Below are 288,358 nucleotides of genomic sequence, written 5' to 3'. Positions count from 1 at the left end.
CCCTAGGCCTGGCAGCTCCGGCCTCTGATATCTCCCGCAGCCCAGCTTTTGCTACCTGAAGCGGGATTGCAGGCAACCGAGCGGCCTTGTCTACGTCGTGCTGACTATGGATGCCATTGCGGTGCCACTCGGATCCAGCAACACATCCACCCATCATGTGAGCAATCAGTGAATCCAACACAATTGTCACTTTGGTCGACGGGCGTCAAGGACGACTGATACGTCTCCAACATATCTATAATTTTTGATTGTTCCGTGCTATATTATATTCTGTTTTGGATGATTAATGGGCTTTATTATACACTTTTATATTATTTTTGGGACTAACCTATTAACCGGAGGCCCAGCCCAAATTGTTGTTTTTTGCCTAATTCAGTGTTTCGCAGAAAAAGAATATAAAACGGAGTCCAAACAGAATGAAACCTTCGGGAACGTGATTTTCGGAACAAACGTGATCCAGAGGACTTGGAGTGGACGTCAAGCAACAGACAAGGAAGCCACGAGGTAGGGGGCGTGCCTTACCCCCCAGGGCGCGCCCTCCACCCTCGTGGGCCCCTCGTGGCTCCACCGACCTACTTCCTCCTCCTATATATACATACATACCCCCAAACCATCAGAAGCACCCACGAAAACCTAATTCCACCGCCGCAACCTTTTGTACCCTTGAGATCCCATCTTGGGGCCTTTTTCGGCGTCCTGCCGGAGGGGGCATTGATCACGGAGGGCTTCTACATCAACACCATGGCCTCTCCGATGATGTGTGAGTAGTTTACCTCAGACCTTCGGGTCCATAGTTATTAGCTAGATGGCTTCTTCTCTCTCTTTGGATCTCAATACAAAGTTCTCCTCGATTCTCTTGGAGATCTATTTGATGTACTCTTTTTTTGCGGTGTGTTTGTCGAGATCCGATGAATTGTGGGTTTATGATCAAGATTATCTATGAACAATATTTGAATCTCCTCTGAATTCTTTTATGTATGATTGGTTATCTTTGCAAGTCTCTTCGAATTATCAGTTTGGTTTGGCCTACTAGATTGATCTTTCTTGCAATGGGAGAAGTGCTTAGCTTTGGGTTCAATCTTGCAGTGCTCGATCCCAGTGACAGTAGGGGAAACGACACGTATTGTATTGTTGCCATCGAGGATAAAAAGATGGGGTTTATATCATATTGCATGAGTTTATCCCTCTACATCATGTCATCTTGCTTAAAGCGTTACTCTGTTCTTATGAACTTAATACTCTAGATGCATGCTGGATAGCGGTCGATGTGTGGAGTAATAGTAGTAGATGCAGAATCGTTTTGGTCTACTTGTCACGGACGTGATGCCTATATACATGATCATACCTAGATATTCTCATAACTATGTTCAATTCTATCAATTGCTCGACAGTAATTCGTTTACCCACCGTAATACTTATGCTATCTTGAGAGAAGCCACTAGTGAAACCTATGGCCCTCAGGTCTATTTTCCATCATATTAATCTTCCAACACTTAGCTATTTCTATTGCCGTTTATTTTACTTTGCATCTTTATTTCTCTTTATCATAAAAATACCAAAAATATTATCTTATCATATCTATCAGATCTCACTCTCGTAAGTGACCATGAAGGGATTGACAACCCCTTTATCGCGTTGGTTGCGAGGTTCTTATTTGTTTGTGTAGGTGCGTGGGACTCGAGCGTGGTCTCCTACTGGATTGATACCTTGGTTCTCAAAAACTGAGGGAAATACTTATGCTACTTTACTGCATCACCCTTTCCTCTTCAAGGGAAAACCAACGCAGTGCTCAAGAGGTAGCAAGAAGGATTTCTGGCGCCGTTGCCGGGGAGGCTTACGCCAAGTCAAGTCAAGATTTGACTCCCAGCAACTAGCCATTTCTGGCGCCGTTGCCGGGGAGTCTACGCACAAGTCAAGACATACCAAGTACCCATCACAAACTCTTATCCCTCGCATTACATTATTTGCCATTTGCCTCTCGTTTTCCTCTCCCCAACTTCACTCTTGCCGTTTTATTCGCCCTCTCTTTTTCATTCGCCTTTTTTTCGCTCGCTTCTTGTTTGCTCGTGTGTTGGATCGCTTGCTTGTCACGATGGCTCAAGATAACACTAAATTGTGTGACTTTACCAATACCAACAACAATGATTTTCTTAGCACTCCGATTGCTCCTCTTACCGATGTTGAATCTTGTGAAATTAATGCTGCTTTGCTGAATCTTGTCATGAAAGATCAATTCCCCGGCCTTCCTAGTGAAGATGCCGCTACCCATCTAAATAGCTTTATTGATTTGTGTGATATGCAAAATAAGAAGGATGTGGACAATGATATTGTTAAGTTGAAACTATTTCCGTTTTCGCTTAGAGATCGTGCTAAAACTTGGTTTTCGTCTTTGCCTAAAAATAGTATTGATTTTTGAAATAAGTGCAAAGATGCTTTTATCTCTAAGTATTTTTCCTCCCGCTAATATCATCTCTCTTAGAAATGATATTATGAATTTTAAGCAACTTGATCATGAACATGTTGCAGAAGCTTGGGAGAGAATGAAATTAATGATACGTAATTGCCCTACTCATGATTTGAATTTGTGGATGATTATACAAAATTTTTATGCCGGATTGAATTTTGCTTCTAGAAATCTTTTAGATTCGGCCGCGGGAGGCACTTTTATGGAAATCACTTTAGGAGAAGCTACTAAACTCCTAGATAATGTTATGGTTAATTATTCTTAATGGCACACCGAAAGATCTACCAGTAAAAAGGTGCATGCGATAGAAAAAATTAATGGTTTGAGTGGAAAGATGGATGAACTTATGAAATTATTTGCTAATAAGAGTGTTTCTTCTGATCCTAATGATATGTCGTTGTCTTCCTTGATTGAGAATAATAATGAATCTATGGATGTGAATTTTGTTGGTAGGAATAATTTTGGTAACAACGCGTATAGAGGAAACTTTAATCCTAGGCGGTTCCCTAGTAATTCCTCTAATAATTATGGTAATTCCTACAACAACTCTTATGGAAATTTTAATAAGATGCCCTCTGAATTTGAGACTAGTGTTAAAGAATTTATGATTTCTCAAAAGAATTTCAATGCTTTGCTTGAAGAAAAATTGCTTAAAGTTGACGAATTGGCTAGGAACGTGGATAGAATTTCTCTTGATGTTGATTTTTTGAAACTTAGATCTATTCCACCTAAGCATGATATCAATGAGTCTCTCAAAGCCATGAGAATTTCCATTGATGAGTGCAAAGAAAGAACCGCTAGGATGCGTGCTAAGAAAGATTGCTTTGTGAAAGCGTGTTCTTCTAATTTTTACGAGAATAAAGATGAAGATCTAAAAGTTACTGATGTGTCCCCTATTATATCCTTGTTTTGCAATATGAATCTTGATAATGATGGGACTGGAGATGAGTCAACTTTAGTTAGAAGGCGTCCCAAAAATTCGGAGTTTTTAGATCTTGATGCAAAATTTGGTAAAGGTGGGATTGAAGAGGTCAAAACTTTAGATATCAATGAACCCACTATTTTGGATTTCAAGAAATTTAATTATGATAATTGCTCTTTTATAGATTGTATTTCCTTGTTGCAATCCGTGCTAAATTCTCCTCATGCTTATAATCAAAATAAAGCTTGTACTAAACATATCGTTGATGCTTTAATGCAATCTTATGAAGAAAACCTTGAGTTGGAAGTTTCTATCCCTAGAAACTTTATGATGAGTGGGAACCTACTATTAAAATTAAAATTAAAGATCATGAATGCTATGCTTTGTGTGATTTGGGTGCTAGTGTTTCCACGATTCCAAAAACTTTGTGTGATTTGTTAGGTTTCCGCGAATTTGATGATTGCTCTTTAAACTTACACCTTGCGGATTTCACTATTAAGAAACCTATGGGAAGAATTAATGATGTTCTTATTGTTGCAAATAGGAACTACGTGCCCGTAGATTTTATTGTTCTTGATATAGATTGTAATCCTTCATGTCCTATTATTCCTGGTAGACCTTTCCTTAGAATGATTGGTGCAATTATTGATATGAAGGAAGGGAATATTAGATTCCAATTTCCGTTAAGGAAAGGCATAGAACACTTCCCTAGAAAGAAAATTAAATTATCTTATGAATCTCTTATGAGAGCCACTTATGGATTGCCTACCAAAGATGGCAATACCTAGATCTATCCTTGCATGCCTAGCTAGGGGCGTTAAACGATAGCGCTTGTTGGGAGGCAACCCAATTTTATTTTTAGTTTTTAGTTTTTTGGTTCTGTTTAGGAATAAATATTTGATCTAGCCTCTGGTTAGATTTGTTTTTGTGTTTCAATTAGTGTTTGTGCCAAGTTAAACCTATAGGAACTTCTTGGATGATAGTTATTTGATCTTGCAGAAAATTCCAGAAACTTTCTGTTCACGAAAACAATTGTTAAAAATCACCAGAACGTGATAAAATACTGATTCCAATTGCAGCAGATCAATAAAAAAATTATTTAGGTCGTCCTATTTTGATAGAAGTTTTAGAGTTCCAGAAGTTTGCATTAGTTACAGATTACTACAGACTGTTCTGTTTTTGACAGATTCTGTTTTTCGTGTGTTGTTTGTTTATTTTGATGAATCTATGGCTAGTAAAATAGTTTATAAACCATAGAGAAGTTGGAATACAGTAGGTTTAACACCAATACAAATAAAGAATGAGTTCATTACAGTACCTTGAAGTGGTGTTTTGTTTTCTTTCGCTAACGGAGCTCGTGAGATTTTCTTTAAGTTTTGTGTTGTGAAGTTTTCAAGTTTTGGGTAAAGATTTAATGGATTATGGAACAAGGAGTGGCAAGAGCCTAAGCTTGGGGATGCCCATGGCACCCCAAGGTAATCTAAGGACACCAAAAAGCCAAAGCTTGGGGATGCCCCGGAAGGCATCCCCTCTTTCGTCTTCGTCCATCGGTAACTTTACTTGGAGCTATATTTTTATTCACCACATGATATGTGTTTTGCTTGGAGCGTCTTGTATGATTTGAGTCTTTGATTTTTAGTTTACCACAATCATCCTTGCTGTACACACCTTTTGAGAGAGACACACATGATTCGGAATTTATTAGAATACTCTATGTGCTTCACTTATATCTTTTGAGCTATATAGTTTTTGCTCTAGTGCTTCACTTATATCTTTTAGAGCACGGTGGTGGATTTGTTTTATAGAAATTATTGTTCTCTCATGCTTCACTTATATTATTTTGAGAGTCCTACAAAACATCATGGTAATTTGCTTTAATTGTGAAATTAGTCCTAATATGCTAGGTATTCAAGATCAGTAAAAACTTTCTTATGAGTGTGTTGAATACTAAGAGAAGTTTGATGCTTGATGATTGTTTTGAGATATGGAGGTAGTGATATTAAAGTTGTGCTAGTTGAGTAGTTGTGAATTTGAGAAATACTTGTGTTGAAGTTTGCAAATCCCGTAGCATGCATGTATGGTAAACGTTGTGTTACAAATTTGAAACATGAGGTGTTCTTTGATTGTCCTCCTTATGAGTGGCGGTTGGGGACGAGCGATGGTCTTTTCCTACCAATCTATCCCCCTAGGAGCATGCGCGTAGTGCTTGGTTTTTGATGACTTGTAGATTTTTGCAATAAGTATGTGAGTTCTTTATGACTAATGTTGAGTCCATGGATTATACGCACTCTCACCCTTCCATCATTGCTAGCCTCTTCGGTACCGTGCATTGCCCTTTCTCACCTTGAGAGTTGGTGCAAACTTCGCCGGTGCATCCAAACCCCGTGATACGATACGCTCTATCACACATAAGCCTCCTTATATCTTCCTCAAAACAGCCACCATACCTACCTATTATGGCATTTCCATAGCCATTCCGAGATATATTGCCATGCAACTTTCCACCATTCCGTTTATCATGACACGTTCATCATTGTCATATTTCCTTGCATGATCATGTAGTTGACATCGTATTTGTGGTAAAGCCACCATGCATATTATTTCATACATGTCACTCTTGATTCATTGCCCATCCCGGTACACCGCCGGAGGCATTCATATAGAGTCATACTTTGTTCTAGTATCGAGTTGTAATCATTGAGTTGTAAATAAATAGAAGTGTGATGATCATCATTCATAGAGCATTGTTCCAAAAAAAGAGAAAGGCCGAAAGAAAAAAAAGGCAAAAAAAAGAAAATAAAAAGGGGCAATGCTACTATATTTTTCCACACTTGTGCTTCAAAGTAGCACCATGATCTTTATGATAGAGAGTCTCTTGTTTTGTCACTTTCATATACTAGTGGGAATTTTTCGTTATAGAACTTGGCTTGTATATTCCAACAATGGGCTTCCTCAAATGCCCTAGGTCTTCGTGAGCAAGCAAGTTGGATGCACACCCACTTAGTTTCTTTTGTTGAGCTTTCATACATTTATAGCTCTAGTGCATCCGTTGCATGGCAATCCCTACTCCTCACATTAACATCAATTGATGGGCATCTCCATAGCCCGTTGATTAGCCGCGTTGATGTGAGACTTTCTTCTTTTCTGTCTTCTCCACATAACCCCAATCATTATATTCTATTCCACCCATAGTGCTATATCCATGGCTCACGCTCATGTATTGCGTGAAAGTTGAAAAAAGTTTGAGATTACTAAAGTATGAAACAATTGCTTGGCTTGTCATCGGGGTTGTGCATGATGAGAGCATTCTTGTGTGACGAAAATGGAGCATGACCAAACTATATGATTTTGTAGGAATGAACTTTCTTTGGCCATGTTATTTTGAGAAGACATAATTGCTTAGTTAGTATGCTTGAAGTATTATTACTTTTATGTCAATATTAAACTTTTATCTTGAATCTTTCGGATCTGAATATTCATACCACAGATAAGAGGGTTACATTGAAAATTATGCTAAGTAGCATTCCACATCAAAAATTCTGTTTTTATCATTTACCTACTCAAGGACGAGCAGGAATTAAGCTTGGGGATGCTTGATACGTCTCCAACGTATCTATAAATTTTGATTGTTCCATGCTATATTATATTCTGTTTTGGATGATTAGTGGGCTTTATTATACACTTTTATATTATTTTTGGGACTAACCTATTAACCGGAGGCCCAACCCAAATTGCTGTTTTTTGCCTATTTCAGTGTTTCGCAGAAAAAGAATATCAAACGGAGTCCAAACAGAATGAAACCTTCGGGAACGTGATTTTCGGAACAAACGTGATCCAGAGGACTTGGAGTGGATGTCAAGCAACAGACGAGGAAGCCACGAGGTAGGGGGCACGCCTACCCCCCAGGGCGCGCCCTCCACCCTCGCGGGCCCCTCGTGGCTCCACCGACCTACTTCTTCCTCCTATATATACCTACGTACCCCCAAACCATCAGAAGCACCCACGAAAACCTAATTCCACCGCCGCAACCTTCTGTACCCGTGAGATCCCACCTTGGGTCCTTTTCCGGCGTCCTGCCGGAGGGGGCATTGATCACGGAGGGCTTCTACATCAACACCATAGCCTCTCCGATGATGTGTGAGTAGTTTACCTCAAACCTCCGGGTCCATAGTTATTAGCTAGATGGCTTCTTATCTCTCTTTGGATCTCAATACAAAGTTCTACTCGATTCTCTTAGAGATCTATTTGATGTACTCTTCTTTTGCGGTGTGTTTGTCGAGATCCGATGAATTGTGGGTTTATGATCAAGATTATCTATGAACAATATTTGAATCTCCTCTGAATTCTTTTATGTATGATTGGTTATCTTTGCAAGTCTCTTCGAATTATCAGTTTGGTTTGGCCTACTAGATTGATCTTTCTTGCAATGGGAGAAGTGCTTAGCTTTGGGTTCAATCTTGCGGTGCTCGATCCCAGTGACAGTAGGGGAAACGAAACGTATTGTATTGTTGCCATCGAGGATAAAAAGATGGGGTTTATATCATATTGCATGAGTTTATCCCTCTACATCATGTCATCTTGCTTAAAGCGTTACTCTGTTCTTATGAACTTAATACTCTAGATGCATGCTGGATAGCGGTCGATGTGTGGAGTAATAATAGTAGATGCAGAATCGTTTCGGTCTACTTGTCACGGACGTGATGCCTATATACATGATCATACCTAGATATTCTCATAATTATGCTCAATTCTATCAATTGCTCGACAGTAATTCGTTTACCCACCGTAATACTTATGCTATCTTGAGAGAAGCCACTAGTGAAACCTATGGCCCCCGGTTCTATTTTCCATCATATTAATCTTTCAACACTTAGCTATTTCTATTGCCGTTTATTTTACTTTGCATCTTTATTTCTCTTTATCATAAAAATACCAAAAATATTATCTTATCATATCTATCAGATCTCACTCTCGTAAGTGACCGTGAAGGGATTGACAACCCCTTTATCGCGTTGGTTGCGAGGTTCTTATTTGTTTGTGTAGGTGCATGGGACTCGAGTGTGGTCTCCTACTGGATTGATACCTTGGTTCTCAAAAACTAAGGGAAATACTTACGCTACTTTACTACATCACCCTTTCCTCTTCAAGGGAAAACCAACGCAATGCTCAAGAGGTAGCAACGACGCTGGTGGTTCTCCGATCACCCTTGAATCCATGGGATCAAATCGTCACTCGCCACTTAATGTGGTTGCTGCCAATCATCGTCAAGACACCCTTGCTGATGGCATCTAGATGTGCATCCTGCCTGCTGGTGTCCGCTACGTGCACCATGCGCCTGATCGTCGTCGCTAGTCCGGTTAGGCGTCCACTCCCGAATCTGCATACGCATAGTGCTATATTACTCCTTTTAGACTGGTGTGCATCCTCATTGCCTACATGTGTGTATTGTTGTGTGCACGAGACACTGGTGAATGAAAACATATCGGTAAGCTTGTCGTCCTTGACATGTGGCGTTTCTGTAGCGGTGCATCCATGCCTGCTTTCGTCATGGTCACGGGCGAGGAGACACAGTGCATACTCAAACATGAAAAATCGAAGCACAGCTATAGAACCAGGATCCACCACATCTGATTAAGAACAACAATACATATCAAACAACAACAATGGACATCAAGAAAACAATTGTCGGGCCTAAGATTAGTACGAGCTTCAAGCACGCAAAATCTCGCTGTTGTCGCTGCACGTCGCCATCGCCGCTCGCGAGCTAGCTAGCTGTTGTTGTTGTTGTCACCACTGCGGGCTAGCTAGTTGCCGCTGCGCCGCGAGTGAGCGAGTTAGCTAGCTAGAACCCGCTGCATGGCGAGCAAGCTAGACGCTTACGTCTCCGTCGTATCTACTTTTCCAAACACTTTTGCCCTTGTTTTGGACTCTAACTTGCATGATTTGAATGGAACTAACCGGACTGACGCTGTTTTCAGCAGAACTGCCATGGTGTTATTTTTATGCAGAAATAAAAGTTCTCGGAATGACCTGAAACTTCACGGATAATATTTTTGGAATTAATAAAAAATACTGGCGAAAGAATCAAGGCCAGGGGGCCCACACCCTGTCCACGAGGGTGGGGGGCGTGCCTACCCCCTGGGCGCGCCCCTTGCCTCGTGGGCCCCCTGGTGCTCCACCGACCTCAACTCCAACTCTGTATATTCACGTTCGGGGAGAAAAAATCAGAGAGAAGGATTCATCGCATTTTACGATACGGAGCCACCGCCAAGCCCTAATCTCTCTCGGGAGGGCTGATCTAGAGTCCGTTCGGGGCTCCGGAGAGGGGAATCCGTCGCCATCGTCATCATCAACCTTCCTCCATCACCAATTTCATGATACTCACCGCCGTGCGTGAGTAATTCCATCGTAGGCTTGCTGAACGGTGATGGGTTGGATGAGATTTACCATGTAATCGAGTTAGTTTTGTTAGGGTTTGATCCCTAGTATCCATTATGTTCTGAGATTGATGTTGCTATGACTTTGCTATGCTTAATGCTTGTCACTAGGGCCCGAGTGCCATGATTTTAGATCTGAACCTATTATGTTTTCATGAATATATGTGAGTTCTTGATCCTATCTTGCAAGTCTATAGTCACCTATTATGTGTTATGATCCGTTAACCCCGAAGTGACAATAACCGGGATCATTACCGGTGATGACCGTAGTTTGAGGAGTTCGTGCATTCACTAAGTGTTAATGCTTTGGTCCGGTACTCTATTAAAAGGAGGCCTTAATATCCCTTAGTTTCCAATAGGACCCCGCTGCCACGGGAGAGTAGGACAAAAGATGTCATGCAAGTTCTTTTCCATAAGCATGTATGACTATATTCGGAATACATGCCTACATTACATTGATGAATTGGAGCTAGTTCTGTGTCACCCTATGTTATAAATATTGCATGAGGAATCGCATCCGGCATAATTCTCCATCACCGATCCAATGCCTATGAGCTTTTCACATATTGTTCTTCGCTTATTTACTTTTCCGCCACTACTGTTACAATCACTACAAAACCAAAACTGCTACTGTTACTTTTGCCACTGTTACCGCTACTATCATATTACTTTGCTACTAAATACTTTGCTGCAGATATTAAGTTATCCAGGTGTGGTTGAATTGACAACTCAACTGCTAATACTTGAGAATATTCTTTGGCTCCCCTTGTGTTGAATCAATAAATTTGGGTTGAATACTCTACCCTCGAAAACTGTTGCGATCCCCTATACTTGTGGGTTATCAAGACTATTTTTTGGCGCTGTTGCCGGGGAGCATAGCTCTATTCTTTGAGTCACTTGGGATTTATATCTGCTGATCACTATGAGGAACTTGAAAGATGAAAGAACTAAGATTTTTTCCTCAACTATGAGGGGAGGTAAGGAACTGCCATCTAGCTCTGCACTTGATTCACCTTCTGTTTTGAGTAAGCTTGCGACACCTAAACCTGCTTCTGCTATTAATTCTGATATGTCACATGTTATTGATGATGCCACTTCTGCTATGCATGATACTTATAATGAAACTACTTCTATGCTTGATACTACTGTGCCACTAGGTGAATTTCTTGATGAACAACTTGCTAGGGCTAGAGAGAATGAAATTACTGAAACTGATAATATTGATGAAAGTGATGATGAAGATTCTCCCCCTAGATATGAATTGCCTGTTGTACCTAAGGGTTATGTTATGGATGAAGAAACTGCTAGAGACTTTCTTGCTTGTAATGATAAGAGTGATCTTAAGAAATTATTAGCTAAGCTGAAAGAAAAATCTCTGAATGCTAGAATGAAATATGACCCTGCTTTTGCTACTTCACCTATCTTTGTAACTGATAAGGATTATGATTTCTCTGTTGATCCTGAGATAATTACTTTGGTTGAATCTGATCCTTTTTATGGCTATGAATCTGAAGCTGTTGTGGCACATCTTACTAAATTAAATGATATAGCCACCCTGTTCACTAATGATGAGAAAACTCGCTACTACTATATCCTTAAATTATTTCTGTTCTCATTAAAGGGCGATGCTAAGATATGGTTTAATTCTCTTGATCCTGGTTGTGTGCGTAGTCCCGAGGATAAGATTTATTACTTCTCTGCTAAATATTTCCTCGCTCATAAGAAACAAGCTGCTTTAAGGGAAATATATAATTTTGTGCAAATTGAAGAAGAGAGTCTCCCACAAGCTTGGGGGAGGCTTCTCCAATTACTTAATGCTTCGCCTGATCACCCTCTCAAGAAAAATGAAATACTTAATAACTTTTATAATGGACTAACCGATGCTTCGAGAGACCACCTGGATAGTTGTGTTGGTTGTGTTTTCTGGGAAAGAACAGTTGATCAAGCTAAATTACTATTGAATAATATGTTGACTAATGAAAATAATTGGACACTTCCTGAACCAATTCCTAAGCCAACTCCAAAGAAAAGGGGTATTCTATTTATCAGTCCTGAAGATATGCAAGAGGCAAAGAAATCTAGGAAAGAAAAAGGTATTAAAACTGAAGATGTTAAGAATTTACCTCCTATTGAAGAAATACATGGTCTTAATTTGCCGCCTGTTGAAGAAATACATGGTCTTGTTAACCCGGCACAGGTAGTAAAGGTAAATTCTCTCTATAGATTTGATGAAGGTGATATTCCTCGTTATAAGTCTGCTAGCCAATTCTTAGATGAGTTTGATAATTTTATTGTTAAACAAGAAAACTTCAACGCTTATGTTGGTAGACAATTGAAACATAATGCTTATATGATTGAGCACTTGAGTGATTATATGGCTAGTGTTAATGGTGAACTTAAACTCATTAGTAAACATGCTTCTATGGTTACCACTCAAGTAGGACAGGTGCTTAAAGCTCAAAATGATTTGCTCAATGAATTACATAGTAAGAAGAATGATAATGCTGTTAGAGTTATGACTAGAGGGGGCAAAATGACTCAGGAACCTTTGTATCCTGAGGGCCACCCTAAGAGAATTGAGCAAGATTCTCAGAGAACTAATGTTGATGCACCTAGTCCTTCTAAGAAGAAGAAAAAGAAAAATGATAGGACTTTGCATGCTTCTAGTGAACCTGTTGTAGACACACCTGAGAATCCCAATGATATTTCTATCTCTGATGCTGAAAGACAATCTGGTGATGAACATGAACCTAGTGATAATGTTAATGATAATGTTCATGTTGATGCTCAACCTAGTAATGACAATGATGTAGAAATTGAACCTGCTGTTGATCTTGATAACCCACAATCAAAGAATCAATGTTATGATAAGAGAGACTTTGTTGCTAGGAAGCATGGCAAAGAAAGAGAACCATGGGTTCAGAAACCCATGCCCTTTCCTCCTAAACCATCCAAGAAAAAGGATGATGAGGATTTTGAGCGCTTTGCTGAAATGATTAGACCTATCTTCTTGCGTGTGCGCTTTACTAATATGCTTAAAATGAACCCTTATGCTAAGTATATGAAGGATATTGTTACAAATAAGAGAAAGATACCGAAAGCTGAAATTTCCACCATGCTTGCTAATTATACTTTTAAGGGTGGAATACCTAAGAAACTAGGAGATCCAGGAGTACCAACTATACCATGCTCCATTAAAAGAAACTATGTTAGAACTACTTCATGTGATCTTGGAGCCAGTGTTAGTGTTATGCCTCTCTCCTTTATATCGTAGACTTGATTTGAATAAGTTGACACCTACTGAAATATCTTTGCAAATGGCTGATAAATCAACTGCTATACCTGTCGGTATTTGTGAGGATGTGCCTGTTGTGGTTGCAAATGTTACTATTTTAATGGACTTTGTTATTCTTGATATTCCCGAGGACGATAGTATGTCGATTATCCTTGGTAGACCCTTTTTGAATACTGCAGGGGCTGTTATTGATTGCAACAAAGGCAATGTCACTTTTCATGTTAATGGAAATGAGCATACGGTACACTTTCCGAAGAAATAACCTCAAGTCCACAATATCAATTCTATTGGAAAAATTCCATCGATTACTATTGGAGGTTTTGAATTTCCTCTTCCTACTGTCAAGAAGAAATATGATATTCTTATTGTTGGGGATGTGCATATCCCCGTTGAGGTAACATAGTGTTATTCGAAATTTCTCCGGTTCCAGGTTATTCGGAATGTGTTTGTTAACAAGACTTGATCAACCTTGTTAGTGGATTCCTTTTGATGAGCATGAGATGGATGAAGTTAGAAAGCACAACCTTCTGTACCCTCCTTTTACTTTCTGTTATTTAGATTAAATAAAGCAAAGATAGTATTTTTTTGTCTGTTTTCTGAATTATCCATGCAATAAAAAATACCTCAAAAATAAAAGTTCTCCAAATACCCCGAAAATGAAATATGTTTTTTTCTAGAATATTTGAGAATATCTGGCACTAAGAACACACCAGGGGGAGCAAGCACCTGGCCACGAGGGTGCAGGGCACGCCCACCCCCTAGGCGCGCCCCCCTGCCATGTGGGCCCCTAGTAGCTCCCCTGCACTTATTCCAGCCACCACACACTCCTTCGTCCTCCCAAAAAATCACCAACCAACTCAAGCATGAGTTCTTGCTCATTTTGCTGCGATTTTCGATCTCCTTGCTCAAAGCTCCACTCACAAACTGCTTTGGGAGATTGTTCTTTGGTATGTGACTCCTCCAATGGTCCAATTAGTTTTTGTTCTAGTGCTTTATTCATTGCAAATTTTTGCTGCCTAGGTGACCTTGTTCTTGAGCTTGCATGTCAAATTTATATGGTCCCAAGTAGTTCTAATGCATGATATAGTCTCTAGGCACTTGTAGGAGTAGTTGCTACCAATTTTGTTGAGTTTGGTTCACTTTTATTTTGAGTTATTAATATTTTCAGAAATTTTTCAGAGGAAGAAATATGTCTAGGAAATTGTTCCAAGGTGGTTCTTCAAGGAAGCAAGGACCCAGGCCCGCACTGCGTGAGCCGGACCATGAACCACTAAGAGAAGCTCAAGTGCGGCCTTGTGAATGGTCGTCGGAAGATTTCATGGTCCAGGCAGGAATTAAGGAGGAATTTGACGCATATGTGCGTAATGCCGAACTAGAGGGCTTCATGCTAGATAAGTGCCGTCAGTATTACTACCTAACTGATTCCTTTGTGAGAAGGTTCAAATTTTCATCTTCACATAATTCTCACACTGTCCTATTTGATATCCACGGCAAATCTTACACTATGGACTTAGAGGATTTTAATACTACTTGCAAACTTCCACAATGGGGTAGTGCTAGTGAACCTCGCAAATATGAGTTTAGAGATTTTCTTGCTAGTATTACAGTGGGGGAATCTAGAGACATAACACAAGCTACCATAGGGAGCATTCATTTTCCTGCTATACATTATTTTGCTCTTCATAGGTAGGTGTATAAATGGTAAAGATGAAGCATGTCACATGTGTGTCCCTGATCTTAGTGTTCTCAAGAGTGCTGTTTTAGGAGATAAACAATATAACTTGGGGGTCATTGTTGCACGGAGGTTGCATAATAATGGTTTAAGTGGAGACTTGTTTGGGGGGATTTATGCAACCCGTGTGGCTAACTTTCTTGAGATACCCATACATGAAAATGATATGGAATTGCCACCCACTTATCTAGATTATGATGCTATGGTTCACCATCAATTATTGAGAGGACTGAACAGCCTCTCCAGTACCGACTAATGTTTGATAGGCGTCGCATTTTCCATGCTGCTCTCCCTGTTCCTGCTTTCTTTGACTTTCACGCAAAAGGGAGATATATTATAACCAGGGAGGAGGCGAACGAGTATAAGAGGAGGACGGAGGCAGCCCGCCTCCAAGCTGCAGCTCATGAGGCAATAGCTGCTGCCTCTCAGTACGACCCCAACTATAACTTTGGATATCCGCCAAGCCAGCCGTGGCCATAGACCAACTTAGGCCAAAAGCCTAAGCTTGGGGGAGTACGTATTTCTCACCGACATTACATTCATGTTCACACACTCATTCTAGTTGTCGGTGCTCATACTTTTTCACTGCACTATCCATGCTAGTTTATTTCCTTTTTATGCTTTCTTCTTGTGTGTTTGATAAACCTTAAGAAAAACAAAAAAAATTAGTTGCAGCTTTTAGCTACTTTACTTTCCATGCCGGTAGTAGTAATAATTAAAAGAAAACCCAAAAATATTTCTCGTTCTTCTTTTGCTTGTTGGGAGCTTTCCCGTGTAAATAGTTTTATTTATTTTATTTTCTTTGGGGGTCGAGAGGAGAAGACCATAATGAAAATGTTGAAGTGGCTCTTATATGCATTATTGTTTATTTAACCAAGAGCCCATATTACTTTGTCTTCTCCTTTGTACCAAATGCTTGCAGATTCCAGCTTAGTCCAATGCACGTGCACTATTATTATTAGTCACATCGTTCGGTCGTGCAAGTGAAAGGCAATAATGACGATATATGATGGACTGATTGAGATAAGAAAAGCTGGTATGAACTCGACCTCTCTTGTTTTTGTAAATATGATTAGTTCATCGTTCCTGATTCAGCCTATTATGAATAAACATGTTTGCAATGACAATTAGAGATTATAGTTGCTTATGCCATGCTTAATTAGCTAGGAGTTTATAATGGTTTACCTTGCGTGCCAACTTGCTATTAAAATGGTTGTGATGTGGTATGATAGGGTGGTATCCTCCTTTGAACGATTCGAGTGACTTGACTTGGCACATGTTTACGCATGTAGTTGAAACAAAATCAACATAGCCTCCACGATATTTATGTTCATGGTGGATTATATCCTACTCATGCTTGCACTCAATGTTTATTAATTTTAATGTATGTTCATGACTGTTGTCGCTCTCTAGTTGGTCGCTTCCCAGTATTTTTCTAGCCTTCACTTGTACTAAGCGGGAATACTGCTTGTGCATCCACTTCCATAAAACCCCAAAGTTATTCCATATGAGTCCACTATACCTTCCTATATGCGGTATCTACCTGCCGTTCCAAGTAAATTTGTATGTGCCAAACTCTAAACCTTCAAATGAAATTCTGTTTTGTATGCTCGAATAGCTCATGTATCAACTAGGGCTGTCTGTAGCTTCCATGCTAGGCGGGTTATTCTCAAGAGGAGTGGACTCCGCTCCTCACTCACGAGAAAATGGCTGGTCACCGGGATGCCCAGTCCCATGCTTTAAGCAAATCAAATCGAAATAATTGCAAACAAAACTCCCCCAAGGCTGTTGCTAGTTGGAGGCACTCGTTGTTTCGAGCCAGCCATGGATTGATGCTTGTTGGTGGTGGGGGAGTATAAACTTTACCATTCTGTTTGGGAACCGCCTATAATGTGTGTAGCATGGAAGATATCGAGATCTCTCGGTTGTTATGTTGACAATGAAAGTATGCCGCTCAAAATATTATTCATCTCTGCTTTAAAATCGAGCTCTGGCACCTCTACAAATCCCTGCTTCCCTCTGCGAAGGGCCTATCTCTTTACTTTTATGTTGAGTCATCACCCTCTTATTAAAAAGCACCAGCTAGAGAGCACCTGTGTCATTTGCATCCATTACTATTAATTTACATTCGGTATGACTATGATTGGATCTCTTTTACCATGAATTACAATGTTTAGTTAGTCCTTGATCTTCAGAGGTGCTCTGCATTTATGTTTTGCGGTCTCAGAAAGGGCTAGCGAGATACCATCTTGTTATATCATATTATGATTGTTTTGAGAAAGTGTTGTCATCCGAGATTTATTATTATGGCTCGCTAGTTGATTATGCCATTGATATGAGTAAATATGAGACCTAAATGTTATTGCGAATATGGTTAGTTCATAATCTTTGCTGAAAACTTGAATGCTGGCTTTACATATTTACAACAACAAGAGCAAACAGAGTTTGTAAAAGTTTTTCTTTATCACTTTCAGTTTATCAACTGAACTGCTTGAGGACAAGCAAAGGTTTAAGCTTGGGGGAGTTGACACGTCTCCATCGTATCTACTTTTCCAAACACTCTTGCCCTTGTTTTGGACTCTAACTTGCATGATTTGAATGGAACTAACCCGGACTGACGCTGTTTTTAGCAGAACTGCCATGGTGTTATTTTTGTGCAGAAATAAAAGTTCTCGGAATGACCTGCAACTTCACGGAGAATATTTTTGGAATTAATAAAAAATACTGGCGAAAGAATCAAGGCGCGCCTACCCCCCTGGGCCACACCCTGTCCACGAGGGTGGGGGGCGCGCCCCCTGCCTCGTGGGCCCCCTGGTGCTCCACCGACCTCAACTCCAACTCTATATATTCACGTTCGGGGAGAAAAAAAATCAGAGAGAATGATTCATCGCGTTTTACGATATGGAGCCGCCGCCAAGCCCTAATCTCTCTCGGGAGGGCTGATCTGGAGTCCGTTCGGGGCTCCGGAGAGGGGAATCCGTCGCCATCGTCATCATCAACCTTCCTCCATCACCAATTTCATGATACTCACCGCCGTGCATGAGTAATTCCATCGTAGGCTTGCTGGACGGTGATGGGTTGGATGAGATTTACCATGTAATCGAGTTAGTTTTGTTAGGGTTTGATCCCTAGTATCCATTATGTTCTGAGATTGATGTTGCTATGACTTTGCTATGCTTAATGCTTGTCACTAGGGCCCGAGTGCCATGATTTTAGATCTGAACCTATTATGTTTTCATGAATATATGTGAGTTCTTGATCCTATCTTGCAAGTCTATAGTCACCTATTATGTGTTATGATCCGTTAACCCCGAAGTGACAATAACCGGGATCATTACCGGTGATGACCGTAGTTTGAGGAGTTCGTGCATTCACTAAGTGTTAATGCTTTGGTCCGGTACTCTATTAAAAGGAGGCCTTAATATCCCTTAGTTTCCAATAGGACCCCGCTGCCACGGGAGGGTAGGACAAAAGATGTCATGCAAGTTCTTTTCCATAAGCATGTATGACTATATTCGGAATACATGCCTACATTACATTGATGAATTGGAGCTAGTTCTGTGTCACCCTATGTTATAACTATTGCATGAGGAATCGCATCCGACATAATTCTCCATCACCGATCCAATGCCTACGAGCTTTTCACATATTGTTCTTCGCTTATTTACTCTTCCGTCGCTACTGTTACAATCACTACAAAACCAAAACTGCTACTGTTACTTTTGCCACTGTTACCGCTACTATCATATTACTTTGCTACTAAATACTTTGCTGCAGATATTAAGTTATCCAAGTGTGGTTGAATTGACAACTCAACTGCTAATACTTGAGAATATTCTTTGGCTCCCCTTGTGTCGAATCAGTAAATTTGGGTTGAATACTCTACCCTCGAAAACTGTTGCGATCCCCTATACTTGTGGGTTATCAGACGCCGTCGCCGCGAGCTAGCTGCTGCCTGCTCGTCGCGTCCGTCCCTGTGGTCCTCGTCTTGCTCCATGGCGGCGCTGTCACCGGCAAGATGCGCGCGCGGTCGAGACGGATCGAATTGTAATTTAATGGACCTTTTCTAGTGGGGTTTGTGCAATTTTACCGGGACAATGAAATATTTTACGAGATCTGTTCTGCCGGGAAAAAGGTCATACCATAAAAATACGAAAAATGTTTTGCGGTATTCTTTAAACCAATTTTTGCAGGACGGGGTATACAGGATCTGCTAGAGATGCTCTAAGTATAAGTACTTTCCCCCCTTTTGTTTAAAGGGTGTATCTTCTTTTTTCTGTCTTGATAGTCTCGCTTTTATTGCTCTTCAACATATTTATTTAGATTTTATAAGGGGCAACGCTGGACGCCGATCGACTGCCCGGAATTTCGATCGCTTGCTGCATGTGCGTAGGATTGAGTTGTGCATCCCATTCCACGCCTTGACGATATGCTAGATGAGCTTAGCAAAGCCACCATCTTCTCAAAAATTGATCTTAAAAGTGTCTATTAACAAATTCACGTTCAAGAGGGTGATGAATGGAAAATCGCTTTCAAAACCAAGTTTGGCTTATATGAGTGGTTAGTCATGCCTATGGGCTTATCTGAGGCACCTAACACTTTCATGCGTGTGATGCATTACGTTCTTCGCAAATACATTGCCATATGTGTTGTGGTCTACTTTGATGGTATACTTGTGTTTAGCGAATCTCCAGAAGACCAAGCCACCCATCTTGGGACCGTTTTGCAAACTCTTCGAAATGAGCAACTTTATGCTAATATGGAGACATGCACATTTGGTGTTGACAAGCTTGTTTTCTTGGGCTTTGTTGTGTCTTCTAAGGGTGTTCATGTTGATGAAGCTAAAATTGATGCTATTAAATCTTGGCCACAACCAACCAACTTGCAACAAGTGCGTAGCTTCCTTGGTTTAACCGGATTTTATCAACACTTTGTGAAGGATTTTAGCACCATTGCACGCATTAAGTAAAAAAGAATGCATCATTTGTTTGGGGACCACCCCGAGATAACGCATTTCATGATCTTAAGAATTTGCTTACACATGGTCCATTGCTTGCAATGCCCAATTTTGATAAAACTTTTGAAGTGCATTGCGACGCTGGTGGTAATGGCATAGTAGGTGTGTTGATGCAACAGAAGCGCCCAATCACATACTTTAGTGAGAAACTTTTTGGAGCGCAGCTTAACTACCCCATTTATGACAAAGAGTTGTATGCTTTAGTGAGAGTCTTGCATGTGTGGGAGCATTATCCTCACCCTCGTGAATTTGTCATCCATACAGACCATGAGACGCTTAAATACCTTAAAGGTCAAACAAAATTGAATAAGCGACATGCCAAATGGAGTGAGTTCACTGAGTCATTTCCTTATGTTACCAAGTACATCAAAGGCAAGAAAAATGTTGTGGCGGATGCTCTTTCCTGCAAGTGCATGCTTGTAACTCAATTTGAATTGAATGTCATAGGATTTGAGCACATTAAAGACTTGTATGCGCATGATGTTTCATTTGCCATTCCTTACGCAAAATGTCTAATGCATCACACTTGGGAGCAATATTATATCAAGGATGATTATCTAATGAGAGCTAACAAGCTTTGTATCCCCCGAGTCTTCTCTTCGTTTATTGCTTTTGCAAAAGGCTCATGGTGGAGGACTTATGGGACACTTTGGACATGACAAGACATTCACTATGCTCTTCAAGAACTACTTTCGGCCCAAGATGTTTCGTGACGTCTCACGCTACACCACCTGATGCTCTGCATGTCGCAAAGCTAAGTCCAAAGCTCAAAGCCATGGTCTCTATATGTCACTTCCTATTCCATATCACCCATGGGAAGATATTAATATGGACTTTGTGCTTGGTTTCCCAAGAACTTAAAATGGAAAATATTCGGTATTTGTTGTTGTGGACAATTTTTCTAAAATGGCACACTTTATTTCATATAACAAGATAGACGATGCTTCACATGTTACAAATCTCTTTTGTAGGGAAATTGTGCGTCTGCATGGAGTGCCCAAGACTATTGTGTCAGACCGTGACATCAAATTCCTTAGCTACTTTTGGAACACCCTATGTGCCAAGCTCGGAATCAAGCTACTCTTCTCATTCACATACCATCCACAAACCAACGACCATTCGAAGGTCACAATTCGGACGCTATCAACCCTCCTCCGTGTGTTGATCAAAAAGAACATCAAGGAGTGAGAGGAATGCTTGCCCATCGCAGAGTACGCCTACAATCGAGCAAGACACTCTACTACTGGCAAGTCCCCCTTCGAGGTCGTCTATGGATTCAATCCATTGTTCCAGTTGGACATTCTCCCGCTACCTCTACAAGAGTGCATCAACATGGACGCGAGTGCATGAGCGAGCTATCTCAAGAAGGTGCATGGAGATACAAGAAAAGCAATCGAGCGCCAAGTAAACCGCCTCGCGACCAAGCTCAACATCAACAAGCAACCCATGATATTCAACATTGGAGATCTTGTGTGGCCACACCTTCGCAAGGACCGCTCCCCCAACGAACGCAAGTCCAAGCTACTACCTTGAGCCGATGGACCCTTCAAGGTGATCACACGCTACAACAACAATGCATACAAGATCGACATACCGCGCGACAAGTACAACATGAGCGATATCTTCAACGTCAAGGATCTCTCTCCCTACCATGGTGATGAGGTTTTTGATCCGAGGTCGGATCTTTCAAAAGGGGGGAGGAGATGATGCGGAGCATCCTATGGTCATCCCCATGGACCTACCTACACCTCCCCAAGTGCCAGGTGGACCGATGACACGAGCACATGCAAGAGCTCTCGAGACCGAGGTGACATCTCTCCTTAGTGATATTCTGTATTACCCACGTGAGACATGGCTACTACCTAAAGCCGAAATTCTATGTGTTATTAGGTATGAAGAACACCCTCTCAGAGATGCTCGTGACGACGGACAAGTCCTCAAGTACATGGACGAAGGAGCACGACAGAAGGAACCGGAGAAGGCCTACAAGCCCCGGACATCCGGCCCCTGGAGATGTCAACCACACCAGCAACTCAGCCGAAGACCGCCTACAGGCAACGGACATCTGGCCCAGCCCCGGAAATCTAGCCCTTCCTACACAAAGAGCATAGAAACCGGGCCCCGCCAGCCCGGGCATCCGGCCTCCAGCCCGGACATCCAGCCCGACGTGAGCCGCTGGACATCCAGCCCCCAGCCCGGACATCCGACGCATGTTTGCGCACAAAGAACGGACCGAAGGCCCATGTACCCCTTCGCCCCCTAGACTATATATACTCTTCCTCTACCGACGTTTTAGGGTTAGCATTGTGATAACTCATTTTGGAGATAGAGCTTTGCTCATCCCCTTGTACCTACTCCATTGGAGACCAAGGCCTCCTAGGAGAAGATCCCCCAAGTAGACTCAAGACCCCCTTGTGGGAAGATCCTTCATGGATTGAAGACCTCCTTCCTCCTAGGATGGAGATGAACTAATGCCCTTTTGTATCTCCCTTTGTTAACTTTGGATCTTTGTATCCCTCTGTGTATGTGGATCTAGCACATGTGTGATTGGATCAAGTCTGTTTGAGAGTTCTTCTTGTGTTTCTCTTTGATTTGCTCTCCCCCCTCCAAGTGTGAAAAGATCAACCTCATAGGGTTCCACCCTACATCATCTTGGATCACAGCCACTTTGATTCACAACTTGGAGTCTTCCCCTCCACTTTCTAGCCCCAATTTTGTGTGTTTTGCCCAATTTGGAAAATCCCCACAAAATAGCCCTACCATTTTTTTGCGACTTGTTGGTGTGATGATGTTTTGTTGGATTTGATCCATAGATTTGCTGTGTCACTAGTTGATCTAGCTTTCCCTCACCTTTTCCCAATTTCCATCCACGAAATTCCATGAATTCCCCCCCCCCCAGAATTTTCTTTTTCCACATAGTTCCTCGAGTTCGGCCACGGATTTGGCGCCCCGGACATCCGGCGCCTGGCAGCAGCAAACGTCTCCATCACCACCATTTTCCCTGATTTTGCCATTTTTGACCGGAGTTTCCACCATTAATTCCACATACCACCACTGCTTTCCGCAACCCCCATCGCTTATCTGCTACCACCTACGACAATTTTGACACGTTTGTTTTGAGAAATTGAGTTGCGGTTTCCGTTTCCTAACATGTTTTGGCTACTTAGGGATGGTTCAACAATGACACCACCGCCACTCATATTCTCCACGGATTCGTCATAGACAACGACCACTTCAAGATTTTGACACCATCATCCGCCCTTGCTTATAAACGACAAACCACCGATCGTAACCTCGACGACACCTTCGTACATTCTCCCTTGCCATTGCATTGTTAACCCTGAGCCCATTTTGTGTCACTTTCCTATCGGGACTAGCCATCTGAGTATTGCCAGGCAATGCGACTTGTGCACTTTAGTGATAATCAATCCGCACATTCCTTTGCATGCATTTATCATCGTATTAGCTATAGTGTCATACATTGTCCCCGCATATACACAATTGCTATCTTAGTCCGAGCATTTTGCAAAAGTGGACAAAGAAAGATATCAAAAGAGCAAGAGAGAAAAGCTTTTAAGCAAAAAGAGAACAAAGAATCTGGTGAGCAAGAGCCATGGCATCATACCATATTGCATACAAATTGCCATACTCGATCATCTTGGATCATCTTAATAAGATAATCACCGGGAATCATACATATAGCATACTTGGGATAGAAGTTGTTGCATTTTTGCTTTGTAGGTTGCGCACAAGTATCATATTCGCCTATTGAGCAATCGTGCTAGCGTCTCTCTAGTGTTGTGCAATAAGAGGATTTTCCATGGATTCCACATTTTGAGCTCGTTCCTTGGTGGCGCGACCCCGTTTATCTATCTGTGCGTGTGTTTCAGTGTGCCACATATATCTATTAATCTACTTGTTTCACTTGCAAATTTGTGAATCTCTTTCAACATTACTGAATCTTCTAACAATTACATAAATTTTGTGCCACCATCCTCACCAAGCTACTCCAAAAGCTTTATTTGTGTATGTGTTAGAATAGACAAGATCTGGTACCAATTGTGCAATTTCCATAATACCAAATTAGAAGATCATTGATCCATCTTCAACATCTGATAAGGTACATTTGGTCTAGTTCTTTTCTTTCTTCCACTCACATATTTGCTTGAGATGATGGATAGGCCAAGTACTTCTACCAACGCACTCTTCATCACGTAAGAAGAGGACCCGAACAATTACGTCACCAAGCAGCACCTATTCGGCGCGCAAAGAGCTTTGCATCAAGCGAATGAAGCATTGAGCGACCGCATCGACCTACTCGCCACCGACTTGCGACAATCCGAGCTACGTACAAGAGACTACTTCGACAACAAGCTTTACACCCACATGGAAGAGCTCGACACTAGGATGTTTACTCAAATGGAGGAGTCTCTTGCTTTAATGGTTAACCGTTCTTCTATGACATCATCATCATCAAGATGGCATCACTCAAGCCGACATTCTCCAGAATCTTCTTCGGATGCAAGTCTTCCACGAGCTCGTCTGCATCGTCGACAAGACCATGAAGATCATCAAGCTCCACAAAACCCATTTCATGGCAATGGTTTACAAGAATGCCTCCGGGAACATGGCTGCCCTTGGCGCCAAGCAAATGATCCCATGGAACAAGAGCAAGCTCCAATCCACCAAGATCACCAAGTACACCAAGATGGCGACGCCCTACAACAAGAACGACAACACCGTGAGGAACAAGCCCAAGAAGCTCAACATGCCCTACGTGAAGCAACACGAGCCGTCGATGAACGCAACCGTCGTGTGCGCGAACAAGAAGAGGCCCTCCGACGAGAGTGACAAGAAGAAGTTGCACGCACTACTAGGAAAAAGCTTATAGGCAATAGCTTACTAGTAGCGCGCTATATTGAGCCGCGCTACTACTATTTACTAGTAGCATGCTATATTAACCCGTGCTACTAGTAAACGTTATTTATAGCACATGGCAAAAAAACACGCTACTAGTAAATATTCTCAATCTTGTCCCACGGACTGGCCGTAGTAGTAGTGCGGGTTGTAAAACTAGCACTACTAGTAAGTGGATATCTGTAACGCAGGTGAGACAATCTCCCTCCCCTAGATCCACATTTAGCCCCACCAACCATCCCACTCTAGATCATCTAGATCTAGATCGAGATCCCCTCCAACGTCGGCCTCCCTTCCACCTCCTCTCCTCTCCAACCGTCGTCGTCCCCGTCTCCGACCATACCCAATCTAGATTGTAGAACCCCTCGACCGCGCAAGCGATCAAGCAGGGCTCCTCCTTGTGAACCTTGGCCACGGGCGCCTGCACGGCAACGCGCGTCGTGTGGAGGTTCTCGGTGGCCTAGACAACGATACAGTGATGTATGGCGCCCTAGACAGCGTCGGAGGCCCGGGTGTCGACAGAGTCGTCGTGGAGGGAGGGCGTGTCAGGGGAGAGGGAGCGCGGCAGGATGTGGAGCTCGCCGCAGAAGATGAAGACACGGTAGGGGCAGTGTGGGGGTCGAGCCATCAAGGGAGCGCGAAGGCAGCCTCGATGAGGGAGAGGTGGAGGGAATGTAGCGAGGCGAGGAGGGCGGCGGCGGGGAGGCCCGTGAGCCGGGGGAGGGGAGAGGGTAGATGGCGACCTCCTCCCCCCTGCACCAGATCGAGCAGTAGGCCAGGATCAGAGGCAGGCTCAGATTCGCACACTGACAATGCCGATTCCCGTTGAGGACGCCATGGACAAGGTACTCTGGCCCTGGTGCTGCAGCCATGGACAAGGTACCATCCACATCTCTCTGTTCGATTCATATTTGGAGTATGGTACTCCATGTGGTTATTTTCCCCCATCTATGCTTTATTGATTTATATGCATTGAGTAAAAGTTCTTCATTTCTGACTGATGGTTAACTGATATTAAGTGAAATATGGTATTGTCCGCGTATTTATGTAATCAAAAAACATGATTGTGTTCTCATGTGTTATCCCAAGACATTAGTTAGGTGACCGTCTGAGAATACTTGATGCCCAAAATATATGTGGATCATGCTATGCTATGTGTATTGTCTATTGTGTCCATGTGCCAGTTAATTCATCTCATATTGCTTTGAAGCTGCTACCTAATTATCGAGCGATTCCCTTTGTTCCAACTATTCTTGTTCTTAGCAGACAAATGTGGGAGAACACACTAGCTGCATATATTGGTTCTTGGGTTTATTATTAGAGCTTTTTATCTGCATATATACATAGGACTGAGAATGCGCAGGTGTGCGACCCTAAATTTGGTTTCACTGCTTTCTTACTCATGGGATTTATCCAATTAATAACTATAATGGACTAATGAGAAAAAGACAAGGGAAATTAGCTTTATAAAAATGAAACTATTCATGATGAACATTTGGCTGAAGAGAATCAAAAAATGAACACTAGCCTCCATCACAGGAAACATCAGGTGTGGTAAAATGCTCACTTAAAAAAATAGAAACTAGAGATTACTTCCTGGTTTACTTATGCCTCATTGCTATTGGTGCTGGCTGTTTGGGTAACCCTCTGTCTCATGGTGTTCAGCTAGTTGGCACCAATCTGCTAAGTATACATAAAGAGATTTTGAGTTATATAAATATGCTAACTGTCTACAAGACATCAGTCCTAACATAGAACAAACTGATGTAGTCCAGAGTTCAGCATGACTTTGTTTTTCTGCTCTTTCTCCTAAGCACACCAAAGCAAATCCAACCTCCAGCTTGTGGAGGCGCCAACACTGACGACCTATGCCCGTGGTGATGTAGGGTGGAACCCTAGGGTACGATCTTTCATGATTTGGAGGGGGATTCCCGAAGAACACGAAGAATACGATGAACACGCGAGGGCAAAAATGAGAGGAAACACTCAAATCTACGAGATTCGATTACACATGTGCTAGATCCAAGTACACAAAGAAATACACGATCCAAATCCAACAAAGGGGGATACAAAGGAACTAGTTCATCTCCAAGGAGGAGGTCTTGAATCCACTAGGGGATCTTTCCACAAGGGGGTCTTGAATCCACTTGCACTAAAAAAACCACTTCCGTGATGATACGTGTTTGTCATAGTAGGTCACGTCTCCTGTCATGCATGTACATCCATGACGATTTTATAAGAGAATCAAGATAGTCATACCTGTGCTGTCATAGAAGTGTTCCATGACAATACCAAAATTATCATCACGGAAGTGTCCACTTCCATGACAATAAATGGCGCGTCATGGAAGTGTTTTCGTCAAGGGTAACCGACACGTGGCATCCACCGTAACGGGTCGCCATTAAGCTATCGGGTTCCGATTTGGATCCGATAACCCCTTAACAGCCCGGACCAATGGGTATTTTCCACGTGTAAAATTCTCATTCACCGGAGAATCCATGTGTCGGCTCAGCGTTGGGACAGATGCCATCCGTACATTGGAGGGAACGTGCCTATGTTACCTCGACATGTGGCAGGGCCCAACAGTAGCCCATTTAAGATAAAAAGTCCGGCCCAGCCGAGGGCCCACAAGATTTTGTCACACTCTACTAGGTCGGCCCGTTAACAGCCTACCACGGTTTGGGTCAAATTACGGCCCACATAAGATCCGGCCCATTAACAGTCTGCCAAGTTTTGGGCCAAATGACGGCCCATATAGGATCCGACCGTTAATTGCTAGACATTCTTTGGGCCAAATTACGACCCATATATGATATGGCCCGTTAACAGGCACTGTGCTTTCGGCCCCATTGGGGGCCCATTTGAAGTACGGACTCTTAAAGGCCCACGTGATAGTTTAGCCTGATATTACCTTCGGCCTGTTAATGACCATTGGTACATATTGGACGTTGTCGGCCCAATTTCACTTTCGGCCATTTAACGACCTATCTGCATGTGGGCCCATTTCTAGGCTGAAGTGACTTAGGCCTGTAGTCTTCGTTGATATATTTTAGCCCAACCTGACTATTGGCCCATTAAAGGCCTGTGAGATAACTAGGCCTAATGATGGCCTGCTTTGCATCCGGCCTGCATAGGACCCATTATGTTATTCGACCAACTATGACCCTACAAATATTTTGGCCTGTTAACGGCCCGTCTTGTTGTTGATCCAATCATGGGCCTCCAACACTGTTCATGCCCAATCTACTTTTTGAACTATTAAAATCCCATTCTTTTTTTGGCCCAACTTAGAAACTGGTTTACTCGGCCTGTTAAAGGCCCGAAACTAATAGTTGGTGAGTTTACATCTAGGCCTGCTATTGGCCGGACATGATTGTAGGCCCACGTTTCGGCCCATTTATAGCGATTGGCGGGCGGGCCAGTTTTAGGACCAATTGTTTATATATAATAAATTGAACCTTTAGGCCCATTACACTTCGTTAAAGCTTACGGCCTTTTCAGGGAGCGACGGCAGCATATACAAAAATTAAATTACAGCATCATGACGAAGAATATACCTAGACTATACAACAAAGAAATTACTGCATATTACGTCCACTGGGCATAAAAGTTCGCTACCAGCGATAATAAAGCGCAACCAGACAGCACATTACATACACTGGGCATCAAAGGACACCACCAGTGCAAATAAACATGCCGCCTAAAATAATATACAGAACCGACAACACTTCAACACAGGTCAAGAAAGGTTAGCCCTGCCTGGGAGCTGTAGCACAAGCAGCTGAGCAAGCTGATGACTGCACTTGTTTGACGTTTATATCCAACTCTAGTTGCATAGCATCAATGGCAGTTCTTGGTGTGTGATATCACCCTGAAAGAGAAAAAAGTAGGCAGATAACATGCTTTGCACATATAAGCAACATTGTTGCCGATTCATCCCATTTCTTAGTGGCAAATAACGAGACCTGGGTTACAATAGAATAAAAAATGTTCACACTTAAGTCATGGCAGGAAATGGCATACATCCGGCCTGCTTCCAGCCCGTCATGTAATTGGCTCAACCAAGGCCCAACAACATTTCAGCCTGTCAATGGCCCGTCATACAAATGGGCCAATAATGGGCCGATGTATATTACAGCCTGCTGTCGGCCCGTGATTTGTTCGCCACAATTAAGGCTCAATCTAGATCTCAACATGTTAAAAGTGTATTTAATTTTCTGACCCAATTAAGGCAAGCGGTTTACTCGGCCTTTTAAAGGCCCGAAACTAATAGTGGGCTAGATTAACTCTAGACCTAACTAATGGCCGAAGATGATTGTAGGCCCACAGTTCGGCCCGTACTAGCGATTGGCAACTGATACGTCTCTAACGTATTTATAATTTTTTATTGTTCCATGCTATTATATTATTTATCTTGGATGTTTTATATGCATTTACATGCTATTTTATATGATTTTTGGGAGTAACCTATTAACCTAGAGCCCAGTGCCAATTTCTGTTTTTTTCCTTGTTTTTGAGTTTCGCAGAAAAGGAATATCAAACTGAATCCAAATGACCTGAAAATTTACGGTGATTTTTTATGGACCAGAAGAAGCCCCCGAAGCAAAAGAGTTGGGCCAGAAGAGCCACGAGGCCTCCACAAGGGTGGAGGGCACCCCTACCCCCTGGGGTCGCCCTCCGGTCTTGTGGGCTCCTCGTGGACCCCCTTGACTTGTTCTCGACGCCAAAAATTCCTATAAATATAAAAACTCCCAGAAATAAACCTAGATCGGGAGTTCCGCCGTCGTAAGCCTCTGTAGCCACGAAAAACCAATCTAGGCCCTCCCTGGCACCCTGCCGGAGGGGGCTATCATCACCGGAGGCCATGGAGGAGGATCCCGGAGGGGGCCATCATCGCCATGGAGGCCAAGGACCAGAGGGAGAATCTCTCCCCATCTAGGGGGAAGGCCATGGAGGAGGAAGCACAAGGGGGAGAACCTCTCCCACTCTCTCTCGGTGGCGTCGGAGTGCCATCGGGGGAACCATCGCCGCGGTGATCGTCTTCATCAACATCACCATCCTCATCTCTTTTACGCGGTCCACTCTCCCGCACCCCGCTGTAATCCCCTACTTGAACATGGTGCTTTATGCCACATATTATGATCCAATGATGTGTTGCCATCCTATGATGTTTTGAGTAGATTTCTTTTGTCCTTTGGGTTGATTGATGATCTAGATTTGTTTGAGTTGTATGTTTTATTTTGGTGCTGCCCTATGGTGCCTTCCGTGCTGCGCACACGTGAGGGATTCCCGCTGTAGGGTGTTGCAATATGTTCATGATTCGCTTATAGTGGGTTGCTTGAGTGACAGAAGCATAAACCCGAGTAAGGAGGTTGTTGCATATGGGATAAAGGGGACTTGATACTTTAATGCTATGGTTGGGTTTTACCTTAATGATATTTAGTAGTTGTGGATGCTTGCTAGAGTTCCAATCATAAGTGCATATGATCCAAGAAGATAAAGTATGTTAGCTTATGCCTCTCCCTCATATGAAATTGCAATGACGATTACCAATCTTGTTAACAATTGCCTAGGATAATTCCTCACACCGACGCATCATTATTCCACACTCGCTATCTATAATATATAGTAATATATTCGAACTTTATGATAACAACACCTATTTTTATATTTTAGTTCTCTGATATCATGCAAAGCCATCCTCTTCATACCCACAACGTAGTTTTATTTCTCGTTTCTAGATGGAAGCAAACATTCGGTGTACGTAGAGTCGTATCAGTGGCAGATAGGACTTGAGAGAATATTGATCTTACCTTTAGCTCCTTGTGGGTTCGACACTCCATACTTATCACTTCCACCTTTGGAAATTGCTACGATGATTCCTTGCACTTGGGGATTATCAAGTTCTTTTCTGGCGCCGTTGCCAGGGAGCAATAGCGTGGGGTTGATATTCTTGTCTATGCCTGTTTGCTTTCTTCACTAAGTAGATTCTGTTTTCCTTTTGTTTTTGTTTAGTTGTGGGTGAAACAAACAAAAAAATAATGCAAAATACAAAAAATTTACTTGCCTCTTATTCCTAAAAACTTTTACAAAAAGAGAAGTGATTGGAAGGTTATGCATTGGAGAAGTGAGGGTCGACCTTGAACACTTGTGTTCATGCTCATGGAAACAATGTAGAATTTTTCATGGAAGTTTCTCAAAAATAAGTACCCCCTTGTATATATCCATTGTATTATAAAAATAATGTGCCAAATTTTGGTTTTAGAATGCTTAAATTACTTGTTTGGTGTGTGCAGCAGAAAAAACAGAAACTTTTGCTGTAGTATTTGAATTTTCGTTTTTTACTGCAGCGTGATAAAATCTTGAACTTTTTACACAGTAATTCTATGCAAATTGTTTAGGTTGTCCTATTTTTTTTGAATTTTTGAAGTTACAGAAGTATATGAAAGTTCCAGATTGCTACAGACTGTCCTGTTCTTGACAGATTCTTTTTTCAATGTGTTGTTCACTTATTTTGATGAATCTATGGGTAGTATCGGGGGGTATGAACCATGGTGAAGTTGGAATACATTTGATATAATGCTAATATGAAATTGGAATGAGTTTACAACAGTACGTAAAGGTAGTGATTTGCTTTATTATACTAACGGATCTCACAAAGTTTTTTGTTAAGTTTTGTGTGGATGAAGTGTTCGAAGAACGAGGAGTTACCGATATGAGAAGAATAAGGAGAGGTAAGAGTTCAAGCTTGGGGATGCCCAAGGCACCCCAAGTAAATATTTCAAGGATACTCAAGCATCTAAGCTTGGGGATGCCCCGGTTGGCATCCCATCTTTCTTCTTCAACAATTATTGGTATACCTCAGTTTTTGTTTTGTTCACACGATATGTGTCTTTTGAGTTTATTTTTTCCTTTCTTTTCCTTTATGTGTCATGCTAGTATGAGATAGTCCTTCATTGATTTGTAGAATGCTCTTTGTGCTTCACTTAAATCTTTTGAGTATGGCTTTATAGAATGCTCTTTGTGCTTCACTTAAATCTTTTGAGCATGTCTTTATAGAATGCTCTTTGTGCTACACTTAAATCTTTTGAGTACGGCTTTATAGAATGCTTCGTATGCTTCACTTATATATTTTGAGCTTGGATATTGGTAAATCTATATTATTTGTAGAATGCTCTATGAACTTCACTTATATCTTTTAGAGTATGAATAAAACTATCATCGGAATTGGGCTTGGAAGAGTATCATTAAAATATCATGCCTAGCTAAAAAGGCATTAAAGGAAAGCGCTTGTTGGGAGACAACCCAATATTTATCCTTACTATTTTTATGTGTTCACATGATTAAGCTACTGTAGTAATCATGTTTTATAGCTTTTGTTTCAATGAAGTGCCAAGTAAGACCTTTGGGATGGCTTACGGTGATAGTTAATTTGATCTTGCTGAAAAATAAAAACTTTTGCGCTCATCGCCAGAATCTTAAGAAATCACAGAAGCGTGCTTTTGATCTGAATTTTTTACACAAGATTGATAAAAATTGGCTAGGTTGTCCTAATTTTGCAGAATTTTTGGAGTAGCATAAGTATGGTTGTTGTTCAGATCATTACAGACTGTTCTCTTTCTAGCAGATTCTGTTCCTCAATGCATAGTTTGCTTGTCTAGTTTCTATGGCTTATATTGCTTAATATAATTTGTAGAAATGATATGGTACGGTAGGCATTGTGTGAGAACAATTATGAATCTTGTCCTTGACAGTACTAAAGTGAATGATTTACTCTTTATCATACTAACCCATCTCACGAAGTTTCGTTAAGTTTTGTGTGATTGAAGTTTTCAAGTTTTGGGTGAGATATCGATATGAGGGGAATAAGGAGTGGAAAAACCCTAAGCTTGGGGATGCCCAAGGCACCCCCAAGGTAATAATCAAGGAAGACTCAAGTGCCTAAGCTTGCGGATGCCCCGGAAGGCATCCCCTCTTTCGTCTTCAAAACCATCGATATACCTTACTCGGAGCTATATTTTTATTCGTCACATGATATGTGTTTTGCTTGGAGCATATTTTCATTTTACTTGCTGTTTGAGTAAAATCATTGGATCACAAATCTTGGATGAGAGAGAGTCCTCCCATGGCTAGTTAATTATTTGACTACTCAGTGTTCTTCACTTATATCTTTTTGGAGTAGTTTGTCATTTACTCACGTGCTTCACTTATATCCTATGAGTAAATGGTTGAATGAATTGAATATCATAGATCTGAAATTATACATGCTTCATATGCTTATCCCATGGGGAGTAATGACTTCACTTATAAGAAGTATAGGTGGTAAATTTATTGGAAGTTAGCAAACTCAACATCGGTCACTTGAACAATTCATGAAAGAATATTGAAGGAAGAGAGATTTCACATATAAATATACGATCTTGGACATATTTTGTAATTGTGAGCACTCATTAAAATATGACATGCTAAAAAGTTGATGTTGGACAAGGAAAACAACATAATGGGTTATGTTTTCTTATATCTGAATAGAAGTTATATTGTCATGGATCCTCCAACATGTTGAGCTTGCCTTTCCCTCTCATGCTAACCAAATTCTTTGCACCAAGTAGATATACTACTTGTGCTTCCAAACATTCCTTAAACCAGTTTTGCCATGAGAGTCCACCATACCTACCTATGGATTGAGTAAGATCCTTAGAGTAAGTTGTCATCGATGCAAGCAATAAAAATTGCTCTCTAAATATGTATGATCTATTAGTGTGAAGAAAATAAGCTTTATAAGAACTTGTGATATGGAAGAAATAAAAGCGACAGACTGCATAATAAAGTTCTTTATCACAAGCAGCAATATAAAGTGACGTTCTTTTGCATTAAGATTTTGTGCACCCAACCATAAAAGCGCATGACAACATCTGCTTCCCTCTGTGAAGGGCCTATCTTTTACTTTTATCTTCTACCCTTATACAAGAGTCATGGTGAGCATCACCTTTCCTTTTTACACTTTTTCCTTTTGGTAGGCACTATGTGTTGGAGAGATCCGGGTATATATATCCACTCGGATGTAGGTTTTCATAAAGTATTATTGTTGACATTACCCTGGAGGTAAAAGGTTGGGAGGCGAAACTATAAGCTCCTATCACTACAAAAAAAATACACTTCCGTGATGATACGTGTTCGTCACAGTAGGTCACGTTTTCTGTCATGCATGTACATCCATGAAGATTTTTATGACAGAATCAAGATAGTCATACCTGTGCTGTCATAGAAGTGTTCCATGACATTACCAAAATTATCATCACGGAAGTGTCCACTTCCATGACGATAAATAGCGCGTCATAGAAGTGCTTTCGTCAAGGGTAACCGACACGTGGCACCCACCGTAACAGGTCATCGTTAAGCTATCGGGTCCCGGTTTGGATCTGATAACCCGTTAATAGCCCAGACCAATGGGGATTTTACACGTGTAAAATTCTCATTCGCCGACAGATCCACGTGCCGGCCCAGCGTCCGGACAGTTGTCATCCAGCGAATGGACGGGACGCGCCTATGATACGTCGACACGTCACACGTGTCTCGGCCCAACAGTGGCCCATTTAGGTTAAAAGGCCGAGCCTGTCAAAATAAGCGGGCCGACCCATTAGCGGCCTACTTGAGTCAGGCCCATTCACAAGCATGGCCCATACAAGTTACATATAATCGGCCCATCAAAGGCCCATTTTAGATTTGACAATTTCCATCCCATCGTCAGTTTCAGCCCGTTAACAGCCCACTACGTCTTTGGGACCAATTATGGCCCGAGCTTCTTTCGGCCTGTTAGCAGCCCATCATCAGTTCCAGTCCATTAACGGCCCGGAATGTCTTTCGGCCTTTTCTCGGCCATTCTGCAGTTGGGCTGACTTCTAGCCCGTTGTGACTTTAGGCCTTTTCTTGGCCCATTCGGTAAATGGGCCAATTCCTAGCCCATTTTGTCTTTCGGCCTGTTAACGGCCCGCACAATAGTTGGGCCTTTGACTGTGCAACCTAATTTTGGGTACATTAGGGGCCCATGTTCCGCAGGTCAAATTTTCAGCCCAACGCGACTTTCGGCCTGTTAAAAGCCTAGTTTGCAAATTGGGCCTCCTCTGGCCCATAACACTTTCAGCCTCTTACTGACCCGTAAAGTAAAAGGGCCAAGACAAAATTGACATTTATTTTGGCTGCTAGAGGCCCGCATGCCATTTCCATTTATACGGCCCTATCGAGCTTTCAGCCTGTTAACGGCCTGCTAAGAGCCGTTGTTACGGTGGGCCACATCATTTGTGATCCACTAAATATTATTTTGACTAGCCCAATTAAGGCCCGCTACACATGTTTGTTCGTTTGTATGGCGTCCAAGAAATGTTTGGGCGTGTTGGCCCCTGTTTCAACGATATAGCATATTCAAAGAATTATCCTACTCTATACTATCGCCTCTAAAAAACATACACTATACAATAAAAGACTAAGGCATAGAAACGTAGAATAATCCTACACTATACAATAAATAAATTACAGCCGATTATACCCACTGGGCATTATAGTTCGGCACTAGTGATAATAAAGCGTACACAAACAGTAAATTACATACACTGGGCAAATAAAGCTCATACATCATGGACACGCATCAACAGAACTTACCATTTGAACTATAATCTCTTTAGAAAATAGGATTGGCCGGATTCAGATAGCACAAATTTTAGTCTGCAAAATCTTCAATTCTTCATGGTTACCTCAGTGTCTCGTTTCATTTTTTTGACTCCTGCATCTAATACCTGCAAGTGCAGTCTCAACTTGTTGATTGCACATTGAGAATCATGTACACGTTTTCTTGCCACCTCTAGTCGAGGCTCGAGAACATCAGCACATTCCAATTCCAATCCATAATCATTTGGTAACTTCCATGCCGCACTACTCGCAGATCTTTGTGTTGATGTCACTTCATCCTGAAATGTTTCTGTAAGTACACATGACTAGGGCAAAAATATAGTTACAACAGTGAAGCGAGCAAGACAGTCTATTTTGTACATGGCAAAACAGGACTAACAATAATGTTACACGTCCTAAAGCATAAGCAGGTGATATTTTAGAAATTAAAAAAATGGTAGTCTGTGCAGCCCGCATACAAAAATCTCTCTTAGCTCACGAGAGGAGCATGATGTTGGGGCCAAATCCAAAACACAGACATGTTAGAAATTTAGACAGCATGTTGTGTATAAGTAAGCAAGCAGTTGGCCATTCTGTAGCTCGATTAAAGTCTTAGGGAGCATAATGAACAATAGAGGGATTCATACAAACCTACTACATCAAGCAAAACTATGCAAATCATTAGCCTAGTATAAACTAGATTGTGAGCCTCATGCAGTAATAGTTGGTTAATAGACTTCAAAGCTCCAGGCACACTTCGCCAGAGTAATTAAATGGTAAGGACTTTAATTATGTCAACTAATAGTTATACAAGTACCCAACATCAGGCATCATTGTTTGGGCATCTCATTAACTGAGGACAAATAAAGCAATTGAAAACAACAATTTAACTATGCCTGAAACAAATTGTTGAGTTGGCAGCATGCATACATGCATGCCTCAATAACATCCATGGCCTAGCTACATTTACTATATAAAGGAACAAGTTATGTAATATTGTTTGCCCCCTATGAATTATCTCGACTAGTATGTAATAAATATCCTAGTAATGATAGGGAGGCTAATGATGTGAATATGCGTTTGGTTATGACATTTATGACATTGACAACTCTACCATGGCAGGAAGCAGTTTCACACTATTCAGTACTATAAATGTTTTAAATATTTAAAAGTAGACTACATTTGTAATGAGTGAACAGACACATTAAAATGTCTTTACATACATCTGATTTACAAAAAAAGTTAGAACATCATATAGTAGTGAGTGGAGGGGGTTTTAATCAATGGCCCAATGATTGGGTTATAGGTGAAGAACCCTACACAAGCACAATGTCGGACAAATAGGATGTCCTGGTAATTGTAATACAGTGTGACTTACCTTAACTGGTTGAACAGGCTCAGTGCTCCTCCTCCTTCTCTTACAAGGCTCCTTCCTAAAATCTTGTACATGGAAATCCTCAATCTTATCTTCATTACACCCCCTCTGCAAGGTGACACAAACTAGTTACTGGTCTCCTTGGAAGATAAATATGCATACTTTCCAGTGTGTGAATAACACAAAAGGATGATATTATAACAAAACAACACCACATAATGAAACATGCCACATCTCTTGCACACAATGAAATGAGCATTTACTATGTGTGCACTTTGTAAAAACTAGGCATACCTTCGACTGGATCTCCAGGTACTCTTAGAGAGCCTACTTTAGTGTACAACCAAACCTTTATGTCACCTATCAGTTATACAAGCCCCCACTACAGCAGCCCTTAGTGTTTTAATCGTTGGCAAGCTCTGTTAGGTCAAGAACAACAAGTAATCAAAGCAAACAGTCCCAGTATGGCTGGCTGACACAAACAAGAAATTGAACAGATGTGTGAGCAAATCTTACATATCAAGAAAAGAAGCATAGAAGGAGGCTTAAAGACCATCACTTGACTGACCAGATTTAACACTACAAAAAAAGACACATCCATGACATTTTGGGCTGAACGAATTTTCTTCTGTCATGCTTATGACACTTCTATGACAATAATTGTGACAAAACCCGGTATCATCATAGATGTGGTGGGCTCCTACTTCTATGACAAAAAATCATGACAAAAATGGGCTTTTCATCCTGGGCGGGCCAGAGATGCAGCTGCATGACATTCTTTGGGCCGTCCATGACGGAAAAACCGTGGTAGAAGCGAGGGCGATGTCGGGGATATACCCCGCGGTATGATCCGGCCGGAGTTATAACCTGGCTGGGACCTGGTAAACCGGTAGGTGTTAAGTCAGATGATAACCCGGCAGGTGTTAAGTCAGATGATAACCCGGCAGGTGTTAAGTCAGATGATAACCCGACAAATGTTAAGTCAGATCATAAACCGCCAGGAAGTCATAACCCGGCAGACCATCATAAACCGGCAGACCATCATAAACCGGCAGACAGTCATAACCCGGCAGACAGTGATAACTGGTTGACAGTCATAACCCGACAGACAGTGATAACTGGTTGACAGTCATAACCCGGCAGATAGAGTCGCCTGGGGTTATGAAGCCCGAGACGTTATGAAGCCCAAGACGTTAAGAAGCCCATGAAGAGAGGTCAGAATAGTTTAAGTCTTAATCCGAGTTGGACTCTACATGTAACCCGCCCCTTCAACATATATAAGGAGGGGCAGGGCACCCCAAGGGGGGAGGGAGAAGAATCTTAGGGCTAGACATAACTGGGAGAGCCGGTTTACGACGACTCCATGATGATTATAATGAGACCTAGCCTCAAACAGCATGTAGGGTTGTTACCGGATGATGTTTCCCGGGGCCTGAAGCTGTCTAAACCCTTGTCTTGTGTTGCGTCTCTCGATTCCGCTCAACCCCTCTCAAGCTACCACATAGATGCGTTGGCCTCACGACTAAGTCCTCACACTAGGACATCTGCCGTGACAATTCCACGACAGTTGGCGCCCACCGTGGGGCTCGCGCACGGTGGTGTTGAGTTCTTGGAGGGATTTCTTTCAGGGATCGAGAAGTTTGCAACTGACCAGGAGAAGAAGAAACAACACTGGAAAGAGTATCATCAAGGAAGTTAGGGTTTGCGTTTGAGCCGCCGCTACCGGCTATATAATCCATCGAAGTTGCCGTGTCTTTTCGCTGCTATCTCTGCGTCATAATAAGGGGAATCACTAAACCGCCTGCAACCGCGGCAAGAAGTACTACTATCAAAAAGCCACGAAGGAGTTCTACGATTTTTTGATCCAATATGTGTTGGTGTCAAGAGAAGATTCAATCTACATATAAGTTTCGACCAAAGGAAACTAGAAGTCGTCAGTTACGACGAGTCAAACAAAACGAGCGGTCGGGTCCGAGTGTTGCTGCTGTTCACGAGGGGATCATGTGCCAAAGAAATCAACAAGCATGGAGATCGAGGCCTGCCAATCAAATCACAAGTTGTCTACATACAAGGAAATCCATGTCAATCCACGAGGGCTACTCTGATTAGTACATAAAAAAAGGAGAAGGGGCCACGACCTGGAGGAAATCACGGAGCTGGATTGGTCCAGAACCACTACGACCCGGAAAACAAAAGAGTCAACGGGCACGACGACAGATGGACCACGCTAAACCACCATTGCGCCTCGATGAGTCGCCGTCTCCAAACTGCCGCGACCCTCGGCTGCCTCAAATCACTACCGTCGCGGCGCCAGGCCGACCTGGGTCTATTGCAAGATGCAAATCGCACGGGTCGCCGCGGCTGGACTCCGCCTCTGCCACAACCCGTTGCCTGCCTGACCCGCCGGTTTCTGCCGTGTCACCATCGCCGCTGCACTAGACCGTCGCTTCAACTGTCGACCCGAACAAGGACTGGAACGGGGGTTGGATCCGGATTACGCTGTCGTTGCCCCGTTCCGAGCCGCCTTGCGACCCTGCCGTGCCAAGCCGCTTTACCTCAACATGACCTGGCACTGAGTCACCGTCGCCATCAAACTACAGCTAAACCGCCGCCGTTCGGTTGCACGTCTACAGACAAATCACCACTGTGGCCGCGGTTGCTTACCTCTTGAACCGCCGACGCCAAGTCGTCGCCTATGTCAGGACAACCTGCCCTCATTGCGATCTGCCACGGATTGCTCCTGCTGCTGCAAGTGGGCCCGTGGCCTCGGGCCTCTTCTACAAGTCGCAATCAGGCCATCCCGCAGCCGCTGCTGAACCGCCCGCTGGCTCGGCGCCTAACGACTCACGCTGTCGCGCACCTCACTTCATCGGCGGAGGCCGCGCCGGGCCGGCGTCTGTCTTAACCCGCGTGCAATACCTTTCATTGCTCGAGCCGCTGCCCACGAGCCGGCCTAATCGAATCACCAAGCCAACCCGCCGGCCGTCGAGCAGCCGTCTGCCTAGCAGGAAGACACGCCCAACTCACCTCCGCCGCTGTGCCCTGCCGGATCACCCGCGTCTGAGTCGCTGTGTAAATCGCCAAGCCAACAGGGACAGTTCACGGTCTCTACCTATATGGATCGGCCTCGTGCTGCTCTGTTTTGCCTTGGCCCGCCTTGCCGGCGTCCTCCAGGCCGCTGCTCCGCCTCGCCCGTCAGCTGCATCTCTGCTGTCCTCGCCTCTGCTTTGCCAAAGCGCCATGCTTGTCTCCGAGTCAGCCCTGCAGTTTCAAGCCGGTCCCGAGCCGCCCGTCTTGGACGGTTTAAACCGCCCGCGCACCCGGGCAAGTCGCCGCTGCTGGCTGCATCCGCGCAACCCGGCTGTAGCCACTGCCGCTTCTCCGCGGATCACCCACTCCTGCCCGAGTCGCCCCTGTGGCCTTGTGATATATTCCGTCGGGGAGATGGACAACCCGTCGTCGCGCGAAGCTGCTGCACTACTACTACCGTCATCCCTGCGCGGCCTCAGCTTGAGCCGTCGCTGCTCAGACTCGCCATCGCACCGCCGCCGTCGCCACTGCGCCAGGGAGTCGCCATAGTGGATTTCACTCCTGGCCGCCCTCGTCGAAACACCGCGCCTCGCCGGTTTTGCCTCTGCGTTGAGCCCGCACCAGATCACCATCACCGCTGTAAACCGCCGCGGCTTTGTTCCCTCAAACATCAACTACGCCGTGCCCCCCCGCAGGCTCTTTGCGCTATGGAGTTGCAATAACAAGAAACATGCTCTGTTGTTGGATGCTGGAAAAGTCAAAGGTCCGCCACCAGGCCCATGTGTTAGTAGAATAACTACTACAAGTACAAGTGCTGTGCTGGTTTGCTATCGTATAAAAGAGCATGGGATACGGTACAATGGCCGCATCAGACATCCGATATGTTTTGATTACGGTATCAAAAAAAAAGAGGATCTTGGAAGCAGTAAAATTCGGACCAGTTGGAAAACCAACGACGACGGACATGACTGGCTCGACGTCCAAGGAAAAGATCAGGTGCTATCCATCTTATTTATTTTTTCAATGTGCTTTAAAGTTCCATCGGGAACAATTATCCTCCCTTTAATATGTTTGTTCCATGATCATGGCAGAGACAATAAGATCATCTGTCATCCAAATACATCAGGACAATTATTCACCGCCGAAGTGGAGTTATATCGCGGATATGGAGTGCATAGCATCATCATTTTTCACTAACATTTATCCGTGCTGCCGTGCTCAATGGAAGTGCTTACGCTACCGCCCTTGTGGTCTGGTCTACATCAACACAACGGGCTGCACCTGTCTGCATGAGCTGTCTATTGAGTATGAGCAAGTCACTGCTTGGGCAGCCCAGTTTTCTTCCAACAAATTGGAGGCAAATTATCATCAGCCGCTGTCTGCGCTGGATGGTTCAATGGACATGCGCACAAATCGCTGCCACTACAGTTTGGTCAACTTCAAACAACCAGTTGGAAGGAACCATTGGCCGAGTTGCTGACACGGCTCATACGAGATCATTTATAACCCACCACAGTCACCTCAACCTTCTATGGATTTACATCGCATTATCAACACCAATGATATATACCTTCTTCTATGGTCAAGTACGAAGAATCTCAAGAAAACTCCTTGAGTCATCTTAAGACTCAGGGGCTACGATGATATGACTCAGCAAGTCTTGCGAGTTTCAGCAAATTCAAGTGCCCCAGGATGTTGAAGGGAAAGATAACCCGGTCCCGGAGGTTACTGTTATATTGATGAAAATTTAAAGGCCGTCAGAAATATTCTGGCTCACAATGATGCTTCCGGTTTATAGTCCAGTTTAAGGGAAATTCCGTCTCCCACATAGCGGTGAAGCCCTTAGTATCTGGTTCAAATCCGGTTTAAGAGGAAACTATCTCTTGCAAAGCTCTGACGCTCTCAATATCCGGTTCAAGAAGAATTTATCTCTTGCGAAAAGTTAAAGGTTGCCGAAGAGGACCTGTTGCCATAATGCGCGGTTCAAACATGGGTATCCTGCCTTATTGGCTTATCATATTATTGATCACATGGGGGCTTCTGCTTAATAGAGCAAAGTTATAGCTACACCTCTTGATCGGCGTAAGGCCACCAGGGAAATCACTTGGGGGCTTGGTCGTATTCGAACCATAGCTACACCTCTTGATCGGCGTAAGGCCACCAGGGAAATCACTTGGGGGCTTGGTCATATTCGAACCATAGCTACACCTCTAGATCGGTGTAAGGCCACCAGGGAAATCACTTGGGGGCCAAAGAGAGTGTTGCAAAAGCACAACTCAAACATAGGCACCCACTGAGCACAGCTCAAAATATTGCTCGGGGGCTCTTTGCTTCTCAAAGAACAAAGAGTCTGCACCCTTGTAATAGGCTATCAAGCCAGGCTTGGAAGCCAGGTGTATTCACCTAAAACCCCGGGTTATCCTGCCTTTTTAAATAAGCCACTCCGTCCAGGTAATCCTGGTATGACTCGCCGAACGTTTGACAAGTCAATCTCATAGACCCTGAACTTGTTAAAGTTAAAACGACGATTGGTTAATGTGAGGTCCATCTTAAAAGGCTTTGTAAAATGGTTTAACTCAGTGGCCTGGCAGCCCATGAAAAGCCTCGATTTTGGGCCTGGCAGCCCATGAAAAGCCTCACATGTTCTTTTTATGCTTTTATTTGCCAAGTTTTTTCTCCTTTGATGAGGTTCATAATATCTTATGATAAACCGATGTTTATTAACCCGGCCTGGCTTTCGACTATAAGTCGCTAGTATGATGATAAATTATTCGGTGTTTATAAACTGGCCTGGCTTGGGACTATAAGTCGCCAGTATATATCTGGATTGCGCCATTGGAATCATGCGCTCATAAATCATTGGATTATATTACTCAAATCTTCAAATAGCCAACATGGCTAGATTTTATTATGGTTATCAATAACCAGTATTATGATCAAGGTTTTCAAAGTCGCTTTAGCGCAATGGCTATCATATTATCAATGGATATGATTTATTCTACAGTTGAAGGAATAGTCCCGAGTCGCTGCAGGCTTACGACCCGGCACTTGGGGGCTACATTATTCAAGTTGAGATTACATCAAATATGCAAGTCTCATGTCGCGGAAAGCATGCACCATGACACTTGGGGGGCTAATGCAAAGCCATTTTTTGCTCACCTTATTGAAGACCCGAGTCATCACAGTGTAATGAGCCAGCCCTTGGGGGCTACCAATTGCACCTGTCAACAATTCAAGGTACACAAGTCTTAATCCATTATATTGAAGGTTTATTGCTCAGTTGGTAAAGCACAAAGCTCTTAACCTTGTGGACGTGGGTTCAAGCCCCATGATGGGGGTTACATCATATGATGTTATTTTCAATAAAGTATATATAAAGTCCCAACTTAGTATTATTTTACTAAGCCGGCCCTTGGGGGCTACACATTGCTGCTTGAATCTACATGATCATACATACAAAGTCCCTGCTCATTATTGTATAATGACCCGACCCTTGGGGGCTACACTGGTTGAAGTTTTTATGAGCATCAGGCAATTACAAGTCCCAGATTGCTGCAAGCATGACAACCCGGCACTTGGGGGCTACATATGTGGAATAGTCAGTTCTGAGTGGTGATTGAGATGAACAACCTGGATTTTTTCAAGCTTGTGACATTCATATTGAAGCAAATCTTAAGTGGTTACTACGTTTGAAAGTGCGTTATATCAACTAGAGGGGGGGTGAATAGGCGATTTTTATAAATTCTTCACTGAGGAATTTGTGGGTGAGGAAATTCCTTAGCGAAGAACTACTTGCAGCGGAATAAGTACTCAGAAGTATGCATAGCAGAACACAAGCATAGTCATCATGATGAAATGAAAACAAGCACAGAGTACAGAAAGCATAAACACAGGATAACACAGGATGAAGACAAATAGACTGAGGAAATTGAATTGAGGAAATTGAGAAAGTCTTCAGTCAAAGTCTTCAAACACAGATATGAACAAGCATACAACACAGTAATGATGAAATGGAAGAGTTGAGGAAAAAGAACCAGTAAGCTTGGTGAAGACAATGATCTGGTAGACCAGTTCCAACTGCTGTCTCAGTTGTACATCTGGTTAGGGCGGCTAGGTATTTAAACCTGAGGACACACAGTCCCGAACACCCAGTCCTGAACATGCAGTCTAGGACACTTAGTCCTCACCGTATTCCCCTTGTGCTAAGGTCACACAAACCTCACCCAATCACTCGTGGTAAGTCTTCAGGTGACTTCCGAACCTTCACAGACTCGGTCACTCAGCAATCCACAATTTCCTCTTGGATGCTCTAGACCATGACGCCTAACCGTCTGGAAGAAGCACAGTCTTCAAAGGTAACAAGCGTCGGATCCACGCAGGATCAATCTCTTCAGTGATGCTCAATCACTTTGGGTTTGTAGGTGTTTGGGTTTGGGGTTTTCCTCACTTGATGATTTTCGCTCAAAGTCCTCGGAGGATGGGATGCTCTCAAATGACAAGTGTCAGTTTCTCTCGGAGCAGCCAACCAGCTAGTGGTTGTAGGGGGCGGCTATTTATAGCCTAGGGAGCAGCACGACATGATAATACATAAATTCCCTTCAATGATATGACCGTTAGGTGGGTAGATATTTTGGGACAGCTGGCGCATAGCACAACAACGGTCGGAAATTTGAGTATCAAATTCCTCAGGGCTATCATGTTCCTCACTGTGTAGGCAATCCGCACTGGCGAATTCCTAACTCCTCAGTCAGAACAAATTCCTCAGAGACCAGAAGAACTTCGTCTCTGTCACTGAAGAATATGACTGAACTGTATGAGATTTCCAATGGCTTCACTCGAAGGGATTGGTAGGTGTAGGATTTTGAGTTGAGCATCACATGGAAATTTTTCCTTAGTATTTCCTTGACCCCCTTTAACAGTATGGTGTTTCCTATGACTCAAGAAAGGGAAAATGAAACTACGAAAACAAAAGTCTTCACGCTTCATGTTCCTCAAATGAATACCAAGTCTTCAAGGTTACACCAATTTCTTCACTTTCAAAGTCTTCAGAAATCCAAAGTCTTCAGTCGAAGAACTTCATTTTTAGGGGTCGACTTTCTCTGTAAATATCAAACTCCTCATAGACTTATAGACCTGTGTACACTCATAAACACATTAGTCCCTTAACCTATAAGTCTTCAATACACCAAAATCACTAAGGGGCACTAGATGCACTTACAATCTCCCCCTTTTTGGTGATTGATGACAATATAGGTTAAGTTTTCAACGGGGATAAACATATGAAGTGTAAATACAGATATTGAGGAATTTGATTGCAAGATATAGAAGAACTCCCCCTGAAGATGTGCATAGTGAGGAATTTGCTTTTGAAGCAATGCACACTTGAAGAGTTGAATCATGGAGATCTTCCCCTATATCTTGTAATTCATACACGCATTTGACATAATATATGAAGAATTTGAAATGCATGATGAAATATGGTGACTGATGTAATTCAGCATGCGTGCAATAATATTAACGAGGAATAAGCATGCAGAAGAAACAACAAAGGTATCGGGCCACCATAGAGTTTAAGTTTACAACTCGATCCAACAAAGTCATCAGAAGAACGAGAGTTGTAACTTTAGAAAAAAACGCCCATATAAGATAGACCCGCTTGAAGACTAACTCAAATTTCTCCCCCTTTGTCATCGAATGACCAAAAGGGTCGAAAATGAGGACTAACGCCCCTGAAGAATATCAAGGTGATGAAGGAGCATCAGCGTTGTTGGGGTCGTTTGTTGTAGTAGGCCTGCCGCAGTGCCGTCCAAGTCTTCATGTACATCAGTGTCATGTGATGAAGAATAGGAGCTGGCCACCAAGGAAGGAACCTTGACCTTCTTGTACTTCTTCAGAGGAGGTGCAGCCCAGTCAAGATCTTCCTTGAGACCCATTTTCTTCAGATCTTCTTCACTATAGACTTGAGATAGAACAACCCAGGTGCGGTTGAGGGTTTCATGAAGGTAGTAGTGGTTTTTCTTCACTGTATTGTGGGTAGCAGTCATGTTGTGAAGAATTGAACCAAACTGACGCTTGACCCATTTATGATTGCGATCAACCTTCTGGTGAAGACTGAGGAGAAGCTCACGGTCAGTCATCATCCTGGGTGCTGTGCCTTGAGGATTTTGCTTGGGCGCGTTTGCGGCAGAGTCATGGGTGGCAGAGTCATCATTGGTGGAGTAGGATGCAGCCTTGCGAAATTGTCCATCCAATGGACGAATGCCTTCATCAATTACAGCAGTAGCCTTGCCCTTTTCATCAGCTGAGGAAAATGTCCGTTTGAGGACTTCGATCGGGGGCAAGTAGCTGCAATGGTTCATTGTATCAGCTTTGTAGTTGAGTGAAGACCTTGTTCTGATGAATCTCATAATCCATGGTGCATAAGGCTTCAACTCAAATGGTGACATTACGACATTGGCCAGAGTCCTCATGAAGAAATCATGGAAGTTGACGGGAACGCCATGAATGATATTGAAAAGCAGATTCTTCATGATGCCAATGACTTCTTCTTCATTTGAGTCGTGGCCCTTGATAGGACTAAATGTCTTCATCAGAATGCGATAGACAGTCCGAGGCACATACAACAATTCCTTCACAAGGAATTTTGTTCTTGGGGCCTGACCTGGCTTCAAAGGCTTCATCAGCACTTGCATGTAGTGATCGGTAAGCTCAGGTTCATTGTAGACGCAACAAGCACCTTCAAGGGGCGGACTGAGAGGCAAATCACGAAGCAATTCAGTAGCTGGTGCTTTGTAGTGAGGGTTTTCAGACATCCAGTCCAGCACCCATGAATTCACATCTTCAGAGTTGCCGGTGATGTGCAGTGTTGCATAAAATTGAAGAATTAGCTCTTCATTCCAATCACATATGTCAGTACAGAAATTTAACAGTCCAACGTCGTAAAGAACACTGAGGACTGGCCCGAAGCATGGCAGAGATTCCATATCCACATGAGGAATGTGCTCATGATCGAAGACTTTGTCAACAACACTGAGGAATAGAAATTTGCCTGGCTGGCAGTCCAGAAACGCCTCTTCCTTATGCGAGCAGAGTCATAAGGGTCATACTCGGTGAAGAATACGTGCTCGCCGAAGAAATCACCAGCCTTGAAATTTTGCTTCCTTGAGAATGGATCCTTTGGCTTGGGCAGAGGAGTGTTAGTCAGTTGCATGATGACCTTAGGAATCGCAATCTCAGGTTCTTTAGCTTGAGGAATTTCTGGTTCCTCTTTAGTGGCAGCCTGGTTCTTCAAATCTTCATTTTCATTTTCTTCAGCACTAGCGGCTGGAATGTCTTCATGAGCTTCATCAGATCCCATTTGAACTGTAGTGGCTGGGGACTGAGGAATTTGCTGCAGTGGAGTGAAGAGTGGGGAATTGGGGTGCTGACTTTCCCAAAAGTCATCATTCATCACTGGTGTGGTACAGCCAATGTCCACATCTTCATCTTCAATTTCTTCAACGCCAGCCTCTTCAGCAGTAAACTGAGGCATAGGCGAGGAAACTGTGGGGGTTGAAGGGATTTTATCCACTTCAATTTCTTCATCCATCTGCTCTGATGAAGCAGCAGAAGGATTTTCTTCATCAGATCCGCTAGGGATCACATATTCTTCATCAAAAGGTATGATTTCCTTTGATGGCATGGAGGAAACTGGAATAGCATCAATTGGATGAGCAAATGAGCTTGTCAATTTCTTCATCTTCTTCGGCGCTGAAGAATCTGAAGGAGCTGATGCTTTCCTTTTCTTCACTGCTGCACGCTCTGCAGCCTTGGTCTTTTTCACATCTGATGCAGATGGAAAGATTGGAATCGGAGTAGGCGCAGGAGGAGCAGAGGAATGTGGTTGATTTTCTTCAGGCACAACTGATGCAGTTGCCCTGACCTCTTCATTTTCTTCAGGCGCACCACTAGTGGGTGCCCTGGCAATTTCTTCAGTAGTCTAAAAGTCATCAGCTGTGCTGGCATGTTCTTCAGTTGGCTGAGCAGATGCTTCAGCCTGAGGAATTTCCTGTTGTGTTGGAGTTGCAACATTGGTGGTGAACTTCTCAGTCAGTTTAACAAACCTGACCTTGGCTCCTTGCCAATCAGCATAGTAAGCATTGAAATCATCGCTGAGGACTTTGATTTCAGACTGAATCTTTACAAGTTCATCAGTTGTCATAGTGACAACGTTGTTCTTCAGAAATTTCTCCTTCTTATATTGCGCTTTCTTGATCTGCCTGACCTTCTCATATTTCCATTTTTCTTCTTGAATGAAATGGGTCAGCATGTGACTTTGGCCAGGTGTCAACTTGAAATCAGGCATAGGAGTGTTTGGGTCCTTGTGCCAGAGATCAATATAGTCGAGGATCAACCTTGGATCCAAAAGCAGTGGCACATTTGTGCCCTTGGCTCTAGCGGCCCTGGCTTGCCTATCTCCGATGATCTCAGCAAGTTCTTCATCATCAGCTTCGTCTTCTTCAGATGGTACTTGGAAGGTGACCTTCCTCTTGTGAGGACTTGGGCGAGAGCCTCGTCCAGCAGTGGTCTTTGTCTTCAGCAGAGAGGGTCCTGTTGAAGAATTTGGTGTAGCCGAGGAACTAGCCGAAGCTCCTGAGGCAATAGAGATGCCTGTAGTCCTTTGGCACGTGGCGAGATGCACAGGTGCTGAGGATTTTGTCGGAGCAGCTGAGGACTTTGGAGGAGCAGGAGCGGCTTGAGGAATTGGCCGTGAGGGCTTAGCTGAGGAAATTGGCCGTGAGGGCATTGAAGAAGAGGCACTTGGCTTATGCGCAGGCTTCTTTGCCATGGATTTCTTTGACCTTACAGAGGCCTCAGCAGCAGCAGCAGCAGTAGAGTCTTCATTGAATTTCTTCACTGCATCTTTTGCCTGTTTAGCCAACTTGGCCTGGCGCTTGGCCCATTCTTTAGGAAAATTCTCACCGCGCTTGATGCTAGTGGGATCTGCCTCTTGGCCAGGTGCCAATGGTGGTCTTGAGCATGGAGGAGTAACAGCGAATTTCTTCATGTATTTTGGAGTCACATACCTGTACTCCCTCCACTCTTTTGCCCATCTCCTTTCTATCCTCTGATTGCGCACCTTCCGCTGATTCTTATCTTCCTCAGGGGGTGTGCAGTACCCAGCATAAATGTCCCCAGGGATTTCAAAGGCAGTAATGACCTCAGGCCTCTTTCCTCCTTTCTATGGCTTCTTTCCATCAGCCATTTTCTTCAGTTGAGGAATATGAACAATTGAACTCTCTGAAGAAGTATGCAACTTTTCTTCAAGGAACGCTGCAAATGAGTTAAGTTGATGAGAACCTAGTGATTCAGCAGCGGACATGAGTACCTGTGAACAGAGTATAGTTGCGAGGAATTTGGAGAGGTCATATGCGTTCTCAGAAGGTTTTTCAAAAAGAACAAGTTTGAGGAATTTGACCAGTTGAGTCTTGAAGAATTTCACTAAGCGTTCTTTGTCTTAGGTTCCAAAGTTGTATAGATCGAAGATCCACACAATTGAGGAATCTTGAAGAAAAATGATGCTTAGAGAAACGAATCAAGAACAGATGACAAGTGAGGTGTTCAGTGTGCGAAAAATTTGAGGAATAAACACCTTTGAAGATTTTGTAGAAGTCATTTGAATCAAAGAGGGCAGTAAAAGTAACTTTTAATTACCCTGAACAAAGAACACGACGAACTGGGATGTGGAGAAGTGAAGCTCGTTTGTGCAGATCTTCCACGCCCTAACTTGGCGGAGGAAGACGGCTACGGCGGCGGCGGAGTGAAGATTTCCGCGGCCGGCGTGAGTACGGCGGTGACGAGGTCGAGGCAGTGAAGCTCTTCCTCACCGGCGACGATGATGTAGCGGCGACGCTAGGGTTTGAGAAGCTCGAGCTGGAGAGAGGTCGAGCGGAGTAAAAGAAGTGAGGAAGGGGAGAGGGGGTATTTATAGCCACGGTGAAAAACTGTTCGCCCGAAGAAATTGGACGAACGTGCCCCTGACCCTTCTCATTCGCTTGACATGTGTCACCAACGTACTGAGAAGTGGAGATCGTGTTAGATCGTGGGTGAATAGATAAGTATATCGTGGGAAGCGGAACGGTTTGAGCGGCAAAGCCGAAAATTTGGATAAGATAAGTTAAAAGTTCCGTTTGCAAATTATTCAGCTGACAAGGATACAGTGAAGATTTTGAACGAGTTTCAAATAGAACGCACATGAAGAATTTGTGAATAGATTGGGTTGAGTATAGCATAGAGGGGGAAGGGTCCGATCACATTCACTTAGCAGAAAAACCAACTTGAAGAATTAGCCATAATTTGGGTTGAGTATATATATATATATATATATATATATATATATATGTATATATATATATATATATATATATATATATATATATATATATATATATATATATATATATATATATATATATATATAGCCAATGAAGAAAAACGACGGAAACAGTGAAGATTTTGCAAAGTTGAAGAATATGAACAACTGAGGAATTTCAAAACTGAGGAAAAACTCAAATTGAAGATTTTCAACTTTTGTGGTGGTGTGACCCACCGTATAAGAATGATGATTTCAGACACCACGTACAATTGTCGTAGGGTTCTGAGAATCAAATTCTTCACTAATTTCTTCACACTTAGAGTGTTATTCTTCATTGATTGAAGAAAAACGTTTCTTCATGTGTTGCACATCTAAGTCATCAATTTTGCATTAGTGTTAGGATGAGTGTCCTCTTCAAAGAACATTCGAAGATTCTAAGATATTTAGCTCACACCGCAACTTGCTAAATCTCTTCTCATCCGAGGGCTTTGTGAAGATATCGGCTAGCTGTTCTTCAGTCTTCACATGCTCAATAGAAATGTCGCCCTTCAACACATGATCGCGAAGAAAATGATGACGAATCTGAATGTGCTTTGTCTTCGAGTGCTGAACTGGGTTGTGAGCAATCTTGATGGCAATCTCATTGTCACAGAAGAGAGGCACATTCTTCACGTTGACGCCGTAGTCCTTGAGAGTTTGCTTCATCCACAGCAACTGAGCACAGCATGAACCAGCAACAATGTACTCAACTTCAGTAGACAATGATACGCAGTTTTGCTTCTTCGAGGACCAACAGACCAAAGATCATCCGAGGATGACATGTAGCAGATGTTGACTTGCGATCCACACGATCACCAACATAGTCAGAGTCAGAATATCCAACGAGATCAAAAGCCGAGCCCTTGGGGTACCATAATCCTAGTGTTGGTGTGTGAGCTAGATATCGAAGAATATGTTTCACAGCCTTATGGTGTGATTCCTTCGGTGTAGCTTGAAATCGGGCACACATGCAAACACTAAGCATAATATCTGGCCTAGATGCACATAAGTACAATAAAGAACCAATCATGGAGCGGTATACCTTTTGATCGAAGTCAATACCATTTTCATCAGTGCACAAATGGCCATTTGTGGGCATCGGAATTTTGACGCCTTTGCAATCTTGCATGCCGAATTTCCTCAGTACATCCTTGAGGTATTTCTCCTGAGATATGAATATGCCATTGCGCTGTTGACGAATTTGAAGACCTAAGAAGAATTTCAACTCTCCCATCATATACATTTGATATTCTTCACTCATGATATAGGCAAATTCATCACTATAACGTTGGTCAGTACAACCAAAGATGATATCATCAACATATATTTGGCATACAAATAATTCATCATCATATGATTTAGTGAAAAGAGTAGGGTCGAGTGAACCGGGTTTGAAGCCTTTCTTCATGAGGAATTCCTTCAAAGTATCATACCACGCCCGAGGGGCCTTCTTGAGGCCATAGAGGGCCTTATTTAGTCTGAAGACTTTGTCAGGATGCTTAGGATCTTCAAAACCTGGGGGTTGAGCAACATATACTTCTTCCTCAAGCTTACCATTGAGGAATTCACTTCTCACATCCATTTGATATAAAGTGATATCATGATGGTTAGCATAAGCAAGTAATATGCGAATAGCTTCAAGTCTAGCAACAGGTGCAAAAGTTTCATCGAAATCAATTCCTTCAACCTGTGTGTAGCCTTGAGCTACTAGCCGAGCCTTATTCCTCACCACAAGGCCATTTTCATCTTGCTTGTTGCGGTAGATCCACTTTGTGCCAATGATATTGTGTTTGCGAGGATCTAGACGATTAACCAGTTCCCAAACGTTGTTGAGCTCGAACTGATGTAATTCTTCTTGCATGGCCTGAATCCACTCAGGCTCCAGAAATGCTTCATCTACCTTAGTGGGCTCTGTCATAGAGACAAAAGCATAGTGCCAACAAAAGTTAGATAAATGTGAAGCTTTTGAGCATGTGAGAGGACCTGGTGCTTCAATGTCATTGATGATCTTTTCAACTTGCACTTCTTTTGCAACACGAGGATGAGTTGGTTGTCGTCGAGGAATTTGATCAACATTTTCTTTAGCATTTTCTTCAGGTGCATTAGCTCGACGTTCTTCATGTTCTGGAATGAATTCTTCAGCAGATTCTTTGGTAGGAATGACATCCTCAGTAGCCTTGAACTTGATAGTTTCCTCAGGTCATGATAGTCTTCGCTGGATGCTTAGCCTTGGTCATCTTTCCAGCTTCACAAGCTCCACACAAGTGATCCTTGAGGAATTTGACATTCTCAATGCCAATGACATGCTTCTTCTTTGCAAGCGTGTGCAAATTCCTCATGCCTGCATGACCAAGTCGTCGATGCCATAGCCAACCTTCTGAAGCTTTTGCGGGTAGGCACACGGCCGGTTGCGGTCCTGTAGAGAAATCAACAATATACAAGTCTCCTCTCCTAAAGCCTTCGAAGACTTTGGAATTTTCAGCTTCCATAACCACAACACAACGATACTTGCCAAAGACAACTACCATATCAAGATCACAAAGCATTGAGACAGACATGAGGTTGTATCCTAAGGACTCAACAAGCATGACTTTGTCCATGTGTCGATCCTTTGTGATTGCAACCTTACCTAGACCCAATACCTGACTTTTGCCTTTGTCAGCGAAGATGATATGCTCCAGATGCGATGGTGATAAGGGAGCATCAATCAATAGATTCTTGTCACCAGTCATGTGATTTGTACATCCACTATCGAGGACCCACTCAGTGGCTTTGGGTTGATCATCCTGCAGATGAATTAGTGCAGCTTACAAACTTCATATACTTCATCAGTGAAGAATATGACATCACAATTCATCAGACCAATTTCATCAAGCAATGCAACAGTTAAAAACAGTATGAGGACGTGAGAAATGAAAGTTCATTTCTTCATGATTAGCCCGCGTCCTTTCAGGCACTCTTCAGGTCTCCAGCAAATTCTTCAGACGTTCAAGCACGTCTGGAGACCTGACCCTGCAGAAGAGATTAGTTCTTTTTCTTCACCACCCACATCTGAAGGGGTGGCAAAGAGTTCATCACTCTGCGAGCTCCATATGAGAAAGGTGGCATAGAAGCCAATCCATTTCGTTTCACATAAGAGAAGTTAGGGTAAGCATATGAATAAGCAGAGAAATTCTTTGAGGACTTATGAACATAATGATTAGAAGAATAATGCTCATATTCATAGCCCTTGGATCTTCCCTGCGAAAAAGAGTTGTTAGCACGATGATGTTCATATGAGGACTTTGATCCTCTTGAGGAATATGATCCATGTGAGGAATTTGGTCCGTACGAGGACTTGGATCCATATGAAGAATTCAATCTGGGGTTCCTATTCTTCACAGGTGGTGTCATGAGGACATTCACCTGAAGACTTTCAAGGCACCTTTTGGGAACCCAGATTTTCTTCATAGGGGAACCGTTCCTGCAGTTAGTGCCAACATATCTAGCAAATACTTCACCATTCTGAGTTTTAAACAGTTTGTAGTTGGAGTCAAATGACTCATCAGAAGAATGAGAAGATTCACATGTAAAGCTAGACAAATTAGATGGATCAACTGGAGGTCCCTTTGCAGCAACCCATGAGGTTTTGGGGTACTGCTCAGGCTTCCAATATGTACCATCAGCATTGAGTTTCCTCTCAAAGGCAATACCCTCTTTCCTAGGGTTCCTGTTGAGGATCTGCTTTTTAAGCACATCACAAAGAGTCTGATGCCCTTTGAGGCTTTTGTACATGCCTGTCATGTACAATTCCTTCAGCCCTGCATCGTCAGTGGTACTAGCAATGTCCTCAGATGAGGAATTAGTGATAGGAGAGACAGTTGAAGAATTTGTAGCATTAGAAGCATTTGAACATTCAGGTGAAGAATAGCAGATTCATGTTCAATGCATTTCAAACAAGGAGGAACCAATTCTTCCTGAGCAGCGCTGATTTGTTGAGCAAGTAATGAATCGCGCTCCTTCTGAAGATCTTCATAACTCACTCTTAGCTTCTCAAGATCTTGCTTTCTTTGAAGAAATTCATAAGAAAGCTTCTCATGATCAGACAAGAGAGTGTTATGATGATCTTGAAGGGTGTCATACTTAGTATGAAGTCTCTGAAGACTTTCAACCAAAGCTTTTGACTGATCCATTTCTTCACCCAACATATCATCGCTCTTACTAAGCATATTTTGAACCTTTTCCAAAGCTCTTTGTTGTATAGCGGCAAGGGAAACAAGTTTGACATAACTGGGTCCTAATTCATCATGAGATTCATCATCACTAGATTCAGACAGATAGCATTCAGTTACCTTTTCACCATCTGCCATAAGGCATGGTGAGGAGGATGATGATTCTGGTTCGAATGTCATTGATTTGAGAGATTCCTTGAAGTCCTCAAACCAAGGATCATGACAGGTTCGATGACCTTCATAGACATCAGAGAGACGGTCCCAGATATGCTTCGCATGATCGAGATGCATAACGTTCCTGAACTGATTTTGAGACAGACAGGAGCAGATGACGCCCTTCGCCGTGAGGTTGAGAAGAGTGTACTTGCGAATGTCATCAGCTTCCGCCGTCTTGCACAGATCGGTAAGACCAATCTCAGTGACGGTCCATAGTTCGTTGTTCATCGCCATGAGGCGCTTCTTCATCATGGCCTTCCACTTGGGATAATCATGACCGTCAAAGATGGGACATGTCACTTTGTTCATACCTGCGGTCGACATAACTAAAACTCCAGGCGGATAAAACAAAATCACACAGAACAAGGGAGTACCTCGCTCTGATACCAATTGAAAGTGCGTTATATCGACCAGAGGGGGGTGAATAGGCAATTTTTATAAATTCTTCACTGAGGAATTTGTGGGTGAGGAAATTCCTTAGCGAAGAACTACTTGCAGCGGAATAAGTACTCAAAAGTATGCATAGCAGAACACAAGCATAGTCATCATGATGAAATGAAAACAAGCACAGAGTACAGAAAGCGTAAACACAGGATAACACAGGATGAAGACAAACAGACTGACGAAATTGAACTGAGGAAATTGAGAAAGTCTTCAGTCAAAGTCTACAAACACAGATATGAACAAGCATACAACACAGTAATGATGAAATGGAAGAGTTGAGGAAATAGAACTAGTAAGCTTGGTGAAGACAATGATTTGGTAGACCAGTTCCAACTGCTGTCTCAGTTGTACGTCTGGTTAGGGCGGCTAGGTATTTAAACCTGAGGACAGACAGTCCCGGACACCCAGTCCTGAACATGCAGTCTAGGACACTTAGTCCTCACCGTATTCCCCTTGTGCTAAGGTCACACAAACCTCGCCCAATCACTCGTGGTAAGTCTTCAGGTGACTTCCGAACCTTCACAGACTCGGTCACTCGGCAATCCACAATTTCCTCTTGGATGCTCTAGACCATGACGCCTAACCATCTGGAAGAAGCACAGTCTTCAAAGGTAACAAGCGTCGGATCCACGCAGGATCAATCTCTTCAGTGATGCTCAATCACTTTGGGTTTGTAGGTGTTTGGGTTTGGGGTTTTCCTCACTTGATGATTTTCGCTCAAAGTCCTCGGAGGATGGGATGCTCTCAAATGACAAGTGTCAGTTTCTCTCAGAGTAGCCAACCAGCTAGTGGTTGTAGGGGGCGGCTATTTATAACCTAGGGAGCAGCCCGACATGATAAGACATAAATGCCGTTCAATGATATGACCGTTAGGTGGGTAGATATTTTGGGACAGCTGGCGCATAGCACAGCAACGGTATGAAATTTGAGTATCAAATTCCTCAGGGCTATCATGTTCCTCACTGTGTAGGCAATCCGCACTGGCGAATTCCTAACTCCTCAATCAGAACAAATTCCTCAGAGACCAGAAGAACTTTGTCTCTGTCACTGAAGAATATGATTGAACTGTATGAGATTTCCAATGGCTTCACTCGAAGGGATTGGTAGGTGTAGGATTTTGAGTTGAGCATCACATGGAAATTTTTCCTTAGTATTTCCTCGACCCCCTTTAACAGTACGGTGTTTCCTATGACTCAAGAAAGGGAAAATGAAACTACGAAAACAAAAGTCTTCACGCTTCATGTTCCTCAAATGAATACCAAGTCTTCAAGGTTACACCAATTTCTTCACTTTCAAAGTCTTCAGAAAGTCTTCAGAAATCCAAAGTCTTCAGTCGAAGAACTTCATTTTTAGGGGTCGACTTTCTCTGTAAATATCAAACTCCTCATAGACTTATAGACCTGTGTACACTCATAAACACATTAGTCCCTTAACCTATAAGTCTTCAATACACCAAAATCACTAAGGGGCACTAGATGCACTTACAACGTTACCTTCTTAAGACTTGGGGGCTACAAGTGATAAGCCTATAAGAGGTATATTTTCAAGCCTGATGTTATCTACAATTATGACCCGGTGCTATCAATATTTATAAACCGGCAACCTTGGCAATGATAAACCGGCAAGTTCTACATCCTTAAACCGGCTGAAGATCAGATGAGTATTTCAAGGACCAATATTTTTGTTAAGCATTGGGAGCTGAGTCAAATGAATTATTCTTCATAATATTTTTCTGTGACAAACCAATGTCAGCAAATTGATTATGAAGCTGGCCTATTGACCCGGATTTTCTAGAAGAAGGAAATGACAAGGACTTAAGGATGATCAGGATCAGTTTAATATGGATAAATCCAAATTAAACTGGGGGCTAATGTCGGGGATATACCCCACGGTATGACCCGACCGGAGTTATAACCCGGCTGGGACCTGGTAAACAGGCAGGTGTTAAGTCAGATGATAACCCGACAGGTGTTAAGTCAGATGATAACCCGGCAGGTGTTAAGTCAGATGATAACCTGGTAGATGTTAAGTCAGATCATAAAACGGCAGGAAGTCATAACCCGACAGACCATCATAAACCGGCAGACCATCATAAACCGGCAGACAGTCATAACCCGGCAGACAGTGATAACTGGTTGACAGTCATAACCCGGTAGACAGTGATAACTGGTTGACAGTCATAACCCGGCAGATAGAGTCGCCTGGGGTTATGAAGCCCGAGACGTTATGAAGCCCAAGACGTTAAGAAGCCCATGAAGAGAGGTCAGAATAGTTTAAGTCTTAATCCGATTGGACTCTACATGTAACCCGCCCCTTCAACATATATAAGGAGGGGCAGGGCACCCCAAGGGGGGAGGGAGAAGAATCTTAGGGCTAGACATAACTAGGAGAGCCGGTTTACGGCGAATCCATGATGATTATAATGAGACCTAGCCTCAATCAACATGTAGGGTTGTTACCGGATGATGTTTCGCGGAGCCCGAAGCTGTCTAAACCGTTGTCTTGTGTTGCGTCTCTCGATTCCGCTCAACCCCTCTCAAGCTACCACATAGATGCGTTGGCCTCACGACTAAGTCCTCACACTAGGACATCTGCCGTGACAATTCCATGACAGGCGAGGAAAATATCGGGGAGTTCCCGGTTACGGTGGGTGGTCAGGGGCCGAGCGATGCGCGTTTCTCTCGTACACGTACGCGCGTGGGTGCGAGGCATTGGGCTCTAACTGAACCCGAGCGAGGCATTCGCCTACTGAACCCAAGCGATTGCACTGCAGGCTACGCGTTACTGAACACGAGCGATCGATCGATCTGGCTGTTAACTGAACCCGTTCGAGCGATTCCTTCACTACTGCTGCTAACTGAAGCTGATCGAACCCTGCTACCTCCTTCCCTTGATGAACAGTGAGCGTTGTTGGGGGGGGGGGTTTGGATGAATAGTTCCCGGTGGGGGGTTGGATGAACAGGACCCCGTGGTAGTAGAGGCCGTTGCCGCTGGATGAACAGGACCCCGATCAATCGAGCCGGTTGGGGGTGGATGAACAGGACCCCGTGGAGGGCTGGATGAATAGGACGACCCCGTGGAGGGCTGGTTAAACGGTAGCTGGTGGAGGGCTGGATGAACAGTAGCCCGTGGAGGGATGGTTTAACAGGACCCCGTGGAGAGGGATTGTTGAACAATAGCCGGTGGAGGAGCGGTGGAGGCTGGATGAACAGGAGCCCGTGGGTGAACAGTCGCAGGTGGAGGCTGGAGGAGGTCGACGGTGGATGAACAGTAGCCCGTGGAGGCTGGAGGAGATCGACGGTGGAGATGAACAATAGCCCATGGAGTCCCGTTTTGTGGTACGCCACACCCCTCCCAATGAACAGGACCCCCGTTTCGACCGTAGCATTCCAACACAAGTATGTTTCCTTCGTTTTGCGATACGCCACACCCCTCCCGATCAACAGGACCCCGTTTTGACCGTAGGAGGTCCAAGAGAAGTACGTTCCTCTGTTTTGCGGTACGCCAGACCCCTCTTGATGAACAGGATCACGTTTTGACCGTGGCCGGTCGAACAGAAGCCCGTTTCCTCCGTTCTGCGGTACGCCATGCCTTGTTTCGTTCGGCTGTTCTGTCCAAGCCGGTTGGCTCCCGATGAACACGACGACGCAGTTTCTCCGTTCTGACCCAGCCATGTACAAGAGCCTTGGCCGTATGTATGCGCGAGTAGGCGTTCGAAACCCCGCCCGTATGTACGTACGTGGCCGTATTTACTTTCTTGCACCCTGGCTGTACGTACGTGTACATGCTACGTCCGCGCCTTTACTACGACACGTGCCCTTCCTTACTCGGCCACGGTTCATTGCTCCAGCCTGCAGATAGACTGATCGACCAGTATTTACGTACACGTTCGCGACCAGAATGACAACGCTACGTACGCTTCGACCAGGTGGGTCCCAGATGTCAGGGAGGATAAGGAGGCACTTCCTTGCGTACGAAGATGTAGCTGGTGGGTCCCAGCAGTCAGGGGGCGAATCATTTTTTTTTTGCCCGTAATATGGACGCACTTCCTTGCCTGCGAAGTTGTAGCTGGTTGGTCCCAACAGTCAAGGGGGAAACATTTTTTCGCGAAATACGGTGGCCCATCCGATGGGTCCCTGCTGTGAGGTGGAGGAATCATTATTTTCCGTGTAATAAGGAGGCACTTCCTTGCTGCGACCGTGGACCCAGCTGTCAGCCTCTCCATGTATGGTACTCTTTCGATGGAAGTCGTTCATTGACCACATTGACCACGCCGCGCCAAGAGCACCAAGGTGGTGGATGACGGTGAGGCCTAAGAAGGGGACGGCGCGGAGCTGGGGAAGACGCGGCAGTGGATGCCCATGCGGAGAGGAGTACGAGGGTTCACTGGTTCAGCTTTGGTGTGAGGCTGCCGTCGCCGCAGAAGAACAGGGGGTGTGGGTGAGTAGAGAGATGGCCTGGCCAGCGGTGGGAGTAGTAGGGGCAGTGAGGCCTCTGCGGCAGCACAGCCGACCATGATAGGCAGGAGCAGGCGGCACGACTGGCGCTGCTTTGGGCGGCTGGAGCAAGAGGACCAGAGGTTGAAGAAGCACTACGGCCGTTGGATGGACATCGTACGGTCACTGGAGCTAGAATCGTTCATATTGACTAAGTTGACAAAGCCCTCCGTCCGCGTCAACTTAGTAGGCCCACAAGTTAGCCTACCACTATGGTGGGTCCTAGCTAGCAGGGGGAGTATTCATTTTTTTGTGCGTATTAAGGAGGCACTTCCTTGCGTGCAAAGATATAACTAGTGGGTCCGAGCTGTCATCGGGGGGAATGCTTTTTTCATGAAATACAGAGGCCCTTCCGGTGGGTCCCAGCTGTCAGGTGAAGGAATCATTATTTTGCGCATAATAAGGAGGCATTTCCTTGTGTGCAGTCGTGGACCCAACTGTCAGCCTCTCCGCGTACAGTCCACTTTCGATGGATGTCGTTCGTTGACCATGTTGACCACACCGTGCCGAGAGCACCAGAGCGGTGGACGATGACGAGGCCTAGGAAGGGAACGACATGGAGCCGGGGAAGACTCAGCAGTGGTTGCCCACGCGGTAGGGAGCACGAGGGTTTACTGGTTCGGCTTTCGTCGACGGAAAATAACAGGAGGTGTGGGTGAGTAGAGGAATGGCCTGGCCAGCAATGGAGTAGGGTGGGGCGATGCGGCCTATGCGGCAACACAGCCGGCCATGGGAGGTGGGAGCAGGCAGTCCCACCGGCACTGGTTTGGGCGGCTGGAGCAAGAATATCAGATATTGAAGAAGCAGCACGGCTGTTGGATTAACATCCAACAGTAACTACAGCTAGAATCGTTTGTGGACTAAGTTGACAAAGCCTTTCGTACACGTCAACCTAGTGACCCACAAGTCAGCCTCCAAATCCGTCCCAAACAGCATACAGCCAGAAATTTCTAGCCAGATTCAAATTAATTTAAAAACTAAACATACCTTAATTTAAATCCAATGAAATTTTACCCGCACAAAAACAATGAAATTTAAAATATCAAAATCTGAAAGAAAAAAGTATTTTGGAACTAATTGCCTGTTTGCTGTATTTTTTCATTTTACAACCCATTTATTATACTTATAGCCCATTTCTTATTACTTATAGCCCATTTTCTAGGCAAGCCCGAATGCATCCCTCCTCGTCTTGAAAGATTTCCGGCCCAGCAGGGCGTAGAAAAGCAAGTAGGCCCACGTTGGTTATTCTGCAAAAGACAAAATAGCTAGGCTAGCCATTTTCAGAAAGGAAAAAAACAAAGTGGGCTGGTCATGTGGTAAACATATGAAATAAAAGCCTGGGCTAGACGGGCCATAGCTGCCGCACAACCCATTTGATACCCTTCTCTGTCCCAAAAAAACAAAATTACTGCGCGCGCTGCTGGGTCCCTACTGTCATCCTCACCATGTACAATCATCTCCTTATTCCTCTCGATTGTTGACATGTTGACAACACCAGAGGGCGGCACCGCGGTGAGCGAACCAAGGCGGAGGACGATGGTGAGGCCTCGGACGGGAACGAAAAAGAGCCGGGGAAGATGCGTAGAGTTTTAGGGTGCGATGTGGCCATGATGCATGCGCGGCAGCACAACCAGCCGTGGGAGGCGGGAGCAGGCGGTCCCGCCGGCGCTGGTTTGGCTTTGGCGGCTGGAGGAAGAAGAGACTGAAGAAATACGACAGACGTTGAATGTCAATCCAACGGTCAAGGTTGGCACAATCCTTTATTGACTAAGCCAACACAGTAGCATACTTTTTTATATATAGGAAGAAAAGAAAAACTTGGCTCGTTCGCCTGATAACATTCCCGAAACTGCGACCATTCGATCTTGCGTCGCAACTAAAACTGCAAGGAAAATGTGTTTGTCTGCCGTCCTCCTCCCAGGGAACATTTGCCACATGAGTGACTAGCACCCTTGGTTTTCAACCGAGAGGTCTTGGGTTCAAGTCCCAGGAACTCTCAATTTTGTCCTCCTTCCTTCCTCCCAAAAAAAGAAAGAAAATCAAAGACTTGAGAAGGCGTACAGAACAAGCTAGTGTACCAGTAAAAAGACATTGCTAAGTTTTAGAAAAAAGAGAGACGTGTTCCTGTAGCTGGTTCGAATCCAAACCTAGACTATGACTACATATGGTGCTATGCTACTCTGCAAGTAATGAAACTGACATATCCAACGTTCACTTCTCCTCTTCTCTACTTACTCTGCCTAGCATCAAAAGCTCTGGCCGCAGCAACCATGTCCGCTGGCTGCTCGTCCACCTGCTCTTCAGCAGGAAACAACCAGATATGCGCCAAGTCACCACCCGTGCCATCGCCTGTGGGTCTCATCACACCCCCGTCGACACACGCACCCCAGCCGGTTGCTCATCGCAACCCGCTGCCATTAGGGTGATGCCACTGCTACAAATCACACAAAGTCATCCGTCGTGTCTCAACCACAATCCTCAACCCTGGCCGAGTCTTATACAAATGCCCGAATCATGGGGTGTTTAAGTGTTGTTCTGCTGCTTTCAATTGCTGATTTTTTAATAGTTGGTTGATGATCTTCCAATTTGATTCGTGCAAAAAAGGGAAGATTCGTGTGATTTGTATTTCGGGGAAGTTGTTGATGTGGGGGAATGCAACTATGCTGATTATTTGGTTAGCTGAGGAATCCTAATACCAGCAGGTTGGGGTGTTGGACAAGTAACTGAAGGAACGATAGAAGAGGAAGATGCAGAGCAGAAGGTTAAAGATGCAGTTCCTCTGATCATGGCCAAGCAACAACTGCTGAACGGCCTTGACAGCAATGAGGAGATGAAAGAGCTTGTGAAGATAATGGGAAAAATCGATGTGCTCTGTAGGATGATTGTCTCTTTATTTGCAGTGTATGTAGCACTCGTGATATATTCAGTGGCTATGACATGAGCACTTTGCTGAAACTAGTAATGAATGAAACCTGTGTAGCAGGCTGGGCATAGTGTTGTGAACATCTAATTAACGGAAATCAGGGGGTATCCCCTTTTGCTCATAAATAAATAAATAGCAGAGGTCCTTTTGGTAATAAGTAAATAAATAAATTAGCAAAGGCCCTGTCGGGTCAGCTTTGTTCCCATTCGAAGACGTCGAGCAAATTGCAGTCCAACAACAAACTATGTCATCAAATTCAAGTTTCACAGCCAAATATGAGTACAACTAAACAACAATGTCATCATGTTTTAGTCGTCATACAATCACCAACCACAAATGAACATACATAACAAGTGATGTTCTCACAGCAAAATACTAAACAACACGTTCATCAGGTTTCAGTTGTCATAGCAAACACTATTTCACATAGCAGATAAAAAAATGTCTTCTGATAGGAAAATATGACAAAAGCAATCTAATCATCATCCACAGCAGCAGCGTCAACATCTTCGCCATGTGTATCAGTATGAATTGTAATTCCCAACAGTGTCATCTTCTTCTTCATCCTCAATGTCCTCGAACGTTGGCTTCTTCTTGATCAACTCTTGTACGTCCACAGCATGATAGGCAATCTTTTCGCCAGCGTCATTAACGTGATGGTTCTCAAAGATATTAGGAACATCTATGGAATCTTGTACATCAGGAGCAGTGTAAGCATCATCTTGTTGTGCAACTTCATTAAACAAATTCCTCTGCTCAAACCTTTGCAATACTCTCCAGTCATCGCTACGTGCAAATGTGTCTTCCAAGAAAAATATCTGTGTTGCTTGATTTGCCAAATTAAAAGGCTCGTTGGTCTGGTACACCGCCTTGACATTGATGGATTTGAAATAATCATCATCTCTGGGGCTTTCAATCCTAGAAAACAGGATATACCAATGACAGCACAACAGAACCACACACCGATGATCCTCGAAACCGGAGATATAATGCAACTGAACAATGTCTGTTATGTTAGCATACATTTCAGTTGTCTCTCTATCGTACGTATCCGTGCTTATGATGGCAATGTTTTGTGTCTTCCTGCCTTCGTCACGTGCAAGGGTGTTGTAGCGCACATCTCCAACAATGCAAGATTCATAATGTCTTACCCGAGTATCAGGACCCATTGCTAGTGCGTAAAGGGCATCATCAACTGTCTGCCCATCCTCCCACATCTTCTTAACCTATGGTTAGAAAATAGACAAGCTGATCATCTTATGTACTCAATATATTTAAAAACTGACAGTGCAGTTCAAAAGCTTACATGGCTCCTGAACCATTTCCAAATCCTGCCATAACTAGTTTGTCAATGTTTCTTGGATTTTGCGGCAGTAACTCCTTTTTGTAGATGCTGCACAACATAGTGATCGCATCAAACATCTAAATATATAAGAATGTGCTGCAAGTTTAGTAGATTACGGTGTATAAGCTACAGTACTTAGCACTTACTTGATATAAGGTAGTATCTCAGGACAGTTATTCAACACATACCAAACCATTTTGTCCAAAATCTTTAGGTTTGTCCTCTTGTCGACTCTTCCCTGTAACTCGAACAGAATAATCGAAAACATTAAGCCCGGGATTGTCTTCACCCACCTCTTTGCTAAGCTGATCAAGTGTTTCAATGTATTTTGAGCAGAATGTCAACGCTTCTGTAGCAATGTAGGCCTCTGCAATGGAACCCTTGGGTCTAGCTCTGTTCCTAACATAGCCGTTGAAAGTGCCTAGCCGCCTTTCAATAGGGTACATCCAGCCATACTGTACTGGACCTCTAAGTAGTGCCTCATCAGGTAGATGAACAGCCAAATGCAGCATCACATCAAAGAAGGCTGGAGGATATATCTTCTCAAGGTCGCATATGATAGTTGGTATCTTGTCTCTAAGACGCTCCAAAGCATCTACACTGGTATTTCTACTGCAAATTTCCCTGAAGAATTGTCCCAACTCTGCAACTGCTCTGTATAAGTCAGGGCGGCCCAATCCTCTAAGGATAACAGGTAAAACCCTTTGAAGTAGGACATGGCAGTCATGAGTTTTCAACCCTTGTACCTTGTTTCCATCTGCACTGACTCTCCTTTCAGGGTTGGAAGCACATCCATGTGGGAATCTCACACGTGATAGGACCTCGTAGAATTCTTTTCTTTTTACCTTGTCCAAGACGTACACAGCTGGTGCCATACCCTGTGGTTTACCTTCATCTTCCAGCTGCAAATCCTTTCTGATACCCAGGTGTGTCAAATCAATCCTAGATTTTAAGGTACCTTTCGTCTTGCCTTCAATATTAAGAAGTGTGCCGATAATGCTGTCACATATATTTTTCTCGATCTACATCACATCAAGATTATGCCGCAGATCCAAATCTTTCCAGTACTCCAAGTCCCACAAAGTGGACCTGCGGGTAAACAATAATCTCTCTTCTGCCCTGCCACGCTTCCTTTTCCCGCTACCATTACCAGGATGGTTTCCTGGTGTAATATGCCTGACCTTCTCCAATTCCACTTGCAACTCATCAGCGGTGAGCCTCTTTGGCGCATCACGGTTTTCATGCTTTGCATTGAACACATGTCTTCAGTATTTTGTAGGACGCGTCTTGTCCTTGGCAAGGAAACGGCGGTGTCCAATGTAACAGATCTTGCTAAGTATTGCGTATGACAGCGGATTCTTGTTACAGCGAACACATGCATTGTAACCATGTGTCATTTGCCCTGACATAGTGCCCAAAGCCAGATAATCATGGATGCACCAAATTATAATAGCATGCAGAAAGATTAGCTGGTGGGCTGCTATATAGGTCTCGAGTGAGAACACCCCTCCATAGCTGTTGAAGTTCCTCCACAAGAGGCTCCATGAATAAACCAAAATCCTTTCCAGGACTTTTTGGACCTAGGATGAGCAAGGCCATCATGTAGTTTGATTCTTTGGTGCAGACATTTGGAGGCATGTTGTAAGGGATAACAAACACTGGCCACATGCTATATGTGGCACTCTGGTGGCCAAATGGGTTAAATCCATTTGAAGCTAAGCCAAGTCTAATGTTTCTTGGGTCAGCAGGAAACTTTTTGTGTTTCTGATTGAAGCTTTTCCAGTCACTACCATGAGATGGATGGCTCATTACATTCCGATCTCTGTACTCCTGGTTCCTAGAATGCCACAGTACATCATCTCTTGTTTCAGCATCATGAAACAACCTCTCCAATCTTGTATAATTGGAAAATGTCTCAGAACATTATGAGGAATCCTCTTCACAGCATCGCCATCTTTCCATCTTGATGATTTGCATTTTGGGCATTCACTTAGGTTGGCATAATCCTTCCGGAACAGAACATAATTATTCTCACAAACATGGATCATATCATATCCAATTCCAACTGCACGAAGGAAATTCTTCATTTTATTGTAGGTGTGTGGCAGCTCAGACGCATCTGGGAAAGATTTGCAGAAAGCAGCCAACATCGCATCGAATGATTTGTTGGTCATCCACTCAGATGTCTTCACCTAAAGAAAGGTGACCATAGCTGAGAATACTGACAGCTTATTTCCTGGGGTGATAGCCATGTTGCATTGTTCCAACATGCGGGCCCGCCGTTTTTCTTCTGCAGGTGAAAGTTCATGAAATGCACGAGCATTTCGTAGCATTGTTTCAATGTTGGTCAAACTCACTGGCTCCGCCACCACCACCTCCTCCTCCTCTTCCACCTGAGCATCAGACAGATCAAGATGGTGATCTGCTGCTTCCACATAGTCAGTAACATTGACGTTCACAGCTTCACCATAATGAACCCACCTAGTATATGAGACCGACATCCATACAAGTGTAGATGATTTTGCACAGTTGACTAGGGTCTTGTAACTGAATTCATACAACTCCTACACGGGCAGAGCACATCTGATTTCGGACCACCGTACTCAGCTCTGATAAAGTTCATGAAGTTTTCAACCCCCTCGACATATGCAGCGGAGAATCTTCGATCAGAAGTTATCCAAGTCCTGTCCATCTATTAGACATACAAATTAGTTCTTCTACTAGATATTACAGGAAAAACATATACGCTTTTTTATGAAGTCCGGAAAAAAATACCTAGGTCGATGTCTAAAGCTATGGCAAGATATTTGGACGAGCAGATCTAAGTAACGAAATATATGTAAAACTAATTCAGCAAACAGATTTGAGTGCTAAATTATGGCAGGCTGTTTCAGAAGTCAATGAGGCTGAGCACACAGCCATCAAACTATCGAAGGCCATCTCAGCAACAAAGATCGAGTATAAAACAGTGTAGACCTATTTCACCTAACAGATTGGCTACTAGACCATGGCAATCTACGTCACAATAAATATATGGCAGGATATTTTAGCAACTAATCGGGCTTGGCATGCCATCTCAGCTAAGCAGATTGAGTGCAGAATAGGGCAAGGAAGCTTCTTAAGCAAAGCATATTGACTGTAAACTACTTTGGCAAACAGTGAGATTAACAATGTCTATCAGCAAACATTCAGCGCTACACCAACATGCACGGGGCCTCAGTCTAGAATGCGCGTACCGTGGGATAAGCTGACCGCCGTGCGTCTCCACACAAACATCACAAGCGATGGTGAGCGGTGGCGGCGCGGCTAGAGGACGGTAGTCTACGAGAGCGTACTGTGGGAGCGAGAGGATCGCCGTGCGTCCCCTCGATGAACCGCGGTGCCGACGTATCGACGCGACGGGGAGGGCGGCTTTGGCGGAGCGAATGGATTGGAGGGGGCCGGGGTGGGGGGGGGGGTTGGGGAATATTATTGGCTAGTTGACCGAAGGACGGTTGAATTTGAGATTTGGGGGGAATTTTTGGGGGGGATTTTCGTGCGGTGGGTGGGGGGAGTTTGGCGCATGGTCGGTTTCTCCAAGTGCAGTCCCACGTGTTAGTGAAGAGGCAAGCCGAAACGCGTTCCGTTTGCGTGAGCCGTGTGCAGGACCGAACGTGTGTGGGGTGCAATGAAACCGCGAGAGGGGTGCTGTGAGTGTACCACCATTTTTCCTTTTAAACTTGGTGCTTCGCCCCCTCAAAAAAAAACTTGGTGCTTTGCGCGGTCCATCGATACTACTACTAGTAATCCGGTAATCCCGACTAAAACGGCGCGGCCGGGTCTTTTCCCGCGCGATATGCTGGGAGGTTGGCTTAGTTGGGTTTTTTAGGACGAGTAATGCTACACCTACGTAATCCTAGTTACGTAATTAATGTAATGTGAAACGTGTGAGCTGTTGATTGTAGATCGGGGGAGGAAGGGGCCCACCACCATGAAAATCAGGGAGGAGAGAGAGAGGCAATTTACGTTAACCCTTTCGTAGGTTCCCGTAGATGTAGAAAGATGTGAAATACGTGAATGTGTAGTGGACGTACTATTGGAGTGGCTAAGATAAATTGTGTATGTAGACCCTATGTGTTTATTTACTTCGCATGTTAGCTTTGTCTCGGTTCAAACCTTCTAAGTTTATACACACAAAAACGAATCATCATTCCATATATACTCTTATAAAAAGCAGAGTTGGTGATGATGGTGTGCCTGCCATCCTGCAATATAGGCCGTTCGATCTATCACAAACTCTTATCCCTCGCATTACATTATTTGCCATTTGCCTCTCGTTTTCCTCTCCCCCACTTCACCTTTGTCGTTTTATTCGCCCTCTTTTTCCCTTCGCCTCCTTTTCGCTTGCTTCCTGTGTGATTGTGTGTTGGATTGTTTGTCACGATGGCTCAAGATAATACTAAATTGTGTGATTTTTCCAATACCAACAACAATGATTTTCTTAGCACTCCGATTGCTCCTATTACCGATGCTGAATCTTGTGAAATTAATGCCGCTTGGCTGAATCTTGTCATGAAAGATCAATTCTCTGGCCTTCCTAGTGAAGATGCCACTACACATCTAAACAACTTTGTTGATTTGTGATACGCAAAAGAAGAAAGATGTGGATAATGATATTGTTAAATTAAAGCTATCTCCATTTTCGCTTAGTGATCGTGCTAAAACTTGGTTTTCGTCTTTGCCTAAAAATAGTATTGATTCATGGAATAAGTGCAAACATGCTTTTATCTCTAAGTATTTTCCTCCCACTAAAATCATCTCTCTTAGAAACGATATTATGAATTTTAAACAACTTGACCATGAACATGTTGCACAAGATTGGGAGAGGATGAAATTAATGATACGTAATTGTCCTACGCATGGTTTGAATTTATGGATGATTATACAATTTTTTTATGCCGGATTGAATTTTGCTTCTAGAAATCTTTTAGATTCGGCCGCGGGAGGCATTTTTATGGAAATCACTTTAGGAGAAGCTATGAAACTCCTAGATAATATTACGGTTAATTATTCTCAATGGCACACCGAAAGATCTACTAGTAAAAAGGTTCATGCGATAGAAGAGATTAATGTTGTGAGTGGAAAGATGGATGAACTTATGAAATTGTTTGCTAATAAAAGTGTTTCTTAATGATATGCCTTTGTCTGACTTGATTGAGAATAATAATGAATCTATGGATGTGAATTTTGTTGGTAGGAACAATTTTGGTAACAACGCTTATCGAGGAAACTTTAATCGTAGGATGTTTCCTAGTAATTCCTCTAATAATTATGGTAATTCCTACAACAACTCTTATGGAAATTTTAATAAGATGCCCTCTGATTTTGAGACTAGTGTTAAAGAATTTATGATTTCGCAAAAGAATTTCAATGTTTTGCTTGAAGAAAAATTGCCTAAGATTGATGAGTTGGCTAGAAACGTGGATAGAATTTCTCTTGATGTTGATTCTTTGAAACTTAGATCTATTCCACCTAAGCATGATATCAATGAGTCTCTCAAAGCTATGAGAATTTCCATTGATGAGTGCAAAGAAAGAACTGCTAGGATGCGTGCTAAAAAAATGCTTTATGAAAGCGTATTCTTCTAGTTTTCATGATAATAAGGATGAAGATCTAAAAGTGATTGATGTGTCTCCCGTTAAATATTTGTTTTGCAATATGAATCTTGATAATGATGGGACTGGAGATGATCCAACTTTAGTTAAGAGGCGTCCCAATGATCCGGAGTTTTTAGATCTTGATGCAAAAATTGGTAAAAGTGGGATTGAAGAGGTCAAAACTTTACATAGCAATGAACCCACTATTTTGGATTTTAAGGAATTTAATTATGATAATTTTTCTTTAATAGATTGCATTTCCTTGTTGCAATCCGTGTTAAATTCTCCTCATGCTTATGATCAAAATAAAGCTTTTACTAAACATATCGTTGATGCTTTAATGCAATCTTATGAAGAAAAGCTTGAATTAAAAGTCTCTATCCCTAGAAAACTTTATGATGAGTGGGAACCTACTATTAAAATTAATATGAAAGATCAGAAATGCTATGCTTTGTGTGATTTGGGTGCTAGTGTTTCCACGATTCCGAAATTTTTGTGTGATGTGTTAGGTTTCCGTGAATTTGATGATTGCTCTTTAAACTTGCACCTTGCAGATTTCACCATTAAGAAACCTATGGGAAGGATTAATGATGTTCTTATTGTTGCAAATAGGAATTATGTGCCCGTAGATTTTATTGTTCTTGATATAGATTGCAATCCTACATGTCCTATTATTCTTGGTAGACCTTTCCTTAGAACGATTGGTACAATTATTGATATGAAAGAAGGAAATATTAGATTCCAATTTCCATTAAGGAAAGGCATGTAACACTTTCCTAGAAAGAAAATTAAATTACCTTATTTATGAGAGCCACTTATGGATTGCATACCAAAGATGATAATACCTAGATCTAGTCTTGCCTTTATGCCTAGCTAGGGGCGTTAAACGATAGCGCTTGTTGGGAGGCAACCCAATTTTATTTTTTGTTTCTGTTTAGTAATAAATAATTCATCTAGCTTATGTTTAGATGTGGTTTTATGTTTTAAATTAGTGTTTGTGCCAAGTAGAACCTTTGGGAAGACTTGGGTGAAGTCTTTATGATCTTGCTGTAAAAAACAGAAACTTTAGCGCTCACGAGATTAGCTGCCATTGTTTACTGGAGAGTGATTTTAGGTTGATTCTTTTTTAAGATGATTAATAGACAAATTCCAACCGTCCACCAATTTATTTCAGATTTTTTGGAGTTACAGAAGTATACGTTTGATACAGATTACTACAGACTGTTCTGTTTTTGACAGACTCTGTTTTTCGTGTGTTGTTTGCTTATTTTGATGAATCTATGGCTAGTATCGGGGGGTATGAACCATAGAGAAGTTGTAATACAGTAGGTTTAACACCAATATAAATAAAGAATGAGTTCATTACAGTACCTTAAAGTGGTGATTTGTTTTCTTATACTAATGGAGCTCATGAGATTTTCTGTTGAGTTTTGTGTTGTGAAGTTTTCAAGTTTTGGGTAAAGATTTGATGGATTATGGAATAAGGAGTGGCAAGAGCCTAACCTTGGGGATGCCCAAGGAACCCCAAGGTAAAATTCAAGTACAACCAAAAGCCTAAGCTTGGGGATGCCCCGGAAGGCATCCCCTCTTTCGTCTTCATCTATCGGTAACTTTACTTGAGGCTATATTTTTATTCACCACATGATATGTGTTTTGCTTGGAGCGTCTTGTATGATTTGAGTCTTTGCCTTTTAGTTTACCACAATCATCCTTGCTGTACACACCTTTTGGAGAGACACACATGAATTGGAATTTATTAGAATACTCTATGTGCTTCACTTATATCTTTTGAGCTAGATAATTTTGCTCTAGTGCTTCACTTATATCTTTTAGAGCACGGTGGTGGTTTTATTTTACAGAAATTATTGATCTCTCATGCTTCACTTATATTATTCTGAGAGTCCTTTAGAACAGCATGGTAATTTACTTTGGCTATAAAATTAGTCCTAATATGATAGGCATCCAAGATGGGTATAATAAAAACTTTCATAAAAAGTGCATGAATACTATGAGAAGTTTGATACTTGATGATTGTTTTGAGATATGAAGATGGTAATATTAGATTCAAGCTAGTTGAGTAGTTGTGAATTTGAGAAATACTTGTATTGAAATTTGCAAGTCCCGTAGCATGCACGTATGGTAACCGTTGTGTGACAAATTTGAAACATGAGGTGTTCTTTGATTGTCATCCTTATGAGTGGCGGTCGGGGACGAGCGATGGTCTTTTCCTACCAATATATCCCCCTAGGAGCATGCGCGTAGTGCTTAGTTTTTGATGACTTGTAGATTTTTGCAATAAGTATGTGAGTTCTTTATGATTAATGTTGAGTCCATGGATTATACGCGCTCTCACCTTTCCATCATTGCTAGCCTCTTCGGGACCGTGCATTGCCCTTTCTCACCTTGAGAGTTGGTGCAAACTTCACCGCTACATCCAAACCCCGTGATACGATACGCTCTATCACACATAAACCTCCTTATATCTTCCTCAAAACAGCCACCATACCTACCTATTATGGCATTTCCATAGCCATTCCGAGATATATTGCCATGCAACTTTCCACCATTTCATTTATTATGACACGCTTCATCATTGTCATATTGCTTTGCATGATCATGTAGTTGACATCGTATTTGTGGCAAAGCCACCATGCATAATTTTTCATACATGTCACTCTTGATTCATTGCCCATCCCGGTACACCGCCGGAGGCATTCATATAGAGTCATATTTTGTTCTAGTATCGAGTTGTAATCATTGAGTTGTAAATAAATAGAAGTGTGATGATCATCATTAATAGAGCGTTGTCCCAAATAAAAAAAAGAAGAGAAATGCCAAAGAAAAAAAGGACGGCCCAAAAAAAGGAAGAAAAAAGAAATAAAAGGGACAATGCTACTATCCTTTTTTTTCCACACTTGTGCTTCAAAGTAGCACCATGATCTTTATGATAGAGAGTCTCTTGTTTTGTCACTTTCATATACTAGTGGGAATTTTTCATTATAGAACTTGGCTTTTATATTCCAACAATGGGCTTCCTCAAATGCCCTAGGTCTTCGTGAGCAAGCAAGTTGGATGCACACCCACTTAGTTTCTTTTGTTGAGCTTTCATACATTTATAGCTCTAGTGCATCCGTTGCATGGCAATCCCTACTCCTTGCATTGACATCAATTGATGGGCATCTCCCTAGCCCATTGATTAGCCGCGTCAATGTGAGACTTTCTCTTTTTTTGTCTTCTCTACACAACCCCCATCGTTATACTCTATTCCACCCATAGTGCTATGTCCATGGCTCACGCTCATGTATTGCGTGAAAGTTGAAAAAAGTTTGAGATTACTAAAGTATGAAACAATTGCTTGGCTTGTCATCGGGGTTGTGCATGATGAGAGCATTTTTGTGTGACGAAAATGAAGCATACCCAAACTATATGATTTTGTAGGGATAAGCTTTGTTTGGCCATGTTATTTTGAGAAGACATAATTGCTTAGTTAGTATGCTTGAAGTATTATTATTTTTATGTCAATATTAAACTTTTGTCTTCAATCTTTCGGATCTGAACATTCCTGCCACACTTAAGAAAATTACATTGATAATTATGTTAGGTAGCATTCCACATCACAAATTCTGTTTTTATCATTTACCTACTCGAGGACGAGCATGAATTAAGCTTGGGGATGCTCGATACGTCTCCAACGTATCTATAATTTTTGATTGTTCCATGCTATTACATTATCTGTTTTGGATGTTTAATGGGCTTTATTATACACTTTTATATTATTTTTGGGACTAACCTACTAACCAAAGGCCCAGTGCAAATTGCTGTTTTTTTGCCTATTTCAGTGTTTCGCAGAAAAGGAATATCAAACAGAATCCAAACGGAATGAAACCTTCGGGAGAGTTATTTTTGGAACAAATGCAATCCAGGAGACTTGGAGTGGACGTCAAGCAAGCAACGAGGCGGCCACGAGGCAGGGAGGCGCGCCCAGGGGGGGTTGGCGCGCCCCCACCCTCGTGGCTCAACCGACCTACTTATTTCGCCTATATATACTCATGTAACCTGAAAACATCCCAGAGCACCACTAAACCCTATCTCCACCGCCACAACCTTCTGTACCCGTGATATCCCATCTTGGGGCCTTTTTCGACACTCCGCCGGAGGGGGAATCGATCACGGAGGGCTTCTACATCAACACCATAGCCTCTCCGATGATGTGTGAGTAGTTTACCACAGATCTTTGGGTCCATAGTTATTAGCTAGATGGCTTCTTCTCTCTCTTTGGATCTCAATACAAAGTTCTCCTCGATTCTCTTGGAGATCTATTCGATGTAATTCTTTTTGCGGTGTGTTTGTCGAGATCCGATGAATTGTGGGTTTATGATCAAGATTATCTATGAACAATATTTGGTCCTTCTCTGAATTCTTATATGTATGATTTGTTATCTTTGCAAGTCTCTTCGAATTATCAGTTTGGTTTGGCCTACTAGATTGATCTTTCTTTCCATGGGAGAAGTGCTTAGCTTTGGGTTCAATCTTGCGGTGTCCTTTCCCAGTGACAGCAGGGGCAGCAAGGCACATATTGTATTGTTGCCATCGAGGATAAAAAAATGGGGTTTATATCATATTGTTTGAGTTTACTCCTCTACATCATGTCATCTTGCCTAATGCATTACTCTGTTCTTATGAACTTAATTGTAGCGACCCGACCTCAAACGGTCAAATCTCTGTGTTCAGTGTCATCCCTGGATCGGTAATGCTGACACACACAGTACTCGATGGATTTATAACAGAGTAGCAATCACACACTTATTACATCGAATGTCTCAAAAGAGAACTTATTACAATAAATATGGTTAAGGCCATCTAAATAAGATAACAGCGGAAGGCTTGGAAGATAAAGTGAGTCCATCAACTCCAACGACATAGATGAGTGCATGACAACGGCCTAGCGAACCTTACTCTTCGTCTGAAAAGTCTGCAACATGATACGTTGCAGCCCGAAAACGGGTCAGCACATGGAATATGCTGGCATAGTAACACAATAGAGCAATGAACAGAATAAATGCTATCACTACATGCATGTATGGCTGGTGGAGGCTCTATGGTTAATATGTTTTTGTGAAAAGCCAATTTTTCCCTACAACAAAGGAAATATATATTTTATTTAACTATCATGGTAGTTGAACAATATTGAGAAGGTTCCTCCAATTCAATCCCAATTAAAAGTAATTATCAACCCAACAAATTAAATTAGAGTGATGAGATCCATATGATAATCCAAGAACCAGATACTCAAGATGTCCATAATCGGGGACATGGCTAACCATGATTAGTTTGTACACTCTGCAAAGGTTTGCACACTTTTCCCCACAAGACTCGATCTCCTCCGTTGGATTTCTCGCACTACATGGTGTTTGAGAAACGAATGACCAAGACACGGTCTTTTAGAAGCACTAACTCTTTACTCTGGGTGGACAATTACACCTACTTTCCCTCTACATCTGCTAACCCACCACTGAAAGAGGTCATGCAACATACTCAACTATGCTAGAGCCCATAATAGCTTGTGGCTGCACACGGAAGTTTCTAGCATGAATAATCTTATGATCCCTTTGTTCCTGGGTGGCGGACTGTAGGATGATCACACGGGTACTCCGGGATATCCTAGGACAACACTGGATTCTCCAGGTGCCCAAACTAACAATCCACCCAGATGTGTATTAAAGTTGCTACCTTAAGTTGAACCATTAATTAACAATCTCACATCTGTCATGGATACACTCAACCCAATCCACGTCCACGAGCATGTCGGTGTCAAAACCGGCGGATCTCAGGTAGGGGGTCCCGAACTGTGCGTCTAGGATCGATGGTAACAGGAGACGGGGGACACGATGTTTACCCAGGTTCAGGCCCTCTCTATGGAGGTAATACCCTACTTTCTGCTTGATTGATCTTGATGAATATGAGTATTACAAGAGTTGATCTACCACGAGATCGTAATGGCTAAACCCTAGAAGCCTAGCCTATGTGTATATGGTAATGGATGTCCCCTATCCGGACTATGCTCTCCGGTTTATATAGACACCAGAGAGATCTTGGGTTACATGGAGTTGGTTACATAAGAAGGAATCTTCATAGTTGGTCGCCTAGCTTGCCTTCCACGCCAAGGAAAGTCCAATCCGGACACGATGCAGTCTTTGGCCTTCATGTCTTCACATCCCATCAGTCCGGCCCATGGATAGCAGGCCGGACGCCCGAGGACCCCTTAGTCCAGGACTCCCTCAGTAGCCCCTGAACCTGGCTTCAATGACGAGGAGTCCGGCGCGCAGATTGTCTTCGGCATTGCAAGGCGGGTTCCCTTTTCTCCGAACTCCAAGATAATCTTCGGATGCGATGATTGTATCCGGACCTGGTATAACCACAGAGAGAATATAATATTTACACGAATCTAATCCGTTGACAACTTCTTTATACACGACATCACGCCTGTCCGGTCATAATTTCGAACCGTTTTTCGTCTGCCATCCCACGTTTCGAGACGCGGTTGCTATTGGCACATCTTGTCAAAGCAGAGATCATGTCCCCATATTGCGGGATTCTCATCAATGTGGGCATGGGTAACTCAACCGTGCCGTTTATACATCCCTTGGGAATAGGCGAGTTTTTAGGACGAGTGGGGAGGCGCTTGACATTCGCGGCATTTATAAGGGGATAAGGACACTCTCCCTTTTCCCACACCCTTCTTCATCTCAAGTCCTTCCGTCCTCGAGCTCCAGCGCCCAAGCTTTAGTTTTTCCTCGCTCGAGAAGGCACTCCAACCATGTCCGGATCCGGAGCTGGAGGCAAGTGGACGGCCTCTTCTGTCAAGAAGAAGGACATCACGGGGCTCCGGGAGGCCGGCTATTTAGCCAAGGAGATTGCTCACCGACTCCCTGCGAAAGGGTAAATCGTCCCTACTCTCGAGCCCAATGAGAGGGTTGTGCTCCTCACACATTTCGTTCGTGGGCTGGGATTCCCCCTTCATCCATTTGTCCGCGGATTGATGTTTTACTATGGGTCGGACTTCCACGATCTGGCCCCCAACTTTATACTCAATATCTCCACATTCATCATTGTGTGTGAGGCCTTTCTCAGCATCCCGCCTCAGTTCGGCCTATGGCTGAAGACCTTCAACGTGAAACCGAAGGTGGTGAGCGGTCAACAAGCAGAGTGCGGAGGCGCCATGGTGGGCAAAATGCCCAACGTCACCTGGCCCGAAGGCTCCTTCGCGGAGACGGTGAAGGGATGGCAGTCGGGGTGGTTTTACATCACTGAGCCGCGCGATGCCAATTGGGTAGTAGCCCCCGAATTCCGATCCGGAGTTCCGATGCGGCTCACTTCCTGGCAAGAGAAGGGCCTGACCTGGGGATCCCTGGACGAGATAATTGGGCTCCAGACATGCGTCCAGAACATGATAACCAAGAAGATCAAGCTTGTGAATGTGACCCAGGTCATGCTCATTCGCCGGATCCTTCCGTGTCAACGCCGGACTTACTATTTGTGGGAGTACGACCCCGCCGAGCACCAGACGCTGCGAGGGCTCTTCGGCACAACGCACGAAGGCATCTGGAAAGCGCTCTTCAAGACGGGCGAGACGCCCCCACTCACAACTGAAAATCGTTGGCTTAGCTCAAAGCGCCAGGCCAATTCGGCGAGTCTTTTAATGCTTTCGAGATATACCCCTCACCAGCATATTTTGAGGATGGATACTGAGCTCCTCCATCTATTTTACCAGGCCTGGATCGAGGTGGTGGAGCAGATTAGCTGTCCGGCTCCGCTTCCTGAGGAGGAAGAATTCCCACTTCTGACGAAGATGTTGTTTCCGGCGGCGTATGACGTGCCAGAGAAGACGACCAAGAAAGCGGCCAAAGGGGCCAAGAAAGGCCCTTGCCAAAAAGGCACTCCGGACATGTCGTCCGAGGACGAGACTTCCTCTTCATCCGATGACGACGACAAAGAGGAAGAAGAAAGAAAACGGTTCCCCACCTGAGGTGGGGAGGAAGAAGAGGGCGGCTCCCCCGGATCCGGAGGCGAAAGCGCCCAAGAAGGTTAAAGGCTCCCAAACGGATAACTCCGTGTGGGATATTGATAGCAGTCCGGAACGACCCCGCCGGACCAAGCCTTGGGCCGCTTCGTAAGTACCAGAATCCGCAAATGTATGGCCTTCCTGTTTTATAGTATTGACATGTTGTGGGCCTTGTTACTGCAGTCCGGCACGCGATGGCTCCCTGCAGTCCTCGACTGAGGACTCGCTGAGCTCGAAGGAGAGGGCTAGCACATCTCCGCCACCTGCTCATTCCATCTCACCCAAGGGTGATGATGAGGTGGTGTCCAAAAAGACTTTCCCAGACCGGGGGGAGATTCCGGAGATCATCGGGGTGATGTCCCAGGATGATTTTTCGGCCGCCGGACATGTGGGGAAAAAAGTCCCCATGGGAACTAGTGACGGGGCCCAAGTTCCCTTTGGACCTCAGCCGGATACCATTCCAGAGATCTACACGGCTCCAGGGTCCGGCGAACGGCATTCCCTTCAAGGAGGGAATGTGCCTGTTCCACCGGCGACCTCTGTCCATCCAGAGGCGCCGGATAATCTGCTGGAGGCGCTACGAGGCGCCTCTATTGTGGATGAACATCGTGTCCTTATGGACACGGTGATAGAGAAGGTTCAGTTCATCAAAAGCGGACTGACCGAAGCCTGCACTAGCCTTCTAGCGGGCTTGAGGTAAGTGATTGTAAAAAATATCACAGTATAGACCGTAGCCCCTGATGCTCTGTTTGGTGTTCGTGAAGAAAAGCCGAACAGAGGATCGAGAAGAAATATTGCAAGAGTCTAACATGAGTTGTCTATGTGAATAAGCAGGTATCGCTGAAGGCAGCCACTGCTCATGCTGTGGAGGTCTCCGGACTAAAGCAGAAACTGGAGTAGGCCGAGGAAGAGCTCGGCCTCGTCGAGAAGCAGCTGGAGGATAACCAAGGTATGCAATAACCTATAGGTATATTTCTAGAAAATGAATAGTCCGAATGGACTAAATTGTCATAAACTTTATGAGGGGTTGCGACCGAGGTGGCAGCCCTTAAGAAGGCGCTAGCCGAGGCGGAGGACAAAGCGGCCAAGGAACGCGCCTCGCGCGAGAAGCATGAGGCCCAGGTTGGCGAGGCGCAACAACAGCTCCAGGGCGCGATAGAGAGATGTGAGTCCCTGGAGCGCGATTGTAAGACGCAAGAGTCCGAATTGGCGAAGGTCCGCCAGAGCGCACTGGATGCACTAGCCGAAGCCCAGAGCGTCCTCCAGGAGATTCAGGCGGCCAAGATTATTACCGCGGGTAAGTCTTTCACCATGCATAGCAAGTATATAGAAGAAACGTTCCTTGAACTTATCCAGAATTTGGATTTTCCAGGGGCGTTTGCTGATCTGCCGCACAGTGTATCGGATGCTACCGAGTATTACAGAGCCGAGGAAGGGATGTCTACGGAGAAGCTATTCTGGTCCCAACATCTGGGATCCGAACATCCGGTACCCTTCACCAACCAGCTAAAGCAGTTGGTCGAGCTGCATAGGTTGGCGGAGCTAGCCATGAAGGACCTGATAGTCTGGCTGTGGCCTGCCGATCCTATACCTAGCACCTACTTCGGACTTGTGTAGCGGCTTGTGAGTGCCTGTCCGTGGCTCGAAGCCGTGAAGCGGTCGGTTTGCATTGAAGGTGCGCGTATGGCCTTTGCCCGCGTCAAGACGCATTGGGGGAAGCTGGACGCCAAGAAGCTGATGACCGAGGGACGGCCGGAGGGCAAGGAGCATCGTCGACCCGAGCATTATTTTGACGGTGTTCTGGAGGGGTCACGCCTTGTGGCGGAGCAATGTTCGAAGGATGTTATATTCCCATGAGAACATGTGTATTACCGTGTTCTGTAATATGGAACGATGATATTATGTAGTATAATATTTATGCTTTAAATTTTACCTCCTGTGCGGCCGTGTATTAAATCTGAGGGTTGACCAGTCGTCGGCTTCTGCCCCCACGTAGATACTACGGGGGTGTTCGGGATAAATCTAAACACTCTTTACTCCAAATTGTGGTCCTTAAAGGAGGTGTTTAGAACAACGAACAAGGCAATCGGACTATGCGGCCTTTACCGCCCTCACTTAGCCATACGAGTTTGACAATTAATAAAGTTGGCGAAGCCCCTAGTGTTCGGAAGGCCGAATTAGGGGCTGTATACACGCCTAATCGGAAGAACCGATTCTTCGCAAGAAGCGGAAAAATCTCCAACGATTTGGAACCTCTCGAACAGCTGACCGGCTCTCGCCGCATCATGACAGTCAGTTTTCGGCTTTCTCTACTGAGGTGCTCATCCGAAATAACCGGGACACAATCGCAGTAGTTCTCCCTTTACTACCCTAGCCGATGTAGCGGAACGTAAGGTAGTAAGCACAGGGGCCGGGCAACCCAACTATTGACCAAAGACATGATTCGGAGCCGATGCATATAATGCTATAAGTTCGGGGTGTCAAACTATACTGTAAAAGTGTTCAGACTTTTATTTGCCATGATGCGGGGTGTAATGAAGCCCCTAGCGTGGTAATACGTACCATGATGTACGTGTGCGATGAGTAATTAATACCGAGGTGAGGAAACGGGAAAATGAAGTAAGACGCTGACGCTACAGTGTATTCACCATTGTGGTGTAACTAGTACGTCGAGGCGTACTTTGTACAAGTAATGCGATAAGCAAGTAAATCTATTTAACACGCCGCCATCAAGGGCGAGTTACATGCGAGTATAAAAAGCAATTATGGCCATAGTTTAGTAGAGACCACCTGGGGATTCCCTTGTAAGCCAGAGCTCCCTGCCTCCTTGGTGCGTTCTACTGGCGGGTTGTCCGTGTAGTCCTCGAAAAGAGAAGAAAAACTCGTAAAAAAGTAAAAGTATGCAGATCCCAGGGTCGGTCAAGCCGTACTGTGGATTGCCAATGGGGTATGCATCCGTCAGTACCCATAGGGTTTCGAGTGCGTAATTGTGTACGCGTGGTATGAATACCACTACCTCATTGAGATTGGGACGGAGGCCGAATTGCTAGTCAAGCTCTTGACGAGCCGCGCCGTCCTGTTGCAGCGTAGTCCGGAACCTCTTAATGATGTACGAGGGCTCGACGGCCGTACTATGGTGCTGCTTGAGAAGGCCGTTCTGTGCCTCTGCTGCTAGGGCAGCGGTGTGCTCCTCTGTTAGGAGGGAGCGTTCCGTATTGCCATTGACTGTTATCACGCCGTGTGGACCGGGCATCTTGAGCTTGAGATAAGCATAGTGTGGCACTGCATTGAATCTAGCAAACGCGGTTCGTCCGAGCAGCGCATGATAGCCGTTGCGGAAGGGGACGATATCGAAGATTAACTCTTCGCTTCGGAAGTTGTCCGGGGACCCGAAGACCACCTCTAGTGTGATTGAGCCCGTACAACGGGCCTCTAAGCCTGGTATGACTCCTTTAAAGGTAGTCTTTGTTGGTTTTATTCGTGAGGGGTCAATGCCCATTTTCCGCACTGTGTCTTGATAGAGCAGGTTGAGGCTGCTACCACCGTCCATCAGGACTCGTGTTAGGTGAAACCCGTCAATGATTGGGTCGAGGACTAGTGCGGCTAAACCACCATGGCGGATACTGGTTGGGTGATCTCGACGATCGAAGGTGATCGGGAATGATGACCACGGATTGAATTTTGGGGCGACTGGCTCTACCGCATAGACGTCCCTAAGTGCTCGCTTACGCTCCCTTTTGGGGATGTGCGTAGCGTATATCATGTTCACCGTTTTGACTTGAGGGGGAAAGTTCTTCTGCCCTCCGGTGTTCGGCTGCCGGGGCTCTTCGTCATCGTCCTCGCTCTGTGATTCCCCTTCCTTGTTTCCGCTGTTTATCTTGCTAGCTTGTTTGAATACCCGGCAATCTCTGTTAGTGTGGCTGGCCGGCTTGTCTAGGGTGCCGTGTATCTGGCAAGGACGATCAAGTATGCGGTCCAAGCTGGATGGTCCTCCGCTGCTCCTTTTATAGGGCTTCTTGCGCTGGCCGGACTTGGAGCCACTGAATCCGGCGTGAACTGTGGTGTCATCGGTGTTATCGCCATTGCTTTGGTGTTTGTGTCTGTTGCGCCGGAGCTTGCCGGTGCTGCTTTTGGCCTCGGAGGGGCCTGTTTCGTTAGCTGTGTTTGTACTGCGAGCCAGCCAACTATCCTCTCCCGCGCAGAAGCGGGTCATAAGTGCCGTGAGGGCTTCCATGGACCTTGGCTTTTCTTGTCCGAGGTGGCGGGCGAGCCATTCGTCCCGGATGCTATGCTTAAAGGCCGCTAGGGCTTCGGCATCCGGACAGTCAACGATCTGGTTCTTTTTAGGTAGGAACCTAGTCCAGAATTTTCTGGCTGATTCTCCGGGTTGTTGAACTATGTGGCTTAAGTCATCAGCGTCTGGTGGCCGGACATATGTTCCCTGGAAGTTGTCCAGGAAGGCTTCCTCGAAGTCCTCCCAGCTGCCGATAGAATTTTCAGGCAGGCTGTTAAGCCAGTGCTGAGCTGGCCCTTTGAACTTTAGCGGGAGGTATTTAATAGCGTGGAGGTCATCTCCTCGAGCAATATGGATATGAAGAATAAAATCCTCGATCCATACTGTAGGATCGGTTGTGCCGTCGTATGATTCAATGTTGATAGGCTTGAACCCCTCAGGGAATTCGTAATCCAGTACTTCGTCTGTGAAGCAGAGAGGGTGTGCGGCGCCTCTATATCGGGCTGCATCGTGGCGTAGCTCTGACGGAGTCCGTCTGCGGTATTTGGCCTGGGTGTGGTTAAATTTATCATGTCCGAATAGGTAGCCGTCGTCGTGCCTCGAGGCACGCCCTCGCGATCCGTAGATCGATCTTGTATGTCCTGCTCTATCGTCCAGGATCTGCCGGAGGTCATACGTGTGACCCCGAACTCTTCCATCTCTATTTTTACGAGGCAGTGGGGCAGGCTGCTGTTCGGCCTGAGTTGCCGCTTTATCCTGGCCGCGGGGTGGCCGGTCGGCCGCCCTGTCTCGACCACGTGGTGGTCGTTCCGCATTACGCAAGGGAGATGTGTGCTCCGGTGCTTCCTCATCGAATTGAGGCAGCAATCTGCGTTTTGGGTAGCTCTTTGTTGGGCGCCTGGGGCTGTATTCTTCAGCTGTCAGGACATCATTCCACCTGTCGACGAGCAGATCTTGTTCAGCTTGAAGCTGCTGTTGTTTCTTTTTCAGGCTCCTCGCAGTGGCTATGAGCTGAAGCTTAAAGCGCTCCTGCTCTAGAGGATCCTCAGGCACGATGAAGTCTTCGTTGCCGAGGCTTTTCTCCTCCTTGGAGGGCGGACGGTAACTATCTTCCTCCGAGTCATGTTCTATGGCCTGTTCATCAGGGTTGTCTTGCTTGTTGTCGTGTTCCTCCTGTTCGGATGTAGCTCCGACAGGGTCTTCATTGTTTTCGGCATCGCCCGGAGTACTATTTTCTCCGGTGCCAGTATTGCTGTCTTTTGAGCGGCGAGGCTTAGAACGGTGCTTGGGGCGTCGGCGCTTGGACTGCGTCTCGGAGGTTTTATTCGCATCTGGGTCTTCATTGTCATCGCCAGATCCTTTTGGTGTATCAACCATGTACACGTCGTACGAAGAAGTAACCGTCCAACGTCCGGTGAATGGCGGGTCTTGGCCTTGCTCCATATCGGCATCGTCGTCCATACCGTCGATGACTTCAGAGCCATAGTCAAGCACGTCGGTTAAGTCATCGACGGTGGCTATGAAGTGGGTGGAGGGTGGGAAGCAAAATCCCTCGCCATCCGCCTCTAATTCAAACCGAACATAGTTCGGCCGTGAGTCCTCCTCCAAGGATAAGTTCTTTAAAGAATTTAGCATGTCACCAAAAGGTGAGTGCTGGAAGAAGTTTGCGGTGTCGAATTCGAAAATCGATAACCGATCCAGCTCGGTGTCCGCAGGCGCGCCTGATCTGGAACGTGTAGCCGAAAACGAGTCCGGAGTTCCATTGACGCAGGTATTGCAGGATGTCGAGTCCGTGTGCGGCTCCAACGCCGTGGACCTAATGGCCTCGAAGGGCACGATCTGCTTTGGTTCTGAGGGTGTTGCAGCAACAGGATCCATCTCCTGGGTGTGATCCGATGACAGATTTAAGTCGTGTTCATCGGAGGGAGGGGGAGCGATTGCCGCAGTCTTGAATCCATCGGAGATCAAGTCTCCGCGAGTATCCGCGACGCAGTTCAAGCTTCCAGATCTGACCTGACGGCTGGGGGCGTGGCTATCGACCTGCTCCAGATGGCTAAGCGAGTTGGCCCGCAGTACGAAGTCGCCTAACACAAAGGTTTGTCCGGGAAGGAAGGTTTCTCCCTGAACGGCGCCATTACTGACGGTCGAAGGGGCCATCGAGTCCTTTGCCAATGACACAGTGGAACTCTCAATGAAAGCACCAATGTCGGTGTCAAAACCGGCGGATCTCGGGTAGGGGGTCCCGAACTGTGCGTCTAGGATCGATGGTAACAGGAGACGGGGGACACGATGTTTACCCAGGTTCGGGCCCTCTCTATGGAGGTAATACCCTACTTCCTGCTTGATTGATCTTGATGAATATGAGTATCACAAGAGTTGATCTACCACGAGATCGTAATGGCTAAACCCTAGAAGCCTAGCCTATGTGTATATGGTAATGGATGTCCCCTATCCGGACTATGCTCTCCGGTTTATATAGACACCAGTGAGATCTAGGGTTACATGGAGTCGGTTACATAAGAAGGAATCTTCATAGTTGGTCGCCTAGCTTGCCTTCCACGCCAAGGGAAGTCCAATCCGGACACGGTGCAGTCTTCGGCCTTCATGTCTTCACAGCCCATCAGTCCGGCCCATGGATAGCAGGCCGGACGCCCGAGGACCCCTTAGTCCAGGACTCCCTCAGAGCATAGCTGGCAATATAAGCATAACGTAGAAGTAACTCCCAAGGGTTTGATAATAAATAGGGCAATAGGTTCTATCTCATCATCTACTTCCCAATACCCACAAGTTAACCACATCCTAATCATGCAATGTTTGAGGATTAATACTAATGCATAAAAACTGGGTATGAAAAGAGTATGATCAATGTGTACTTGCCTTGCTGACGATCCGCAAAACCTAGTGACTCGTAGTAGCACGCTTCGCACTTCAGGAATTCTATCGCAAACAAACAATAGCATACATAAGCACTCAAGCAAAGATGCATGGGTAAAACTCAAATAAGAAGATCTAACCAGAAAGTTCAACTGAAGAACTCCGGTTTGCAAAAAGAATCAAATCAAATGGAGCAACGAAACTCAAACCACGAAAGAAACAACATCCGTTTACTAATATGGACTAAAGTTGAATTTTACAGAACCAAAATCTTGTTCAAGTTGGTTAAACAGAAAGGGGGCTTCGAGGCGAAGATCTAGACGCTTGTTTTACCCGATTTGGATAAACGAGCAAAAAGTCATACTAGAATGAAGATTAGGGCAGAAATCGCGATAAAAAATAATCGCGGAAAACCCTGGAAAAAAACTGACGAACAGACTAACGAACGAACGTTTGCTGACTGCGGCTAACGGACGAACAGCGTTCGTTAAAATGAACATAAGGACGAACGTCCGCTATTTAACCGAACCGAGAAAAACCGAAACAAAAACCGATCTTAGGGTTTTCTGAAAAAAACCGACCGGTCAAACGGTCAACGGCGGCGGCTCGGCGAGATCCGGTGACGGCGGGCGGCGGTGGGCGGCGGCGGTGGTGGCAGCGGCGGGAGGCGGCGCGGCGGCAGCGGCTTAGGGTTAGGGTTTGGGGCGCGATTGTTGGCTTCGGTGGGCTGGGGCCTCGGGCGGCGCGGCTTATAAAGCCCCCGACCGGTGGCTTCCGGCTCGGGTACGGCCCGGTAAGTCGGTTACCTTTTAAAAAAAAATCCTGACGTAGAAAAACAATTAATAGAAATACTAAATGGACTCCAAAAGTTGTGAAATAAATTTTCACGGTCCTCTAATAATATTGCGGATAAAGTGAACATTTATGTGGGCCTCTAATGCAACTTTGGAAAACGCATATTTTTCCTAATTCAAATAAAATCACAATAAAATCCAAATAAAAATTCTTATTTGATTTAAAAAAATTTCCTCCAATATTTCATTTATTTTGGAGAAGTCATATTATCTCCTCTCATATATTTTAATATGAAATATTCTGGGAGAGAAAAATAATAGGAATCAAAGTGATCCTTGTTTTGATATTTGATAAAATTCAAATATGAAAAACGTGAAATCCCCAACTCTCTCCGTAGGTCCTTGAGTTCCTTAGAATTCCTAGGATCGCAGAACGAAATGCAATAAAATATGATATGCATGAATGACCTATGTATAACATTCCAAATTGAAAATTTGGGATGTTACAAACCTACCCCCCTTAAGATGAATCTCGCCCTCGGGATTCGGGTTGGCTAGAAAATAGGTGTGGGTGGTCCTTCCGTAGATCATCCTCTCATTCGCAGGTGGCTTCATCCTCGGTATGGTGGCTCCACTGAACTTCACAAAACTTGATGATCTTGCTGCGCGTAACCCGGCTGGCAAACTCGAGAATCTTGACAGGTTTCTCCTCATAGGTCAAATCACTGTCCAACTGAATTGCTTCCAGGGGCACTGTATCTCTCAGAGGAGTATCAGCCATCTCAGCATGACACTTCTTCAACTGGGAAACGTGGAACACATCATGAACTCCTGACAGTCCCTCGGGTAACTCCAACTTGTAGGCCACTCCTCCCATACGTTCTAAAACTCGGTATGGTCCCACAAATCTCGGGGCTAACTTACCCTTAACTCCAAAACGTTTAACTCCTCGCAGAGGTGACACACGAAGATATGCTTGGTCTCTGATTTCATAGACTACCTCCTTGCATTTTGAATCTGCATAACTCTTCGGCCTGGACTGAGCTACCTTCAGTCTATCCCGAATCAGCTTAACCTTCTCTTCTGACTCTCTGATCAAATCTGGTCCAACCAACTGATGGTCTCCAACTTCATCCCACATCAACGGTGTTCTGCACCTTCTTCCATACATGGCTTCCAACGGTGCCATCTTCAAACTGGCCTGGTAGCTATTGTTGTAAGAAAACTTCACGTATGGCAAGTTATCATCCCAACTAGATCCATAGTCTAGCGCACAAGCTCTCAACATGTCTTCCAGAGTCTGATTGACTCTCTCAGTCTGTCCATCTGTCTATGGATGAAAAGTTGTACTGAACTCTAGTCTGGTTCCCAAACTCTGGTGCAGCTGGTGCCAAAACTTTGAAGTAAACTGTGTTCCTCTATCTGATACGATGGTCCTCGAAACTCCATGCAGACATACGATCCTGGTCATGTATATCTTGGCCAACTTCGCACTTGTGTAAGTGGTTTTCACTGGGATAAAGTAAGCTACTTTGGTCAGACGATCCACTACTACCCAGATAGAATCATATCCCGGTCGGGTCCTGGGTAATCCGGTGATAAAATCCATGCCAAGCTTATCCCACTTCCATTCGGGTATCGACATAGGCTGCAGTAATCCTGCTGGCTTCCGATGTTCTGCCTTCACTCTCTGACATACATCACATAGTGCTACATACTCAGCAATATCCTTCTTCATACCAGTCCACCAGAAATGCTCCTTCAAATCCAAATACATCTTGGTGTTTCCGGGGTGTATCGAGTATGGCGAGTCATGTGCTTCCTGTAGTATCAACTTCCCGATTTCTGCATTATTGGGCACATAAACACGGTCCTCGAACCACAAGGTGTCGTGCTCATCCTCCTGAAATCCTTTGGCCTTTCCTTGGCTCATTCTCTCCTTTATCTCGGCAATTTCTTTGTCATCCTTCTGAGCTTCTCGAATCTTTCCCAACAGTGTAGACTGAACTTCCATCGCTGCAACAAAACCTCTAGGGACGATCTCCAAACGAAGCTCCTTGAGATCTTCTGCTAACTCCCTTGGCAATCCTCCGCTTACGAGGGTATTGACATAACTCTTCTGGCTCAAAGCATCTGCTACAACATTGGCCTTTCCTGGATGATAGTGCAACTTCATATCATAATCCTTTATGAGCTCCAACCATCTCCTCTGCCTGAGGTTCAGCTCCTTCTGAGTAAAAATGTACTTCAAACTCTTGTGATCCGTGTACCCATCACAAAGGTTTCCAATGAGATAATGTCTCCAGGTCTTGAGCGCATGCACCACAGCTGCTAACTCCAAATCATGGGTGGCATAGTTCAACTCATGCGGTCGAAGTTGTCGTGAGGCATACGAAACAACTCTTCCAGCTTGCATAAGTACTCCTCCAAGTCCTAAGAGAGAGGCGTCGCAATACACTTGGAAATCCTTGCGTATATCCGGCAGAATCAACACTGGGGCTGTAGTCAAACGTTTCTTCAACTCCTGGAAACTTGCTTCGCATTCTTCAGTCCAATGGAACTTAGTATCTTTCTTCAACAACGCCGTCATAGGCTTTGCAATCTTGGAAAAATTCTCAATAAATCTCCGGTAGTATCCCGCGAGTCCCAGAAAACTGCGGATCTCTCCAACTGAGGTGGGTGCCAACCACTCAGTGACAGACTGAACCTTGGTAGGATCCACTGCTATACCTTCTCCTGATATAACATGTCGAAGAAATCCAACTTCCTTCCACCAAAACTCACATTTACTGAACTTGGCATATAGCTGATGTTCCCTAAGCTTCTTGAGGACTAAGCGCAAATGTTCCTTGTGCTCCTCTTCATTCTTCGAGTATACCAAGATATCATCAATGAACACCACTACAAACTTATCCAAGAACTCCATGAATACCTTGTTCATCATGCTCATAAAATAGGCAGGGGCGTTAGTCAATCCAAATGACATAACCCTATACTCATATAGCCCATACCTCGTGGTAAAAGCTGTCTTAGGTATATCCTTTTCTCGAATTTTCAACTGGTGATATCCTGATCGCAGATCGATCTTCGAAAACACTTTAGCTCCTTGTAGCTGGTCAAACAGATCATTAATCATCGGCAATGGGTACTTGTTCTTGATCGTCACTTCATTTAGCACACGATAATCGACAACCATTCTCAACGATCCATCCCTCTTCTCAACCAAGAGCACTGGGGCTCCTCATGGTGATGAGCTTCGTCAGATGTAACCTTTCTCCAATAACTCCTTAATCTGCTTCTTGATCTCTTCCAGATCATTCGCGGGCATCCAGTAGGGTCTCTTCGATATAGGCCCAGTGCCTGGCAACAGCTCTATCAAAAACTCGATGTGTCGATCTGGCGGCATGCCTGGTAGTTCCTCTGGAAACATGTCCGGATAATCCTTCACAACAGGCACTTCATCCTAAACAACTCCTGAGAGGGAATTTACTTGGGTTCTCCTTGGCGCATGCCTGGATACATACTTGATCCTTTTTCCCTCCGGGGTGGTAAGCAATATTGACTTACTCGCGCAATCGATGTTTCCTCCATACATCGACAGCCAATCCATTCCTAGTATCACATCCAACCCTTGCGACTCCAGAATTATCAAGTCAGAGGGGAAAACATGACTACCTATGGTTAATGGCAACTGAAAACATCCACTGCTTGCCATATACTCAGCTCCGGGTGAGGTTACTAGCATAGGTGTCCTAAGAACTTTAGTGGGCAACTTATACTTATCCACAAATCCCCTTGATATGTATGAATGCGATGCACCAGTATCAAAAAGAACGATTGCAGTAAATGACTTAACCAAAAACTTATCGATAACTGCATCTGGCTGCTCTTCTACCTCCTCCACGTTTACGTGGTTCACCTGTCCCCTATTGAAAGGGTTGGGCTTCTTCCCAGAGCTTTCATTCCAATTCCCATTCTTCGCCTCAGGGCACTTAGTGGCATAATGTCTAGTCTTTCCACACTTGAAACAAGTAATGTGACTTAAGTCCTTCTTGGCGGGTGTGGCTGGATTAGAGCAGTTCTGATTGCTGCTTGCTCCATTCCCATTTCCATTCTTGGGGCCACTGTGGTTATGCGAACCTCCTCCCGAGTTTGAGGTAAAGCGAGGCTTCTGCTGAGCTCCTGAATTGTACTTCCCTTGTCCATACTTCCTCTTGCAGCTCTCAATCTACTGCTGCTTCCCTTCAATCATGAGAGCCTTGTCTACCAACTCCTGGTAGTTGTTAAATGTTTCCACCAACAACTGCATACTCATCTCATCGTTCAGCCCTTCCATAAACTTCTCCTGCTTCGCGGCATCGGTGGCCACATCATCTGGGGCATAGCGAGATAACTTGCTAAACTCATCCACGTACTGCCCCACCGTACGGTTCCCTTGGCGTAAGTTGCGACACTCACGCTTCTTCATGCTCATAGCTCCAGTTGAGACATGGGCTGTGCGGAATGCTTGCTGAAACTACTCCCAAGTGACATTGGCTATAAGGAATGTGGCTATATAATTCTCCCACCATGAGGCTGCTGGTCCATCCAATTTATGTGCGGCAAAACGCACCTTCTCAGCATCTGTGCAACCTGCGGTGGTCAACTCCCTTCCAATCCTGCGTAGCCAGTCATCAGCAACTATTTGCTCGGTGCTACTGGAAAGCACCAGGGGCTGCAACCTCAGAAAGCGGGCTAAGTTGTCAACTGGAGGTGGTGGCGGTGGGTTTTTGTTATTGTTGTTGCCTTTGTTCTGAACCAACAACTCCATCAAGGCATTCTACTGCTGGATCAACTGAGTGAGCTCCGGTGGGAAGACAAATCCGGTATCACGTCTCGGAGGCATCTGATGGGTTTAGAGGGAAGAGATTAGAATAGAATGAGGTCTAGTGAGAAAGCACTACCCATATGCACATGAGACAAACACAATCATATCATATCACTCAATCAGTCAAGCAAGGGCATACAATCAATCTAACTATTGTTACAGTGCTTGGACTACTACTATATACATGGGGGAAAACTACTTGATCATATGGTGGTCTACTAGAAATTTTGATCGGTGGAAGACTCCATGATATCCGCTCCAGCTTCGTCTTCATGGTCATCATCGCTACTGTCGGGGTCGGAGTCGGTGTCGTCGATGATGATGTAGTCTTCAGAACAAATGTCCTTGGATTGATCGTCATCTCCTCCTGGCGCGGGACCTCCCATGAAGACTCCGATCTTCTTTATCAGGTCGTCATTCTTCTCCAATAGTATTGTGATTTCCTCCTCGTCCGTCGTGTGTAGACTTGAGTTCCTCTTCTAGCTCCATGTTCCTGGTCATCGCCTTCTTCAAATCTATCATGCTAGCGCACATCTGGTTCTCCTGGCGTCGAATGTGCTGGTTTAACTCCTAGATGAAAGGTGCAATGGACCTGTCCTTCCTGGTGCTGATCATCTCCCATTGCTCATCTCGGCGCCCACATATCTGGTAGATAGTGTCCTTCAGCTCCTGTTTGTAGACTTCTCCAATACGTCCCATAGCAATGTGGGCTGCCATGCTCTTGCCCAGACTCCAGGTTGGTGCATCAAAGGAAAACTCTATGGGCTCAGTGACTGGCGTGAATGTCCTTCCTGGAACATGAACTCGAATCATCCAATGCTCCTCTTCTGGTAAAGTGGCGGTGTAGGTCCCGGTGAAGCTTGGTATTCTGATGTTCAGGTACCTAGTGACTTCCTTCAAGTGTCGTCCAAAAGGTGTGTCTTCATCCGGTTGTGCAAACTTGTTCCTTGAGTCCGCCATCCTAAAGAGTAGAAAATGGAGAGGAGTCAGAAATGAGTAGAGAAGAGTGACCTATGGCTCATCTTAGTGGTCGTGTCCTACACTCAGCGTGTGCTTTGATACCATCTTGTAGCGACCCAACCTCAAACGGTCAAATCTCTATGTTCAGTGTCATCCTTGGATCGGTAATGCTGACACACATAGTACTCGAAGGATTTATAGCAGAGTAGCAATCACACACTTATTACATCGAATGTCTCAAAAGAGAACTTATTACAATAAATATGGCTTAAGGCCATCTAAATAAGATAACAGCGGAAGGCTTGGAAGATAAAGTGAGTCCATCAACTCCAACGGCATAGCTGAGTGCATGACAACGGCCTAGCAAACCTTACTCTTCATTTGAAAAGTCTGCAACATGATACGTTGTAGCCCGAAAAAGGGTCAGCACATGGAATATGCTGGCATAGTAACACAATAGAGCAATGAACAGAATAAATGCTATCAGTACATGCATGTATGGCTGGTGGAGGCTCTATGGTTAATATGTTTTTGCGAAAAGCCATTTTTTCCCTACAACAAAGGAAATATATATTTTATTTAATTATTATGGTAGTTGAACAATATTGAGAAGGTTCCTCCAACTCAATCCCAATTAAAAGTAATTATCAACCCGGCAAATTAAATTAGAGTGATGAGATCCATATGATAATCCAAGAACCAGAGACTCAAGATGTCCATAACCGGGGACACGGCTAACCATGATTAGTTTGTACACTCTGCAGAGGTTTGCGCACTTTTCCCCACAAGACTCGATCTCCTCCGTTGGATTTCTCGCACTACACTGTGTTTGAGAAACGGATGACCGAGACACGGTCTTTCAGAAGCACTAACTCTTTACTCTGGGTGGACAGTTACACCTACTTTCCCTCTACATCTGCTAGCCCACCACTGAAAGAGGTCATGCAACATACTCAACTATGCTAGAGCCCATAATAGCTTGTGGCTGCACACGAAAGTTTCTAGCATGAGTAATCTTATGATCCCTTTGAGCCTGGGTGGCAGACCGTAGGATGATCACACGGGTACTCCGGGATATCCTAGGACAACACTGGATTCTCCAGGTGCCCAAACCAACAATCCACCCAGATGTGTATTAAAGTTGCCACCTTAAGTTGAACCATTAATTAACAATCTCACATCTGTCATGGATACACTCAACTCAATCCACGTCTACGAGCATAGCATAGCAATATAAGCATAACGTAGAAGTAACTCCCAAGGGTTTGATAATAAACAAGGCAATAGGTTCTATCTCATCATCTACTTCCCAATACCACAAGTTAATGACATCCTAATCATGGAATGTTTGAGGATTGATACTAATGCATAAAAACTGGGTATGAAAAGAGTATGATCAACGTGTTACATGCCTTGCTGACGATCCGCAAAACCTAGTGACTCGTAGTAGCACGCTTCGCACTCCGGGAATTCTATCGCAAACAAACAATATCATACATAAGCACTCAAGCAAAGATGCACGGGCAAAACTCAAATGAGAAGATCTAACCAGAAAGTTCAACTGAAGAACTCCGGTTTGCAAAAAGAATCAAATCAAACGGAGCAACGAAACTCAAACCACGAAAGAAACATGATCCATTCACTAATCTGGACTAAAGTCGAATGTTACAGAACCAAAATCTTGTTCAAGTTGGTTAAACCGAAAGAGGGCTTCGAGACGAAGATCTAGACGCTTGTTTCACCTGATTTGGATAAACGAGCGAAAAGTTATACGAGAACGAAGATTAGGGCAGAAATCGCGATCGAAAATAATCGCGGAAAACCCTAAAAAAGAAAAACTGACGAACAGACTAACGAATGAACGTTCGCTCACTGCGGCTAACGGACGAACAACGTTCGTTAAAATGAACGTATGGACGAACTTCCGCTATTTAACCGAACCGAGAAAAACCAAAACAAAAACCGATCTAAATAAAAAACCGATCTTAGGGTTTTCTGAAAAAACCAACCGGTCAAACGGTCAACGACGGCGGCTCGGCGAGATCCGACGACGGCGGGCGGCGGCGGGAGGCGGCGCGGCGGCGGTGGCTTAGGGTTAGGGTTTGGGGCGCCGCTGCGGGCTTCGGTGGGCTGGGGCCTCGGGCGGCGCGGCTTAGAAAGCCCCCGGCCGGAGGTTTCCGGCTCGGGTACGGCCCGGTAAGTGTGTTACCTTTTTTTTTTAAATCCCGACGCAGAAAAAAAAATTAAAAGAAATAATAAACGGACTCCAAAAATCCTGAAATAAATTTTCGCGGTCCTCTAATAATATTGCGTACAAAGTGAACATTTATTTAGGCCTTTAATGGAATTTTGAAAAACGCATATTTTTCCTAATTCAAATAAAATCACAATAAAGTCCAAATAAAAATTCTTATCTGATTTTAAAAATTTTCCTCCAATATTTCATTTATTTTGGAGAAGTCATATTATCTCCTCTCATATATTTTAATATGAAATATTTTCGGAGAGAAAAATAATAAGAATCAAAGTGATCCTTGTTTTGATATTTGATAAAATTCAAATATGAAAAACATGAAATCCCCAACTCTCTCCGTAGGTCCTTGAGTTGCTTAGAATTCCGAGGATCGCAGAATGAAATGCAATAAAATATGATATGCATGAATGAGCTATGTATACCATTCCAAATTGAAAATTCGGGATGTTACATTAATACTCTAGATGCATGCTGGATAGCGATCGATGTGTGGAGTAATAGTAGTAGATGCAGAATCGTTTCAGTCTACGTGTCGCGGACGTGATGCCTATATACATGATCATGCCTAGATATTCTCATAACTATGCGCTTTTCTATCAATTGCTCGACAGTAATTGTTCACCCATCGTAAATTATGCTATCTTGAGAGAAGCCACTAGTGAAACCTATGGCCCCCGCTTCTATCTTCCATCATATTATTTTCCTATCAATTTACTATTTCTTCCATTATTTATTTTGCAATCTTTACTTTCCAATCTATATCATAAAAATACCAAAAATATTTATCTTATTATCTCTATTAGATCTCACTTTTGCAAGTGGCCGTGAAGGGATTGACAACCCCTTTATCGCGTTGGTTGCAAGGTTCTTATTTGTTTGTGTAGGTACAAGGCGACTTGCGTGTAACCTCCTACTGGATTGATACCTTGGTTCTCAAAAACTGAGGGAAATACTTATGCTACTTTGCTACATCAACCTTTCCTCTTCAAGGGAAAACCAATGCATGCTCAAGAGGTAGCAAGGAGCGACTGTGTGAGGGTGCGGTGCGACCGCGGCGTGCAGGAGCGAATGTGTGAGGGTGCGGTGCGACCGCGACAGCCATGCGCAAGCACTACAATAAAAAGACACATCCGTGACATTTTGGGCCGAATGAATTTTTTTCTGTCATGCTTATGACACTTCTATGATGATAATTGTGACAAAACCCGGTATCATCATAGATGTGGTGGGCTCCTACTTCTATGACAAAAAATCATGATAGAAAATGGGATTTTCACCCTGGGCGGGCCGGAGACGCAGCTGCATGACATTCTTTGGGCCGTCCATGACGGAAAATACCGTGGTAGAAGCGAGGGCGAGGAAAATATCGGGAGAGTTCGCGGTTACGGTGGGTGGTCGGGGGCAAAGCGATGCACATTTCTCTCGTACGTACGCGCGTGTGTGCGAGGCGTTGGGCTCTAGCTGAACCCGAGCGAGGCGTTCGGCTCTAATTGAACCCGAGCGATTGCACTGCAGGCTATGCGTTACTTAACCCGAGCGATTGATCGATCCCTTGCTGTTAACTGAACCCGAGTGATTCCTTCGCTACTGCTGCTAACTAAAGCCGATCAATGTTGCCTCTGGATGAATAGTGAGCGTTGTTGGGGGGGGGGGTTGGGTGAACAGTTCCCGGTGGGGGGTGGATGAACAGGACCCCGTGGTGTTGCCGCTGGATGAACAGGACCCCGATCGATCGTGCCGGTGGAGGGCTGGATGAACAGGACCCCGTGGAGGGCTGTTGAACAGTAGCCGGTGGAGGGCTGGATGAATAGTAGCCCGCGGAGGGGTGGTTGAACAGGACCCCGTGGAGAGGGCTAGTTGAACAGTAGCCGGTGGAGGAGCGCGCGGTGGAGGCTAAATGAACATGAGCCCGTGGATGAATAGTCGCAGGTGGAGGCTGGAGGAGGTCGACGGTGGATTAACAGTAGCTCGTGGAGGCTGGAGGAGGTCGACGGTGGAGATGAACAATATCCCGTGGAGTCCCATTTTGTGGTACGCCACACCCCTCCCGATGAACAAGACCCCCGTTCGATCGTAGCGCTCCAACACAAGTCTGTTTCCTCCGTTTTGCGGTACGCCACACCCCTCCCGATCAACAGGACCCCATTTCGACCGTAGGAGGTCCAAGAGAAGTCCGTTTCCTCCGTTTTGCGGTACGCCAGACCCCTCTCGATGAACAGGATCCCGTTTCGACCGTGGCCGGTCAAACACAAGGCCGTTTCCTCCGTTCTGTGGTACGCCAGGCCTCGTTTCCATTGGCTGTTCCCTCCAAGCCGGTTGGCTCCCGATGAACAGCACACATTCCATTGCTTCTCGATGAGCACGACGCATTCCGTTGCCTCCTCATGAACACGACGACGACGCAGTTTCTCCGTTCTGACCCAGCCATGTACAAGAGCCCTGGCCGTACGTATGCGCGAGTAGGCGTTCGAGACCCCGCTCGTATGTACGTACGTGGCCGTATTTAATTTCTTGCACCCTGGCCGCTGTACGTACGTGTACATGCTACGTGCCCGCCTCTACTACGACACGTGCGTGCCTCTACTACGACACGCGTGCGCCTCTACATCGACCAGTATGTACGTACACGTTCGCGACCAGAATGACAACCCTACGTACGCTTCAACCAGGTGGGTCCCGACTGTTAAGCACTTCCTTGCATGCGAAGATGTAGCTGGTGGGTCCCAGAAGTCGGGGGGGGGGGGGGGGGGGACATTGTTTCGCGAAATACGGTGGCCCGTCCGGTGGGTCCCTGCTGTCAGGTGGAGGAATCATTATTTTGTGTGTAGTAAGGAGCACTTCCTTGCTGTGGCCATGGACCCAGCTGTCAGCCTCTCCACATACAGTACTCCTTCAATGGAAGTCATTTCTTGACCACGTTGACCACGCCGCGCCGAGAGCACCAGGGTGGTGGACGACGACGAGGCCTAGGAAGGGGACGATGCGGAGCCGGGGAAGACGCGGCAGTGGACGCCCACGCGGAGGGAGTACGATGGTTCACAGGTTCGGCTACGATGTGAGGCTGCCGTCGCCGCAGAATAATAGGGGGTGTGGGTGAGTAGAGGGATGGCCTGGCCAGCGGTGGGAGTAGTAGGGGGCGGTGAGGCCTCCGCGGCAGCACAGCCGGCCACGGGAGACAGGATCAGGCGGCATGACCGGCGCTGCTTTGGGCGGCTGGAGCAAAAAGACCAGAGGTTGAAGAAGCACTATGGCCGTTGGATGGACATCGTACGGTCACTGGAGCTAGAATCGCTCATATTGACTAAGTTGAAAAAACCCCTTCACTCGCGTCAACTTAGTAGGCCCACAAGTTAGCCTCCCATATGGTGGGTGCCAGCTAGCAGGGGGAGTATTCATTTTTTTGTGCGTAATAAGGAAGCACTTCCTTGCGTGTGATGATATAGCTGGTTGGTCCGAGCTGTCAGCGGCGGGAACATTTTTTTCACAAAATAAAGAGGCCCTTCCGGTGGGTCCCAGATGTCAGGTGGAGGAATCATTATTTTGCGCATAATGAGGAGGCATTTCCTTGTATGCGGCCGTGGACCCACCTGTCAGCCTCTCCACGTACAGTCCACTTCCGATGGATGTCGTTCGTTGACCACGTTGACCACGCCGCGCCGAGCGCATCCAAGGTGGTGGAGGACGGTGAGGCCCCGGACAGCAACGAGCCGGAGATGGGAAGACGCGGGAGTGGAGTCATAGACGGAGAGGTGTACGAGGGTTAACTCGTTCTGGTGCGGTGTGGTTCGGCAGTCGGTGGAGAAGAACAGGAGGTGTGGAGGGGTGGAGGGATGGCCTGGCCGGTGGTAGGGTAGCGCTTCACAGCGAAGCCTACTAAGCAGAGCTGCTAGCAGCAGGAGGCGGGAGCAGGTGGTCCCGGCGGCGCTGGAGGAAGAAGACAAGAGATTGAAGATGGATGCCACTCGTTGGATGTAAATCCAACAACTAACGATGTCAGAATCATTTGTTGACTAAGTTGACAATGACTTGCATTGGCTTCGACGTATTGGCCCACATTTCAGCCTCCAAAAATGTGGCACATATTCAACCCATTTTTTTATCAGAATTTACAGTCAATTTGATCTTTTTTTAGAATTAAAGTCCATTTGCTGGGCTGGGTGAAAAAATAATGTAGCGTCCATGCGGCCCATTTATTTTTTCCTAAAAAATTATAGGCCATTTGCACTTTCTCGAAATACAAGATTTTGTTGGGCTGATTCTAATTATAATGTTGGGTTGGGCGCAGCAATGTTATCAAAAAAGAAACAGGGGCTGAGCATTTTGTTATAAATATATTTAAATAATAAGTAATTTATTATTACATTGGTCCTTAAATCTTACCAAGCTTTTGTACACAATCACCAGGATTTTCGTTGCCAAAAAAATCCAGGATTTTATTGTTAAGAAATTATTTTATTAAGTTAATAAGATGTGGGATATTGTTTTCTTACATATGTAAGTATCTGTTAAATATATGATGGCAATAATAATAATATATAATAACATATAAAATAATTTAAATATATATAATATAGTTAGAAGGGAAACATAAGTTGGACCAGGCGTTCCTATTCTTATATAGAAAAATAGAACAGACCTATGTGTTTTCTTCAAAAAAAATACATAAATTGGGCTGCCGATGTTTCAGGAAAAATAAAACCTCGGATGGGAGGTCCATAGGCCGGTCGATACATGACGGCCGTCAAGAAAATACAAACCGGCATGTCGTGGGCTGCGCATGTTAAAAAAGAAAGCCTAGATGGGGCAGCCCACAACCCAGCTGATACTTGCTGCCCCAGTGATAATAAATGATACTTGCCAGCTCCCCGGCTTCGTTGTGAATTTATCTCCTTTAGTAACTGCGTTGAAGCACCTAAAAAATGTAACTATGTTGACAAACCCGTGGGCCCCAACGTCAGTATAGCATTAGGAGGAGGTATTTTTTCAATGAAGCACTTGCTTGCGTACGGCCATAGACTTGGTGGGTCCCGACTGTCCGCCTCTCCACGTACAGTCCTCTCCAGATTCCTCTCGTTTGTTCAGCATGTTCACAACGACAGAAAGCGGTGCCACGGCGAGCGCACAAAGGCGCAGGAGGAGATCAGACCACCTGAGGCAGTGCCTTATTTGTAACGAAAGTACCGAACTAGCCCGATGGCCAAGTGACACACCGACAGCTATTCCGCCCGAGTTTGATTCCACCTGATGCAGGGAAATATTTCCAATTTTTTTGCGTCTGCCATTGTTGACATGTGGGTCCCCATTGTCATCTATGCACACCACGTCCAACACTTACCAAAACTTCGTCCCTCATTTTCTCTGTTTTTCGCACACTCGACATTGTGTGGGCATTTTGAAAATAACATATCTTTTTGACTATGCATCATATGAAGATGTGGTATGCATGAATGTTGATCAACATGATGTTAACTGGCTGGTAGTTCCATTTTTGACCATGAACAAAACTTCCAACATGATGTTATCCCTGTTTGAAAAGGCCGTTTAATATAAATGCTCTGCCTCTGAAAGTTGCAGCATCTTATTTGAAACTGAACTTGCAGTTTCTTATCTGAAACTGAAACTTGCAGTTTCTTCTCTGAGAATCACATTGTCTGCACTTTTATACTCATATGAAACTACATTTTTAAGTGCTAAAAATAGATCTCTAGAATTCATAAAATACTTCATCTGCTCAATACTGCAAATCTGAAATTCAAAAGACATTCATATCTAAAAGTACTCTCAAAATACACAACACAAAACGCAATTCACAACCTGCAGATACTGACAACCCTAAGCTCCTCCTGACAATCCACAACCTGCCTGACTATTGGGCTAGGGGGGGGGGCAGTCCCCTCCTATTCCTCGGTGGCAGACATCCGCCCCGTGAGACGATGTGAACGGCGAGGGAGAGGATGGCGGGGAAGCGTCGCCGGGCCAACTGCTTTTCTCCTCTTGCAGTTGGGTTCGGTCGACGAAGACCCCACCGGCTCGCTTTGGCACGACACCCTCACAAACGACACCCTATAGATGCTCGATTCTTAAATCTCTGGTGGATGCTCCATCTGGGATCGATACTCCCACAACCGCTCCCTCATGATCGGATTTGGTGAATCTGTTTGCTCCATGGCCCAGAGGAGCAGCTCTATGTACTCCCGCGCGACTCCCTTCGGGAGTATTGCCGCCTTTTCACTCTGTTGCAGATATTTGGCCATGAATGTCGCTGTCGCCGCTAGTTGGTCCTTGTTGTCAAACCAAGACTGTATCTCCAACATCCTAGCTAGCTTCACAGGGTCGCCGTCTGCGATCCTCACGTATCGGTTGTACTCCTCCATCGATCTACTTCTCCACAGCACCTTCACTCGCCGGTGGTGGTTTTTGAATGGAAGAGGAGAGGAGAAGCGCTGGGATTACAATGGGAGAGGAGCGATGCTGGTTTTGGATTGGAACAAGAGAGGAGGGGCGGTGGTTTTGAAATTGAAGAGGAGAGGAGCGGCGCTAGATTTAGATTGGAACAGGAGAGGAGTGGCGGTGGTTTAAGAGGAGAGGAGCGGCGCTGGTCTTGGAAGTATTTTTTTGTTTTGCGTATTCTGGGTCAAAGTTTGACCACGTACTGTATTTGACAAGCAAAATGTGAATGCATGTCACCAAAAATTGTATCGTTTGGTTCGTATCTGAATGTACTTTCAAATTATATTATTTTTGCAACGTATAACATATATTTTATTTGTGAAAATCATGGTCAATTATGACCTAGAATAAAAGGGAGACTAGTTAATGTGGGGTCGCTTTCTTAATTGAAGTGTAAATTGGTTTTGATTTTGATCCAGTCACAGCGCGCCGGCCCTCTCGTCCAATCCTAAATCGCTGCCGCATGCTCCTCTCCCTCTTCTCCATTGCAAAACCACCTCCTCTCCTCTTCATCATCTCCATTCCAAAACCACCGTCTCGCCTCTCCCTCTTCTCCATTGCAAAACCACCTCCTCTCCTCTCCATCATCTCCATTCCAAAACCACCGTCTCTCCTCTCCCTCCCGTCCATTGCAAAACCACCCCGTCTCCTCTCCATCATCTCCATTCGAAAACCACAGTCTTGCCTCTCCCTCTTCTCTATTGCAAGACCACCGTCTCTCCTCCCATCTTCCAAAGCTAGCACCGGACCACTCAGAAGGACATCTATGGAGAGGATGCAGCAACGAATCAGGCAGATCGCCGGCGGCGACCAGGCAAAGTTAGCCAGGTTGAATGAGATCCTTACTTGGTTTGACAATGAGTGGGAGATTTCGAGGACGGTGAGGGCCATGTGGCAATGTATGCGAAAGAGCGAGACGGCGGAGATGAGGGCGGCGATGTACTCCTCGGCGGTAGTCACGTTGCAGTCCTTCGAGTTCATCGAGTATCTCCTCTGGGCGATGGAGCAGACAGATTTGCCCGAGGCGAAAGTCAGGCGGAGGTGGTGGGCGTACAGGTCGAAGGTCGAGCTCCCAAAGGATAAGGAATCAATCGAGTATGGCGTGCCGTTCCTGAGGATGCAGAGCCAGCTAGAGCCACATGATTATTCATTCTCCCACAGCAAGAGGAGGCCGGATGGCGCGACGTCGCTTCCCCGCCGTTCTTCATGGTTCCCTCGACACTCGCCTCATTTCAACGGCGGTGGTAGGGTTTAAGGTAAGCTTCGCACTAACCTAATCTTCCATCTGCTCATGCTTACAATCGGTGTGACAGCTAATGAAAATCATGCTTACAATCAGTCTCTGAGTACTACGCCAATCACCCTAAAATAGCTCTGGACCTTTGGGTCAAAGTTGTGACACTGTACAAATAAATAAAAATAGATTACTGCTTCTTTCGGAAAAGAGTACTCCCTGGAAAGCTGCCAATATAAGCTGCTAGTATTTGGTTAGAGGATTTGCTGTCGATAAAGATCCGTCCACAGAGAGCGCCACACATCCCACTGGTGGTAGCGGATGCCAATGCGTGCATGGAGCATGGTTGGTGTCGGTAATTTTTACTTGGCACACCTCGCACTCTGCATATATGCCGGTTCCATCCGTACATTTGTGCAGTTCCACCAAAATGCAACTGAATAACCCTGTTTGCACAGATAATGAAAAAGCGTGATTACATTATAGTGGCACTAGTTGATGAAACATACACTAATAAATAGAAGAAAATATTGCAATAGTATCATAGTATGCCATGCTGCGAGGGCGAGATGGGCCCTGCGACGCCTCATACTGGAAATTGACCCAAGTCTCCCCAATACACCTTCTGCCAGTGATGAACATCAGTATACATCGGTAGTACAAGGAGGGGCCTTGAGACATTCCAATCTCTACTTTTGTGCAGATTAACTAAAATTAAGCACCCCAGTTTGCAGAAACGCTTAAACATTAACAATGGGACTAGTTGCTGAAACATATACTAACAAAGAGAAGCACTTTCTTTATCTACATTGGAAATGAAATGATAGAGAGGACACTCGCTCTATTTTAACTGTATTATTACTTCATTTTATCAGTGGCACTACGGTTGAGCATGTGGCAAACAAGGTGTACCGTGCGTCGCAAGGATGGAGGTCGATGGTGCTTAGACTGGGATGCTGAAGCTGGCTCTATCTTCCCCCTGATGTTTTTGTGGTAGCATTTGGGTTGTAATCCAAACTTGGTCGAGCTGGTGCTGCGTCCCCCTACCTGCCTAGCTTATGTGGTGAACCTGTCTCCTGCTAGTACTCAGTCCGGTCTAGTAGTAGTTGCATAACTGCCCGTTTACACCGAGATGTTGTCGAGTAATGGTTCTCTATGGCAGGGTTTCTTTAATGAAATCGGAGGAAACCCCCTCTTTCAATATATATAAAAAATCAGTGGCACTAGCGGTGCCAAAACATTGCCTCAAATTCATAGTGCCACTAGATTAAGGTGCAAAATAATAACATTACTGCTTTATCATGGCAGTGCCAAAATAGTAGCACAAGAGCAGACTCAACATGCAGGATCTTTGGCAAACGGCCAGACCAATAAGGAACTTACCTCGTGATGGGAACCATATCTGCAGTCAACACCATCGTAGAAGGGATGACACCAGTCACCAACATGGATGATTCAATTCATGGGACCTTTTGGTGCAGTTCACCTAAAATGAAGCAATGTCCCATGAGCTAGCAGCTTCTTCTTCATTTTTTAAGAAAAGGGCTCCAGCCCCGGTTCCATTTCCATCAGAAAACGAAACCCACAGAGCTTCTTCTTCATTAGTTGCAATAAAATTGAGGAACATCAAGGTTGGTTGTGAAGCTCCTAGAATGTTCATCTATAATTTGGATATCGTTTGTGCAGTTCAACTAACATCAAGGGTGAAATGTATATCTCTGTTTGCACAAAAAAGGTGGAAAGAGGGTGACTAACAAGTGATGAAACATACATCAAATGAAAAGAAGCATGTTCCTTGTCTGAATGGCAATCCTACAGAGACAGTAGCAATTTCTAAAGCAGCAGCATTGCTAGATATTAGTGTGGGCATTAGGATTAACTATGACAACCGTTAAATACGACATTACTTTAATGGTGCCATTGCTTCATTTTACCAGCAACATTATATTAACAGCTGCTATGGAGTTGGTATTTGGGCACGAGAGAGTAGGCGGACCAGGACAGTTGCATTTCTAAAAAAAAGAAGCAACTTATCTTAATGGGAAATTTAGCAGGACATGAAAAAAAGTGCCATTGATTCATATTACTGGAGGCATTACATTGAAAACAACATTGGTTTAACGTGTCCTTACTTTTAACAGTGCGACTGCTATATTTTACCAGTGGCATTACATACGAGTGGCTCGGGGCAACAAACATCAGAACAAGATTTCTGGGTTGGTCCCATTTTTGTTCGGTATAGCCACCTTATACTGTGTGAGGCTAGAAAATCTAGTGCCGGACTTACTCTGTTGACTTGTCCCCCAGTCCCCACTTTCTTTCCTTTTTCAACCGACAGATCGTGTTTATATTGAGTTTGTACTACGTTTCCCTTTATTTTCCTGTTAGACCAAGAGACCAGTTGGATAGCCAGTCTCTGCTACTTTTCACCCCCATTATTTCCTCTTTCGACCAAGTCCTAGATTCTGGTAACAGGTCTTACAGGTTCGAGAACTATGTAGACATGACTGAGACTCACTTCCGGTCAATAACTAGTAGCGGAACCTGGATGCTCATATTGGTTCCTACATATTCTATGAAGATCTTTATCGGTCAAACCGCATAACAACATATGTTGTTCCCTTTGTCATCGGTATGTTACTTCCCGAGATTCGATCGTAAGGAGCAAGGGGGAGGCCGGCCGGCCCTCATGGAGCGTGCCCCAAGTAGGATTCCTACTAGGAATCATATTCCTAATAGGTTTCCAACAAGGGAAGAGAGGGGAAAGGAAGGAGAGGGAGAGAGGGAGAAGGAAAGGGGGGCGCCGCCCCCTTCCCTTGTCCTATTCGGACTCCAAGGGGGGGGGGTGGCCTCCCTGGCTGCCCTCCTCTCTCTCCACTAAGGCCCATGGTGGCCCATTAATTCCCCCGGGGGTTCCGGTAATCCCTCCGGCACTCCCGTTTTACCCAAAACCACCCGGAACACTTCCGGTGTCCGGATAACATGGTCCAATATATCAATCTTTATGTCTTGAACATTTCGAGACTCCTCCTCATGTCCGTGATCACATCCCGGACTCCAAACAACCTTCGGTACATCAAAACACATAAACTCATAATACGGATCGTCATCGAACGTTAAGCGTGCGGACACTACGGGTTCGAGAACTATGTAGACATGACCGAGACTCACTTCCGGACAATAACCAATAGCGGAACCTGGATGCTCAAATTGGTTCCTACATATTCTACGAAGATCTTTATCGATCAAACCGCATAACAACATACGTTGTTCCCTTTGTCATCGGTATGTTACTTGCTCGAGATTCGATCGTCGGTATCTCAATACCTAGTTCAATCCCATTACCGGCAAGTCTCTTTACTCGTTCCATAATGCAACATCCCATAACTAACTCATTAGTCACATTACTTGCAAGGCTTATAGTGATGTGCATTACCGAGAGGGCCCAGAGATACCTCTCCGACAATCGGAGTGGCAAATCCTAATCTTGATCTATGCCAACTCAACAAACACCATCAGAGACACCTGTAGAGCATCTTTATAATCACCCAGTTACATTGTGACGTTTGGTAGCACACTAAGTGTTCCTTAGGTATTCGGGAGTTTCATAATCTCATAGTCATAGGAACATGTATAAGTTATGAAGAAAGCAATAGCAATAAACTAAACGATCATCGTGCTTAGCTAACGGATTGGTCAAGTCAATCACATCATTCTCTAATGATGTGATCCCGTTCATCAAATGACAACTCATGTCTATGGCTAGGAAACTTAACCATCTTTGATTAACGAGCTAGTCAAGTAGAGGCATACTAGTGACACTCTGTTTGTCTATGTATTCACACATGTACTAAGTTTCCGGTTAATACAATTCTAGCATGAATAATAAACATTTATCATGATATAAGGAAATATAAATAACAACTTTATTATTGCCTCTAGGGCATATTTCCTTCAGTCTCCCACTTGCACTAGAGTCAATAATCTAGATTACACAGTAATGATTCTAACACCCATGGAGTCTTGGTGCTGATCATGTTTTGCTCGTGAGAGAGGCTTAGTCAACTGGTCTGCAACATTCAGATCCGTATGTATCTTGCAAATCTATATGTCTCCCTCCTGTACTTGGTCGCGGATGGAATTGAAGCATCTCTTGATGTGCTTGGTTCTGTTGTGCAATCTGGATTCCTCTGCCAAGGCAATTGCACCAGTATTGTCACAAAAGATTTTCATTGGACCCGATGCACTAGGTATGACACCTAGATCGGATATGAACTCCTTCATCCAGACTCCTTCATTTGCTGCTTCTGAAGCAACTATGTACTCCGCTTCACATGTAGATCCTGCCACGATGCTCTGTTTGGAACTGCACCAACTGACAGCTCCACCATTCAATAAAATACGTATCCGGTTTGTGAATTAGAGTCATCTGGATCAGTGTCAAAGCTTGCATCGACGTAACCATTTACGACAAGCTCTTTGTCACCTCCATAAATGAGAAACATAACCTTAGTCCTTTTTAGGTACTTCAGGATGTTCATGACCGTTGCCCAGTGATCCACTCCTGGATTACTTTGGTACCTCCCTGCTAAACTAATAGCAAGGCACACATCAGGTCTGGTACACAACATTGCATACATGATAGAACCTATGGCTGAAGCATAGGGAATGACTTTCATTTTCTCTCTATCTTCTGCAGTGATCGGGCATTGCTTCTGACTCAACTTCACACCTTGTAACATAGGCAAGAACCCTTTCTTTGCTTGATTCATTTTGAACTTCTTCAAAACTTTATCAAGGTATGTGCTTTGTGAAAGTCCAATTAAGCATCTTGATCTATCTCTATAGATCTTGATGCCTAATATATAAGTAGCTTCACCGAGGTCTTTCATTGAAAAATTATTATTCAAGTATCCTTTTATGCTATTCAGAAATTCAGTATCATTTCCAATCAACAATATGTCATCCACATATAATATCAGAAATGCTACAGAGCTCCCACTCACTTTCTTGTAAATACAGGCTTCTCCAAAAGTCTGTATAAAACCATATGCTTTGATCACACTATCAAAGCATATATTCCAACTCCGAGAGGCTTGCACCAGTCCATAAATGGATCGCTGGAGATTGCACACTTTGTTAGCACCTTTTGGATCAACAAAACCTTCTAGTTGCATCATATACAACTCTTCTTTAAGATATCCATTAAGGAATGCAGTTTTGACATCCATTTGCAAAATTTCATAATCATAAAATAAGATAATTGCTAACATGATTCAGACAGACTTAAGCATTGCTACGGGTGAGAAGGTCTCATCTTAGCCAACTCCTTGAACTTGTCGAAAACCTTTCGCAACAAGTCGAGCTTTGTAGACAGTAATATTACCGTCAGCGTCAGTCTTCTTCATGAAGATCCATTTATTCTCTATGGCTTGCCGATCATCGGGCAAGTCAACCAAAGTCCATACTTTGTTCTCATACATGGATCCCATCTCAGATTTCATGGCCTCAAGCCATTTTGCGGAATCTGGGCTCATCATTGCTTCCTCATAGTTCGTAGGTTCGTCATGGTCAAGTAACATGACCTCCAGAATAGGATTACCATACCACTCTGGTGCGGATCTTACTCTGGTTGACCTACCAGGTTTGGTAGTAACTTGATCAGAAGTTTCATGATCATCATCATTAACTTCCTCACTTACTGGTGTAGGAATCAATGGAACTGATTTCTGTGATGAACTACTTTCAAATAAGGGAGGAGGTACAATTACCTCATCAAGTTCTACTTTCCTCCCACTCACTTCTTTCGAGAGAAACTCCTTCTCTAGGAAGGATCCATTCTTAGCAACAAATATATTGCCTTCGAATATGTGATAGAAGGTGTACCCAACAGTCTCCTTTGGGTATCCTATGAAGACACATTTCTCCGATTTGGGTTCGAGCTTATCAGGTTGAAGCTTTTTCACATAAGCATCGCAGCCCAAAACTTTAAGAAACGACAACTTGGGTTTCTTGCCAAACCACAGTTCATATGGTGTCGTCGCAATGGATTTAGATGGTGCCCTATTTAACGTGAATGCAGCCGTCTCTAAAGCATAACCCCAAAACGATAGCGGTAAATCAGTAAGAGACATCATAGATCGCACCATATCTAATAAAGTACGATTATGACATTCAGACACACCATTACGCTGTGGTGTTCCGGGTGGCGTGAATTGCGAAACTATTCCGCATTGTTTCAAATGAAGACCAAACTCGTAACTCAAATATTCTCCTCCACGATCATATCGTAGAAACTTTATTTTCTTGTTACGATGATTTTCCACTTCACTCTAAAATTCTTTGAACTTTTCAAATGTTTCAGACTTATGTTTCATCAAGTAGGTATACCCATATATGCTCAAATCATGTGTGAAGGTCAGAAAATAATGATACCCGCCGCGAGCATCAACACTCATCGGACTGCATACATCGGTATGTATTATTTCCAACAAGTCTGTTGCCCGCTCCATTGTTCTGGAGAACGGAGTCTTAGTCATCTTGCCCATGAGGCATGGTTCGCAAGCATCAAGTGATTCATAATCAAGTGATTCCAAAAGCCCATCAGAATGGAGTTTCTTCATGCGCTATACACCAATATGACCTAAACGGCAGTGCCACAAATAAGTTGCACTATCATTATTAAACTTATATCTTTTGGCTTCAATACTATGAATATGTGTATCACTACTATCAAGATTTAGTAAAAATAAACCACTAATCAAGGGTGCATGACCATAAAAGATATTACTCATATAAATAGAACAACCATTATTCTGTGATTTAAATGAATAACCGTCTCGCATCAAGCAAGATCCAGATATAATGTTCATGCTTAACGCCGGCACCAAATAACAATTATTCAGGTCTAAAACTAATCCCAAAGGTAGATGTAGAGGTAGCGTGCCGACGGCGATCACATCGACTTTGGAACCATTTCCCACGCGCATCGTCACCTCGTCCTTAGCCAATCTTCTCTTAATCCATAGCCCCTATTTCAAGTTGCAAATATTAGCAACAGAACCAGTATCAAAAACCCTGGAGCTACTGCGAGCATTAGTAAGGTACACATCAATAACATGTATATCAAATATACCTTTCACTTTGCCATCCTTCTTCTGCGCCAAATACTTGGGGCAGTTCCGCTTCCAATGAGCAGTTGTAACACCCATCATGCGACTATATCTCCCACGTGTCGAGGCACGACTTAGAGGCAAAACCGCATTGTGGTTTTGTCGCAAGAAGGGTCATCTTCACACAATCCCATGTAAAGAACAAGAATGGGATAAAGAGTTGGCTTACGATCGCCACTTCACACAAAACATAAATAAATCATACGTCATTCACAGTACACACATAGGTCCGACTACGGAACCAAAAGAAAAGAAGACCACACAACTGCTAGTTCCCTGATCGTCCCAACTGGGCTCCACTACTGATCAACAAGGAAAGAAACAACACAACGGACAAGATCTTCATCGAGCTCCCACTTGAGCTCAGTTGCGTCATCTGCACTGCTCTCATCGGCACCTGCAACTGTTTTGGAAGTATCTGTGAGTCACGAGGACTCAGCAATCTCACACCCGCGAGATCAAGACTATTTAAGCTTATAGGAAAGGATGGGGTAGTGAGGTGGAGCTGCAGCAAGCACTAGCATATATGGTGGCTAACATACGCAAATGAGAGCGAGAAGAGAAGCAACGGAACGATCGTGAACTAGCAAGGATCAAGAAGTGATCCTGAACACCTACTTACGTCAAAACATAACCCAGAAACCGTGTTCACTTCCCGGACTCCGCCGAGAAGAGACCATCACGGCTACACACGCGGTTGATGCGTTTTAATTAAGGTCAAGTGTCAAGTTCTCTACAACCGGATATTAACAAATTCCCATCTGCCACATAACCGCGGGCACAACTCTCGAAAGTTTAAAACCCTGCAGGGGTGTCCCAACTTAGCCCATTATAAGCTCTCACGGTCAACGAAGGATAAACCTTCTCTCGGGAAGACCCGATCAGTCTCGGAATCCCGGTTACAAGAAATTTCGACAATGGTAAAACAAGACCAGCAAGACCACCCGAATGTGCCGACAAATCCTGATAGTAGCTGCACATATCTCGTTCTCAGGACACACCGGATGAGCAGTCCGTACAACTAAAACCAGACCTCAAGTTTCCCCGAGGTGGCGCTGCAAAGGGCTCTAGTTTGGACCAGCACTCAGAGGAGCACTGGCCCGGGGGGGTTAAAATAAAGATGACCCTTGAGTCTGCAGAACCCAAGGGAAAAAGGCTTAGGTAGGCAAATGGTAAAACCAAGGTTGGGCCTTGCTGGAGGAGTTTTATTCAAGGCGAACTGTCAAGGGGGTCGCATAAATCACCCAACCGCGTAAGGAACGCAAACTCAAGGAACATAATACCGGTAAGACAGAAACTAGGGCGGCAAGAGTGGAACAAAACACCAGGCATAAGGCCGAGCCTTCCACCCTATACCAAGTATATAGATGCATTAACTAAGATAAGAGATGTTGTGATATCCCAACATGAACATAAACCAACATGGAGCAATCTTCATCTTCACCTGCAGCTAGCAACGCTATAAGAGGGCTTGAGCAAAGCGGTAACATAGCCAAACAACGGTTTGCTAGGAAGGTGACAAAGGTTAGAGGTTCATGGCAATTTGGGAGGCTTGAAGAGCAAGTGAATAGGTAACGCGGCATAGCAATAGAGCGAACAACTAGCAAGCAAAGATAGAAGTGATTTCGAGGGTATGGTCATCTTGCCTGAGATCCCGCTAGGAAGAAGAACGAGTCCATGAAGAACACAAACGGACGTAGTCGAACGAATCCTCACAACTCCGGAAAGAAACCGAAGCTAACGAGAGAAGCAACCCGGAAAGAAGCAAACAACACGGTAAACACACAATCATAAACATGGCATGATGCACAATCAAGTATGATGCATGTCCGGTTTAAAGAGGCATGGCATGGCAAAGTGCACAAGCAAAACTACAAGTTAAGTGGAGCTCAATAGGCAACGAGTTGCATATTGACGAAACACCACATCAATTATTTAGTTCTCTCTCATTATGTACTCGACCATATTAAATGTTGATTACCATGGCAAGAGGTGAAGCATAATAAACTATCTATTTAAGCAAGTTAAATGAGGCCGGAAATAATAAACAACAATTCCGGAAAATCCCCATATGTCATTTATCAATTTGAAACAAACACAATTTTAAACATTTAAATGTTGTTATCATGATGCGGATGACATATGCACATTTTAAGGAATCTTATGAAAATGTTGACATGAGCATGTTATGAAGCATTTGTCACCGTGGTGGAAGAAAGGGGTGCCACGGCAACGAATCCAAAAATGATGCCACGGCAACATATCGGTTCCGGTAGCTCACGGAGATACCGGTGCAAAAGAAGTGGGCGTGAGCGTGCCACGCAAGGATGGTGAGGTGCTCCCGGATTCCGGGTTCCCACGGTACGGCGACATGGCAACGAGGAGGAACATGGAATGACAACTCGGAAACGGTGCAACCACGAGCATCTCATACAACACACATGCATTCGGTCCACGGACGTCGTCTCGGGGTTATACCTTCGAAGCGTGCATTCGGGGCGGAACGCGTTCGAAGTGGAAGTAGTTGTTCACGTGTTGTAGGGGTAGTAGTTGTACACGGATCTTGTCGGATCCACGGCGACGGTAGATGTACACGGTTCGTAGATGTTCGGGTCGACGGTAGAGGAACTTGGTGGTACATGTAGTCGAACTAGGCGCATCCGAAGGGGTACTTGGTGAATCCGAAGTAGAGGTACACTTGTTGAAGTGGGACCTGGCGTTTCGGCCTGTAATCGTTCGGGCGTCGTGGAAGAACTTGACGTTCACGGGTCTTGGTCTTGGCCATGGTACAGTGGCTCCATGAACACAACAGGGCCAGATGGATGCAAGGGCATGGCAGCAATGGGTTAGAGCGCTTGATAGTAACCGAAGTCAACAGGTGCTCGAGGACAGGGGCGCTCGGGGCAGCGATGTGCAGGACGCAGGTGGAGGGGTTGATGGCGACGGGCGGCGAGGTCGGCTGCTTGCTGGTGGTGGGGAGCTCCGGCAATGACGAACTGCAGGAGGCCGGCCTTGGAGCATCGGTGCTCGAGGCGAGGAGCAGGAGACGACGCAGACAAAGTCGTGGGGCGTGGGGACCTGCTCCGTTGAGGCAGGAGGGGGCCGGGGTGCACGGAGTGGTGACGGTCGACGGAGGCGAGGGCGCGGGGTCGAGGCAGAGGCGACCGGCGGGGCAGGAGCAGAGCAGCAACCACGGCGGGGTACATGGCGAGGAGAGGTGGCCGCGGCAGGGTCAGGAACTCGCGGGCACACCATCGGCAGAGGACGGCGCGCGGGGCTCTGCTCCTCTCTGCGTGTGGCGGCGGGGGTGACCGGGAGCTGGGCTTCGGGCGCCATGGGAGGCAAGGCATGGGCGCAGGAGGAAGGACGAGTGAGGGGAGCGAGAGGAGGGAGATGGGGATCGGGCGCGAGGAGGGAGATGGGTCGGGCACTGGCGGCGATGGAGGATGGACGAGGGGGAGAGATCGAGAGGAGGGAGAGATGGGTTAGGGTTATGACGCGCGGGCTGGGCCTTGGAGGGGCAAATGGCCGCGGGGCAGGATGGGCCGGCCTGGGAGGCTGGCTGGGCTCTCTCCCCTTCTTCCTTCTTTTCTCCCAAAACAGAAAATATGAAAGAAGAAAAGGGGAAGAAAGGAAGTGTTAGGGATAGAATTTGCGCGTTCCGGACTCATAAAAATGAGCTTGAACCAGAAAAAAATAGAAGTGGCCTGAACGAAGTTTAAATTCAAACTCTTTGAATTTAATTCAAATGGTTTGAACTAGAACAAGGTTTTAGAAGTGTCCAAAAATGTTCGGATTTTTGGTGGAGCTCCGGAAAATGAAGAAAGAATTTAGGGCAGAGTTTGGAGACCAAACTTGAAACGGAAAAAGGACGGAATTATTATGCAAATGTGTTATGATTAGTTCCAAGGTTAATGGAATATTTTTGATATAGCTCCCTAATAATATTGGGAGAATATATGTTATAAAGAGAAATCACCATGTGCATTTCCCTCGATTTAAATAGATCGAAGACCCATGCAATTTACTTAGTTGAGTTTTTGGTGCAAAGATTAATGACATGATGGCATGATGACATGATGCAATGCAACAATAAAAGAGCAAGCACCAAAAGGAACACACGGCGATCACGAAAATAAGGAAGTTTTCTGAAGCGTCGGTCTCGGGGCGTTACAACACTCCACCACTACAAGAGGATCTCGTCCCGAGATCTAGGATGGCACCAGAGATAAACGGAAGGGGAAGAGAAGAGGTAAAACTAATTGCTTCTTTGACAAATGAGTGAAGCCAAAGAACCTTGAGAGGTTGCAAAGCTTGCGGAAATGACACAACGGAGATGAACAAAATTTAAAACACTCCGTTCAGCAAGAGGAACAAGGAACATTGCGAGAACCTTTGTAGGTTGAAGAATATGAAACAAGAGCTTAACGGATCAAAAGGAATATGAAAGCACACCGGTAGAAAAGAGAAACAAGGAACTCCATGAGAACCTTGAGGTTAAGTGACACAATAGATATTTAAACCACTCCGGTTAAAACAAGATAGAGAAGGAATAAGAATGATATAATTTGGGCAGCACTCCGACTGTAAATGGAAGGAATTGAACATGATCTTGACAAGATGAGAGGATACTCGAATGAAAACACGACACTCTGGCTAAACGGATAAGAAAGGAAAAATTACATGATCTTGACAAAACAAGATGATTGGTCGAAGAGAGCAACATCACAATGCCTCCGGGACGAATGAATAGAAGATAGATCGTCGGAATAAGATAACGGAGAAGAAAATGACAACTTCTGCCACAAATGAGCTTGGAAAGCATCCTTCCAAGAAGGTTATAACGGAGTTGTTGGAAAAAACCAACAACAAAAGGATATGATCCTCGTGGGCTTATGGAGACATCTCAAAACATGAGGTGAAAATTTTGCCACTAACGAAAACAATTGCTTGCTTGAGATCAACGAAGAGATGAAATCTTCTCTCGCCGAGAGGATAGGAGAAAACTTGGATCATTGATAAGCACCATAATAGCAACATTCCTTAGGGAAGGCTTTAGGTGAAACATGACACAAGATAGATCCAACGAAGAGATTGGTGGATTTAAAATATCTCATTCTTGACAACATGTGAATCATGAAACACGAACTCAAATTGTCAAGAATGACATAACACCACCTCAAAAGATAAGAGAAAGAATTGCACTTCCGAATGCAAGATGAAGAATACTTGAACTCCTCAAAACAAGACATGTGTTGAACACCATGTTAATTTTTGAGTATAGCCTGGCGGATCATAACTTCGAGAGAAATCTTGAAGAACAATTGAAAAATGAAAGGAATCCTTGACGAACCACCATGTAGAGCCTCCATGAAGAACTCCGGTAATAAAAGAATGATCAAACAAAATGGAAAGTTGAAAAGAACTCCGGGAGAAGCCTTGCAATGATTTGGGTGGAGCTTTGAAATGATATAATCGATAAAACTTGGAACTCCGGAAAGAAAAGATGAACAACTGAAAACAAGAATTTTGCTGAATCTCCGGAATAAGGAATTGAATTTACCCGATGAAACAAGAATAAGAATTACATTATGCTCATCCTTCACCAATTACATTGATGACAAGCAATGGATTTGGCATACTACTTATTCTCGTAGAAAGGATTAAAAGGGATATAGCGCAAACTTGTGAAGGTCTTCATCGAACCACCTGTAGGATTGGAAAGAACGAATAAATTGATATGATAACGAAGGAAGAGAAATCTTGAACGAACCACCGCGAGAATTGAAAAAGAACGAAGTAAAGGGGCCAATCACCGGTAAGAATTAGAGAACGAATGAAGATACTTGAGGAATTTGATACACGAGAACAAAGAGATCACGAGCTGATTAGAGAATACATGAACGATGCACCGGAAGAATATGGAGATGAATGAAGAGACATCAATTTAGAATAATTGGAGAACGAGGCTGAAAACTTAGAACGAAGAAATCTTCTGAAATGATGGCCTTTGGATGATCAAGAAACGAAAACAACTCTGAAATGCTCCGGATGGGTAAGAAAAGAATTCTCATAATCGAAAACAATTATGAGAGGATGGCATAAGCTAGAACTATGAATCTTCAAGAGAACGGATAAGATTTGGAGGAAAAACTCTTCTTCAGTCTTCAAATGTTGAGAATGATGACGAGAAACACCACCATGAATTTATGAGGCACTCCGGAACCATGAAGAATAGAAAGGTTGAATCAACAATGAAAAGAATTTGAAAGATCTTGTAGAAAGACATATGACTGATGATAATTCATTCTTACGTCAAACTTTGCAAGGAATTTGAGAATAACTCCGGAAAAAATTATAATAGTCAGGTAAGATACTGGAAAAAGACCTGTGGGTTAGGGCCCACTCAAAAGAAACACCATTGAATGATTGCTTGAAAAGAGAGACTGCACCGGTTGAATAAAATGGCTTGAATGAGATAACAACCTCGAAATAGTTAGAATTGATGCGGAGTGGAAACACGAATCTTCGGAGATATCTTCAGCACTCCAGAACAATTGAATAGCAAGCGGGGAATGATTACGAGATATACCGGCATGAGAAAGCATTTGAAACAAGGAAAGGAATGTGACCAACATTGAAGGCTTGAAATTAGTCCACCGTAGAAGAAAAGAATGAAGAATGAAAAACTTGAAGAACATCTTCATGAGAACCAACGGGTAAGAACATTGATTGAAAAGAATGAAGGGACTTCACATGAATAAAATGGATACTTGGTTAAGAAATCTGAGTCGTTGAAGAAAAGGGTGGGAGGGTGGGAAAACAAAGGGCAACTTGGGTCGGATGAAACGAACACCGTTGAGAAAAAGCTTAGAATTGATCTTGCGAATGTTGGAATGACTGGATGCACTAGAAGAGAAACACGCCGGTTGGAAAGAATTGGGATGACAATCTCGATGATCGAAAAGAATTAGTATTCACATAGCAATATGAGAACACCATTTAGGGAAGGTATGGATTCAACATTTGACTTTGAAGCAACTCGAATACCACAAAACAAAACAAAAACGAAGGATTGGCTTGCAGAGTAAGCCGGAACAAACATATGATAGAGATTTCGTCCGAAGTTTTCGTGGTGGGGCCCACACGGGCTCGATCGTACATCACCATCATGTACAAGGCAGTGCACATGACATACGAAGCGTCCCCGAGTCGGCATAGCCAAGGACTCTTTAAGACACTACGAGACCACTGTAAAACCAACCGTGGAAAGGCGGACCACTAGACGTCGAACCCCAATCTCATATCATGCATCTGTCGGAAAGATATCCTAGGAGCTACTTGAATTCCCACTTTTAAACTCCCGAAACTTTCTGGTTATGCAATCAGGTGTTGGGGATACAGGGGACACAAAATATATCACCCAAACTAACAATACCTAGATCCAGCTGTATCCATCCGTCAACACATAACCAAGAAACCTTCGGAAATTATTTACCTGAACCTTCAAAAAACATACGTTATACGAGTTATGGCAATACTCCCGAACTCCCGCCCCAGTACTGGGTGGCGTCGAGGTGATCTCACAAACAACTGCATAAAAGAGTTTTTCGATGTCGGCGAAACTCAGGTATTCCAGAACAGCAACGATAAAATTGTGACGACAACACCTCGGAGCTCAACTCCCCGGGACACTGCCACAACCCCTAAATGTCAGGAGGCACCAAGAACAATGTTCTCGTCACAAAACCATCGGAATGATTCCAAGATACCCGCGTGATCCTATTTTTTTTGTGAAATTTGAGGAGAGAAAAGTCAAAACTTCTACGTCAGGAGGCCTCACCAGAGCGACGAAGGGACCGAGGAGTAAAAAGAATCCTACTCTCCGATATATATAATCCTAAGACTCAAAACATTTATGTTCTAGACTCAATAACACCAGCGATTCGATCAAGCGGGGGGCTCCTAAGTAGGGGATGGCTCTGATTACCAACTTGTAACACCCACAATGCGGCTATATCTCCCACGTGTCGAGGCACGACTTAGAGGCATAACCGCATTGTGGTTTTGTCGCAAGAAGGGTCATCTTCACACAATCCCATGTAAAGAACAAGAATGGGATAAAGAGTTGGCTTACAATTGCCACTTCACACAAAACATAAATAAATCATACATCATTCAGAGTACACACATAGGTCCGACTACGGAACCAAAAGAAAAGAAGACAACCCAACTGCTAGATCCCTGATCCTCCCAACTGGGCTCCACTACTGATCAACAAGGAAAGAAACAACGCAACGGACAAGATCTTCATCGAGCTCCCACTTGAGCTCAGTTGCGTCATCTGCACCGGTCTGATCGGCACCTGCAACTGTTTTGGAAGTATCTGTGAGTCACGAGGACTCAGCAATCTCACACCCACGAGATCAAGACTATTTAAGCTTATAGGAAAGGATGGGGTAGTGAGGTGGAGCTGCAGCAAGCACTAGCATATATGGTGGCTAACATACACAAATCAGAGCAAGAAGAGAAGAAACGGAACGATAGTGAACTAGCAATGATCAAGAAGTGATCCTGAACACCTACTTACGTGAAAACATAACCCAGAAACCGTGTTCACTTCCCGGACTCCGCCGAGAAGAGACCATCACGGCTACACACGCGGTTGATGCGTTTTAATTAAGGTCAAGTGTCAAGTTCTCTACAACCGTCTATTAACAAATTCCCATCTGCCACATAACCGCGGGCACGGCTCTCGAAAGTTCAAAACCCTGCAGGGGTGTCCCAACTTAGCCCATTATAAGCTCTCACGGTCAATGAAGGATAAACCTTCTCCCGGGAAGACCCGATCAGTCTCGGAATCCCGGTTACAAGACATTTCGACAATGGTAAAACAAGACCAGCAAGACCACCCGAATGTGCCGACAAATCCCGATAGGAGCTGCACATATCTCGTTCTCAGGGCACACCGGATGAGCAGTCCGTACAACTAAAACCAGACCTCAAGTTTCCCCGAGGTGGCGCTGCAAAGGGCTCTAGTTTGGACCAGCACTCAGAGGAGCACTGGCCCGGGGGGTTAAAATAAAGATGACCCTTGAGTCTGCAGAACCCAAGGGAAAAAGGCTTAGGTAGGCAAAAGGTAAAACAAAGGTTGGGCCTTGCTGGTGGAGTTTTATTCAAGGCGAACTGTCAAGGGGGTCCCATAAATCACCCAACCGCGTAAGGAACGCAAACTCAAGGAACATAATACCGTTAAGACAGAAACTAGGGTGACAAGAGTGGAACAAAACACCAGGCATAAGGCCGAGCCTTCCACCCTTTACCAAGTATATAGATGCATTAATTAAGATAAGAGATACTGTGGTATCCCAACATGAACATAAACCAACATGGAGCAATCTTCATCTTCACCTGCAGCTAGCAACGCTATAAGAGGGGCTGAGCAAAGCGGTAACATAGCCAAACAACGGTTTGCTAGGAAGGTGACAAAGGTTAGAGGTTCATGACAATTTGGGAGGCTTGAAGAGCAAGTGAATAGGTAACGCGGCATAGCAATAGAGCGAACAACTAGCTGCAAAGATAGGAGTGATTTCGAGGGTATGGTCATCTTGCCTGAGATCCCGCTAGGAAGAAGAACGAGTCCATGAAGAAGACAAACGGACGTAGTCGAACGAATCCTCACAACTCCGGAAAGAAACCGAAGCTAACGAGAGAAGCAACCCGGAAAGAAGCAAACAACACGGTAAACACACAATCATAAACATGGCATGATGCACAATCAAGTATGATGCATGTCCGGTTTAAAGAGGCATGGCATGGCAAAGTGCACAAGAAAAACTACAAGTTAAGTGGAGCTCAATAGGCAACGAGTTGCATATTGACGAAACACCACATCAATTATTTAGTTCACTCTCATTATGTACTCGACCATATTAAATGTTGATTACCATGGCAAGAGGTGAAGCATAATAAACTATCCATTTAAGCAAGTTAAATGAGGCCGGAAATAATAAACAACAATTCTGGAAAATCCCCATATGTCATTTAGCAATTTAAAACAAACACAATTTTAAACATTTAAATGTTGTTATCATGATGCGGATGACATATGCACGTTTTAAGGAATCTTATGAAAATGTTGACATGAGCATGTTATGAAGCATTTGTCACCGTGGTGGAAGAAAGGGGTGCCACGGCAACGAATCCGAAAATGATGCCACGGCAACATATCGGTTCCGGTAGCTCACAGAGATACCGGTGCAAAAGAAGTGGGCGTGAGCGTGTCACGCAAGGATGGTGAGGTGCTCCCGGATTCCGGGTTCCCACGGTACGGCGACATGGCAACGAGGAGGAACATGGAATGACAACTCGGAAACGGTGCAACCACGAGCATCTCATACAACACACATGCATTCGGTCCACGGACGTCGTCTCGGGGTTATACCTTCGAAGCGTGCATTCGGGGCGGAACGCGTTCGAAGTGGAAGTAGTTGTTCACGTGTCGTAGGGGTAGTAGTTGTACACGGATCTTGTCGGATCCACGGCGACGGTAGACGTACATGGTTCGTAGATGTTCGGGTCGACGGTAGAGGAACTTGGTGGTACATGTAGTCGAACTAGGCGCATCCGAAGGGGTACTTGGTGAATCCGAAGTAGAGGTACACTTGTTGAAGTGGGACTTGGCGTTTCGGCCTGTAATCGTTCGAGCGTCGTGGAAGAACTTGACGTTCACGGGTCTCGGTCTTGGCCATGGTACAGTGGCTCCATGAACACAACAGGGCCAGATGGATGCAAGGCCATGGCAGCAACGGGTCAGAGCGCTTGATAGTAACCGAAGTCAACAGGTGCTCGAGGACAGGGGCGCTCGGGGCAGCGATGTGCAGGACGCAGGTGGAGGGGTTGATGGCGACGGGGGGCGAGGTCGACTGCTTGCTGGTGGTGGGGAGCTCCGGCAATGACGAACTGCCGGAGGCCGGCCTTGGAGCGTCGGTGCTCGAGGCGAGGAGCAGGAGACGACGCAGACAAAGTCGTGGGGCGTGGGGACCTGCTCCGTTGAGGCAGGAGGGGGCCGGGGTGCACGGAGCGGTGATGGTCGACGGAGGCGAGGATGCGGGGTCGAGGCAGAGGCGACCGGCGGGGCAAGAGCAGAGCAGCAACCGCGGCGGGGTACATGGCGAGGAGAGGTGGCCGCGGCAGGGTCAGGAACTCGCGGGCACGCCATCGGCAGAGGACGGCGCGCGGGGCTCTGCTCCTCTCTGCGTGTGGCGGCGAGGGTGACCGGGAGCAGGGCTTCAGGCGCCATGGGAGGCAAGGCGTGGGCGTAGGAGGAAGGACGAGTGAGGGGAGCGAGAGGAGGGAGATGGGGATCGGGCGCGAGGAGGGAGATGGGGTCGGGCACTGGCGGCGATGGAGGATGGACGAGTGGGAGAGATCGAGAGGAGGGAGAGATGGGTTAGGGTTATGACGCGCGGGCTGGTCCTTGGAGGGGCAAATGGCCGCGGGGCAGGATGGGCCGGCCTGGGAGGCTGGCTGGGCTCTCTCCCCTTCTTCCTTCTTTTCTCCCAAAACAGAAAATATGAAAGAAGAAAAGGGGAAGAAAGGAAGTGTTAGGGATAGAATTTGCGCGGGAGGTTAATTTTTCCGGACTCATAAAAATGAGCTTGAACCAGAAAAAAATAGAAGTGGCTTGATCGAAGTTTAAATTCAAACTCTTTGAATTTAATTCAAATGGTTTGAACTAGAACAAGGTTTTAGAAGTGTCCAAAAATGTTCGGATTTTTGGTGGAGCTCCGGAAAATGAAGAAATAATTTAGGGCAGAGTTTGGAGACCAAACTTGAAACAGAAAAAGGACGGAATTATTATGCAAATGTGTTATGATTAGTTCCAAGGTTAATGGAATATTTTTGATATAGCTCCCTAATAATATTGGGAGAATATATGTTATAAAGAGAAATCACCATGTGCATTTCCCTCGATTTAAATAGATCGAAGACCCATGCAATTTACTTAGTTGAGTTTTTGGTGCAAAGATTAATGACATGATGGCATGATGACATGATGCAATGCAACAATAGAAGAGCAAGCACCAAAATGAACACACGGCGATCACGAAAATAAGGAAGTCTTCTGAAGCGTCGGTCTCGGGGCGTTACAACACTCCACCACTACAAGAGGATCTCGTCCCGAGATCTAGGATGGCACCGGAGATAAACGGAAGGGGAAGAGAAGAGGTAAAACTAATTGCTTCTTTGACAAATGAGTGAAGCCAAAGAACCTTGGGAGGTTGCAAAGCTTGCGGAAATGACACAACGGAGATGAACAAAATTTAAAACACTCCGTTCAGCAAGAGGAACAAGGAACATTGCGAGAACCTTTGTAGGTTGAAGAATATGAAACAAGAGCTTAACGGATCAAAAGGAATATGAAAGCACACCGGTAGAAAAGAGAAACAAGGAACTCCATGAGAACCTTGAGGTTAAGTGACACAATAGATATTTAAACCACTCCGGTTAAAACAAGATAGAGAAGGAATAAGAATGATATAATTTGGGCAGCACTTCGACTGTAAATGGAAGGAATTGAACATGATCTTGACAAGATGAGAGGATACTCGAATGAAAACACGACACTCCGGCTAAACAGATAAGAAAGGAAAAATTACATGATCTTGACAAAACAAGATGATTGGTCGAAGAGAGCAACATCACAATGCCTCCGGGACGAACGAATAGAAGATAGATCGTCGGAATAAGATAACGGAGAAGAAAATGACAACTTCTGCCACAAATGAGCTTGGAAAGCATCCTTCCAAGAAGGTTATAACGGAGTTGTTGGAAAAAACCAACAACAAAAGGATATGATCCTCGTGGGCTTATGGAGACATCTCAAAACATGAGGTGAAATTTTTGCCACTAACGAAAACAATTGCTTGCTTGAGATCAACAAAGAGATGAAATCTTCTCTCGCCGAGAGGATAGGAGAAAACTTGGATCATTGATAAGCACCATAATAGCAACATTCCTTAGGGAAGGCTTTAGGTGAAACATGACACAAGATAGATCCAACGAAGAGATTGGTGGATTTAAAATATCTCATTCTTGACAGCATGTGAATCATGAAACACGAACTCAAATTGTCAAGAATGACATAACACCACCTCAAAAGATAAGAGAAAGAATTGCACTTCCGAATGCAAGATGAAGAATACTTGAACTCCTCAAAACAAGACATGTGTTGAACACCATGTTAATTTTTGAGTATAGCCCAGCGGATCATAACTTCAAGAGAAATCTTGAAGAACAATTGAAAAATGAAAGGAATCCTTGACGAACCACCATGTAGAGCCTCCATGAAGAACTCCGGTAATAAAAGAATGATCAAACGAAATGGAAAGTTGAAAAGAACTCCGGGAGAAGCCTTGCAATGATTTGGGTGGAGCTTTGAAATGATATAATCAATAAAACTTGGAACTCCGGAAAGAAAAGATGAACAACTGAAAACAAGAATTTTGCTGAATCTCCGGAATAAGGAATTGAATTTACCCGATGAAACAAGAATAAGAATTACATTATGCTCATCCTTCACCAATTACATTGATGACAAGCAATGGATTTGGCATACTACTTATTCTCGTAGAAAGGATTAAAAGAGACATAGCGCAAACTTGTGAAGGTCTTCATCGAACCACCGGTAGGATTGGAAAGAACGAATAAATTGATATGATAACGAAGGAAGAGAAATCTTGAACAAACCACCGCGAGAATTGAAAAAGAACAAAGTAAAGGGGCGAATCATCGGTAAGAATTAGAGAACGAATGAAGATACTTGAGGGAATTTGATACACGAGAACAAAGAGATCACGAGCTGATTAGAGAATACATGAACGATGCACCGGAAGAATATGGAGATGAACGAAGAGACATCAATTTAGAATAATTGGAGAACGAGGCTGAAAACTTAGAACGAAGAAATCTTCTGAAATGATGGCCTTTGGATGATCAAGAAACGAAAACAACTCTGAAATGCTCCGGATGGGTAAGAAAAGAATTCTCATAATCGAAAACAATTATGAGAGGATGGCATAAGCTAGAACTATGAATCTTCAAAAGAACGGATAAGATTCGGAGGAAAAACTCTTCTTCGGTCTTCAAATGTTGAGAATGATGACGAGAAACACCACCATGAATTTATGAGGCACTCCGGAACCATGAAGAATAGAAAGGTTGAACAACAATGAAAAGAATTTGAAAGATCTTGGAGAAAGACATATGACTGATGATAATTCATTCTTACGTCAAACTTTGCAAGGAATTTGAGAATAACTCCGGAAAAATTATAATAGTCAGGTAAGATACTGGAAAAAGACCTGTGGGTTAGGGCCCACTCAAAAGAAACACCGTTGAATGATTGCTTGAAAAGAGAAACTGCACCGGTTGAATAAAATGGCTTGAATGAGATAAGAACCTTGAAATAGTTAGAATTCATGCGGAGTGGAAACACGAATCTTCAGAGATATCTTCAGCACTCCGGAACAATTGAATAGCAAGCAGGGAATGATTAAGAGATATACCGGCATGAGAAAGCATTTGAAACAAAGAAAGGAATGTGACCAACATTGAAGGCTTGAAATTAGTCCATCGGAGAAGAAAAGAATGAAGAATGAAAAACTTGAAGAACATCTTCATGAGAACCAACGGGAAAGAACATTGATTGAAAAGAATGAAGGGACTTCACATGAATAAAATGGATACTTGGTTAAGAAATCTGAGTCCTTGAAGAAAAGGGTGGGAGGGTGGGAAAACAAAGGCAACTTGGGTCGGATGAAATGAACACCGTTGAGAAAAAGCTTAGAATTGATCTTGCGAATGTTGGAATGACTGGATGCACTAGAAGAGAAACACGCCGGTTGGAAAGAATTGGGATGACAATCTCGATGATCGAAAAGAATTAGTATTCACATAGCAATATGAGAACACCATTTAGGGAAGGTATGGATTCAACATTTGACTTCGAAGCAACTCGAATACCACAAAACAAAAACAAAGGATTGGCTTGCAGAATTAGCCGGAACAAACATATGATAGAGATTTCGTCCGAAGTTTTCATGGTGGGGCCCACACGGGCTCGATCGTACATCACCATCATGTACAAGGAAGTGCACATGACATACGAAGCGTCCCCGAGTCGGCATAGCCAAGGACTCTTTAAGACACTACGAGACCACTGTAAAACCAACCGTGGAAAGGCGGACCACTAGACGTCGAACCCCAATCTCATATCATGCATCTGTCGGAAAGATATCCTAGGAGCTACTTGAATTCCCACTTATAAACTCCCGAAACTTTCTGGTTATGCAATCAGGTGTTGGGGATACAGGGGACACAAAATATATCACCCAAACTAACAATACGTAGATCCAGCTGTATCCATCCGTCAACACATAACCAAGAAACCTTCGGAAATCATTTACCTCAACCTTCGAAAAGCATCCGTTATACGAGTTATGGCAATACTCCCGAACTCCCGCCCCAGTACTGGGTGGCGTCGAGGTGATCTCACCAATAACTGCATAAAAGAGTTTTTCGATGTCGGCGAAACTCAGGTATTCCAGAACTGCAATGATAAAATTGTGACGACAACACCTCGGAGCTCAACTCCCCGGGACACGGCCACAACCCCTAAATGTCAGGAGGCACCAAGAACAATGTTCTCGTCACAAAACCATCGGAACGATTCCAAGATACCCGCGTGATCCTAAATTTTTTTTGTGAAATTTGAGGAGAGAAAAGTCAAAACTTCTACGTTAGGAGGCCTCACCAGAGCGACGAAGGGACTAAGGAGTAAAAAGAATCCTACTCTCCGATATATATAATACTAAGACTCAAACATTTATGTTCTAGACTCAACAACGCCAGCGATTCGATCAAGCAGGGGGCTCCTAAGTCGGGGATGGCTCTGATTACCAACTTGTAACACCCACAATGCGGCTATATCTCCCACGTGTCGTGGCACGACTTAGAGGCATAACCGCATTGTGGTTTTGTCGCAAGAAGGGTCATCTTCACACAATCCCATGTAAAGAACAAGAATGGGATAAAGAGTTGGCTTACAATCGCCACTTCACACAAAACATAAATAAATCATACATCATTCAGAGTACACACATAGGTCCGACTACGGAACCAAAAGAAAAGAAGACAACCCAACTGCTAGATCCCTGATCGTCCCAACTGGGCTCCACTACTGATCAACAAGGAAAGAAACAACGCAACGGACAAGATCTTCATCGAGCTCCCACTTGAGCTCAGTTGCGTCATCTGCACTGGTCTCATCGGCACCTGCAACTGTTTTGGAAGTATCTGTAAGTCACGAGGACTCAGCAATCTCACACCCGCGAGATCAAGACTATTTAAGCTTATAGGAAAGGATGGGGTAGTGAGGTGGAGCTGCAGCAAGCACTAGCATATATGGTGGCTAACATACACAAATGAGAGCGAGAAGAGAAGCAACGGAACGATCGTGAACTAGCAATGATCAAGAAGTGATCCTGAACACCTACTTACGTCAAAACATAACCCAGAAATCGTGTTCACTTCCCGGACTGCGCCGAGAAGAGACCATCACGGCTACACACGCGGTTGATGCGTTTTAATTAAGGTCAAGTGTCAAGTTCTCTACAACCGGATATTAACAAATTCCCATCTGCCACATAACCGCGGGCACGGCTCTCGAAAGTTTAGAACCCTGCAGGGGTGTCCCAACTTAGCCCATTATAAGCTCTCACGGTCAACGAAGGATAAACCTTCTCCCGGGAAGACCCGATTAGTCTCGGAATCCCGGTTACAAGACATTTTGACAATGGTAAAACAAGACCAGCAAGACCGCCCGAATGTGCCGACAAATCCCGATAGGAGCTGCACATATCTCGTTCTCAGGGCACACCGGATGAGCAGTCCGTACAACTAAAACCAGACCTCAAGTTTCCCCGAGGTGGCGCTGCAAAGGGCTCTAGTTTGGACCAGCACTCAGAGGAGCACTGGCCCGGGGGGGTTAAAATAAAGATGACCCTTGAGTCTGCAGAACCCAAGGGAAAAAGGCTTAGGTAGGCAAATGGTAAAACCAAGGTTGGGCCTTGCTGGAGGAGTTTTATTCAAGGCGAACTGTCAAGGGGGTCCCATAAATCACCCAACCGCATAAGGAACGCAAACTCAAGGAACATAATATCGGTAAGACAGAAACTAGGGCGGCAATAGTGGAACAAAACACCAGGCATAAGGCCGAGCCTTCCACCCTTTACCAAGTATATAGATGCATTAATTAAGATAAGAGATACTGTGATATCCCAACATGAACATAAACCAACATGGAGCAATCTTCATCTTCACCTGCAGCTAGCAACGCTATAAGAGGGGCTGAGCAAAGCGGTAACATAGCCAAACAACGGTTTGCTAGGAAGGTGACAAAGGTTAGAGGTTCATGGCAATTTGGGAGGCTTGAAGAGCAAGTGAATAGGTAACGCGGCATAGCAATAGAGCGAACAACTAGCAAGCAAAGATAGAAGTGATTTCGAGGGTATGGTCATCTTGCCTGAGATCCGCTAGGAAGAAGAACGAGTCCATGAAGAACACAAACGGACGTAGTCGAACGAATCCTCACAACTCCGGAAAGAAACCGAAGCTAACGAGAGAAGCAACCCGGAAAGAAGCAAACAACACGGTAAACACACAATCATAAACATGGCATGATGCACAATCAAGTATGATGCATGTCCGGTTTAAAGAGGCATGGCATGGCAAAGTGCACAAGAAAAACTACAAGTTAAGTGGAGCTCAATAGGCAACGAGTTGCATATTGACGAAACACCACATCAATTATTTAGTTCTCTCTCATTATGTACTCGACCATATTAAATGTTGATTACCATGGCAAGAGGTGAAGCATAATAAACTATCTATTTAAGCAAGTTAAATGAGGCCGGAAATAATAAACAACAATTCCGGAAAATCCCCATATGTCATTTATCAATTTAAAACAAACACAATTTTAAACATTTAAATGTTGTTATCATGATGCGGATGACATATGCACGTTTTAAGGAATCTTATGAAAATGTTGACATGAGCATGTTATGAAGCATTTGTCACCGTGGTGGAAGAAAGGGGTGCCATGGCAACGAATCCGAAAATGATGCCACGGCAACATATCGGTTCCGGTAGCTCATGGAGATACCGGTGCAAAAGAAGTGGGCGTGAGCGTCTCACACAAGGATGGTGAGGTGCTCCCGGATTCCGGGTTCCCACGGTACGGCGACATGGCAACGAGGAGGAACATGGAATGACAACTCGGAAACGGTGCAACCACGAGCATCTCATACAACACACATGCATTCGGTCCACGGACGTCGTCTCGGGGTTATACCTTCGAAGCGTGCATTCGGGGCGGAACGCGTTCGAAGTGGAAGTAGTTGTTCACGTGTCGTAGGGGTAGTAGTTGTACATGGATCTTGTCGGATCCACGGCGACGGTAGACGTACACGGTTCATAGATGTTCGGGTCGACGGTAGAGGAACTTGGTGGTACATGTAGTCGAACTAGGCGCATCCGAAGGGGTACTTGGTGAATCCGAAGTAGAGGTACACTTGTTGAAGTGGGACTTGGCGTTTCGGCTTGTAATCGTTCGGGTGTCGTGGAAGAACTTGACGTTCACGAGTCTCGGTCTTGGCCATGGTACAGTGGCTCCATGAACACAACAGGGCCAGATGGATGCAAGGCCATGGCAGCAACGGGTCAGAGCACTTGATAGTAACCGAAGTCAACAGGTGCTCGAGGACAGGGGCGCTCGGCGCGGCGATGTGCAGGACGCAGGTGGAGGGGTTGATGGCGACGGGAGGCGAGGTCGGCTGCTTGCTGGTGGTGGGGAGCTCCGGCAATGACGAACTGCAGGAGGCCGGCCTTGGAGCGTTGGTGCTCGAGGCGAGGAGCAGGAGATGACGCAGACAAAGTCGTGGGGCGCGGGGACCTGCTCCGTTGAGGCAGGAGGGGGCTGGGGTGCACGGAGCGGTGACGGTCGACGGAGGCGAGGACGCGGGGTCGAGGCAGAGGCAACCGGCAGGGCAGGAGCAGAGCAGCAACCGCGGCGGGGTACATGGCGAGGAGAGGTGGCCGCGGCAGGGTCAGGAACTCGCGGGCACGCCATTGGCAGAGGACGGCGCGCGGGGCTGTGCTCCTCTCTGCGTGTGGCGGCGAGGGTGACCGGGAGCAGGGCTTCGGGCGCCATGGGAGGCAAGGCGTGGGCGCAGGAGGAAGGACGAGTGAGGGGAGAGAGAGGAGGGAGATGGGGATTGGGCGCGAGGAGGGAGATGGGGTCGGGCACTGGCGGCGATGGAGGATGGACGAGGGGGAGAGATCGAGAGGAGGGAGAATGGGCTACGGTTATGACGCGCGGGCTGGGCCTTGGAGGGGCAAATGGCCGCGGGGTAGGATGGGCCGGCCTGGGAGGCTGGCTGGGCTCTCTCCCCTTCTTCCTTCTTTTCTCCCAAAACAGAAAATATGAAAGAACAAAAGGGGAAGAAAGGAAGTGTTAGGGATAGAATTTGCGCGGGAGGTTAATTTTTCCGGACTCATAAAAATGTGCTTGAACCAGAAAAAAATAGAAGTGGCCTGAACGAAGTTTAAATTCAAACTCTTTGAATTTAATTCAAATGGTTTGAACTAGAACAAGGTTTTAGAAGTGTCCAAAAATGTTCGGATTTTTGGTGGAGCTCCGGAAAATGAAGAAAGAATTTAGGGCAGAGTTTGGAGACCAAACTTGAAACAGAAAAAGGACGGAATTATTATGCAAATGTGTTATGATTAGTTCCAAGGTTAATGGAATATTTTTGATATAGCTCCCTAATAATATTGGGAGAATATATGTTATAAAGAGAAATCACCATGTGCATTTCCCTCGATTTAAATAGATCGAAAATCCATGCAATTTACTTAGTTGAGTTTTTGGTGCAAAGATTAATGACATGATGCAATAAAAGAGCAAGCACCAAAAGGAACACACAGCGATCACGAAAATAAGGAAGTCTTCTGAAGCGTCGGTCTCGGGGCGTTACAACAGTCCCTTTGTAGTAGAAGCACTCAGTCTCAGGCTTAGGTCCAGACTTGGGCTTCTTCACTTGAGCAGCAACTTGCTTGCCGTTCTTCTTGAAGTTCCCCTTCTTCCCTTTACCCCTTTTCTTGAAACTGGTGGTCTTGTTGACCATCAAACTTGATGCTCCTTCTTGATTTCTACCTCCGCAGCCTTTGGCATCGTGAAGAGCTCGGGAATTGTCTTATCCATCCCTTGCATATTATAGTTCATCACGAAGCTTTTGTAGCTTGGTGGCAGTGATTGAAGAACTCTATCAATGACACTATCAACTGGAAGATTAACTCCCAGCTGAGTCAAGTGATTGTGGTACCCAGACATTCCGAGTATATGCTCACTAACAGAACTATTCTCCTCCATTTTGTAGCTATAGAACTTACCGGAGACTTCATATCTCTCAATCCGGGCATTTGCTTGAAATATTAACTTCAACTCCTAGAACATCTCATATGCTCCATGACGTTCGAAACGTCGTTGAAGTCCCGGTTCTAAGGTAAAGCATGGACATGAAAAAAGTGCCATTGATTCATATTACTGGAGGCATTACATTGAAAACAACATTGGTTTAACGTGTCCTTACTTTTAACAGTGCGACTTCTATATTTTACCAGTGTTATTACATAAGAGTGGCTCGGGGCAACAAACATCAGAACAGGATTTCTGGGTTGGTCCCATTTTTGTTCGGTATAGCCACCTTATACCGTGTGAGGCTAGCAAATCTAGTGCCAGACTTACTCTGTTGACTTGTCCCCCAGTCCCCACTTTCTTTCCTTTTTCAACCGATAGATCGTGTTTATATTGAGTTTGTACTGCGTTTCTCTTTATTTCCCTGTTAGACCAAGAGACCAGTTGGATAGCCAGTCTCTCCTACTTTTCGTCCCCATTATTTCCTCTTTCGACCAAGTCCTAGATTCTGGTATCAGATCTTCCCCACCCCCACCCCCTTTCTTCCTTGTTTGAACCAAGTAGTACTAGATTCGAGTGCATGAACTAGTTTTACCTCTTAACAGTCAAAATTTAGGTGGCTTTCGAACATCTGATCGATCCTATCTACGAGGGGGCTTGGGAAATAGTAAAAGATACAAATGCAGCGACGTCAGGAGCTCGGGAAGTAGAGCAAGGCTGGCTTCGAAGGAAGTTATGTTGGGGAACGCAGTAATTTCAAAAAATTTACCAATGCACACACAAGATCCATCTAGGTGATGCATATCAACGAGCGGGGAGAGAGTGTCCACGTACCGTCGTAGACCGAAAGCGGAAGCGTTTAGTAACATGGTTGATGCAGTCGAACGTCTTGGCGATCCAACCGATCCAAGTACCGAACGCATGGCACCTCCGCGATCAGCATACGTTCAGCTCGGTGACGTCCCTTGTAATCTTGATCTAGCTGAGGCCGAGGGAGAGTTTCGTCAGCACGACGGCGTGATGACGGTGATGATGAAGTTACCGACGCAGAGCTTCTCCTAAGCACTACAACGATATGACCGAGGTGGAAATCTGTGGAGGGGGAACCGCACACGGCTAAGACAACTGTCAACTCGAGCGTTCTAGGGTGCCCCCTGCCCCCGTATATAAAGGAGCAAGGGGGAGGCCGGCCGGCCCTCATGGGGCGCGCCCCAAGTAGGATTCCTACTAGGAATCCTATTCCTAGTAGGTTTCCAACAAGGGAAAAGAGGGGAAAGGAAGGAGAGGGTGAGAGGGAGCAGGAAAGGGGGGCGCCACCCCCTTCCCTTGTCCTATTTGGACTCCAAGGGGGGGGGGGCTGCCCTGGCTGCCCTCCTCTCTCTCTCCACTAAGGCCCATGGTGGCCCATTAATTCCCCCGGGGGGTTCCGGTAACCCCTCCGGTACTCCGGTTTTACCCGAAACCACCTGGAACACTTCCCGTGTCCGGATAACATGGTCCAATATATCAATCTTTATGGCTCAACCATTTCGAGACTCCTCGTCATGTCCGTGATCACATCTGGGACTAAGAACAACCTTCGGTACATCAAAACAAATAAAACTCATAATACCGATCGTCATCGAACGTTAAGCATGCGGACCCTAGGGTTCGAGAACTATGTAGACATGACTGGGACTCGCTTCCGGTCAATAACCAATAGCGGAACCTGGATGCTCATATTGGTTCCTACATATTCTGTGAGGATCTTTATCGGTCAAACCGCATAACAACATATGTTGTTCCCTTTGTCATCTGTATGTTACTTCCCGAGATTCGATCGTAAGGAGCAAGGGGGAGGCCGGCCGGCCCTCATGGAGCGTGCGCCAAGTAGGATTCCTACTAGGAATCCTATTCCTAGTAGGTTTCCAACAAGGGAAGAGAGGGGAAAGGAAGGAGAGGGAGAGAGGGAGAAGGAAAGGGGGGCGCCGCCCCCTTACCTTGTCCTATTCGAACTCCAGGGGGGGTGGCCTGCCCTGGCTGCCCTCCTCTCTCTCCACTAAGGCCCATGGTGGCCCATTAATTCCCCCGGGGGTTCCGGTAACCCCTCCGGCACTCCCGTTTTACCCAAAACCACCCGGAACAATTCCGGTGTCCGGATAACATGGTCCAATATATCAATCTTTATGTCTCGACCATTTCGAGACTCCTCCTCATGTCCGTGATCACATCCGGGACTCCAAACAACCTTCGGTACATCAAAACACATAAAATCATAATACCGATCGTCATCAAACGGTAAGCGTGCGGACCCTACGGGTTCGAGAACTATGTAGACATGACCGAGACTCACTTCCGGACAATAACCAATAGCGGAACCTGGATGCTCATATTGGTTCCTACATATTCTATGAAGATCTTTATCGGTCAAACCGCATAACAACATACGTTGTTCCCTTTGTCATCGGTATGTTACTTGCCCGAGATTCGATCGTCGGTATCTCAACACCTAGTTGAATCTCGTTACCGGCAAGTCTCTTTACTCGTTCCGTAATGCAACATCCCGTAACTAACTCATTAGTCACATTACTTGCAAGGCTTATAGTGATGTGCATTACCGAGAGGGCCCAAAGATACCTCTCCGACAATCAGAGTGGCAAATCCTAATCTCGATCTATGCCAACTCAACAAACACCATCAGAGACACCTGTAGAGCATCTTTATAGTCACCCTGTTACGTTGTGACGTTTGATAGCACACTAAGTGTTCCTTAGGTATTCGGGAGTTGCATAATCTCATAGTCATAGGAACATGTATAAGTTATGAAGAAAGCAATAGCAATAAACTAAACGATCATCGTGCTTAGCTAACAGATTGGTCAAGTCAATGACATCATTCTCTAATGATGTGATCCCGTTCATCAAATGACAACTCATGTCTATGGCTAGGAAACTTAACCATCTTTGATTAACGAGCTAGTCAAGTAGAGGCATACTAGTGACACTCTGTTTGTCTATGTATTCACACATGTACTAAGTTTCCTGTTAATACAATTCTAGCATGAATAATAAACATTTATCATGATATAAGGAAATATAAATAACAACTTTATTATTGCCTCTAGGGCATATTTCCTTCAGTCTCCCACTTGCACTAGAGTCAATAATCTAGATTACACAGTAATGATTCTAACACCCATGGAGTCTTGGTGCTGATCATGTTTTGCTCGTGAGAGAGGCTTAGTCAACTGGTCTGCAACATTCAGATCCGTATGTATCTTGCAAATCTATATGTCTCCCTCCTTGACTTGGTCGGGAATGGAATTGAAGCATCTCTTGATGTGCTTGGTTCTGTTGTGAAATCTGGATTCCTCTGCCAAGGCAATTGCACCAGTATTGTCACAAAAGATTTTCATTGGACCCGATGCACTAGGTATGACACCTAGATCGGATATGAACTCCTTCATCCAGACTCCTTCATTTGCTGCTTCTGAAGCAACTATGTACTCCGCTTCACATGTAGATCCCGCCACGACGCTCTGCTTGGAACTGCACCAACTGACAGCTCCACCATTCAATAAAAATACGTATCCGGTTTGTGACTTAGAGTCATCTGGATCAGTGTCAAAGCTTGCATCGACGTAACCATTTACGACAAGCTCTTTGTCACCTCCATAAACGAGAAACATATCCTTAGTCCTTTTTAGGTACTTCAGGATGTTCTTGACCGTTGTCCAGTGATCCACTCCTAGATTACTTTGGTACCTCCCTGCTAAACTAATAGCAAGGCACACATCAGGTCAGGTACACAGCATTGCATACATGATAGAACCTATGGCTGAAGCATAGGGATTGACTTTCAGTTTCTCTCTATCTTCTGCAGTGATCGGGCATTGCTTCTGACTCAACTTCACACCTTGTAACACAGGCAAGAACCCTTTCTTTGCTTGATTCATTTTCTACTTCTTCAAAACTTTATCAAGGTATGTGCTTTGTGAAAGTCCAATTAAGCGTCTTGATCTATCTCTATAGACCTTGATGCCTAATATATATGTAGCTTCACTGAGGTCTTTCATTGAAAAATTCTTATTCAAGTATCCTTTTATGCTATTCAGAAATTCAGTATCATTTCCAATCAACAATATGTCATCCACATATAATATCAGAAATGCTACAGAGCTCCCACTCACTTTCTTGTAAATACAGGCTTCTCCAAAAGTCTGTATAAAACCATATGCTTTGATCACACTATCAAAGCATATATTCCAACTCCGAGAGGCTTGCACCAGTCCATAAATGGATCGCTGGAGATTGCACACTTTGTTAGCACCTTTTGGATCAACAAAACCTTCTGGTTGCATCATATACAACTCTTCTTTAAGATATCCATTAAGGAATGCAGTTTTGACATCCATTTGCCAAATTTCATAATCATAAAATACGACAATTGCTAACATGATTCAGACGGACTTAAGCATCGCTACGGGTGAGAAGGTCTCATCTTAGCCAACTCCTTGAACTTGTCGAAAACCTTTCGCAACAAGTCGAGCTTTGTAGACAGTAATATTACCGTCAGCGTCAGTCTTCTTCTTGAAGATCCATTTAATTCTCTATGGCTTGCCGATCATCGGGCAAGTCAACCAAAGTCCATACTTTGTTCTCATACATGGATCCCATCTCAGATCTCATGGCCTCAAGCCATTTTGCGGAATCTGGGCTCATCATCGCTTCCTCATAGTTCGTAGGTTCCTCATGGTCAAGTAACATGACCTCCAGAATAGGATTACCATACCTCTCTGGTGCGGATCTTACTCTGGTTGACCTACGAGGTTCGGTAGTAACTTGGTCAAAAGTTTCATGATCATCATCATTAACTTCCTCACTTACTGGTGTAGGAATCAATGGAACTGATTTCTGTGATGAACTACTTTCCAATAAGGGACCAGGTACAATTACCTCATCAAGTTCTACTTTCCTCCCACTCACTTCTTTCGAGAGAAACGCCTTCTCTAGAAAGGATCCAGTCTTAACAACAAATATATTGCCTTCAAATATGTGATAGAAGGTGTACCCAACAGTCTCCTTTGGGTATCCTATGAAGACACATTTCTCCGATTTGGGTTCGAGCTTATCAGGTTGAAGCTTTTACACATAAGCATCGCAGCCCAAAACTTGAAGAAATGGCAACTTGGGTTTCTTGCCAAACCATAGTTCATATGGTGTCGTCGCAATGGATTTAGATGGTGCCCTATTTAACGTGAATGCAGCCGTCTCTAAAGCATAACCCCAAAACGATAGCGGTAAATCAGTAAGAGACATCATAGATCGCGCCATATCTAATAAAGTACGACTATGACATTCGGACACACCATTACGCTGTGGTGTTCCGGGTGGCGTTAGTTGCGAAACTATTCCGCATTGTTTCAAATGAAGACCAAACTCGTAACTCAAATATTCTCCTCCACGATCAGATCGTAGAAACTTTATTTTCTTGTTACGATGATTTTCCACTTCACTTTGAAATATTTTGAACTTTTCAAATGTTTCAGACTTATGTTTCATCAAGTAGGTATACCCGTATCTGCTCAAATCATCTGTGAAGGTCAGAAAATAACGATACCCGCCGCGAGCATCAACACTCATCGGACTGCATACATTAGTATGTATTATTTCCAACAAGTTTGTTGCTCGCTCCATTGTTCCGGAGAACGGAGTCTTAGTCATCTTGCCCATGAGGCATGGTTCGCAAGCATCAAGTGATTCCAAAAGCCCATCAGAATGGAGTTTCTTCATGCGCTTTACACCAATATGAGCTAAATGGCAGTGCCACAAATAATTTGCACTATCATTATTAAACTTATATCTTTTGGCTTCAATACTATGAATATGTGTATCACTACTATCAACATTTAGTAAAAATAAACCACTCGTCAAGGGTGCATGACCATAAAAGATATTACTCATATAAATAGAACAACCATTATTCTCTGATTTAAATGAATAACCGTCTCGCATCAAACAAGATCCAGATATAATGTTCATGCTTAACGCCGGCACCAAATAACAATTATTCAGGTCTAAAACTAATCCCGAAGGTAGATGTAGAGGTAGCGTGCCGACGGCGATCACATCGACTTTGGAACCATTTCCCACGCGCATCGTCACCTCGTCCTTAGCCAATCTTCGCTTAATCTGTAGCCCCTGTTTCGAGTTGCAAATATTAGCAACAGAACTAGTATCAAAAACCCTGGCGCTACTACGAGCATTAGTAAGGTACACATCAATAACATGTATATCAAATATACCTTTCACTTTGCCATCCTTCTCCGCCAAATACTTGGGGCAGTTCCGCTTCCAGTGACCAGTCCCTTTGCAGTAGAAGCACTCAGTCTCAAGCTTAGGTCCAGACTTGGGCTTCTTCACTTGAGCAGCAACTTGCTTGCCGTTCTTCTTGAAGTTCCCCTTCTTCCCTTTACCGTTTTTCTTGAAACTGGTGGTCTTGTTGACCATCAACACTTGATGCTCCTTCTTGATTTCTACCTCCGCAGCCTTTGGCATCGCGAAGAGCTCGAGAATTGTCTTATCCATCCTTTGCATATTATAGTTCATCACGAAGCTTTTGTAGCTTGGTGGCAGTGATTGAAGAACTCTATCAATGACACTATCAACTGGAAGATTAACTCCCAGCTGAGTCAAGTGATTGTGGTACCCAGACATTCTGAGGATATCCTCACTGACAGAACTATTGTCCTCCATTTTGCAGCTGTAGAGCTTATTGGAGACTTCATATCTCTCAATCCGGGCATTTGCTTGAAATATTAACTTCAACTCCTGGAACATCTCATATGCTCGATGACGTTCAAAACGTCGTTGAACTCCCGGTTCTAAGCCGTAAAGCATGGCACACTGAACTATGGAGTAGTCATCAGCTTTGCTCTGCCAGGCGTTCACAACGTCCGGCGTTGCTCCTGCAGTGGGTATTGCACCTAGCGGTGCTTCCAGGACGTAATTATTTTGTGCAGCAATGAGGATAATCCTCACGTTACGGACCCAGTTCGTGTAATTGCTACCATCATCTTTCAACTTAGCTTTCTCTAGGAATGCATGAAAATTCAACGGAACAACAACACGGGCCATTTATCTACAACAACATAGACATGCAAAAATACTATCAGGTACCAAGTTCATGATAAATTAAAGTTCAATTAATCATATTACTTAAGAACTCCCACTTAGATAGACATCCCTCTAATCATCTAAGTGATCACCGTGATCCAAATCAACTAAACCATGTCCGATCATCACGTGAGATGGAGTAGTTTTAAATGGTGAACATCACTATGTTGATCATATCTACTATATGATTCACGCTCGACCTTTTGGTCTCAGTGTTCCGAGGCCATATCCGCATATGCTAGGCTCGTCAAGTTTAACCCGAGTATTCTGCGTGTGCAAAACTGGCTTGCACCCATTGTATGTGAACGTAGAGCTTATCACACCCGATCATCACGTGGTGTCTCGGCACGACGAACTATAGCAACGGTGCATACTCGGGGAGAACACTTATACCTTGAAATTTAGTGAGAGATCATCTTATAATGCTACCGTCGTACTAAGCAAAACAAGATGCATAAAGGATAAACATCACATGCAATCAATATAAGTGATATGATATGGCCATCATCATCTTGGGCCTTTGATCTCCATCTCCAAAGCACCGTCATGATCACCATCGTCACCGGCTTGACACCTTGATCTCCATCGAAGCATCGTTGTCGTCTCGCCAACTATTGCTTCTACGACTATCGCTACTGCTTAGTGATAAAGTAAAGCAATTACATGGCGATTGCATTTCATACAATAAAGCAACAACCATATGGCTCCTACCAGTTGCCGATAACTATGTTACAAAACATGATCATCTCTTACAACAATTTATATAACCACGTCTTGACCATATCACATCATGCCCTGCAAAAAAAAGTTAGACGTCCTCTACTTTTTTGTTGCAAGTTTTACGTGGCTGCTACGGGCTTAGCAAGAACCGTTCTTATCTACGCATCAAAACCACATCGATTTTTCGTCAATTTTGCTGTTTTAACCTTCAACAAGGACCGGGCGTAGTCACACTCGATTCAACTCAAGTTGGAAAAATAGACACCCACTAGCCACCTGTGTGCGAAGCACGTCGGTAGAACCAGTCTCGCGTAAGCGTACGCGTAATGTATGTCTGAGCCGCTTCATCCAACAATACCGTTGAATCAAAGTATGACATGCTGGTAAGCAGTATGACTATTATCGCCCACAAATCTTTGTGTGGTACTCGTGCATATAACATCTATGCATAGACCTGGCTCGGATGCCACTGTTGGGGAACGCAGTAATTTCCAAAAATTTACCTACGCACACGCAAGATCCATCTAGGTGATGCATATCAACGAGCGGGGAGAGTGTGTCCACGTACCCTCGTAGACCGAAAGCGGAAGCATTTAGTAATGCGGTTGATGTAGTCGAACATCTTCGCGATCCAACCGATCCAAGTACCGAACGCACGGCACCTCCGCGATCTGCACACGTTCAGCTCGGTGACGTCCCTCGTACTCTTGATCCAGCTGAGGCCGAGGGAGAGTTTCTTCAGCACGACAGCGTGCTGACGCTGATGATGAAGTTACCGAAACAGGGCTTCGCCTAAGCACTACAACGATATGACCGAGGTGGAAATCTGTGGAGGGGGGCACTGCACAAGGCTAAGACAACTATCAACTTGTGTGTTCTAGGGTGCCCCCTGCCCCCGTATATAAAGGAGCAAGGGGGAGGCCGGCCGGCCCTCATGGAGCGTGCCCCAAGTAGGATTCCTACTAGGAATCCTATTCCAAGTAGGTTTCCAACAAGGGAAGAGAGGGGAAAGGAAGGAGAGGGAGAGAGGGAGAAGGAAAGGGGGGCGCCACCCCCTTCCCTTGTCCTATTCGGACTACAAGGGGGGGGCTGCCCTGGTGGCCCTCCACTCTCTCTCCACTAAGGCCCATGGTGGCCCATTAATTCCCCCGGGGGGTTCAGGTAACCCCTCCGTCACTCCGGTTTTACCCGAAACCACCTTGAACACTTCCGGTGTCCGAATAACATGGTCCAATATATCAATCTTTATGTCTCGACCATTTATAGACTCCTCGTCATGTCCGTGATCACATCCGGGACTCCGAACAACCTTCGGTACATCAAAACACAAAACCTCATAATACCGATCGTCATCGAACGTTAAGTGTGCGGACCCTACGGGTTCGAGAATTATGTAGACATGACCGAGACTCACTTCCGGTCAATAACCAATAGCGGAACTTGGATGCTCATATTGGTTCTTACATATTCTACGAAGATCTTTATCCGTCAAACCGCAACAACATACGTTGTTCCCTTTGTCATCGGTATGTTACTTGCCCGAGATTCGATCGTCGGTATCTCAGTACCTAGTTCAATCTCGTTACCGGCAAGTATCTTTACTCGTTCCGTAATGCAACATCCTGTAACTAACTCATTAATCACATTGCTTGCAAGGCTTATAGTGACGTGCATTACCGAGAGGGCCCAGAGATACCTCTCCGACAATCGGAGTGACAAATCCTAATCTCGATCTATGCCAACTCAACAAACACCATCGGAGACACCTGTAGAGCATCTTTATAGTCACCCAGTTACGTTGTGACATTTGATAGCACACTAAGTGTTCCTCAGGTATTCGGGAGTTGTATAATCTCATAGTCATAGGAACATGTATAAGTTATGAAAAAAGCAATAGCAATAAACTAAACGATCATCGTGCTAAGCTAACGGATGGGTCAAGTCAATCACATCATTCTCTAATGATGTGATCCCGTTCATCAAATGACAACTCATGTCTATGGCTAGGAAACTTAACCATCTTTGATTAACGAGCTAGTCAAGTAGAGGCATACTAGTGACACTCTGTTTGTCTATGTATTCACACATGTGCTTAGTTTCCGGTTAATACAATTCTAGCATGAATAATAAACATTTATCATGATATAAGGATATATAAATAACAACTTTATTATTGCCTCTAGGGCATATTTCCTTCAAGTTATACCTGAGGGTCGCCAGGATGTCGCTAGGTGGGCGGCGGGAGGCAGGATCCGCCCATACTATGGCAGCTAGGAAGAAGGGGTCGGTGGCCCTCCCTAGCCAGCGGTGCTTGGGAGAGAACGACAAGTCACACTGATCAGGACGCGTCGACAGTGGGTAAGAGCCGTCGCCGAGGACGACCGCGTGAACGTTGCACCTTCTCACCTTCCCAGGCAGAGAGGATCCGACTGGATCTGTGACCAGCGGTGAGCAGAGAGAGAGAGTGTGGCCATGGCTGTTGTGTTTAGATCTGGAGAGGACGAGACAGTGTGAATAGAGCAACACTAACAAGCAAGCGCGGAGGCTCCTGCCTATATAGTGGAGTACTAGTTTTCTTTTGTCTACCGGAGCCGGCTTGACCTCGTCAATGACTGTCGAGAAGTCTTCATGCACGTGCCCCGGAGGCGCAGTTGTCGTCATTTTGATCTGAAGCACCGGATTATAACATATAACACAAAACAATGCCACATGACAAGAAACCATAACCTCACTGCCCAAAGGAGACAACATGAATCCCGACGGACAAACTAGACGAGGATCAAAGCTCAAATTAAAGATAAACTCGTAGAAAAGGGGTCCATCGATATATGTCCTAATTAACATAGCCGGCTTGACCTAGATGGCAGCCGAGTAGTCTTCGTGCATGTGCCCCCAATGACCAGTGCCTTGGAGGAACTCAGGTGTTGCTGTTTAACCCTCGCAGTGATCCGAAGCACATGACACCTAATATTGCGAGATGATAAGAAACCTTTTTTTAGATTTCTCATCAGAACTACAGCCCGGCACGATATGTAGACGATAGCCAATCCAGGCGTGTCTGCTGGAGTCTGGTCACATGCATGGACGAACTGATCTTCCATGTCATGCAGGGATCGTCCAGGCACCAACGTCTGTACAACACTTCTCTAGTACTATCGCTTGTCTCTCTCTTCTGTTAACTCACCCGACTTGCGGGGCTGGGGAGTGTGCCTATGTTCGGTTCTCGATTGCGGTCCCACATGTGTGTGCAAACGCAATATGACGCGTGTTCCATTCAGAGAGCGGCGTGCCAGACCGACCGACCGTCTGGGGTGCGACGCGAACGCGATGGGCGTGCTGTATACTCCGTACATGTGTACCGCCATTTTCTTAGGGACTGTTTGGTTTATGTCCCAAACTCATCCTACCAAAATATTGGTCACGCAAAATCCCTTATATGTTGTTTGCTTTGTTGCCAAATATTTGGCTACCAACGAGTCCTCTATTCCTTTCTTCACAGATTCTTGCCAAATTTTTGGCCAAACTTGGGCGGTGGAATCCCACGCCAAATAATTGGCAAGCCAATATTGGCAGGGCAGCTATAGGCAAGAACCAAACAACCCCTTGAGGCTTTGCTCCATGGCGCAATCCATGGATACAAAATTAGTATACTATACTATTTAGAAGTTGAGGGCGGGGCTTTTCCCGCGCGGCAGGCGGGGCAGTTCCGCCTAGTCGGTTCGACAGAGACGCGAGAAGATAGGGGAGTAGGCTGCTGCAAATGTAGGGCTATGTGATTTGACAATGAGTTACTGCTGGACAAGTGGGGCCCCATGATTTGACTTGCCATTTTATCATTTTATAACTGCGGCGCTACGACCGGTGTGAGTCTCCCGATTCTTGACCACCTCCATGGTATATAGGTGCCTCTCGCAATGCTCCACCATGTAGAGGCTGGTTCTTGCATGAGAGCCCACTCCTCCACTTTTTCCTTGCCTCTTTCCTCCACATATGCAAAAATGCCATGGAAGCGGGCTTATAGCCCACTATTGTACTTGCTCGTACAGGTGCTAAGCCTGCCACATAGGCATAAAGTCTGATGTGGCAAATTAATTACTCCCTCCGTCTAGGTGTGCAAGTCATCTTACGAAAACAAAATAATCCCAAAACACTTAGGCGCGGTGCATTAACTTCTACATCGTTTCTTATTTCTTGACATATCAACCAATAAGAGATGTGGGGTGTGCATGCTTTTAATGACTTGAGACTACCATTTCATTGGAAGAGGTCACTCCTTGGAAATGCAATAAATACTACGAAGAAAGAGATAGAGAGAAGTTAAAAAAACTCTTATAGCCAACCTTATAGCTAACCTTGTTGTACGAGTGACTAAGTGATGACTATGTATGACATGCCAACATCAGATAGCCTAACGCACCGTGTTAAATCTCCAAGGGCGCGACCGCGCGAGCGAGGCGACGGTCGTGGTAGGCGCGGCCATGATACGGGCTGCTGGCAGCCCTTGGATCTGAGATTGAACGGTCGCATGCTAAGTTGCTGAAAATTTGTAGAATAACCCTCCAGGATAGGATATTCACCCATAGGTCTAGAATCACGTCATGCAACCGTTCGATCTCAGATCCAAGGGCTCTCGGAAGCCCGTATCATGGGAGAATGGAAAGCTTCGTATCACCTGTAATTTTCCTGACACTTGACATGGCATCGAAAGCCATTTAATTGGGCGTCGAGTAGACATGACATCTAATTGGGCCCCCATAGTACTGTGCATGAATCCACTTATCCACCAGGCAAGCCACTACCCTGCCATTCGCATGCCCCACTCAGCATTTTTACAAAAATCGCTGGCAGTTCGCTCCTACTCGTCCCCGGACGTCCTTTGACATTACGACACTTTGCTCCTAGTCGTCCCGTCCTTTCACATTACAGCAGTTCCACTAATCCTAACCCTCCTCCCAAATCCATGGCGTCCCAAATCTCCATGATCAGCGGTGAGTACAAGGTTAGAACCATCACCGGCGATGAGTTCGATGTCATCTACACCCGTTCTTCCGCGACGGTGAAAGGATGCCTTGCTCGCTTTAGACGCATGTTCGAAAACTCAAAGGATTAGTGGGTCGCTGGGCTAGATGTTGAGTACACCACAGTCCTGGAAAGTGAGAAGAATCTAAAGGAGGCAGAGAAGAAGAAGCCCGCCGTGATCCAGGTTTGTGTGCATGACTTATGCTTGGTCTACCACATATGCCATGCCGGCATTGAGTGCGAGGAATTTAAGAACTTCCTCAAGGGTGGCCAAGTCAAACTCGTTACTGTAGACTTTAGGAACGACAGGGATGTCTGGGATCGGATAGGCCTCGTTGTAGGCAACCCCTTCGACCTCTAGAAGAATGGGCCGGTGCCCTCCCGTGATCATCCTTCAATGCTGACCCTGGCAGGAGCCATGGTTCATCCTTCGTACGGTACACTGAAGAAACCTATGTTCAAGTTTCATCATGCATGGGAGTGGAATGTACTAGATGTAGACCACATCCACTACGCTGCAATGGATGGCTAGCTTTATTTCAATATCTACAAGGGTTGGATGAAGAGCAAGAGCCAAGTGTGCGGTTCAAGCAAAGAAGTATCGCCCAAGAGGAAGAGGGACAAGGACGAAGTCGGGCACGTGGACGAGGAGTCCGAGTAAGGTGGCAGTGTCGTTGCTCATGGTGGTTCTAATGCAGTGTCTACCGGATTAGTTGCTTAGTTTAATTTCAGGTGTGCTTAGTTTTATTTGAGGGGTGTGTTGTGCTGAGCCCCCAGCAGAACTATGTTATGTTCCTTCTCGTTACTTTAACTCTTCAGTACGTACATACTAGTATTTCTTACAGTTCATCTTTTAGTTGGTATAGTACTACCACTCGTTTCTTCACATTATATACGTACAATATATATGGCCAACATCATATAGGCAGCAGTTTAGTTGTCAAAGAATTTCAGGGTGCTTAGATTTATTTGAGGGGTGTGTTGTGCTGAACACCATTATTGTGACTCAAATCTCTTTGGCCATGTTATAATGACATAGATACCGATGGTCCAACATGCCAGCTCTCCCTCTATCTCACTACAGTAAAATAAAGTGTGGAGCCTACTTGATCCCAACAATGTTCTTATTTTCCTGTAAAATTATTCACATGGTTACTCCTGACAAGCGGGGCCACACTTATCATTGTGAGAATCGGCTTATTTTTGTCATATAACATGGTCAACGAGTTTGACGTGAAAATAACAATGTCTAATGGCATTTTTGAGCAAACATCTAACTTAACGATGGCATTTTTGAGATATCTAATTGCATTTTTGAGCAGGCATCTCACGGATCGATGGCATTTTTGAGTAGTTGTAACTTCTAGTGGCAAAATTGAGTAGTGATACACAACTAGTGGCATAAATGATAAGAACCCAAGAATTAAATAGGTAAGCTAATTTCTTTAATATAATTTAGCACCCCATTTAAGCACACACTAGCTTTTTTAATAGTACTATATGCATAATTTGGCGACGAACGGTCTCTATATGTACCACATTTTACTTTAGTTTCATCTTGTTAGTTTTGCTCCATGACGCAATCCATCGATACTACTACTGTACATAAGTATACATTTTTTAAAAGGCTAGAGGGCGGGGCAGTCTAGCTTGGTCGGTTTCAAGAGAGGCGAGGGCCTTTGTGATTTGACGGCTCATTACTGCTGGAAGGCGGGGCCTTGTGATTTGACTGCTCGTATAAATGTGCCGACGACCTGAGGAGGAGCAAAGAACCGTGCGGTATACTCAAGTTTTCCACTAGATTAGTACGACGGAGGAGCACGAAACACGGCAGCCCAGTGCCATATGGCGATGAAAAATGATCTAATTTGCTATTCATCTCATTGTTAGCATTGTTCTCTATTGATGCATCGTAGAGAACATGACACATGCGGCGAAACACCCGAAGCAAAAGAAGAAACACAGGAGCAAAATAACAAGGAAGATTATCACCCCAAAAAAGAAGGAAGACACACACACAAGTCTGGGGCGCTGCTCTCTACTGCATGAAGGGTTGCTGGCCGCGGAGTCGTAACTGCTTCTTCATCACCTCCACAACCTCCATCCCCTTGCGCGTCTCCTCCGCCATCTTCTTCATTCTATCCATGACGTGGGATTTCTTGACGCGAGCCTTCATCATCTGTTCCACGGTCGCATTACGTACCTTGATAGCAGCCGGGTGCTCGATGCGGAGCTTCGCCAACTCCTCCTTCTGTTCCATGATGAGGGTCTGCAGCATCTTCATCGAGGAACTACTATTCTCATGCAGCTTCTTCCAGCCGGCGTTCTCCTCCTTCAGCAAGCCGAGCTCGTGGCAAAGCTTCGCCTTGTCCTCCTGAAGTTGAAAGATTTCGCCGGTCGCCTTCTTCTCCGAGGCAATGCTCTTCTTCAGCAGCATCACCAAGCCGGCGGTCAACTCCCCCTGCTCATTGAGCTCAGCGGGCATGTCGTCGAGGCTCTCCCTCAGCAGCTCCACCAAGCCGTGGATGAGCTCCTTCTGCTTATTGAGGTGCTTATTGAGCTGATCGGGCATGGCGGCATGTTCGCCTCCGCGGCTAGGGTGCTCCTGGGAGCCATCGCCTGCCCGTGAGAGATATTTCGAGGTATTTGCGAGGCGGCGATCCCTCTTTTTTTTCCGCGGTCTTGGAGGCCACTCCCTTGTTACGAGTAGTTCGGATAGTTCTCAACCTAGAGCTCTGCACATCGGCCATGGCAAGGACGGACGAACAAGAAAGACTTATTAGGAGGAAGAGGTAGAGTGATTTTTGGCTAGGTACCAGTTCCCCTTTTTATAACTTACTACTAACAGTAGTACTAAAACATGCATAGTGGGAACACGTTCAGGTTTGAGACGTACTAGGTGTGAGCAGGTTTGCACTTAATTATACTACTCCCTCCGTCTAGGTGAATAAGTCATCTTAGGTTGTGCATCGTGACTAAGAAGGGGGAGAACGAGAGAACTTAATGTTTATTTGCTAATTAATAGCATTGCATGCAATGAACTAACCAATGCATGTCGTGTTTGGTAGTCTTGAGTCACTGAAAACATGCACGCCCCACATCTCTTATTGGTTGATATGTTAAGAAACAAGAAATGAGGTGGGAGCATTTGTATGCACTTTTGGAATGTGATGGAAACAAGCTACAGATTAATTGATGGTTTTGGTTTCGAGGCCCGAAACGGCTCCCGATGAGTTGAGTGGAACATAAATTTCAAGTACTCCCTCCATCTCAGTTTATCAGGCTTGCACGTGTATCTAGGTCGTCAATGTAACTTATAAAAAATAAATTGTTTAACATAAAAAATACTCTGAATATTTGAAGTTTGTAATGATTTTTTGTAATGTATGCCTCTTATTAAGTTGGTCAAATTAACGACCTAGGTACACATGCAAGACTTGTAAACTGAGATAGAGGGAGTACTACACTGCTCAAATGCAGTCGCACAAGTCAGTGATGTAACTGGTCATACATGTCAGACCAAGCCGATGCGTGTCCCTTCGGTGAGACGCGGGTCCGACCGACCTTCTGTTGGTGCGACCGACTGTAAAGTATTACGCGATGGATACTTCTAGTTGTGGCTTCAGTTGATTGTCATGACCAAGCATTCTAAAACTAGTGATAAATTAATTACCATCTTTTTCCAAACGACCAAGTATTTTCACAGGAATACAATACATATAGATGGAGTGATTGTCAAGGTTGCAAACTGACATGGCGTTGCAAGTTCACTTCAGCAGCAACCGACTAGGTCACTGCATCACTGGCGGGGAAGGAGGGCAGCTCACCTTGCCTATGATGCATGCCCAGCAGCGCCGCCACGACTGGTCCTGGGATTTGGCTTCTCCTACTGCCCATTTGAACAGCTGCACCGGCTGCTCATGCCATTGTGCAGGCATGCACGTTCTTTCCTCTGCAGTCGACTCCGTGAATATGATCTCTGCCATTAGCCCTAGCTCTAAATCAACGTGCCGCTGCTAGATGCTGACATCCCTCAGCATCTCTCCCCTGAGATCGACTTGCGCCTCCGCCTTGTGCTGCGCCAGGCGCAGCTCCTTGGAACTTCTCTCAAATCGATGCGACGCTTCCTCGATCCGATTTGCCCTTGCTGCCCACCACCTGAAACGCAGCCCTGGCATGTCCTCCGGCACCACCGATCTATGTTTCCAGAGCAATGGATCCCCTCTAAAGCACATGTGGGTTTCACTCAAAAGCGGCAGTGTTGCGGGCCGCACCGACAGGGCAGCCCGCGGGATCCTGGGATCTAATGGATTATCCATGGCGGGATCCGGTGGGCGAGGCAGGGAGGCGAGCCTAGGCGCTGGGAGAGCCCTACGAGGCTAAGATAAAGATAGTACTAGTCCACTCCGTCCATATTTAAATAAAAAGGCCACCAACAGTAGCCCTGGCAAAAATTGATCATGCTACCTACGTCCTGGTTTATTGGCCCCCTTTTTTTGTGCCACTTTTTATGACATGCATAAATACTATGTCTTACTTAAAAATATGGTAAAAAATTGGTAGAAAATACGAATGAGACAAATGGAAGTAGCAACCCATGATTTAACTACTCGCATGCACGCAGTGGAGTAGTAATGTCTTTCTTCCTCCCTCACGTCCACTCAATTTGCATGCGCTATATTAATTGACCATGAATGAAGTGAAGGACTTTACACGTGTCAAAGTATCACATGGGGTGGATCTTCGTACAAAAATGTGCCCCCCGTGTACCCGCGTGTGCGTGTGAGGGAATGAGTGCGTGCGTGGCGTGCGTGCACATCTTCGATTCGTGCATGTACCGCTAGTGTGCCTTAGAGAGGACGAGTACGTTCTTCTAGAACCAGCAACACGTCACTGTGATCAATCCACACAAGGAGGTCGCAACAACGCCTCCACATGTGCCACGTGGCTACATGAACTGTAAGAGAGACGCTGTGTAGCGTGCCATTGGAATTCTAATTTACATGTTTTGCACATACTCGAAGTACTAGTAAGGTACACGTGCATTGGACACATCAGATTTGGCAACCAAATTATGAATAAATACCACACTATAGCATGTAAGCTTTGGGTCATATATGCCTGATGTAGATGTTCATTTAATTCTTATAGTTCAACTCGTCCAAAATCAATTAGTTTTTATAAAAAGCTAGGGCCTCTTTGATTCGTAGGATTTCCAAAATGCGGGAATAGGAAAAACATGGGATTAGAGTGGAATGTCGTCTTGAATCCTATAGGATTGTACGAGTGTTTGATTGTGCATAGAAAAAACGCAGGATTCTTTCAAACAGGTTTGAGTGGATGGGATGTTTCCTATGAAATCTAGTGCAAATGAATCATATGAAAAAATTCCTGTGGTTTACAATCCTTCGAATCAAACAACCAAGATAGGAAAAATTCCTAAGGATTAGAATCCTCCAAAATTCCTTTAAGAATCCTTTGAATCAAAGAAGCCCTTAATCTATTTTATGATTCATGGAATTGTGCGTTGTAAAGCATAAAGTAAAAAACAAATAATGGAAATTCAACTAGAAAAAAAGTTTGGGCAGTTATGATACGGAAGATTCTAGAACAAAGGAGAAGCACTTGTTTTGAGGTTTGTGCATTATGCTTAAGTTCAACCATGGAGTCTGCTAGATTGTACATGTGGCAAAATCCGGTGGGGGGCTAGAAGATGGTGCGAGGGGCCAAGTTGAGGGAGAGTATGAAGGAGTGCACAAGTGCGAGATCGATATTTAAAGAGAGGGGGCGAGAACGTGCGCTGTTGCACGCAGTGGAAGAGCCATGAAAAATAAATGAGCTAGGGGCCAAGCATTACTAATCCTTTACGAGGAGGGCCAATTCATCAACTTAAACCATTTTACCAGCAATTTTCTAATGATCACATTCATATTAGCCTCGATATATAGTGATGTTAGGGGGGGGTAGGGCCCTTGCTGCCCCCTGTCTTCACCACTGTGCGCGCGTCTGAGAGATGAAGCGGAAGGCATGGATGATGAGAGGGGGACGTTGGATATATAATTAATGTGGGTGTATTAGCTATGTAATCCTATATAGAGAGGTATAGATTGATCAATGTGGACGTGGAAAAGAGGGTGAGACCTCACTAGATATATAGATTGATCGTTTTGTGTGGAAAACTGTGAAAGACCTAGCTATATATACACACACATAGAGGAATATCGATCGTTGCGCATGCACGTGAGAGATAAAGAATGCCCGATATGATGGAGAGGGGGAGGTGTGTGTGTGTGCATGCATGGGAGACCGACCTGAAGAAAAAGATTGCATGTGTGCGATGGATAATGCCGACTGGTAGTGTGTGTGCATGCATGCACGAGAGAAAGTTAGTGGTACAATTATAAAGAGAAGACGACTGTGTGGGTGTAAAAGACTAGGTGAGGTCATAATCAATGTAAAGTTGAATTCAAATATTTGAATAATAGATCATGAATTTTGAAACCCATGCATGCATGAATACAACTGAGATATGCGCGGTGTGGTTTGGAAATGAGCATGTTGTACTGTATACACATTGAACAAGGTCAGACTGATTTGAATTTGAGATACCGATGGCAGACATCGTTTGGCCACATTGCATCCATGCATGGACACACTATTCTAATTGGAGATGATGGGTAGCTTTCGCATCACATATCTATATCTATACCCCTACATATTATATTTTATATTTCTTATATAGTGTGCGGATAACTTTAACTTTGAAAGATGGTTGGATGAAGCCAATCCGATGGTGTAGAGATGGAAAATTTGAGCACTACTGGCCGTTGGATATCATCTAGATTCCACCAGATTTTGCCACATGTACAATCTAGAAGACTCCATGGTTGAACTTAAGCATAATGCACAAACCTCAAAACACAATTACTTCTTCTTTGTTCTAGAATCTTCCGTATCAGAATTGCCCAAATGTTTTTCTACATGATTTTCCATTATTTGTTTTTTTACTTTATGCTTTATAACGCACAATTCCATGAATCTTAAAATATATTAGCTTTCTTATAAAAACTAGATGATTTTGAATGAAATGTACTATAAGAATTAAACAAACATCTACATCATGCATATATGACTCAAAGCTTACATGCTATAATGTGGTATTTATTCATAATTTGGTTGCCAAATCCCATGCGTGCAATGCACGTGTACCTTACTAGTCTAAATGGTGTTTGTGTGTGCTGTGCGTGTTAAACACATTGTACGTACTATCATACATGGTTTAGATTCCGAACATCTAGCTAGAGCATACATGTACTATGATTTGAATTCAACATAAAATGAATACATATATTCGAATTTGAGATCGTATGTACATGTAGTTCATGTTTATATAGGAATTTACTTCTCCTATATTCATGTCATGTGTTGTGAAGATAATATTTAGATGGTTGTATAACTAACCCGAGTACAATCCCATTCAAACAGGGAAAATGTACTCAAATTTAGTCCATATGCTAGACAACACACATTGGCTTTTTATTGTTGAGGGAAGTGCAAATTGTTTTGGTACTGTACACGTTATGTTTGTTGTCCCTATTCTTTTAGTTTTTTTGTTGTATTTGAATGTATTTCTAGTAATATAGTAAAACGGGACATGGCTCTCTCTAGTGATGAGGTGTGAATTGTCTTTTTTTGGGTACACGTTAAGGTTGTTCTCCCGAAATTTCAAGCCGCGCCTTGTTATGACGAAATTTAAAGCTAGCACCTCTGTCTATCGTGCTGTGAAACTCCCGCCTCTTCAACCCGCACCTTCTTACCCCGAAATATTTAAGATATATCTTTGTCTCATTGTGCTCCGAAAACTCCCTCCATCTCAACCCGTGCCTTGCTATCCCAAAATTACAACGCGCGCGAAAACTCCCACCTCCTGCGAAATCCCGACATGCGAAATGCCCGTGATACCCCTGAACCGAAAGAACCGCCTAGATCAAATCGGTGGGGGTACTTTCGTAACTTACCCCACATTTCGGACAAGCACGTCCCTAAGCCATGGTTCCCCACTCCCATCCCATCCGCCCACCCATTCGTACACCGAGGCCGTGAAATCCCGCAAAGCCCCACACCCTCCTCCGTCCGCCACCTAGCCGGATGTAACACCCCGCACGTAACTTGCCATATTTGTAACTCCGACTCTTGCCATTTCCGGCTATGTGATATGTTTTTCCCTCCGTTGTCGGGTTTTGTCTTCCGTTTTGTATTTTGTCATGTCATGCATTTTCATATCATGTCATCATGTGCATTGCATTCGCATACGTGTTCGTCTCATGCATCCGAGCATTTTCCCCGTTGTCCGTTTTCCAATCCGGCGCTCCTATCTCCTCCGGTGCACCCCTCTTGTTTTCTTTCATGTGCGTGTGTCAAACTTTCTCGGAATGGACCGAGGCTTGTCAAGTGGTCTTAATATACCACCCGGAGACTACCGGTCAAGTTTCGTTCCATTCGGAGGTCGTATGGTACCCCAACGGTTAACCGGGCCTCCGCAATGTCCATTTGAGTGTCCAGAAAAAACCCCCTCCAAAACCAGCCCAAAGCCCACCAAACTCTCTTCCATGCTCTAGATCGTTCGATCACGATCGTGTGGGCGAAAACCGCACCTCATTTGGAGTCTCCTAGCTCCCTCTACCTATTTATATGTGAGCACCCCGAATTTACGTTCGCAGACGAAACCCTAGTTTTTCCCCGCCGCCGCCGGACACGTCCGCCGCCTCTGGACACTTCGCCGCCGCCGCCCGCAGCCTACCGGAGCACGCCACGTCGCCTCCTCCCTCTCCCCACGCCGCCGGCCCGCCGGGCCCAGGCGGGGCCCGCCCGGCCCGATCCGCCGCCGCCTCCCGGATCCGCACGCCCGACCCGGCCGCCGCCCGTCGCCACCGCCGGCACGGGGCTCCGCCGGCGCCGCCGCCATCCGCCCCCGCAGCTCCGGCCGGCGCCGCCGACCGCCGCCGCGCCCGCGCCGCCGACCGCCGCCGCGCCCGCGCCTCTCCTCCTCCGGCCCCGAGGCGCTGCCTCTTTCCTCTTCTTCCCCGGCCGCCGCGCCTTCCCCGCAGCTCCGGCGAGCTCCACCGGCTTCGTCCCGATCTGGATCCGCTCAAACACTGTACGTGCGTTGACCTCTCCCTCGCGACCGTTTTTTTTCTAAGTCTCAGAATTTTCTCAGCAAGTGCCTATGTTCGAGATGCGACAACTTTGTGCATGTAGCTCCGATTCGCGCGTATAATATGTCAAATTGTTCGTCTCGTGATGCTCTTCATTTTGTTCAATTGCACCATGTTCTTTAGAGGTCATCTTGATTCCCAGATCTTCGTTGGAAGAGGGCTAGTTGCTGTTAATCTCGGGTTCTTATCAGAACTTGGAGATTTGTCATTTTTGTATCATTTAATCTGTGCATCTTTTGAGCATGAGCTCTACATGTGTTTTGAAGTATGCCATGCCATCTTTCCAGTGGTATAGCCATGTATTTTTGTGATCTCTGTGGTGACTAGCACAAGCATGCAAATTAGGTCCCGTAATAGTTCTGATTTCAGGGACTTGGTGATTTCTCAAAGTCTTTGTCTCCTGTAATTTTGTTGCCATGTAAACTTGATGCTACAGGGATATCCATGCATATTTTGGAGATGTTCAGTAAGGATGTTTTGTAGCTATAGTTGTAATTGATCCATTCCTGCAATTGTTTGTAATTTTAGAGTAACATAGCATGACTCAATCTTGCTCTACTTTTGCTATAAAATATTTCTGGCAGATTCTTAACATGATTTGCAAACTTGCCAAGCTTATTGTAGTTGGTCCAAACATATTATGCAATTGTTCTTGCCATGGATAGCTTCATACACATGCCATCTTGCTGTAGGTATGCTTGTTTTGTCATGCATTGCTCTGTAGTGAGTGCATCAAGCTCACAAAGAGGCCTACATATTAATATTTCTGCCATGCTCTGTTTTCTGCTAAGTCTGAAACCTGATAATGAAACTTGCTATGTTTACATGCTTGCCATCATATCTTCTGGTCCTTTTTGGCTTATGGTCAGTAAGGGACTTTTGTCATGTGCATCTAGTAGAACACTACTATGCCTTGTTTTGCTATGTTAAATTCCTGTAGCATGTTGATTTCGTGCTCTGAACATTGCTACCTGATGATGATTTCTGCCATGTCCAGTTTTTCACTAAGTCTGTGAACCTGTAATCTTTTGCACTTTTGCCATGCTTGTTTGAGCTTGATATGTTGTGAACTAGCCATAGCTCAGTGTTCATCTTTTGTCAAGCATCTCCTGTAGATTACTGTCTTATGCTTTGTTGCTATGTTGGGGTGCTGTAGCATTGTTACTCGTTGTATTTTAAGTGCTATCTTGCTGTTTATCGCAGATTAGTGTCATTCTTGTTTTGCTCGCCATTTGCAAACCGTCATCCGACTCCGGTGATCTTTATATCGATTTCGACCGAAATCATCTCATCTTTCCAGTGGCATGCTTGGTTTGCCAAGTTACTGCCATGTTCATCATTTTCCTTCCGGAGCACGCATATGCATCGCATATCATATCTTGCATATCATACATGTCTTGCATCATGTTGCTTGCGCATTTCTCGTTGTTGATTGTGGTTCCGTTTGTTTGTGTTCTTGTCTTGGGTAGAGCCGGGAGACGAGTTCGTGAACGAGGAACCTGTCGAGTACGCTTACGAGGATCAAGCTTTCGACAACTCTGAGAATCTTGCAGGCAAGATGACCACCCCTCGAAATCACTTCTATCTTTGCTATGCTAGTTGTTCGCTCTATTGCCATGCTCCGCTACCTATCACTTGTTATATCATGTATCCTATTTTTAGCCATGTCAGCCCTAACCATCCTTTCCTAGCAAACCGTTGTTTGGCTAAGTTACCGCTTTTGCTCAGCCCCTCTTATAGCGTTGCTAGTTGCAGGTGACGTTGAAGTTTGTTCCATGTTGGAACATGGATATGTTGGGATATCACAATATCTCTTATTTAATTAATGCTTATATATATTTTGGTAAAGGGTGGAAGGCTCGGCCTTATGCCTGGTGTTTTGTTCCACTCTTGCCGCCCTAGTTACTGTTATACCGGGATTATGTTCCTTGAGTTTGCGTTCCTTACGCGGTCGGGTGATTTATGGGACCCCCTTGATAGTTCTCCTTGAATAAAACTCCTCCAGCAAGGCCCAACCTTGGTTTTACCATTTGCGACCTATACCTTTTTCCCCCGGGTTTTCTAGAGCCCGAGGGTCATCTTTATTTTAAACCCCCGGGCCAGTGTTCCTCTGAGTGCTGGTCCAAACTAGAGCCACTTGCAGCGCCACCTTGGGGAAACTCGAGGATTGGTTTTAGCTGTACGTAGTGTTTATCCGGTGTGCCCTGAGAACGAGATATGTGCAGCTCCTATCGGGATTTGTCGGCACATTCGGGCGGCTTTGCTGGTCTTGTTTTACCATTGTCGAGATGTCTTGTAAACCGGGATTCCGAGACTGATCGGGTCTTTCCGGGAGAAGGTTTATCCTTCGTTGACCGTGAGAGCTTATGATGGGCTAAGTTGGGACACCCCTGCAGGGTATTATCTTTCGAAAGCCGTGCCCGCGGTTATGAGGCAGATGGGAATTTGTTAATGTCCGGTTGTAGATAACTTGTCACTTGACCCAATTAAAATACACCAAGTGCGTGTGTAGCCGTGATGGTCTCTTCTCGGCGGAGTCCGGGAAGTGAACACGGTCTGTGTTATGTATGACGTAAGTAGGTGCTCAGGACCTCTTCTTGGTCATTGCTAGATGACGTCCGTTCCATTGCTTCTCTTCTCGCTCTCATTTGCGTAAGTTAGCCACCATATATGGTTTTGCCGCTGCAGCTCCACCTCTTTGCACCTCTTGTCCTATAAGCTTAAATAGTCTTGATCTCGCGGGTGTGAGATTGCTGAGTCCCCGTGACTCACAGATACTTCCAAAACCAGTTGCAGGTGCCGACGATGCCAGTGCAGATGATGGCGTCGATCTCAAGTGGGAGTTCGACGAGGAACGTGGTCGTTATTATGTGTCTTTTCCTGATGATCAGTAGTGGAGCCCAGTTGGGACGATCGGGGATCTAGCATTTGGGGTTGTCTTATTTTCATCTGGATTTTGACCGTAGTCGGTCTATATGATTGTATTTTGGATGATGTATGATGATATTTATGTATTGTGTGAAGTGGCGATTGTAAGCCAACTCTTTATCCCATTCTTGTTCATTACATGGGATTGTGTGAAGATGACCCTTCTTGCGACAAAACCACTATGCGGTTATGCCTCTAAGTCGTGCCTCGACACGTGGGAGATATAGCTGCATCGTGGGCGTTACACCGGAGCCTCTTCCCCGACGATGTCGCCCGCAGCAACACCTCGACGTCCCTCATCCACCATACCGGATGAGGATCCGTCGTCGATCTCATCGTCCCGCCGGTTCAGCCACCCCGTCCGCCACCTCCAAGGAGTTGCCCTGACGTTCCCCTCGTCTTTCGCGCCACCTCCATTCCCACACTGCCATCTTCACCCACACCACGGAAGAGCATCATCATCACCGTTTCCTCGGATGAAGCTGAGGCCTAATCGGCGCCACCAAAGAGGTTGTACACTAATCGCCGCATTTTCTTCTTCATTCAATCTCACGGTGCTGCCGGCGCTCGGTCCCGAGCCGACATGGCACGGATCCATCCACGGCGGGGTCGCCGGCCACTTCCTCCATGGCGTCGCTCCCTCGACGACGACGTCCACATCAGTAGGAGCTGCTGCTGCTTTAGCTCTCGCTTGCGCTGCTGCTCTGCTCTTGCTCTCGGTCGCCTGCCTGGTCTGCTCTTGCTATTGCTGTTGCTCTTACTCTTGCTCACGTTGTTGCTCTCGCTCTTGCTCTTGCTTGCAATGCTGCTCCGATTTGGCTACACTTCAGTCAACTGAATCGACTTTTGGGCCAGTCGACTGAATCGACTTTTAGGTCAGTCGACTGAATCGACTTTTGGGTCAGTCGACTGAATCGACTTTTGGGTCAGTCGACTTTCAGGGGGTGCAGGGGCTCGCCGGAGTTAAGGAAGAACCAGCCGCAGAAGGGAGGGGGGCTTGCCAGAGAGGTACCCCACTATCTATCTTAGGGTTCAGGGTGGCGGCAGTGGTCGCCGGCGGTGGTGGGGCGGTGGCGTGGGGATCACCGAAGAAAAAGCTCGGTACAGGGGGGGCTAGAGGGATGGTCGGGGCGGCGGGGGGCGGCGGTTTGGCCGGTGGTGGCTGGCGGCTCAGGGGGATGGAGGTTGAAGATGAACTGCTACACGACCAGCTGCCCCAGCTCTCGCACGCGTTGCTACTACTGCTTTTCTGCTACTAGTGCGTTCAGTTTCCACAGCAAAATTCAGTTTCGACAGCAAAATTCAGTTTCGACAGTAAAGTTCAGTTTCGACTGTTAAATTGAGTTTCGACAGTTAAGTTCAGAGATGAGCGGCTGATGTATTTTTACATCTAGCACTTTGTGGTTATGTATTTTACATCATCTATTGGAGATGCTATTAGAATTCCACTCAGGTTAATGTTGTCTCTCTTGTCCTGCTTCAGCCCCGGCGTCATACAACTTACCGGAGCTGCTCCAACGACGAAACCCTCCATCAGAGCGGAGCAGTACCCCGGGTTCCATCTCCAAACGCCTAAGATTTTCTTCCCATCCTCCGATAGCCAAGTCAGCCGAAGCATCCTCACATACCAACCCAATCACACTGAGATCGACATGGCTTCGCTAAAGAGGTTGTACACTTGGTGCATCTCTTTTTTACTCTACATGTTATATATTGTCCACTGAGCACACGTAGTAATGTGAAATACGATTATTTTATCCTACCATATGACAAGCAGCGAGGTACCAGGAAACTTAGCTATCCGTGATGAACATCTTGAATGCCATCATTATTTATCTCTGCGCGTTTGAGCTGTGCATTTGTCGATGGGCCTGGGAGTTGAGCTAGTAGGGCAGTGGCCTGGGTCCAAAGTAGTAGAAGTAGCACAAAACATTTTTTGAGTGTAGGCTTTTCCTTGCTCAAGCCTGCCTACTAGAATTGCCAGTGCTTGAAAGGAAAAGTGAAGGAAAAACATAGGAATTGGAAAGTTTCCTATGGTACTACTATTCATGCATTTGGTTCAAAGGAATGGAGCAAAGAAAAATTGTAGGATTTGTTCTTTTAGTGTCTCCTTGAAAGAAAAACCGTAGGAATTTTAATTTCCACTTGTCCTCCTTTTCAAATTCCTATTCATAAAGCACAAGACTAAGAGATAGTAGCATAATAGCATTAGAACCGTACATTTTCTTGTGGTTTGACTTAATCTCACCATGCTTCTTTGCATCCTGTGATCTTCTAATTCTTGTGAACCAAACACCCAGATTGGCAGAAATCCTGTGTTTTTAAATTATCTGTTTTGCATGTGCATTCCTATCCTATTCCTGTCTATTTCCTATCCCTGCATTGTTAGAATCCTCAAATTCAAACAAGCCCTTACACAATTACTTATGTTACAGATATGTGTCAAAGAAAACCTTGTGTGGTTTGTCTTGCTCCTGCTGCGCTGTGTTCCACCCCAGCTCAGCTGCTCCAACGACGGAAGGGTTCACCACAGCAGGGATCCGCTCTCCAGACTGTCTTTCGCCACCTCAGATCTTCTTCCCCACCGCTGGCAGACACGACAACTGCATTACCATCATCAACTGAGAAGATGACCTTGAGGACTACACGGGTCCGCAAGAGAGGTCGAACTCTTTCGTGTCTGCTTACATTATGCATCGCTTAATATGATGACATGCTACTTTATAATCGTGTTCACCTATTAGACTTTGAGTCAGGTCCAAACTAATGCTGAAACTTGAGTTTTTAAATGGTTGTGGGGTACTTATTGGGGTAGCAATCAATACTATCTATCTACTATCTGGTTAATCTCAGGTGTCTACTATGAGTTTCATGTTGGGTGCAAACAAACAATAAAGGAGCCATTATCTGTATTTTTTAACTAAAGCTATTATCTGCCTGCTATCATTGCTTTTGGGTCTATCCACAGTTTGCTACCATCACTCTGGATTTGTGCATGCACTCCTTACATAATCTCACTATGTTTTATTCCTATGCATGCCAGTTATTGTACACAATGGAACTGAACATGTAGAGCAAAAGAGATGAGCCTTGCGTAGCAATAAAATTTCATGCAGACGTCGCTCCATGGTGGGCGCAAAGGCAGCCCCCCTCCACCCATTTCGGATTGTAATCAAGATGAAGATAACTGTTCTGAGGGGGATTCAGAAGGAGAAGACCACTCCTATTTACCCCCTGAGGTCTTCTCTCTAACTTGGCATGCTGATGTTGGTAATATCATGCATATGGTGCCTTGCATTGCTTACTTTATACATCAAATATGTCATCTGCTTAGTTTAGACATGCGTTGTGTGAATGCCATCTGTTTAGTTTCTTTATCGTATATGTGAATCATGCAATGCCATCTTGTTTAGCCAGGCATCATATATGTGAATTTTGCAATGCCACCGTGGTTAGCCAGTCATCTTATATGTGAATTATATCATGCCATCATTTTTTTATTACATGTTAATTTTGTCAACAATTTTAGTACATTCAATTACTCTTCCTGTGCATCAGCCATTCGACATAGTCATGAAAAAATCTGGAGTGGAAACAGGGTCTTCAAAGCAGACAATGTTGTCTGACGAAGCACATGTCGTGCTAGTTATGCATAGCTCCTCAGAGGAGGATTCAAAGACAGATGACCAGTCCTTTTCCCCCCCAAGGTGCATGCTCTAACTTGGCACGGTTATGTTGCTCATTCATGCATATGGTATCTTTCATTGCAAAGTCATTTGCTTAGTTTAGTCATGCTTTGTGTGAATGCCACCTGTTTAGTGTCTAATTACCATATATGTGAATTATGCAATGCCATCTTGTTGCAAGACATCATATATGTGAATTATGCAATGTATCTTGTTGCAAGGCATTATATATGTGAATTATGCAAAGCCATGCTGTTTAGCCAAGCATCATATATGTGAATTATATCATGCCATCCTTTTTTTGTATTTCTCATTGCATTTGTCGACAATGTTTGTATATTCAAAATCTCTTCCTGTGCATCAGCCATTTGAATTGGTGATGGAGAAATCTGGAGTGAAAACAAGGTCTTCAGAGTACACAATGCTACCTGCTGAAGCAGATATCTTGCTGGTTAAAGATAGCTCTTCAGAGGAGGATTCAGAGGTAGATGACCAATCCTGTTATCCCCTTGAGGTGTATGCTCAAACTTGGCAGGGTTATATTACTCATATCATGCATAGGTTGTATTGCAATGCTTAGTTTTTACATCATATACACAATATTGAATGCCATCTTCTTAGTTGACACATCATATATGCGATTGCCCTCTGCTCACTTGCTTAGTATATAAATCATATATTTGAATTATATCATGCCATGATGTTTACATAGACAACATGTATTTGAATTATGGCATGCCAACCCATTTTCTAAAGACATAATATAGTTATATCATCTCATCCTGCTTACATAGTCATCATATTTTGAATTATGTTATTCTATCCGTGAATTATATCATGCCATCGTGTTTCCATCGACGACATGTTTGTGATTTATGGCATGCCAACCACTTTAATAGACACATCGTATAGTTATATCATGTCATCCTGTTTACATAGTCATCATATTTTGAAGTATGTCATTCTATCCTGTTTAGTTAGCCATCATACATGTGAAATTGTGTCATGCTATCCTGTTTAATTAGCCATCATATATGTGAAATTATGTCCTTCTATTCTGTTTGGTTAGACAACATAAATGTGAATTATTTCATGCCCTGTTTTCTTCCCTACTATCCATTGCACATGTGTATCTTATAATGTCTGTACATTCAATTACTTTTCTTGTTTATCAGCCATTTCAATTGGAGGGGGTGATGGCAGTATCTGTGGGAGTAAAAACACGGTCTTCAGAAAAGATCGTGCTACCTGTCGATGCAAATAGAACCACAATTGTACTTGCCCAAGAACCAGCCCCACCACACATAACCCAGACTCACGCAGATTGTACCCCTACCCAGTTGGACAGAGAACCAGCTACACCCCTTCTAACCCCAACCCCAGCAGATAGTGACCCAGTTCCAGTTGACACATCACCGTCTCCACCACAGAGCACCCAAACACGAGAAGTTAGTAAGGAAACTGCAGTGCCCAAAGCACGAGGACCACCACTCCGAACCCCAAGTCAACGCTTAAAGCAGAAGAAGAATCGTTCTCAGGTCAGGTTCCGTAGCCATGGTTCATACTACTTTGCTCTTGCATCACTGTATCTACTCATACCAACTAATTTCAAATTTGAAGGATCCAATTGAAACTCCAATGGCGCAACAAGTATGTTTTAAACCTGTTTCTTTAACGTGTTTGCTGTTGTAACTTGCTCTATGTTGATTTCAGGTTCAATTGAATAAACAGTTATGTTCTCATGTCATGCACATTACAAGTGTTGTTATTGTTGTGTAGTTTCCCACACTTATACTCTGTCTATGTTGCTTTGTCTTAAATAGATATGATTCGAACTGTCTCTATCTTCATTTGGAAACATAAACTAGAATGATATAGACCATATAGTGACCATACTACATAGATATATGTTTGTTTCATGCTGTTATCCTGTCCACCTTATTACTGAACTGGTTTACCAAAATGAGTTTCATATACAACATGGTAAACCTGTGATGTGTTTGTTTGTTCCTCTTTTAGAACGCGGATAAAATATTGGAGAAGAATACCCCATTATGCAATGGTAAAAGGAAGTAATGCAAATAAGGTTCAAGATAGTGAGACATCCCTGTTGGTCTCCAAGAAAGCTGATAAAAACTATATTGAAGACACTGAGACAACCCCAAAGTCCCGTCTTGATGTAGTGTTCGAGTTACTGGCTACAACTGCTGGCACCAGCTCTTCGAACTCGCTGCCTGAATCAGTTCGGCTTCTTGAGTCTCAACTTTAAGTTGAAAGACATCGATCAAATGTTATGCGATAGGAAGCCGAAGGACTGAGGAAGTCCCTGCAGAATTTGGATGCATACTTTCTGGTGTAACAACAAGTGCTGGAGGATTTAAGCGCCAAACAAGAGAAAGTTAATAAGCTGGCTAAGCATCTTGCCAGCATTACGGGTACCCAGGATATTGTTTCTTGAGCTTTTCTGAAGTGGTTTCATTTCTGGACTTGTTTTGCTGCGGCGTTTATTTGCACTAGTCGCCAACTTTGACAACCAGTGTATATGATATGCGGCTTTGTTCCCTATATTTGCACTAGTGGCGGACTTTGATGCCTAGTCGATGTAATATGTGTAATAGCTGTGATAGCCTAGCATAAGTTGCTTGCTTATTTATTTCCTTGTTGTCTTGTTTATTTGTTTGCTTGTAGTCAGTGTAGTTCTTTTTCAGTGGTTTGCTAGTGGCCGCAATAACCTATTTTTTAAAACTGGGCCACAATAACCATGGGCTACATATTTACTGTAGTTACCATGGGCCTTCTACGGGCCATAGCATCAATGGGCCTTCTACGGGCCGTATGATCGATCGGCCAAACATGGGCCAATAACAGATCACATTATGGGCCGTAAACGGGCTAGATTTGGAATCGTCCGTTCATGGGCCGACCATAACGTGGCACTGTTAATCAGCCGTATTTGATGACGCTACAAAAAACGGCCCAACGGATTAATGGGCCGCAAACGGGCCGATTGTAACCACAGGCTGAATTTGGCCCACGAGCAGAAAAGGCCAGTAACGGGCTGTAAGTAACCGAATGCTAGAAATAAGCCCAAGAATAAATGGGCCCTGAGAAGGCCGAAAGATAACACGGGTTGGAAACGGCCCAATGGAATAATGGGCCATTAATGGGTATAAAGCGGTACACTGTTCATTGCGTGCCAGATTCACCATGTGCCGTTAATGGGCCAAGAGTTACAAATGGCCTCGTATGGGCCGAAAGACATCATGGGCCATACATGGGCCGGAAGTTACAATGGGCTGGAATCATATTGGACGGCCCAGATGAAGCTACCTGGGCTTAATTCCGATAGGCCGTAACGGGCCGTGAGTTAGCGGGCCGTAAATGGGCTATATACTAACATCCCGTTAACATGCTTTCCGTGGGCCGGCCCGTTACCTTTTGACCAAGTCAAACGGGCCGGCCTTTTCACCGAAATGGGCCTCTGTTGGGCCGTGCCATGTGTCGACGTATCATAGGCGCCTCCTGTCCAATGAGTGGATGACATCTGTCCCAACGGTGAGCCAACACGTCTTTCCTCCGGCCAATGAGAATTTTACACGTGGAAAATCCTCATTGGTCCGGGCTGTTAACGGGTTATCGGATCCAAAACCGGACCGATAGCTTAACAATGACCCGTTACGGTGGATGCCACATGTCGGTCACCCTTGACGAAAGCACTTCTATGCGCGATTTATCGTCATGGAAGTGGACACTTCCGTGATGATAATTTTGGTAATGTCATGGAACACTTCTATGACAGCACAGGTATGACTATCTTTATTCTGTCATCAAATCGTCATGGATGTACATGCATGACAGAAAACGTGACCTACTATTACAAACACGTATCGTCACAGAAGTGTGTTTTTTGTAGTGAAGTGTACCTCCTTTTCATTTTGAAAACTTTAGGCAAGCTTGGCAAAAATGTGTGGCGAAGTATGGCAATTCAAGGCCTAGAACCAAACAGGATACAAGTACATACGTAGGAGTACTAGTGTTAAAAAAGAAAGGCGTGGTTTTCCTTCGCGGGATTAATCGATACAAATCCTCGTTTGATGTGTCAATTAATGCATACTTTTTTCTCCAAATCCCAAAGAGCTAACCATCTCACTCCTCATCGCTTGATTAATGCAGCGCCATGCAAACCAACCTTCTCACTTTCGCATGCATGCAAGGGTATATTAATGTCCTTCGTTGCTAGTACGAGGCAAACCCCATCAATTTTGCCTCGATTAGTGTTAGTGGCCTTCTGCAAATTGTAATTTTGATATACTGGCCTTGTGTACAAAAAAATGGAGGTAGTAACTATTTGACTTCCTTCCCCACTGCGGTGACGTCGACGATATCTCGAACGTTGTGGTTTGGCGAAGTGCATTCGACGGAGAACACCATTGAGGGAGACCACGGTAAGTCGTTCGCAAGTGCCGCCCACAAGCCGAGACAACCGCCTTATTTGCATCCAGGAAGTCTGTTGAACCAAAGGACGCGTAAACGTACTAGTACTAGTACAAAATAGCGTCATTCGTCCAGCTTAGTGCGGTGAGGTGGTTTCTTGAAGAAGACGATGGAGAAGCGGAGTCAGCGAAGAGTGAAATGATGGTTGCTTCATCCGTACTTTGTGATTTGACGCCTCACTGCTTTGTGATTTGTGATAGAAGGGACAGGGGAGTAGACTCTATGCTCTATACTGTACATGCGTCCAAGCACAGGAGAAGAGGAGAGACGTTGCATTTTTCTATTGCTTCAATCGATCAATCAGGGAGCTTCGGATCCATCTTTTTGGCTTTGGTAGCACCGTCCACAATGGTTCCCATTGATGCCAAAAGCTATTTTCACATTTGGCTACACATTGTGGATGCTCTTAACCGCACCACTTGGTTTTGCTCCCGTGTGCTATCCATACAAATCTCAATTATATTGATCTAAAAAATTATAGAATCAAGATCAGTAAAAAGGAGGTGATTTTGCCGCATGGATGGCAGGGGAGGTTTCTTATTTTTGGAGGACGTTGGCCTGGCGGTTTGCTAACATGCGGTCCCATGTGTCAGTGCTTTACCAAGCCGATCCGCGTCCCACATGAGGCAGAACAACGGCAGAAGCAACACATGGTTAACTTGAAGAAGATGAGGGAGAAGCGGATTCAGCAATGAGGGAAATGATGGTTGCTTCGTCCCTCCAACTACTTTTTTTAGCATTATTACTTCGTCCCTCCAACTTAACTGCAGGGAAAGGTGCAGCTTTGTGATTTGACGCCTCATTGCTCATTACTACGCCGACGCCATGACTGGGGTGCTTCACCCCTGCTACTCTGCACTATATTTCGGTATGGCATGTGGACTCGGTAGCTTGATGTCCCACATGTCGGTGAAAGGGACTAGAACATTTATGAAAGCGAGCGCTCCACTCTTATGACGGAGGAATACACGACACGGCGGCCCAGTGAACTGTTACTTGTACCGTAGTACTATAGTACTATAGTTTTGCTATTTCGCATGATCCATCGATACAACCCGATTAAACAGGAAAGGGCGGGATTTTTCCCTCGCGGTAGATGATACTGGCCATACATTTCAAAGGCAATTTTAATGTATGCAAACTGAATAATTAAGTAACAATATGATATCTAGTAAAACTAAAAACACATATGATTTATTGTGTTAGAGTGTAGTAGTAGTGCTGTATTGCATAGTTGTTGGATGTAACATGCGAGAACATGTAGAGATGTAGTTTTGGAGGGCCTACAGAGAGAAAAGCGTAATACGGTCATTGGATTTCAGAATACGCTCATTACGGTTGCTATATACATTTTGCAGTGATTATACGGTCACTTGCTCACCGTTCAGCATCGGATTGCACTCTGTTGACCGGCCAAATAGTCTGCATGGCACCATGTTGACTAGTTAAATTAACCACGTTCCTTGTGGGTCCCACCTGTCAGTTCACATAGGAAAAAGGTCAGATAACCACAAACTTATGCAGGCGCGACAAGACTCCAACCCGTGCGCGGGAACCACCTGGTTGTGTATGTGTCTGTCAGGGCCTGATGTGTGCACATGCACGTGTAGGTTGAGCCCTTGAGCGTGATAGTGTGTGTTTGTCGTGTGGTGTGTGCATGCATGTGTGCGTGTGAGTGTTGCATGCGTGGCTGCGTGTGTACGTGTGAGTGTTGCGTGCGTGCGTGGCTGCATGTGTTCGTGTGAGTGTTGCATGCATCCAGTTCGTGTGCATGCGTGCGTGTGTGTATAATCACCACACCAGCTCCTGTGTGTTTAAACAGATGGCTCAGCATACCAATACAAGGCCACCTTGCCCGCTGTGCCCGCGGTCATGACTTCGAACCACCGTCCAATATTTTTTGTCGTTTGTTTTCATTCTTACTAGCAAGATGCCCGTGCGTTGCACGTAACATCAAGATGCATTTGTATGAGTAGTTTATCTTGTGAGAGAAAAGGGTGAACGAGGGAAGGCCTTATTTACAAATGTGGAGAGGTGTGGTGGGTATCTTTTTGCAAAATTTCCATAGTTTCCTTCCTATCAGTCAGATATAAATTGGACGGCCTATATTGTAGGATGGCAGGCACACCATCATCACCAACTCTGTTTTTTATAAGAGTGTAGAGTAGATACACGCCGACAGGTGGGCCCAATGGTAGTGAGATAATGCGATTCAACACTAGAGGTGCCACGTGGAGCGTTTAACTGGTCAACTAGTCGTGTCTTGAGCAAATACAAAGCTGTACGGTGAGCCTGTGACTATATAATAACCACAAAACATAAATGGTGACTGTAATGAGTGGATTCTGAAGTCCAATGTACGTATCTTTCTTTCACTTCAAATACAATGATCGTCACTGTATATATTGCGAGAGAAAGATGAAACATGCGTGAATGTGCTGGGGGCATACTTTTAGAGGACCTAGAGATAGTTTGTGTGCGTACGTGAAAGGGGCGTAGAGGGGGTGTATGCGATGGAGAGAGAGATGCTCTTCGTTTCTCTTTATTACGACTAACTTTATATATAGTATAAAAATATAAAAGTTCACCGTGCGGAATAAATATCATTGTGGGCACCATGCAATGCAATTAACGTTCATACTCCTCCATATAACTTTGTAATGTTGTATGTATGTAGAAATTCTAAAATAATTTTTTGGCCACACTTTATTCAAAAGGAATGTTATATGCGAAATAAACGTGAAGAGAGGGCTTTTTAGATCAATGGGGTACGTGATGTAACATGTGTGAATGTGTAGTTAATGTATTTGGCAGGGCCTAGAGAGGTATGTGTGTGTATTACGTATTCAGGAGAGGCATGGATAGAGGGGCCGGCGGGGGAAGGGGGCGTGGGAGAGATAGCACGAGAAATGAGAGAGGTCTAGAGAGAGAGAGACGAATATGATGTCATGGCGAGAGATGCCATTGAGTGTGTATATGCAAGGGGGGAGGGGATAGAGGCACGAGGAGAATTTTTGTGTGTGGTGTCTGTGTTGGTATGTGTGGGTGTGAGAAGATAACGAGACCTGGGGGCAGAGGGTGTGTCACCGCGTGAGGTCCGGTGGGCCAAGGTGAGGCCCTTGGTTTGGTTCCGTCCTGCGCTACATTGGTCGGCCCGTGACGCATTTAGGGAGACCCATGGATGACTCGTACAAGACAAAGATAGCAGAACTGTGAAGGACTCTGTGTCCACTGACAAAGCCGGCTAGGATTTGTAACCCTAGGTCCTCGGACTAAGGTAACCCCTTATCTCTGATATTACTATTCATCCAACCTAACTTTAAGGGGCATCCTACAGAATGCTCTGCTAGAATCATACTCGTCGATTAGGAAGAGAGGTGTGAGACAATGCGTGAGAGACAGGCCTAAAGATAAGGTGCGTACGGGAGACACGTAGGTAGGTCTATGTATATAGAAAGGGTCGATGGTGATTGTGTGTGTGTATGCTTGTGAGAGGAAGAGTGCTTGTGATAAAGGTTAGTGAAAACAGTCATAGATGGTTATTACGAGAGGGAGGGAGGGTTATATCGAGAGCATGTCTGCGAGAAAGACACCACAGGAGAGTGTGTGAGCATGTGTGAGAGACCACCTATGGAGAGTGAAACTACACGTAAAAGACTAATGTACACATTGAATAAAAATATAAATTGTATCCAAATATTAGGATGGGATCATGATATTTGCAATTCACGTAAGGAACGGTCATTGATCCATCAGACATCTAGATTCTATCGAATTTGAGCATGTCCATGTTATTATTCGACATAATTGATCCACATAGTTAGTATTTTGAACTCTAGACAATGCATCACTTTAGCAATCAAATATAAACGTGAGTGCAGTTCATGTTGTGTGTGTAAAGCACATAATACATACGAAAGTTACACAATGAACGTTATAAATAGCTAGCTATGAACTAGCATACATTTGAATTCAACTTAAGGTGGTTTAAAAATTCGAATTCAACATGAAGTCCATTCAATTATTTGAATTCGATATCATGGCATTTGTAAATCATACCTAAATTATGGGGGCACCAATCTTTGCTCTGCTTTTGTACATAATAGCATATATAGTCGTGTACAAGATAGATTCAAATTTACCTCCTCCATTCCAAAATAATCATAGTTATAGGATTTTCAAGTGTCAAAATTTCAGAAAGAAGCACATAATTTAATGAGGTTTTCAAACACACAAGGTCAAATTTAACATTGTCTATTTAGGTCAATCCTCAAAATTCAAGAGTACTCTAAACGTGAATGCTTCTGTTTCAAAATTTCGAATGAAGTGCCAAAAGAGCCTCTACTCGCCCGAAACCGCGTGAGATCAATGTTTGGTAGTAGAAGGAAATTACTTTTCTAACTTCGACCCGTGAAACCTACCGGCCCGACGTCCAAAGGTCTAAACCGGAGTAGGTTTGTAGCTTCATCTAGATGCCACGCAACCGCCTCCGAAAAACATTCATACACAATGGCCGCCTAAGCACACATGTGCACGGCCGAAATCGCTCCCGCCCACTATTTGGGACACCTGGGATTACCATCCTACCCCCGACCCGCAGTAGGTCCAAAATTTAAGAGGGGGCCAAAGTCTGTACTTTCCCCAATTTTCAAACAGCGAGCCCCATCTGTTCAAAAAAGCCAAAAAACAAGCGCGTCCCAGACCGAAACATGGTTCTCCCTTAGCTCCCCCCGCCCCCGTTTGATTCCCCATTCGTACTGCATGGGCGCTAAAACTACCTCTCCACCAACTGCGAAACCCCGGCGTCCTCCTTCTGCCACCCCATCCCACCCATCAACCGCCGCCCTCCTCCATCACGCCGGAGCAGATGCCCCAACGTCGTCGTCCACCGCAACCTCAACCACAACGCCCTCCACGGCTAGTAGTTGAAGGCGAGGCTGAGCTGTTCGTACCTGAGCCAGTTCAACCATGCCGTCCTGCGCCTCACCGCTACCGCCCCAACTTCGCCACCGCCCACCGCACTGGAGTTGTTCCTACTACGCCATCCTTCGCGGCCTCGGATCTGCTTCCCCTCCGCCGACATACGGCCACGACAACACAATCAGCAATTTGTCCATGGGTTCGTCCAAGGCTGGACTCCTCCAAAACATCGGTTCCCCTGGTAAAAAGAAGAAAATCACCGCGACATATGGAGGACACAACACTGGCAACCGGAAATGGTACTCCTCTTCCCTTATTCGTGCAAATCTTACGTGTCTGCTTGCACAGTATTCATCCCATAGAAGACACTAGTTGACCACTTCTTCTTGATACTAGATGTTCCTAGTAACTCGTGATGCACATGGTTTCTCCTCATATACTATTTCACCTTAGCTAGAGGTCCGTTGCCCCTGGATTTCAATTCCTGGTCAGTTGATTCCCAATTAAAGGAAGCATTCCCCGGCGTAACAGGCGCTAGTCCGCCTCTTACGCCGGGGAAGCAGCACCTCGGTGTTTATCTTAGGGGCGTGTGGGGCCTAGAGCTGCTGGCGCCCGATCTGGAGGTCGGCCGGGATTAAAGGGATGGCCGGGGGGCGCTGCCAAGCACGGCAGTGTTGTGAGGTCGAGGGGAGGGCGGGGCGGCGGAGGCAGGGGTCTGGGCCGACGGTCGCTGGCGGTTCGAGAAAGATTGTCAACAGTGACTGGCGGGAGGTAGATGAAGGCCATCTGCCCGTTCATTATAGATCGGACGGTTCATAAAAAAATCGACTGACCTATTTATTTTCAGTCGAGTGTTACTTTGATAGGACCACATGTGGTGGTGTGCTGGAGGAGTACCTGCATTTCCCAGCCATCCCTGTGCTCATATATTACAAAATCATACGGAGTAGAATCTAATTTTGTTTGCCATGCAATGTTGTAGAGCAATCATATGTATCATGTCATTTATTTTTCAGCCACCTGCTATCTGCTACTTTTACATTGCACTAGTTCTGCACACACTTCACCCATACTCTCACTATTGTGTTTTTATGCAAGGGTATTTCAGACTCTGCCTTAACAGAAGCAGAAAAGAAAAGAGAGAAGTCACTCCAGCTTCGTACGCGGGTAGGCCAGACACGTTTCAACACTTTAAAGGGTGTAGTGTCACCAGATGGAGACAGTAAACGTAGCTCTGGAGTTGATGATCTCACTCGCAATGAACCACCATCCCAGGTGCCTGCTTTAACTTCGCGGTGTCATATGTGGTTGCATGTTGCATATGGTGTCTAGCTTATATTCGAAAGGCCGAAGTTGGTCTTTATTAAGATAAGGAAATATATTTTTTACATGAACCACCATCCCGGGAGCACCAGAAGACAAATAGCTAGTCATGACACTGGCCGAGCCAGTGACAAGCCCAGCACAGACATGCATCACCTGGAAGCCAACTAAAAAGCCACGATGGTGGCGAAGCAGCCTGCCTCCCACCAGGCTCTCAGGTCCTAGATGATCATGCTCACCACTCTAGCCGGATGTCTAGCTTGTATTGCTTCCAATTTGGTTAAATTGCATCTGCTTAGCTTGCACGTTATACCTTTGAATATGACATGCCTTCCTGTTTTTAGTACATACTAGTACATCTGTCTATTAACCATGTTCTTACATCAAACTAATGTTCTTGTGTATCCCTCATCAATCACTTATGATGAGGCAGTCAGGCCAGTGGACTACTGTGAGTAAAGATCCTCATTTAAAGAATGCAGCGTCAACCTCCCCACATGATTCTCAAGAAACAGCAAGGCTAGATGAAGATAGTGAACGTAGCTCTGTAGTTGATTACCGCATTTCCCCTACACAAGCATCGTAGGTGCTTGCTCTAACTTGGCAGCGTGATATGTGGTGCATGTTGCGTATGGTGTCTAGATTGTAATTCTTCCAATCTGGTTAAATTACATGTGCTATTCTGCTAAGTTTATACATTATACCTGTTAATGTGGCATGCCTTCCTATTTTTAGTACATAGTACATCTGTCTATTAAGCATGTCCTTACGTAAAACTATTGTTTTTTTGTATACCGCATCAATCAATATCACGAGGGACCTTTAGTATATGCAGTGCGATATTAGTTGCATCTTTCATATCATTTATAGCATGCGTTGCTTCTAATTTGTTGAAATGCCATTTATGATGGGATGCTTTTAACTTGGCAGAGTCATATTGGTTGCATCTTTCATGTGGTGTCTAGCTTGCATTGCTTCTTATTTCTTGAAATGGCTTCTGCTTAGTTTACACAAACAATTGTGAATATGCCATGCCGTCCTGTTTTTCGTACATATTCCATGTGTTTGCCTTACATCAAAGTAGTGATTGTGAGTATCATGCACGAATGAGTTCTGAAGAGTGAATTTTATTGCTTTTTCTTGTCGGTTTTACTTGACAATTCATAATCAATAAAGCAGAAGGAAGTTAGCAAGGCAGCGGATAAAGTTGCTCCTTCCAAACGGAGGTCCTCTACAGATTGTACTCCTCCACCCCCAAGATGATTTGCAAGACAACACATGCATAGACACTCAGCGTAGCCGTGTTGATGATGAGCACATCTCCCCTATTGCACCATCACAGGTGCTCCCTCTAACTTGGAACTATTATATGTGGTTGCATGTTATGTATGATGTCTAGCTTGTATTTCTTCTAATTTTGTTGAATTCCATCTGCTTACTTTTCACATTATACTTGTGAATAAGACACGTGTTCCTGTTTCTAGAACAGACAATATCTGGCTATCACACCATGTTCTGACATCAAAGTACTACTGTCGTGTAACCTGCAACAATCACTTATCATAAGACACGTTTGACTTGGGAGTGTGATATATGTTACATCTTGCATTCTTTTCTAGCTTGTACTACTTCTAATTTGTTGAAATGGCACTTATGACGAGATAGTTTTAACTTGGTAGAGTGATATTCGTTGCATCTTTCATATGGTGTCTAGCTTTCATTGCTTCTAATTTGTTGAAATGCCTTCTCCTTAGTTTACACATCATAAGATGTGAATATGCAATGCTGTGAATATGCAATGGCACTAATGACGAGAGACCTTTAACTTGGTAGTGTGATGTTGTTTGCATCTTGCATATGATTTATTTCTTGTACTGCTTCACATTTGTTTAAATGCCAGTTATGACGAGACACTGTTAACTTGGCAGAGCGATATTTGTAGCATATTTCATATGGTGTCTACCTTCCATTGCATTGCTTCTAATTTAGTGAAATGTCTTCTGCTTAGTTTACACATCATAGTTCTGGTTATCTCATGCCGTCCTATTTTTCGTACATATTACATCCTCCTATCATGTGGTTGTCTAACATCAAAGTTCAGTTCGTCTATATCACGCATCAATTTGTTCTAAAGAACTAAATTGTTATTGCTTTTTCTTGTCGGCTTGACTTAATATGGCACAGAAAAAGAGGAAGGAACACAGAATGACAGGGGGTACTAAGGACACACGGAAAGGGAAGTGGAAGAATCCTGCAGATTCTGCTGGTACTGATGGTGCAATAGAAGGTCAAAGTCCAGCGGAAAATTGTACAAACGGGGTATCCCGTGCTACACGAGCTACAGAACAAGCCAAACAAAAACTAATAGCTGCCACCAAACAAGCAGAGACAGCCCTAGTTGTTGCAACACCTTCCACAGTACCACCAGCTGCACAATTTACTCGTTTGTCAACTCAGCGAGCAACACATTCCCAAGATCCCTTGCCACCTAACACTACTTCCTGACACAAGACGAGTTGGCAAGATCAGATAAACTTTGTAAGCTTCAACAACAAGAAGGTAGTTGTTGGAGTGAAGTTACAGTTGCATGCTTCTTTATATGTAGTCTCACAGTTTGATGTACACTAACACTTCCTATGTTCGTTGTTGGACTAGAACCTAGGCGCAAGAGGAAACAAACATCAGGGATAATGCTCGATAGGTTAACTAAATCTAGAGGAGGAAGAATGGAGATCCGTTTTGATGCAGGTTTAAAAAGGCCACGTGATGCTACAGAGTCAGCCAAGTTAGTATTAGAGGCAGCCGTTGCCGTTAGGTGTCATGTACGTATCCTCCCAACATGGATTCAGTACAGGAATGACAAAGACGAAACCCAATTCAACACCTTCCTCGACCATTTATCTGTAAGGATGGTTATGTATGGAAACTAGTAATACCGTCTTGCTTTGTCCCATACTTCCTAGGTTGTTGATAATGAGACTCCCATAATTTTCAACATATGAGGTTCAAGTTGGATAGCCAAGATGATGCAACCAGACAAGCTTGCACCCATGTTTTCAAGTCTGCTCTGCGACAGTATCGGTATAACTTGAGGAAAACTCACTTTGAAGGCAAGGCTAACAGTGAACTTGCCCAAACATCTCTAGTGGAAAATATATCGGATGAAGACTGGAGAGGCCTCGTTAAACACTGGTCTGATCCAAAGTATCAAGTACATTATATATATGTGGTCAGATCACATGTTGGATTCCTATTTACGCATGCGTCTCACAAATCTATCTTCTTGTAGGTGAACTATTCAAAGAACAAGGTCAACCGTACGGTGAAATTCCAACAGACGACGTGATCTCGTAGCTATATTGCACACTGCAAGGCTCTTGTAATTAGCTGCTGTTTCACTCTTTTCACTGTACCATATTATGAGATCTATATTGACTTGTTCCAAATGCAGAGGAAAGCCCGCAAGGACCAAAAAGTACCTGCACCAAATGCTGTGGAAATCTTCAATGACTGTCACACCAGCAAGACGAAGGGCATGACTACACCAGTCAAAGCCGCTGTTGTAAGTCCTTAATCCTCATGTCTTTTAACTACTACTTACTCTGACTTGTGCATTGAATTGCATGGTTTGTAGCCAATGTCTATTACTCTTTTCAATTTTATACACAATTGTCTTAGCGTATCATTGCACCTTACAAGGTTTAAAAGAGAGGAGTGATGTTCCTTTGATCTTGATCTGTAATCTAGTTCCGTGCTGGACTTGCCCACACAACGTTACAATTGCCTGTTGTCTATTCTCAATTGTTTTGTGATATGAATGATGTCATACTATGCTTACCGTCTTATAAACTTTGTCTCTTTATCCTTAGCTGTCAATACAATGTGAAGAAACAGACAATACATTAGCCATGGTACATGGTCATATGTTTGGAATCTGGTTTTATTATGTACTTTGTAGTAAAATACAACTAATATTTTACATGGGTTCATCAGAATAAGTTCTGTATATATACCAAAGCTATTTTATTTGGTTTTGCTGCCTCCTTAATATATTCTGTTCTGGTACTACTAATGTAAAAACTCAACTTTTCAGCAAGCTATGGAAAAAATGGTGGAACCGCCACCTTCTGAAGGTGACAAGGCAACTATAACAGCAATGTCACCTCTTTCTGCAGTGGCTCAGTACATGTCCACTAACAGTGCCAAAAGCATGTTCCTACGTAATACTGGGTTGGTTGTTAAGGCAATCTCGTCCAAACTGTCTCATGATCAAGATATGCAAGCTCAAAACAATGTTATATCTACGCTCTAGACACAGGTCCATTCCCTAACAGAGACCCTTTGTGAAACAAGGACATACATTGTTCGATGTCGTCAAGATATGCATGGTTTTGAAACCAGACTATCAGACATTTGCTATGTTGTTCAGGAGCCTAGGAGAAATGAAGGCGAAGGGTGCTCCATCGGACAATACAACATGAAAACGTAATAGTCACGTCAAATGAACTGAGCTTCTGAACTTATGGTGTTGCATTTATCTGCCAGACTGTTAACTTTTATGCCAACCTTCCTTTTGTTTTATGGTTGTAATTTGTTTTGTTTCGATACAAAATTTATTCTTTACGTGCAGCCACCGGTTGAAGAAAATAGCAAGCCATTTTTCTATAGTGTAGGGTGTTCCCTATATTTGCACTGGTGGCAATCTTTGATGCCCAGTGGATGTAATCTGTGCAATCGCCTTAATAGCCTAGCGTTAGTTTCGGGCTTATATATTTCCTAGTCTTCTTTTTCCCTGGTTTGCTAGTGGCCGCAACAACCATGGGCCATATACGGACCGTCGTAACCTTGACCTTGCTACACGCCGTAGGATCCATGGGCCTCCTACGGGCTGTCGAATAAATGGGCCTCCAACGGGTTGTAGAATCAGTGGGCCTCGGGCCGTCGGATTAATGGGTCCACATGGGCCATAAACGGGCGTAATTGGTATCGGCCCAGCACGGTAATGTGCCGTTAACAGGCCGGAGGACAGCAAAGGCTTAATTCTGTCACAGGCATAACGGGTCGTTAATGGGCCAGAATATAGGACGGGCTGGAAACGGCGCAACGGGTTAACAGGCCACAAACGGGCCGATTCTTGCCACGAACCGAATTTGGGCCATTAGGGAACATGCCAGTAACGTGCCAGAAGTAAACGAGAGCCGGAAAGGAGCCCAATAACGTATGGGCCGTCAGTAGGCCGAGAGCTAATACGGGCTGGAAACGGCCCATGTGAATCATGGGCCGTTAATGGGTACAAAGAAATTTACTATTCATTATGGGCTAGAGTCACCATGGGCCACTAAAGGGCCTAAAGTTATGAAAGGCCTCATATGGGCCGAAAGACGTCATGGGCCATACATGGGCCGAAATTGAAACGGGCTGGTGTTATATTCGACGGCCCACATGACGTTGTTGGGCCGATTTCGGGAAGGCCCTAACGGGTTGTGAGTTCCCGGACCGTAAAATGGGCTATTTGCGAATAGACCATTAACAGACTTTTCATGGGCCAGCCCGCTAACTTTTGACCAAGTCAAACGGGCCAGCCTTTGTAAGCTAAATGGGCCAGTGGTCGGCCGTCGCACGTGTCGACATATCATAGGCGCCTATCTGACCCAATGACGAGCTGACACGTGTTTCCTCCAGCCAATGAGAATTTTACACGTGGAAAATCCCTATTGGTCCGGGCTGTTAACGGGTTATCGGATCCAAAACTGGACCTGATAGCTTAACGGCGACCCGTTACAGTGGATGCCACATGTCGGTTACCCTTGACGAAAGAACTTCCATGACACGTCATTTATCGTCATGGAAATGAACACTTATGTTATGATAATTTTGGTATTGTTATGGAACACTTCTATGACAGCACAGGTATGACTATCTTGATTCTGTCATAAAATCGTCATGGATGTACATGCATGATAGAAAAGGTGACCTACTGTGACAAACACGTATCATCACGGAAGTGTATTTTTTTGTAGTGTAAGGGGCATTTAAACAACATGTGCAACATATGAACTAACATAAACATTGCGTATTTCAGAATCTATAATGAAATGCACATGTATTAGGTTATGCCATGTATGATGATGCCTAAATGTACACTATAGCACGCAGGAGTGATTCATCATTGCACGCACAATTGAATTGCAGGTTAAGGGCCAGTTATATTCTGCCTTTTCAGAGCTTGTTGTCAAAATAATCCATAAAGATTTAAATAAGTCATTTTAGAGTTATGGGCTTGGGCTTAACTTATTTCGCTTTGGAGGGGGGTGTTTCGGGTAGAAGCTCACAAAAATTGAAGGGACGGGGAATAGTGAAATGACTCTGTTGTTTGCAATATTACACTCAAAATGCCACTGCTCACGCCCACGTCACACCTGACCCTCTAGTAAAAACAAACATGCAAGCATTCATTGCCCTGCCCGCTTGCATCTCCTCTCCCCGTTCCCTCTACCTCGATCCCCTGCCTGCAGCGCCAGGGTTCCTACAGCAAGCCGTCGCCACTGGTCCGATCTGCCCTGGTCCTCGATGATGCTCTATCCAGCTAGGCTACATGGCCGGCGGGTAGGGCCAAATCTCCCCGACTGCTCCTCCCTCTGGCGCCGCCCCTCATTCTCATGGTCTCCAGCAACTGCTTCGTTGTGGTCCGTCCAACGCACTACTCCGGTGGGCGCCGCACAACTACAGCGGATGCCACACTACGACAGAAGGCACCTCGTTCCCCCTCCCCTCCTCCCAGGCCGTGGCCTTGAGGTGCTGTTGAAGGATGAGCTCATCCAACAAGGTGAGGCTCTCCTCTGATTTTTTGCCAAATTTTCATTCTGATCCGCTATACGATGAATTGCTATGAGTTGCTTCTACTGTTGCTATATGATGCATTTCTATGAGCTCCTCCTGCTGCTATATGATGAATTGCTATGAGCTGCTGCTGCTATATGATGAATTGCTATGAGCTGCTGCTGCTATATGATGAGTTGCTATAAGCTGCTCCTGCTGCTGCTATATGATGAATTGCTATGAGCTGCTCCTGCTGCTGCTATATGATGAATTTCTATAAGCTGCTCCTGCTGCTTCTATATGATGACTTTCTATGAGCTACTTCTAGTATATGATGAATTGCACACTGCTGCTGCTGCTGCTGTAGGATGAGTTCCTATGAGCTGCTGCTGCTATATGATGCTTTCAGGTGCTGCTGCTATATGATAATTAACAGCCACTTGGACCATCGAATTTTGATAAATAATTGTTCTTCATTTAAATTTAGGCCATGTGTTCTTCGTTTAAATTAGGCAATGGGATCTCTATGGAAGACATTGACCAAAGTAGATTGTGCCAAGTAGATGGTATCTTTGTATTTGCATTTTGAACAAATATTGATGGTATGTTTTCCTATCATATTAATTAATGCACTGGGTTCAATTTGTGATGTTTGCAAGTCAAATTAATTTTCATATGGGCAACAAAATGACAAAATATAATGCAATCTAGACTTTTCGCTGATCATACCACAGATAAGCTGAAAAGGCAAGCAATGAAAAGAAATGGTTGGCTTATTACCCGGAGCTTATATTCAAAGGTGCTTATTTTCTTAGGATAAGTCGAAATAACTGTCCCTAAGAAACTTGACCAATAGAACTGACATACAAATCACATGTCATGATGATTGCAATGGAGGCCCAGTTCTTTTGCCAAAATCTCCCAGAATTTGACCCCTACCCAGATTCCCCCAGAATCTTTGAGCCCCATTTGTTTTACAATCCTACCTAGTTAGGGTCTAATTAGGTAGGATTGTACAACAAAAGGGGGTCAAAGATTCTAGGAGAAGCTAGAGAGGGATAGATTTTGGGAGAATCCTACAAAAGAACTGGGCCAGAGTGACCTACCATAGCACACTGCATAGGCTCACCGATGCCTCTCCTTTTTTTGCATGTTCCATGAAATTGCCACATACATCTTGTAATTTTTCATTGCATAACCCTATCTGCAAGTTGACACGGCTATTTCAGACATCTCTACATGATAATACATTGCATATCCCTTGCGCATATTTAAACCACCAATTAACGATTGTGTGCGTAGCATAAACTAGCCATGACTTTGTGTGCCGGACTAGCAGGCACTCTAAGGGACCCTAATGTAGTGCACTGGAAATCCTACATGCCACCTACGATTTTGTGTAATGTACTACCTCTGTTCCTAAATATATATCTTTGTAGAGATTTCAGTATGGACCGCAGACAGATGTATATAGATGCATTTTTTTAGTGTAGATTCACTCATTTTGCTCTGTATGTAGCCTATAGTGGAGTCTCTAGAAAGACTTATATTTAGGAATGGAGGGAGTATCATGTATGACATCTACACATGTAATTTAGCAGCCAGTAGTAGAAATCATTGTCTACACAAAGGGATTACTGTTCGAAAATCCTAGCAAAGCACGCTGGCAGGCACACAACAATACAAGAGAGAGAGACGCACTTACAAGATCATAGCCAAGCTGTTAGATCCAAAAGAAACATCGTCCTTGTAATTTTTGCCAGCTGCATAACATGTAACAGCGACCTGTTAGTATATTTGAAGTACATCGGGTAGGTGATGCTGGACGGGTTTAAACGTGACAAGTACCTAGGCCGTGGCGGGTGCTTGGCATCTTGCCAGACGGTGGGAATCAGCTTAGAAACGTCAAGGGTGATGATGCTGTGCTGGCTGTCGGGGTCCGGTAAGGAGATCTAGAACCGTCGAGTAGGGTGTTTGTGGAGCGGCTCTAGTAGGGTGGACTATGGCATGGGCGAAGCGGATCTGAGGCCGTGGACGCGGGCGTCGGTGAAGCTGCTCCGGTGGTTGGGTTCAGGATGGTGTCGACGATGCGGACCTGCGGCCGTGGACGGGGCGTCGGAAGCTACTCCGGTAGGTTGGACGAGGGTGCGACAAAGTGGATCTGAGGCCGTGGACTTGTGCGTTGGCCAAGTGGCCCCGGTAGGGTTGAGAATGTTATAGGCGAAGCTACTCCAGTAGGGTTGACGATGGTGTCGGCGAAGCAGATCTGGTAGGGTTGAGGAAGGTGTTGGCGAAGAGGATCAGAGGCCGTTGACGGGGGTGTCGGTGGGGCGGCTCAGGGGGGTGGACGAAGCGTCTCTGGTGGGGAGTACGAAGGAGCCGCTGCGGATGCGCTGCGGTTGATGAAAGTACCGGCGAAGCTGATCCGGCGCCGTGGACAAGGCCGGCACTGAATGGGCTGTGGTACAGTGGTGGATGAGCAGTCTACTTGTTTCTAGGGGAGGTGGGAGGGGTAGATGCGGCCGCGGAAGCAGATTCGACGAGGTGGACTCCATTGGCAGTGAATGGGCTCTGGTACGCCAGTGGATGAGCAGTCTAGGGTTTTGAGAGGGGAGGGGTAGAAAGGTCAATGAAGTACGGACGACGTGATGTAAGATGCTCTAGTGCTGTGGAGTTAGTCGTTTTTGTGGGAGGGGGAGAGAAAATGGGGGTGTCGTGTGGTGGGGGGAACCGGAAGTTACCAAAGCAGCACCGACCTATTATGTAAATGAGGGATGTATTGTAACTGTTGTTCTCCGTGCACAAAGGACAAAAGGGGAATTTCGCATGCTAAAGACTAGGTGGCAGAAATTTTAGAAGGAGGCGGGAGATTTTGCCGCCCGCGGGATCGTTCATATCAAGTTTCAACTAATTTTCGACAGTTCTAGCGGGACGGTCATGCGAGACTGTGTCCACGGAGCACACGTCACCAGTTAATAACTGGTGTGAATTCCACACCAGAAAAAAAGACAATAACTTGGGATGATGCACCGATAACTTGGACGTTCACACAGGCGCGGCCAACTGTACAGGTGTAGAGGCGCATTCACAAAAAAGGGATCAAACACTCAGCCTATGTATTTCTCGTGTATATAGATAATTCATTGCCATTGGTTATTTACTTTTAACATAATGCATTGACGTGTTATTGTAGAGGCGCACAAAAAGAAATGGATATGGTAGTCCCACAAAAGAAATCGATACTGTAGTCCGCTACTTAAAAGTGTTACCTCATATGATTACATAGCCTCCATTTCATAAATTGCGTACCCGTTAAAATCATATATGAATATTACATATATTACTTCATAATAGAACCTTAAATGATCCAAGACTAATGAATTTGAATGCAAGACTAACAATGGTGCATGTACATGATAGCTACATTGGTTGTTTGAAGAAACATCACTCTAACTTTGGCATGCACAATTGAAAAGGATTATTTAGAAAAAATGTGATATGTGAGTGTCCAATCTTTATAGCATTGAATCAATATTGTATATTTGGCCACGATATGAAGTAGATATTGATTTATGTTCAAGCGATGCACGTCCAGAATCGCTAGATAGTGATATGTGAATGAATTGTGCAATCTCTCTCACACACATACATATCTCGTTTCTCCGTGGGCATCGGAATGACACACGCACACTTCATGTGTTTCTCTCCCTCCATCAAGGTTAGAATTCATCTTTCTACCCCATCCTATAAGTCTCTCATGCAGAAACACACACGCTCTCTCTGTCGAACACGCCCACCCCTTTAATTCCGCCCACCCACCGCCACTAATGGCTCAAAGTATAATTATGTCTCTCACACATATGCCTAAGGTTAACTCGAGTCCCAAAACCATATGAATACATACAATGGGATTCCAGCAGAGCACCTTTTGTTTTGAGATTTCGCTCTCTCTCTCTCTCTTTCTCTCTCTCTCTCACACACACATAGACATTGTTTCTCTCGTCATTTTTTCTAGCATTTGCATGCACACTGCTTATTTATCTCCATGATGCTTTAAGTATGCCTCGCACACATGCTATCTACCTATCCCTTAATATAGATATGTGTCACACAAACTCCTTCTCCCTATATCCAAGTGTCACTGCCCCCCCACACCCCCACACACACACTTCCCGACACCGAAGGAGTAGGGTGAGACCTTGATCTTGATACTAATCTATCTACTGGCTTCTCTCTCAAACACACACACACACACTACCCGACACCGAAGGAGTAGGGTGGCCCCTCGATCTTGATAGTAATCTATCTACTGGCTTCTCTCTCAAACACACACACACACACTCGCTAGTTGTGCCTCTGTGCCTACCGCGCGCACACTCTCGATATGTCTTTCTCTCCCCCCTCCCCACCCCAACAATGATAGCAGAAGGGTGACAACTCGATCTTGATCTTAATCTATCAATTGGTTTCTCTATAAAACACACACACACACGCTAGTTGTGTCTTTGTGCCTCGCTCACACCCACTCGATACATCTTTCTCTCCGTAGCCCCCTCGATATGTAGACTTCTCGCGCGCGGACAACTTTAGTGACGATGACGCTGAACCCAGTGTGCCTTGTTTTTACCGGCCTCATGTGATAGTTTTCACCTTATTTTCTGTTAATTAACAAGGCAACCTTTTCTTTTGTTACTACTAGTGAATCTGAGATCATTCAGGGCAAACATAAAACATATCACTTCAACCCAATTATCGCAGTAACTATTGTAAAAGAAACTAGCTAGATGCCCGTGCGTTGCATGGAACATCAAGATGCATTTGTATGAGTAGTTTATCTTGTAAGAGAAAAGGATGAATGAGGGAAGGCCTTATTTGCAAATGTGGAGAGGGGTGTGGGTATCTTTTTGTAAAATTGCCATAGTTTCCTTCCTATCCGTTAGATATAAATCCGACGACCTATATTGCAGGATGGCAGGCACACCATCATCACCAACTCTGTTTTCTAGTCCCTCCGTTCCTAAATATTTGTCTTTTTAGAGATTTCAACAAGTGAATACATACCGAGCAAAATGAGTGAATCTACACTCTATGTCTATATACACATCCGTATGTGGTAGTCCATTTGAAATCTGAAAAAGATAAATATTTAGGAATGGAGGGAGTATAAGAGTAGAGATAGAGATATATCTCCAGCATCGTCCACAACGAAAATGTGCTGGACTGGTTAGCGCCAGATGCTCGCAATGCGATGACCTGAGTTTGAATTCCGTCTTAACTTTAGATTTTTATATTATATATTAATTAATATATATTTCTTTCACTACTGTACTGACAGTGGAACCCACAGAGTACTTAGAATACAAGATTAAGGATGGATTTGTTTCTTTTTAACTTTCTGTACGAAGCTGTAGCCACCCTGCAAGTCATGTGTACACTGTACATGCAATTAACTTTTTATAGAGGGAGAATCATACATGCAATTAACTCAAATGGATTGGATGTGACTCTACTATTTCCAGCATAAGAGCATCTCCAACGGTAGCCGGCAAGTTTCCTCCCGCTTCCTTTCGCGGAGGACGACATCCAACGCCAGCGGCATACATTTTCACAACTCTAACCAACCAGAGGAAATTCGTGCAAACACAGACTGATTTCATATAAGCATGAAGGATTTCATATAAAAAAGCTGGATCTTCATATAAACATGATGGATTTCATTACATTTACATGAACTAAGCGGTGCTAATCCGGCTCTTGTGGTATAACTAATACCTAATCTAAATGGCCGCCCGCGGATCCCTTTATCTTCCACGTGTCTGGAAGACACTTGCAGGGTCGACGAAGGTCCTCAGAAGAGACAAGCAGCAAAAAAACCACCTGAATACGGAGTTGTCGCCTCGACGGTGGCCTTCATGGGACCCAAGTGGCAGCAGCCTCCCGTGTTCTACTTCTCCTCGATGATGGCAGCGGACGCATAGAAGCTGGCCACCGACTCGTCGCTCTCCACGCACCCGGCTTCTCTCTCTCTGCCTGCATGGCGCTGCCGCAGGCACGGGAGGCGCACCCACAGACACGAGAGGCGCGGCCATCGCAGACACTGGTGGCGCGGTATGATATGGCAGCGACGACGCGCGTGCCACCGTGCTGGCATGGAGCAACTCGCTGTTGGGGAACGTAGTAATTTCAAAAAATTCCTACGCACACGCAAGATCATGGTGATGCATAGCAACGAGAGGGGAGAGTGTTGTCCACGTACCCTCGTAGACCGACAGCGGAAGCGTTATCACAATGCGGTTGATGTAGTCGTACGTCTTCACGATACGACCGATCAAGTACCGAACGCACGGCACCTCCAAGTTCTACACACGTTCAGCTCGATGACGTCCCTCGAACTCCGATCCAGCCGAGTGTTGAGGGAGAGTTTCGTCAGCACGACGGCATGGTGACGATGATGATGTTCCACCGACGCAGGGCTTCGCCTAAGCTCTGCAACGGTATTATCGAGGTGTAATATGGTGGAGGGGGGCACCGCACACGGCTAAAATATCATATATCAAGTGTGTTTAGAGGTGCCCCCTGCCCCCGTATATAAAGGAGCAAGGGGGAGGCCGGCTGCCCTAGGCGCGCCAAGGAGAGGGGGGGAGTCCTCCTCCTAGTAGGAGTAGGACTCCCCTTTCCTAGTCCAACTAGGAAAAGAGGGGGGGAAGGAAAGAGAGGGAGAGGGAGAGGGAAAGGGGGCTGCGCCCCCTCTCTTTGTCCAACTAGGATTCCTCCTGGGAGGGGGCGCACCACCTCCTGGCTGCTGCCCTCTCTCTCCCCTCAAGGCCCACTAAGGCCCAATACTTCCCCGGGGGGTTCCGGTAACCCTCCGGCACTCCGGTTTAATCCGAAACTTCTCCGGAACAGTTCCGGTGTCCGAATATAGTCGTCCTATATATCAATCTTTATGTCTCGACCATTTCGAGACTCCTCATCATGTCCGTGATCACATCCGGGATTCCGAACAACCTTCGGTACATCAAAACATATAAACTCATAATATAACTGTCATCGTAACGTTAAGCATGCGGACCCTTCGGGTTCGAGAACTATGTAGACATGACCGAGACACCTCTCCGGTCAATAACCAATAGCGGAACCTGGATGCTCATATTGGTTCCCACATATTCTACGAAGATCTTTATCGGTCAAACCGCATAACAACATACGTTGTTCCCTTTGTCATCGGTATGTTACTTGCCCGAGATTCGATCGTCGGTATCTTGATACCTAGTTCAATCTCGTTACCGGCAAGTCTCTTTACTCGTTCCGTAATACATCATCCCGCAACTAACTCATTAGTCACAATGCTTGCAAGGCTTATAGTGATGTGCATTACCGAGTGGGCCCAGAGATACCTCTCCGACAATCGGAGTGACAAATCCTAATCTCGAAATACGCCAACCCAACAAGTACCTTTGGAGACACCTGTAGAGCACCTTTATAATCACCCATTTACGTTGTGATGTTTGGTAGCACACAAAGTGTTCCTCCGATAAACGGGAGTTGCATAATCTCATAGTCATAGGAACATGTATAAGTCATGAAGAAAGCAATAGCAACATACTAAACGATCGGGTGCTAAGCTAACGGAATGGGTCATGTCAATCACGTCATTCTCCTAATGAGGGGATCCCGTTAATCAAATGACCACTCATGTCTATGGCTAGGAAACATAACCATCTTTGATTAACGAGCTAGTCAAGTAGAGGCATACTAGTGACACTATGTTTGTCTATGTATTCACACATGTCTTATGTTTCCGGTTAATACAATTCTAGCATGAATAATAAACATTTATCATGATATAAGGAAATATATAATACTCTATTATTGCCTCTAGGGCATATTTCCTTCAGTCTCCCACTTGCACTAGAGTCAGTAATCTAGATTACATAGTAATGATTCTTACACCCATGGAGTCTTGGTGCTGATCATGTTTTGCTCGTGGAAGAGGCTTAGTCAACGGGTCTGCAACATTCAGATCCGTATGTATCTTGCAAATTTCTATGTCTCCCACCTGGACTAAATCCCGGATGGAATTGAAGCGTCTTCTGATGTGCTTGGTTCTCTTGTGAAATCTGGATTCCTTTGCTAAGGAAATTGCACCAGTATTGTTACAAAAGATATTCATTGGTCCCGATGTACTAGGTATGACACCTAGATCGGATATGAACTCCTTCATCCAGACTCCTTCATTTGCTGCTTCCGAAGCAGCTATGTATTCCGCTTCACACGTAGATCCCGCCACGACACTTTGCTTAGAACTGCACCAACTGACAGCTCCACCGTTCAATGTAAATACGTATCCGGTTTGCGATTTCGAATCGTCCGGATCAGTGTCAAAGCTTGCATCAACGTAACCACTTACGATGAGCTCTTTGTCACCTCCATAAACGAGAAACATATCCTTAGTCCTTTTCAGGTATTTCAGGATGTTCTTGACCGCTGTCCAGTGATCCACTCCTGGATTACTTTGGTACCTTCCTGCTAAACTTATAGCAAGGGACACATCAGGTCTGGTACACAACATTTCATACATGATAGAGCCTATGGCTGAAGCATAGGGAACATCTTTCATCTTCTCTCTATCTTCTGAAGTGGTCGGGCATTGAGTCTTACTCAATCTCACACCTTGTAGTACAGGCAAGAACCCTTTCTTTGCTTGATCCATTTTGAACTTCTTCAAAACTTTGTCAAGGTATGTGCTTTGTGAAAGTCCAATTAAGCGTCTTGATCTATCTCTATAGATCTTAATGCCTAATATATATGCAGCTTCGCCGAGGTCTTTCATTGAAAAACTCTTATTCAAGTATCCCTTTATGCTATCCAGAAATTCTATATCATTTCCAATCAGTAATATGTCATCCACATATAATATCAGAAATGCTATCGAGCTCCCACTCACTTTCTTGTAAATACAGGCTTCTCCAAAAGTCTGTATAAAACCAAATGCTTTGATCACACTATCAAAGCGTTTATTCCAACTCCGAGAGGCTTGCACCAGTCCATAAATGGATCGCTGGAGCTTGCACACTTTGTTAGCTCCCTTTGGATCGACAAAACCTTCCGGTTGCGTCATATACAACTCTTCTTCCAGAAATCCATTCAAGAATGCAGTTTTGACATCCATTTGCCAAATTTCATAATCATAAAATTCGGCAATTGCTAACATGATTCGGACAGACTTAAGCATCGCTACGGGTGAGAAGGTCTCATCGTAGTCAATCCCTTGAACTTGTCGAAAACCTTTCGCAACAAGTCGAGCTTTATAGACAGTAACATTACCATAAGCGTCAGTCTTCTTCTTGAAGATCCATTTATTTTCAATGGCTTGCCGACCATCGGGCAAGTCAACCAAAGTCCATACTTTGTTCTAATACATGGATCCCATCTCAGATTTCATGGCTTCAAGCCATTTTGCGGAATCTGGGCTCACCATCGCTTCTTCATAGTTCGTAGGTTCTTCATGGTCTAGTAACATGACCTCCAGAACAGGATTGCCGTACCACTCTGGTGCGGATCTTTATCTAGTTGACCTACGAGGTTCAGTAATACCTTGATCTAAAGTTTCATGATCATTATCATTAACTTCCTCACTAATTGGTGTAGGTGTCGCAGAAACTGATTTCTGCGATGATCTACTTTCCAATAAGGGAGCAGGTACAGTTACCTCATGAAGTTATACTTTCCTCCCACTCACATCTTTCGAGAGAAACTCCTTCTCTAGAAAGGATCCATTCTTAGCAACGAATATCTTGCCTTCGGATCTGTGATAGAAGGTGTACCCAACAGTCTCCTTTGGGTATCCTATGAAGACACATTTCTTCGATTTAGGCTCGAGCTTATCAGGTTGAAGTATCTTCACATAAGCATCACAACCCCAAACTTTAAGATACGACAACTTTGGTTTCTTGCCAAACCATAGTTCATAAGGCGTCGTCTCAACGGATTTCGATGGTGTCCTATTTAGAGTGAATGCAGCCGTCTCTAAAGCATAACCCCAAAACGATAGCGGTAAATCAGTAAGAGACATCATAGATCGCACCATATCTAATAAAGTACGATTACGACGTTCGGACACACCATTACGTTGTGGTGTTCCAGGTGGCGTGAGTTGCGAAACTATTCCGCATTGTTTCAAATGTAGGCCAAACTCGTAACTCAAATATTCTCCTCCACGATCAGATCGTAGGAATTTTATTTTCTTGTTACGATGATTTTCAACTTCACTCTGAAATTCTTTGAACTTTTCAAATGTTTCAGACTTATGTTTCATTAAGTAGATATACCCATATCTGCTCAAATCATCTGTGAAGGTGAGAAAATAACGATATCCGCCACGAGCCTCAATATTCATCAGACCACATACATATGTATGTATGATTTCCAACAAATCTGTTGCTCTCTCCATAGTTCCGGAGAACGGTGTTTTGGTCATCTTGCCCATGAGGCACGGTTCGCAAGTACCAAGTGATTCAAAATCAAGTGATTCCAAAATTCCATCAGTATGGAGTTTCCTCATGCGCTTTACACCGATATGACCCAAACGGCAGTGCCACAAATAAGTTGCACTGTCATTATCAACTCTGCATCTTTTGGCTTCGACATTATGAATATGTGTATCACTACTATCGAGATTCATTAAAAATAGACCACTCTTCAAGGGTGCATGACCATAAAAGATATTATTCATATAAATAGAACAACCATTATTCTCTGATTTAAATGAATAACCGTCTCGCATCAAACAAGATCCAGATATAATGTTCATGCTCAACGCTGGCACCAAATAACAATTATTTAGGTCTAAAACTAATCCCGAAGGTAGATGTAGAGGTAGCGTGCCGACGGCGATCACATCGACTTTGGAACCATTTCCCACGCGCGTCGTCACCTCGTCCTTAGCCAATCTTCGCTTAATCCGTAGCCCCTGTTTCGAGTTGCAAATATTAGCAACAGAACCAGTATCAAATACCCAGGTGCTACTGCGAGTATTAGTAAGGTACACATCAATAACATGTATATAACATATACCTTTGTTAACCTTGCCATCCTTCTTATCCGCCAAATACTTGGGGAAGTTCCGCTTCCAGTGACCAGTCTACTTACAGTAGAAGCACTCAGTTTCAGGCTTAGGTCCAGACTTGGATTTCTTCTCCTGAACAGCAACTTGCTTGCTGTTCTTCTTGAAGTTCCCTTTCTTCTTCCCTTTGCCCTTTTTCTTGAAACTAGTGGTTTTACTGACCATCAACACTTGATGCTCCTTTTTGATTTCTACCTCCGCTGCCTTTAGCATTGCGAAGAGCTCAGGAATTGTCTTATCCATCCCTTGCATGTTATAGTTCATCACGAAGCTCTTGTAGCTTGGTGGCAGTGATTGAAGAATTCTGTCAATGACGCAATCATTCGGAAGTTGAACTCCCAGTTGAATCAAGTGATTATTATACCCAGACATTCTGAGTATATGCTCACTGACAGAACTATTCTCTTCCATCTTGCAGCTATAGAACTTATTGGAGACTTCATATCTCTCAATCCGGGCATTTGCTTGAAATATTAACTTCAACTCCTGGAACATCTCATATGCTCCATGACGTTCAAAACGTCGTTGAAGACCCGGTTCTAAGCCGTAAAGCATGGCACACTGAACTATTGAGTAGTCATCAGCTTTGCTCTGCCAGACGTTCATAACTTCTGGCGTTGCCCTTGCAGGAGGCCTGGCACCTAGCGGTCCTTCCAGGACGTAATTCTTTTGTGCAGCAATGAGGATAATCCTGAAGTTACGGACCCAGTCCGTGTAATTGCTACCATCATCTTTCAACTTAGCCTCAAGGAACGCATTAAAATTCAACGGAACAACAACACGGGCCATTTATCTACAATTAACATAGATGTCAGGACCCCGATTCTAAGTCACACCGATCTAGCCTGTAACACCTCATATCACTTTGCGGCCTCACGCACGGTATTCCCACGGGTGTCGCCTTACCATGGCCCGGGACCGTTTGCGCCTTTTGGCTCACGTATATGATAATGTCGCTAGCATCCATATGACAGAGAACCCGGGCCGCCATGACTAGTCGTGAACCCAAAGTGGCACTAACTTACGGGGACAGGCATACATGAATCAACATCGAGCATGTCGGTCAGCAGCGTGTGAATCCGTGCTGTAGCACTGGGCTAATAGGACTCCGGGAACCCGGGCTGTAGCAGGCTAGGCAGGACTCCGGATGTCACCGCGTGACATTTCCCCGAAGGGACAGACACAGGAACGAAGTGAATCACATGCCGGCCAGTCAATTGTTCCGGAGCAGTAGTGCTGGGCTAGCAGGAATCCGGTGAACCGGGCTGTAGCGGACTACTATGGCTCATGGAAGCACAAGACTACATTTCCCCATAAGAGAGGCTACCAAGGATAAACAACTAGGTTGTCGGATCCCACATATACCAAGCATTTCAATCATACACACAATATGCTCGATATGTGCAAATACAACATGGCATCACAACAAGACTCTACGACTCAGAGTATTTATTCATTAGGCTCCGAAGAGCCAGATATTACAAACATGGGTCTCATGACCCAACATTCAGAGCATACAAGTCAAACACATGCGGAAGCTTAACATGTCCGAGTACAGACATCTACAAATGAAAAAGGCTGAGAAGCCTGACTATCTACCAGATCCTGCCGAGGGCACAAGATCGTAGCTGAGGTATCAAGCTAAACGTCGAAGTCCACACGAAACTACTAGCGAGACTGACGTCTCTCTGCAAAACATAAAATAGGCAAACGTGAGTACAAATGTACCCAGCAAGACTTACATCAGAACTAGCTACATATGCATCGGTATCAACAAAGGGGGGTGGTGGAGTTTGACTGCAGCAAGCCAGCTTTGACTCGGTGGCTATCCTAAACTATGACTGCAAGTAACTCTTTGAGGTGGCACACACGAGTCCACATAATCACCATATCAATACTTCACGATGGATCCGCTCCCGTCTCCCTATGAGAACGCCATCCATAGCACTCACGCTTATCTTGCGCATTTTAGAGTATCCACTTTCACTTGTCTATGAACTGTTATAGGCAACCCAGAAGTCCTTTACCGCGGACACGGCTATTCGAATAGATGAAGTTAACCCTGCAGGGGTGTACTTCGACACACACGCTCTCACCACTTACCGCCATTTACACGACATGTACTCGGCAACCTTCAAGCGGAAGCCCAGCGAGGGTGTCGGCCACAGCCTTCCTAAACACTCAAGTCTCTAGTCCAGGTTTATCGCCTATTCAGGTTCCATCCACAGGGAGTCCGGCCGAGGTTTCCACATACGGCCCTGAACGATGTGTGCGGGGTTCCGAGACACCAAACGGGCGCCCGGCATGCCCGGCCACGTGCCTACCGCATCACAGCCCACCCCTCCGGTCAGCGCTGCCCACGGCCTCCAGCATACTACAAACACCAGAAACTACTTGCAACTCCTGGACAGAGGACAAGTGTGATTAAGAAGCCGAGAGGGTCCATTGGTTTTGGGCCCAATGCGTGGTAGTAACTGTATCATGGATCACAAACACAGAACTCAGTTCCTGAAGACGGCTGCAATGAGACAACCCACCATGTACTCCTACATGGCCTCTCACCGCTACTTTTACCAAATCGTGTTCACACACTTAGCTCACACACAGTAGGACATGTTCATCACCATTCCAACTCATCCCCGATGAATCAGACCTGACACAACTCTAAGCAATAGCAGGTATGACAAACCAGCATGAATGAGTAGGCACACCAGGGCTCAAACAACTCCTACTCATGCTAGTGGGTTTCATCTATTTACTGTGGCAATGACAGGTCATGCAGAGGATAAGGGGTTCAACTACCGCAGCAAGTAACAGATGAATCGTTGTTGTCCAAATGCAGTAAAAGAGAGCAGGAGCGAGAGATAGTGGGTTTGTAACAGAATGGACAAGGGGGTTTTGCTTGCCTGGCACTTCTGAAGATATTATAGTTCTTCATCGGTGTCATCGATCACGTCATCGGAGCATCGGCTACTGAGAGGGGACGGTTACCGGCAAACAAAGAAGGACACAATCAATGCAATGCGACAATATGATGCATGGTCATGACATGTCAAGAATGTTATGATTTACACTAATGCATCTAGCAACAGTTTAAATGAGGTCCATATGAACTAAGGGTTCATATGCAAACTCCATATTTAGCATTTATAATGTCATTATCATGTTTTCACCTATACAGCAGGTATTACTTAGTTTGACATGCATGAAAATGATACAGATGGATAGATTGCATTTTTCTGATAATGTTTCATATATAAATTATTTCATTCTGAGCTACGGTTGATTTTATATGATTTTTAGAAGTTTATACTATTTTCTAGAATTTTCTGAATTATTTTAAATCCAGAAAACCAATACTGCGTCAGCATGACGTCATCACTGCGTCAGCGAGTCAACGGGCTGGCCAGGGTCAAACCTGACCCGTGGGACCTGCCTGTCAGTGACTAACCTAACTAATCCAGATTAATTTGCGCTAAACTAATACTGATCTAGTTTAGTTAAGAGCATGGGCCCACAAGTCAGTGACTCAGGGGGAGTCAAACTGGGGTCAAACCGGGTCAAACGAGGGCAAACCCGCCGGCGACTCGACGCCGGCGAGGCCCGAGATGGCGGCGCGGCTCGGAAAACGCCCACAGGGCACGGACGAGGCCGTTCTTGGGCTCATTGGAGAGCTCTTGCAGGCGCACGTCGGGTGGTGGTGGCGGCCGGGCCTATGGTGGCCGGAGCCGACGACGGCGAGCTCCAAGGCGGCGGCCGGAGTTCGGACACGCATGGGTTTGATGTTCCGGTGCACGGCAGGACCAGCTGGTGGTCGGGATCGTCTCCTAGGAGCAACCCGAGCACGATGACGCGCCCAGGCGCAGGCTACGGCGTCGGTAGCCATGACGGCGATGAAGCACGGCGCCGGCGAGCTTCGGAGCTCATGGGGACGACGTCTACGGTGAGGGATAGACCACGGGGTCAGGGGGAAACGGTGGTAGAGCTCACCGTGGTTCCGACGAGCAAGCTAGCTAGGTCGGGGAAGCACAGACGGCGGCGAATCGACGATGAAGTTGCCGGCGGCCGAATATTGAAGATGAGCTCGGGGACGGCGCTGTGGGGCTTTTGACGGGGCGTGGCTCGGTGAGGGGGTCGAGGACGACGTCGTGGAGCTCGGGGATGCGTCGGAGAGGCGAGGGGGTGGCTCTGGCTATGGGTACGGCGATTGGCGGCGACGAGCTCCGCTCGGGCAGAGAGGAAGAGGGAGCAGAGGAGGGGGAAGAGGTCGGGAGAGAGAGCAGCGAGTGAGGGAGAGGAGAGAGGGGTTGAGGGGAGTGCGTGGCGCCCTCGGGTGCCTCCAGCGGCAAGCAGGTAAGCAGGAGGTGGCCGGCGCGTGGCCAGCGTGCGGCGAGCACGCGCTCGTCCTTCTGTCCAGGGAGGAAGACGACAGGGGGGGGGGGGTTAGCTGGGCTGGGCCGCCACAGTGGTGGGCTGGCCTAGCCACTTGGGCTGCAGGTAAGGCCCAGGTATCTCTCTTTTATTTCTGTCTTTAGTTTCTGTCTTCTATTTTCTTTCTCTGTTTTGGATTAGTAAAAATACTAATTCATTCTGTAAAATCCTGAAAATAATTGTGGGAACTTTTGACAATATTTCCAATAGCCCTCAACTAGTTTCAGAATTATTAGAGCATTTAAAATATTTATAGGATTTAAATGCCCCAATTCAAATACAATATGAGTTAATTCAAAAATCCAAAAATGACCTAGAAATATTGGCATCATTTTTGGTAGAGGTTTTCACCTTTATCAAAAATCATGAACATTTTCAAAGGCATTTTGGGTTAATTGAAAATATTGTTTATTTGAACCTAGTTGAATGCATTTGGTGCTAGGGTTTCAACATCCCCATTTCAAGTTTCTTTGAAAATTAAACATGATGACATGAGGAACAAGCAAAGTCAGACAAGGGCTGATCTGGGGCTGTGAGAGCTCACCCCCACTAAACAAGAATCTCGTCCCGAGATTCAAGACGTGAGGTAAGAAGACAGAGGGTACACAAAGCTAACACGATCTTCATGATCCAATTGCCCTTCGTGAAGATGTTGATCCGTTGCTTCAATTAACGTTGACGTCTTTGCTTTCGAGATCTTCATCCGACACGATGACGACAAGGGAAGCTCTATAGAAATCGATCCCCTTAAAGGTCGAGCAACTCACGATCAACTCACGGAATGCGACGTTGAGTATCTCTTGAGCTGAGACTCAACACATACATCGAGAGAGGGATGAAGTGAAACAGAGAACGAAGATTCAAGTTGATAAACACAATTCCACGCTGAATAAGATGGTGCATGGTTTCAAAGTAGCGAGGAGATAATTGCCACGATTCCATAACGGGGCACCTTGGGGAAGGTGACTTGTAGAAATATTCCCTTAAGTGGCAAAAGGAATTACTTTTGATATAAATATCATTGAAACTCTTTATGCTAGCCTAAGGCAATCACAAACGATCGTTCGAGGGAGTTCGGGAGAACGACACACTCGGGCTAGGATGGACGATGTGGACTACCTTGTTGAAGACAACACAAGGGGTGATTTGCTTATCACCGGAAATGGTCGGAACCCCTGGTGGGACCACTTTTGAAGATGGTCCTTATCAGTAATTACGGGGAAGGGTAATCCGAGGTAGGATGGCACAATGACGGTGCATGCTGGGAACATAATGCAAATGCTGGAATGATTTTAGTAACAGGGGAGAAGCTCAACAGTAGACACTACTGGAATCAGCTAATTTGCCATCCGCCAGCTCTTTGCCGTCCGCTAGCTGACGGCAAAGAAGCTCTTTGCCATCAGCTACACATAAACAGACGGCAAAGAAAAGGCTGACGGCAAAGAAGCTCTTTGCCATCTGCCAGCTCTTTGCCGTCTGCCAGCGGACGACAAAGAATCTTTGCCGTCCGCTGGCGGACGGCAAAGAGTGTGGTGGCCCCCACCCCCCGCTCGTTTGAAAAAAATCCTAACGGCCCACCTCTTTGCCGTCCGCTAGCGGACGACAAAGAGGCAGAAAGGCGGACGGCAAAGGCTGGCGGACGGCAAAGAGGGCACTTGCCTAACGGCAGGTACCGCCCGCCCGTTACTCACTTTGTCCTCGCCTCGCCCTTCTCCTCCCACCCCGCCGCCGCCCGCCGCGCGCCGCCGCCCCGTCGCCCCCGCCGCCTCGTCGCCCCGCCGCCCCACCGCCCCGTCGCCCCCCGCCCCGGCCCCCCGCCGCCCCGCGCCCCACCGCCGCCCCGCGCCCCACCGCCGCCCCGCGCCCCACCGCCGCCACGGCCCCCCGCCGTCCCGGCCCCCCGCCGCCCCGCGCCCCCCGCCGCCTCCTCCACTGCCCCGCCCCGGCCCCCCGCCCCCCATCCCCCCCGCCGCCCCGGCCCCCCGCCGGCCGGGCCCCCGCCTCCCCGCCTCCTCCACCGCCCCGCCCCGGCCCCCGCCGCCCCGCCTCCTCCACCGCCCGCCCCGGCCCTCCGTCGCCGGCCCCGCCCCGGCCCTCCCCCACAGTGAGCCCCTCCTCCCTTTTTTTTTTCTGTTTTTTGGTTTTTTTGGTTTTTTTGTTTTTTTTTCTGTTTAAGTTTAGGTTTAATTAGTTTAAATAGTTTAGTTTTAATTAGTTTAGGTTAGTTTAGGTTTAGGTTAAGTAGAAGGGGGAAGAAGAAGAAGAAGAAGAAGAAGAAGAAGAAGAAGAAGAGGAGGAGGAGGAGGAGGAGGAGGAGGAGGAGGAGAAGGAGAAGAAGAAGAAGAAGAAGAAGAAGAAGAAGAAGAAGAAGAGGAGGAGGAGGAGGAGGAGGAGAAAGAAGAAGAAGAAGAAGAAGAAGAAGAAGAAGAAGAAGAAGAAGAAGAAGAAGAGGAGGAGGAGGAGGAGACACCCCGAAGCCCCGACCCCGAAACAGCACCCCGACCCCGACACGGCACCCCGACACCGACACGGTACCCCGACACCTACACGACACCCCGACCCCCGACACGACACCCCCGACACCCCGACCCCGAGAACCCGACCCCGACCCCGACCCCGACACCTCGACCCCGAGCCTGACCCGACACCCCGACCCCGACACCGACACGGCACCCCGACCCCGACCCGGCACCCCGACCCCCGACACCGACACGACACCCCGACCCCCGACACGACACCCCCGACACCCCGACCCCGAGACCCCGACCCCGACCCCGACCCCGACACCCCGACCCCGAGCCTGACCCGACACCCCGACCCCGACACCGACACGGCACCCCGACCCGGCACCCCGACCCGACACCCCGACCCCGAGACCCCGACCCCGACACGGCACCCCGAGACCGACACGACACCCCGACCCCGACACGGCACCCCGAGACCGACACGACACCCCGACCCCCGACACGACACCCCCGACACCTCGACACCCCGACCCCGAGACCCCGACCCCGACCCCGACCTCGACCCCGACCCCGACACCCCGACCCCGAGCCTGACCCGACACCCCGACCCCGACACCGACACGGCACCCCGACCCCGACCCGGCACCCCGACCCGACACCCCGACCCCGAGACCCCGACCCCGAAAAGGTGTTCTTTGGCCTTCCAGAAGCCGACGGGGTCATATATTTGTGAATTATTAGTTAGGTCATATACCTTTCGATTTTGTTATGAAAAACATCATATATAATTGTGTTGATCGGGTAGTTTTAAATGTGCAGTTGTTTCATTTGATTGCAGGCATTCTACAGGTGTGAGGAGGGATACGAGGAGGACTGCGCAAATGTTATCCAGAACGTCTGCAAGCGCCTACTCCAGAACTTACGGCACGAGGCTCGGGTGCAGGCTGTTCGAGACTACTACGCCTTGCGTCGTATCAAGAAGACCAAGCCGGCGTGCCGCGATAAGTTCCTGAGTAAGGAGCAGTACATGAAGGTAATTCTTAAGGCCTTCTACTTAAGTTCCTTCATTTAGTAATTCTTAGCCGTAGCGCTCAAGTTTCTATTTGCTAACTTAGGCGCCTCCGAGATGGTGTGCGGATCGGATGGATTGTTGGGAGGTGTTGGTCGATGAGTGGTGCTCACAAGAATGGCTAGCCCTCCACAACCAGGCCAAGGACAAACGTGCCCAAATGGAAGGTGTGCCACACCATCAAGGCAGCTCCAACTTATATCAGTTCGGGCGCAACTGGGTATGTGGTTTGCTTCATGATTCATGCAATTCATTCATCATGCTAGCTTGAGCCCTTTAATTACTAATTTTCATTGTTTCTCTCTTTCAGGCACGCCACAATAAGGCGGATAAGGTGCCAGAGGTGTACGACCTGTATGCCATGGCCCACACTGGCTCTTACAAGAAAGTCAAGGCTTTCTCTCAGTCTGACCTCGATGATGCAAACAACTTCACCAACATCTCCTCCCACAACAAGCTCGTGAGATATAGAGATGAGGGGAAGGCGAGGAAAGGGGAGGACTTTAACCCGAGCCAGGGTCCCATTGATCCAGAGCTGGTGATGATATCTGGTGGCGGGAGGTCCCATGGCTCCATAGCCATTGGAGATGGACTTATCCGTTGTCCTAGCACTCTCCCGGAGATCAAGGCGCGCCAGTCGAGCTCCGCTCCTGAGATAAGGCCTCGTGAACGGCTAGTGCAACTCGGCATCAAGGTTAGTGATACGTACTCAGTTATCTTTCTCCATTACATTGTGTGCGCTTCCATCAATGATTACAAATGGTCATGTGAGTGGTGTTGCAGGCTGCTATACAGACTGAGAGAGATAGAACGGAGAAACTTCTGGCGGAGGCGGCGGAGAGGCAGCGGGAGATGGAGGAGAGGATGAGAAAGATGATGGAGGAGGAGAGGGCACGGAATGACATGCAGGCAAGGGCCATGTACGAGCTCCTTGTGGTAAGTTTCTTCTGCAGATTACTTGCTAGTCTTAACATTTGAGTCTCATTACTAACTAGTATGACTCTGTTCTGAAAACCAAATGTGCAGTCTGTGTGCGAGAAGTCCGGTCAGCCCGCTCCGCCGATGCCAGTGATTGCTCCTGGGAGCACGGTGAGTTTAGTTTGAATGGACATTAGTTGGTAGTCTCAACATTTGAGTGTCGTAATGCTAACGAGACATTGGAAATGATCTTTGTTGCAGCTTAACTCCAGAAACACATCGCACGATCCTTCTCCAGGTAGCGGCACTAGCCACCCCGCTCCTACACCTCCCTGATCACGGTAAGTTTCTCTAGTGTTTTGCTTAACAAATGCATAAAGACCTAGACTTAGCTTTATTTCCTCCAATATGCTTACCATAATGACCTAGAGTTAGCTTATTTTCCTCCAAAATGACCCATTTTACCTAGGTTAGCTTATAAATGATGCAGTTCATCCAAGTTAGCTCAAAAATGACCCATTTTACCTAGATTAGCTCCTAAATGATCCATTTTACCTACTTTAGCTTTAAAATGGCCCATTTCACCTACGTTAACTCCAAAATGACCCATCTTACCTAGGTTATCTCATAAACGATCCATTTCAACTAATTTAGCTCATAAACGATCCATTTGACCTAAGTGAGCAAAAAAACGATCCATTTCACCTAAATTAGCTCTTAAATGATCCATTTCACCTAAGTTAGCTAAAAAACGATCCATTTCAACTAAATTAGCTAAAAAATGATCCATTTCAACAAAGTTAGCTCAAAAACGATCCATTTCAACTAAGTTAGCTCAAAAACGATCCATTTGACCTAAGTGAGCTAAAAAACGATCCATTTCACCTTAGTTACCTCAAAAACGATCCATTTCAACTAAGTTAGCTAAAAAACGATCCATTTCAACTAGGTTAGCTCCAAAATGACCCATTTCACCTTACTTAGCTCAAAAACGATGCCCTTCACCTTAGTTAGCTCATAAACGACCCATTTCAACTAAGTTAGCTCATAAATGATCCATTTCAACTAAGTTAGCTCATAAACAACCCATTTCAACTTAGTTAGCTCATATATGATCCATTTCACCTAAGTTAGCTCATAAATGACATATACTTCTTGTTCTAGTCTTCTTCTTGTTCTAGTCTTCTTCTTGTTCTAGTCACCTATTTCTAACTTTCTTATTTACCATTTTGCAGATTTCATTCACTTGATGGAAGCTAGCTTGCTATGATGGAGTGCTTGCTTTTCCTTTGATGAAACTTTGCATTGTATCTAGCTTGCTATCTTCATGACACTTTGCATTGTAATATATATATGGATGGAACAATGTGTATGGATGGAACTTCCTTATGTATGAACAATGTGTATGGATGAAACTGATGTGATATGTGATATGAAACTTATGTGCTAGATATGTGTTGGATATGTGCTGGATATGAAACTTATATATGTGATATGTGCTGCAAATTGTGGGATTTAATAAAAAACAGAAAAAACAGACAATATGCAGGCTCTTTGCTGTCTGCCACCGACGGCAAAGAGCTCTTTGCCGTCTGCCGCGGACGGCAAAGAAGCCACGTGGCAGCCAACTGTGCTTCCTGGGAGCTGACCCATTTGGTCAGTTTGCCTACAGTGGCAGACGGCAAAGACTTTGCCGTCCGTGGCAGACGGCAAAGAACCTGCACTTTGCCATCAGTGGCAGACGGCAAAGAACCTGCCATCTAGTGATGTGTAGATGACATCATAAGGCGGACGGCAAAGACCAAAGGCTCTTTGCCGTCTGCGGCGGACGACAAAGACCAAAGGCTCTTTGCCGTCTGCGGCGGACGGCAAAGGTCTGCCGTTAGCCACTTAACGGACTGACAACGCAATTATTGCCGTCCGCCCTCTTTGCCGTCCGCCGCAGACGGCAAAGAGCCTTTGCCGTCCGCCGCCAGGAAGCAGACGACAAAGCAGCTGTTTACCGTAGCCTTCTTTGCCGGAGCCTTTTGCCGTCCGCGGCTGACGGCAAAGGTCTTTGCCGTCCGCCTTTCGAGCCTTTGCCGTCCGCCGTGGCAGACGGCAAAGTAGCTGTTTCCTGTAGTGAGAGAGTGAATCCACTGTTTGAAAGGTTATAGCATAATCGAGGAAACTGGGGCAATCCCAGTTAGTGCCGGTGAAAACACCTAGCGCTTGTGCGTGCTCTCAAGAACTTGAGCATTTCCATATTCATCAAGGTTTTACCAACATCCGTGTCGAGGATCCTGGCAACACATCATACTACCATGATGAATGGTGATGGAGGATGCAGGTGCAAAGGAGGACAACACTTTCTCAGATTTTTCCTTAGCAATGCCAAAGAAGCAATCTAGATGATCGACCGAGAGACATTTAGCACACCACTTCTAATGTTCTCCTTGATGTCCTAGCGTAACCCATTTATTGATATGGTTTGGTATCTAGAACATCAAGTAAAAGGTCGGACTTCAGGAGCACAAGAATCCATAAGGAATAACTACGGAAGTAAATCGTACGAAATCCTTATGGGGAGGTGGCCGAATTCCTTAATCAAGATACTACAATAATAGGTCTTCCGACTGGGTGTGTTGGCCACGACATCCACTTTACCGATTAACGGGAGACCAATATTGTACTTCTTGGGAATGTTCCAACCATCATGTCTGCCTGAGATTTAGATCTGGTTGGTGTCAGAATATTCCAGACTCGTCAAGTCTAGAAAGAAAATTAAAGTTTGCAACACAAATCCACGAGAAGACGTTGCAAGATTCTCGGGAGATGGATCACGGTAGTAAGCTCCAAAACATGAGCTGGTTCTGCTACAAACATGTGAGCACGTTGTCCCAGACAAGCATGATCACATGGTAGTCTTATAATAAAACACTACCGAGTTCTGGTTGGGAACCCTCAACGAGGTTATCGAAGTTCTTTCATAAGTCCGGATTAGCTCTTATGAAGGAACTCCTTTTCCTTGAACAAGTCAGTTAGTGGCTTGGTGTGCTAGAGAATTCATATGGAATGAAGATGATCAGTCTAACAGACCACGGAATACTTCGCACGTGCATAACTGACTTGGGATGATTCCAGAGGAGGTAGAAACAAACTTTCTCGAATTCACGGCGGCAACTTGCATCTAATGCACATGAATTAGAGTAAGTCACTTCTTTCATCCAAACATAGGCTTCATGAACGGAACACGAAGATAATGCTTATAAAGTTTCCAATACTAGCTGGATGTTCAACACGAGTCATGGAGAAGGTAGCAGTGTTGCTGATGGGCTCAACAACAATTCATCCAGGTTTCCATGGAGATGGAATTCCATAATTATGTGAACAAGTGATAGCATTGGTCAGACCCAAAAGATATAATGGTGTATGCTCGGGATCAACCACGAGTAAGACAACATTATGAACGTCGTTGGTTCTGATTTGATTTGATGATAGCCCATACTCAAATCAAAGTCTTGATACGACAATAGGTCCAACAACTGATCACAGGGACCAATCGATGAAGATATCATCTATCTTCAACACACGTAGATATATCCCTTGAAATGAACTAAGCTGGCAAGCTTTTATCTTCCAACTCTCCAAGTTGTTGTTTAGCTTGACCAACTAGCTTAGGGTATCCAACACAGATTCTTGGAGAGGGGGTGGTTTATTGGTAAACCAACTTGATCACGAATTCAACATAGCAGTCAGGTGACAACCTGGTGATACTTCCAAGAAGATATTTGGAAAATCACGATCCACCGACATGTTATTAAGATCGAGAACAATCTTGCTTTTCAGGGCAAGACGATATGACCAAATAAGCAAGGACTGACACTATCCTAACTCATTGATCGAAAAGTGCACCGGAAATAAGGACTGGTAGCACGATCAACCTTAGGATGTGATTCAGTAACCAACATGCTAAGGATGAAATTATTGTCCTTTAACTACCAAGCAACGGAGTTGCTAGGAGTATAGATTTCACACATCATAGTTCACTTGTCGGCATTCCGGTTGCAACAACACGGGACCAAGAAATGAGTGATGATGGCAAAGAGTATCACTGCGTCAAGAATTCATAAGAGGTGGTGCAATTCCTACGATATTCTCGACATAAAGGGGGTAATACTCGAAGGTAGAACAGAACAAAAGCTGGTTAGGCATTTGATCTGCGGAATACAACTACTTTGACCCAATCCAGAGATGGACGAGGTACTGGAGTTTGTTTCTCCTAGTCATTCCGGATTAGAATGGCTTGACAGACCACAAGAATAATAGGCATCGATAACACAAATGCACAATTACTCCTGACTATCAATTGATAGACGAGGGCCAGAAAATAACTAAAGAGGGACAACTCAAAGGAACATATGGTTTTCTGAGTTGTGGATGCATAGATTAGTATGTCGAACCAAGTCCAACAAGTTTCTTCTAGATAACCCATGCAGAAAGGTAGGACTGGCAGAGTCTCAATATGAATGGACTACTCCTCAAGAGCGCCCTGGTTGTGATCCTTTGGTTAAAAGAACTTCTGCCATAATGGTTCATGGTATTGGAAGAAGGAGATACCTCGGACCTCGAGGACTAATGCAAGGTTACTAATAGCCTAAAGGAACGAGCAAACACTAGCTACACGAGTTAAGTAGAGTGAATCTTGGGTTGAAGAACCCAGAAATAGAATGCCTACTAACTAAATGGCATCACGGGATGCTTTTGAGAATAGTGGCCAGAATCATCACACTGGGGATGCGAGCATTTCTAGAATACTAAGTGGTCCTCTAAGACACCTAGGGTCATAATAATAACTCCAACATACACGACGAGGTAACGGAGTACCTCAACTCGACGATTAGTGTGGTTAATCTGGCCCAAAGGAACATCGAGAACGGACGGACAGGATTTGCAAATGCATCAGACCATTTAGGAACCTGGGATGACTCGGACAGCATAACGGCTGTAAATGCTCAAAGGATTTGAGACATCCTGCAAAAATGGTGGCATAACCACTCAACATCACAATATAAACTCCCGGGATCAATGGTCAACATACGGAAGTAGTAGGAACTGAACTGAGGCTTAAATCCATCAATCCTATGAGTCTACGGATTAGTAACACGTCATCCTGATAGATAGATGAGAAGGCCTAGTTCTTAATCCCCGTAGAAGAGAAGAGGGTGACTCAGATCAGAATGGCATAAGGTAAAGGAGTAAAAAGAGCCCTACGTTCCCTTCCACAATCAATTCCCTTATATAAATAAAGCATTTCTAGACTCAACTTCGACCAGTTTGGCTTGGTAATCCTACAGGCAACTTGGCTCTGATACCAACGCTGTCAGGACCCCGATTCTAAGTCACACCGATCTAGCCTGTAACACCTCATATCACTTTGCGGCCTCACGCACGGTATTCCCACGGGTGTCGCCTTACCATGGCTCGGGACCGTTTGCGCCTTTTGGCTCACGTATATGATAATGTCGCTAGCATCCATATGACAGAGAACCCGGGCCGACATGACTAGTCGTGAACCCAAAGTGGAACTAACTTACGGGGACAGGCATACATGAATCAACATCGAGCATGTCGGTCAGCAGCGTGTGAATCCGGGCTGTAGCACTGGGCTAACAGGACTCGGGGAACCCGGGCTGTAGCAGGCTAGGCAGGACTCCGGATGTCACCGCGTGACATTTCCCCGAAGGGACAGACACAGGAACGAAGTGAATCACATGCCGGCCAGTCAAGTGTTCCGGAGCAGTAGTGCTGGGCTAGCAGGACTCCGGTGAACCGGGCTGTAGCGGACTACTATGGCTCATGGAAGCACAAGACTACATTTCCCCATAAGAGAGGCTACCAAGGATAAACAACTAGGTTGTCGGATCCCACACATACCAAGCATTTCAATCATACACACAATATGCTCGATGTGTGCAAATACAACATGGCATCACAACAAGACTCTACGACTCAGAGTATTTATTCATTAGGCTCCGAAGAGCCAGATATTACAAACATGGGTCTCATGACCCAACATTCAGAGCATACAAGTCAAACACATGCGGAAGCTTAACATGTCTGAGTACAGACATCTACAAATGAAAAAGGCTGAGAAGCCTGACTATCTACCAGATCCTGCCGAGGGCACAAGATCGTAGCTGAGGTATCAAGCTAAACGTCGAAGTTCACATGGAACTACTAGCGAGACTGACGTCTCTCTGCAAAACATAAAATAGGCAAACGTGAGTACAAATGTACCCAGCAAGACTTACATCAGAACTAGCTACATATGCATCGGTATCAACAAACGGGGGTGGTGGAGTTTGACTGCAGCAAGCCAGCTTTGACTCGGTGGCTATCCTAAACTATGACTGCAAGTAACTCTTTGAGGTGGCGCACACGAGTCCACATAATCACCATATCAATACTTCACTATGGATCCGCTCCCGTCTCCCTACGAGAACGCCATCCATAGCACTCATGCTTATCTTGCGCATTTTAGAGTATCCACTTTCACTTGTCTATGAACTGTTATAGGCAACCCAGAAGTCCTTTACCGCGGACACGGCTATTCGAATAGATGATGTTAACCCTGCAGGGGTGTACTTCGACACACACGGTAGTCCTTTACCGCGGACACGGCTATTCGAATAGATGATGTTAACCCTGCAGGGGTGTACTTCGACACACACGCTCTCACCACTTACCGCCGTTTACACGACATGTACTCGACAACCTTCAAGCGGAAGCCCAGCGAGGGTGTCGGCCACAGCCTACCTAAACACTCAAGTCTCTAGTCCAGGTTTATCGCCTATTCAGGTTCCATCCGCAGGGAGTCCGGCCGAGGTTTCCACATACGGCCCCGAACGATGTGTGCGGGGTTCCGAGACACCAAACGGGCGCCCGGCATGCCCGGCCACGTGCCTACCGCATCAGAGCCCACCCCTCCGGTCAGTGCTGCCCACGGCCTCCAGCATACTACAAACACCAGAAACTACTTGCAACTCCTGGACAGAGGACAAGTGTGATTAAGAAGCCGAGAGGGTCCATTGGTTTCGGGCCCAATGCATGGTAGTAACTGTATCATGGATCACAAACACAGAACTCAGTTCCTGAAGACGGCTGCAATGAGACAACCCACCATGTACTCCTACATGGCCTCTCACCGCTACCTTTACCAAATCATGTTCACACACTTAGCTCACACACAGTAGGACATGTTCATCACCATTCCAACTCATCCCCGAAGAATCAGACCTGACACAACTCTAAGCAATAGCAGGTATGACAAACAAGCATGAATGAGTAGGCACACCAGGGCTCAAACAACTCCTACTCATGCTAGTGGGTTTCATCTATTTACTGTGGCAATGACAGGTCATGCAGAGGATAAGGGGTTCAACTACCGCAGCAAGTAACAGATGAATCGTTGTTGTCCAAATGCAGTAAAAGAGAGCAGGAGCGAGAGAGAGTGGGTTTGTAACAGAATGGACAAGGGGGTTTTGCTTGCCTGGCACTTCTGAAGATATTATAGTTCTTCATCGGTGTCATCGATCACGTCATCGGAGCATCGGCTACTGAGAGGGGACGGTTACCGGCAAACAAAGAAGGACACAATCAATGCAATGCGACAATATGATGCATGGTCATGACATGTCAAGAATGTTATGATTTACACTAATGCATCTAGCAACAGTTTAAATGAGGTCCATATGAACTAAGGTTTCATATGCAAACTCCATATTTAGCATTTATAATGGCATTATCATGTTTTCACCTATACAGAAGGTATAACTTAGTTTGACATGCATGAAAATGATACAGATGGATAGATTGCATTTTTCTGATAATTTTTCATATATAAATTATTTCATTCTGAGCTACGGTTGATTTTATATGATTTTTAGAAGTTTATACTATTTTCTGGAATTTTCTGAATTATTTTAAATCCTGAAAACCAATACTGCGTCAGCATGACGTCATCACTGCGTCAGCGAGTCAACGGGCTGGCCAGGGTCAAACCTGACCCGTGGGACCTGCCAGTCGGTGACTAACCTAACTAATCCAGATTAATTAGCGCTAAACTAATACTGATCTAGTTTAGTTAAGAGCATGGGCCCACAAGTCAGTGACTCAGGGGGAGTCAAACTGGGGTCAAACCGGGTCAAACGAGGTCAAACTCACCGACGACTCGAAGCCGGCGAGGCCCGAGACGGCGGCGCGGCTCGGAAAACGCCCACAGGGCACGGACGAGGCCGTTCTTAGGCTCATTGGAGAGCTCTTACAGGCGCACGTCGGGTGGTGGTGGCGGCCGGGCCTATGGTGGCCGGAGCCGACGACGGCGAGCTCCAAGGCGCGGCCGGAGTTCGGACACGCACGGGTTTGATGTTCCGGTGCGCGGCAGGACCAGCTGGTGGTTGGGATCGTCTCCTAGGAGCAACCCCAGCACGATGACGCGCCCAGGCGCAGGCTACGGCGTCGGTAGCCATGACGGCGATGAAGCACCGCGCCGGCGAGCTTCGGAGCTCATGGGGACGACGTCTACGGTGAGGGATAGACCACGGGGTCAGGGGGAAACGGTGGTAGAGCTCACCGCGGTTCCGACGAGCAAGCTAGCTAGGTCAGGGAAGCACAGACGGCGGCGAATCGACGATGAAGTTGCCGGCGGCAGAATATTAAAGATGAGCTCGGGGACGGCGCTGCGGGGTTTCTGGCGGGGCGTAGCTCAGTGAGGGGGTCGAGGACAACGTCGCGGAGCTCGGGGATGCGTCGGAGAGGCGAGGGGGTGGCTCTGGCTATGGGTACGGCGATTGGCGGCGACGAGCTCCGCTCGGGCAGAGAGGAAGAGGGAGCAGAGGAGGGGGAAGAGGTCGGGAGAGAGATCAGCGAGTGAGGGAGAGGAGAGAGGGGTTGAGGGGAGTGCGTTGCGCCCTCGGGTGCCTCCAGCGGCGAGCAGGTAAGCAGGAGGTGGCCGGCGCGTGGCCAGCGTGCGGCGAGCACGCGCTCGTCCTTTTGTCCAGGGAGGAAGACGACAGGGGGGGTTAGCTGGGCTGGGCCGCCACAGTGGTGGGCTGGCCTAGCCACTTGGGTTGCAGGTAAGGCCCAGGTATATCTCTTTTATTTCTGTCTTTAGTTTATGTCTTCTATTTTCTTTCTCTGTTTTGGATTAGTAAAAATACTAATTCATTCTGTAAAGTCCTGAAAATAATTGTGGGCACTTTTGACAATATTTCCAATAGCCCTCAACTAGTTTCAGAATTATTAGAGCATTTAAAATATTTATAGGATTTAAATGCCCCAATTCAAATACAATATGAGTTAATTCAAAAATCCAAAAATGACCTAGAAATATTGGCATCATTTTTGGCAGAGGTTTTCACCTTTATCAAAAATCATGAACATTTTCAAAGGCATTTTGGGTTAATTGAAAATATTGTTTATTTGAACCTAGTTGAATGCATTTGGTGCTAGGGTTTCAACATCCCCATTTCAAGTTTCTTTGAAAATTAAACATGATGACATGAGGAACAAGCAAAGTCAGACAAGGGCTGATCTGGGGTTGCGACAATAGACAAGCAAGATACTATCAGGTACAAGTTCATGATAAATTTAAGTTCAATTAATCATATTACTTAAGAACTCCCACTTAGATAGATATCCCTCTAATCATCTAAGTGATTACGTGATCCAAATCAACTAAACCATGTCCGATCATCACGTGGGATGGAGTAGTTTCAATGGTGAACATCACTATGTTGATCATATCTACTATATGATTCATGCTCGACCTTTCGGTCTCCGTGTTCCGAGGCCATATCTGCATATGCTAGGCTCGTCAAGTTTAACCTGAGTATTCCGCGTGTGCAACTGTTTTGCACCCGTTGTATTTGAATGTAGAGCCTATCACACCCGATCATCACGTGGTGTCTCAGCACGAAGAACTTTCGCAATGGTGCATACTCAGGGAGAACACTTTTATCTTGAAATTTTAGTCAGAGATCATCTTATAATACTACCGTCAATCAAAGCAAGATAAGATGCATAAAGGATTAACATCACATGCAATCAATATAAGTGATATGATATGGCCATCATCATCTTGTGCTTGTGATCTCCATCCCTGAAGCACCGTCATGATCACCATCGTCACCGGCGCGACACCTTGATCTCCATCGTTGTATCGTTGTCGTCTCGCCAACTAATTGCTTTTACGACTATCGCTACCGCTTAGTGATAAAGTAAAACTATTACATGGCGATTGCATTTCATACAATAAAGCGACAACCATATGGCTCCTGCCAGTTGCCGATAACTCGGTTACAAAACATGATCATCTCATACAACAAATTATATCACATCATGTCTTGACCATATCACATCACAACATGCCCTGCAAAAACAAGTTAGACGTCCTCTACTTTGTTGTTGCATGTTTTACGTGGCTGCTACGGGCTTAGCAAGAACCGTTCTTACCTACACATCAAAACCACAACGATAGTTTGTCAAGTTGGTGCTGTTTTAACCTTCGCAAGGACTCGGCGTAGCCACACTCGGTTCAACTAAAGTGAGAGAGACAGACACCTGCCAGTCACCTTTAAGCAATGAGTGCTCCGAACGGTGAAACCAGTCTCGCGTAAGCATATGCGTAATGTTGGTCCGGGCCGCTTCATCTCACAATACCGCTGAACCAAAGTATGACATGCTGGTAAGCAGTATGACTTATATCGCCCACAACTCACTTGTGTTCTACTCGTGCATAGCATCAACGCATAAAACCAGGCTCGGATGCCACTGTTGGGGAACGTAGTAATTTCAAAAAATTTCCTACGCACACGCAAGATCATGGTGATGCATAGCAACGAGAGGGGAGAGTGTTGTCCACGTACCTCATAGACCGACAGCGGAAGCGTTATCACAACGCGGTTGATGTAGTCGTACGTCTTCACGATCCGACCAATCAAGTACCGAACGCACGGCACCTCCGAGTTCTACACACGTTTAGCTCGATGACGTCCCTCGAACTCCGATCTAGCCGAGTGTTGAGGGAGAGTTTCGTCAGCACGACGGCATGGTGACGATGATGATGTTTCACCGACGCAGGGCTTCGCCTAAGCTCTGCAACGGTATTATCGAGGTGTAATATGGTGGAGGGGGGCACCGCACACGGCTAAAATATCGTATATCAAGTGTGTTTAGAGGTGCCCCCTGCCCCCGTATATAAAGGAGCAAGGGGGAGGCCAGCTGCCCTAGGCGCGCCAAGGAGAGGGGGGGAGTCCTCCTCCTAGTAGGAGTAGGACTCCCCTTTCCTAGTCCAACTAGGAAAAGAGGGGGGGAAGGAAAGAGAGGGAGAGGGAGAGGGAAAGGGAGCTGCGCCCCCCTCTCTTAGTCCAACTAGGATTCCTCCTGGGAGGGGGCGCACCACCTCCTGGCTGCTGCCCTCTCTCTCCCCTCAAGGCCCACTAAGGCCCAATACTTCCCCGGGGGGTTCCGGTAACCCTCCGGCACTCCGGTTTAATCCGAAACTTCTCCGGAACACTTCCGGTGTCCGAATATAGTCGTCCAATATATCAATCTTTATGTCTCGACCATTTTGAGACTCCTCGTCATGTCCGTGATCACATCCGGGACTCCGAACAACCTTTGGTACATCAAAACATATAAACTCATAATATAACTGTCATCGTAACGTTAAGCGTGCGGACCCTTCGGGTTCGAGAACTATGTAGACATGACCGAGACACCTCTCCGGTCAATAACCAATAGCGGAACCTGGATGCTCTATTGGTTCCCACATATTCTACGAAGATCTTTATCGGTCAAACCGCATAACAACATACGTTGTTCCCTTTGTCATCGGTATGTTACTTGCCCGAGATTCGATCGTCGGTATCTCGATACCTAGTTCAATCTCGTTACCGGCAAGTCTCTTTACTCGTTCCGTAATACATCATCCCGCAACTAACTCATTAGTCACAATGCTTGCAAGGCTTATAGTGATGTGCATTACCGAGTGGGCCCAGAGATACCTCTCCGACAATCGGAGTGACAAATCCTAATCTCGAAATACGCCAACCCAACAAGTACCTTTGGAGACACCTGTAGAGCACCTTTATAATCACCCATTTACGTTGTGACGTTTGGTAGCACACAAAGTGTTCCTCCAGTAAACGGGAGTTGCATAATCTCATAGTCATAGGAACATGTATAAGTCATGAAGAAAGCAATAGCAACATACCAAACGGTCGGGTGCTAAGCTAACGGAATGGGTCATGTCAATCATGTCATTCTCCTAATGAGGTGATCCCATTAATCAAATGACAACTCATGTCTATTGCTAGGAAACATAACCATCTTTGATTAACGAGCTAGCCAAGTAGAGGCATACTAGTGACACTCTGTTTGTCTATGTATTCACACATGTATTATGTTTCCGGTTAATACAATTCTAGCATGAATAATAAACATTTATCATGATATAAGGAAATATATAATACTCTATTATTGCCTCTAGGGCATATTTCCTTCACTCGCCACTCCTCATCGAGCTGAACTTGAGAGGCGAGTTGCTAAACCACGAGCCGGCTTGGGGTGGCAACTAGCTCCGTTGGGCCAATCGAGGTTGGTGAAGCACCAAGCGGCCTCGCTTGTATCCGGAGGGCTCGGCGGGCCACCCAGTCGGGTAGTATGCCAGATAACGGCTCCTCGGAAGCCATCGGAAGAGTGGAGAAAATGGTGAAGGAGGAGATGGGGGAGCGGCGGAGGGGTGCGATTCTTGCCCGCTGTCTGTCTAGCCTCATTTAAATAGATGCCGGACGGTAGAAGCTTGGCCAGAGTACGGCGTCGTTTAAACTGAGGGCGGACAGGAGGAGCCCGGCTGATGTTGCGTTTAATTCCGGCCCGCTCATGAATGAACGTGCGGCCGGAGTAGGTTTCTTGGTTTTCATGTGGGTTTAACGGAGGCAGTTGATGGAGGCGAGGAGGCGTGTTTAGCCGGGCGTGCAGCTGGCGGCACAGTACTATTCAATTTGATAGCTACTAGTAAACCAGGACAGTTCCTGATACGGCTTTAATGCAGACGAGGGAGAGGGTAGCGATTCCCGAAACGTTGAACAACCAATGATGCATCCTCCTTCAATTAGCATCCTGAATTCATGAGGGAAGTAATGGGAGGAGGATGGGGAAAAGAGGCAGCACGATGTGAATGCAACACAATTTGCACTCATATAAAGGCGCCCCTCCATTCCAATGCATCTACCACATCGTACACACCTAAGCACCTACACTAAGCGCAAAAGTGCTCACTCCAGACCCATGGAAGCTATGCGCGCGAGCGGCCAGTGGCTATGCCAGATGGTCCACGACACCGACCTGCGGCATGGCACCGAGGATCGTTTCCAGATGGTGTTGGCGACCGACTAGTTCATGCCCATCGTCGACGCCAGCTACGACTCTCAGTTGGACCAGATGATCATTGCCATCATCAACAAGTTCACTGTCATCAAGAAGCTCGCGGACGACATCGCCATACTCCTCCAGCCCGCACGCCCGGGCTCCTCATTGCCTGCCACCCTAATCAGCCTCCATGGCGAGAACCTCTTTCAAGCACTGGCGGCCCTGCGACTGCCCGCCAACACAATGAAGAATGTCCACCTGGAGGTCGTGCTCACCGCGAGGTTCCTCGCCCTGCAAGAATTCGTCGACCTACACATCCACATGTACGAGCAAGTCCTGTACATAGGTATCTACAAGGCCGGTGATGACGCTGCGACGTTGGCCTTCGTCAACCGGCTGGAAGCATTGGACGCCTTTGTTGAGAAGCACCTTGACCTCGCCACAAAAGCCGCCGCTCCTAAGCCACCGGTCGGTGGCCCGACGCATTGAGTCGAGGAGGAGGAGGTCGTACGTTGATGGATGCATCTTTCTTCTTGCCTCCTGTAACCACCACTGCGATCACATCATCGTGGCCTTAATTCTTATTGCACTATTGCATTCTCGTTCCAGTCAATACAGACATGTGCGATCCCTTTGCTCACATTTGGAGGCAATTATATGCGTCACTGTAACTAGTATTCCATCCGTCAATTTATAAGTTGTGCTTACCTTTTCGATCAACTTCGTGCAACGCACGGGCATATTGCTAGAAACACTACAACATGTCGAACCGCATGTGACCAAACCAACGATGCGCCAACCTAGCTACTACCCTGCTTATCTGGTGGAAAAAGCCCCACCCTAGCGTTTCCAATCGTTATTTCTATCTATAGATCGTGCCAAGGAGCAGAACCAAATGTTAAAATTTACACATGTTTCTCTATCTCTACTCTTATAAAAACAGAGTTGGTGATGATGGTGTGCCTGCCATCCTGCAATATAGGGCGTCCGATTTATATCTGATGGATAGGAAGGAAACTATGGCAATTCTGCAAAAAAGATACCCACACCCCTCTCCACATTTGCAAATAAGGCCTTCCCCCGTTCATCCTTATCTCCCACAAGATAAACTACTCATAGAAATGCATCTTGATGTTCCGTGCAACGCATGGGCATCCTGCTAGTCTCCTTCTAAAGACTAAGTTGGTGATGGTGGTGTGTCTGGCATCCATCATTTCTGACCATTAGATCTGCATCTAACGGCTGTGAGGTAAGTTGTGGCATTTTTGCAACAATAGCCCACTTCTCTGCTCCAATTTGCGGAAAACCCCTTATTATCTTGAAAGCAACCACATCCCTCCCTCACCTCTTTAAAACACCATGAGAAATATATTTAGAGTGAAAAGTAATATATTTTTAGTGGTATATATGTATATCAAACAAGAGTGTTTTCTTTCAAGTTTCTGAACAAGTACTATTCTACTTTGGAACCGTCGCAACGCATGGGCACATTGCTAGTAAAAGAAAAAGGCCTGCCGCGTTCACGCCGCACCCCCACCCCGGGAATCGGGAGTACTTCACGGCCTGTCCTGCACGCCACATAGCTACGGAAGGCGTGTTGCCTAGCATTCTCACTTTCATATGGGACCGTAGTTGAGCAAACCAAGTATCGACAAACCGCAACCCACCCGCCGCATTGGTATATAGAAACGAGGAGGGGAAGATCTAGTTGTAGCATGATGTCGCTTGAAGCTACGTCGGTATTTCCCCAAAGAGGAAGGGATGATGTAGCACAGCGGCGGTAGGTATTTCCCTCAGATATGAAACCAAGGTTATCGACCTAGTAGGAGAACCAAGCAACACAACGTAAACAGCCCCTGCACTCAAATAACAACACCTCGGAACCCGACGTGTTAAAGGGGTTGTCAATCCCTTTCGGGGTACGGCGCCAGAAATTGCGTGATGACGGGAGAAAGTTGTAATAGATTAAATAGATAGATCACAAATAAAATAAAGTGCAGCAAAGTATTTTTTGGATTTTTGGTTTAATAGATCTGAATAAAAAGTGCAAATAAAATATATCGCAAAGCAAATATATGAGAAGGAAGACCCGGGGGCCGTAGGTTTCACTAGTGGCTTCTCTCGAGAAAAATAGCAAACGGTGGGTAAACAAATTACTGTTGGGCAATTGATAGAACTTCAAATAATTATGACGATATCCAGGCAATGATCATTACATAGGCATCACGTCCAAGATTACTAGACTGACTCCTGCCTGCATCTACTACTATTACTCCACACATCTACCGCTATCCAGCATGCATCTAGTGTATTAAGTTCATGGAAAAACGGAGTAATGCAATAAGAACGATGACATGATGTAGACAAGACCCGTTTATCTATATGGCGGTAGATATAGATCTCGTCTTTTTATCCTTAGTAGCAACGTACATACATGTCGTTTCCCTTTCTGTCACTGGGATCGAGCACCGTAAGATCAAACCCACTACCGGGCACCTCTTCCCATTGCAAGCTAAATAGATCAAGTTGGCCAAACAAAACCCAAATATCGGAGAAGAAATACGAGGCTGAAGAGATCAAAGAAACTCAAATAACTTTCATGGATATAAAAAGATATAACCGATCATAAACTTGAAGTTCATCAGATCCCAACAAACACACCGCAAAAGAGTTACATCATATGGATCTCCAAGAGACCATTGTATTGAGAGTTCGGCGAGAGAGAGGAAGCCATCTAGCTACTAACTACGGACCCGAAGGTCTACAAGGAACTACTCACGCATCATCGGAGAGGCACCAATGGAGGTGGTGAACTCCATCCAAGATGGTGTCTAGATTGGATCTGGTGGTTGTAGACTCTGCGGCGGCTGGATGAATATTTCGACAGTTGTTCTAGGGTTCTGGTATTTTTGGGGTATTTATAGAGCAAAGAGGCGGTCCGGGGGGCACCCGAGGTGGGCACAACCCACCAGGGCCCGCCTGGGCCTCCTGGCGCGCCTTGGTGGGTTGTGCCCCCCTCAGGGCACCCCCCAGGTGCAACCATGGCCCATTGCCTTCCTTCCGGCCCATAAAAATCATCGTGGAGTTTCATGGAATTTGGACTTCATCTGATATTGATTTCCTGCGATGTAAAAAACATGAAAAAAAACAGCAACTGGCACTTGGCACTATGTCAATAGGTTAGTACCAAAAAATGATATTAAATGACTACAAAATGATTATAAAACATCCAAGATTGATAATAAAACAGCATCGAACAATAAAAAATCATAGATACATTGGAGACGTATCAGCATCCCCAAGCTTAACTCCTACTCGTCTTCGAGTAGGTAAGTGATAAAAACAGAATTTTTGATGTGGAGTGTTGTTCATCATGTCATATCATATTATTTTCTTTATAGCATGGATAATTGGACTTTTATGTGATTCAAAGCAATAGTCTAGTTTTGGCATAATAATTTAGATACTCAAGCATATCAACAAGCAACCATGTCTTTCAAAATATCAACGCTAAAATAAGTTATCCCTAGCCCATCATGCTCAAACATTGATCCATTCATGAAAGACACTCGAATATTAACTACACCCAATACTTAAGCACAATCATATTTCCTCCTAGTTGGTGCTTTTTATGAGAGAAGATGGAGACTCAAATTTCAAAATAAAAATTGCATAAAGTAAAAGAAAGGCCCTTCGCAGAGGGAAGTAGGGATTTGTAGAGGTGCCAGAGCTCAAAGCGAAAAAATAGAGATAAACATTTTGGGAGGTGTATCCATCCCGCCAACGAAAACGACTAAGAGTTCCCAAAACTTTCCATGCTAGATATGCCATAGGCGGTTCCCAAACATAAAATAAAGTTTATTCCTTTTTCCACCATACTTTCACTTTCCACGGCTAACCGTATCCACGGGTGCCCTCCATACCAACACTTCCCAAGGAATTTATTATTTGACAACATAAAGTAAATTCATTTTTGCATTTCGGGACTAGGCATCCCTAAGACCTTTGCCTTACTCTCATGCAATGACAAGTGAATAAACACTCATCTTGAGAATAACTCATCCATCATGGAAAATATTAGCCACCCGTTACCGTTCCGCGAGCGAGACAAACACACAAAAGAGAAGTTTATTTTGAAAATTAGAGATGGCACATACAAATTTGCTTAGAACGGCAAAAGAATACCGCATATAGGTAGATATAGTGGATTCATGTGGCAAAACTGGTTTAAAGGATTTTGGATGCACAAGTAGAGATCATACTTAGTGCAAAGTGAAGGCTAGCAAAAGATTGGGAAGCGACCAACCAAGAAACGAATAATTCTCATAAGCAAGCATTAAGCATAATTAACACCGAATAATGCACCACAAGTAGGATATAATTTTCATTGCATGATTATTGACTTTCATGCATGCATAGGGAATCACAAACCTTAACACCAATATTCTTACTAGAGCACAATTACTCATCAACATAACTCACATATCACACCATCATATCTCAAAACTATTACTAAGAATCAAGTTTATTTTGTCCAATGATCTTCATGACATTTTCTTTTTCTTTATCCTTCTTGGATATCTATCACTTTGGGACTAATTTTCATGTGTTGCTTTTCATAAGCTCAAACAAATATAAGTGAAGATCATGAGCATAACACATTTTCTTTCTCTCAAAATAATTTAAGTGAAGCAAGAGAGAATTTCTTCAAAAATTTACTAACTCTCAAATAAATCTAAGTGAAGCAAGATAGGATTTCTTCAAACATAACAAAGCACACCGTGCTACAAAAAAATATAAGTGAAGCACTAGAGCAAGTCCTAGCTCATAAAAGATTTAAGTGAAGCATAAAGAGCAATCCTAACAAGTCATGATATAATTTTGGCTCTATCAAATAGGTGTGTCCAGCAAGGATTGATGACTTAAAACACAAAATAAAACAATAAAATACACATATCATACAAGACGCTCCAAGCAAAACACATATCATGTGACGAATATAAATATAGCCTTGAGTAAAATACCGATAGTTATTGGAAGAAAGTGGGGATGCCACTCGGGGGCATCCCCAAGCTTAGTTGGTTGCTCATTCTTGGATAATAGCTTGGGATGCCGGGTCATCCCCAAGCTTAGGCTCTTACATCCTTCCTTCATCCATCGTAAGATAACCCAAAACTTGAAAACTTCAATCACACAAAACTCAACAAAACTTCCGTGAGATCCGTTAGTGTAAGAAAAATAAAACACTACTATAACTGCTGTATCAAACCAATTATTATTTTGTTTTTGTATTATATCTACTATATTCCAACTTTTCTATGGCAAAAACTCATCAAAGAAAACCATAGAGCCATCAAAATAAGCACACAACACAAAAAAACAGAATATGTCAAAACAGAACAGTCTGTAGCAATCTGATTTGTTCGAATACTTCTGGAACTCAAAAAATTCTGAAAAACTAGGAGAACCTGGATAATTTGTATATTGATCTTCTGAAAAATGAATTGGCATTTTATCACGTTCTGGTGAATTTTAACAATTATTTTCGTGAGCACAAAGTTTCTGTCTTTTTCAGCAAGATCAAATAACTATCACCCAAGAAGATCCTATTGGTTCTACTTGGCACAAACACTAACTAAAACACAAAAAACACAATCATAACAGTAGAATAATTGTGTAAACACTCAGGAACAGAAAGCAAAAATCAAAAATAAATTTTATTCATTGGGTTGCCTCCCAACAAGCGCTATGGTTTTACGCCCTTAGTTAGGCATAAAGCATGGATCTAAGTTTTATCGTCTTTGGTTCGAGATCCATAAGATGCCCATGATTGATTCATAAGGTGGCTTAATTCTAGTTCTAGGAAAGTGTTCCATACCTTTCCTCAAAGGAAATTGGAACTTAATATTGCCTTCTTTCATATCAATCACGACACCGATAGTGCGTAAAAACGGTCTACCAAGAATAATTGGACAAGACGGATTGCAATCAATATCAAGAACAATAAAATCTATGGGCACATAATTCCTATTTGCAATAATAAGAACATCATTACTTCTTCCCATAGGCTTTTTAATAGTAGAATCCGCCAAGTGCAAATTCAAAGAACATTCTTCAAGATTGGTAAGACCAAGCACAACACATAAAGATTTCGGAATTGTAGAAACACTAGCACCCAAGTCACACAAAGAAAAACGTTCATAATTTTTAATCTTGAATTTGATAGTAGGTTCCCATTCATCATGCAATTTTCTAGGAATTGAAACTTCTAATTCCAATTTTTCTTCAAGAGCTCTCATCATAGCATCAACAATATGTTTAGTAAAAGCTTTATTTTGTTCATAAGCATGGGGTTAATTTATCATGGATTGCAACAAAGAAATACAATCAATCAAAGAGAAACTATCATAATTAAAGTCTTTGTAATCCAAAAGAGTGGGTAAATCACTAGCTAAAGTTTTGTCCTCTCCAAACCCACTTTCATTAATTTTCTCAACAAGATATTCACCCTCCGAAATATTGGGATGCCTTCTACTTAAAGTTGACTCTTCTCCAGTCCCTTTTTCATCATTCTTAACTTTAAGAAACAAGGTATCAATAGAAGAAACACCAATTATTTTAAGATCTTCATCATTTTTGCAAGAATAATCACTAGAAAAAGCTCTCTCTAAAAATTCTATTTTAGCTCTAAGCATAGCAGTTCTTTTCTTACTTTTGTCCATAGAAACATAAAGGGCTTTAATTGATTCATCTACTTTAGGCACAAACATTTTCATCTTGAGATTTTCCACATCATGAGCAATTCTATCAACACTTCTAGACAAATCATCAATCTTATTCAACTTTTCTTCTATGGAAGTGTTGAAAACTTTTTGTGTTGATAAATTCTTTAATATTATTCTCAAGATCAGAGGTATTCCTATTATTATTGTAAGGTTGATTTCCATAGGAATTACCATAATTATTAGAGGAATTACTAGGAAAAGGCCTAGGATTAAAATTACCTCTATAAGCATTGTTGTTGAAATTATTTCTAGAGATAAAATTCACATCAATGGCATCACTATTTTGCTCAATCAAAGTAGACAAAGGCATGTCATTAAAATCAATAGGAGCACTTTTACTAGCAACCAATTTCATAAGAGCATCAACTTTATCACTTAAAGAAGAAATTTCTTCAATCGAATAACTTTTTTATTAGTAGGAGCTCTTTCGGTATGCCATTGTGAATAATTTGCCATGACATTATGAAGCAATTTGGTGGCTTCACCAAAAGTAATTTCCATAAAAGTACCACCCGCGGCGGAATCTAAAAGATTACGAGAAACAAAATTCAATCCGTCATAAAAATTTTGTATGATCATCCAAAGATTTAACCCATGAGTTGGGCAATTCCTTAGCATCATTTTCATCCTTCCCCAAGATTGTGCAACATGCTCATGTTCAAGTTGCTTGAAATTCACGATCTGGGTTCTAAGGGAAATAATTTTTGCGGAAGGAAAATACTTAGTGATAAAAGCATCTTTGCACTTATTCCAAGAATCGATACTATTGTGAGGCAAAGAAGAGAACCAATTTTTTGCAGAATCACGCAAAGAGAACGGAAATAATTTCATCTTGACCAGGTCATTGTCCACATATTTTTTATTTTGCATATCGCATAATTCCACGAAGGTATTAAGATGGGACACATCATCCTCATTAGGAGTACCGGAAAATTGGTCTTTATAACAAGATTCAGCAAAGCAGTATTAATATCACAAGTCTCCGCACTAGTGGCGGGAGGAGCAAGCGGAGTGCCAATAAAATCATTGTTGTTGGTATTTGAGAAATCACATAACTTGGTGTTCTCTTGAGTCATGATGACCACACAACAAGATTGCACTCAAAAACAGATCCGGCAAGAAAACGGCGAACGAAAAAAGAGAGGCGAATAAAACGGCAATTTTTTGTGAAGTGGGGGAGAGGAAAACGAGAGGCAAATGGCGAATAATGTAAATTGCAAGGAAATGAGATTTGTGATTAGGAACCTGGTTTTGTTGAAGGTCCTCCCCGGCAACGGCACCAGAAATTCCTTTTGATGTTGCTTGAAGCTACGTCGGTATTTCCCCAAAGAGGAAGGGATGATGCAGCACAGCGGCGGTAGGTATTTCCCTCAGATATGAAACCAAGGTTATCGAACTAGTAGGAGAACCAAGCAACACAATGTAAACAGCCCCTGCACATAAATAACAACACCTCGCAACCCGATGTGTTAAAGGGGTTGTCAATCCCTTTCGGGGTACGGCGCCAGAAATTGCGTGATGACGGGAGAAAGTTGTAATAGATTAAATAGATAGATCACAAATAAAATAAAGTGCAGCAAAGTATTTTTTGGATTTTTGGTTTAATAGATCTGAATAAAAAGTGCAAATAAAATAGACCGCAAAGCAAATATATGAGAAGGAAGACCCGGGGGCCGTAGGTTTCACTAGTGGCTTCTCTCTAGAAAAATAGCTAACGGTGGGTAAACAAATTAAAGTTGGGCAATTGATAGAACTTCAAATAATTATGACGATATCCAGGCAATGATCATTACATAGGCATCACGTCCAAGATTACTAGACCAACTCCTGCCTGCATCTACTACTATTACTCCACACATCGACCGCTATCCAGCATGCATCTAGTGTATTAAGTTCATGGAAAAACGGAGTAATGCAATAAGAACGATGACATGATGTAGACAAGATCCGTTTATCTATATGGAGGTAGATATAGATCTCATCTTTTTATCCTTAGTAGCAATGATACATACGTCTCGTTTCCCTTTCTGTCACTGGGATCGAGCACCGTAAGATCGAACACACTACCGGGCACCTCTTCGCATTGCAAGATAAATAGATCAAGTTGGCCAAACAAAACCCAAATATCGAAGAAGAAATACGAGGCTATAAGATATCATGCATATAAGAGATCAAAGAAACTCAAATAACTTTCATGGATATAAAAAGTATAACTGATCATAAACTCGAAGTTCATCAGATCCCAACAAACACACCGCAAAAGAGTTACATCATATGGATCTCCAAGAGACCATTTTATTGAGAATTCAGCGAGAGAGAGGAAGCCATCTAGCTACTAACTACGGACCAGAATGTCTACAAGGAACTACTCACGCATCATCGGAGAGGCACCAATGGAGGTGGTGAACCCCATCCGAGATGGTGTCTATATTGGATCTGATGGTTCTGGACTCTGCAGCAGCTGGATGAATATTTCGACGCTTGTTCTAGGGTTCTGGTATTTTTGGGGTATTTATAGAGCAAAGAGGCGGTCCGGGGGGCACCTGAGGTGGCCACAACCCACCAGGGCGCGCCTGGGCCTCCTGGCGCGCCCTGGTGGGTTGTGCCCCCTCGGGGCACTCGCTAGGTGCAACCAGGGCCCATTGCCTTCCTTCTGGCCCATAAAAAATCATCATGAAGTTTCGTGGCATTTGGACTTCATCTGATATTGATTTCCTGCGATGTAAAAAACATGGAAAAAACAGCAACTGGCATTTGGCACTATGTCAATAGGTTAGTACCAAAAAAGATATAAAATGATTATAAAACATCCAAGATTGATAATAAAACAGCATGGAAGAATAAAAAATTATGGCCAAGAAATTTCGTGTCAGATGGGGCTCGTTGATAAAGTAGGAGCACTCCACTCCTACTAGTACAAAGTTTGTACAACAACTGGTACTACCACTATACAACTAGGTACGTGCACGGCACAACATCATAGGAACAAAAAAGGGAAGATCTTGTTTTGGGTGATTTATCTTTTTCCAGTCAATGTAGTATGAATAATATGATGTGGGGGGCAGCCATGAAGCTTATGTGGCTTGGTTGCATGGCTAGGAAAGGCTAGAGAAAAATAAATAGATAATGTGTTTAGAGTGCACTCCACTAAATAGATACTTTGGATCCATTGCAATGCACGGGCCGACACATTGGTAGTAGTAAGAAACTAATTCCGGGTTTGGCACGAGTTCGTACTGCGGGAGCACCACACGACCTGGCGCAGGAGTTACATTTCCCTCTCGGGGCCAATGGGACCAAGCTTTAGTGGCTTAGTGCACCGGCCTATGAGTCAATGACATGTGGACCTTAAATGCGGCTGGCCCACATGTCAATCTCATGAAACCAAAGCGGCGGTGGGACCAAGAGGGGTGAGGCGCAGGTTGGCAGATGAGGCTTGCCTGCTCCCCTCCCATGCTCCGATCCATACTCTCGCACCACTATTTTTCATCCAACGGTTATAACATATTTCCTCGTGTGGGTCATCTATAGCCTCAAAGAAAGGTAAACAAAGGTCGTATTTCTAGGAAATAATTTCTTGCATGAATCTGTACACGCATGCAAGACCCTTTCCTTTCTTGCTCGTCCTCCTCCGGATCATCAGCTGCGTTGATAATGCCGGTGCCAACGCCAGAGCATCGCAACAGGTGCCTGCCTAAGCCATGTAGCACGCCGCGGCGCCAGCGAGTACCACCTCCTCCACTCCAACATCAGCATCTGGGCCATGCACATGCAGCTGCTCCCGTAGTATTTTACCCGCATGTTCGACTTCAGTACCACACTGATTTTGGAGGAGACCATGGAGCTTGTGGCCAAGAAAAGTCTCTGCCCGGCCGACGCATGTCGAGGTGCCGCACGATGTTTACTAGCTCGTGCTCTGGATGAGCGGGGTGCTGCTCCGGATCATCAGTGGTGCGATGGCAACGACGGCCGGGTGGGAGCTCGGGCGGGAGCCAGTGATCTACCCGGGGCACATAGCTCGACTTGGGCTCCAGATTCTGACCGCTTCCACCGTACCGAGGATGTACCACTCAGGGACGAGGCTGGAATGCCGGATACGTATAGGCATGTGCTCGTGGGTGGGAGCAACCTGCTCAACGGATACCGTTTTGCAAACGTGATGTACTCGACGTAGTTGAGCAAGTGAGCCTGGAGGCGTTCCTGCCGTTGTACGTTGACGCGCGGCTCAACAGCGTGCGGCCACGTGCCAGCATAGGTCGGCTACGGGGAAGCAGCATCGGTGTGGTTCGAGATACCCAGCTGGCCATTGTCGCGGCGACGTTCGCGACTCACTTGTTCGAGTTGAACCAGCCGGTTGTGGCCTGACCGTGGCGAGGGTGCCACAGCTGGACGTCGGGGTGTTATGAGGCGTAGATGTCCATGGAAGGAAACTATGGCAATTTTGCAAAACGATACCCACACCCCTCTCCACATTTGCAAATAAGGCCTTCCCTCATTCATCCTTTTCTCCTAGAAGATGAACTACTCATACAAATGCGTCTTGATGTTCCGTGCAATGCACAGACATCTTGCTAGTAAGAAACAAATCTCGCGTTTGGCACGAGTTCGTGCAGCGGTAGCACCACAAGGCCTGGCGCAGGGGTTACATTACCCTCTCGGGGCCCACGGGAGTGAGCTTCAGTGGACCCGATAGGTGGCTGGTCCACATGCCATGCTCCCAAAGGCAGAGGGGCGGTGGGGCCGAGAAGGGTGAGCCGCAGGTGGGGGACGTGTGGTGTTATGGGTTCGAGCGGCGTCGTGGGAATCACGTGTGGCTGTGGTAGAAACTTGATGCTCGCCACATTTCAGCTGGCCCACATGTCATGCACACAAAGGCAAAGGGGCGGTGTGGCCGAGAGGGGTGAGGCTCACGTCCGGGGACGTGGTGCCGTGGGTTGGAGTGGCGTCGTGGGAATCACGAGTGGCAGTGTATGAAATGTGATGGTCGCCGTAGTTCAACTTCCATGGACAAGCTGTCATGTCTATTGACACATGCATTGCATACCGATCACAGGAAGGAGTAGTAGAGAAAGCTAGGCGGATAAATAGTTCCTTATAGTAAGGTAGACGTACGCTGCTACTTGTTCCAATGACATGCACACCATTGAAATAGTTCATCTATATCAATATACACAAAGAGGAAATATTTTGTTACAAGAGAGGAAATAGTTCTTCTTCTTCTTCTTCTTCTTCTTCTTCTTATGTGTGGCCCAGGCCCCGGGGCTCCTGTCGGTGTACTAAAGTAGGGGCACTCCTTTGTACCCCTTACTTGTGCACGGACAGTCAGAGCCGCGCCCACGGCCACGCTAAGCAGGGCAGAGGAGGGAAACTGGGAAGAAGACAAAGCACAAGACGGCCAAGGCAATGCCATGGCCAGGAACACGAGAGGGCAAGGAGGCGAGGTTGACTCCCTCGGCAAGGTTCTTGCCGAGGTCGCATCCGCAGCCCCGGCAAGGGCCTTGCCGGTGCAGCCTGGCTGATGCCAACAGAGCGAGCCTCCCTTGAGCCCATGATTTCCGACCCCACCAACCACATTGGAACTAGGGCTCGGGAGGCACCCCCGTGGTGGCATGCAAATCTTTGTCAAGATCATAAACACACAAGATCAGATGAGGACCAGAAGACGGCGACCCTCGGCGGGATCCTAGCCGAGGAGATCCACAAGACCACGACTGCGACGCCACGGGAAGACCCTTGCCGGGCCCCCGGCAAGGCCCTTGCCGAGGGCGCCCGCAGGGCCACCGCCAGACCCGCACCAGCGAATGCTCCACCTCCATTCACATGCAGCTGCCATCCCAACCAGCTGGGCAGTTACCTGCGTGGCAACACGTGGCTTCCAGACCAACTCAGCAAGCACCTGCGTGGTGGCATGCAGATCTTCGTGAAGACCCTGCCACCGCGCCACCTTAGCAGCCTGCCTGCCTACATGGTGCTACATGCATCGCTAGCCTCGGAGCGTGTCGAAGTAAGGAGGAGCGGCGACGTACGGGACGGGCCTCGTTCCCGTCCCTGATAAAGCTAGTGGACACCTAAGTAGCGCATTTAATGCGCTTTGTCCCGTAATGCCGGGCGATAAGCTCGCGCACTGTACGCCTTTCCACCTCCTGTGTGCCACTGTGGCAACCCCTTTTTCGACTATAAAAGGAGGCCCGAGGCATACTGGAGGGGGATTCGTCTTTTTGGAACTACACAGCCACCGTAGCTAGTTCGAAAGCTCAAGAACACTGAATACATCCACCAAAGCAGGACTAGGGTTTTATGCATTCTCGCGGCCCGAACCTGGGTAAACGATCTTTGTGCTTGCTCCTGGACCTGCTCTTCTCACAACCCCGCGCCTGCCGACCGTAGAAGGGATTCCAGTGATCCCATAGGTGTCGTTCCCACCGACATCTTTGCGCGCCAGGTAGGGGCGCAGTCGTGAGAATCTAGTTTAGCAGCCAGCCTAGCAATTTCTCGTGGCCACGGCTTCCAAAGAAGAAGACGGCCAAGAGAACGACACCGCCTGCCAGCGTGAAGGACACCGATGCGGCGATAGGAAAGCTAAGTCAGACCAAACTTTAAATATTTTATTTATGTATAAGGTTATTCCCCTCGGAGATCTCGTTCTTTGTATGGAAAACCTGCATGCAATGGGGCCATCACGCTATTGGCAACGCCCTTACCCTGTTTCGAGTCCGCTCAACAGCTTAAGCGGCCGCGGCGAGAGCGGCACGGCAGCCTTCCACGATTGGCAACGCTCTCGATTTTGACTCGAGTCAAGCTCGACAGTTCGAGCGGCCGCGTCGAGAGTGGTAAGGTGGTTTGCCTGGCAGCAAGCACACCCGGCAGGCTATCGAGGATCCGCCCTCGAGGCGCCGCGCCCTGGGTTATGCGCCGGCGAGCCTACCCGATTAACGTAGGGTGGACATACAGAGAGAGAAATTGAACAGGGAAATAACATGCGCTGATTCAAAAGTACTGTAGAGTTATATTACATCAATTGTTGCTGTGGTTCTAACTAAAGATAGAAATTGTCTTGGCCATGAACCTGCAGCGACGATAAGAAGCGGGGTGCGTAGTCCCAGCGCTGGACCTCTATCCTCTGGATTTTATCGATGCCGCTGATGACGGGCTCGATCCGCTCCCTGAGCAGCGCGAGGTCCACACCCTCCGGCAAGCTCTCCAGCGCAGCATCGAAGTCGAGGTTGGGATTCCAATATGCCACCTTGGTGAGAACCTTGGTCATGGCACCCCGACAAAGTCTCCGGGCCTCATTGGCCAGGAAAGTCGCCCTGGTGGAGCGGAAATGCTTCAGGGCTCCAAGAACACCCTCAAAGAACAGGGTCAGCCTGGCATTGGGAGTCGTGCTGCGATCCAGAGCGTACCTCATAGTTGGCATCCCCATGGTGGCCAACTGTATGGTGATCCTGCCGGTGATGTCCTCAAGGCGGCCGATCCAGCGATTCTCACCCTCCACAAAGTCTTTGTGGTTGGCAGTCTCGTTCTTCCGCTGCCGCTTCTCGTTCTCCAGATCTTTGGTCAGGGTCTCCTCCCGGGCCTTGCTCTCCGACAACATCCCCTCAAGACCCTCCAGCTTCAGCTTAAGGTCTTTAATGGAGTTTTTGGCCTCAGAGAGCTCCCCGGCCCTACTGACGGCCGCGCCCTGCGGCTCCATCAGGGCGCCGTTGAGCGTGTCCTTCTCCTTGGACAGCTTCAGGGCCTGGTCCTTCAGCTCGTCCCGCTCCACCTCCAGCTCCTTCACCCTGCCGGCATGAACCAGGGCCTGGGCATCGAGTGCCTCTTTGTGCCTCTGCTCCAGCTCCCGGGTCCACTGTGCGACGAGTTTCTCCACGGCAAGCTTCTCCTCACGCGCGGCGAGGTCCTCCTCCTTGGAGTTCAGCGTGGCCTGGTGCTGGGTCCGAGCGGCCTCGGGTGTGGCGGCCAAGCTCTTCGCCGTCTCCTGGGCCTTCTCAATGTCGGCCCGCTTCATGGTGAGCTCCACGTCGCGCTTGGCCAGCTCACCCTGGGCGACCTTCAGCTCCTCGCAAGCTTGGCGGAACCAAGTCTGCGTCTCGGAGACACGCACCTTGAGGTCCGCCTCCACCTTGTCCACCGTTGCCATCCTGGACTTGGCCTTGTCCAGACGGGCGCGGTGGAGCACCTGGAGCTTCCGGAAATTGGTGCCCATGGCCTGGAGAAGTCGCTCCTCTGGAGAACCGTCGCCACCGGTGCTCGGCTCGTCAACAACCTTGAGCCCGGCGGCGGCAAGCACCTCCTCGTCGAACACCTCTCCCTCAATGGGCGCCCTGTAACTTGACGACCCTGGGAGGTGGACGAAAAGGTCCTCACTGACCCTTAGGTACTTGCCGGAGCCAGAGGCAGCGGAGGAGGAAGGCTGGTCATCAACCACCTCCTCCCACTACAAAAAAATACACTTCCGTGATGATACGTGTTTGTCACAGTAGGTCGTGTTTTTTGTCATGCATGTACATCCATGACAAATTTATGACAGAATCAAGATAGTCATACCTGTGCTGTCGTAGAAGCGTTCCATGACATTACCAAAATTATCATCACGGAAGTGTCCACTTCCATGATGATAAATCGCGCGTCACAGAAGTGCTTTCGTCAAGGGTGACTGACACATGGCATCCACCGTAACGGAACGCCGTTAAGCTATCGGGTCGGGTTTTGGATCCGATAACCCGTTAACAGCCCCGACCAATGGGGATTTTCCATGTGTAAAATCATCATTGGCTAGAGGAAACACGTGTTGGCTCATCGTTGGGACAAATGTCATCCACTCACTGGACAGAAGGCGCCTATGGTCGACATGTGGCACGGCCCAACAGTGGCCCATTCCTGTGAAAAGGCCGGCCCGTTTGACATGGTCAAAAGCTGGCGGGCCGCCCCATGGAAAGCCTATTAACGGCCTGTTCGCATATAGCCCATTTACAGCCCGCTAACCCAAGGCCCATTACGCCCTATCCGAATTACGCCCAGTAGCGTCACCTGGGCCATCCAATATGATTCCAGCCCGTTTTCACTTCTGGCCCATGTATAGCCCATGACGTCTTTCGGCCCATATGAGGCCCTTTGTAACTCTTGGCCCATTAGTGGCCCGTGCTGAAACTGGCCCGTAATGAACAGTGTATTACTTTACACCCATTAACGGCCCGTGCTGAAACTGGCCCGTAATGCACAGTGTATCACTTTATACCCATTAATGGCCCGTTATTCCGTTGTGCCGTTTCCAGCCCAAGTTAACTTTCGGCCTTCTGAGGGCCCATTTATTCTTGGGCTCATTTGCAGCATTCGGTTACTTACGGCCCGTTACTGTCATTTCCTGCTTGTGGGCCAAATTCAGCCCGTCGTTACAGTCGGCCCGTTTGTGGACCGTTAGTCTGTTGGGCCATTTTCATAGCATCACCAAATACGGCCTATTAACGACCCGTTATGGTTAGCCCATAAAACATATGATTTCCATTAAAGGCCCGTCTACGGCCCATTAAAGGCCCATACAAGACCCATAAATGAGTCGGCGGCCCATGGATCCTACGAGACGTAGAAGGCCCATGGATCCTACGAGACGTACAAGGCCCATGGATCCTACGAGACGTACAAGGCCCACGGATCCTACGAGACGCAGAAGGCCCATGGATCCGACGGCCCGTGAAGGGCCATGGTCGGGCGAGTTGGCCCCCGTTTGAACGAGATAGCATATTCAAAGAATTATCCTACTTAATACTATACAACAAAGAGATCAAGGCATAGAAAGCTAGAATAATCCTACACTATACAATAAAGAAATTACAGCCGATTATACCCACTGGGCATTATGGTTCGGCACAGGTGATAATAAAGCATACACAAACAGCAAATTACATACACTGGGCAAATACAGCTCATACATCATGGACGCGCATCAACTTAACTCCATTTGAACTATAATCTCTTCAGAAAATAGGATTGGCTAGATTCAGATAGCAGAAATTTCAGTCTGCAAAATCTCCAATTCCTTCATGGTTACCTCAGCGTCTTGTTTCATTTTTTTGACTCCTGCATCTAATACCTGCATGTCCAGTCTCAACTTGTTGATTATACGTTGACAATCATGTACACGTTGTCTTTCCACCTCTAGTTGATGCTCGAGAACATCAGCACATTCCAATTCCAATCCATAATCATTCGGTAACGGCCATGCCGCACTGCTCGCAGATCTTTGTGTTGATGTCACTTCATCCTGAAATGTTTCTGTAAGTACACATGACTAGGGCAAAAATATAGTTACAACAGTGAAGTGAACAAGACACTATTTTGTACTACATGGCAAAACAGGACTAACAATAATGTTACACGTCACTTTCAAAAAAATGTTACACGTCATGAATCATAAGCAGGTGATATTTTAAAAATTATAAAAAAGATAGTCTGTGCAGCCTGCATACAGAAATCCCTCTTAGCTCACCAGAGGAGCATGATGTTGGGGCCCAATCGAAAACACAGACAAGACAAATTTAGATAACACGTTGCGTATAAGTAAGCAAGTAGTTGGCCATTCTGTGCCTCAATTAAAGTCTTAGGGAGCATAATGAACAGCGGAGGGTTTCATACAAACATACTACAGCAGGCAAAACTATGCAATCATTAGCATAGTATAAACTAGATTGTGAGCCTCATGCAATAATAGTTGGTTAATAGACTTCAAAGCTTCAGGCACACTTCGGCAGAGTAATTAAATGGTAAAGCCTTTAAATATGTCAACTAATAGTGATACAAGTACCGAACATCAGGCATGATTATTTGGGCATCTGATTAACTGAGTACAAATAAAGCAATTGAAAAGAGAAAATTAACTATGCCTGAAAGAAACAAGGAATTGAACTGTTGAGTTGCATACAGTGACTTACCTTAGCAGGTTGAAGAGGCTCAGCGCAGCTCCTACTTCTCTTGCAAGGCTCCTTCCTAACATATTGTACTTGGAAATCCTCAATCTTATCTTCATTGCACCCCCTCTGCAAGGTGACACAAACTAGTTACTCGTCTCCTTGGAAGATAAATATGCATACTTTCCAGTCTGTGAACACAAAAGGATGAGATTATAACAAAACAACACCACATAATGAAACATGCCGCATCTCTTGCACTTGCACACAATGAAATGAGCATTTACTATGTCTGTACTATGTAAAAACTAGGCATACCTTCGAACTGGATCTCCAGGTACTCTTGGAGAGCCTACTGTAGTGTACAGCCAAACCTTTATGTCACCTATGAGTTAGACAAGGCCCCACTACAGTAGCCCTTAGTGTTAAAATCATTGACAAGCTCTGTTAGAGTGTTAGGTCAAGAACAACAAGTAATCAAAGCAAACAGACCTAGTATGGCTGGCTGATGCAAACAAGCAATTGAACAGATGTGTGAGCAAATCTTACATATCAAGAAAAAAGCAAAGAAGGAGGCTTAAAGATCATCACTTGACTGACCAGATTTAAGGGGCATTTAAACATCATGTGCAACGTATGAACTAACATAAACATTGCATATTCCAGATTCTACAATGGAAAGCACATGTATTAGGTTATGCCATGTATGATGATGCCTAAATGTACAGATAACTGGCGGGAGTGATTCATCATTGCACGCACAATTGAATTGCAGGTTAAGGGCCAATTCGATTCCGCCTTTTCAGGGCATATTGTCAAAATAAGCCATAAAAGATGTAAAGAAGTCATTTTTGAGTTATGGGCTTGGGCTTAACTAATTTCGCTTTGGAGGGGGGTTATTCAGGTAGAACCTCACTAAAAATTTAAGGGAAGGGGAATAGTGAAATTACTCTGTTGTCTGCCTATATTACACTCATGATGCAACTTCTGACGCCCGTGTCACACCTGACCCTCATGTAAAAACAAACATGCAAGCATTCATTGCCCTGCCCGCTTGCATCTCCTCTCCCCTTTCCCTCTACCTCGATCCCCTGCCTGCAGCACTAGGGTTCCTCCGGCAAGCCGTCGCCACTGGTCCCATCTGGCCTGGTCCTCGATGATGCTATGTCCAGCTAGGCTACATGGCCGGCGGGTAGGGGCAAATCTCCCTGGCTGCTCCTCCCTCTGGCGTCGCCCCTCATTCTCATGGTCTCCAGCAGCTGCTCCACTGTGGTTCGTCCAATGCACTACTCCGGCGGGCGCTGCACAACTATGGCTGATGCCACACTGCGGCAGAAGGCACCTTATTCCCCCTCCCCTCCTCCCAGGCCATGGCCTTGAGGTGCTGTTGAAGGATGAGCTCATCCAACAAGGTGAGGATCTCCTCTGATTTTTTGCCAAATTTTCATTCTGATCCACTACACAATGAATTGCTATGAGCTGCTTCTACTGCTGCTATATGATGCATTGCTATGAGCTGCTCCTGCTGCTGCTATATGATGAATTGCTATGAGCTGCTGCTGCTGTACGATGAGTTGCTATGAGCTGCTGCAGCTATATGATGAATTGCTATGAGCTGCTGCTGCTGCTGCTATATGATGAGTTGCTACAAGCTGCTACTGCTACTGCTATATGATGAATTGCTATGAGCTGCTCCTGCTGCTATATGATGAATTGCTATGAGCTGCTGCTGGTATATGATGAATTGCAGACTGCTGCTGCTGTATGATGAGTTGCTATGAGCTGCTGCTGCTATATGATGCTTTCAATAAATAATTGTTCTTCATTTAAATGTGGGCCATGCATTCTTCGTTTAAATTAGGCAATGGGATCTCTATGGAAAACATTGACCAAAGTAGAGTGTGCCAAGTAGATGGTATCTTTGTATTTGCATTTTGAGCAAATAGTGATGGTCTGTTTTCCTATCATATTAATTACTCCACTGGGTTCAATTTGTGATGTTTGCAAGTCAAATTAATTTCCATATGGGCAGCAAAATGAAAAAAATATAAGTCAATCTAGACTTTCCACTGATCATACCAAAGATAAGCTGAAAACGCAATGAAAATAACTGGTTGGCTTATTACATGGAGCTTATATTCACAGGTGCTTATTTTCTTAGGATAACTCGTAATAATTGTCCCTAAGAAGCTTGGCTAATAGAACTGGCATACAAATAACATGTCACGATGATTGCAATGGAGGAGTGACGTACCATAGCACACTGTATAGGCTCACCGATGCCTCTCCTTTTTTTGCGAAGTTCCATGAAATTGCCACATACATCTTGTACTTTTTCATTGTGTAACCCTATCTGCAAGTTGACACGGCTAATTTCAGACATCTCTACATGATACTACATTGCATATCCCTTGCGCATATTTAAACCACCAATTAACGATTGTGTGCGTACCATAAACTAGCCATGACTCTGTATGCTGGACTAGCAGGCACTCTAAGGGAGCCTAATGTAGTGCACTGGAATTCCTACATGCCACCTACGATTTTGTGTAATGTACTGCCCCTGTTCCTAAATATATGTCTTTGTAGAGATTCCAGTATGGACCACATACAGATGTATATAGATGCATTTTCGAGTGTAGATTCACTCATTTTGCTCCGTATGTAGCCTATAGTGGAATCTCTAGAAAGACTTATATTTAGGAATGGAGGTACGAGGTAGTATCATGTATGACATCTACATAACTAATTTAGCAGCCAGTAGTAGAAATCATTGTCTGCACAAATGGATTACTGGTCGAAAATCCTAGCAAAGCACGCTGGCAGGCACAGAACAATACAAGAGAGAGAGACGCGCTTACAAGATCATAGCAATGCCTCAATCCAGGATCTTGGTTGGCCAAGCTGTTAGATCCAGAAGAAACATCGTCCTTGTAGTTTTTGCCAGCTGCATAACAGGTAACAGCGACCGGGTTAGTTTATTTGAAGTACATCGGGCAGGTGATGCTGGATGGGTTTAAAGGTGACAAGTACCTAGGCCGTGGAAGATGCTTGGCATCTCTCCAGACGGTGGGAATCAGGTTAGAAACGTCGAGGATGATGACGCTACGCTGGCTGTCGGGGTCCGGTAAGGAGATCTAGAACCGTCGAGTAGGGTGTTTGTGGAGCGGCTCCGGTAGGGTGGACTACGGTGTGGGCGAAGCAGATCTGTGGCCGTGCACGAGGGCGTAGGTAAAGCTGCTCCGGTGGTTGGGTTAAGGATGGTGTCGACGACGCGGATCTGCGGCCGTGGACGGGGCGTCAGAAGCTGCTCCGGTGGTTGGGTTAAGGATGGTGTCGACGATGCGGATCTGCGGCCGTGGACGGGGCGTCAGAAGCTGCTCCGGTGGTTGGGTTAAGGATGGTGTCGACGATGCGGATCTGCGGCCGTGGATGGGGCGTCAGAAGTTGCTCCGGTGGTTGGGTTAAGGGTGGTGTCGATGATGCGGATCTGCGGCCGTGGACGGGGCGTCAGAAGCTGCTCCAGTAGGTTGGATGAGGGTGCGAGGAAGCGGATCTGAGGCCGTTGACTTGTGAGTTAGCAAAGCGGCCCCGGTAGGGTTGAGAACTGTATAGGCGAAGCTACTCCGGTAGGGTTGACGATGGTGTCGGCGAAGCGGCTCCGGTAGGGTTGAGGATGGTGTCGGTGAAGCGGCTCCGGTAGGGTTGAGGAAGGTGTCGGAGAAGAGGATCAGAGGCCGTCGACGGGGGCGTCGGTGGGGCGGCTCCGGGGGGTGTGGACGCAGCGTCTTCGGTGGGGAGTACGAATGAGCCGCTGCAGATGCGCGGCGGTTGACGAGAGTACCGACGAAACAGATCCGGCGCCGTGGACAAGGCCGGCACTGAATGGGCTGTGGTACAGTGGTGGATGAGCAGTCTACTTGTTTCTAGGGGAGGTGGGAGGGGTAGATGCGGCCGCAGAAGCAGATCCGGCGAGGTGGACGCCGCTGGCAGTGAATGGGCTATGGTACGCCGGTGGATGAGCAGTCTAGGGTTTCGAGAGGGGAGGGGAGAAAGGGCGATGAAGTACGGACGGCGTGATGTAAGATGCTCTGGTGCTGTGGAGTTAGTCGTTTTTGCGGGAGGGGGAGAGGAAATGGGGGTGCCGTGTACTGCGGGAACCGAAAGTTACCAAAGCAGCCCCGACCTATCATGTAGATGAGGGCGGTATTGTAACTGTTGGTCTCCGTGCACCAAGGACAAAAGGGGGATTTCGCATGCTAAAGACTAAGGTGGCGGAAATTTTAGAAGGAGGCGGGAGATTTTGACGCCCGCGGGATCATTTGTATCCAGTTTCAACTAATTTTGGACCGTGCTAGCGGGATGGTAATGCTAGACTGTTTACACGGGGCACGCGTCAGCAGTTAATAACTGGTGTGAAGTCCACCCCAGAAAAAAGACAATAACTCAGGATGATGCGCTGATAACTTGGACGTTCACACGGGCGCGGCCAATCGTACGGGTGTAGTGGCACGTTCACAAAAAAGGGATCAAACGCTCAGCCTATGTATTTCTCTTGTAAATAGATAATTTAGTGCCATTGGTTATTTACTTTAAACATAATGCATTGACGTGTTAGTGTAGAGGCGCACAAAAAGAAATGGATATTGTAGTCAGCTACTTAAAAGTGTTACCTCATATGATTACATAGCCTCCATTTCATAAATTGCGTACCCGTTGAATTCATATATAAATATTACATATATTACTTCAAAATAGAAACTTAAATCATCAAAGACTAATGAATTTGAATGCAAGAGTAACAATGGTGCATATACATGATAGCTACATTGGTTGTTTGAAGAAACATCACTGTAACTTTGGCATGCACAACTGAAAAGGTTTATTTAAATAGAAAAAAATGTGATATGTGAGTGTCCAATCTTTATAGCATTGAATCGATATTGTACCTTTGGCCACGATACGAAGTAGATATTGACTTATGTTCAAGCGATGCACGTCCACGATCGCTAGATAGTGATACGTGAATGAATTGTGCAATCTCTCTCACACGCATACATATCTCATTTCCCTGTGGGCATCGGAATCACACACGCGCACTTCATGTATTTCTCTCCCTCCGTCAGGGTTAAATTCGTCTTTCTACCCCGTCCTACAAGTCTCTCACACAGAAACACACATGCTCTCTATGTCTAACACGCCCACCCCTTTAATTCCGCCCACCCACAGCCACTAATGTCTCAAAGTATAATAATGTCTCTCACACATATGCTATCTACCTATCCCTTAATATAGATAGATATGTGTCACACAAACTCCTTCTCCCTACTAGCAAGATGCCCATGCATTGCACGGAACATCAATATGCATTTGTATGAGAAGTTTATCTTGCGGGAGAAAAGGATGAACGAGGGAATGCCTTATTTGCAAATGCGGAGAGGGGTGTGGGTATCTTTTTGCAAAATTGCCATAGTTTCCTTCCTGTCCGTCGGATATAAATCGGATGGCCTATATTGCAGGATGGCAGGAACACCATCATCACCAACTCTGTTTTTTATAAGAGTAGAGATATGTGAGTGTCACTGCTCCCCCCCCACACACACCCACACTTCGCAACACCGAAGGAGTAGGGTGACACCTTGATCTTGATACTAATCTATCTACTGGCTTCTCTCTCAAACATACACACACACACTACCCGGCACCGAAGGAGTAGGGTGGCACATCGATCTTGATAATAATCTATGTACTCCTCTTTCAAACACACACACACACACTCGCTAGTTGTGCCTCTGTGCCTACCGCGCACACTCTCGATACGTCTTTCTCTCCCTCCCCCCCCCCAATAATGGCAACAGAAGGGTGACAAATCAATCTGATCACAATCTGTCAATTGGTTTCTCTCTCAAACATTGTGTCTCGGTGCCTCGCTCGGTAGCCCCCTCGATATGTAGACTTCTCGCGCGCGCACAGCTGTAGTGACGATGACGCTGAACCCAGTGTGCCTTGTTTTTACCGGCCTCATGTGATAGTTTTCACCCTGTTTTTTATTAATTAACAAGGCAACCTTTTCTTTGTTACTACTGGTGAATCTGAAATCATTCGGGGCAGACATAAAATATATCACTTCAACCCAATTATCGCAGCAACTATTTTAAAAGAAATTAGCTAGCTGCCCGTGCGTTGCGCGGAACATCAAGATGCATTTGTATGAGTAGTATATCTTGTGAGAGAAAAGGTTGAACGAGGGAAGGCCTTATTTGTGAATGTGGAGAGATGTGTGGGTATATTTTTGCAAAATTGCCATAGTTTGTTTCCTATCCGTTAGATATAAATCCGACGGCCTATATTGCAGGATGGCATGCACACCATCATCACCAACTCTATTTTCTACTCCCTCCGTCCGAAAATACTTGTCATCAAAATGGATAAAAAGAGATGTATCTAAAACTAAAATACGTCTAGATACATTTCCTTTTATCCATTTTGATGACAAGTATTTCCGGACGGAGGGAGTATTTGTCTTTTTAGAGATTTCAACAAGTGACTATGACCGGACCTTACCAACATACTCAAAAAAGTAGTCCATAATTTTGATGTTACCCTCTTTTCTTGGCGGTGCAGTGCCATCTGGATACCTCATAAATAAATCAAGGACAAATCTGACCCCTTCCTGAAAAGACATACGAAGCAAAATGAGTGAATCTACACTAAAATATGTCTACATACACATCCGTATGTGGTAGTCCATTTGAAATCTGAGAAAGACAAATATTTAGGAACGAATGGAGTATATATAAGAGTAGACATGGAGATATACCTCCAGCATGGTCTACAACAAAAATGTGCTGGGCTGGTTAGTGCCGGATGCTCGCAACGCGATGACATGAGTTCGAATTCTGTCTTTTAACTTTATATTTTTATATTATATATTACTCTACATATTTAATATATACTTCTTTCGCTAATGTACTGACAGTGGAACCCACAGAGTACTTACAATACAAGATTAAGGATGGACTTGTTTCTTTTTAACTTTCTGTACGAAGCTGTAGCCACCCTGCAAGTCACGTGTACACTGTATATGCAATCAACTTTTTATAGAGGGACAATCATACAGGCAATTAACTCAAATGGATTGGATGTCACTCTATTATTTCCAGCATAAAGAGCATCTCCAACGGCAGCCGGCAAATTTCCTCCCGCTTCCTTAAGCGGAGGACGACGTCAAACGCCAGCGGCATACATTTTTACAACTCTAACCAACCAGATGAAATCCGTGCAAACACGGACTGATTTCATATAAGCATGAAGGATTTCGTATAAAAAAGCTGGATCTTCATATAAACATGATGGATTTCATTACATTTACATGAACTAAGAGGTGCCAATCCGGATCTCTTGTATAATTAATACTCCCTCCGTCCGGAAATACTTGTCCTAGAAATGGATGTATCTAGACTTATTTTAGTTCTAAATGGCCGCCCGCGGATCCCTTTGTCTTCCTCATGTCCGTCAGACACTTGCGGGGTTGACGAAGGTTCTCGGAAGAGACGAAGCAGCAAAGAAACCACCTGAATCCGCGGTCGTCGCCTCAGCGGTGGCCTTCATGGGTCCCAAGTGGCGGCGGCCTCCCGTGTTCTACTTCTCCTCGATGATGGCGGCGGACACGAAGAAGCTGGCCACCGACTCGTCGCTCTCCATGCACCCGGCTTCTGTCTCTGCCTGCATGGCGCTGCCGCAGGCACGGGAGGCGCGCCCACAGACACGAGAGGCGCGGCCACCGCAGACACTGGTGGCGCGGTACGACGCGGCAGCGACGGCGCCCGTACTGGCGTACCAACCGCCGTGCCGGCGTGGAGCAACTCGCCACTCCACATCGAGTTGAACTAGAGCGGCGAGTTGCTGAGCCACGCGCCTGCTTGGGGCGGCAACTGGCTCCGTCGGGCCAAGCGAGGTTGGTGAAGCACCGAGCGGCCTCGCCCGTATCCAGAGGGCTCAGCGGGCCACCCAGCCGGGTAATATGCCGGAGAACGGCTCATCGGAAGCCATCGGAAGAGTGAAGAAAATGGTGAAGGAGGAGATGGGGGAGCGGCCGAGGGGTGCGATTCTTGCCCGCTGTCTGTCTGGCCTCGTGTAAATAGAGGGCGGACGGTAGGAGCTTGGCCGGCGTCTGGCCTCGTTTAAACTGAGGGCGGATGGGAGGAGCTCGGCCGGTGTTGCGTTTAATTCTGGCCCGCTCATGAACGGACGTGTGGCAGGAGTAGGATTCTCGGTTTGCATGCGGGTTTAACGGAGGGGTTTAATGGAGGCGCCGGACGTGCAGCGGGCGGCGCAGTACTATTCAATTTGACAACAGTAATGTGGCGTCAAATCACAAAGGCCCTCGCCTCTCGTGAAATCGACCGAGCTAGACTGCCCCGCCCTCTAGCCTTTTAAAAAATGTATATACTCCACTTTTGTAGAGTAGTAGTATCGATGGATTGCGCCATGGAGCAAAACTTGAAATTAAAAAAAAGGTGGTACATATAGAGAGCGCTCGTCGCCAAATTATGCATATAGTACTATTAAAAAGGCTTGTCACAATAATGGTGTCCAGCACAAGTGCACAACCCACCCCTCAAATAAAACTAAGCACCCTGGAATTCTTTGACAAAACTAAGCACCCTGAAATTCTTTGACAACTAAACTGCTGGCTATATGATGTTGGCCATATATATTGTACGTATATAATGTGAAGAAACAAGTGGTAGTACTATACTAACTAAAAGATGAAATGTAAGAAATACTAGTATGTACGTACTAAAGAGTTAAAGTAACAAGAAGAAACATAACATAGTTCTGCTGGGGGCTCAGCACAACACACCCCTCAAATTAAATTAAGCACACCTGAAATTAAACTTTGAAACTATTCCGGTAGACACTGCATTAGAACCACCATGAGCAATGACACTGCCACCTTACTCGGAGTCCTCATCCACGTCCTCGACTTCGTCCTTGTCCCTCTTCCTCTTGGCCGATACTTCTTTGCTTGAGCCACACACTTGGCTGTTGCTCTTCATCCAACCCTTGTAGATATTGAAGCAAAAGTAGCCATCCATTGCAGCATAGTGGATGTGGTCTATATCTAGTACATTCCGCTGCCATGCATGACGATGAAACGTGTATGGAGGTTTCTCCAGTTTACCGTACGAAGGATGAACCATGGCTCCTGCCAGGGTCAGCATTGAAGGCTGACGAGAGGACACCAGCCGATTCTTCTAGAGGTCGAAGGTGTTGCCTACAACGAGGCCTATCCGACGCAGGACTTCTTTGTCGTTACCAAAGTCTACAGTAACGAATTTGACTAGGTTGCTCTCGAGGAAGTCCTTAAAATCCTGGCACTCAACGTCGGCATGGCATATGTGGTAGACCAAGCATAAGTCATGCACGCAAACCTGGATCACGGCGGGCTTCTTCCTCTCTTCGTCCTTTAGATCCTTCTATCATCCCAGGACTATGGTGTACTCAACATCTAGCCCAGCGACCCACTCATCATCTGAGTCTTCGAACATGCGTCTGAAGCGAGAAAGGCATCCTTTCACCGTCGTGGAAGAACGAGTGTAGATGACGTCGAACTCATCGCCGGTGATGGTTCTAACCTTGTACTCACCGCCGATCGAGGAGATTTGGGACACCATGGATTTGGGAGGAGGGTTAGGATTAGTGGAACTGCCGTAATGTGAATGGATGGGACGACTAGGAGCGAACCGCCGTAGTATTGAAGGACGTGCGTGGACGAGTAGGAGCGAACTGCCAGCGTGCGAACGGCAGGGTAGTGGCTTTCCATTCTCCCATGATATGAGCTTCCGAGAGCCCTTGGATCTGAGATCGAACGGTTGCATGGCGTGATTCTAGACCTATGGGTGAATATCCTATCTTGGAGGGTTATTCTGCAAATTTTCAGCAACTTAGCATGCGACCGTTTGATCTCAGATCAAAGGCCTGCCAGCAGCCCGTATCGTTGTCGCGCCTACCACGACCGTCGCGTCGCTCGTGCGGTCGCGCCCTTGGAGATTTAACACGGTGCGTTAGGCTATCTGATGTTGGCATGTCATACATAGTCATCACTTAGTCACTCATACTACAACAAGGTTTTGGCTATAAGGTTGGCTATAAGTGTATTTTCTATTTCTCTCTATCTCTTTCTTCGTACTCCCTCTGTCCCATAATATAAGAACGTTTTTGACACTAGTGTAGTGCCAAAAACGTTCTTATATTATGGGACACAGGGAGTACTAGTATTTATTGCATTTGCCAAGGAGTGACCTCTTCCAATGAAATGGTGTTGCTAAGTTTGCTTCATTTAATTAGCTATAGACTCAAAATTGTCTTTTCACCTAGGTACACATGCTTAGCACCATTTCTTCCTTGGGTCACCAAACTAGTCTCTCTCTTCTTGATTAACTTGCCACATCAGACTTTATGCCTATGTGGTAAGCTTAAGCACCTGTAGGAGCAAGTAAGTACAATAGTGCGCTTTACATGGCATTTTTGCATATGTGGAGGAAAGAGAGGCAAGGAAAAAGTGGAGAAGTGGGCTCTCATGCAAGAGCCAGCCTCTACTACATGGTGGAGCATTGGGAGAGGCACCTGTATGGAGGTGGTCAGGAATCGGGAGACTAACGCCGGTCGTAGCGCCGCAGTTAAAATGATAATGACAAGTCAAATCACGGGGCCCCACCTGTCCAGCGGTAACTCGCTGTCAAATCACACAGCCCTACGTTTGTTGCAGCCTACTCCCTCGTCTTCTGGCGTCTCTGTCGAACCGACTAGGCGGAACTGCCCCGCCTACCGCGCAGGAAAAGCCCGCGCAGTATACTCCGTCCGTCTAGGTGACCAAGGTGGAGAGGAAAACGAGAGAACTTAATGTTTAGTATTTGCTAAGGCTGGTTGTAATGGTACTAGCCTTAGCAATTTTGATGAGGTGTCATAGAATTAAATGAAGAAAGAGAGAGAGTTGAGTACTATGTGTCATACATGGCAATAAATAAAGTACTACATGATACTAATATATGATACATGGCGCAGGAGTACTAAGTATTATTAATACAGTTTTGCTAGAACTCATCTAGATGAGATATAATTTGGTCTCATTCATCTTTTATAGCCATTGGATGTGATGCTATATAAGATGCGTGTGTGCTGACATGGGTTGTATTTGTTCTTGTGCAACAAACTGACCACTGCATGTCATGTTTGATAGTCTCAAGTCATTAAAAGCATACAAGCCGCACATCTCTTCTTGGTTGATTCCTCTATTTATGTCAAAAAATAAGAAACAACGTGAGAGTTAATGCACCATGCCTATGTGTTTACTATTTGGTTTTCGTAAGATGACTTAATACTCACCTAGACGGAGGGGTATTCGATTTGACAGCGGGCGGCGCAGTTCCCGATACGGCTTTAATGCAGACGAGGGAGGGAGTAGCGGTTCCCGATATGTTGAACGGCCAATGCATCCTCCTTCAATTAATGCATGAGGGAAGTAATGGGAGGAGGTCCGGGAAAAGAGGATGCACGATGTGAATGCAACGCAGTTTGCCCTCATTGCCCTCATATAAAGGCGCCCCTCCATTCCAATGCATCTACCACATCGTACACACCTAAGCATTTGCCTAAGCACCTACACTAAGCGCAAAAGAGCTCACTCCAGACCCATGGAGGCGATGCGCGTGAGCGGCCAGCGGCTGCGCCAGATGGTCCACGACGCCGGCCTGCAGCATGGCGCCGAGGATCGTCTCCAGACGGTGTTGGAGACCGGCTGGTGGATGGCCGCCGTCGACGCCAACTACGACTCTCAGTTGGACTAGATGATCGTTGCCACCAGCAACAAGTTCACCATCCTCAAGAAGCTCGCGGACGACATCGCCGTACTCCTCCAGCCCGCGCGCCCGGGCTCCTCATTGCCTGCCACCCTAATCGGCCTCCATGGCCGGAACCTCTTTCAAGCACTGATGGCCCTGCGACTGCCCGCCGACGCCACGAAGAATGTCCACCTGGAGGTCGCGCTCGCCACGAGGCGGCTCGCCCTGCAAGAATTCGTCGACCTACACATCCACGTGTACGAGCAAATCGTGTACATAGGTATCTATAAGGCCAGTGAGGACGCTACGACGTTGGCCTTCCTCAACCGGCTGGAAGCCTTGGATGCCTTTGCTGAGAAGCACCTCGACCTCACCACAAAAGTTGCCGCTCCTTAGCCGCCAGTCGGTGGCCCGGCGCACTAAGTTGAGGAGGAGGAGGTCATACGTTCGAGGATCCATGTTTCTTCTTGCCTTCTGTAACCACCACTGCGATCGCATCATCGTGGCCTTAATTCTTATTGTGCTGTTCCATTCTCGTTCTAGTCAATACCGACATGTGCGATCCCTTTGCTTAATTATATGCATCACTGTAACTAGTACTCCATCTGTCAATTTATAAGTTGTGCTTACCTTTTCCATCAACTTCGTGCAACGCGCGGGCATCTTGCTAGAAACACTAGAATATGTCTATATAATCCGTATGTGATAGTCCATTTGAAATCTCAAAAAAGACAAATATTTAGGTACGGAGGGAGTAATATGTTAGGAGTATATTAAAACAATAGTGATTTCTTTCAAGTTTGTGAACAAATACTACTATTCTACTACTTTGGATCCGTCGCAACGCACGAGCACATTGCTACTAAAAGGAAAAGGCCTGCCGCGTTCGCGTCGCACCCCCACACGCCCGGGAATCGGGAGTACAACACGGCCCGTCCGGCACGACACATAGCTTAGGGAAGGCGTGTTGCCTAGCATTTTCACTTTCATGTGGGACCGCCGTTGAGCAAACTGACACCCCGCCCGCCGCCGGGTTGGAAAACAGAAACGAGGGGAAGATCTAGCTGTAGCACGGAAGCCAAGAAATTTGGTGTCACACGGGGCTCGTTGATAGAGTGGGAGCATTCCGTACTAGTACTACTCCTACTAGTACCAAGTTTGCACTCCTAATACTATATTACTATTACTACCACTATACAACTAGTAGGTACGTGCACGGCACAACATCGTAGGAACAAAAAACGGGAAGATCTTGTTTAGGGTGATTTATCTTTTTTTCAATCAACGTAGTATGAATAATATGATGTGGGGGGCACCCATGAAGCTTATGTGGCTTGGTTGCATGGCTACGGAAGGTTAGAGAAAAATAAATAGATAATGTTTTTAGAGTGCACTCCACTAAATAGATATACTTTGGATCCATTGCAACGGACCGACACATCTATATCTATACCCCCTATATAGTGTGTGAAAAACTTTGAAAGTTGGTCGTTGGATGAAGCCAATCCGACGGTACAAAGATGGAAAATCCGAGCACTTCTGGCCATTGGATATCATCCACCAGATTCTGCCACATGTATAATCTAGAAGAATCCATGGTTGAACTTAGTTCATGACTAACTTTGCCACAACTAAGCTTAGGCAAAGTTATTAGTTCTTCAAAATGAGAGCCACAAGTTGGCAAGCCTAAGGGAATCTTGCCACATTTTTTGTGTGTATGTCATGTGGGGCCTTAGTGTGGCTTGCCTAAGGTGTGGCTTGAACCAAACACTCACCTAAGTTAATCAAACTTGCCTAACCTTACATTCCACCAGATTTTGCCACATGTTAGAATCCAGAAAGCTCCACATGTAGAAGCATAATGCACAAACCACCAGAATCTCATGCGTGCAATGCACGTGTACCTTACTAGTACTAGTTGGTAGTAGTAAGAAACAAATTCCAGTTTTGGCACGAGCTCGTACTGCGGGAGCACCACAAGGCCTGCCACAGGGGTTACATTTCCCTCTCGGGGCCCACGGGACCGAACTTCAGTGGCTTAGTGCCCGGCCTATGAGTCAATGACATGCGGACCTTAAATGCGGCTGGCCCACATGTCATTCTCATGGTGGTGGCATGGTTCGTGACTCACTCGTTCGAGATGAACCGATCGGTGGTGGCGTGGCCGTGGCGAGGGTGCCACAGCTGGGCGTCGGGGCGTTACGAGGCGTAGATGGCCACACCGGCGGGTACTACCTGTAGTACATAAGTACTCTAGCTGAGGATTGATGACCGGGACGAAATGTGTCACAGCCGCTGGATGAAAATTCGATGGTGCAGCAGTACGGATCGGAGCACAGCAGCGGAGCAGGCAAACCGCGTCCAATCGGGTGTGTCTGTGGTAGAAAGTTGATGGTCGCCGCAGTTCAGCTGGCCCGCATGTCATGCACACAAAGGCAGAGGAGCGGTGGGGCCGAGAGGGATGAGGGGCACGTCGGGGGGATGAGGATCCCCTAACGCGAACAATCCTACCATTCTGTCACTGACATGTGGGACCCATAAGCGTGGGTCCCACCTGTCAGCGAAGGAAAGGCAGGGCAAGGCAGTGATAGCCACGTCAGAGGATCCATGTGCACGTCGGGGGACGTCGTGCCGTGGGTTGGAGCGGCGTCGTGGGAATCGCGTGTGGGTGTGGCAGTGGTAGAAACAAGAAACGTGATGGTCGCCGTGGTTCAACTTCCATGGACAAGCTGTCATGTCTGCTGACACATGTATATCAAAACTAGAGTGTTTATATTTCAAGCACGTGAACAAGTATTATTCTACTACTTTGGATCCATTGCAACGCACGGGCCAACACATTGGTAGAAGTAGTGTCCATCTCTATCTCTAGAGGCCTTCCCTCCTTCATCCTTTTCTCTCACAAGATAAACTACTCATACAAATGCATCTTGATGTTCCGTGGAACGCACGAGGATGTTTCCTTGGGGGTCTCTCCAGCGCGGCGTGGCCGTAGTTGCAAGTTGATGCCCCTTGAGATGCCGACGTTGAGGGGCACTCGGATTTCCTCCGATGAGCAGGTAAGATGAGTTTGATCACATAGTAAATGCATTCTAAAGACTACTTCTGTGTCCATTTCCTAATTCTCCCCCTGCCCACTGTTTCACAGGTTAGGCTCGGTGCGAGTGGAGATTGGCTTGCATATGTACGGGAGGGTACCAACATCAATTTGCACAACATTTACAACGGTGACACCGTTCCCGTAGAACCTTTGTCCAACATTGGGATCAGCCATGCAACGGGCCACCGCATGAATTGGTATGATGGAACCACGGTGAGATTGAATAAGATAGCACGAACCTTGCACATGGCGGTCAAAGGCGGACCATGCTGTCTGCGCCGATTTGTTGCCGTACGAGTAGGAAGATGCTGTGCTCCTTTCTAACCGCATCTTCGCGGTGACAAACCAAGGGACTTATTTTGTATGGGACACATCCTACGATATACTCCCTCTTTCCCAGTTTATTTGTTTTGAATCTTTTCGTTTTATAAGTTTCAAATTCAAATTTAGAGCTCCCCATCACATGTTGAGATTACAATGTCCATTAAATCGTTGCGTGCATGTATAGTAAAGAAACAAATCTCGAGTTTGGCATGAGTTCGTGTTGCGGGAGCACCACAAGCCCTGGCGCAGGAGTTACATTTACCTCTCAGGGCCGTCGAGACTGAGCTTCAGCGCCTTACTACACCTACATTTGAGTCAATAACATGTGGACCCGATAGGTGACTGGTCCACATGTAATGCTCCCGTAGGCAGAGGGGCAGTGGGTCCAAAAGGGGTGAGCTGCAGGTCAGGGGACATGTGGTTTCATGGGTTCGAGCGGCGTCGTGGGAATCGCGGGTGGCTGTGGTAGAAACTTGATGCTCGCCGCATTTTAGGTGGCCCACATGTCATGCACACAAAGGCAGAGGGGCGGTGCGGCCGAGAGGGGTGAGGCGCACGTCGGGGGGGGCATGGTGCCGTGGGTTGGAGAGGCGTCGTGGGAATCGCGAGATGAAACGTGATGGTCGCCGTAGTTGAACTTCCATGGACAAGCTGTCATGTCTACGGACACATGCACAGCATACCGATCACTGGAAGGAGTAGCAGAGAAAGCTATATATATGCGGATAAATAGTTCCTTATAGTCAAGCGGACCCATGCTACTACTATGTTCCAAAGACATGCACACCATCGAAATAGTCCATCTATATCAATATACACCGAGAGGGAATAATTTTTTTTACAAGAGAGGAAATAGTTCATCCATCCATAATGCCCTCCTGCTGGTGCAACCTTTTCTTCTTCTTCTTCTTCTTCTTCTTCTTCTTCTCATTCTCTGTGGGAGACGGCTTCGCAACAAGCTCTTTGGACCTTGCAGCTATCTCGAAAGTCACACGGGCATCGAGGGCAGCATATTTTATCCGCTCGTACGTCAAGGGATAATTCTCCCATCCAGACGACCTTAATGCCACCGTCTCGTCACCCTTCTGAAGATTTGTACCGAGCACAAAATTTGCTACGTCGAATAGGGATGGTGTCTGTTTATCACAATGTTCTACAGGAATTTTGATTCTGGTTTGTAGGTCAGCGATGCTTTTCAAATCAAGGTTGTACGGCTCCAGCTTCTGTTTATCCCCTTTGATGGCTGCCCCACAGAAGTATATGTCCTCCCGAGACAAGAAATCGTGAAGGTCACCTGGTATGGAGGGCGAGTGTATGATGTGGTACACCAAAACATCATCTTCGAGGCACAGCTGAAGGACGGCGGCACGCTGGATCTTCCCAGGGGCATGCTCCGTGTACTCTGCATCGAGACCGATGACCCTCGTCTCTACCTTTTCGAGGGAGTTGGATACATTGTTGATCCACTGCCGAACAACCCTTGGGTGGACGGTGACGGTGGCAACTATGCGCATCGAGCCTTCGACGAGGACATGTTGGACGCTAAAAACCTGCATCTCGATCTCTTTCGCCATTTGGAACCGCTGGAACGGAGGGCTATGGTTTGGAGAATTAGGATTAGATGGCTAGTCTAACTGAAGTAGTAGATGATTATTTAAAGAGGTTAAAACAATGTGAATGCAGTGGGGTTTGGATGCGAATGAAGACGAAGGGGAGGTGAAGAAGCCGAGGAGAATCGGTTCCCGATGGAGAAGTAAATGGGAGAAGTGGCGTGCAGGCAGTTGATTAGACGGCTAGGTAGACTAAACGAAAAGGCTATGCGGGTAGAATGATGAGTCGTACCTGTTCGTGTACGTGCCCATCCTTCCTGATAGGTGTGACCTATGCAAACAGATAAAAAAATGTGTCGTAGTTTTTTTTTGAGCGCGTGAGTGGGAGACACAACATTCTCTGGTTAAGGAATACTCCCTCCGTTTAGGTGAGTATAAGTCTCCTTATGAAAATCAGGTTTTCCCAAAACCTTTAGGCGTGGAGCATTAATTTCCTGCTCGATCCCCTCCCAGCCTCGTTAGCCAGCGTTCTCTTTCTCTGCTGCCACGTTCTACCTTTCCATTTTTCTTCTTCTCAAGTGTGGAACGATCTGCATGGCGTCCTTGATGCACTAGAACGACCACTACATGCATCGCGGCAGGGCGTTGATTGGGCATGCACGAGAATTTGGTTCTGCTCGCAATATGGATGATACCTGAACGATGAAGTGAACAGGCATGCTAGCACGGGAGACCTATTTCCGCTATACAATACTGGAGTACTCATGTTCCTACTACTAGTAGTAGTAGTAGTAGTACAACTGTGGTACACTTGATGGTCAAACTACTATTCATCTGGTCCTCACAGTGAAGTGAAAACACCCTGCGCCTGACACTAGTCCAGGCGGCGTGTTTGGGTTACCAAAGTCAGCCTCACCCTGTGCACTGTGCAGTCTGTCACCGCCGCTGTACAGCACATTGGCGCCTCGCCTCGTCTCCCTCTCCGCTCCCATAGCACCACTCCATCTCCATCTCCTTCTCCGTCTCCGTCTCCGTCTCCGTCTCCATCTCCATCTCACTGTGCCCCCGTGTACCGTCGCCTCACTCGCCTCCCCCAGTACCACTATTCCCTCGCTAGCCGCTCCAGCACCGACATCCTTCTCCACCGTAAATCAAGCCCCCTTCCAAACTCCACCATGGCCGAACGCGAACCGCGCATCATCCATATGAGCCGCGATTGGAGCAATCTCCCCAGTGACATCCTCGACCTCTGTTGTTCGTGTATGGATATGTTGAGCGCCCTGCGGCTGGCTGCATGCTCGAGGGACATGCACACAGCCATCGTCGAAGCGAGGCCTAAGCTTTTCAAGACACCCTGCTTGCTGCTATCTGGTCTTGCGAGATTGGCTCACCATGATACGGAGGCGTGCATGATGCCCCTCGACTTCAATCCGATCTCCATTAGCCGAAACTTCTTTGCAGGTATGTAGTGGGCCACCGTACATCATTTCCCTCGACATCGATCCGATCACCATCGCCTGAAACTTCTTGGCAGGTATGTACTAGGTCGGCATGAACTCCCACTGGATGGGTGCCTTCAGAGAAGACGGTAAAAAGTTGGTGCTCGTGAACTTCCAGACCTCCCATGAGATTATGCTTCCTCCGTTGGATTATATAGAGTATTACCATCGCGGAACAAGTCATCTAGATTACTACGTCAGTTGGACGGACCTTGTTTTGCAGAAGATTGTAATCTGCCAAGTGCCCACACGACATGTGAATTACGCAGACTTCAAGCTAATTGCCTTGTTCGACCGCGGACTCGCCTATCTTTACGCCGGTGCCTTCTTTAGCTGGAGACAACTCGGCTCGCAGTGGATCATCGTCAAAGCTGATACACACTTCTGTGATGCTATTGAACACAATGGCATCATCTACGCGATCGACAAAGCAGATGGCACCACGTATTGCTGGGACGGCGCGTGTAAGTTGTTTCCATCTCATGTTAATGATGACGCCATGACACTGTTTGAACTTTTTGTGATGATTGGCATATCCCTGTTTGAGCAGAATTTGAGTAGAACTATGGCAATGTATTAGAGACGCCGTAAATCAGCTATATTTGGAATGAGTTAATTCATGCGATTGTGACCATGTCATTACAGCCAATTTGTACCCTGAATAATCAAACGGTTAGGAATATATGGATATTATCCTTATTTTACAGTAATCTCTATACTACTACTAAATATGAGTGTGTATCAATGGCCATGTTCGTTTCCTCATTTTCATGGTGTAGAAACATGCACCACACTGTTGGTTTCATCTAACCATATATTAGGGAAGTAAATGTGCATATGGAGAACTCTATATTTGGAAGTAGTGAAATCCTGCAATGCTTACCATGTGTACATACCTATATTCGCCCTTCAGCAATCAATGGCTAGAATAATATCCTCACAAAATTTTTGCCCACAGAACACGAGTATATAACAATGCATGGTCTGTTAGTTACCTTGAAGAATTTGTTTGTGAGGACAGAACATGATTACTCCCTCCGTTCCCAAATATTTGTCTTTCTAGAGATTTTAACTAGTGACTACATACGGAGCAAAATGAGTGAATCTACACTCTAAAATATGTCTACATACATCTGTATGTTGTGTCTATTTGAAATGCCTAGAAAGACAAATATTTGGGAACGGAGGGAGTACATAACATGCATGACATGGTAGTTTCCTGTGAAGAATCGATTGCGAGATAACATGAGTATAACCATGCAAGGCACTTCTATATTTTCGAACCCAGTATACATTTCCCTGTATTTTCCTCCCAGTTCCAACAGGGACATATCAATGTTGTTTCTTGCATTATCCTACTCATACTCTGAACAATGCTGATCTTACATTAACAATGCCTGTCCTTTTTGATATGATGTAGTGTCCCTACAGTTACTGCCCTTTGTAATCACAGCACCTTTGTCAAAAACAGGGAAGCACAACTGGTTCCTCGCTCGATCAGACGACGGCAAAAGACTAATGATCATTCGGACACATGAGCCAGAAAAGTTATATTGCAAAAACCCCACTATATACAAGCACCGTGTAATACGTGAGTATCCGGATAGTGGCTGTTGCGTCTATGAGCAGGATACCAGCTTGTTGGGGCCTTTAGGATTTTTTAGTTGGAGGCGGGTAAACAGCCTTGGTTCACACTCTCTGTTTCTTGGACCCAATTATCCGATTAACCAGGAGATCACCGTTGGCAAGGACCTTGATGGCAGAGAGGCTCTGTTTGCTATGGAAAACTATGTCTACACGGCGAGCCCTAGGAGTTCGGGAGCAAACTCCCCTGATTGTAAACGATACAGCCTACAGCCAAAAGAAGGTGAGAATGAGAAAGGCATCCGGATTAACTTTGATCCTTGGATGTCTCAATTACAACAGGCAGTGATGTGGTTCAACAGGTTGATAGGTAATTGGGCTGTTGCATCGAAAGGGTGGAGTACTGGTGTCTCCGAATCACTGGTCGCTGAAGCGGGGCTGCAAATTATGATGGTGTTGGATCATCTCTTCGAATGACTTTGTTGTCTTTGCTGCTGGTTCTGGATGGGTAGTTCTTTCTTTTGTTATGCATATTCCTTATCATTTGGTCATCCTCGTCTATGTCACTCTTACTATGTAATAGTTGCTTCTGTTTAGAATGTCATTCTCGTCTGGATCACGAGAGTCTGAGCGCTGCAGATGTGTGTGTTTTGGTGGTGTATCAAGACTTCTTATGAACTATCATGTCTTGCTATTTATGTCAGTAGTTGTCACTAGTCAGTGTTTGAATGTTGTATATATCGTTGTTTCGAACTATTTATTGTCTCGAACTACTGGTGGGCTAAATGAGGGCATCACCATTCTCCAGTGTTCAGAGTATATCTCCTTTTTTCAAGTTATATAATTTGAGCTCAGTGTCTTTTCGATGATGTACACTTGTTTCGGCCAGTGAGGTGTCGTTGAATATGGGCCGAGTAGTAACGCAATGCCAAACAGGTCAATTAGGACTCTCAGGCCGTGCTCTCAAAAGATCCTGAAAAAAAGGCCGGGCTCTCCAAAAAAGAAAGAATAAGGACTCTTAGGCCGACATGTGGGCGCCACCGGTGTTTTTGTGCGCTTGCGCGCCGAGAGCATATTGGCGCGTGCTCGAAATTCATGCTACCTTTTCATCCCCAGTCTCCCGCCCCTCCCCCACTTCTGGAATCTCGATTCCTACTCCAGTTCCCCCAAATCCCCCTCTTGTACTCCCTGTACTCAAGCGCACTATCATGTCGCCGGTTAAAGCGGATCTCCGAGCCGGAGATCCTGAGGTCCGTCCTGCCTTCGGTCACTGCGTGGTGTCGCTCAACAGTGGCATGGCGGCTCTTGACGACCAGTTTGCCGGCAAAGTGCTGATGGTAACCATCAACGGCGACCGGCCTCCCGTCTCGCCGGACGACCTTGTCAAGGCTCTTGGCATTGCACACGGCATCCAAATAAGTGACTTGCTCGTCGAAGTCTGTCCGCCACCGGCTGATTTCTTCGTCACGTTCCGGACAACTTTTGACTGCAGTAGTGTGTTCGAATCTTCACGGTGTTTGTTCTACGATGGCGCGCTGGTGAGATTTGATCGGTGGCACCCAGGATGGGGCTCGGTGCCCTCTGAGCTTGAGTTTTTAACAAAGCTTACCTTCCACGGCATGCCTCGACGTGCTTGGAACAGCGAGTCCATGAACGAGCTTATCAACGACCTTGGAGGTGAGCTCGTAAGTATGTTTGTTCCTCCAGACAGCTGTGCTCTAACGGTTATGGCATGGATGAAGAAGCCGTCCACCATACCGAAGGTGATTGGTGTTGAGATACCGGTGCAGGAACCGGGGTTGTACTATTCCTCGCCACCAAGGCCGCCGCGGACCACGTTAGTGATGTACCTGTATCGATTGTTCGTGCATGTCGAAGAAGTGGTCAATCCATCAATTGAAGTCCTGCCGCCGCCGCTGGTGCCAGGGTCCGTCGACGACGTCCATTACAGGAGTCAACGTCAGACTTTCCGCGTGTTGCTCGGAACGATGGATGGCACAGGGCCTACTCCATCGCGCGGCGGAGGCCACTGCTTCTTTGGGAGAAGAGGCAGGGCTGGCTGCCTGGATGTGCTCTAATTTGAGGTAACAACTGAATCTTGTCAGATACTAGTTAAATCCGAGCTATGGGTGTGAAGCACTAATATGCCAGTACATTTGATTGTGACCTGTTCTAATTTTGTACCTGAACTTTTTCTAGAAAGGGCTATACGTCAACTTAATGTGCTAGCAGAACTTATTGTGTTGTCTGTCTGTTTTCTTTGCACAACATTCAAGATATTTCCCGGCATTGATAAAGACGATGAACCGTTATGTACGACTTCGTTGGTTTCAACATAGGCCTTCCCATAGCGATCCACTGCTTCCATCCTGATTGTGCCGCCTGTGTGAAATTTTTGTATGCAAGTTCAGTGTGCTATGATGTTCTATATGATTGTGTCAACTATATAAGTTTTTACTGAGCATCAGCAATGCATATGGCTGAAAGATGTATTTACGAGCATCGACCGATGGGTCTCTCTCTCTCTCTCACACACACACATGCACACACACGCGCGCACACGCACAAGTGGGACCCGTTGAATTATTTATTTGCTCGTGACAGCTTTTAATTAGGTTCCACTGTAATCTAACTTTTTTCTTAAGTTATTAATTGAGCTCAGTGACTTCAAAAAGTTGTACAGAAGCCTTGTTTGGGCCTTTCCGGCGTCGCTGAATGTGGGCTGAGTAACCATGTTAGGTTGTACTGTACTACACATGCCTTTTCTTCAACATCAACAATGTAACTGGGCCGATAGTTGTACACAATATCTGGGTCAACTTGTTATTCTCCGCCCCGCTGGGCTGCAAACTTTCATAGGAGGTATGCATTAGGCTTAACAAGAAAATGGACTTTAAGAAATAATAAATGGGATGTAATTATAATAACTGGACAGTTACTATGCACCAAACACGTAATTAGTTTCAAAAATATATTATTTTTGGGATTTGAAAATTTTAATTTCATTACTTGTTGCACGCGCAATATTTCGTTGGATTTTAACGTAATACAACTTTATTTTGAAATTATATTTAACCTGACTAGAAATTTCGGATAAAAATATTTCGGATCCCATCAAAATGTGGGAATTTTTTTGAATTCTGTTTTGAGCGGTTGTTTGAAATTATTAATCGTTGTCCTAGCTAGAAGTTGGGCTGTACTTTTAACAAACTGTAAATGGGCTGTAGTAAATTCCATTAGAATTAAAAAATGGGCTGTACATTCTTACAAATCGCAAATGGGCTATATGTTCTCTGCCAAATCCGGGCTGTGGGCCTACTAAGTTGACGCGTACCAAGGGCTTTGTCAACTTAGTCAATATAAACGATTCTAGCTGCAGTGATTGTACGATGTCCATCCAACGGCCGTAGTGCTTCTTCAACATCTGGTCTTCTTGCTCTAGCCGCCCAAAGCAGCGCCGGTCGTATCGCGTGCTCCTGCCTCCCGTGGCCGGCTGTGATGCCGCGGAGGCCTCACCGCCCCGTACTACTCCCACCGCTGGCCAGGCCATCCCTCTACTCACCCACACCCCCTGTTATTCTGCGGCGACGACAGCCTCACACTGCAGCCGAACCAGTGAACCCTCGTACTCCTCTCCGCGCGGGCTTCCACTGCCGCGTCTTCCCTGGCTCCACGTCGTCCCCTTCCTAGGACTCGCTGTCGTCCAGACCACCGCCCTGGTGCTCTCGGCGCGGCGTGGTCAACGTGGTCAACGACCGACTTCCATCGGAAGAGTACTATACGTGGATAGGCTGACAGCTGGGTCCAGGCGGCCGCAAGGAAGTGCCTCCTTATTACGCGCAAAATAATTATTCCTCCACCTAACAACAGGGACCCATCGGACGGGCCACCTTATTTCGCGAAAAAACATTTCCCCCTGACTACTGGGACCCACCGGACGGGCCAGCGTATTTTGCGAAAAAACGTTCCCCCCGCTGTCAGCTCAGACCCACTGGAAGTGCCTCCTTATTACGCACAAAAAATGAATACTCCCCCTGCTAGCTGGGACCCACCATGCTGGGAGGCTGACTTGTGGGCCTACTAAGTTGACTGGGACGGGGGCCTTTGTCAACTTTAGTCAATATGAACGATTCTAGCTCCAGTGACCGTACGATGTCCATCCAACGGCCGTAGTGCTTCTTCAACCTCTGGTCTTCTTGCTCCAGCCGCCCAAAGCAGCGCCGGTCGTGCCGCATGCTCCTGCCTCCCGTGGCCGGCTGTGCTGCCGCGGAGGCCTCACCGCCCTACTATTCCCACCGCTGGCCAGGACCTGCGGCGACGACCACCTCACACCGCAGCCGAACCAGTGAACCCTCGTACTCCTCTCCGCAAGGCCTTCCACTGCCGAGTCTTCCCCGGCTCCGCGTCTTCCCCTTCCTAGGCCTCGCCGTCGTCCACCGCCGTGGTGCTCTCCGCGCGGCGTGGTCAACATGGTCAAGGAACGACTTCCATCGGAAGAGTACTGTACGTGGAGAGGCTGACATCTGGGTTCACGGCTACAACCCAGTTTTTTGTGATTTGCCAAGTAAGTCGCTTTGTTAGGCCTGTTGGGATACAAATCTTTCAAGACGAGGAGAGCTTTCATTCGGCTGGCCGAGAAAATGGCCCATCAGTAATGAGAAATGGGCTGTGCATTTTTAAAACACATCAAACCGGCAATTAGTTTCAAATATCTTTTTTTTTCATTTCGAGATTTTAAATTACATTAATTTTTATGCGTGGAGAATTTGTTGGGTTTTATATTGATATACATTCATTTTTAAAATCAGTTTGAATGTGAGTCGAAATTTTGGGATTAAAAACAGTTCGGACCGCACCGAAATATGAAAAATTTCGTATAATTTTTTAACCGTGGCCACAATATGGGCTGTAGTGCTAACAAAAAGAATATGGGCTCCAAAAAAACCTTAATAATTAGCAAATGGGCTGTAAATAATTAGAAATAATGGCAGATGGGCTGTATGCTGTTTTCCACAGACTTGAGGCTTTCCTAAAAAAAGGTTGACGCACAAGCAGTGACTATTGGATGCCCATCCAACGGCCGGCGTGCTTCTTCAATCTCTGCTCTTCCTGCTCCACCCGCTCAAACAAGCGCCGGCGGGACTGCCTTCTCGCTCCTCCCCGCGGCCGGCTCTGCTGCCGCGCAGGCCTCACCGCCCCACCATACTCCCATCGCTGGCCTAGCCATCCCTCTACTCACCCACACCTGCTGTTATTCTCCGGCGACGGCAGATGAACCAGTAAACCCTCGTACAGTCGTACTCCCCTCCGCATGGGAAACAACTGCCGAGTCTTCCCTGCCTCCATGTCGTTCCCTTCCTAGGCCTCGCCGTCGTCCACCGCCCTGGTGCTCTCGGCGCGGCCTGGTCAACGTGGTCAACGACCGACATGCATCTGAAGTGGACTGTACGTGGAGAGGCCGACAGCTGGGTCCATGGCCGCACGCAAGGAAATGCCTCCTTATTACTTGCAAAATAATGATTCCTCCACCTGACATCAGGGACCCACCAAAAGGGCCTCTGTATTTCGCGAAAAAAACGTTACCACCGCTGACAGCTCGGACCCACCAGCTATATTTTCGCACGCAAGGAAGTGCCTCCTTATTACGCACAAAAAAATGAATACTCCCCCTGCTAGCTGGGACCCACCATGGTGGGAGGCTGACTTGTGGGCCTACTAAGTTGACTGGGAAGGGGGCCTTTGTCAACTTTAGTCAATATGAACGATTCTAGCTCCAATAACCCTACTTTGTCCATCCAACGGCCGTAGTGCTTCTTCAACCTCTGGTCTTCTTGCTCCAGCTGCCCAAAGCAGCGCCGGTCTTGACGCATGCTCCTGCCTCCCGTGGCCGGCTGTGCTGCCGCGGAGGGCTCACCGCCCCTACTATTCCCACCGTTGGCCAGGCCCTGCGGCGACAGCAGCCTCACACCGCAGCCGAACCAGTGAACCCTCGTACTCCTCTCCGCGCGGGCTTCCACTGCCGCGTCTTCCCTGGCTCCGCGTCGTCCCCTTCCTAGGCCTCGCCGTCGTCCACCGCCATGGTGCTCTCCGTGCGGCGTGGTCAACGTGGTCAAGGAAGGACTTCCATCGAAAGAGTACTGTATGTGGAGAGGCTGACAGCTGGGTCCACGGCCACAACCCAGTTTTTTTTGTGATTTGCCAAGTAAGTCGCTTTGTCAGGCCAGTTGGGCTGCAAATCTTTCAAGACGAGGAGAGCTTTCATTCCGCTGGCCGAGAAAATGGCCCATCAGTAATGAGAAATGGGCTGTACATTTTTAAAACACATCAAACCGGCAATTAGTTTCAAATATCTTTTTTTTCATTTCGAGATTTTAAATTACATTAATTTTTGTGCGTGGAGAAATTGGTGGGTTTTATATTGATATACATTTATTTTTAAAATCAGTTTGAATGTGAGTCGAAATTTCGGGTTAAAAACAGTTCGGACCGCACCGAAATATGCAAAATTTCGTATAATTTTTAAACCGTGGCCACAATATGGGCTGTAATGCTAACAAAAAGAATATGGGCTCCAAAAAAACCTTAATAATTAACAAATGGGCTGTAAATTATTAGAAATAATGGCAGATGGGCTGTATGCTATTTTCCACAGACTTGAGGCTTTCCTCAAAAAAGGTTGACGCACAAGCAGTGACTGTTGGATGGCCATCCAACGACCGTCGTGCTTCTTCAATCTATGCTCTTCCTGCTCCAGCCGCTCAAACAAGCGCCGGCGGGACTGCCTGCTCCCTCCTCCCCGTGGCCGGCTTTGCTGCCGCGCAGGCCTCACCGCCCCACCATACTCCCATCGCTGGCCTAGCCATCCCTCTACTCACCCACACCTGCTGTTATTCTCCGGCGAGGGCAGATGAACCAGTAAACTCTCGTACAGTCGTACTCGCCTCCGCGTGGGAAACAACTGCCGAGTCTTCCCTGCCTCCGTGTCGTTCCCTTCCTAGGCCTCGCCGTCGTCCACCGCCCTGGTGCTCTCGGCGCGGCCTGGTCAACGTGGTCAACGACCGACATGCATCTGAAGTGGAATGTACGTGGAGAGGCCGACAGCTGGGTCCACGGCCGCACGCAAGGAAATGCCTCCTTACTACGCGCAAAATAATGGTTCCTCCACCTAACATCAGGGACCCACCGAAAGGGCCTATGTATTTCGCAAAAAAAAGTTACCGCCGCTGACAGCTCGGACCCACCAGCTATATCTTCGCACGCAAGGAAGTGCCTCCTTATTACGCACAAAAAAATGAATACTCCCCCTGCTAGCTGGGACCCACCATGGTGGGAGGCTGACTTGTGGGCCTACTAAGTTGACTGGGACGGGGGCCTTTGTCAACTTTAGTCAATATGAACGATTCTAGCTCCAGTGACCGTACGATGTCCATCCAACGGTCGTAGTGCTTCTTCAACCTCTGGTCTTCTTGCTCCAGCCGCCTAAAGCAGCGCCGGTCGTGCCGCATGCTCCTGCCTCCCGTGGCCGGCCGTGCTGCCGCGGAGGCCTCACCGCCCCCTACTATTCCCATCGCTGGCCAGGCCCTGCGGCGACGGCAGCCTCGCACCGCAGCCGAACCAGTGAACCCTCGTACTCCTCTCCGCGCGGGCTTCCACTGCCGCGTCTTCCCCGGCTCCGCATCGTCCCCTTCCTAGGCCTCGCTGTCGTCCACCGCCATGGTGCTCTCCGCGCGGCATGGTCAACGTGTTCAAGGAACGACTTCCATCGGAAGAGTACTGTACGTGGAGAGGCTGACAGCTGGGTCCACGGCCACAGCCCAGTTTTTTGTGATTTGCCAAGGAAGTCACTTTGTCAGGCCTGTTGGGCTGCAAATCTTTGAAGACGAGGAGAGATTTCATTTGGCTGGCCGAGAAAATGGCCCATCAGTAATGAGAAATGGGTTGTACATTTTTAAAACACATCAAACCGGCAATTAGTTTCAAATATCTTTTTTTTCATTTCGAGATTTTAAATTACATTAATTTTTGTGCGTGGAGAAATTGGTGGGTTTTATATTGATATACATTTATTTTTAAAATCAGTTTGAATGTGAGTCGAAATTTCGGGATTAAAAATAGTTCGGACCGCACCGAAATATGCAAAATTTCGTATAATTTTTTAACCGTGGCCACAATATGGGCTGTAATGCTAACAAAAAGAATATGGGCTCCAAAAAAACCTTAATAATTAGCAAATGGGCTGTAAATTATTAGAAATAATGGCAGATGGGCTGTATGCTATTTTCCACAGACTTGAGGCTTTCCTAAAAAAAGGTTGACACACAAGCAGTGACTGTTGGATGGCCATCCAACGACCGTCGTGCTTCTTCAATCTCTGCTCTTCCTGCTCCAGCCGCTCAAACAAGCGCCGGCGGGACTGCCTGCTCCCTCCTCCCCGCGGCCGGCTCTGCTGCCGCGCAGGCCTCACCGCCCCACCGTACTCCCATCGCTGGCCTAGCCATCCCTCTACTCACCCACACCTGCTGTTATTCTCCGACGATGGCAGATGAACCAGTAAACTCTCGTACAGTCGTACTCCCCTCCGCGTGGGAAACAACTGCCGAGTCTTCCCTGCCTCCGTGTCGTTCCCTTCCTAGGCCTCGCCGTCGTCCACCGCCCTGGTGCTCTCGGCGCGGCCTGGTCAACGTGGTCAACGACCGACATGCATCTGAAGTGGAATGTACGTGGAGAGGCCGACAGCTGGGTCCACGGCCGCACGCAAGGAAATGCCTCCTTACTATGCGTAAAATAATGGTTCCTCCACCTAACATCAGGGAGCCACCGAAAGGGCCTCTGTATTTCGTGAAAAAACGTTACCGCCGCTGACAGCTCAGACCTACCAGCTATATCTTCGCACGCAAGGAAGTGCCTCCTTATTACGCACAAAAAAATGAATACTCCCCCTGCTAGCTGGGACCCACCATGGTGGGAGGCTGACTTGTGGGCCTACTAAGTTGACTGGGACGGGGGCCTTTGTCAACTTTAGTCAATATGAACGATTCTAGCTCCAGTGACCGTATGATGTCCATCCAACGGCCGTAGTGCTTCTTCAACCTCTGGTCTTCTTGCTCCAGCCGCCTAAAGCAGCGTCCGTCGTGCCGCATGCTCCTGCCTCCCGTGGTCGGCTGTGCTGCCGCGGAGGCCTCACTGCCCCCTACTATTCCCACCGCTGGCCAGGCCCTGCAGCGACGACAGCCTCACACCGCAGCCGAACCAGTGAACCCTCGTACTCGTCTCCGCGCGGGCTTCCACTGCCGTGTCTTCCCCGGCTCCGCATCGTCCCCTTCCTAGGCCTCGCTGTCGTCCACCGCCATGGTGCTCTCCGCGCGGCATGGTCAACGTGGTCAAGGAACGACTTCCATCGGAAGAGTACTGTACGTGGAGAGGCTGACAGCTGGGTCCACGGCCACAGCCCAGTTTTTTGTGATTTGCCAAGGAAGTCGCTTTGTCAGGCCTGTTGGGCTGCAAATCTTTGAAGACGAGGAGAGATTTCATTTGGCTGGCCGAGAAAATGGCCCATCAGTAATGAGAAATGGGTTGTACATTTTTAAAACACATCAAACCGGCAATTAGTTTCAAATATCTTTTTTTTCATTTCGAGATTTTAAATTACATTAATTTTTGTGCGCGGAGAAATTGGTGGGTTTTATATTGATATACATTTATTTTTAAAATCAGTTTGAATGTGAGTCGAAATTTCGGGATTAAAAATAGTTCGGACCGCACCGAAATATGCAAAATTTCGTATAATTTTTTAACCGTGGCCACAATATGGGCTGTAATGCTAACAAAAAGAATATGGGCTCCAAAAAAACCTTAATAATTAGCAAATGGGCTGTAAATTATTAGAAATAATGGCAGATGGGCTGTATGCTATTTTCCACAGACTTGAGGCTTTCCTAAAAAAAGGTTGACGCACAAGCAGTGACTGTTGGATGGCCATCCAACGACCGTCGTGCTTCTTCAATCTCTGCTCTTCCTGCTCCAGCCGCTCAAACAAGCGCCGGCGGGACTGCCTGCTCCCTCCTCCCCGCGGCCGGCTTTGCTGCCGCGCAGGCCTCACCGCCCCACCGTACTCCCATCGCTGGCCTAGCCATCCCTCTACTCACCCACACCTGCTGTTATTCTCCGACGATGGCAGATGAACCAGTAAACTCTCGTACAGTCGTACTCCCCTCCGCGTGGGAAACAACTGCCGAGTCTTCCCTGCCTCCGTGTCGTTCCCTTCCTAGGCCTCGCCGTCGTCCACCGCCCTGGTGCTCTCGGCGCGGCCTGGTCAACGTGGTCAACGACCGACATGCATCTGAAGTGGAATGTACGTGGAGAGGCCGACAGCTGGGTCCACGGCCGCACGCAAGGAAATGCCTCCTTACTACGCGCAAAATAATGGTTCCTCCACCTAACATCAGGGAGCCACCGAAAGGGCCTCTGTATTTCGTGAAAAAACGTTACCGCCGCTGACAGCTCAGACCCACCAGCTATATCTTCGCACGCAAGGAAGTGCCTCCTTATTACGCACAAAAAAATGAATACTCCCCCTGCTAGCTGGGACCCACCATGGTGGGAGGCTGACTTGTGGGCCTACTAAGTTGACTGGGACGGGGGCCTTTGTCAACTTTAGTCAATATGAACGATTCTAGCTCCAGTGACCGTATGATGTCCATCCAACGGCCGTAGTGCTTCTTCAACCTCTGGTCTTCTTGCTCCAGCCGCCTAAAGCAGCGCCGGTCGTGCCGCATGCTCCTGCCTCCCGTGGCCGGCCGTGCTGCCGCGGAGGCCTCACCGCCCCCTACTATTCCCATCGCTGGCCAGGCCCTGCGGCGACGGCAGCCTCACACAGCAGCCGAACCAGTGAACCCTCGTACTCCTCTCCGCGCGGGCTTCCACTGCCGCGTCTTCCCCGGCTCCGCATCGTCCCCTTCCTAGGCCTCGCCGTCGTCCACCGCCATGGTGCTCTCTGCGCGGCGTCATCAACGTGGTCAAGGAACGACTTCCATCGGAAGAGTACTGTACGTGGAGAGGCTGACAGCTGGGTCCACGGCCACAGCCCAGTTTTTTTGTGATTTGCCAAGGAAGTCGCTTTGTCAGGCCTGTTGGGCTGCAAATCTTTCAAGACGAGGAGAGCTTTCATTCGGCTGGCTGAGAAAATGGCCCATCAGTAATGTGAAATGGGCTGTACATTTTTAAAACATATCAAACCGGCAATTAGTTTCAAATATCTTTTTTTTCATTTCGAGATTTTAAATTACATTAATTTTTATGCGTGGAGAATTTGGTGGGTTTTATATTGATATACATTTATTTTTAAAATCAGTTTGAATGTGAGTCAAAATTTCGACATTAAAAGCAGTTCGGACCGCACCGAAATATGCAAAATTTCGTATAATTTTTTAACCGTGGCCACAATATGGGCTATAATGCTAACAAAAAGAATATGGGCTCCAAAAAAACCTTAATATTTAGCAAATGGGCAGTCAATTATTAGAAATAATGGCAGATGGGCTGTATGGTCTTTTCCACAGACTTGAGGCTTTCCTAAAAAAAAGGTTGACGCACAAGCAGCGACTGTTGGATGGCCATCCAACGGCCGTCGTGCTTCTTTAATCTCTGCTCTTCCTGCTCCAGCAGCTCAAACAAGCACTGGCAGGACTGCCTGCTCCCTCCTCCCCGCGGCCGGCTCTGCTGCCGCGCAGGCCTCACCGCCCCACCGTACTCCCATCGCTGGCCTAGCCATCCCTCTACTCACCCACACCTGCTGTTATTCTTCGGCGACGGCAGATGAACCAGTAAACCCTTGTACAGTCGTACTCCCCTCCTCGTGGGAAACAACTGCCGAGTCTTCCCTGCCTCCGTGTCGTTCCCTTACTAGGCCTCGCCGTCGTCCACCGCCCTGGTGCTCTCGGCACGGCCTGGTCAACGTGGTCAACGACCGACATGCATCTGAAGTGGACTGTACGTGGAGAGGCCGACAGCTGGGTCCACGGCCGCACGCAAGAAAATGCCTCCTTATTACGCGCAAAATAATGATTCCTCCACCTGACATCAGGGACCCACCGAAAGGGCCTCTTTATTTCGTGAAAAAAATGTTACCGCCGCTGACAGCTCAGACCCACCAGCTATATCTTCGCACGCAAGGAAGTGCCTCCTTATTACGCACAAAAAATGAATACTCCCCCTACTAGCTGGGACCCACCATGGTGGGAGGCTGACTTGTGGGCCTACTAAGTTGACTGGGACGGGGGCCTTTGTCAACTTTAGTCAATATGAACGATTCTAGCTCCAGTGACCGTACGATGTCCATCCAATGGCCGTAGTGCTTCTTCAACCTCTGGTCTTCTTGCTCTAGCCGCCTAAAGCAGCGCCGGTCGTGCCGCATGCTCCTGCCTTCCGTGGCCGGCTGTGCTGCCGCGGAGGCCTCACCGCCGCCTACTATTCCCACCGCTGGCCAGGCCCTGCGGCGACGGCAGCCTCACACCGCAGCCGAACCAGTGAACCCTCGTACTCCTCTCCGCGCGAGCTTCCACTGCCGCGTCTTCCCCGGCTCCCCATCGTCCCCTTCCTAGGCCTCGCCGTCGTCCACCGCCCTGGTGGTCTCGGCGCGGCGTGGTCAACGTGGTCAAGGAACGGCTTCCATCGGACATGGACTGTACGTGGAGAGGCTGACAGGTGGGTCCACGGCCGCAGCAAGGAAGTGCCTCATTATTACGCGTAAAATAATGATTCCTCCACCTGACAGCTGGGACCCATCGGACGGGCCACTGTATTTCGTACAAAAAAGTTTCCCCCTGACTGGTGGGACCCACCAGGTACATCTTCGCACGCACGGAAGTGCGCCGGGCAAAAAAAACGATTTGCCCCCCTGACTGCTGGGACCCACCAGCTACATCTTCGCAGGCAAGGAAGTGCCTGACTGTCGGGACCCACCTGGTCGAAGCGTACGTAGCATTGTCATTCTTGTCATGAATGTGTACGTTCATATATACTGGTGGATGTAGAGGCGCACACATGTCGTAGTAGAGGCGCGCACGTAGCATGTACACGTACGTACAACGGCCAGTGTGCAAGAAAGAAAAGACGGCCACGTACGTACATATGGGCAGGGTCTCGAACGCCTACTCGCGCATACGTACGGCCAGGGCTCGTATACATGGCTGGGTCGGAATGGAGAAACAGCGTCGTCGTCCTGTTCATGGGGAGCCAACCGGCTGGGTCGGAACGGAATGCGTCGTCGTGTTCATCGGGAGGGCTTGGACGGAACTGCCGATGGAAACGAGGCCTGGCGTACCGCAGAACGGAGGAAACGGCCTTGTGTTTGACCGGCCATGTTTGAAACGGGATCCTGTTCATCGGGAGGGGTCTGGCTTACCGCAAAACGGAGGAAATGGACCTCCTACGGTCGAAACGGGGGTCCTGTTGATCGGGAGGGGTGTGGCGTACCGCAAAACGGAGGAAACGGACTTGTGTTGGAGCGCTACGGTCGAAACGGGGGTCCTGTTCATCGGGAGGGGTGTGGCATACCGCAAAACGGGACTCCACGGGACACTGTTCATCTCCACCGTCGACCCCCTCCCGCCTCCACGGGCTACTGTTCATCCACCGTCGACCTCCTCCAACCTCCACCTGCGACTGTTCATGCACGGGCTCCTGTTCATCCAGCCTCCACCACGCGCTACTCCACCGGCTACTGTTCAACCAGCCCTCTCCACGGGCTCCTGTTCAACCACCCCTCCACGGGCTACTGTTCATCCAGCCGTCCACGGGGTGGTCCTGTTCATTCTGCCCTCCATGGGGTGGTCCTGTTCATCCTGCCCTCCACGGGGTCCTGTTCATCCAGCCCCAACCGGCTCGATCGATCGGGGTCCTGTTCATCCAGAGGCAACACCACGGGGTCCTGTTCATCCACCCTCACCGGGAACTGTTCATCCAAACCCCCCCAGCAATGCTCACTGTTCATCCAGAGGCAGCATCGATCGGCTTCAGTTAGCAGCAGTAGCGAAGGAATCGCTCGATTGGGTTCAGTTAACAGCCATCGATCGATCGCTCGGGTTCAGTAATGCGTAGCCTGCAGTGCAATCGCTCGGATTCAGTTAGAGCCCAACGCCTCGCTCGGGTTCAGTTAGAGCCAACACCTTGCACACACGCACGTACGTGTACGAGAGAAACGCGCATCACTCGGCCCCCGACCTCCCACCGTAACCGGGAACTCCCCGAAATTTTCCTCGCCCTCGCTTCTACCACAATTTTTTCCATCATGGACGGCCCAAAGAATGTCATGCAGCTGCGTCTCCGGCCCGCCTAGGACGAAAAGCCCATTTTCTGTCATGATTTTTTGTCATAGAAGTAGGAGCCCACCACATCTATGATGATACCGGGTTTTGTCACAATTATCGTCATAGAAGTGTCATATATATGACAGAAATTTTGTTCGTTCGGCCCAAAATGTCATGGATGTGTCTTTTTTTGTAGTGTCCTCGGCAGCGGCCTTGCCGGCCTCCCCGGCAGACCCCTTGCCGGCCTCCTCGGCAGTAGCCTTGTCGGGCTCCCTGGTGGGCCCCTTGGTGGCGTCTTCAGCAGCGCCCTTGGCGGCCTCCTCGGCGGCGATCTTGTCGGCCTCCTCGACGGCGATCTTGTCGGCCTCCGCCGCGGCATCCATGGCGACGTCCTCAATGAAGGTGTCTATGTCCTCCGGATCCAACGAAGAAGGACCTGGATACCGAAAAGGGGATAAGGCGAAGCCAAGGACAAAAAAGAAAAAAGACAGGGATGGAAGGCAAGTGGCTTACCCGTGCCGGGCTGGGAAGCAGACGTCCCCTCCCCGCCAATATTTGGCGCCGAGGCGAAGCCACCAGCGTCGAGGTTCTCCTCCTCCTCCTCCGTGTGCATGGGCTCGGTGCTTGGCGCCCTTGCCGGGGACGCCCCTCGGGGCGGCGTGGTTGATGGGGGCGGCGTGTTGGGGGTGGCCCTCTGTGGCTCCTCCTGCTGCTGTCCTCCTCCTGCAACCACGGCAAGGTCAGCACCAAGAGATCGTGCCCCCAACACACGTCGACGAGGGGTGAGTGGTGAGCTTACACTAGGGGCTGCTATCCGGGCTACTCAACACCCCCAGCGGTGTACCGGAAATCCCTGTCGGGGGCTGGGCGCTCGCAGAAGCCCTGGCCCTCTTCACCCTCTGGGCCAGTGTCTCTGCATCCTTGCAAAGATTAAGACGAATCAAGATAAGTGGCACGATCCAAGGAGATGGAAATGACAGAAAGGGACAAGATACTTACTCGTCCTCCACCTCCTACTATGCTTCTTTCCTCTTCCTCCTTGGGCTGAGGGACCTGAAGTCAAAGGTGACCTCCGCGTCGACGTCTGCCGGAGGAGGGGAGGAGGGCGGAGTCTGGACGCGCTTGGATGAAGAGGAGGCAGATGCTTTCTCCTTCGCCACCTCGGCCTTCGCCGATTTCTTCGCAGCCGCGGCCCTCGTTTGGCGCGCGAACGCCTCCTGAGCTTGCCGGGGCTTCACGACCCTGCCGGGCCAAACCGGCTCGCCAGAGGTGGCCCGCCGCAGGACTCGCCCTCTCCCCTTGGCCGGAGGGTCGACAGCCTCGGCCTCCTCCTCCGACGACTCGTCGACCACATCTTCGATAAGAGGGGCCCCGGTGCCGGCGCTGCCGGCCTCCCCAGCGGACTCCGCCCACTGGGTAAGCTCCTTCTCCTCCGCGGCCGCCGCAGGCTCGTCCTCTACACCGCCAGCACTGCCGGCCTGCCTGGCGAGGTCCGCCTCCACCGCCCTGGCGGCGATATAGTCCAGCTGTGCCTGAGTGGTGTCCTGGATAAGCAGCAGCTCGTTGCGGACGTACACCTCCACCAAGCCGTCGAAGAACTCCTGCACCTATTCCTCCGCCGGCGGGGCCCAATTTTGGACAGGGCCGTGCGCGTTGCAGTCTGGCATCATGGTGATGATGTCGGTCTGGCGCGAGTTGTTGCTCAGCGGGACCACCCCCGCCGGCAACCCAAACAAGGGCCCCTTGAGAAAGGGGGGCAAAGGCCGCAAGAAAAATAATCGACGAAGAACGGGTATCGATTCGGGGCGGCCTCGGCGCAATTGGCCGGCATGACACGCGTGACAAGATGCCCCATCGTCTCCCCCCATCTTACACCCCCATAGGGGCTTGAAGCAGTCCCGGAGCTCGAACACGTCGACCATCGAGGGGAAGTAGGCGAGCTGCATCCGCCGCGCCACCAACTCGCTCTCCGGCGGCTCGCTCGTCCCAGCGTCCTTGGCCACTCCCTTGCCTCTGCTGGTCCTGGGTGCCATGGCGGCTGCGGGGAGCAAGGGACAGAAGACAGCGAAGATGCGGCGGTGACGAGCGAAGGCGAAGGCTTGCGAAGGAAGGAGAAGGGGACGGCGGTTTCCGAAATTGGGGAAGGCACGGAGGGTAAATGAGCAGCGCGCCTGCGGTTATTCCTTTTTACGGGGAAGGCGCCCTGCCGGCCCGAACGAAAGGCTCTTTAAGGAAGTAGTCCCATCACTCTCGGGCCCGGCACCAACCAAGAGGAGGCGGGAGGATCGATCCCGGATAAGCGAGTCAGTGTAGGGACAGAGGCTGATGATTCTAAAGGTGATTTCTAACTACAAGATGACTTTATTTGAAAACGGGGCCCCCTCTTTTCCCATTAACTGCGACGTGACGCATGTGTGCGGAAACTGCCCCACGCATGACTCCCACGTCACGATCAACCCTCCACGTCGCACATTCAACGCGGGTCGTGGGGAAGCGTAGCGGGCGAAAAATTACTGCGGTAAAATCCCGCCCCGACTGCCCGCGCACTGTTCTGGGCCTAGCCCAATAACGTGTCACACTTATGTGTGGCCCATGCCCGGGGGCTCCTGTCGGTGTACTAAAGTAGGGGCACTCCTTTGTACCCCTTTACTTGTGCACGGATAGTCAGAGCCGTGCCCATGGAAATGCTAAGCAGGGCAGAGGAGGGAAACCGGGAAGAAGCCAAAGCACAAGACGGCCAAGGCAACGCCAAGGCCAGGAACACGAGAGGGCAAGGAGGCGAGGTAGACTCCCTCAGCAATGTTTCTTGCCGAGGCCGCCTTCGCAGCCCCGGCAAGGTCCTTGCCGGGGCAGCCTGCCCGATGCCAACAGAGCGAGCCTCCCTTGAGCCCATGATTTCCGACCCCACCAACCACATTGGAACTAGGGCTCGGGAGGCACCCCCGTGGTGGCATGCAGATCTTTGTCAAGATCATAAACACACAAGATCAGATGAGGACCAGAAGACGGTGACCCTCGGCGGGATCCTAGCCGAGGAGATCCACAAGACCCCCGGCAAGGCCCTTGCCGGGGACGACTACGACGCCACGGCAAGACCCTTGCCGGGCCCCTGGCAAGGCCCTTGCCGAGGGCTCCTGCAGGGCCACCGCCAGACCCGCACCAGCCAAGGCTCTGCCATTCGCATGCAGCTGCCAGCCAACCAGCTGGGCAGGCACCTGCGTGGCAACACGCGGCTTCCAGACCAACTCAGCAAGCACCTGCGTGGTGGCATGCAGATCTTCGTGAAGACCCTGCCACCGCACCACCTCAGCAGCCTGCCTGCCTACATGGCGCTTCTTTAAAGCTAATGGACACCTAAGTAGCGCATTTAATGCGCTTTGTCCCGTAATGCCGGGCGATAAGCTCGTGCACTGTACGCCTTTCCACCTCCTGTGTGCCACTGTGGCAACCCCTTTTTCGACTATAAAAGGAGACCCGAGGCATACTGGAGGGGGATTCGGCTTTTTGGAACTACACAGCCACCGTAGCTAGTTCGAAAGCTCAAGAACACTCAATACATCCACCAAAGCAGGACTAGGATTTTACGCATTCTCGCGGCCCAAACCTGGGTAAACGATCTTTGTGCTGGCTCTTGGACCTGCTCTTCTCACAACGCCGCGCCTGCCAACCGTAGAAGGGATTCTAGTGATCCCATAGGTGTCATTCCCACCGACATTCTTCTTCTTCTAGACGGCTAGGTAGACTAAACGAAAATGCTATGCGGGTAGACTGATGAGTGGTACCTGTCTGTGTATGTGCCGATCCTTCTAGCGCTACATGTGCCACTGGCTAGTTGAGGTCACTCTTTCGAATCACCATGGTGGAACATTTTATGATTCCTTTTTATTTCTACACCCCTCCTGACAGGTGGGACCTATGTAAACAGATATAAAAAATGTGTCGTAGCTGGTTCAGATAGATATTGGCGCGTGCTTGGGAGACACAACATTCTCTGGTTAAGGAATATGCGGTTATCCTAAAAAAAGAAAAAACCCTTCTTTGCGCTTCCACTTGCACGATAACTCGGTTCTGCTCGCAATATGGATGATACCTGGAGGATGAAGTGAACCCAGAGGCATGCTAGCACGGGAGACCTATTTCTTCTATACAGTACTACTCTGTATGTTCCTACTAGTAGTAGTGCAACTGTGGTACACTTGATGGTAAAAATATTATTCATCCGGTCTTCACAGTGAAGTGACAAGACCCTGTGGCCGAGGTGACACTAGTCCAGGCGGCGTGTTCGGGTTACCAAAGTCAGGCTCACCTAGTGCACTCACTATCACCGCCGCTGTATAGCATGCCTCGCCTCGTCTCCCTCTCCCCTAGCACCACTCCAACTCCATCTCCGTCTTGCTGGAGATCCCGAGGTCACTCTTCATCATCACACTATGCCCCCGTGTACCCTCGCCTCGCTCGCCTCCCCCAGTACCACTGTTCCCTCACTAGCCGCTCCAGCATCGAGAGCCTTCTCCCCCGTAAATCAAGCCCCCCAAAAACCCCATCTTCCAAACTCCACCATGGCTGAACACAAACTGCGCAACATCCATATGAGCCGCGATTGCAGCAATCTCCCCAGTGACATCCTCGACCTCTGTTGTTCGTGTATGGATATGTTGAGCGCCCTGCGGCTGGCTGCATGCTCGAGGGACAAGCACACGACCATCATCGAAGCAAGGCCTAAGCTTTTCAAGACACCCTGCTTGCTGCTATCTGGTCTTGCGAGAGTTGCTCACCATGATACATAGGCGTACATGATGCCCCTCGACTTCAATCTGACCTCCATTAGTCGAAACTTCTTTGCAGGTATGTTGTGGGTCACCATGCACCATTTCCCTCGACTTCGATCCGATCACCATCGCCCGAAACTTCTTGGCCGGTATGTATTTGGTTGGCATGAACTCCCATGGGATGGCTGCCATCAGAGAAGACTGGAGACAGCTCACCTCGCAATGGATCATCAAAGCCGATACACACTTCTGTGATGCTATTGAACACAATGGCATCATCTACGCGATCGACAAAGCAGATGGCACCACATATTGCTGGGACGACGCGTGTAAGTTGTTTCCTCTGATGTTAATGATAACGCCATGACACTGTTCGAACTTTTTGTGATGATTGGCATATCCCTGTTTGAGCAAAATTTGAGTAGAACTATGGCAATGTATTAGAGACGCCGTAAATCATCTATATTTGGAATGAGTTAATTCATGCGATTGTGGCCATGTCATTACACCAATTTGTACCCCTGAATAATCAAATGGTTAGGAATATATAGATATTCTCCTTATTTTATAGTAATCCATATACTACTAAATATGAGTGTGTATCTGTCGGATCACGGGTTCCGACAAAACCCTTAAGGTTCGAACACTGGGGTGCACACGAAGATTTCCTCCCTACCGATCTACGCCCTAGCTCGCTAAGATCTCGCGGACGAACTCAACGAACTCACAACACAAAGACACAAGATTTATACTGGTTCGGGCCACCGTTGTGGTGTAATACCCTACTCCAGTGTGGTGGTGGTGGATTGCCTCTTGGGCTGATGAACAACAGTACAAAGGGAAGAACAGCCTCCTGAGGTTGAGGTGTTCTTGTGCTCTACGAACTTGTGGATGTCAGGATGACCTGAATCCGTTGCCTCCTACTGTGGTGGCTAGTCCTATTTATAGAGGCCCTGGTCCTCTTCCCAAATATTGAGCGGGAAGGGAGCCAACAATGGCCAATTTGAAAGGGGACAGCTAGTACAGCTTATCCTGACAAAAGCAGTCTTCGCCTGCGAAAGGCTCTGGTGATGACGCCGTCTTGGGCTCCACGGTGACCTCCGTCCTGCCGTCCTGCTGGTCTTGGTCTCGTTGCACTGATATGGAAACCTTTGCTTGATGCCTCGGTACTCCGCGCCTGCGCCTGCCTCCTTATAACCAAAGAGGAAACAAGGACACTGCGCGCTGGCGCCTGCCTGGCGCCTGCGTGGTCTTGAGCATCATGGCTCACGTCATGAGAGCCTTGCGAGGGTTGCCCTGCCTTGATTTCTCCGCTCCTCGAGAGGCAGCCTGGTGAGGCTGCTCCTGAGGGGGTCTTGCGTCGTCCGCCCCGCGAGGCTTGGCCCCTCGTGAGGGTCTTGAATTCCTTGTTGATGACGACGAGCCGTACGGGCCTGCTAGCACAGCCACGCCATGGGCCGCATGCAGGCAAGTTTGGGGACCCCCGTTCCCAGGATGCCGACTGTAGCCCCCGGGCCCAAGGCGTGCTCGGGCTTGGCTTCGAGGCGAAGCCAAAGGTCAAGCGCGGAGCGCCACGGGCCCAAAGGCTTGCGGCCTTGGTCGACGCGTGGCGGTTGATTGGACGTGGGCTTCTCCGCTTCCCCACGCTGCCTCGGCAACTGCTCGACTTGACAAAAGGCTGGCGCAGACAGCGCGTGCCTTCACTGTTCCCCTTCGCCTTGCCTCCGATCCCCTTTCTCGCTCCTCGCTACCGATACCTCCAGATCTGCTCCAATCTTGCTCCGCATCTGCGACTAATGGCGCCGCGCAAGGTCAAGTCCTCCTCGGCGCCGGCTTGGTCGAGCTAGCTCTTGAAGCGCCCAACGTCACAGAGAAGAGCCTCGCCTCCACGCGCTTGCTGATGGCGGGGGAGAGCAATGAATGGGGGAAGACAGAGCTCCGGATTGCCTCCGACGTGCCGGAGCCTAAGGGAAGCACCTTCTTCCCCCTCTTATCGAGCAGCGTCACCGCCGGGTTGGTTCCTCCCTTCTCCGATTTCTTTTATGAGGTCCTCAACCACTACGGGCTGCAGGCGTTGCATCTCCATCCCAACTCTATCCTCCTCCTTTCCATCTTCGCCTACTATTGTGAGGCGTATCTGGGCGTGATGTCGTCCGTGGCTCTTCTGCGCCACCTCTTCTTCCTTCGCGTCAGCGATGGACACGTCTCTGGCTGCGCCAATTTCGTTGCATCCGGCAAGGCCAACACGATCTCGAACACCAAAAGAGAGCCGACAACATCCGGGCCAAATGGGTCATGATGGACGCCAAGCGCGACCACCCGCCCTTGGCATTGCCGACGGAGGCGCCCCAGTTTAACAAGGGGTGGCCTCGCGCAGAGCTTGCTGGCGAGCGGGCGTCGTCGGTGTTGGCGCAGATGCAGACTGACCTGAAGCCGGGCAACGCGAAGGCGGCGAAGGTCACAGGGGCCATGCTCCTGAGGGAATTCCTGATGTTGTGCGTCGCCCCACTCCAGGCACGTGCGCGCCCATTGTGGAGGCTTGGAGATGAAGAAGACAAGATCCGCCTGAGGCGGGGGGCCCTGCCTGACGATGAGCTAGCTGCTGTCCTGCGCCTCCTGGTTGGGGACAACCAGGAGTACCCGCCAAGTGCCTTCACTCCCTTGTTCCATCGCAAGGACTGGGAGCCAATCGTGGTCTCTAGGCCGACCTTTGACGCGCGCGGGCTGGTGCCGCCTGCGCTCTCCGGAGCCCCCGCGGCGCCGAAGCCAGTGGAGCTATCTTTTGACGAGTCCTGCAGAGGGAAGGAAGAGGAGGAGGACTCGGAGGCGACCCCCGAGGAGATGGGGGAAAACCCCCCCTTGAGCAAAGCTGAAATCCTCCACGCCCTTCCTGATGACGCTGAGCTCGACGCCCGCCAAGAGGGGGGAGAACTCCCCGTCATCCCGACAAGGAGCAGGTCATCATTGATTCCTCGGGATGCCGCCTCTGGCTTGACACCGCCCGGAGCTGCCTCCAGCCCTTCTGCTGCGCCGTCTTCTGCTCCTGGAGTCCGCGCGCCCACACCTCAGGCTTCGAGACTTTCAGGCTTCAAGCTTCCCAAGCGGAGGTTGGAATACGCTGCGGTGGATCAGTAAGTGTTTTGAGCTTCGTCTTGCTCCTGCTTATGCTTGCTATTTCCTGACGTTCACCCTTGGTTGATCAGGCCGGTGCCTTCAGCGAAGAAACGGAAGGAGGACACGGCGGTCGCGCCCCCCTCGGCGGAGAAAGGAGGTGGCAGCACTCGCTCCTCCCCAGCCCGGTCACCCTCGCGAGGCCATGGGGATGAGTCAGCCCCCGTGGCCCCGCTGGCTCCGGAAGTGCCGGCGCCTGGCTCGGCTGATGAGGTCCCAAAGGCTTAGGAGTCCTTGATCTCCCAGGCTCTGGTGACGACGTCGATTCCTCCTTCTGCCGCGCCACTACTCCTAGGCTCTTCTACTTCCTCCACAGCCCTGGAGCACGTTCTTTCAAAGATGGCACAGCTGCGGGAAGACCTTCTGGGCGCGGACCCGCGCCTGGTGGCCGGGCGCCTGAACTGGCCTCCGGCTGGCTTCACTCTGACTCGGCGGTCCGAGCGGCGTTGAGCCAGGCCGTGGCATCCTCCGAGAAGGAGAAGCAGAGTGCCGTCAAAGCCGCGGCTGATCGCGACGCGGCACTGATGGACACCGAGGCCACCCATGGCCGCTGCCAAGAGCTGGAATACGAGTTGAAGCGTCTGCGCGACCAACACGTGGAAGAAGCATGCGGCTGCCAGGTGAAGGAGGAGTAGATGAGGGCCCGGGAGGACGCCATCAAGAGCCGTGACGCCGAGTTGGAGGAGCTAGAGAAGACACATGCTGCTGAGCGTAGCCGGCTCGAGGAGCTGGAGCAGGAGGCGAAGGCGAAGGAGGCCGATCTTGATGCAAAGGCGAATTTCCTGGCTGAGGATCGCGCGACCTTCACTGATCTCGAGGAGAGGTCTCGCGCGGCACTGAGGACGCTCTACGAGAACAGTTTGGAGAGGCCGCTGGCCACCGATGAGGACGGCCCTGCCCAGCTGCTTCCCTTCTTGGTGAAGGCGCTCGAGGAAGTTGTGGAGGGCATCGGTCCCATGGCAGAGGTGGAGGCTCGTGTTCTTTCTTCACCTGCGTTGACTCGCGTCTTTAGCCACCTGCACCTCCGCGACCCCAGCCTCATCTTGATGAGCTGCTAGAGCCTGTGGCTGATTAAGAAGGTCAAGTGGAGGCCCTGCTGAAGAAGTTCCGCGGCTTTGCTTCCGCGCCCTTGACCGGGGGCGACACCACCAAGGGAGGAGTGCCGCCCTCGGGCATCAATGATGTTCAGGGGTGACCTACGGCTCCCTTCCTGTTTTATTCCTGTGATCATGCATCGGGCCTCGTAGAGGCGTTAAAACTTGCGTTTGATATTGTGAGGACAATATGTTTTGTAATATTTTCTTCGAGATTTTGCGATTTTCTTCCTATCTGCTTTGTGTTCTGCATCGGCAAAGCCCGGCCCCACACATACCTCAACCGCCGTTGGGCCGACCGAAGACCAGGACGGACCAAGGAGTGAGGGGCTACGTGACCAGTTAGGCTCCTGAGTCGCGATGCTCAGGAGTTCCCCTTGACGCGCAAACAGTTTATAGGGAGAGTATGCGAGGATAGATTAATGTTCTACGTCGGCAGAGCCCGGCCCGCGCATACCTCAACCGCCGTTGGGCCGACCGGAGACCAGGACGGACCAAGGAGTGAGGGGCTACGTGACCAGTTAGGCTCCGGAGTCGCGATGCTCAAGAGTCCCCCTTGACGTGCAAACAATCTCCATACCTTCCCTTGCCGAGGTCTCGGGAGGGGCGTGCGACGACCAGATCCGGGAGACCTGGTTGGGTGGCGTGCGTTTGGGCGTGACCCGAGCGCAGCCCCCATGCCCAGCCCCCTCGCGCGGCTCTCCCGAGGGGAGGCGTTGCAGTGAGGCCGGACGCTGAGCTCTGGGGCTCCCTGAGGTTGGTACGACCGTGGAGCCGCCCTCAGTTGTTTATCACTAGCGCGGAGCATAGTGCTTCCGCTTGTGCACGGACATAGCCGCTCCTCGGTAGTGTCGACGGCCAGCGCGGAGCATGGTGCTTCCACTTGTGCGTGGGAGGGGGGCTCCCTTTGAGGAGAGCCCCCGGGGCGTGTAGAGCCCCGCCCTGACACGTGGCTTGCACGGCAGGGCTAGACGAGGTGTATATGGGCACTCGTGAGCCAGCGCGGGACTCACGACCTACCTCAAGGCGGGTTGCGCCTGGTCTTGGGTCTTTGATAGCTGTATGTTCCTGCGGGATGGTTAGGTACAAGCGCTCTACGTCCTCAGGTCCCGGCCCTCGAGCGAGCTTAGCCGCCGCTGGCATGCCAGGTCGCGATGCCGTGGTCAAGGCTAGGGGGTGAGGGCTGGAGAGCCAGTAAGAGCTCCTGAGTCGCGATGCTCAGGAGCCCCCCTTTTAATGCACAAGCGAATTGCAAGAGAGAGGGGTGGACCCGTAGCAGGTGGCAATCGAGCAGGTAGTAACCATGGGTGGGTTAAACATGAGAGCAACAGGCTTAAGTAAAAGCAGGGAAGATACATGCCACTGGGTGAGGCCCGAGTGGCTTGGGGATGATGCAGCCCGAGGGGCGCCCCCAGCAAGGTAAGCTAAAGACATAAAAAGGGATACATGCAACACGGACGGACGCACGCGGCCTGGGAATGATGCAGCCCGAGGGGCGCTCCGAGCTGAATGGACTTGGAAAATGTCACCTTGTTCTTTTGATGAAGGAGAGTTGGGGCAGCTGAAGGTACGCGACGAAGGGATTGCTCCTCACGAGCCACCGTGGCCCTGAGCCTCGGGAAGCTCCGGGGGCTCAGGTGGTTCCCTGAGGACCGTCTCCATCTTTGCCAGGACGGCGTGATGCCTGGCCTCCTGAGCTGCCAAGACACGCCGCAGGTTGCGCTGATAGGCTGACGACACACTCGGCAGGCCGAAAGGCATGCGCACGTAGCTGTGTGGTGGACCATGGCAACGGCCCACGCGCGAAGGCCAGAAAAGCTCCTGAGAAGCGGCCCTATTGAGCCCTGGAACGTCGATGCCGACGCGCAGCCCGTCATCCCCACCTGGATGGGGAGCTGCGCCTCGTGAGCGGCGGTCGCCGTGCATGGCCCTTGCGTCCTGTAGTTCCTGAGTTGTCTTGGTGATGAATTCCTGAGCGGTGGCCGCTCCTCGCCCTGTGTCCTCCTGAGGGAACCGTGTCGTGAAGCACGCCTTGAAGTGGTGCCCAAGCACCTCCCTCGTGATGTTGGCAAGGTCTGAGGCCCTCCGGAGGAGAGCCCCCGAGCCCTGCCCGGGGAGGGCGCTCGGTGCGCCTTCCCATGCGATGGAGGGGGGCGCCACTGGAGCGGGCGCTGATCCTGACGAGGCTCCAGTTACGACGCCATCCTCCTGAGATCCTGCACGGCGCAGCTGCTTCTTCTTCCTGGGGATGGCCTCTGGAGGACCCTCGCCCTTGCTGTCGGGGTCCTCGATTGCTGCAGCTTGGAAGGCACGCTCGATGGAGCACACTCTTCGCATGGGACCATGATGATTCCGCTGCTTCCCGGCATCTTGAGGATGTTGTAGCCGTGGTGTGTCACCGCCATGAACTTGGCCAGGGCTGGATACCCGAGGATGGCGTTGTATGGCAGAGGAATGTGCGCGATGTTGAAGTCGATGAGCTCGGTGCGGTAGTTCTTGTGTTCTCCGAAGGTGACAGGGAGGCGGACCTGCCCTATCGGTGTGGTGGAGCCGTCGTTCACTCCTGAGAAAGGCTTGGTAGGCTGAAGCTGGTCATATGGCACTTGGAGGTTGCCAAACGTGTCGACGGACAGGACGTTGAGTCATGCGCCGCCATCGATGAGGGTCTTGGTAACTTGCATGTTGCTGATGACTGGGGAACAAAGCATCGGGAGGGCGCCAGTGGTGGCCGCGCACTTGAGCTGGTCTGCCGAGTTGAAGGTGATGGCGCACTGGGACCACCTGAGCGGGCGTGTGGCCTCAAGCTTGGGGAGGACTGCATTCACCTGAAGAGCAAACTGTTTGAAGATGCGCTGCGAGGCTGGGGCCTGGGCTCCGTCCAAGATGCAGGAGATAGCGCGCGGCTCCTGGAAGCCCCCAGCCCCCTCGTCCTGATGGTGGTCGTCATTCCTTCTCGGTGGTGGTGGCAGCGGGGGAAGAACGACGTTGCCCTGAGGGCGATCCTAGCGAGGCTGGTCCCTCCAGGCGCCCTCGCGAGGATGATCCTGCCAGCGGTCCTCATGAGGCCGGTCGCGCCACTCCTGGCGTGGGCCACGGTCGACCCAGCGCCCGCCACCACGTCCTCCTCCTCGGCCGTAGACCCGGTCGCTGCGCTCGGGGCGTCGACCGTAACGTCCTTCACGAATGGCTCTGAGCTCTTGGCAGTCGCTGGTGTTATGGGTATTCAGGTTGTGGAAGGCGCAGAACGGTCGGCTGCTTTTGGATGACTCGGGCTGGTCTCTGCCTCGCTTGGTGTCCGGCTCCGCTGCGAGCACGGCTGCTCCCTTGCGCTTCACGTCCTTGGCCTTGGCTTTCTTCTCCTCTGGGTCCGCAGTTGGCAGCTCGAGGAGGGAGAGGCGCCCCTCCTCAGCTCTTGCGCACTTGGTCGCCAGGTTGAAAAGCTCCTGAGATGCGCACATCTCCTCATGGATAGCGATGTCTTCCTTCATCTTGACGTCTCGGATGCCATCACAGAACGCAGAGATGATGGCCTCGTCCGTCACTTTGGGGATCTTGAGGCGAATGTTGTTGAAGCGTTGGATGAACTTCTGGAGGGTCTCTCCTGGTTGTTGCTTGACGCGGCGCAGGTCACCCGCGGCCGGCGGGCGGTCACGAGTGCCCTCGAAGTTGGCGATGAAGCGGTCGCGCATCTCGTCCCAGGAGGAGATCGAGCCCGGAGGCAGGTTCAGGAGCCACGAGCGGGCGCCGTCTTTGAGTGCCATGGGGAACCAGTTCGCCATGACGTTTTCGTCGCCATTGGCCGCCTCGATGCTCAGCTCGTAGAGCTGCAGGAACTCCACGGGGTCGGGGGTGCCGTTATAGCAAGGAGGCAGATCTGGCTTGAATTTGCCCGGCCAGGCGATGCTACGCAACTCGGGGGTGAAGGCGCGGCAGCCGGCCGTGGTCGCCGGGGCCCGTCTTGGAGGTGGAGCTTGACGCCCACGTGCCGCCACGGCAAGCGGCGCGGGGCCCTGCCGTGGCAGACAATCCTGGCGCGGCGGTGCAAGGAGTGGTGGAGCATTCTCCTGCGGCGGAGGGACTTCTTGACAGCTTTCTTCTTCGCTCGCGGGCGCGGGACGCGGCGGGTCGCGTTGTGGGGCCACACGCCTTGGGGCCAGGGAGCCGTCTTGGGGCAGAGGTGGTGGAGGCGCTCCATGAGCTACGTCGCCCGTAGCTGGCGGAGGGTGAGGCGGAGAGAGGTACGGCGCAGGGGAGCCCCTTGCGGTGCGGACGAGCTCGGCGATGCGGTCGAGCCAGTCCTCGTAGAGGTCGTCGACCGATTGGTAGCGCAGGAGCTCGTGTGCCATGTGGAGCGCGACGAGCATGGGACGAGGAGCCGTCCAGGGTCAGCGATGGAGTGGTGGTGCGGCCGTCCCGCCGCACTGAGGGGGGGCAGCGAGGACGCTTGCTGCTCGTTCCCCGCCGGACCGGTGCCGGCGTTGGCGGCAGGAGACGGAGAACGACAAGGTAGCACACCGACGGGAGCCGTCTGAGCGACGCGGGAGGCTAGGGCAGCCCGTCGCTCAGCACGAGCACGGCGAGCGTCGGCCATGGAGCCGACGGAGCAACTAGACACGAGACGACGGAAAGGAAACTCCAGCGCACCCCTACCTGGCGCGCCAAATGTCGGATCACGGGTTCCGGCAAAACCCTTAAGGTTCGAACACTGGGGTGCGCGCGAAGATTTCCTCCCTACTGATCTACGCCCTAGCTCGCTAAGATCTCGCGGACGAAGTCAACGAACTCACAACACAAAGACACAAGATTTACACTGGTTTGGGCCACCATTGTGGTGTAATACCCTACTCCACTTTGGTGGTGGTGGATTGCCTCTTGGGCTGATGAACAACAGTACAAAGGGAAGAACAACCTCCTGAGGTTGAGGTGTTCTTGTGCTCTGCGAACTTGTGGATGTGAGGATGATCTGAATCTGTTGCCTCCTGCTGTGGTGGCTAGTCCTATTTATAGAGGCCCTGGTCCTCTTCCCAAATATTGAGTGGGAAGGGAGCTAACAACGGCCAATTTGAAAGGGGACATCTAGTATAGCTTATCCTGACAAAAGCGGTCTTCGCCTGCGAAAGGTTCTGGTGATGATGCCATCTTGGGCTCCACGGTGACCTCCGTCCTGCCGTTCTGCTAGTCTTGGTCTCGTTGCACCGATATGGAAACATTTGATTGATGCCTCGGTACTCCGCGCCTACGCCTGCCTACTTAGCACCATAGAAAACATGGACGCTGCGCGCGCTAGCGCCCGCCTGGTCTTGATCATCATGGCTCACGTCACGAGAGCCTCGCGAGGTTTGCCCTGCCTTGATTTCTCCGCTCCTCGCGAGGTAGCCTGGTGAGGCCGCTCCTGAGGGGGTCTTGCGTCGTCTGCCCCGCGAGGCTTGGCCCCTCGCGAGGGTCTTGAATGTCTTGTTGATGAGGACGGGTCGTACGGGCCTGCTAGCACAGCCACGCCTTGGGCCGCAGGCAGGCAAGTCTGGGGACCCCCGTTCCCAGAATGCCGACAGTATCAATGACCATGTTAGTTTCCTCATTTTCATGATGTAGAAACATGCATCACACTGTTGGTTTCATCTAACCATACATTAGGGAAGTAAATGTGCATATGGAGAACTCTATATTTGGAAGTAGTGAAATCCTATAATGCTTACCATGTGTACATACCTATATTCACACTTCAGCAATCAATGGCTAGAATAATATCCTCACAAAAATTTTGCCCACAGAACATGAGTATATAAGAATGCATGGTCTGTTAGTTTCCTTGAAGAATTTGTTTGTGAGGACAGAACATGATTACATAACATGCATGACATGGTAGTTCCCTGTGAAGAATCAATTGCGAGATAACATGAGTATAACCATGCATGGCACTTCTATATTTTCGAACCTAGTGTACATTTCCCTATATTTTCCTCTCAGTTCCACACTACTAGGAAAAGGGCTATAGATGGAATGGCCACTAATGGTGCGCCATTGCTATGTAGCACTGGCGCACCATGTGCTGGTGCGCCATTAGTGTGAAATACACTAATGGCGCACCAGACACACGGTGCGCCATTAGTAACAATTTTTTTCCAGACATACTAATGGTGCACCAGCCACATAGTGCGCCACTACAATTTTTTTTTTATTTATTACTTTTTTCCAAAACTACTAATGGCGCACCTGGGGACAGTGCGCCATTACTAGTTTAAGCTAGTAATGGCGCACTGTTCCCTGGTGCGCCATTAGTGTCTTTTTTTTGCAAAACTACTAAAGGCGCACCACCAGCAGGTGCGCCATTAGTAACCAGGGTTACTAATGGCGCATTAGGTGGTGGTGCGCCATTAGTAACCTGGGACGAGCTAGATATTTTGGACAACCACACCTACCCACTCACTTTCCCCACTTCATTCTCTCCTCCTCCTCCTCCAAGCTTGTCTCGGCTGCCTCCTCCTCCTCACCTCATTTGCACCATAAATTCATCCAAATTAAGTGGTTAAACCCCTTTTTTGATAGGTAAGTAAGGGGGAAGCTATCTTTATGTTGTTCTCCCTCCAACAACGTGCACATGCACTTTTTATGTCCTAGCTAGATCTATGTATGTTTGTGGTGTTGCATATGTTTGTGGTGTTGCATATATGTTTGTGTTTGCAGGTACCGGTATTTGAAATGCGGTAGTTGCCAATATTTTGCCGGAATGTTGATTCATTTCCGTTTCGGCGAGAATTTTGGCACTATGCATTCTTTTTGGTCCTATTTTTAGGGAAAGTCATGCCAAAAATTTTCTTGGTTCTAAAATATCGTTTTGCTCTACCCCGCAGGCGACCATGGTCCGCACGATGACCGAAGGCATCATGAATAGGTTTTTGAGCTCCGCGAAGGCCGAGATGCTTGAAAAGAACGAGACGGAGATAAGATGTCCGTGTCGAAGATGCAAGCTAAAGAGCCTTATTGCGGACCCAGATTCCGGGCAGGTGCGGGACCACCTGCTCTTGCGTGGTTTCATGGATGGCTATCGGTGGCAAGGTGATGAAGATGACTATGAAGTCATCCATGGGGGTCGGGCAAGAAATGAGGATGGGCAGCAAGACAACCACCGCGGCTCCGGCGGGCGAGAAGACGAAGAATCTCCAGGACATGATCACGACGGCGATGCTGTACACAGTCATCATGTAGAAGATGTCGGACATGATGATGAGGAAGATGCGAGAGCAGACGAAGGGCATGATCATGAAGATGAAGATGCCGGCGGAGCAGACGACGATGGACCATCGATGGGCTGGGTGCAGGACCCTCTTATTCAAGAGCTACTTCTCAAGCAGACGGATAACGCAAGAGCTGCCGCCCGAGAGAAAGCCAAGCTGGATCAACTGGAGATAGACGCGGTTACTCCATTGTATGAAGGATGCAGGCCCGAGGATACCCGCCTGAAAGTAACGCTCATGGCTCTGGAGATGAAGGTAAAACACAAAATGACCGACGCCTGCTTCGATGAGAACATGTCATTCTGCCACGAACGTCTTCCCAAGGGGAACAAGTGCCCGACCAGTTTCGAGGAGGCGAAGAAAATCATGTGTCCTCTGGATTTACCACACGTGAAATACCATGTGTGCATGAACAATTGCATCATTTATCGGGACGAGCACGCGGAGTCTACCATATGTCCGGTGTGCGGCGTCACTCGATACAAGAAGAGGAAGAAAGCTCCTCGAAAAGTGGTGTGGTACTTTCCGATCACTCCTCGTCTGCAGCGGTATTTCGCGGACCCTAAGGTAGCAAAGCTCATGCGTTGGCACGCGGATAGGGAGGAGAAGAAGCGAGAAGATGACGCAAATGATCCGGAGATAAATAAAAAGACAAGATGCTGTGTCACCCTAAGGATGGGAGCCAGTGGCAAGCGTTGAACTTCGAACACCCAGAATTTGGGAACAATCCAAGGAACATCGTGCTGGGCGCGAGCACCAATGGAGTCAATCCGTTTGGCAGCCAGAGAAGCACACATAGCACCTCGCCTGTGTTTGTGTGGATGTACAACCTTCCCCCCTGGTTGTGCATGAAGAGGAAGTACATTCACATGAGTACGCTAATTGAAGGGCCGAAACAACCAGGGAACGACATTAATCTGTATCTGGGGCTGCTGAAAGAGGAGCTAGACACGCTGTGGAAAACGCCAGCCAATACGTGGGACGCCGCAGAGAAAGAATATTTCCCTATGAGAGCCGCACTGCTCACGACGGTGCACGACTATCTCGGTTACGAATATCTCGCGGGGCAGGTGGTCCACGGATTTTCTGGATGCGTCAGGTGCATGGATGACACAACGTATCGCCAGCTAGATAGAGATCCCGGGTCTTCGAAAACCGTGTTCATGGGACATCGAAGGTGGCTTCGCGACGATGACCCGTGGAGGAAACGCAAGGATCTGTTCGATGGTGAAACCGAACCCCGAAGACGCCCGCGTACGAGGAGCAGCGAGGAAATAGACGAGTTGTTGAAAAATTGGAAAGATTGCCCACTGCCGGGAAAGAAGCAAAAGGCGCCAGAGCCGGGAAAGAAGCGAAAGCTTAAGGCGCCAGAGCCACTGCTGAAGGTATGGAAAACGAGGTCTATTTTCTGGGACTTGCCGTACTGGAAGATCCACCGTGTGCCTCACAGCCTTGATGTCATGCAAATGACGAAGAACGTGTGCGAGAGTCTACTTTGTACCCTGCTCAACATGCCAGAGAGGACCAAAGATGGGCCGAAAGCAAGGGCAGACTTGAAATCAATGGGCATCAGGGAGGAGCTTCACGATAATGATGATGAGGCGAAGCAGGACACGGAAAGTCGTTGCAAAGGCAAAAAGGCGAAGAAGACCGGAAATGACTTCCCTCCCGCGTGCTTCACTCTAAGTCAGGGAGGAGATCGATCAGTTTTTCACCTGCCTCGTAGGAGTAAAACTTCCTTACGGTTACGCGGGGAAGATAAGCAGATACCTAGACTCAGCGAAGCAGAAGTTCAGCGGGATGAAGTCTCACGACTGTCACGTGCTGATGACGCAGATACTTCCAGTTGCAATCCGTGGGATCATGGACGCGCACGTCCATGAAATGCTATCTGGTCTATGCAACTTTTTCGACGTCATCTCTCGGAAGTCGGTTGGCGTGAGGCAACTCAGAAGGCTACAGGAAGAGATCGTGGTGATACTATGCGAGCTTGAGATGTACTTCCCGCCCGCATTCTTCGACGTTATGGTGCATATGCTGGTCCATATCATGGAGGATATCATCCAACTCGGGCCGACGTTCCTGCACAGCATGATGCTGTTCGAAAGGATGAATGGTGTCATCAAAGGATACGGTCGCAACATGTCACGTCCAGAGGGAAGCATAGCCAGGGTCTTTCTGACCGAAGAGTGCATCTCCTACTTCACGAATTATCTAGGCATCGAGAACCCCGTTGGTCTGCCCGTCAACAGGCACCTCGGCAGGCTCGCTGGATGGGGTCACCGTGAGGGTCGCCGCGAAATGCATGTCGACTTCGATGGTCGACTCGCCGACTTTGAAAGAGCAAACCTAGTCGTGCTACAACACATAGACGTGGTCGATCCTTGGGTGGTAGAGCACAAAACGTTTATTGAGAAGACGTACAATGACCGAGGCCAACAGAGGACGGACGGAGATATAATCAAAGAGCACAACTCATGTTTCACGCGTTGGGTCAAGCAGAAGCTTCTGTCATTCCCTTTACATGAGGATTCTTCCGCGGAAGAACAACTCGTATTCGCCTTGTCACAGGGCGCCGAGCACAACCTGATGACGTATGAGGCGTACGATATCAACGGCTACACATTCTACACCGAGGACAAGGACATGAAGAGCGATGGTTATCAGAACTCCGGGGTAACGATGGAATCCTGCACCGGTAACGGCAAGGACAAATACTACGGAAGGATCGAGGAGATCTGGGAGATGAGCTACGCTGGAGAGAAGGTCCCGATGTTCCGTGTCAGTTGGGCCAAGAGCGTCATAAAAGAAGACCGGTATTTCACCACCATGGTTATACCCGAAGCCAAATCCAAGACCGCAGGCGCGAACGTCACCGCGAAAAATGAGCCATGGGTACTGGCTTCCCAAGTGGACCAATGCTTCTTCATTACCGACCCGCCAAAGCCCAGTCGTGTTGTCGTGAGGAGAGACAAAAGGAAGGTCATCGGAATGGATGGAGTCGCCAATGAGCAAGACTTCGACAAGTACGGCGACCCGAAGATGGAACATGACGACGACGATGAAGTATCAGCATACACCACAAGAAGAAGCAGGACCACCGTACCTAAAGGACGTCCGTTCAAGAGAAGAACTCCATTTAGGAAAAATAAGGGCAAGAAGATTGTGAACAGATAGCTAGCTAAGATCGATTATATTTAAATTGTAGTCTTCATTTCTCGATTGTATTTCATGGGCACTTTTTGAACTCATGAATGTTTTTAAATTTCATGGACACTCGATCTCGATTCCCCTCCATCTCGATCGCACGATCTCCCCCGCTCCACCGGCCGCCGCCGCCGACCCCCCACATCCTTCCCCACTCCACCGCCGCCGACGACCCACCGCACCCTCCCCCGCTCCACCGCCGCCGAGCACCCCCCGCACCCTCTCCCCCGCACCCTCCCCGGCCCGATCCACCGTCACAAATGAATGCAACTAAAATTGCAAAAAAAACAAACTTGATTATATTTTCAAATAACAAAGTTGATATTTTCACATAATAAATTTGATGATATTTTCAAATAATAAATTTGATGATATTTTTTAAAAGATTATTACTGTTTTTATAAAAAATATTACTGTTATGATTTAAACAAGTTTGAACATATTTAAACACAAAGAAAATATCAAACAACATTTTAAATGCATAAAAAAAATTGGGGAGCCTGGGAATCGAACCCAGGACCTCCTAGTGTGTGTGCTGCGTGCTGACCAGTCAGGCTAGTGGGCGTGTTCTGATGGAGATAGGGTTAGGTGGAATATAACCTGACCAGTCGGGCTAGTAATTTCTAATGGCGCACCAGGGTGAGGTGCGCCATTGCTATCGTCGTACTTATGGCGCACTTGGGGGAGGTGCGCCATTGCTAACCCTCCCCCCACTCCAGCTATTCCCCTCGCACTGTGGCCTCCCTCCCTCGCCAGATCCCTCACTCGACCCCAACCATACGCCGCCGCCCCCTTGCTCCGCCCCTCCGTCCGCCGTGCCTGCATGCCGTCGGCGACGCCGCCGCCGCTGTGGTCTTGCGCTGCCCCGACGCCGCCACCCCGACCCCCGCGGGACTCCACCCCCGCCGCCCCCGTGCCCCCCGAACGAGATCGGCCGAGCGCTCCTCTCCTCTCCTCCTCCCTCCGACGAGCGAGGGCCTCCTCCGGCACCTGCAGCAGCCGGCGAGCGCAGCCCCGACGTGCCCACACCCCGCCTGCCCCTGCCGTCCTCCGCCACCGGTCACCTCCGCAGCAGGCGGCGAGCCAAGGACGGTGCCGTGACCCTCGCCGCCACCTCCCGACGTCTCTTCCTGTGCGTGGCCAGCGGCTGCTCTCCTTCGACCACGGCCTGGGGTGATCCTCTCTTCCTTGCCTCTATGCTTCTTGTCCATGTCACTGTTCCCTGTTCCTCTCTTGTTCATGCTGCTAGTTACACGGATCAATGGATGTTAGATAGATGTATGTATGTTGATGTTAGTTATGTATATGATGCTTGATGGATGGATGGATGAGTTGTGCTAGTTGCTTGCTAGATGGATGGATAGTAGTTTGGTTCTGTTTTTGCTGCTATTTGGTTCTGAAGATGAGTAGCAAGTATAGTAGAAGATGATGCATAGTAGTTTTATGTTGTTGTAGTAGTTGTAGTTGTAGATACAGTAGCAGTATCATGTGCTACAGTAACAAGTGTCATGTTGTTGTATTAGATATAGTAGCAGTATCATGTGCTGCTGAAGATGAGTAGTTGTAGGAAGATGATGCCCTAATGGAAGTGACATGAGTATTTGGCCAGCCCATCATGTTTGTTGGTTGTTTGCTGTCATGTTGTTATTACTTCCATTAGGGCATCTGTTGGTTCATTAATCTTAAGCCCATTATTCCATGGAATAGCTGAACTATAATACTATTATTCATTTATGATAGTTTGTGAGATACAAAAATAGATAAATTTAAGTTTGTAATGGCTAACAGCCAGACATGTGAATCTGTTCTTGACACTCCTTTTCCCTTTTCTTAGAATCATCATATACAAATTAGAACCTTTCTAACATCTGCATATTTCAGGTTTCCGAGGAGGTAAAGGAAGTGAAGGCCAGACAGTGAAGCAGCAGCAACACCTCCAAGGTGAGAAATATGTTCCTATTTATCTTTTGTATAAACTTGAGCTACTAGCATAAAAAGTGTTGCAGGCGACAGACAGTGAGGAGCTACTGTCAAAAACTTGAGCTACTGTAAAAAAATTCAGTTATGGCATCTAGAATTATGTCAGTTTTGTTTTGTAACTAGAAGACCAAAGTGTTAGGAATTTTGTCCAAACTGTAGTTTTCAGTATTCTGTGCAAACTGAAAACTGTTAAAAAGACCATGTGTTTTTTGGTCAAAATCTGCATGTAAAACTGAAATAATCAGTCATAAAGAATATCCTCAAGACCATGTGTTTCTTGGATTTCTGTAATGATGATGGAACATTATAAAGCATTGTACTCCAGTGTGTATGAAGGATACAAAAAATTTAGCAACTTCTCTGATTTTATAAAGTTGTTCTTATATGGGTGAAACTTCACTTGTTTTTAGGCTAGTGCAGGGTGTTGCTTTATTGTGATGCCTCTGAATTACTTGTGATCACATTGAGAAAGACTTGCAAAGATGATGATCATCTTTTACAGAAAACAATTTCTGTAAACACGTCAGTAACTTTGCTAGTTTGCTGGGTTTTGTCTCCGACCATTGTGTCGTGATGAATTTGCAGGTACCCCAAGAGGCCCTTGAGTTTGCTGGAATGTCGATTAACTTCCGTTCCGGCAAATTTGGGTACTCCATATGTCCTATTTTTAGCAAAGGTCATGCTGAAATTTTTCGTGAATTTTAGCATGACTTTGCTAAAAATAGGACATATGGGGTACTTGCGACTAATGCATGGGCCGGGGTATCTTAGTACTTAGTTAAGTAGGATCAACTGCCCCACCATTCTTGCTGCATTAAACCATAGGTGGCAATAGAGCCAAGTGATTAGGCCCAACTTAGAATTCTCCTTAGCATCGATAAACCCTAGATGATAAACCCAACATAGGTGGCAACAGAGCCAAGTGATTAGGCCCAACCTAGGGTGCCTCAGCATCGATAAACCCTAAATGATGAAAACATAACTTAGCATTTAGGGTGCCTCGGCGTCGACAAACCCTAAATGATGAAACCTTGGCTTCTATAGGGTGCCTCGGTGTCGATGAGAACCTAAATGATGTACGCTTAGGCTTTTAGGGTGCCTCGGCGTCGACAAACCCTAAATGATAAAAGCTTAGCTTTTAGGATGCCTTGGTGTCGACAAACCCTAAATGATGAGACCATGATCTTGTTCCTTGACAATAACCAACTTTTTGACCAAACTTTTTTCCTATTTAGAGCGAAACATGGCCCACAATGATGAGGCCGGCGGTTCGGGCGGCAAGCAATTCTGGGAGCTGTCCCGGGAGATGGAGGAAGAACCTCACCGCTCTGAGGACGCCGCGGAATACACCGATCCTGACTACACAACCCCTAGTGGCGTCGGAGATGACACCACTGATGGTGCCGCCGAGGATGCCACCACTGATGATGGCGGCGCACGCACAGATGGCAGCCAACCGAAGAGGCAACGGAAGGACCGGCGCCCGAACGTGCTCGGCACCGTCAAGGAGGAATTTACTGAAGTGAACTCCGACGGGCATCCAACGGCACCCAAACATGTAGTCAAGGGGTACTCGGTTCAGCTCGGGTGCATTCTCCGGAGCACCGTCTCGATCAACACCGAGAACCTAAGGCATAAGGACCGAGGGAATTTGCGCAACCTCCTCTTCACGAAGCTGCACGAATGATACAAGTTCCCCGCTGAGTTTGCAAACACACGCCTCTCAAGGAATAAAGTGAACAGTGCCGCCCTCACGAGGATGAGCACGACCCTGTCTACATGGAGAAGCACGATGAAGGCAATGATTGAAAAAGGTGATAGTTATGACAAGATCAAGGTGAAATATCCTTTGATGAGCGAAGATGACTACAAGGAGTTCAAGATCAAGTGCGAGAGCAGCGCAACCTCCGAATCAAGTCAGTGGGGGAAAGAAATGCGGGAGTTGAACTTAGGGGTCCACCCACTCGGTCCCGGCGGTTACAGAGTGGCGGAGCCTATATGGGACAAGGAGGACGCGGAGCGTGCCGAGCAAGGCCTACCGCCCCGCTTCGAGAAATTACGTGACAAGCAGACCAGGAACTTTGTCAGGGCCCGGTACAAGGAGGACCCGGTAACAAAGGAGCTTACCACGGATCCGAAGACCAGGGCGCTTGAGCTTGTTCTGCTAAGGAATACACCCCCGCATAATTAGCTCCATATGGTTGCATTCTAATTAATGAAGCCAAATTTCTAAATGGTTCACATTCCTTCCGCAGGAGGCTGAAAGCAGTAGCGCGGGGTCGTCTCAGAGCTCCCCTTTTGACACCCCTTTAAATAGGGCGTTGAACATAATGAAAAACAAGGATAAGCTCAGTAAGCCTTCGTCAGCTGGTCGTGTGGCCGGCAAAGGCTTGTCCACAAAATGGTCGTCATACTATACCGCTGGTGGGCGAAAGGAGAAAAAGACCAGCTCGGAAAGCCAGTCGCGCAAGGTTCAAGAACTCAAGGCACAAGTGGCGCGGATTCCGGAGATTGTCCAAGAGCAAGTGCAACAACAACTGGGATCGACGCTCACCGCCATTGTGCCTACCTTGATTCAGGGGCTGACGACGTGGATTGCGGGCGGCCAACAGGGGCCTCCCCCGGTTCCCAGCTTCACGGCCAGCAACTCGCACAATGCGCAGGCGGCGCCATTGGTGTCTCCGGCGGAGGCGGTATTCGTGTCTCCGGTGCCGGCACGGGCATTGGAGCTTAATGCATCCGGGTGTACGCCGGCCGGCACCTCGCCAGCAAGCGGCCCCTCCGTCAGTTGCACGCGCACGCCCGCCGTTGGCGGTGCCTCGACATTAGCCGAGCTCGACGGCATCACGGTAACTAAGCCTCTCGGCCGATGACTTCATCTCCTTGCCTTTGACTGGGCAGCCCTGACGCCCTACATGTTTTCGCAGGGCGCCACCGATGTTCCTTGCACTCTCCTGCACTTCGTGGGTGGCGAGTTGGTCGATGTCGCCAACGGCAGAATCGTTCAAGCGGGCAACCGCGTGTTCCACGGTAATCCGATGCCACCCACCTTGTATAGGGTTGAACTGGTTCGGGTGCTGCCAGGCTGCGAGTTACCTCCGATTCGACCCGTTGGGGCCGACGAAGATGATGTGATGACCCTCAGCGCCTGTGTAAGCTGGCCCCTACTTTGGCCGAAGAGCCAGATTCGTTTGGGGGCGGGGGACACCACCCCACAAACAAGACCGCCAGTCGTGCCAGCGCCAAGCCATGGCAAGAACGCCGCAATGCTACCGGACATGCCGGACATCCCTATGGCACTGGATCCGGACATGCATATGGCACAGGATCCGGACGACAATGACAACGACGGCGGTACATTTTCCAACGTCGATAAGTACTTTGCCGAACATGGGTACGGTGACGAGTTCTGCGGGCCTCCTTCTCAAGAACCCAACCCTGAAAAAGACGACCGCGATCTAGCTGGTACGGCGGAGAAACCCAATTGCAACAGGCGTCGTCTGGCGTTCAGTTCTCAGGAGACGCCTCCAGCTGCCGCCTTCACCGAGCCTCAGATAGCTGAGGTGCCAAATATTATCAGCCCCAACACGCTCAAGAAGGCGGTCTGTGAGCAGAACTCGATCCCATTACAGCAGCAGGAAGAAGGGACGGAAACGAAAGACTAACAAGGGCGCCAGTGCGAGCCAGTCGGCACCGAGTACGATCCGTGCTCAGGACGGGCCACCTTCACCTAGGGATATCTCGAGGAGGGTGCATGTGGCGGGTAGGCCGATGCTACCGACAAATATGCTCAATGCTGCAACCGGTGCTATGCGGAGTCTGCATGACAGTGTTCTTTCTTTGGAGAAGCGGCGTCTCAGAGAGAATGATGTGGCATACCCGGTTTTCGTGCCCAAGGTGCCAGAGGGCAAGGGCTTTGTGGATAGCGCCGTCGGGGGTACGATCGTCCTGCGGTTTGATGACATCTTTGCTATGCTTAACCTTCATCCGCTGCACTACACCTTCGTTCGGCTGTTTTCGCTGAGTATGGAGATTCAGATCATTAGAGACAAGACCCCGGACATTGTGATAGTCGACCCCTTCTACATGCGTGCCAAGATCTTGGGCAGCGCTGGGGACCGGGAAGTTGCGAGTTCACACCTCGAAGGCGTCATTCTGGCAAACCCACATAAGGATAACTTCCTCGTGCCTTACTTTCCCGAGTAAGTCATCTCCTAACCGCCCCGTAACATATGATTTCTTAGATTTCGATCCTTCTTTTTTTTCTAACATTCCGTGTTCTGTGCAGTGACACACATTGCACACTCATCCTCTTAAGCCCGAAATATTCCATGGCCACATATTTCGACCCGGACCGTGACTCCAAGATAGACTACACAAATATCAAGAAAGTTCTTGATGATGCTCTCCCCGGGTACGCCGCATCTGGAGGCACCTTTAAGAGGCCAGTTCGTAGGTACGGCAGGCACGTGTTCACCCACAATACGACGTTCCCCTGCGTCAAGCTGCCGCCTGGCGGTCAGAAGGATGCCTACTACGCCCTCCATCACATGCGGGCGATCGTGCGGGACCATAATCACCTTCTGCTACCAAATAATCTCAAAGATTGGGCCGCAAGCTTGGCGGCAATCCAGGATGCGGACATCCGACAAGAATTCTTTCGCATCCAGTCGGAGTTTGCAGAAATCATCCATCAAGATGTCCTTCGTACCTCGGGGCAGTTCTACCTCAAATTTCAACCATCCAACAGTGCGATAGACACAACACTAGAAATGCAGGCTGACAACACCCGCGACTTCATGACCATCATGACAGACGGCGGCTTCATCCACGCTCCGGTCCATGAGTCGAGCCGAAAGTAGTGATGCTATGTGTTGTTCTGAAACATTGATTAGCTCATGTTGTAATTAAACTTTAATGAACTTGTATGTCTCTTTGGTTTGGACAGTCGTTCAACTTAGATGTAATCGATGCTATTTGTTAGTAGGACCATGAATCGTGCTATTAATGTCTTGCTTTTCTCTTCCGATCCTTTTGTTGCATACTTATATATTGCTTATGTATTGTCTGTTGTTTGGCTAGTGCATAGAGATGCCATCGTATGTAGTGTACAAGGGTAAGGTTCTCGGAGTCTACGACGACTGGGAGGAGTGTCGGAGACAGGTTCACCGTTTCAGCGGTAACAGTTACAAAGGGTACACCACTAGGGCGGAGGCGGAATATAGATACGTGCGCTATCTAGCGGAAGAGGGGAGGGAGCGTTGGAGGAACCGGATGAAGACCGGTTTCATCGCGATGATGCTCATCGTGATGACCGCAGCTCTCTTCTATGTGATGGTAGTTTAGATGATCGATATCGACTTGTAATGTGAAGACAAACTCGCTACTTGCGGTCTCGAGACTTGTAAAGTTCTATCTTTGTTCGCTCTTTTGAATTCGGAGACTAATATGATGAATTGTATTCGGAGACTAATCTTCTATTGTATTCGATGAATCTGCTGTTGCTGTGTGGTGCTGCTTATATTCTGTCCAATAATATATTTTGTAATCTATGCAAAAGTCAGAAAAGAAAAAAATAATCCCTAATATACATACTAATGGCGCATCACACCAACGTGCGCCATTAGTATGCCAATGGATACTAATGGCGCATGACACCGCAGTGCGCCATTAGTATGCCAGAGGATACTAATGGCGCATCACCCAGCAGTGCGCCATTAGTATGCCGAAGGATACTAATGGCACATCACCCCGCAGTGTGCCATTAGTATGGCAAAGCACATGGGTATATATGGCCCCCTGGGAGGCATACTAATGGCGCACCGTGGCTTATAGTAATGGCGCACTGCCTGGTGCGCCATTAGTATACCAGATACTAATGGCGCACCAGCGGTGCGCCATTAGTAAAAAATACTAGTGGCGTGGTGCTAGTGGCGCACCAGTAGTCCGCCATTAGTAGGCAAAACTGGTGCGCCACTAGTAAGCCTTTTTCTAGTAGTGCCAATAGGGACATATCAATGTTGTTTCTTGCATTATCCTACTCATACTCTGAACAATGATGATCTTACATTAACAATGCCTGTCCTTTTTGATATGATGCAGTGTCGGGGGAAACGACACCTATGGGATCACTGGAATCCCTTCTACGGTTGGCGGGCGCGAGGTTATGCAAAGAGCGGGTCTAGGAGCTAGCACAAAGATCGTTTACCCAGGTTCGGGCCGCGAGGATGCGTAATACCCTAGCCCTGCTTTGGTGTATATTTGAGTGTTCTTGAGCTTTTGAACTAGCTACGGTGTGTGCATCGTCCAAAAGATCCGAATCCTCTCCCAGTACGCCGCGGGCCTCC

The sequence above is a fragment of the Aegilops tauschii genome, chromosome 5, assembly GCF_002575655.3.
Source record: "Aegilops tauschii subsp. strangulata cultivar AL8/78 chromosome 5, Aet v6.0, whole genome shotgun sequence".
In the NCBI taxonomy this organism is placed as follows: Eukaryota; Viridiplantae; Streptophyta; class Magnoliopsida; order Poales; family Poaceae; genus Aegilops; species Aegilops tauschii.
This window is presented reverse-complemented; position numbering follows the sequence as displayed.